Below are 225,944 nucleotides of genomic sequence, written 5' to 3' on the forward strand. Positions count from 1 at the left end.
TTACTAAGTAACTAACATGGCCCTCTCTGTTTACTGAGTAACTAACATGGCCCTCTCTGTTTACTGAGTAACTAACATGGCCCTCTCTGTTTACTGAGTAACTAACATGGCCCTCTCTGTTTACTGTGTAACTAACATGGACCTATATGTTTACTGAGTAACTAACATGGCCCTCTCTGTTTACTGAGTAACTAACATGGCCTTCTCTGTTTACCGAGTAGCTAACATGGACCTATATGTTTACAGAGTAACTAACATGGCCCTCTCTGTTTACTGAGTAACTAACATGGCCCTCTCTGTTTACTGAGTAACTAACATGGCCCTCTCTGTTTACCGAGTAGCTAACATGGACCTATATGTTTACAGAGTAACTAACATGGCCCTCTCTGTTTACTGAGTAACTAACATGGCCCTCTCTGTTTACTGAGTAACTAACATGGCCCTCTCTGTTTACTGAGTAACTAACATGGCCCTCTCTGTTTACTGAGTAACTAACATGGCCCTCTCTGTTTACAGAGTAACTAACATGGCCCTCTCTGTTTACAGAGTAACTAACATGGCCCTCTCTGTTTACTGAGTAACTAACATGGCCCTCTCTGTTTACTGAGTAACTAACATGGCCCTCTCTGTTTACCAAGTAGCTAACATGGACCTATATGTTTGTCGAGTAACTAACATGGCCCTCTCTGTTTACCAAGTAGCTAACATGGACCTATATGTTTGTCGAGTAACTAACATGGCCCTCTCTGTTTACCAAGTAGCTAACATGGACCTCTCTGTCAAAGTGCTGTTGCTGGTATTTTTTGGGGGGGGGGGGGGGGGTTGGTGTGAGATTTGAGATGTTTATTGTTGCTTCCCATTGAAGATCAGTTTTTCTGATTCTGTTTATACATATTGATGTGGGGACCTCAGAAACAGTCTTCCTATGCAACTGCTCATTCCACTCCAATACACATTGAGCGAGACATCGTCTTTAGACTTAAATGAAGCTATCGGAGTGAAAAATAAACGCTCATTGGTCTGATGAATCTTCGCAAGTACACCCTGTGGATGAACTAAGTACCCCCAGGGGTCCTAGTACCCCTGGTTGGGAACCACTGACCTAAACAAGTGGAACTAAGAATGTACATAATAAAAAGAAAATATGATTTCTATATGCAGCAAGGAACTAACCTAACGCTCCACAGCATAAAAATGTCAAAAGACTGCAGTTCTTCTAACACATTACTGAGTAACTGCCTTCTTATTTTGAAGCATGGTGATGGCTGCAATATGTTATGTGGATATGCTATTTTTTCTTTCTTATTTTTCAATAGAAAGAGAATGTTCATGATTGGCCAAGTTACAGTGGAGACATAAATCAGTTTAAAAATCTATGGCAAGACTTGAATATTGCTCTCTAGCCAATATTCCCAACACCCCAACAGAGCCTTAAGAATTTTGGAAGGAATAATGGGTGCATTTTGCTAAATCCAGGTGTGCAAAGCTTTTGGAGACATTTCTAAGGCAAAACGGATGTATACCAAAACAGTTTCCAACATGTATTTTCTCTGAGGAATGACAACTTACCTAATCAATGTATATTGTTATTTTTTATTGCTATGTTTTAGATTTTATTTCTTTCAGTTTGGTATCGGATTGTTAACCAAGATTACATTTATTTCCGTTGCACTGTCTCCTCAGTCTCCTCCAGTTTTACATTTTAGGAGGAGATGAGGTCCTGGTCCACACCTGCGGAGTACCTGGTTTAGGGGGCCCGTTGCTGTCCCTGTCCCTGCCCGTTGCTGTCCCTGGTTATACTTCTGACCTAGTCTAAAATCAAATAGACTCTGAATTTAGCCCAGAGAAATGTATAAATTATTCCAATTGGACTCTTAATATCTCACCCGGCACAGCCAGAGGAGGACTGGTCACCCCTCTGAGGCTGGGTCCTCTCTAGGTTTCTTCCTAAAATTCGGCTTTCTTGGGGAGTTTTTCCTAGCCATTGAAATACAACCCTACTGTTGTTTGCTCATTGGGGTTTAAGGTCGGGTGTCTCTGTAAAGCACTTTTATTTATAAAAGGGCTTTATAAATACATTTGATTGTATCGAGTTTACCAAGGCGTGTTTTTACTTAAATCCACTGTACAGAGAGAATGTTCGAGTTCTCCCGGACACAGTATCACTCTGTATTTTGCAATGTGCAAACTCACATTCCTCTCTGGGAAAGGAGTGTTATATATTTGGCTGTACAACACTACAGGGACAACAGAGGGAAAGAGAGTTGGGGGAAGAGAGAGTGAGGGAGGATAAGTGAGAGAGCCAGCAGGATGGAGTGAGGGTGAGAGAGAGTGGTTTTACAAGCTGCACAGGGCTAGGGCTGGATTTCAGCTCTGGGCCTCTTTGTATGGTTCATTGACTCATGTATTGTAGTCTAGTCCTGATGCCAGCTGATGCCAGTGTATGCCAGGATGGCCATGCCAGTGTGTGCCAGGCTAGCCATGCCAGTTTGTGTCTGGCAGAAATGACAGAGGGGCTGACAGCATCAGTTCAGCACCAGGCCCTTTCTTTCTGCATAAACAAATAAACACACACACAAATTGTGAGCCATTTTCTTTTGATTTTTTTCTCTCCTGAAAGAGGCGTGTTTATGTGGGTGTGTGTGACATCGCCGTTTCAATCTCCTGGTTTGGCATAGACCAAAATACCCCCAAAAGAGAACAGCTTTTGTTTTAGTGTTGATTCAATCGTTTTTAGATATTCACATTTTATAGGAAGGAATTTGGGCAGAGCTCTACAGGCCACGCCGTAATAGCTGCTCTCCTTTGACTGCTCTTCCCTCCTGTGTGGAAAGCTTGCCTCTGCTAATCTAAATACCTTTCCATTTACATCAGGCGCAGTGAAATGCTGGCTCCGTGACACGATCTTCGTTAATATCCATGAAAGGTTTACTAAAAACACATGACTTTCTGCGGTCAAGGTCTAGGACTATGAAAATATTTTGACCTTTTGCGTTCCTTGGCAGCCCCAAGGTCCGGTGGAGTACGAATATGAACTGGATGTCGGTGGAGCGTTGCGTTTTATGGGGCCGATATTAGAGCTGGATTGTAATCAGGACGTTATTGAATAACAGGCAGCCGTCTGGTTTGTGGAAGTGTTTGACTATTAAGTACAGTATCATAGCAACGTGGTAGCTAAGGAACATTGTCGTTTTTATATAATAGTAACTTTGTCACATGGTAAAATACTGACTTTGTAAACTTGTCACATAGTAACATTATTTCCAGGCCCATCCGTGGGATGCTAGCCCCTCTGATGTACAACCGTAAGTTGTTTTTTCTGTGTATTAACATGGAATTGTTTTAAGATGGAGATACTGTGGGTTATTTAACAGTTGGACTGGCAGTTTTCAGACTTATGTAGGTAATGATTAGAAATAACAGTGAAATTGGCCTTGGCTGCTATTGTATGACACACGTGGATGGCTAAACTGATAGTCTTAATGATTTTAGGATGTTTTTTGCAGTATATTTCCTATGAGATAATTAATTAATTAATTTCTTTTTAATATTAATTGTCATTTACATACATTTCTTAACACAATTTTGATTGCAAAGCTTGTGTGCATTGTACAGCAAAACCACCAACAAACTCCACTCATCAAACAGCGCTGTTTAAAACAAAGTGTGATTGTGTGTCGCGAGTAAGGCTTAAGAGGGTTTAAATGCATTTTTGACACAAATCTATTTTTCCACAGTGTAAACAGCTACTGTAGTCAAGCTAGCCAGCACTCCTCTAGTCCTTTGAGGATGTGTAACCAGATGTAAAAGGATCCAGGGCTCCAGTTATTACTACATTGTATTTTGTGCTCCGGCCATAATAGGTGGTCTGTCCTTCCATGGCTCCAGCACTTGTGTTTCAAGTGTCTAATCTATTCCTAACACAGACACACACAAACAGACGCGCTCGTAGTATAACCTTAACCCTAACACATAACGTTGAAATAATAACAGTTATGGTAAGGAAATTTCCTGTGGCTCCCATGTTGTTAACAGGTAATTGGTGTGTGTGTGTGTGTGTGTGTGTGTGTGTGTGTGTGTGTGTGTGTGTGTGTGTACATGTGTGTGTATATATGTTTGTGCGAGGGTGTGCACGTGCAAAGGGGGTGTGGTGGGCGTGACATAGCGCTGCCGACAGATGACGTCTCTGGCCGACCGTTTCACGGAGGAGAATGAAGGATGGGTGAGTTCGCCCGTTCGATTGTCTCCGCCTGTTTGTGTCGGCTCTGTATCTGTGGTTGTCTGACAAGCATGACAGATGATGTCTCTATCCAGCTGTTTCAGATCTGGGAGAGAAGTGTGCGTGCGCGTGAGTGTGCGTGAGTGTGCGTGTATGTGCATGTGTGTGTGCGTGTGTGTGTGTGTGTGTGTGTGTCAGGGTCATACCTCCCCTCAGGCGTTCTGGAGCAGAGTTAAAGGGGGCGGAGTAGGAGGGGTGGGGTGCGATTCACACCCCTGGAATGTCTTTACTCTCAAGACACCTTCTGGGAATATGCTCTGACTCCATCCTCGTTTTTCCCTTCATCTCGCGTTCCGTCTTTTTCTTTCTATCTCTGTCGGGTTTCTCTGTCTTTCTCCTCTCTCTCTGTAACGCTGGAGGCGATGGACAGGGAGAGGGCACACCTGTTTTCTATTTGCCTGGAGAGAAATGAAGGGGAAAGAAGGAGTAGCAGTCCTTGAGAAGAGATGAGAGTCTGATAGGAGCCTATGTCACACTCTTTGTACCCATTAATTCAGCATTGCTTTCATTACAGTAATGTCTTCATTGTCCATTTATGTGTGTGTGTGTGTGTGTGTGTGTGTGTGTGTGTGTGGGGCGTCTATCCTTCTGTCCTCCTGCTTGTATGTCGACCACTCCAAGTCCTGTTTGTTCTGTATTGTACTTGAGAGGAGATGGAGCCGAATGCTCAGTTGTTTTTTTCCCCTGGCCATGGGATGTAGAGGTGGAAGCCTTTATTGTGTGAAATGTAGTGAGAGCCAGGCCCTATAGCAGCCTGGAGGGGCCCGGGCACATAAAGAAGCTTTGTTAGAATCATTCAGGCCTTGACTAGCCAATAGAAAACCTTCAGCTACGATACACCCTGAAATGACACACTGATTCTCTGACGGGCGAGAGAGAGAGAGAGAGAGAGAGAGGACAGAAGGACATGGGGCAGTTAGAGAAATGCTAGTATTGATTGAATTGTCCTCCCTCTTTCCTCTCTCTCTTTTTTTGTTTAGATTTTTTTTCTCTTTGCTTCTGGCATTGGGGCACTTTTTTCCATCTACTGCCATCGCTCTGAAGAGGTTCTGAAAGGAGGCGATGGAGAAGGGGAAAGATTGAAAAAAGCATTGAAATGAATGAAGGGAAAAGAGGCCCAAATGGAGGGAGGTAAAATGAGGTAAAATTGGGAGAGTCGTTCATACAAGGGTGAGGCTGTGGCCGTAATGAGAAGAAATGGTTAATGTGGAGAAGAGCTCAAAGAGACAGGGAGATACAGAAGGAGTGGGAGAGAGAGAGGGAGTGGGAGAGAGAGACAGAAGGAGTGGGAGAGGGAGAGAGAGAGGGAGTGTGTCGACGGGTGAGAAGAGGTGAAGGAGGGAATGAGGGAGAGGTAAAGTGGTGTAAATGGGGGGCTCGGCTCGGCTCCCTCCGCCTCTCCTCCCTCGCTCGTTATCGCCATTAGCACCTGCTGCGCTAACGAGGCCAGCACTTGGTTACCACAGCAACGCCTTGTCAACCTCCTATCCAAAAGCACCCCTAACTCCAATCTCTGTGCCCCCCCTCCCCCTCTTCTCCAGGTAATGAAACTAAGATACGGTGGCTAGGTGGTTTGTGTGCATATGTGTGAGGATACACATCATGCCATTCAGCCCTGTGGCTTCTTTTCTTTCTGTCTTGATCCAGTTTCACCTCCACTTTCCAGCCAGCCATCCACTGTTACTGTGTTTGTGGTGTAGTCAGTGTCCATAGTGGTAGGTGGGGGGGGTGTAGTCAGTATCCATGGTGGTAGAAGGGGGGTGTAGTCAGTATCCATGGTGGTAGAAGGGGGGTGTAGTCAGTATCCGTGGTGGTAGAAGGGGGGGTGTAGTCAGTATCCATGGTGGTAGAAGGGGGGGTGTAGTCAGTATCCATGGTGGTAGGTGGGGGTGTAGTCAGTGTCCATGGTGGTAGGTGGGGGGTGTAATCTGTATCCATGGTGGTAGAAGAGGGGTGTAGTCAGTATCCATGGTGGTAGAAGGGGGGGTGTAGTCAGTATCCATGGTGGTAGAGGGGGAGTGTAGTCAGTATCCATGGTGGTAGAAGGGGGGTGTAGTCAGTATCCATGGCGGTAGGGGGGTGTAGTCAGTGTCCATGGTGGTAGAAGGGGGTGTGTAGTCAGTATCCATGGTGGTAGAAGGGGGGTGTAGTCAGTATCCGTGGTGGTAGAAGGGGGGTGTAGTCAGTATCCGTGGTGGTAGAAGGGGGGTGTCGTCAGTATCCGTGGTGGTAGAAAGGGGGTGTAGTCAGTATCCATAGTGGTAGGTGGGTGTAGTCAGTATCCATGGCGGTAGGGGGGTGTAGTCAGTGTCCATGGTGGTAGAAGGGGGTGTGTAGTCAGTATCCATGGTGGTAGAAGGGGGGTGTAGTCAGTATCCGTGGTGGTAGAAGGGGGGTGTAGTCAGTATCCGTGGTGGTAGAAGGGGGGTGTAGTCAGTATCCGTGGTGGTAGAAGGGGGGTGTAGTCAGTATCCATGGCGGTAGAATGGGGTTGTAGTCAGTATCCGTGGTGATAGAAAGGGGGTGTAGTCCGTATCCATGGTGGTAGAAGGGGGTGTCGTCAGTATCCGTGGTGGTAGAAGGGGGGTGTAGTCAGTATCCATGGTGGTAGATAGGGGTGTAGTCAGTATCCATGGTGGTAGAAGGGGGTGTAGTCAGTATCCATGGTGTTAGAAGAGGGGTGTAGTCAGTTTCCATGGCGGTAGGTGGGTGTAGTTAGTATCCATGGTGGTAGAAGGGGGGTGTAGTCAGTATCCATGGTGGTAGAAGGGGGGTGTAGTCAGTATCCATGGTGGTAGATAGGGGTGTAGTCAGTATCCATGGTGGTAGAAGGGGGTGTAGTCAGTATCCATGGTGTTAGAAGAGGGGTGTAGTCAGTTTCCATGGCGGTAGGTGGGTGTAGTTAGTATCCATGGTGGTAGAAGGGGGGTGTAGTCAGTATCCATGGTGGTAGAAGGGGGGTGTAGTCAGTATCCATGGTGGTAGAAAGGGGGTGTAGTCAGTATCCATGGTGTTAGAAGAGGGGTGTAGTCAGTATCCATGGCGGTAGGTGGGTGTAGTTAGTATCCATGGTGGTAGAACGGGGGTGTAGTCAGTATCCGTGGTGGTAGAAAGGGGGTGTAGTCAGTATCCATAGTGGTAGGTGGGGGGGTGTAGTCAGTATCCATGGTGGTAGAAGGGGTGGTGTAGTCAGTATCCATGGTGGTAGAAGGGCGGTGTAGTCAGTATCCATGGTGGTAGGTGGGTGTAGTTAGTATCCATGGTGGTCGAATGGGGTTGTAGTCAGTATCCATGGTGGTAGAAGGGGAATGTAGTCAGTATCCGTGGTGGTAGAAGGGGAGGTGTAGTCAGTATCCATGGTGGTAGAAGGGGGGTGTAGTCAGTTTCCATGGCGGTAGGTGGGTGTAGTTAGTATCCATGGTGGTAGAAGGGGGGTGTAGTCAGTATCCATGGTGGTAGAAGGGGGGTGTAGTCAGTATCCATGGTGGTAGAAAGGGGGTGTAGTCAGTATCCATGGTGTTAGAAGAGGGGTGTAGTCAGTATCCATGGCGGTAGGTGGGTGTAGTTAGTATCCATGGTGGTAGAACGGGGGTGTAGTCAGTATCCGTGGTGGTAGAAAGGGGGTGTAGTCAGTATCCATAGTGGTAGGTGGGGGGGTGTAGTCAGTATCCATGGTGGTAGAAGGGGTGGTGTAGTCAGTATCCATGGTGGTAGAAGGGCGGTGTAGTCAGTATCCATGGTGGTAGGTGGGTGTAGTTAGTATCCATGGTGGTCGAATGGGGTTGTAGTCAGTATCCGTGGTGGTCGAAGGGGGGTGTAGTCAGTATCCATGGTGGTAGAAGGGGAATGTAGTCAGTATCCGTGGTGGTAGAAGGGGAGGTGTAGTCAGTATCCATGGTGGTAGAAGGGGGGTGTAGTCAGTATCCATGGTGGTAGGTGGGTGTAGTTAGTATCCATGGTGGTAGAATGGGGTTGTAGTCAGTATCCGTGGTGGTCGAAGGGGGGTGTAGTCAGTATCCGTGGTGGTAGAAGGGGGGTGTAGTCAGTATCTGTGGTGAAAGAAGGGAAGGTGTAGTCAGTATCCGTGGTGGTAGAAGGGGGGTGTAGTCAGTATCCATGGTGGTAGAAGGGGGGTGTAGTCAGTATCCGTGGTGGTCGAAGGGGGGTGTAGTCAGTATCCGTGGTGATAGAAGGGGGGTGTAGTCAGTATCCGTGGTGATCGAAGGGGGGTGTAGTCAGTATCCGTGGTGGTAGAAGGGGGGTGTAGTCAGTATCCGTGGTGGTAGAAGGGGGGTGTAGTCAGTATCCATGGTGGTAGAAGGGGGGTGTAGTCAGTATCCATGGTGGTAGAAGGGGGGTGTAGTCAGTATCCATGGTGGTAGAAGGGGGGGTGTAGTCAGTATCCATGGTGGTAGAAGGGGGGTGTAGTCAGTATCCATGGTGGTAGAAGGGGGGTGTAGTCAGTATCCATGGTGGTAGAAGGGGGGTGTAGTCAGTATCCATGGTGGTAGAAGGGGGGTGTAGTCAGTATCCATGGTGGTAGAAGGGGGGGTGTAGTCAGTATCCATGGTGGTAGAAGGGGGGTGTAGTCAGTATCCATGGTGGTAGAAGGGGGGTGTAGTCAGTATCCATGGTGGTAGAAGGGGGGTGTAGTCAGTATCCATGGTGGTAGAAGGGGGGTGTAGTCAGTATCCATGGTGGTAGAAGGGGGGGTGTAGTCAGTATCCGTGGTGGTAGAAGGGGGGGTGTAGTCAGTATCCATGGTGGTAGAATGGGGTTGTAGTCAATATCATGGTGGTCGATGCTGGGTGATGTCATTGTAGGTATTGTCTGCAATGATCAATAGGAAGCAGCCCCCCCCCCCCACCGACACACACAGACACACACTCTCTCTCTTGACCTTGCTCTCACACACACTCTCTTTCTCTCTTCACCTCCCTCATACACTCTCTCCTCACTGTGCTCTGTCCTGTACCTCACTCACTCATTCACACATACACACACACACGTACACACACTGTCTCCCTCTCTTTTTCTCTATCTCTCCTCGCCCCACTCTGTTTTCAGTAAAGATCTGTCTGATTGCTGAGGCTGATGGCTAGAAGGTGTGTGTGTGTGTTGGGAGGGGGGGGGGTCGCCCAACTTATTTTGGCCTTTTTTTTCACCCTTGCTGCTGGCAGCAGGGTGGATGGAGGGAGGGAGGGGAGGGTAGGAGTGCGAGCCAGCAGGAGAAAAGGAGAAAGACGGAGAGGCAGAGGGTGAGGGAGGGAGGTGCTGCAGACGGATGGTTATTGTAGGGGTCTCCGTCCGTGTGTGATTGCGTCCCAGCTGCCCAGTCAAGCTGTGTCTCAGTGTGTCAACACAGCAGATAGATGTGACCGTGGCTTTTGTAGAGAGCTCTGGTAATGTCCTCTCCATCCGTCCCTCTGTCCACGCTTTTCTCCAGCATCATTTGTGGTGCCTAACAGAAAAATGGGTGTGGACGACAGGAAGTTTTTGTAAAAGAAAAGAATGAAATAACAGAAAGAGAAAGAAATAAAAAGAGTGCCTAATAAGTGAGAATAGCCAGTTGACAGGGAAGAAGAGGAGGTGGCGTTGCGCCCCTGTCATTTAGTACAGTCAGAATGTTGGACTAGCTTGCGTGTGTTTGTGTGTGCGCGCGTGCGGTGTGTGTATGTGTGTGTAAACACTCCTGTCACAGAGGACTTGGCTGTAAATCTCCATACAGATGGACTGTTACAAACACACAGCGGGCCTCATTAATATTTAATGAGCCAAATCTATACCATGAAAATTTAATGCTAACAGTTTGTGTTGGTGGGCCTGTGTGGCCGATGAAGTACATGCACGTGCAATCAGACTTGGGATGTGGAACTTTAGGAATGTGTTCATCCATGCGTGCCCACATACTCTAAGTAATTTTTTTTTGCCTTCTTCTGCCCACGTGTTTGTTCCCCAGAATGCATTGCATTTCAGCTCCATCCCCATCTCTGCACCAGCAGGGTGAACCAGTACTTGTCCTGTCTTGTTCTGTCCGCCCCCAGAGAGATGGGTTTCTCTGTATCTCTACCGGGATGAGATTATTCAGGTACAAGGCTGCACCTCTCTCTCTCTCTCTCTCTCTCTCTCACTCTTTATAACTCTAACAATCTCTGTCTCAACATATCTCTCTCACTTTATCTTTAACTGTCTCCATATCTCCAACCCTATATATGGTTTTGCCATCAATCTACACACAATAACCCATAATGACAAAGTGAGAACACGTTTTGAAGTATTCAGACCCTTTGAAAATGACCCTCCAAATAAACTAAGGCATCCCGTGTCCTTGAGATGTCTCTTGATTGATTACCCACCTGTTGCTAATTCGATCGATCGGACGTGGTTTAGAAAGGCCCACGCGTCACGTTGCACGTCAGAGCTACAAACCAAGCTGTGAAGTGGTTCTCTTTGTGGACGTCTGAGATGGAGTTGTGTCTAGACGTATCTGGGAACTGTTAACACAGTTAGGGGTAGTAGCGTATGGCTAATGAATAGTTACAACAGCAATGTATGTGAAGTGTGAGTGCGCCCTGTCTGTCGCTATACCTGTGTGTCCATGTTATGCATTAAACAAATGGCTGTGTTTTCGATTGTGTGTGTGTGTGTGTGTGTGTGTGTGTGTGGGCGAAGTCTAGCGTGTTTGTGCATAAATTCAATAGTGCAAAACCAGGCATCCGATAATCACTGACATTGAAAGTGTCTCATTTGGCAGCCTTGTTCAACAGTCATATGGCCCGCGGCTCCTCTGTGTTAAGGTTGGGTGTGGTAAATGTGTTGTTACCTCCTGTGGGCAGCCTATCAGGCAGTCCAGGAACCAGCAGCAGAGGGAGGTGTTTAGTGAGTAGTGTCATGGGTGTTATGGCGTTGACCGCTGAGCGGTTGTCAGTGAACCAGATTTACACACGTGTTCCTGCTGTCCAGTTGAGAGAGGGCAGTTGGAGTTCATTCATGTTTGTCTTTTGTGGATCTGTTAGGGCTGTTTACAAACTGGACTGGATCCAGGGTGTCCAGTATGATGGTATTGATGCATGGAATTCTGTCTAGCCCCCGGCAGGCTTGCAAATGCTAGCGTCTTCAAAGGTTTGTACTCGCATCAGCTTCTGAAAGGAAAGATCACAAAGTCGCCCGGGAAAGCATTTGCTCTCAAAATGGTTCAGTGTGACTCGCCTCAGAGTGATTACTGAAGGCACTTGGCTCATACGGTTTGCAAGCCCTGCCACATCCAACCGGTGTCACTGTCGCAAGGGTTCAGTCTTAGTCCGGGACTGACGCGTTGACAGTTTTATGGCTAAGCGGACGTTGTAGCAGAATTGCTTGTGAGGGGCCAGGATTGGTGAAAGGCAGCGGCGCTGAATGGCTTCTGGTTGGGACATGTCCATATGGTCACCATGGGGATTACTCTATCAATGCAACTTTGGAAGAAGTCGGTGACTGCTGTGACAAATGAGTCGGTGATATCTGAGGAACTCCAGAATATTCTTCAATTTACTCAACACCAGTTGGTTCATCCCACCATTTCTTTGGTTCTGCGGCAGTCCTGCAGTGCGCCGTTTTAACTGGCTGGCTCCGACTACGAGGACGGCATGCTCTCCGTTAATGCAGATGAATACCACAGCACCAGGAGCTAAATAACCTTAAGAGCAGTGTTGTAACTCACCAGATTGTCTATATACCAAGAAAATGCCAAGAATGTATTCTTTTCTTGCTGTGGCAGTTATGGTTTCACCACGCTGGAGCGCCTGGTAAAATGACTCCAGTGGAAACGCTGGAGAGCACAATCAGTCTGACATATCGGGCAAATATGAAACAATCGGCTGATTATTACACTTTTGTCTTTAATCTTCGGATACCAATTTCTGGCCCATATATCGGTGCGTCTCTTGTGGTACCACCATTTCATTAAGAGCCCAGCACTTAGTCCAGTGTCAGTAACTACACATCACAGCAAAAGCATTGACACTCCTATATTTGTCTCTTGAATGGAATGATAGAAGTAGAGGAATTGCTTGTCTTTTGTTGTAAAGAGGTTTGCCTGACAGTTTTTATATCAATTTATCACAATCCATTACACCTCTTTGCACAAGAAGCCATTTAATACTTAATATTTCCTTTACTCTCAAACACGCTTACACAAATGTGTAAAAGAATTATAGTATCTAAACATTTTGAGAAAAACAGAGAGTTTTCGGAAAACAGAGCCACATGGAAACTTTTATTAAAACCACTTTTTTTGAGAATCCCATTTAGTTGTATTTATTCAAAAACATGTATTTCCAAAATGTAATTAAGTAATCAGTTAAACACACCGCTTTTATATTTATTCGTTGAATACAGAATGTGGATAAAATTCCAATTAAATCTAACCTCTTACTGCCCCAGACGTTGGGTGTTCAAATCCCACTTTCACTGCTTCTGTCTCTTGTCTAAATAAAAATATTCTCCATAGGCTTTATGCTTCAATCAACATATGGCTATAAACCGTTTGCATTTAACCATTGTATGAAATATAATTTTTGATGCTGCCTTTTACATTCACTGGAACCCCAAAATGTGTTTTCACAATGCTCTCTTAAAGGTACAAACAAATATTCAATTGGTTGTTTTTCTAAATAACTCTTCAGTTTAATAAAACGGTTTATGCTTCCTAACAACTACATTTGGGTTTATCTGATTTTAAATCCTCACCCTCATTGGATATATCACATTTTCTAATTTATACAATCATGGAGTTTTTAGTCTTTTGGTTTTTAAAGTGCAGTTGATAAGAACAAACAATAAGACAAGTAGATAAATTAGCAGTAAGAATTGTTGATACACCCCCCCCCCCCCCCCCCCCCCAGGTTCTGATTGGCTGATTGGCTGGAGGAACCGGTAAACAATGGGTATACCATGGGTATGATATAAATGTACATATACATTTACAAAATAAGCATTTTCAAAGAAGAAAAATGCGTGTACTCCTCTAATTACATTGGTAACCAGTTTATAATCGCAATAAGGTACCCCAGGGGTTTGTTTTTCTCCCACAGTCTGCTCATTTACAACCCTCCCCTGTACCTTATTGCTTAAATATTCAATACATACACACTCATAAAACTAATAAATGTACCATGCACAAATGTAATAACAATGTCTCACATCTCTCTCTCTCTCCCCCTCTCTTCATTTCTATACCTCTCTCTATCCATCTTTCTCTGTATATGTATCTGTCACTCTCTTTCTGTTCCACCCCTTCTGTCTCCCTCCCTCTAACTCTCTCTAGTTTGGTGCTTTCTTTCTCTGTTTCTCTCTTCCTCTCCACGTCCCTCCCTTGACTCTATCTCTCTCAGCCTCTTCCCCTGCGTCACCAACACCACAAATCAACTGTCAGGAAGTTACCGGGAGGAAATGAACAAATGAGAGGTGTGTGTGTGAGTGTGAGTGTGAGTGAAGGAGAGCTTGCCCAGTGAGAGGTGCAGGTGTTTGTCAGTGATGGTCTGTCCCATGTCAGTACGCGGACACATCCCCTATCTAACCAAACGATCCCTACCCTTTGTACGCTGTGGCCACGCCACTCATTGTCATGACTATCAAGAAAAGTAGTGAAAGAAAGAGTGCTAACTATGTGTATGTGTCGGGGGGTCCGTTTAGAGAGAAGGTGAAGGAAGTCATTGTTGGTGGTGACAGAAAGGGTGAGAGAGGGAGTCACTGTTCCTCAGAAGAAAATGGCGGGTGTCATTATATCGTTAATGTTTCTGAAGGCGACATGAGATGGATCCGAGAAAAGATAGAGGGCGAGAAAAGAGACTGCGTGTTGCATGAACAGCACATACAGCCTGGGTTCTTCTCCGTTCTCCTCATCAGCTCAGGGGCCTGACTGTACAAAGGCCACAACACACCGCTGACATCACCCTGACGTCACGCAAACACGCCGATGACATCACCCTGACGTCACGCAAACACGCCGATGACATCACCCTGACGTCACGCAAACACGCCGATGACATCACCCTGACGTCACGCAAACAGGCCGATGACATCACCCTGACGTCACGCAAACACGCCGATGACATCACCCTGACGTCACGCAAACACGCCGATGACATCACCCTGACGTCACGCAAACACGCCGATGACATCACCCTGACGTCACGCAAACACGCCGATGACATCACCCTGACGTCACGCAAACAGGCCGATGACATCACCCTGACGTCACGCAAACACGCCGATGACATCACCCTGACGTCACGCAAACACGCCGATGACATCACCCTGACGTCACGCAAACACGCCGATGACATCACCCTGACGTCACGCAAACACGCCAATAACCTGGAGGAAGTCCTGGACCAGGCCATTTCTGTTTGCCTCGCTAAAATTAAATGAACGTTTTCTTTACTCAAGCAACGGTCACTTGAAAATGTGTTGGATTTCTAAAGCCCCCCTCCAACCGTGGAAAGTGGAGGTGCTTGAGGACTTTACCTGGTCCACTAGTAACGTCTAGCACCGTCTGTGGCACCAATAGAAGTCTATGGAGGTGGTGGAGGACTTCACCTGGTCCACCAGTAACGTCTAGCACCATCTGTGGCACCAATAGAAGTCTATGGAGGTGGTGGAGGACTTCACCTGGTCCATTAGTAACGTCTAGCACCGTCTGTGGCACCAATAGAAGTCTATGGAGGTGGTGAAGGACTTCACCTGGTCCACTAGTAACGTCTAGCACCGTCTGTGGCACCAATAGAAGTCTATGATGAGGGTTGTATGAAATCAATCCTCTGCCTATTGATGCGCAGATTCGTAGTTTATTCTGTGTGTGTGTGTGTTTGTGTGTGTGTGTGTATGACTGTTAGCGCTCCAAGTTTACATGACGGAGAAACTAATCTGCATACTCCACGCCTGGATAAACACGACCATGGCCACGTGACCCAACGGCATCAACCAATCCTGGCCCCTTCAAACGAGCGGCCGCTTATCGAAGTGCACTGGTTGAATGCCACGGCCAGTGTTTGATTTGAATTTGAATTTTAAAACATCTCCCTCATTACATTTTCCATTATTTAATCAATTATTCATGGGTTCCACAAACGAGCCGCTGGCGCCGGTAATGCAGAGGCAAACACTCTCATTGGCCTTGAACTTGATGTGCTGTTTCCCCTCATCATAACCTCTAAATCATACCTCCCCCTCGCCGCCTCCCTTCCAGCTTACCTCGTCCATCCTTATCCCCCCCCCCATGTCCACTACAGACAACTGATAGAGGAAGTGAAAGGGAGGATGAGACAGGAAGTGGGAGATAGAGGAGGAGAGAGAGATGGAGGAAGGAAGGCCGAGAGGACCCGTGGAGAGAGAGCGGGATGAGAGTGAGCAGAAGGAGGAGGCACTGAGAGGGGTGGCAGATGGAGGAGGGATGAGAGCCGTGGGCTCCCAGGAGAAACAGAATGAGAGAGATTGAGAGAGAAGGGGGGAGAGGTAAAACTAGACAGAAAGAGAAAGAAGGGAAATGCATTGAAACCAAGGCAACGGGCCAAATCTTTGATCAATAACGTGTCTCCTTTATGATGGGGGGGAATGGAACGTTGGGCACACACAAAGTGAAGGAGAGGATGATGGGAGAATGAAGCACACACAAAGTGAAGGAGAGGATGATGGGAGAATGAAGCACACACAAAGTGAAGGAGAGGATGATGGGAGAATGAAGCACACACAAAGAGAAGGATGAGATTGGTCTGACGGTGGACACAGCTACAGTTTCACCATCCAATACCGCGGCTCAAACCGAGAAAATTATGTTTAAATAAGACCTCTTTTCTCCCCCTCAATCGCTATCTCTATCTTTCTCTTTTCCTGGTTAGATAAATATGGGAAAGTAATGAGAAAACGTGCAACTCTAAAAAGAACGAGGCTATTATGTTTCTTATATTACCACAGTCGCCAATGTGAATGTTGAAAGAACCTCAGGAGCTCTTTCTCTCTCTCTCTCTCTCTCTCCCTCTCACACACACATGCATACAAACACACACAAACACACACCAGTCCACCTAAGTCTAAGTAAAGATAAATAGAGACAACGTAAAAAAGGAACACAAGGATATTGAAAAAGAAACAAATGACCTTTTCTTATTTTCATTTATTTCCTGCCTTTCTCTCTCTCTCTCTCTCACGCGCGCGCACACACACACAAACACACACTATCTCACTCACTGTTACCCTCGCGCTAATGGTTATTTGCCTTGCTGGAAAGGGCTTTGCTTTCTCACCAGAGAAAGAGAGACAAATTGGGAGCGATAGAGAGAGAGAGGGAGAGTGAGGGAAGAAGAGAAAGACAAAGTGAGAGAGAGGAGGGAGAGACAGAACGTGTTGGGAATTGAGGAGCAAGAGGAGGCAAAAGAAGCAAAAGAACAAAAAATATTTCATTTAGTTCCATTTTCATTCCCTGGTGACAGGGCTCCTCACACAGCTCTTCCTCTGTAATAAAAGAGAGCCGTCCAGGAGAGAGAGATGGAGAGAGAAAGAAAAAGAGAATTACATGTCAATATTTGTTCCCTTTGGCTCGCCTGATAGAAACTGATACATTAGATCCTGGTCCCCCTGTAAGCCTGTTCCAATAATTCTTCTGTCTTTTGTTTGGCATTCTGTGGACTGACTGTCTTCCTGGTCGCCGGGGAGAAATATTGAGAGATGGCAAAGGAAGAAAAAGAACGGAAAAATAAATAGAATAAGGCTGGTTTACAGCAACAAAGGGAGAGAGACGGAAAAAGAGGAGGGCAGAAGTGTCAGTTAATGACAAACGCAGGCCCTCAGCTGAATGTAGCGGGTAGATACTTCCCATGCACCCTCAGCTGAATGTAGCGGGTATATACTTCCCATGCACCCTCAGCTGAATGTAGCGGGTAGATACTTCCCATGCACCCTCAGCTGAATGTAGCGGGTAGATACTTCCCATGCACCCTCAGCTGAATGTAGCGGGTAGATACTTCCCATGCACCCTCAGCTGAATGTAGCGGGTAGACACTTCCCATGCACCCTCTGCTGAATGTAGCGGGTAGATACTTCCCATGCACCCTCAGCTGAATGTAGCGGGTAGACACTTCCCATGCACCCTCAGCTGAATGTAGCGGGTAGATACTTCCCATGCACCCTCAGCTGAATGTAGCGGGTAGATACTTCCCATGCACCCTCAGCTGAATGTAGCGGGTAGATACTTCCCATGCACCCTCTGCTGAATGTAGCGGGTAGACACTTCCCATGCACCCTCAGCTGAATTTAGCGGGTAGACACTTCCCATGCACCCTCAGCTGAATGTAGCGGGAAGACACTTCCCATGCACCCTCAGCTGAATGTAGCGGGTAGATACTTCCCATGCACCCTCAGCTGAATGTAGCGGGTAGATACTTCCCATGCACCCTCAGCTGAATGTAGCGGGTAGATACTTCCCATGCACCCTCAGCTGAATGTAGCGGGTAGACACTTCCCATGCACCCTCTGCTGAATGTAGCGGGAAGACACTTCCCATGCACCCTCAGCTGAATTTAGTGGGTAGATACTTCCCATGCACTCTCAGCTGAATGTAGCGTGTAGACACTTCCCATGCACCCTCAGATGAATGTAGCGGGAAGACACTTCCCATGCACCCTCAGCTGAATGTAGCGGGTAGACACTTCCCATGCACCCTCAGCTGAATGTAGCGGGTAGACACTTCCCATGCACCCTCAGCTGAATGTAGCGGGTAGATACTTCCCATGCACCCTCAGCTAAATGTAACGGGTAGATACTTCCCATGCACCCTCAGCTAAATGTAGCGGGTAGATACTTCACATGCACCCTCAGCTGAATGTAGCGGGTAGATACTTCCCATGCACCCTCAGCTGAATGTAGCGGGTAGACACTTCCCATGCACCCTCAGCTAAATGTAGTGGGTAGATACTTCCCATGCACCCTCAGATGAATAGGACAGAATAAAGAGTCAGTCTTTGTCTTTCTATTGTCCGTCTGTCCACACAGTTGCGCGGCCACAGCTACAGCACCTGCCGCCTTGGCTATGTCGGGGAGGAAAAAGGCGTGTCTGCTATTACAAGTGCTGTGGAATCCGGCGTCACGGCGGAGCCCGGTCTTCTGTGGTGGCGGAGGGCCCATGTCGCTCAGGTGCTGTGTCGCCTCCCTGGTTAATAACGGGTTGACCCGGCCCCTGTCAGCGGTTGGGCCACCCCATCCGTCAGGCTGCCACGGGGCGGTGGGGTGGGGGGGTCAGAGGTGAGGGCTGAGCCTGGCACCCCATCTGGTTCGGAGAGACTAGGCGGAACGGGGGGCTGATAGGGGTGAGAGTCTGGCCACGCCCAGCTCCAGGGTCCTCATCCCTGACACTAGGTGGAATGGAGTGGGGGGGGGGGGGGTGCGGTCTGTCACGCAATGCCCCTCCCAGTGACAGATGGGGGCACACCCAGACAGGCAGGCTGTACGATCACACATGGGACGGCAGGCACACACACACACACACACACACTATGTTTCAGCTTCCTGTGTCCCACTTGGTGTCCTGTGGAGACTGGTAAGGTTGTGACCCCGGTGACCTGACCCCCGCGCGGGGCAGCATATGGATGCAAAGCCCTGGGGGCCGAGCGGAGAACGAGACACAAAGACCGGGATGACACTGACGGGCCTGCTTGGGCTTCCTTCATCCTGGGTTATATACACGGCTGGACACATTACCACGCCTAATATGCATATAATATGCATATAATTCACTTGAGAACGTTGAATCGATCCAGGTGGATCCAATCCTCTTATCAGTGAATGTCAACCCCACACCTTCACTTGGGATCCTCATTTCAGAAGCGAGTCAGTGGATAGGCCCGTGTCTCGATCCAATCTGTGGCATCAATCTGAGAGAAAGCCCTTCCCTCCTTCACCCCTCATTTCCTCTTAGCCACCTAATCAGCCTCAGACTCTGTGTGTGTGTGTGTGTGTGTGTGTGTGTGTGTCTGTGTGTGTGTGCGTGTGTGTCTGTGTGTGTGTCACCTGTGCCAATTGTTTCTGGGAGAACAAATCACCAGCTGCCAGCAGGAAATGAAGATGGAAGCACTCCTGACTGCCAGGTAGCTTCAACACAGACACTTAGCACTGCCACGGGAACTCATTCAGATGGACAGTTTGATGTAGACACACATACACACACACACACACTAGTTAGTATGTTCACCGGTTGGCTAGTCATGTTAACCAGTAGTTATTCCATTGACTTGTAGTACAATTCCCCCTCAATATAATGCCACCCCTCATTTTAAACTTTGGTTACTGTATTTTGTTGGCACTGTATTCAGAGCAATTAACCTAGGCAATTTGTTTTAAGTTCCTTGCTGAAGGCCACAACAACAGACTTGCTGTATACATTGTCGACCTGGGACTCAAACCAATGACCTTTCTGGCCCAATGCTCATGATAGGCTGCCGCCTCAAGCCGGTTACAACACAAGGCATCGATTCAACCTCTTTTACCATTTACTGCTTTGACTAGTTACAACATGGAGAGGCTCACCTCCTAATACCTCAATACCTGTATCCAGTCTTGCATTCCAGCACCAGCATTCTCCCGCTTCCTCCCCCTTCCTCTCTCCTGCCCCGTCTCCCCATCCCTTCCTTTCTCCTGCCCCGTCTCCCCATCCCTTCCTTTCTCCTGCCCCGTCTCCCCATCCCTTCCTTTCTCCTGCCCCGTCTCCCCATCCCTTCCTTTCTCCTGCCCCGTCTCCCCATCCCTTCCTTTCTCCTGCCCCGTCTCCCCATCCCTTCCTCTCTCCCTGCCCTTCGTCCTCTTTTTCTGTCTTCCTGTCTCCCATCCTCTCCCTTTCTCTTTTTATCTGTAATTCAGGGCCAGGTTTACTTTTATCTAAACGTTGACTAGACATACAGACCCTTTAATTTGTGACAGTAGGGGGACGGCCTGACCGATTACTCTAGTCATGAGAGACAATTGAATGAATTGATGTTATTTGGCGGGTCACATGGATCAGCTCTCTGAACAGTTTTGTGTGTGAGACCGGGGTTACAGAGACGTAGCTGTCCTGATGTCAGTTGGGGCTCAGAGCGGATGTGGAACAACGCAGGGTTGGACGCAGCTCCATGAAACGGACCTGTGAGGTCTTCTAGGATAGGCAACTGTTTGGGATTCAGTCCTGAGCCCTCCCATGAAGCTCCATGAAACGGACCTGTGAGGTCCTCTAGGATAGGCAACTGTTTGGGATTCAGTCCTGAGCCCTCCCATGAAGCTCCATGAAACGGACCTGTGAGGTCCTCTAGGATAGGCAACTGTTTGGGATTCAGTCCTGAGCCCTCCCATGAAGCTCCATGAAACGGACCTGTGAGGTCCTCTAGGATAGGCAACTGTTTGGGATTCAGTCCTGAGCCCTCCCATGAAGCTCCATGAAACGGACCTGTGAGGTCCTCTAGGATAGGCAACTGTTTGGGATTCAGTCCTGAGCCCTCCCATGAAGCTCCATGAAACGGACCTGTGAGGTCCTCTAGGATAGGCAACTGTTTGGGATTCAGTCCTGAGCCCTCCCATGAAGCTCCATGAAACGGACCTGTGAGGTCCTCTAGGATAGGCAACTGTTTGGGATTCAGTCCTGAGCCCTCCCATGAAGCTCCATGAAACGGACCTGTGAGGTCCTCTAGGATAGGCAACTGTTTGGGATTCAGTCCTGAGCCCTCCCATGAAGCTCCATGAAACGGACCTGTGAGGTCCTCTAGGATAGGCAACTGTTTGGGATTCAGTCCTGAGCCCTCCCATGAAGCTCCATGAAACGGACCTGTGAGGTCCTCTAGGATAGGCAACTGTTTGGGATTCAGTCCTGAGCCCTCCCATGAAGCTCCATGAAACGGACCTGTGAGGTCCTCTAGGATAGGCAACTGTTTGGGATTCAGTCCTGAGCCCTCCCATGAAGCTCCATGAAACGGACCTGTGAGGTCCTCTAGGATAGGCAACTGTTTGGGATTCAGTCCTGAGCCCTCCCATGAAGCTCCATGAAAACCAAAGGACACAATGTCCATCTGCGCCTGTCCGCCTGTCTGTCTCTGTTTATCTTTCTTTGTCTCTTGTCTCGTACACCTATATCCCCCTCTGTCCACCTCCCCCTCTCGCCCTCCCTCAGTATACTTTCTTTTGTTCCTTCTGCGTTCCCTCTGTCTATCAGTGTCCGTGGCAACAAATGGATGGGCGGCAAGCAGAACAGCAGTAGGAAGTAGGCACGTGCACACACACACACACACACACACACACACACACACACACACACAGAGGTAATGATAGACACTCTAATTAGCCAGAGTAAACAATTAACACAGGAGGAGAAACATTCACATGCAAATTGAGTCAGGCGCACACACATGATTCACACACACACCCACACACATGATTTACACACACACGCACAAATCACAGGAGCGGACAGAGAATAACATGGCAACACAATCCTGCCACTGTCATAGAATACATTTGTATCATTAATTAGGAATATCTAACCATTCAGGGTGTTGTCTGTGTCTCTATGTATTTCTCCCTCTCTTTAACTCTCATTCTCTGTCTCGCTGGAAATTCCTTAACTAAGCATGCTTTTTTCCCTCGTTTTTATGAATGATCGTATTATTTATTTGGTCGTTGTTATTTTGTCCGCCTTATGATGTTTCCTGGAATGGTGTGTGTCTCTGTGTGTGTGTCTGTGTGGGTATGACTTGAATGGAGAAAAGCATAGGCAATGCAAATCAAATGGAGGTTGAATGGCATGGAGGGGAACTAAGAATCAATCATGCCCACATTAGGAACCTGTGAATTATAATTTTATGCCTCTTTGACTCTTAATTGTTTTGCTGATTAATTAAATGATTTGTCAAGTGCGTCCCCAATAAACATTTATTGTCTTTCAACTGCATGTTAGTTATTTTAGTGACTAGCATGTTAAACAAGTATTGTTCTATCATAACACATTACATATCTTGCCTCCCCATAGTCAGACAGCGCACACTGAATGTTGTTGGATCATATTTACACATTTTACATTTAACCTTTACATTTGACTAATGTTGTGACTTACAGTATTGTGTTGTTCATATTTTATTCCCCCCACCCGGGAATCAAACTCACAACCCTGCTTTTGCAAGCGCTATGTTCTTGCCAACTGAGCTGCTTGTATTAAAGGCAATCTAATGAATTGAGACACATCATTCTTCATTTCCTACCACAGCCTTTTATTCGTGCCTTAGTCTGCTAAGTGATTTGAATAATCTTTTATTTCAAGTTGGTCTTCCAAAATGAAATCATGCCTTTTTTATCATTTTCTTCCATTACAGAGTCTCTTTAAGGTTGGAAGTGTCTCTCGCTTCACCCCTTGTTTTTTTTGTTTTTTTGTGGCGTCTCCATTTTAGTCCTGTGCTCTGATTTTCTGCTTCTCTGGAGTAATTGCAGTGATAGTGGAAACTGCTGCTAATTAATTATGCAGAGGCTGAAAATTGAGGTGAGAGATAGGGCCCGGGCTCGTGCCCGTGGAAGAAACAGTCCGACGTTGATGCCTGGTGGGAAGAACAAAAGAGCGAGAGACGCAGAGATGAGTTGCGGTGGAACGTAACGGGTTTGACACCAGGATCTGTGGAACGATCGGAAGAACCAGGAGATGAAGGATCCTCAGACGCCCCGGCACAATACGGCAGGCCCGGGCAAACCTGAGTGTAGACGGGCGATGCCGTTCCCTTACCGTTCCAGAGGTGACGGCTGATCGGCGTGCGGTTTCTCGGAGCCGCTTTTCTCCACTCACTTCTTCCATCCCCCACCGTCCCTCCCCTCGGTCGCCCTCTCCAACTGGAGTGCTCTGTTCTCTAATTAAAACCTTTAATCAAATTCCTAATTAGCCCTAATCAGTGTCATGTTAATAATTTTCCCGTTCACCCCCCCCCCCACTAAAGGCCAAGATGCTTATAGGAATAATTTAGGCAACTTAACATGTCCAAATTCTCAGAGAAAGAGAGGTGGTGGGTGTAGATGGGGGCACCCAGAGACAGAGAGGAAAGCATGGTTGAGGAACAGCCTAATTGCTGATTACCTCTCTCCCTCTCTCTCTCTCTTTCTGCATGCTCTCTCTCTCTCTCCTATTCTCTCTTTGTCTCCTCTCTTTCTTCCATCTTTCGGTCTCTCAGACCTACTTGAATTGCCTGTTTCATAGATTCGACTCCACATTTACTCTGCATTCAGCCACTCTCACCTGTACGTTCTAGTTATGGACTATAGCTTCACAGAAATCCAGATGAGAGTCCAAACGGAATAAACAGGACATGGAATAATTCTCCATCCAGGGACGTTTTGGCGAGTTACCTGCCCCTTTTCAAATTCCCACCTCAGCAAATGTGCCTGGGTTACATTGCTGTGTGACAGAGTGTCGGCAAAATGACAGTTACTAACAGGCCAAAGTTATTATAACATGGCAACACAATGCTTCTGCCTATGAATGCAATTCTGTCATTAATTATAATATATAAAATGTTCTGTGGAGGGGATGTGATTCTATATAAAGTGGGGTAATGTGTTCGGTACAGACGATGTGGTTCTGTATTAAATAGGACAGTTCGACCCTGTTCCCGCGGAGCCACTCTCCCGTAGGTTTTCACACTCCAATTGTAACTGACCTTATTCAGCTCATCATCGGCTAATTATTAGAATCATCAGCGCTGAATTAAGGTCGGAGAGAGAACCTACAGGACAGTAGCTCTCCGGAAACACGTTTGGCCAGCTGCGACTTAATGGCTTTAAAGCCAAGTAGGTTGATAAGATGAAGACCCTTCCATTCCAAGCCGTGGCGGTGTACTTTTGTCAGGTGACATTCCGTGTAATATACTGTGGCTGTCTGGAGACCTCCCAGAAGCTCATGAGCACATCCCATGTCACCATATCATACTCCACACATGGCGACTTACCCAAAGCACTCATTTCCTGCCGAATTAAATTTGCTAAACACCAGGGCATTAACAGAGAACCGGAATAATAATAGCGTCAGTTCAGTTGACCTCTTGACACGTCGAAGGGCTTAAATCTATCCTACTGATAACGTGGCGTATAATAAATTATATTCGTGACACAGCACTGGAAATGAACTGCGTCTTACGGGGATTCAATTCTCCATCGTAAGCTGCGACGGAGCGACTGGCAGAGAGGCTTAGGTGGTTGATGGAGGGATGGGGAGGAGGGAGATGGGGAGGGATGCATCATGGGAAGGAGGAGAGCTGGTTTTCCTCTCCTTTCGGAGGGGTGTTAATGCTGTGAAAACATGCTGCCGACCTCTGTCTTTACAGTAGCTGTAGTCATTATTTTGGTGAGTGACATCACCTGTTAAGTCTCATCCAGACATCTCACTCTTTCTCTCTCTCTCCCTTTGGCTCACTCTTTCTCCCTCTCTCCCTTTGGCTCCCTCTTTCTCCCTCTCTCCCTTTGGCTCCCTCTTTCTCCCTCTCTCCCTTTGGCTCCCTCTTTCTCCCTCTCTCCCTTTGGCTCCCTCTTTCTCCCTCTCTCCCTTTGGCTCACTCTTTCTCCCTCTCTCCCTTTGGCTCCCTCTTTCTCCCTCTCTCCCTTTGGCTCCCTCTTTCTCCCTCTCTCCCTTTGGCTCCCTATTTCTCCCTCTCTCCCTTTGACTTACTCTTCGTCCTCTCTTTAATTGTCCTCTTTTTTCTTACCCCTCCTCTTTCCCTCCCTTTGCCTTTAACCCTTTCTCTCCTGTCATTCTCTCTCTTAGTGCCCTGAAGGCCTCCTTTTACATTTTCCAGTGGAGTGTCTGTCTACCCGGGTTCCTGTCTGTCTACCCGGGTGTCTGTCTGTCCGTCGGGGCGTGGTTGGAAGTATTGCACTGCGTAGCAGAGTGGGTGCCATTTGTTTCCGCTGTAGAAGTGTGCGGCTCGTATCCTCCCTGGCATCTTAATCTGCTTCCTCCTCACTTCTGAACAGCCAGGAATGACCGGCCCACCTGCCCTGCAGCCACTGTCTATCAATCAATCTCCGCTTCCCACAAGCACAAACAATGAATCTCCCTGTGTGGGGGATGAACTGTACGCTAACTCGCCGTGAAAGACTGTCTGCGGTGCGATGACAACTCTAGCCCTGAGGGAAGCCAAAACGTGCGCGCGGACACACGCGTGCGTTCAAATACGCGTGTGGGTGGCTGATGGGTAATGTCGTTCGTTTGTATGAATGCGTAGGAATTATAGGTGGGGGCCTGCGTTTCTAGGTTTCTATGACGACGCCGCGTGTCTGCGTCGGGTCATTTCAGACTACCTCGAAAAGTCACCTGTCACGTGCCAGCGCTCTGGCCTACTGGGTCGGTGTCTCGGCGAAGGCCTGGCGTGGCGTGCAGCCCGCCGAAGCCATTTTACCCCCGCCTCCTCTCCCAGCCTGTATATGACACGGCAGTACCAGGTGGGCGTCTGGCTGGCAGATAGAGAGGGGAGGCGGAGGGAGGTGAGGAGAGAAAGGGTAGCTTGAGGAGGGGGGAGAGGGTAGGGGGCGGACGTGCTGATTGTATGTTATAACGTCTGTTCGCTTTTCAGAGATCTGAGTCACGTCTGATTTATGCTGTTTCCAGGGGTGGGGTGGAGATTTCCATTTTATTTCTATGAAGACAGCTGTCAACGGTTTGCTGGAGCTCTGGCTGTTGCAATCAGAGCTGAGTCACTGGACAATTAATGCTGCTTTTTTTTTGTTGTTTGTATGTGTGTGTCTTTGTGGGTCTGCCTGTCTGTGTGTTTGTGTCTTTGTGTGGCTGCCTGTCTGTGTGCGCGCACACCTGTGTTTGTTGGAACAAGGCTTATGATATGAAAAATTCAAGAACTCCTGGTCGATCGTCTCTCCAAACACACACACGCCCAGCCGGTGGCTCTGTCCACTTTTACAGGCCGGCAGGAAACATTTCAACGCTTATTGGAAACATTTGAGACGTACAACAGATGTGTCTGTGATTTCAGCACCGCTGAACAAGCTCCGCTCTCCCCCTTTCTCCCCCCCCCCCCCCCAACTTTCCCCCTCTAACCCCCCGGCTCTCCCTCTCTCTCCCCCGGCTCTCCCTCTCTCTCCCCCCGGCTCTCCCTCTCCCTGTTTCTTGAACTGGCTCTTTGGTGCGTCAGACACCAGCCCCAGTCTCACCCAACCCCCCTCTTCCTCCCCTCCCCTCTTCCTCCTCTCCCTCCCTTGGACTGGCTCTTTGGCAGGTCTGATCAGACACAGCAGTGCTCCTGGTCTTCAGAGCCTAAAGGTTTGGCTGATTAGGATGATTGAGGGATTGCTGGGAGGTGGTCCCACTGTACTTCAGTCACTGGGGGGAATTGAACCACTGACTTTGTCCAGATAGACATGTAAAACCAGACCTGTGCCATTCTTTATGGACCATAGCTGCTGACAGACAGACAGATGCTCACCAATGTATATACAAAGCTTACTTTTCACACACACACACACACACACACTGTTTGTCCTGAACGGCCTCCAGAAGTGGCCAATGGGGCTCGGGAGTGTGGGTTTGATGGAGCAGTGGAGAAGAGGAGGGGACAGAGGGTGGAATGGTAGTGTTGGGATTTTTTTTTATGTATTCATAAGGAAACTCAATTAGGTTTTAATGGCGAAGGTCTTTTACCTGCTTTATGTCTCGTGTCGCTGGCACGCGGCTACGCTGGATTATGAGATTTGATTCACCACTAAGACAGAGAGGGAAGGAGAAAGGTGGAAGAAGAGGGAGGGATGAAGTGTGGGCAAGAGAGATGGAGGAAAGGCTCTCTGTGGCTTGGGAGAAGCTCTGGGACAACTAGACCTCGGGTGCACAGAGGCGCAGGGATGGAGGGAGGGAGAGGGGGAGAGTGGGAGGGAGGGGGGAGAGTGAGGTGACAAGAGATGGAGGGATAGAGCCAGACTGAAGGGAGGAGTGGTGAAACACTAGACAAGCATAACACAGAGGCAGCCTGGAGAGAGAGAATAAGAATGAGATAAAGAGGTAGAAAGAAAGAGGGTGGGGGAATATAGAGCAAGAAAGATTGGGGCCCTCAGGGGGGTACTAACGCTAAAGGCACCGTTGACATTAGCAGTAATAGCCGTGGTTCTGAGGTACACATTTATAATCTGCCATTGTAGCCGTCAGCTACAGCACCAATGTTACCGCGGCTACAGCCCGAAGCAGAACGCGCAGGCCTACCTACAGACACGTGACGAGTGAACCCGGCTGAAACACGACGACTGACCCCACACGCTAAGACCAGGAGAAGGGGAGAAGAGATGTGAAGACGGAGGGGTGGACGCGCGGCGACAAGCGGGAGGGCTTAGGGCGAATGGGGTTCAGAGGGGCGGGGCTAGCCACGGAGGCCCTGACGGGACCATACGTTGTGAAGGGCTTAGTATCGCCTAAAGGGTTTAGGGCGAATCGGACGCTAGGTCCTTCGGGTCGTTGGAGGATGATTTGGGTCATGGGAGGACGGTCGATTTCTCATGTGGCGTCCCGAGCTGAGGAAGCCGACAAAGCCCTGGTTTCGGCCCGGGACGTAGAGGACCAAGCGCTGGCCATAAATATGTTGACAAGTGAGTAAATCTGGGTGTGCGAAGATACACCGCTGGTCAGCACGGAGCTGCTTGTTGGGCCCTGAAGGAAGCTGACGGCCTGAGCTTTAGTTCCCACTGACTGAGACAGCGCTCTCGAGTTTCCATCTTCGTTTCCCCGGGGACTCGTTTAACCGCGGCGCGGGGCCGACGTTTATGAATCACCTGGCGCTTAAATGTGTGTTGGCGCTCGTTACAAGCCCCGTTGACTGTGATCCGGTGTGAGAGGTGTGTGTGTGTGTGTGTGTGTGTGTGTGCGTGCGTGTGTGTGTGTGTGTGTGTCTGGCCTCTAGGCAGTCCTGGATTGTCCCCCAGCGCAGGTTAAGATGTCTCCTGTTACACTCATCACATCCACTGGCTACAGCTTCATGCACACACACACACACATCTCACCTGTCAGGGATGGCTCATCATCATTACTGTGTGTGTGTGTGTCGGGTGGCTGAGTGTAAGCAGTACATGTAGATGACATGTTTTGAAATGTGTGCGTGTGGCTGAACATTAATATGACAGACAGTCAAACATCCTAGACGCGTGAGAAGATGTATCTGAAGATGCCAACAGCAGTTCCTTTACAAGGAAATAGTGTGTGTCTATGTGTGTGTGTGTGTTTCTGTCTACATCTGGATATGATAGAGATGTGAGTGTGGGTGTGCTAATATGTGACAGTGGAACAGCATACAACATACTGTGGTGTATGGCGCTCTGTGAGACTGTGTGTGTGTGTGTGTGCGTGCATGCGTGTGTGAGTGACTGAGATTACATGCTCTCCAGTATGTGTACTGTGTGCTAACTTGCAGTGTGTGTGTGTGTGTCTCAGACAGTGCGTGTATGTGTGTCAGACAGCATGCGTATGGTATAGAGACTGTGCTTCTGATGGCTATGTCCGGGAGTGTTGTATTGATTAGCCAGAGGTAAGTAATTGGCTGGGTTCTACAGGCCGTCATGTCCAGGTTGATTGTTCTGCTCTGGTGGTCGAATGACAGCCAGGCAGCTCAAGTTGTTATTCCTACCATACTTTATCTCCAGACGTCATCTTCCCTTCTTAGACTATCTTTAGATCTATCGATTTCACACCTATATATGTCTACCTCCATTTCTCAATTTGCCGTCGCTGTCCCAAGGAAAATCGACCGAAGTCTTCCCCTACTCTTGGACGTTTTATAGTGAACATCCAGGATCTGAGGGCAACGTAGTTAAAAAAAAAAAAATCATTAGGACAATAAAAGATTGCTCCTTTTGATTCTTGGGGAGTGTGTGGGGTGGGGATGTAGTCCTATGCAACATGCCTGCTGACCAAGTTGAAAACGTTGGCCTACTGTATGTTGCAGAGCTAATAATGCCCTCACTGGTGGATCCTGATTGGCTGTGGAGTAGAGGCGGTGCCAAATGTGACAACATTTATCAACAGACATATATTGCTATTTCTTTCAAGCAGTCAATTATTGTTGAAATAAGTTATACGTGTACCAATCTTTCTCTCTGTTGAAGCAGGTCAAGCATTAATAATACTGGCAAGTGCCAAACATGGATTTAGTTCACAACATAATGACATTGAAGTCAATGGAATATCAATCACAAATCAAGAAGACTGCATACTACACTGTACAGAGAAAAAACAGTGATAAAAAATTCCTGGGTTGTCTAATTAATTTTCTTGTCCCCTTACTGTCAAGACTTGAGTCAAGACTTGAGTCAAAATTCATCTTCCAGCCCAGTCTAACTAGATCCTGAGTTAGATTTGTCTAACAGTTTGCTAATAATTAGCCTAGCTTATTTAAAAGTTAGCTATGTTTTGCCAAGTATTCCAAAGTGTGCAGTCACACAGCAAGGCTTTGTCTTCCGTTACCAGCATCAGAGTTATACATTGGTTTCCTTTGTCCTGTAATCTGCTTTTTTATTATTAAGATGTGCTATATATATGGACCAATCTATCTTTTTTATATTGCTTTCTCTTTGGCGCCATCTAGGCAATACCTGAGCTAGAGAACTACATTCATGTACAGATGGAGACCCAGTCTTTCATTTCAGTGCCTCAATGGTTTCCATTAACAATGTTCTCTTAAAGTCGCAATTAAATCCATAGTATCTAGCTGGTGCAGCCCTCCCCCAAAGGCAATCAATTTATATTCAATCCAAGCGCTAGGTGTCCTGCCCAACGCCCAGAGCTTCTGCTGACAGTTTTAGGTAACTGAAAAGCTTGTTTTTAACAATATATTACGATAAACACATTTACCACACTGTTATCATCATTTGTAAAGTAAGCTATATTACTAATATGAGAATATATGGATAAAATAAATTATTATAATAAAAATTGGGCACCGCCCCTAATGCCCTTATTGGCAAGCCTCCACTGTGTAGAATCATCGATAGAGAATTAGAAAATTGCTGAGTGAGCTGGATGTGCATATACATACATAGATCTGCCAATATCGTAAATTATTTATCATTTAAGATGCTATCCAACTTTTTTTATGTACCTTTAATTTCTACTTGCACCATGCATCTGTTGTTTCCAGCTGCCCAGCAGAAGTCGCTGGGAAGGGCTCATTACGACTGAACTGGCTCTACCGAATCCATTAATCTCCACTCGACTCTCAGCTGCACGACGGAGGCTCCGTGGGCACCTTAATGTTAATCCTCATTCATGGGGGCCAGACATGTCCGTGTAGGGCTACCCTGTAGATGGGGGTCTTTTCTCAATTTCCCACTCCTTGCCTCCCCTCTGTTAGTCCCCACTGACCTTTCTTCCAATTGGTTCTGAGAGAAGCGACGATCGTGACACTGGGAAAAGCCCATGGACTCGTGTACCCAAATTGGATGACGTAGAGAAGGCCGCCAGCGTCCCCGCTTGGTGGGATTAGGAACTGCATCTACAGCTGTGGACCCGAAGGGAGTGATCATACGGACATATGGATTTCATTTCATTCACCTACATCAATAACCTTTACTGTAGCCTATAGGCCTTTAAAACAAATCAGGAGGCCATTCTGTATGCATGTTTGGTACAAATGCCTCTGTAAGAACACTGAATAAATGTTCATCTGTTCAGGTGTGGCTTGAAGATGAAACGTCCCGAAGATATTGAAGCAGCTGGCTGTTGGCTTGCAGCTCCAGTGCCATTGCTACCGTGGAACGTTGGACGTTTCTGGAAAAGGGGGAAAAGCGCCTGCTTTTGAGGGTGTGGCTCTTGGGTGGAAAATATCTAAATAGTGAACGGGCCTCCAGAACTTCCTATACCATGTCTGAGCCAACGAAAAAATATTCAATTCCCTTGTTGAACAGGCGTGGGGAAAGTGGAGGAGCGAGAGAAAGAAACTTTAATTAATTTGCGGTAAATAGACAAACAGATGTCGTCATTCTTTTCTGTCTGCTCGGTAGGCTAACAATGAACTATGGTTTTGTGTTGAAAGCAGCGCTTTCTGGTCAACAACATATTTTTGGAAGAAAGCTAATTAAATAGATTTGAGTAATTATATTGTTTTATATAATCTGTGTTTTGCAATTCCATTTTACAGAATAGCCCATGCATCATCTCAGAGCCTGAAAGTAGCCTACAGTCAGACATAAATGCATCTTTGTCTTCTCTTGAGCCTAAACTATTCTAGGCAGTATCTTAATAGAAATTACATACCAGAATATGGATTCCATTCACATTTCGGTTTGATAAGTAAACAAAGGCTTTGACTATTAGCAGGGGAACACTCTAGTCTCTTTGCGTTGGTGTAGATGTTGTGGTTTAGAGAGTCATTTACCTGTGCGTTGCGCTATGTTACAAGACTTAAGTACATCCCAATCAGCTGAGGCTCTCGGGCGTGGCAGTACATTACACGATTATGAATACAACCCAATCAGCTAATCCGCTTCTCCCTCCCCTTCCATTGTCCGTCTCCCTGTCCCTGCATCAGCCCTGCTGGTGCTGGGGCTTTCCTCTATAGGTTTCAGCCCACCCCAGCAACATGCCCCCACCCCCCTTGGCCGAGCCCTCTTCTACCTTCTGTCCTCCAGCTCCAAATCCACCACCGTCCAGACCTTCTTCTCCCCCCTTCTCCTAGCTCCACTGCCAAGAAGCTCCTGGACCTCCTCAAGAACCCAGGGAAATCCAACACCCGGGGTGGCACTGGGGAGTCGGCGCCCCTAGCTGGGGCTCTGATGACCCTGTGTGAGAAAAACGGGACCAGCTTCCATCTGCAATGTTTCTCTGCCGTGTTCAACGCCAAGCAGGGTGCCCAGCTCAGTGAAGCATTCCCGGAGGAGAACCGGGAACGCTGCAGGCTGAAGCACCAGGCCCAGCCCCAAAAGGAGCTCCGCGCCTGGGCCGCGAAAGGCATGGCTTGGGCAGCGGGGACACCAGTGGAGGGGAGGTGGGGGCTGGAGGTCTGATAGTAGATAATGCCCTTAAAAGTCAGGGGAAACAGTATCAGGGAGGAATCATTATAGTCTAGTGGTAATATTGGTTCATTAATAAAGAATGGAGATGGATTGGGATTTTAATTAGGTTTGTGTGTATCATCATTTCGAATCTCCCTGGGTTGGCCCAGCTCTCATTTAAATTTGTACAGTGGCCAACCAGTTGAAGGTCCTTAGATTGGTTAATCCATGTGGTTGGTTGTCTACGATAATGTTTTATTAATATTTATGATCATATGATTACGTGTTTCTGTGTGTGTGTGTGTGTGTGTGTGTGCGTTTGTGCGTGCGTGCATGTGCCAGTATGCCCACCAAACGGAGTGGGGCTTTGTCAGCATGCCCATCTGTAAGTGTGTGTGTGTGTGTGTGTGTGAGTGAGAGAGCCCAGCTGGTGGACACAGAAGATAAAGAATGGTCTTGTGGTTCATCACTGAGAGCTTATTTATCTTCTAGTGGGGGGTAATGTGTCATCTTAAATAATTGAGTAACAAGTGTCCAGGCTCTCCCTCCTTTCCTCTTCCCTCAGCATTGTGCCTAACATCTGTGCTCAGAGCGTACTCAGATTCTGCAGTGGAGAAGCATTCATAGCCTGGCGTCAAATTGAACACTGCTACATCTCGTGTCCTTTTTCCTTCCATCTGCCTCACTCGTTCTGCCTCACTCGTTCTGCCTCACTCGATCTGCCTCAATCGTTCTGCCTTACTCGATCTGCCTCACTCGTTCTGCCTCACTTGGTCAGCTTCACTCATTCTGTCTCACTCGTTCTGTCTCACTCGTTCTGCCTCACTCGGTCTGCTTCACTCATTCTGTCTCACTCTTTCTGTCTCACTCATTCTGCCTAACTCTCTCTGTTTCCCCTCTACACCTCTAACTCTCCTTCCTCCTAACCCTTTTAAGTTGCTCCCTTTCTCAGGTGAGAAGCTGGGCTGTCTGAAAGAAGCAGCTTATAGACAGCCTGCCGTCACAAAAAAACATTTACTACTGACGGTAGATTGATAAGCAATCTAATTAATTTTTCTTTGTTTGATGTTTTGACTTTACAAAATTGACATTACGAAATTAGTTTTTATGTGTTGGTAAGTTAATTAATTTGGGGGATGAAATACACAAATTTGATTTTACATTAGATTACAACAAATGAATTAGATTACGCAAATTGGATTTTTAGTTTATTTTCATAATTTAAATAGTAGTCAATGTTTTTGTACTGGCTGCTGTTTGGTTCTTTAGTAATTTATTCATTTGTCTGTTTTATTCTGGCCTGGGGCTACTCTTAGTCTGACATCCAGACCAGTTCAGTTGTCATTATTACAGGAGGAAGCAACAGCATCTGCTTGTGTCTGCCTGATTTTAGTTTGGTTCTGTTTTGGTTCCTTTTAGTTAATTATTGAATGCAGAATTAAAAGCGCTCCCTGTCCGCAGCCTAAACAAATAGAAAACTGAATAAGCAACAGAACAACATGAGGGTAGAGGGGCAAGAGGATGAGAGGGTGTTGTAGATGTAGCATGTGAGGAGGGGATGATATAGATTAATACCGAATGTTGAGAAGAGTAAAGAGTGAGTTAAATATAAGCAGGGATGATTGTAGGACAGAGGGGGAGTGAATAAGTAAAGGAGTAAGGGGCGATGGTGGGAAAGGGAGTCGAGAGATGGATGATTATGGGAAGGGGGAGTGAATAGGTAAAGGAGTAAGGGGCGATGGTGGGAAAGGGAGTCGAGAGATGGATGATTATGGGAAGGGGGAGTGAATAGGTAAAGGAGTAAGGGGCGATGGTGGGAAAGGGAGTCGAGAGATGGATGATTATGGGAAGGGGGAGTGAATAGGTAAAGGAGTAAGGGGCGATGGTGGGAAAGGGAGTCGAGAGATGGATGATTATGGGAAGGGGGAGTGAATAGGTAAAGGAGTAAGGGATGATGATGGTGGGAAAGGGAGTCGAGAGATGGGTGATAATTGGGTGGGGGAGTGAAGCGGTTGATAAAAAAAGAAGACACATGGGAGGGAGAAAAGTACAGAGAGAGAGATTGACAGACATGGTGGAGGATGTTAGAGGCCCACCTTGGGAGAGACAATATACACTTGTTAATTAATTCAGCCTTTGTTCCTGCCGTTAAACAAACATGAGAGAGAAAATAAGGTAAAAATAGGATCTTAAAACGACAGCCAAAATCACCCCCCCCCCTTTCTCCCCATGCACATATAAGGGGAAAAAAGAAGAGAAAGAGAGAACACATCCAACAACAAACAAAAACACATTGTCCTCTAATCACAACTTCCTGAATGTAATCACAGAACTGAGCTGGTGAGGGAGATGGGGAGGACAGGGGTAGCCGGCTTCATTGATTCTCACTTCCCCTCTGATGTTTTGGGCATGAATCAGACAGGGACTGGATTTCATAACCGCACAATTGTCTCATTGTTTTCTTATTGATATGAATGGGTGGTAATGGCTGGCAGTAAAGGCCCCCTTCTCTGCTGACTTTCTAAGTGTGTGTGCGCGTGGAGGATCATTCGTTCGCATCTCAGCAGAGAACTGCTTGTTTAGACACAGCCTCACATATCCAACAGCTTAGCGTCCTCCCTTGATTGCCAGCCAAATATGTGGATGGCCCCCAAAAAATACAGATGACGCGCAAAAATACTCACACACGCGCACACGCTCTCTGGGGAATTCACCCGTGACATATTACCGCCATTCTGTAGGCCACCGGTGATTCACACCGCAATTTGATTTCGAACTCCATCCTGATCTCATTTCTCCCTCCAGAATGTAGCTGGATCATCGGGGGGGGTGGAGCGGCACGCTGTTCTGCGAGGGGCTGTGGGGTAGGAGGAAAGGGGAGGTGTTCACCAGGCTGCATGTCCTGAAATAGGTGTCTTTCATCATCTTTCATCAGGTGTCTTTCATCAATTCATTCGTGTTTTTTTTTCTTCCCTACAACGTAGCTGCCCTCGATCCAATAACTCCCACTGTGGATGGGGCAGGAGGGTCTCATGACATTATAGACAGTACCAAGGACCAGTTTATCCTTGTAGTGGTGGAAGGCTGGGTCAGACCTGTGCTTCTGCACTGATAGCAGAGAAGGGGTGATAAATGGGGTGTGTGCGCGTGTAAGTGCGCGCTTCGCGCGTGTGTGCGTGCTTCGCGCGTGTGTGCGTGAGAGAAGGTGACCTAATGGTTTGAGTGAGTGTTAAATTGAGGAGACCTGTAAGTGAACCCCACAGTAAGTGCCTTTGATTGGCCCAGAGATGTGCACCAATAGCCAGTGGGGATGCCAATGCACTCCACGTATCAGTGCTTTACAATGCATTCCTGTACAGGGATCGGTCTTATCTCATATAGTATTTTAGGAATCAGTATATACCTGTACTTGCCGTGTAAATGCAAGGCCTAGTCAAGTATGTAAGCTTGCTTCTCTGTGTTTTCGTGTAGGAATATTTGTGTATGAAGCACCGTGTTGCCTAGTCACCCACACTCCCAAGCACCACAGTTTAGGATTCATTCTTTCAAAAGGATCATTTAGTCAGGTCAAGGTGTGACGTTCAGTTCGTATCTCACCTAAATGACTGATTCATGAAAATGGACTGTTTGAAAATATATGGACAGCCCAAAGACCCTAAAACTGTCTCTGACCAGCTTACACTGAGTAAGTAGAACATCTAAAATAAGCACCCAAAAATCATTTACAGTCAGTTTTTCAGGGTAGGATCAGATGAAGATAGGCTGATTCTAGATCAGTGCCGATTGGCAACTTCTACACAGAGCCTACCAAGATCAAGATATGGCGTCAATCAGATGTTTTGCCGTTCATTAAAGTTTGTCAACAAGAACGTTCAGTAATCCACATCTAAATCCCTGAAGAGGTCCTGTATGTGTAGCCAATATGGAGGCAGGGAGGTTGAGGGCTCCTTAGGCTCCGGCTGGTTGACAGGAAAGAATATATGGGTCTTCTCGTTCTGTTGTGCCCTCTGACACAGTAGATGAGTAAGAACAGCTAGTGAGGCTTCTGTAGCTTTCTCTGTGGCGCTGGCCTTACACGTGGGCCTATCAAATACGCCTCCGTGCGCTTTCCGCTTTGTTTGTTTCTTGTTTTCTTCCTCACTATCGTCATCCTCCTCTTCTGTTTCGATCTGTTTCTCTTTTCATTATGCTCAATTTGTTTCATGGCAACCTGCTCTATTGTCTGTTGATCTTGGTTCTCCATTGCCTCTTCTTCCTTTTTCTGTTCCTCTGCCAGTTTCTTCCACTTTGAGAAACTCTACTGTCTCCCTCTTGTTGTTTTGTCCCTCCTTTTCCTCTGCCATTTCTTCACTCTCATCTCGTTCTTCTCCCTTTTCATCATCTGAACTTCTTCATCTGCAGTCTGTTCCTCCTCCTCCTTTCCTTCTGTGTCTATCTCTTCATAATTTATCTGGCGAAGCCGTGGGTGAAGGGGAAGGGACCTGCCCAGGCCCCGGGGAACCTGAGGGGACAGGGCGGGGGCAGTGCGACAGTGGTCCACATGGAGGGGATCTAAGGCAGGCTGGGAGTGACCCGTTGCTGGGGTGTTCAAACCTTAATGTGGAGAAAAGGAGAGGGAGGGACAGAGATGTTAGCAGGCATTTTTACAGTTTCCTACATAGCCGTTAAAAGTACGCAACTTGAAGTGAACAAGCCAGACGTGTGATGAGGAGAAGAGGGAGGTGTGCTGTGAAGAGCGAGAGGGAGGTTAGTTCAACATGACAGACACAGGGAAAGAGGACGTATAAAACGTCTCCCCCGGAGCGGGTTGAGTACCCCGGTCTTATCACGCTGTCGGCTGTGGAGCAGCGCCGGGCAGCCGGGGGATTTAGTGGCCGACCCCAGAGTGGACGGCCTCCGAGAGCCTGGCGCGCCTCCGTCTAACTGGCATCAGGTTTCCACAGACTGCGGGCTTGCATGGACCTCTGCTGGGCTCTGCTGAGTTTTCGACATTATCACGGGGGCCCCCTCCCGAATGTCGCTCGGGTCCCTGTACATTGCACCAAGTATACATTAGCTAGGCTGCTATTTGTTGAGGCTGGCCAAGATAAAAGGCGAGAAGAGCTCTTTGGGACCGCGGCTACTCAGAGGGGAGAGCAACCGAGAAGGCTTCACACTCAGGTACACAAGCTTCATTTTGCTTCCGGGCCTAGGAGTACACCAGACAACAAGTACACTACATATTACCTACTGTGTAATATATAGCCAATAGGTATTACTGAACTTGATTCCTGTTGTTTCTTATACTGTCTGCCTCAGGCTCTCTGTCTCTCCTGTCAGCATTTAATATCATTATACACTAAGGCCCGAAGCCCTGTAGCCTTTCACCTCCATCGCCCCTAAGCCCCCCCCCCACCCTCCAGGTCAGTGACAGCAATGACTTGTAACCCCCCCCCGTCTCTTTCTCTTTACGTTTGTCTCTCACGTCCACCGCTCCTTCAATTGGGTAGAGCAAATATTGCTCATCACGGCCCGTTAATGCTGTTTACCTCAGCCTGTCAGCAGTCAGGACGGCGCTGAATACGGCCAGGAGGATGAAAGAGGAGGGAGAACCACTGGAAACAACAAAAGTCAAAGTTTATATGGGATTATAAGACTCTGAGAAAGCTGATTTGTTCGCTGTCATTCTGTCACTGCCCTCGAAGCGTAGGCTAGGTGCTGGGTTATAGCATTTGCCTTGCGTCATTGTTAGAGAAAAACCTAGTTGTCACTCCCTAGTCAATCAACCAAGACCTGATCCTGACCCAGAAATCCATGTTACCTGGCCCTAAACTTAACCTTAACTGTAAGCATTTCCTAACTTTATTCTAAATAATCAAATGTTTATGCCTAAACTAAACCAAACCCTAATGTCTAACCCTAAACTTAAGCTGTAATGCCTAAAACTTAAAGTAAACACAATTCTAACAATATGCACAATTGTAAATTTTTCCCTAAACCTAACCCCTGAGCTGGAAATCGCGTCTTCCCTAGTGGGTCCTGTCCAAAAACCTGGTGGGGACCGATTTTTCCAGGTTTTTTTAATCATTTGGTGGGGATATCTAGTAGATCACAAACACACACAAACACACAGCTCTTCACCTGTCTGTCCTGCTGGCCTATCGTCTCATAGTCCACCTTATCTCTTGATCTGGGTTAAGACCTCCTAGTCCTGGCTCTGTCCTGTCACATGACACGAGTGCTAATGTGCCGTCGCTCAGCGGCCCCCGCTGACCTAAATAGGAATGACATTCAGCAGGCGAGGGGGCAGGAGGTGGAGGGTGGAGGACGGGGGGATGGAGGGACGGGATGGAGAAGGGGGTGCTGGGTCGTGCGCTGGGGGGAAAGGTGGGAAGTGAAAGCAGCTAAAAATAACCCATGGGTTCACTCGTTCATTTGCTCCGTCTCTCCTATGGCGAAGGGCAGACTGGGATGAAAAGGGAGGAAGGAGAGGACAGGGAGAGGATGCGAACCCCAGGCCCGCTTTAATGATCACGGCCTGGAGTTTTCTAGCGCACACCCTCTAACACACACTTGCACACACACACACACAAACTGTGCCAGCCTGGGCTCTAGTCCATGATGAAGACAGATGAGTAGGCAGGAGACACAGGACATGTCTAATGAGGTCAAAAGGTCATCAAATATTTACAGCGCTACACTCTATGTACAGCATATCCGTTATGAGATCTCTCCCATGCACCTTTTACTATAGGCTGAGCATTAATCCATATCAATTAATAGAATTTCATTGCCGCAGTTACCTCCTGAAATGCCTGAATAAAAGCTCAGGGTTTTTCATGAGCCACTTAATCACCGGAAAGTTGGCCTTGTGGGTGAGTAGATGGAGTGATAAACAGGAAAAGGTATTGACTGAGGAGAGTTAATGGAGGAGAGGCCGAGGCGAAGAGGCAGCGGAGGACTGGTAGAAGGGTAGGAGATTCGCAAGCCAATTTTAGTCGAGCGACTGGGGACTTAAGTCTAGGATTCCTTGCAGACACCTAAAGAAAAGTGGATTTTTGTATTTTATTTTATTGTTATCAATTATAACTAAAGAGTATAGTGCAACAAAATGTGAAGAAAGTGAAAGGGTCTGAATACTTTTCAAAGGCTGTAAATAAGACATCAGTGGTGGATAGAGAGAGGGAGAGAGGGAGAGAGGGAGGCACTGGCTGCTGATTAAGTGTGGAGCAGCTTTGTGGCTTTCAGAGGGTTGAATTAAACATGCGTCTCTGTGGGCTGAGACCCAGCATTGACGATAGCGACAGACACACACACACACACACGTGTGCGCATTATATACCGTTGTATTCTCACGCGCTCAGACATTACAGACGCACAGCAACGCAGGTTTATGTCTGTCTTGCTCGGCTCTCGTCCATAATGCAACCTTTTTTATTTGATCTTGTTGTCGTTGTCTGTGCTGTTAAGCTGGTGGACGCTGTGCATCCCTCCAAGTTAGATGAATTATATTAGAACAACAGTTTTGATAATTGATTAATCTGTCGATTGCTTTAATCAAATAGAAAAAATACTTAATTCCCAGAATACATTATTTTCATTCAAATTTGATGAATTCAGTGTTTTTCTCATCCTTTTTCAATGCCTTCATTAAAGTGTAGGCAGTTGTTAAACAACAACATGCAAAAACTGAAAGGTTATCAAAATGTTATACAATCATTTTCAGGACTGTTGGAAAAGCATTCCAGGGTATCATGAAGCTGGTTGAGAGACTTTTGACTGATACTGGAGATATTTTTTTGTTGAATCCTTCAGCAACAAGTGGTCCCATACTTTTGGCATTATTGGTTGCAACTTCCCTTCAGTGTAGCCTCCACCACCTCATCCTCCACCATCTCAGCCTCCACCACCTCAGCCTCCGCCACCTCATCCTCCACCACCTCAGCCTCCACCACCTCAGCCTCCGCCACCTCATCCTCCGCCACCTCAGCCTCCGCCACCTCATCCTCCGCCACCTCATCCTCCGCCACCTCATCCTCCGCCACCTCAGCCTCCGCCACCTCATCCTCCGCCACCTCAGCCTCCGCCACCTCATCCTCCGCCACCTCATCCTCCGCCACCTCATCCTCCGCCACCTCAGCCCTTGCCACCTCATTCTCCGCCACCTCATTCTCCGCCATCCTTGTTTAGCTCCAACTAATCAATAATGACATTCGGCAACATATTTGATTATCGACGTTATCGATTTTCATCAATTATTGGTTGCAGCCCTAAATTATAAACAACAGTGAGAGGCAAAAGGAGAGGCAGATAGAGAAGGGATATTAACAAGAGGAAAAATGTGCTAGAGGAGCTGATAATTACGGGGGGGGGGGGGCTGAGGTGAGTGGACAGTGGATATAAAATGTCTACACACCCCTGTTAAAATGCCAGGTTTTTGTGCTGTAAAAGAATGAGACAAAGATAAATCATGTCAGAAATGTTTCCACTCTTAGTGTGACCTATAATGTGGACAATTCAACTGAAAACAAACTGAAATCTTCGAGGGGGAAAAATAAAAAACTTACAATAACCTGGTTGCATAAGTGTGCACACACTCTTATAACTGGGGATGTGGTTGTGTTCAGAATAAACCAATCACATTCAAACTCATGTTAAATAGAAGTCATTACCCACCTGCCATCATTTAAAGTGACTCTGATTAATCACAAATAAAGTGCAGCTGTGGTCCGCAGAGAGCTTCCAAAGCATCAGAGGAATCTCATTGTTGAAAGATATCAGTCAGGAAAGGGTACAAAATTATTTCCAAAGCATTAGATATACCATGGAACACAGTGAAGACGGTCATCATCAAGTGGAGAAAATATGGCACAACAGAGACATTACAAAGAACTGGACGTCCCTCCAAAATTTATGAAAAGACAAGAAGAAAACTGGTCAGGGAGGTTTCCAAGAGGCCTACAGCAACATGAAAGGAACTGCAGGAATTTCTGGCAAGTACTGGCTGTGTGCTACATGTGACAACAATCTCCCTTATTCCCTTATTATTGTATTTTTTCCCCTTGAAGATTTCAGTTTGTTTTTCAATTGAATTGTTCACGTAATACGTCACATTAAAAGTGTCAAATGTTCTGACATGATGTATCTTTGCCTCATTCTTTTACATTACAAGAACCTGGCATTTTAACAGGGGTGTGCAGACTTTTATATCCACTGTATATATTTATTTACCCTGTTACACCAGGTTGGTCCCATGGCAACGTGTGGTTTGTAAGCAGGGACAGATAAGAGATGAGCAACTGTTAGCTGCAGCCATCCCTTGGCCCCTCAGCACCCCGTCTTCCTCTTCCTCAAGCCGTGAACATTTTCCGTCATACCTAGTCCTCTTCATCTGTCACCCGGTATCACATGGTGCCCATCAAGGCCACTACGCTCTCCATCTCTTGAAATTTCAGCAGAGAGGGTAAATGCTATGTTCCTTTTAGAGCAGCATCCTGCTCTCATTCCCTCGCCTGCCAGCCCCTGACTCGCCCTGCTCCTCGCCTCTTAGCTCTCTCATCTAGCTACTTACTCTCTTCAATCGTCCAACTAATTAATTTTGATACCGAGCGCACCACACGAGAGAGTTCCAATGCTTCCAAGAGCCCCAGATAGTGCTGAGGGCATATTTAGGTCTCTGAAAGACTGAGGAAGCAGAAGCTGGAGGAGTTTAGCTTGCATAGCGAACTGTTGCTGACAATGCCTTGAGCATAAAAGGGACTTGAAAGCTTGAGGATGGCAGATCTAAATGGATGAAGCTACACACAGCAGATCACATTGGAGGTGGCAAGTCCCGAGCACATCTCATTGGGTGTTTTCAGTCCTGGTCTTTTTCAGCCAGTAATTGGGAATTTCGTGTGGTTTGCTTAAATGTCTTTGTGTATTACGAATGCTCCACAGGAATTCAGAGCCCCTGAAGCACCAAGTTGAGACCATCTTGAGAGGTGCTACAAGTTCAGTTCTGCAGCATCATGTATCGGATTTCTGAATATAAATGTTTGTAAATTTACACAAAAGCCATGACCATGCATACACACACTGCCAAGAGTGGTGGAAAAAGGGAACTGCGGAAAATGTGGAAAATATACACTACCATGTATGTACCAAGTTTTGGGTCACTTAGAAATGTCCTTGTTTTTGAAAAGGCTAATTTTTGTTTGATTACAATAACATAAAATTGATGATGGATGCAGACATTGTCAATGTTGTAAATGACTATTGTAGCCGGAAAGGTTTTTAATGGAATCTTTATATAGGTGTACAGAAGCCACTATCTGCAAACATCAGTCCTGTGTTCAAATGGCAAGTTGTGTTTGCTAATCCAAGTTTATCATTTTATAAGGATAATTGATCATTAGAAAACCCTTTTGCAGTTACTGTATGTTAGCACCGCTGCAAACTGTTGTGCTGATGAAAGAAGCAGTAAAACTGGCCTTCTTTAGACAAGTTGAGAAATTTAACATCTTGTACAATGCTATGTACTACTCCCTTCACAGAACAGTGCATACTGGCATAATGGGAAGAAGCAGGCAACTGGTATTGTGTCTATAATGTAATGGCCAGCACAGTCACCGGATGTAATGGCCAGCACAGTCACCGGATCTCAACCCTACTGAGCTGTTGTGGGAGCAGCTTAACCATATGGTATGTAAGTGCCCATCAAGCCAATCCAACCTGTGGGAGGCGCTTTAGAAAACACGGGGTAACATTTTCAGATTACCTGAACAAATTGACGTCTAGATGCCCAAAGGTCTGCAAGGCTGTACTTGCTGTAAATGGAGGATTTTTTGACTAAAGGACACAATTATTATTTCAATAAAAAAATAATTATTTCGAACCTGGTCAATTACTATATTTCCTATTCATTTTGCTATATTTCCTGTTCAAACTCATTTTTACATATGTTTTCATTTCTAAGTGATCCCAAACTTTTGAATGGCAGTGTATTTCTAGAAACGTGTAGTGAAATTTCCAGAAACATGATGATGAGTTTCTCAACAACCTACAGTGGTTGTATTTAATGTAAAATGACTACATAAGTTCAATAATCCAAATGAAATATATGAAGTACAACCATTTGTTGAAGTATACCTGCAAGTAAAACCAGTGTTAGTGAATAATTTTAACAGACTGTGATAATGGCTAATCCTCCAATGAAATATTTCTCATATGCTGCATTTAGGGGAGTGCATGTGTAAAGAAGGTATAGTGTTTCAGAAGGTATAATGTTTGCGTAAAAAAAATTATAAATGCCTTTCTGGTTCAAATCCAAGTGCCATTTCCACCTCTGGTTTTAAATAGTACCTTGTCAGTCTGGCATTTCACCCATGGTGAGCAATCCGATAAATGCCCTTAAAATGTAGAGTTTTATACACTTTCCATACTCAATTACTCAACAGGTTGGAGTCAAGAGTAGTTAGATTTTATTTTAGTTATGGTTTCCTAAAAACAACTGTAGGAATAGAATGGTTCCCAAATCAGCATGAGACACCATCATAACTCTAGTATGTGAACAGAATAGCTTCAGCTAACTTAATTCGCAAGTAACACATGATTCTGCTGCAGAATACTGTGGCAGGTGGAAAACCTTGTCATTCCTCATGGCAGAGGTGTATCTTTTTGCACTGATGACTGTAGCAAATGTTAGCAAGCAAGGTAGCTAGTTGAAGTAGTTAACATTAGCTAACTTTCTCTAGAGTAACGTCCCCATTATTTGCCAATGTTAGCTAAATGTAGCTAACAAAGATTATTTAGTTATTTGTTGTCTCAGGCACCGAAAGGGAGATGAATAAAAGGCTAATTCGAAGGTCAGAGCGAAACAAGAAACTCTTTACTGGGAAGAGAAATGCTTCCAAATCAAGACATTTTTCAAACGTAATGGTTTTTATGAGCTATGCGTTTTCAGATACTAGACCGTATGCTCTTTTAGGTGTTCTTAGAAGAGCACATTGTTAAACATGCGGGAGGTTGAAGGGACACTTTTTGAAACACAGACTCTGTTTTCTCTCTTTGGTCTCATCAGACCAAAATCGTATGTTTTTCCCGTATGCTCCCTTATGAGTCCTTTAAGTGCCGTTTGGTAAACTCCAGACGGCATGTCATATGCCTTTTACTCAGGAGTGGCTTCTGTCTAGCCAATCTACCATAAAGGCCTGATTGATCTCAAAGACCTGCAAAGGGTTCCTTGGACATTGTGAAGTATGGGACCTTCGACTGGTGTGTGCCTTTGTAAATCATGTCCAATCAATTGAATAGGACACAAGTGGACTACAATCAAGACACAGGATGCGTCTGAGCCCAGTTTGAAGTGTAATGGCCAAGGGTCTGAATACTTATATACATGAGAGATTTCTTTTTGTTCCAAAAATTGTCATTATGAGGTATTGTGTGTAGATTGATGACATTTAAAAAAAAGAAATCAGTTATAAAATCAGTCGATACAACAAAATGTTGGGAAATTGAAGGGGTCTGAATAAATTCCAAAACCACTGGACATATAATCATCAGAATGGTCTAACATTTCAACTGCCATATTTCTGTAATCAGTTTATATATATTGGTCAGAGAAAATGTGGTTGATTTCCAGGCTCATTGGTGGTTCTAAGCGTTGAAAGAGTTTACATTTCCACCGCAAATATTTCTGTATTAATTCATCATTTTAAATGTTGTTGAAATATCTGATATTAATCACTGCCTGTTTGACTTCTCAAACACATGTGGGTGCAGAATGTGTCACAAAAGGCATTTTGAACAAAAGGCATATTGAACTAAAGCAGAGAAGAAACTATTATAACAAAGACACATTATAAATTATGTCCCCTTAGGAGGGTACTTTTACATTTTTGAACAGGACTGGGATTTGTCCAGTAGAGTACAGGAAGGGCACAGGATAATCAGCTGAGCTCCCAGGAGGCCACAGTTCTGCTGTTGTGTGCTACACCTCCCTATATCCTGTCTTCCTTTGCCCTGCCTGAGGAACCCGTCACCTCAGACCTCTAAACCATGCTAAGACAGAGGCGATTACATTTTTAAACTCTGAGCTTTTGTCCTGCACATGAATGAGCTTGCATTCCATTGGACGTCAGGAGCAGTTGAAAGGGGGAGCAAGGGAGGAAGAAATGTTCTATTTATATCAGAGTCACAGTGGAGGTTAGAAATTGCCTGCTAATGTCACTGTGTCACAGTGTGACTGTAATTTCTGGTGACAGTGCAGCAGTGGTGAGACACCATGTTAGCTGCTGCCGTGGCAACAAGCTGCTTAAGGTCAGGCCAACAAGGACTAACTGACTTCCTCCCTCTCAAACAGAACATCACACGCTTCTTGGAAGGAGGAGAAGTTGAGTTAGCCTGATCACTGGCTGATATTAACCATAGGAGTTGGCAAGGTGGAACAAACAGGTTTAATTAAGACTTTTTTGGGTTTTTTAGCCTGCCCCCAATTTGACCAGTTTTTCCCCAAATTTGTTTGTATTCAAATGTTCTTACGACCTTGTCTCATCACAGCAACTCGGCTGGTTTGGGAGTTATTGATCGCAACATGCGTCCCCTGAGATGTTGCACCAGTCCGCTGCTTTTCACACTGCTCATCCAACTGGAAAGTTGGTTATATCAGAGTGTGTGAAGTGAAACAGCAAGTGGCACAGTCAAGGCTTGAACCAAGACTGCAGTGGACGCCTCAGCCCTGCAATGCAGTGCTGCGCAAGCTGAGAGACAGGCTGTTTTCCTTTATTGTGTAGAACATTTGTCCTAGAAGTGAAGTTAGTAACTTTACCTCTCACTAAGCTTAAGTGTGTTTCTGTTTACTGGAAGATAAGACACCAGAGAACCTTGAAATGATTGCAGATGGGTTGGGACGAGAGAGTGATACAAGAGAGCGCACGTCTAAAAAGAGACGGACGAGCCAAGGAGGGTGAAAAGAGTGAGTGAGCAATGGAGGGAGCGAGACAGAGGAGGATAAAATAGAGGTGCGAGGGGCAGATGAGGGATGAGTATGCCAGGGAGGTGGCAGAGCAGCGGAGTGAGACAGTGATGAAGTGGTGGTCGGCGGAAGAGGGGAAGAAGGGAGGAATAATGGATGAGGACAATAGAAGTGCATTAGAGAGCAGGGGGAGGTGTGTCGTGTGTGTGTGTGTGTGTGTGGTGACTGCCATGAGAGGACAGGAAAGGGGGGACCGAACAGGGACACAACGTGCCAAATGGAAGTACAGAATCCTTTTGTACCATGTTAAAACAGGTGACACAAACTGACAAGGTCCCAAAGCTATTCAGAACCAACCCGCTTCAGCTTTATTTAGAACAGCCTCCTTTTCATTGAGTCTGGGAGGCTGTAACACTGAGAAATGAAAAGCCACCTTAAAAACCTAAGAACAACCAAGTCATCATTTGTCAGCTTTTCGTGAACAATATCCAGTAGTTTGTACTTAATATAGTGGTCCTCAGCTATCAGAGGTAAAAAGACTGGATGAGCAAATTATTACAAAACAAAGCTGGTCATATTCACAACAGTTTACCCAGAATGCACGAAAACAGCATCATCACTCAAGCACTTCTCTGACCCACACCCGCCCTCTGCCTCCCCCTAAGCACTTCGGGCTACCTATCTCCCCCAGCCTCCCCCGGTACTCTTGTGGTAGCCTGTCATGTGAAGTGTGAGCGGTCGTTGCCGTGGCGTGTGGGAGTATAAACTAGCTGTCACCGCAGCAGTGCTGTGTCTTCCTGTTGAAATTCATATCAAAGGGACGACAAAGGAGGTAGCTGCGTGGCGAGGTCACGGGGCGTAGAACCATCCCTCGTACATTATTCATGGGACACTTCCTGGTCCACTGCCACGCACGCACGCAGTAGCTCCTGACACCGAGTTTTCAGTGGCACGTCACAACAAGGTCATCTGTCAGAGGACTTGATTGTATTTGGGAGGAGATATTTAGTGACAGACCACATTTTGTTCTGTTTAGTTTGTTTGTGTTGACGATTTGCATGCTTTTTTCCGCGCCCCCTGAATGTCATTTCATTAGGACATTTTCAAATCTGTTCCCCTCCGTCACTGTTTGGATCTCTTTGATTGCATATCTAAGCAGCGCGGGAGGCAGACGCCATGCGCTCATGTTTCCGGACGTGGGATGTGTACTTGAGGAGAACGAAGAGGTTGCGGTTGGGGAATTTACAGTAATTGAGTTTGTGTCTGTCCATGAAAGCAGTGACTGTCTTTCTCTTGTTTACGCAGGATGCAGAACAGCCGTCTGCGTTGGTCTGACCGGTGCCTGGCAACAGAAGACCGCTGATTTCTCCGGGGCCCTCTAGGGGCCGTGGACCAGGGGGAGGGCGAGGTGGAGGGCCAGGAGGTGGGAAATCCCGAGCGGTTCTTCGCCGACCACTCTTCCATTGTCTCGGTGAGGCACGACACCGCTGGGGCCTTGCGACTGATGGGAGCCCTGGATCTGGCCACGGGGCCCGCCCTGCATGATGATGGGAGCCCTGGATCAGGCCGCGGGGCCCGCCCTGCACGATGAGCTCTAGTGGGACCGCCACAAGGGTATATAACCAGTGGTTTCTCAGTTCAGACGCCAAATCTCTTTTTGCACTCACAGACACACATGCTGTAGCCATTTGGACTGACAATCATTTCCCTCACAGACTTATGGTCTCTCTCCCACTCTCTCTCTCCCTCTCTCTCTGTCTGCTTTCTTACTGACATACATTCCCAAAAGTAGCAGACAGTCAGATTTTGTGTTTTTTTGGCTGACGGACTGGCCTATTGAGACTGACAATGCCACTCACTTTGACCTGTGATCAGGCAGAGACCAGCTGGCTGTCACGTCTTAAAACTGACATTGACACCCCACGAGTCCCACTGTGACAGTGGCGTGCTCGCACACCCTGTCTGGCTCTTAAGGCACACATGAATAAAAAATACAACAGATTACTATAGTTGACAGAAATATTGAAAACGCTAACATAGAGAGACTGGTCCAAACGGGGAGACAGACAATTTTCCTCACCTGGCACTGGTGAGCGAGTCAACACAAGCTAACATTCTGACTCACCCATCTCGGCCCAGCCGACGGACTTGAAGACACCTGAAACGCTGTGTCAAACCAGGCCGCTGGCGGAGGCAGGCAGACGAGGTGGCGTGGCCGGCAGACGAAGGGTGCCGTCTGCGGGCCCGATAAGCCGGCTTCAGCCCCTCCACCGGTCTCCTGGGCGCGAACAAATGATTGTCTCGTGTGACTGTAATAGCTATGAGTGTGTGTGCGTGTTTTTTTTTTGTTTTTTTTTCTCTGTCTGTCCGTGTGCGTTTGTCTGTGTCTCTTGAGAAGAGCAATCACTCAGCCGAGTAGTTATTGACGGGCCCCGGCTTGATGCTAATGTCACTAATGAGTCAGAACCGCTGTCAACATCACGTAGCGACCTGGAACCTTTTAATCTTTTAATTCCATCAGGGATCAATGGAGGCCAGGGTCTCGGTGTTGTCACTTACAAACTTGTCTCTGATCTTTGGCACCCGACCTGTGACTTCGTGGCTGCTAATTCTGTTATTATTGCCTATCAATGTCACGCTTCCCTAATTGCTTTTAGATGTATCAGAACGGTGCATGAACACAATCAACTGCTGAGAAATGCCTATTCTAGAAGTGATTGAGTGGACATTTCTCCATTGCATTAGCCGCCTTTTGTTTTGGTCAACGATTTCGGTGAGACAGACCCTTATTTACCTAGTCAATAAAGCTGTTATTTCTCAACCTCGCAGTGCATTTCTCAATCCTCTCACCCGCATTCACAGATGATAGGGCACATAATTGAGCGCACAGAGACATAGTAAAGCCAATAGAGTTGAGACAACTGTCCCCCCCCCTCTTGACAGCAGTCAGTGGTGATATAGACGGAGCGCTGCTTTTTTTAATACTTCCCTCTCAAACTAAAATAGATTGGCTTGTCTGGAGACTCGGAGGTGTATGAAACTGGATTTAGAGACTAGAACGCACGTCAAGATATTGAGTTTTCAGTCTAGACAAATTGCAGTCTGAAGAGGGCCAACGAGGACCTGGAGCCTCCCCTAACATCTACAGCCGCGGCTTCTCCCCGAAACATGCGCCAAAAAAACGTCTTGTCCCGAAGGCTACGAAACAAGCAAAAGGAAATATGTCCTTTTCCCTCCACAAATGAATTATTAAGAAATAAAACGCACAAATGAATGAAAAAAAAAGTCGCTCCTTCCCATTAATCCTAAAAAAAGAACGTGTCTGTGTAGGCATGTATTATTCAAAACTTTTAGCCTGTTGTTTTTCTGCTGATTCCAATGGATGTCTTGGTGCTTTAGTCGCTCAGACATCCAGATGGCATTATTACTTCTGCTGGGCTGGCAATGTTTGGGACCAAAATGGAAACGTTTCTTGGGGGGTAAATCTGTAAATGTCGTGCGGTGTGTCCTGTTAGATTCGATGACTTTGCCGCTTCCCAGAGACAATCCTGTTGTGCTAATCGTGCGAGTCTTATTGTCTAATAGCAGTTGTAATAGCAGTTGTAACAGCCGTAATGTAGCTATAGAATGATTAATCCTAAAATAAAATAGTTTAGTCTAGAGACTCCCAGAGATTCCCCTGAGCACGCAATCCACGGCCTGAGTTTTTGTTGATCAGTCTCCAACCACATCAAGGAAAAACCTGTCCCTACATCCTGCCGTATTCCAAAGATAAGCCGGGTGAATGTTTTGTGTGCTATGATGCTGTTGCTCTTGCTGTGTGCGAGATGTGCAAACTCTCCTGTGGCAGTAACGTTCAGGGTATGAGGTGTCAAGGGCGGTACTAGGGTAAATGCAAGGATTCATTGACAGAAGGCTGATGAGCCTCGTGTGTTTGTGTGTCTCGGTGTGTGTACATAAATGCTTGTGTTCATTCTAGCAACAGGGCTCCTGCCGACTCACCTTCACTTTCTATTTAGTTCAAAAGCAGCTAACAGGGAGAGGTTGACGCACACCCAAGGAACTGTTCAACCTAAAAACACAGAAGAGGAATTTAGACTCTACCAAAGGAGAGTATTTTGTCTCTTTCTGAGATGCATCTCTGGACACTTGAGTGTAATACAGACACTGTTGTAAATATATTTTAAATGTATATAGAGCTGTATCATTTTCTCCTCTGGTGCTAGGCTTCATAAAGGTCAATATAGACACTGCACTCAAGAAAAGTAGTGTTTTGTGTGGGTTTTTCAGTATGCAGTAGACTAAACAGATCACTGTCTCTCTCCTGTGTGTGTACATTTTTTACTATATAAATAGGGACCAAAATGTGTCCAAACTGTGGTTAAACCAAAACAATTCGTCAAGTAGGGAAATTCTGAAAAAGGTAATTTTTGGCCTGCCTTGGGTAAATGTTAAAAATGGGGTAACGTTTATTGTTAGATTTACGGTTAGGTTTTTGGGTTTAATGTTAGGGTTAGGATTAGGACCAAATAACAACATCAACCGACCATTGAAATATAATCCTTAGATGGTCCCTAAATGGCAGTTCCCATTCAGGTCATGACTGGCAGCCATAACTTTAATAGCAAAATTGTTTCCGCAGCCCTTTTAGAGGCAAAACCTTATATGGATTACATTGTTTGTCTATGGTCAGAATGCTACAATTGTGATGTTTTGTATTTGGCTTGGGTGCTGTGGAAATTCCCAACCTCCTAACTGTAGGCTGCAGTAAAAGAAATCTAAATAAAATATATTTTTATTCTGCCTCAGGGGCCTAATACTGGATTGGGCCTAAGGGCTTCAACCCTAGTATCCACTAGCAATAATCTACAACCTTGGGAGATGTGCAACAACCAGTTTTGAAAGAATGATTGGTAAATTACCAATGAGGGCTCGCTAGAGAAGCCAATGAGATGATGGTATTGCATCACACAAAGTGTATAAAGACTGTGTAGACTCCAGCAGGAGCAATGGCAAGTACTAGTCTAGAATGCCCTGGCACTGGTTAAATTGTGAAACTGATTGGTACAGCTTTGAAGTTCCCAAGTAATGTTGTTAAATTCCAAATGTATTTGTTAGATATTTTTAGTCTACATGGCAAGAGTGTATGTCTGAAGTTTTAGGTTGCTTTGAGCTACAGCTCATCATAGCAACATTTAACAGTATAATTAAATCATTGCGTAATTTTCACAAGGGAGCGTTTCGCGTGGCATTTTGTGGAAACCCTTTGTTGACCTGACAAAAAGCTACAGGAAAAGCGATGGGGTACATATGGGGTTCTCGGCAATGTAAGGACTTGAAAATGGCGTAGTGTACACCTTGAATTAGTAAAGTATTTATTTAAGGGGAAATCCATTTTGATGTCCCCATTTAGATTGCTGCATGAAACCAGCGCGTGAGCGTGTGTGGGAGAGTGCGGCCGCAGGGCACAGCCTAGTTTGTAGATACCAGACTGTCTGTGGAATAGACAGGTAATTGAGTTGAATGCATTATGGGGGCTAGACGTTGAGTGACATTATCACAGCCAAAAGCTTCCAACACAGTTTCCGCCCTATGAAGTGGTTCAGGGAATTTTAAGTTTAATCTGTGGTTTTGAAATAAAATATTATTAACAGCGGGCCGTGAACTTCCATCTCCCTTGCTGGCCTTTTTTCAGGGTTCGGCTCGGAGCTGACTGTGCCCATGTCTGATGCATGAGAGAGGGTGGAAAGAGTGCACTCTCCATCTCTCTGTCGAGAGGAATCCCAGACGCAGTACTTACCCTTTAGTAAAAGGCAAGTGGCTCACTATGGCTGTGTGATCCTCTAGGGTCAACGGATAGATAGGAATCTTACAGGTGCCCGTCCATTTTCGCCCTGTCCCTTTTAAAAGCTTGAGATAGGGTAAAATGTGGAAAGTGAAAGACAGATTTGTTGGACTAGAAAATAGACGTGTTTTAAAGTTATTTCAGCCTCTTGACATTTGAGAGGTCTCTATGTAGGCTACAGTTTGTTATTTTCTCTCCAAAAAGCCCCTCTGTCCCTACATCATGCAACAGAGGATGGGAGACAGAATAGGCATAGCTAGATACATGACGCATTTAGTTATTTTCAATGAGTAGCAAGATACAAAAAAAAAAATCCATGGCCCTTTTTTATTTATTTTTTACAGTAGTTAAGTGTTTACGTTGGACATGTCCTCTCCAGTTTAACATTCATAAAACAAATTCAGTGGTTACTAAGCCTAGCCATCCTCAGGCAGTGTGTCAGATGCTCATTCAAAGCTTTTTTTAAATTATATACCATTTACAATTGTGTTTTCTTCCAAGGTAAATGTAATGTTGAATATGTGCAAAAAATAAATCTGATATTAATTTTTTATAAATGAGAACTTACTTGGTTGACCTTTCGTTGTCAATGGACAATTTAAAATAATGTATTGACACTTGTTTACGCACACTCCAACATGGCACTGTGCACACATTCCCTGCCGCCAATGCAGGATCTTTCTAGACTTTTTGGTAATGAAAGCAATGTTATATGGTATTATATAGGTTTTGTATATATCTGCTTCTACCAGTGTAAAGTAATCCATGACACAAATCAAACATATTTTTTCACAACCTTATTCCCAAATAAAATTTATATTTAATCAATTGACAAGAAGCCATTATTAGCAATTTGGGGCATGAACACGTTATTGTACTGTTTTAGGTACCTTCTCGTGAGGCGCGAATGAAACCAGACTAAAGGGTGCAAGCAAACTACCCCCTCCCGTGCGCCGTTCCTATGGAGACGTCTACAAGCACACCTCTACGAAGCAGCACGAGAGAAGGGACCTCAACACTGAGAATAAAACGTTAGTTTCTGATCAGTTAGTTAATAAGAATACTTAAAAAAGTATTTATCACACCAATTTATATCTGACGTTTGTGGTTTTAGACATTAAAATGTAAACAGTATTCGTGTAGTTGTCATACATTGTTAAATAACAAAAACGTGGAGGACACCACCACCAGCTTTTAACTGACGAAAGGTAAGGTTAGCTAACGTTAAGGCTAATTACACTTTACAGTTTAATGGGCAAAATAAATACATTTTAAATTGACCACGTTTGAGGTTAAGCCATCCGAACAAGCTAGCTGGTATTACTGAAGCTATAAAAAGTGTGTATCGGTCACGTCACTTACTGCCGCAAAGCAGCAGGGACGATGTAAGATGTGGCTGTATGCTTGCAGTTGTTGCAACAGCATTTTGTTAACTTCAAAATGCTGTGGTCTATCCTCCGGTCCAGTGGTTACCAACCAGTAGGACCACTGGTGGTACTTGGACACCTGGTACTCGACCTATCCGCAGTACAGGGGTTGCAGTATAGAAGACTCACGAGACCATACTGACTGGTAAAACGCACAGGGCAGGAGGGGGTTCTTAAGGTGGTACAGTACGCAACAGTAGGCCACAGTACGCTGGGCATATTATGTATATGTACGTAGTACATACGGTTTCTGAAGAAGTTTGAGAACCACTACTTGCAATTATCCACTGTGTTTGACATTCAAACCCACTTTAGCTAACGTAGTTAAAGGGGTAGGTCTAAAACTTTGGCATTTCCCCTTTTCATCTGTTCCTATAGCTTATCCTCCAAAATATATTTTGATTATTTAGAGAGAAAAATCACCACTTGCGGATTACTGCAATGCAACAGCATAAATGTTATAACACACTCCAAAATAGTTCAAACCAATTCATATTACACCAGAATCGTATGCTTGATGATGTCTTTTGATTGAATGTTTTTATAATTCATATGACCATGTTTGTATTTTTGTGTTGTTCTAAACAGCATCATTCTAACATGGAGCAGTATGAAATTGACTGTAAATACATGATAAAATATAAGATTCTTATGTAATATTGGTTTGAAGGATTTTTAATGCTTAAACACATTTTTTGGGACGCATTCTATTAATCTATTGCAGGGGGTTATGCTGATGTAACAACCTTCTTTCTCTGTAACAAACAAGGTATGTGAGAACAGTTTGGGTGACCTGCAAGTACGTAAAGAATGAAAATAAGACCACATGTAAAAATGGGTTAACTTCCCCTTTAGCAACTAGTTAATCTGTGCCTGTAGCAGACTGTTTTGTTCTTCAGCCTATATTAATGTTATTGATCACTGTCAATTTACCTGCTGCCTCCTATCTCTAATCTAAAGGGAGGGTGTATTTCAAAGGGTTTTCTGCTAACTTTCTTTTTATTACTCTCTTTCTCTCCTTTCCTCAATAACCTGTCTCCTTTATTACATGCAGTCCTTAGAAACTGACAACTCGGGAACTGAATCAAAGTTTTAATAAAGACAGGGTCCCCCTGCCGGCTTTGACAAGTGAGGTGGCTGGCTAGACCAAAGAGTGGATATCCGAGATAGATACATAGTTCATGAACCTGTTCACTTTTATGTTTTATAATTATTTTTTTGAGGTATTTCCTCTAGCCAGCTGTCTCGCACAAGCTTGCAATAATTTTCTGCCTGGGCCACCAGTCCTAGGGAATAAGCGTTCCCATGGTGGGGAATTGGAGGGGACAATAAAGGCTTGGTTGATTCGACTTCACTCAGTCCATTTTACCCCTCCTTTACTCTCCCTTCCTCTCCAGCTGACTACAAAGATCTGCAAATGGCAGACCCAGAGACACCCCGGTCAGACAAGTCCTCAGGCAAGTCCAAGAGCTCCAGCTCGAAAGTAAGCAAAATGGGCAACGACCAGAGCACCACCCAAGCTTCTGGGGACACCCAGCCTGAAGACCTGAAAACACAGCCTGGAGGTAAAGAACCCAAGCCAAACCTTAGCGCCAGTCTGTTTTGTCCTACAATGCCTGTCATTGTCACACATTGTCAAACCAATTTTTGTTGGCTTGATACTGAACTCGCTCCATATTTCAACGAGGTCGTAGGTTGATGGCAGCGCTTTGGATGTTGTAGATTTAAAACAGCTATTTCCATCCAACTGAAAAGGTTGTGCTCGGCTGAACATGTCACGGCCCAGCCCACCTTGCCCTGGGACTGACATCACTCAGCTTGGTTTTCTGCATAGCTCAAATGCTCTAAATGACTCAATTAGCTATTTAGACTTTCTTTGATTCGGTTGCCAAAAGGTTACTATAATGACAAGGCATGAAATACATTCTCTTTTTTTTTTTTTTTTTTTACCACAGATACTTTAATCCAGAATGTCTAAATGATGTAATTAAGTTATTACAAGGGTAGACGTTTGACATATGTAGTCCTGCACATCAGCTCTCCGGGGGCTGGACTTTTTTGTTGCTTCTTACTGTAGCATCCAGTGGCACTCAGTATAATTATATTAAACCAGCACTGAACTCTTAACCATTGTGGAAAGTACAGGAACCCCCCCCACCGTCAGAATTACAGAAAATAGAATGGAATAGATTATCTTGACAATGCAGTGAATAAGTAACTATGAAGATCTTTGTCTGTTGCTGCAATTATCTACGCTTAATGTTTTCTTTGTGTGTGTGTGTGTGTGTGTTTAACAGAGGAGAGCCAAGAGGGAATCAGCCTTGGAACGCCTGTGACCAATGAAGAAGTGGATACGTATACCATAGGCCTGGTATAAACATCATTGTGTTTCCCTGTAGAAGAAGTCCTGTCAACTGGAAATAAAATAGCTTGTCAGATACAATGCACTACCGTCAGACTTACAAATGATGGGATCACATTACACTCTGTCTCCATTTCAGCTTATTTAAACACACACAAAAAAACTAGGAGGAAACTGTAAAAAGGCAGATTGTGACTCCAGGGCCCAGTACTCCATGGTCTAAATGTGGAGACCAGGAGGAGGTGATAACGGAGTGGCTGGTCAGTGAACCTGCGCTGCCGCTGTCCCTCACCTGTTGAATTATTCAAATAAAAATTACCTTTCTGAAGCTCGGTGAAGACTACAGCAGCGTGCATGCACACACAGACACACACACACACTCGCACACAGACCCACAAACGCCACAGACCCACAAACGCCACAGACCTGGTATACGATGGCACCGGCACCCAGCACTGGTTAACCCTGTGGGGTCGGCAGTCTGTGCGGACATGATCGGGTGGGTGGATGTTGAGCTACAGTATGTGGTTTTGCTTCGGTGTGCTACACAGTCTGCCTGCTAACATATTCTACATCCGAAGACAACAGAGCACCACAGCCCTGTATCTATTTGCATAGTAATAGGACTAGGAATGATCTGGCTAATAATAACAGATATTGAGGGGTAGGATAGCTCTTCTTTCCCTGCCCTCTCCATACACAAATGGAGGTTGAATTGCGGCATATTACTGTATCTCTTTGACAACTGTTGATGTAAAATGGGCTCTGTGAATACATCTGATTGGTTGATTCACCGGTTGGATACATTCACCTGTCCGTTATTACCTTCTGCTCTATCCCAGAGGGCGCTGTTTAAAAACCGCGTGGCTCTGACGGGCATATCTGAGCTGACGTGGTCAGAAGACAATGAGAAGACCCTGGATAGGTTCGTCCTGGACAGCTCCATCAGGACTCTGGTGGTCTACTCAGACCCTTACGCTGGCCTCCGGGTGGAGTACGCCATATCATCTCAGGTAACGACTGCCCCGAGCCGCAGATAGGACACTGCTGTTGACCACAGTCCATAGGGCAGTAACATCTGCAGACATCCAACACTAGAGACCTTACTTGCCGTTCTCCAGTCCCAACTCCAGCCCTCTGCGCACACAGGGTTCAAACAAGGTGGAGATAGGCGCCTTCCTTGTCCGAGGCATATTATTATAGTAATATTATTGCAAAAGATAACAGCTTTGTAGATTGAGATAATGATGTCCCTGAATACCGTCAAAATGCGACCCGGAGGAATTAATAAAAATGTCTACGTTTTCAGACAGCACTACGGCACCTAGTTTCCTCCTTTCACGACCACACAAAGGACAATCAGAGAAGGCAGAATTTAATTATGTATTTTGATATCTTTTGCTAATGTGTTTCCTCTTAAGATGTCTAACCCGCTCTTGCCCGACTCTTCTCCTCTTCTTTACCGTATCCCTACAACCCTGGTCTGGTATTTCCCCTCCTCTCCCCATTGATTTATTTAATTCATTAGAATTATAGGAAGTGTGCTGATAACAACACACTGCAAGCCTGTGTTTGTTGTGTTCCACTGTGGTCCTCTTCTCCCACAGGTGGTGGACCAGCTGGCTTTCTTCATCCGCACAGAGGGCAGTCTGATCCATGAGGAGACATTTGAGAGTGCAGTGCAGTTTGGCACAGTCCGGGGCAATGCCACCGAGAGCCTGCTGAGGATGATGAATGGCGTGCACGCCCCTCAGGTCACCCTCAGCACCGCCTGGCCCGAGAGCATCAGGAACAACTACTCCACCCACATGCATCGCTTCCTCACCACCCTTACAGGTAGGTGACACATGCCCTACCGCTTCCTAAGTGACACGCCCTACCGCTTCCTAAATGACACGCCCTACCGCTTCCTAAATGACACGCCCTACCGCTTCCTAAATGACACGCCCTACCTCTTCCTAAGTGACACGCCCTACATCTTCCTAGGTGACACTCCCTACCGCTTCCTAAGTGACACGCCCTACCGCTTCCTAAATGACATGCCCTACCTCTTCCTAAGTGACACGCCCTACATCTTCCTAAGTGACACTCCCTACCGCTTCCTAAGTGACACGCCCTACCGCTTCCTAAATGACACGCCCTACCTCTTCCTAAGTGACACGCCCTACCTCTTCCTAAGTGACACGCCCTACCTCTTCCTAAGTGACACGCCCTACCGCTTCCTAAATGACACGCCCTACCGCTTCCTAAATGACACGCCCTACCGCTTCCTAAGTGACACGCCCTACCGCTTCCTAAGTGACACGCCCTACTGCTTCCTAAATGACACGCCCTACCGCTTCATAAGTGACACGCCCTACATCTTCCTAAATGACACGCCCTACCGCTTCCTAGGTGACACTCCCTACCTCTTCCTAAGTGACACGCCCTACCGCTTCCTAAGTTACACGCCCTACCGCTTCCTAGGTGACACACGCCCTACCACTTCCTAGGTGACACATGCCCTACCACTTCCTGGGTGACACACGCCCTACCACTTCCTAGGTGACACACACCCTACCGCTTCCTAAATGACATGCCCTACCTCTTCCTAAGTGACACGCCCTACATCTTCCTAAGTGACACTCCCTACCGCTTCCTAAGTGACACGCCCTACCGCTTCCTAAATGACACGCCCTACCTCTTCCTAAGTGACACGCCCTACCTCTTCCTAAGTGACACGCCCTACATCTTCCTAGGTGACACTCCCTACCTCTTCCTAAGTGACACGCCCTACCGCTTCCTAAATGACACGCCCTACCGCTTCCTAAATGACACGCCCTACCGCTTCCTAAGTGACACGCCCTACTGCTTCCTAAATGACACGCCCTACCGCTTCATAAGTGACACGCCCTACATCTTCCTAAATGACACGCCCTACCGCTTCCTAGGTGACACTCCCTACCTCTTCCTAAGTGACACGCCCTACCGCTTCCTAAGTTACACGCCCTACCGCTTCCTAGGTGACACATGCCCTACCACTTCCTGGGTGACACACGCCCTACCACTTCCTAGGTGACACACACCCTACCACTTCCTAGGTGACACACGCCCTACCACTTCCTAGGTGACACACACCCTATCACTTCCTAGGTGACACACACCCTACCACTTCCTAGGTGACACACACCCTACCACTTCCTAGGTGACACACGCCCTATCACTTCCTAGGTGACACACACCCTATCACTTCCTAGGTGACACACACCCTACCACTTCCTAGGTGACACACACCCTACCACTTCCTAGGTGACACACACCCTACCACTTCCTAGGTGACACATGCCCTTTTTGCCAAGCATTTAAGGTCAACAAGTGATGCTTCGTTTTCCAGCTTGTTACTACTTGGCTTTGAGGCAAGTCGATTTTTTGTTGTTGCTTTGTAATCACTCAGCTGCTTTGCTTTTTTGTGCATCTGCTTTTGATATAGTGTGTGCTGGCTTCCACCTGCTTCCTATTTTCACTAAGTAAATATCCTAAAATAGCCACGGCATCAATGTTTCTATCTATTAAAGTATATGTGTAGTCTAGTTAGCTTGCAGCACATGATTTTTTCCACAATAGTACAGTAGGTGGAGCGCATTGACTAGAAAGGAAACTTACGGTGTTGCGGTGGTTCAGTGCGGTACGCTGTGGAAACAGACTGGCCAAGATAGAGCTTTTCCTCTAATACTGTTCTTCATTAAGATGTATCTTTGACTTTTATCATTTCAGTTTTTTGTTGATATAACCATACGTCAACAATACAGTGCTGATGAGGTGATAATGGCATAGGTATATTAAATGATAACCGGTCTAACCAACCTAACCAGAGCTGCTGGTACACCTGATGAGGCAGTACACGCCACAGCATTCTGGTTACCTTTAATTCATTGAAACTAATTGACATAAAGCATTAAGGCAAGGTGCTGATTTTGTCAAGACTTGCCTGGTGATTCTTGGATTGGAGTGTTACTGCTTGTGAATTGTCTGTACGTATGTTGACCAATCAGCTTATCGAAAATTGCAGGTGAAGTGGGAGTCTTCAAACTAATGGGGCACTCTCTTACGTCATTTGTTAAACCAACAGACAGCAGCAAAAAGTTGACATACCTTAGGTGGTACTGCCTGTACCTAAAGTTGATGGGCAATTTGACATGCGGAATGGCATGGAAACAATATTCTTCAAGAGTATTCTAAACTGTTCTGAACTTTAGGTTACTAACAGTCACATTAAAACTTGGCCTAACTTCTCTACCTAGACTTTTAAACTAATTAACTGTATTTAATCAATAACTGACATGAGTTCATTTGGAAACAATTATGTGACCCAATAAAAAAAATACATCTGGTCCGATGACAGCCCATAGTGAACCTGAAGCAAGCTTCATAGAGGTTTAATTCAGTGTATACATTATCCAAATATGGTCCATGGATAATTTCCCCTCAGTTGCATGCAGTGATTTCAATCCTTACAATTATGTAAAAAAAACAAGATTCCAGTTTACACTGTCACTGAACTATCATTACAGATACCTATAATCAGTACCCTAGAGACATGTGTAGGCACTGGGGGGTCTTTAAGACCCATTTGAAATGCATTCTGAATCCGACAATGTTAAATGGAGTAATTGTGCACTGGAGTCTGGTCTAACGGTCTGAGCTCCTGACTCTAAAACACACATGCCCCTTGTTAGAGCCACGGCTCAGCTGACTGTCTGTGTTCTTCCTCCCTGTCTTCCTGTCCTCTGCTAACCACTGTCCTGATATAAACCGTTAGAATGTAGAAAAAAAAGAGTCATTGTGTTGGCTAAATTGTTCAATACTGTGTAATTGTAAGACTTGGCCTTTAACTACAGTATAATTGTTAAGAAATGGCCTTTAAAGCTTTCAGAGAACCCTTTAAAAAGGGTTCTCTGAGCAGCAGTATCTTGTCAAAGAAACTTGAAGCCCTTGGGAGAACATTACCATTTCACTAATTTAGCTGACGTTCTTCTCCCAAGAGACGTACATACATTATTGATTAAGTACATTTAGTACCTTACACTTTTCGTTTTATTTACGTGGCTGACGATAGAGATAGCAGTGCCTCGATCTGGCCCTCACAGATTGGCAGGTCTTCATATGCCTCTTCCTCATCAACCCCACAGTTTAGTGCTTCTTGTTCAATTGGGACAACGTGGTCGCCACAGCGCCACCTAGTTTTGACCTTTCACACATGCTCTTCCTCTCCGGGCGTATTGGCTCCGTGATTCAGTCTGCTGTGTAAACTTGCCGATTTTGTTAGCTTGAGCCACTACCTTCCGAGATAGTGGTTTCCTGTGTGACGAGCAAGCCCTCGCATGGGCTTTGTACATTGAAATGCTATGGAAATTATCATGCAAAAAAGGGCACATACACACGTGTCTGTCTCACTGGGTCCTTAGAGCCAGTGTATTGTAAACCCCTCCAGACCTAATCCCCCTTTGTTTCACCTTTCTCCCCTATATGTCCATTTTATTAACCACAGCCCCTATGAAGAGCCTCTGTGATACGAATTACAATAAAAAGCTATCCAGGTTAAAGCTTCCAGGTTCAGACCTAAACATCTTGTTTCTGAGAGAGAAACCCAAGAACAGTGAAGGCTGCACTCCGTATTTCCCTTTTGACGAAAACGACGGCTTTGACAGCAAACAATTGATCTGTTTCGTGCTTCACAGTTGTTGAGGCTTTTGGAGGAAATTCTAGATGTTGTTGTTCTTTCAAGTATTGGAAGCAGCCTACGGGGTCTTATTGTGTTCTTCTCCTCAGTAAAAAGCGACGTCAATGATTAGACATGTAGCCATAATCACACAATGCAGTCACACGCACATGCACACGTGCGCGCAGACATAGCAGTGCAGTGGTGCACTGTGATGGTTCAGTTATCATGCTAATTATCCCAATCACCACTGACTATGCCACTTCTCGCACTCTGTCGGTAAACAGAAACTGCACACCCACAATCAAAACACACATACTCCTGAAACAGCAGCTCAGTCATACTGGTTGGATAATCAGACAGCGATTTGGTTAATTTTACATTCTGCCAGTAGTAGTTTTGTCTTTCTTTTTTTTCTCTTCCCCTAACTCGTTTTGCGGATCATATTCAGTCAATTATGTGAACGCAGTCTGAGAAAAATAGGAATCATTTCAAGGATACAAAACTTTTTAAAGCAAATCACCATGCCTCCAGGGTAAACCAAACAACATCCTCCTGTGCAAGATATTGAAACTTTATTCTAAACTTAGAGAGGGAAAAACAATGAAGTCATAATGTCCTTGTGTGTGGCTGTGAGTGGTTGTGTGTGTGTGTGTGTGTAATGTCTTTAATAGATTGACTCCATAAATCTGTAGTTAATGGGAGAGCGCTGTGCAAACTGCAGGCCAGGTAACATGGCCCCTGATGTACAGGTTTCATCCACGCCTGGCCTACTGCAGTATAATCATCCACTGACTACATCAATTTATTTTATTTACCCCCTGCACTGTCTTCATCCGTTCACTTCAATTACCTTATCCACTGTGTCTTCATCCATTTACTTCAGTTACCTCATCCACGGTGTCTTCAGCCATTCATTTTAATTACTCCCTCCACTGTCTTCCTGCATTCACCTCAATTACCACATCCATTGTGTCTCCAGCCGGTCAGTTCAACTAACTGTTCCCTGGGTACCTGAAAATATACAGATACAGTACATAGAAATATGTCCATATGTATGTATGTATGTATGTATGTGTATATATACAGTATCTCACAAAAGTGAGTACACCCCTCACATTTTTGCTAATATTTGATTACATATTTTCATGTGACAACACTGAAGAAATGACACTTTGCTACAATGTTAAGTAGTGAGCGTACAGCTTGTACAACAGTGTACATTTGCTCTCCCCTCAAAATAACACAACACACAGCCATTAATGTCTACACCGCTGGCAACAAAGGTAGGTACACCCCTGAGTGAAAATGCCCAAATTGGGCCGAAAGTGTCAATATTTTGTGTGGCCACCATTATTTTACAGCACTGCCTTAACCCTCTTGGGCATGGAGTTCACCAGAGCTTCACAGATTGCCACTGGAGTCCTCTTCCACTCCTCCATGACGACATCACAGGGCTGGTGGATGTTAGAGACCTTGCGCTCTTCCACCTTCCGTTTGAGGATGCCCCACATATGCTCAATAGGGTTTAGGTCTGGAGACATGCTTGGCCAGTCCATCACCTTTACCCTCAGCTTCTTTAGCAAGGCAGTGGTCGTCTTGGAGGTGTGTTTGGGGTTGTTATCATGTTGGAATACTGCCCTGCGCCCCAGTCTCCAAAGGGATGGGATCATGCTCTGCTTCAGTATGTCACAGTATATGTGGGAATTCATGGTTCCCTCAATGAACTGTAGCTCCCCAGTGCCGGCAGCACTCATGCAGCCATAGACCATGACAACCACCATGCTTGACTGTAGGCAAGACACACTTGTCTTTGTACTTTGTACTGGTTGCTGCCACACACGCTTGACACCATCTGAACCAGATAAGTTTATCTTGGTCTCATCGGACCATAGGACGTGGTTCCAGTAATCCATGCCCTTTGTCTGCTTGTCTTCAGCAAACTGTTTGCAGGCTTTCTTGTGCATCATCTTTAGAAGAGGCTTCCTTCTGGGATGACAGCCATGCAGACCAATTTGATGCAGGGTGTGGCGTATGGTCTGAGCACTGACAGGCTGACCACCCACCTCTTCCCAATTTGGCCCAATTTGGACATTTTCACTTAGGGGTGTACTCACTTTTGTTGCCAGCGGTTTAGACATTTATGGCTGTGTGTTGAGTTATTTTGAGGGTTCAGCAAATTTATACTGTTATACAACTGTTGTACACTCACTACTTTACATTGTAGCAAAGTGTCATTTCTTCAGTGTTGTCACATGAAAAGATATACTCAAATATTTACAAAAATGTGAGGGGTGTAATCACTTTTGTGAGATACTGTAAACAGTGGGGAGAACAAATATTTGATACACTGACGATTTTGCAGGTTTTCCTACTTCTTACGGAAGTAGCACAGTCACCTGATGTCATGCAATAAAATGCAAATTAATTATTTAAAAATCATACAATGTGATTTTCTGTATTTACAATGTGATTTTCTATACTTTCACAGTTGAAGTGTACCTATGATACAAATTACAGACTTCTACATGCTTTGTAAGTAGGAAAACCTGCAAAATCGGCAGTGTATCAAATACTTGTTCTCCCCACTGTATATATACACACTAGCGTTCAAAAGTTTGGGGTCACTTATAAATGTAATTTTTTTGTTGTTAAAATATTAAAATAACATCAAACGGATCAGAAATACCGTGTATACATTATTAATGTTGGAAATCACTATTGTAGTTTTAAATGGCTGATTTTTAATGGAATATCTGCATAGGCCTACAGAGGACCATTATCATCAACTATCACTCCTGTGTTCCAATGGCATGTTGGAAAGTTAGAAATAAATGTTATGGACAGACGATATTTACGTTTCAGGTATTCGGATCACAAAGAAGAAAGTACGTGCAACGCAGACAAAATTAAAAGATGCTGGAGGATTCTTTAATGAAAGCAAAGTTTGACGGACACAATTATTATTTCAATTAACAATCATTATTTCTAGCCTTTTCAATGATTATATTTCCTATTCATTTTGCTCATTTCATGTATGTTGTTATGTACTACGATAAAAAAATGTGGGGTCACTTACAAATGTCCTAAATTTAATGAGTTTAAATAGGAAAAATAACAAAATACTTAGGAAATTTAGTAATGTACAAGGTTAGAAATAATGATTTTTAATTAAAATAATAATTGTGTGCTTCAAACTTTGCTTTATATAAATTCTTTAAACAGGCATTTTCACTCAAGCATATATAGACACAAGCCGGCGCACACAAACACACTCCAAGACAACATGGCTTTTTAGCTGTTTTGCTCACCTTTGCTGCTCAGAGCTTTCTCATTATTTCTGTCCGTCCTTGTGTTCTTTTACTTCCCATGAAGACCAGAGCATCTCTCTGTTGTGCTTCCAGTCATGCTTTGTGTGTATGTCTGTGTGTGTGGTTCTCTGGGTCTGACTGTTTGTGTCGTGTCTCCTAACTAGCCTTCCAGTCACAGGCAGTGCATAGTTTCTGGGTCTGACTGTGCCCTGACCTCGTTCCCTTTCATCTTTTGGTTTCTCATCAGGCCAGTTCACTCTGTTTGCATCCCTTTTTCCGTCTCCACCAACCACTTCTTTCATTCAAACCATTTTCCCTTTCATGTTTCTCCGTGTTATCTTCCTGTTCAACCTTTCACTCCTGCACTTCTTGCTCAAGTGCTGGGAAATGATTGAGGTGTGTGATGCAGTGGGGTGGAGAGATGCGCAGAACTGCAGTATTTCCACTCAGTGCTATTCGGGGGGCTACAGTAGTGCAGATTGGTTTTCTTTGCATTGTGCCTTTATGCTAGATATTTTCATTTGATCTAAATGGCGTAGGGGCATTTGTTACAGTGTTGAACCCTTAGCTGCCTTGGTTATCCTTACGGCTCTATTGCGTAGGTCTACATCTACAAGCTCTGGGGTTTTTCAAGGAGCTCAATTTAACATCCAGCTGAATTTGCTGTCTTCCTAAAAAATGAACTATATCAATGTTTCAGAATTTTCTAACTGACATTGTTTGCCTGCACCATGATATGACTTGAGGGTGCTTCCTATAATTATGTTTGTGTATGTTTGCTCAGACACTAGGTTCAAGCTGGTGGGCAACACAGTACTCTACATTCCAATGGAGGCCCTGCAGCACAGCCCGGAGGTGGCCAGCAAGGACAAGGGACTGGTGCAGAGACTGGAGAGTAAGTCTGGGCAGAGTGTGCGGGTGTGTGTGTGCGTGCGGGTGTTTGGGTTTGTCAGCGGTGGTGCCCCACTTGTGATTGTAAAAAGAAAACTTTTAACGTTTTATTGTAAATAGAAGCTCTGGGTGTCGGGCAAGACACCCAGTGCTCAAATTGAATATCAGTTGCTTGCTTTTGGGGTAGGGCTGCACAAACTAGATACTATGAATTGCATCGTGAATGTTGCAGCACAGTGTTAATGAATACATTTGGGGCGTTGAAATGAACGACCGGGTGTTGATGTCAGGTAGTGATTAGAGGGCGCCAAAGAGCACAATATAGTAGCAATATCTGGATCGAACAACCTACTTCATCAAATTACAGAGAACATAGGAAAGCAATATACACACAACTTGGACATGTTTTAGTTGGTACTGGAATAAAAAAGATAGTGACTGCACCCTGCAGGAATCCTTTGCAAAGCTTAGCTCACTTTAAAAAAAGCTGAGGTAACTATTCGCAAAGCTGTTTGCTAAAGCCATCATAGGATACATCTAGACTGAACTGGAAAATGATTGTTGTAGCAAATTGACTGTCAAGTTAAACGTTTGTGCTGGCAGTTAGGGGACCAGAAACCAGAGAATTTGAGAACCTGAGGACTGTTTTAGGAGACTTAGGAAGTAGTTTTGAGAAATATACTGTACTCTTTTATTTGCAGGGACGTATAATCTTGTTGGCATTGCTTGCCATGCGTATTTCTTAATTTCTTACTACTGAAATGACATTTTGCAGCTAACTAGCTAGGCCTTGGCAACACTGTTGGACGTGGGATTGTTAGATTAATCTTTTAATAAGTTGTATATGTTTATGGTTCTGTTTACTTAGGTGCGAAATGTCTCTCAGTTCTCTAAACAAGCTGTTTGAAACAGCATTCCTAGTTGGTTACTTATTGTTGTCCTGGCTATTGATCTAGTTATATTCTCTGTCAGCCTGACATGTTGTTTTTTCTCTGTACAGTAGTAAGCAGCATTGTAGCTTTGCGATCAATATTCCATTGTTGACGTCTATATTGTTATGTAGTGAGCTAAACCCATGCTTGCCAATCTTCTTGCCCTGCATGTTAAAAGAGAGAAAGATTAGCTTGTTTTATTTCTTTGACCAGAAATGTATTGCTTGAAGGGACTGCAATGCTTGTCTGTAAAAAATTTGGTCACCGTTTGGCACCACCCTTACTATGCAGCAAATCAGAAGCCGGCTCTTCTTGCCCTGTGTGCTGTGTGGGTTTGTCTTGTGTGGGTGTGTCTTGTGTGGGTTTGTGCTGTGTGGGTTTGTCTTGTGTGGGTGTGTCTTGTGTGGGTTTGTGCTGTGTGGGTGTGTCTTATGTGGGTGTGTCTTGTGTGGGTTTGTGCTGTGTGGGTGTGTCATATGTGGGTGTGTCTTGTGTGGGTTTGTGCTGTGTGGGTTTGTCTTGTGTGGGTGTGTCTTGTGTGGGTTTGTCTTATGTGGGTTTGTCTTATGTGGACGTACGTCTTGTGCGGGTGTGTCCTGTGTGTGTTTGTGTTGTGTGGGTGTGTCTTGTGCGGGTGTTTGTTGTGTGTGTTTTGTGCGGGTGTGTGTTATGTGGGTATTGTATTGTGTGGGTGTTTGTGTTGTGTGGGTGTGTTATGTTGGTGTTGTGTTGTGTGAGTGTTGTGTTGAGTACACATGTGTTATGTGGGTGTTGTGTTGTGTGTGTGTGTGTGTTTTGTGGCCCCACTTGTGTGTTGTGTGGGTGTTGAGTGGGTGTTGTGTGGGTGTTGTGTGGGTGTGTGTTGTGTTGGTGTTGTGTTGTGTGGGTGTTGTGTTGGTGTGTGTTGTTTGGGTGTTGTGTTGTGTGGGTGTTGTGTGGGTGTTGTTTGGGTGTTGTGTTGTGTGGGTGTTGTGTGGGTGTTGTTTGGGTGTTGTGTTGTGTGGGTGTTGTGTGGGTGTTGTGTGGGTACTGTCATAAGTATCTCAGTGTCTTCATGTTCCAGTTCAATGGCAAAGTACTCTAAAATGTATCTGATGTCGTCTGTGACCCCTGCCCGACCCCCTTCATCTCGCACCTCACTTCCACCTCTCTAATCATGTCCCTGTTCTCCTCCATCCCCCTACCCATCTCTTCTCCCTCTGACCCATTCACTTCTCCCCCTACCCATCTCTTCTCCCCCTGACCCATTCACTTCTCCCCTCCATAGTGGTGATAATCCACTGGACGCGTCAGATCAAGGAGGTGCTGAATGCCCAGGAGACTGTGGAGACAGGGGACAGCGCTGGCCCCCTGGAGGAGATCTCTTTCTGGAGGAGTCGCTGTGCCGACCTGTCAGGGATCAGCCAGCAGCTGCAGAAGCCTGGGGTCTGCCACATTCAGGACATCTTGCAGCTCTCCAAGTCCTCCTACGTTTCTCCCTTCTGCAAGCTGGCTAAGCAGATCCAGGTGCACTGAAAATAAATTAATGTTATATACATTAAAACACACACATACACAATGAAGACTGGTTCAAGATCTATCTGTGACAAAGACCATAGGAGTTAGCGAGACTGCCTGCACCTTATTGGAAACATGCTTTAATGCATACAGCAGAGATGTGAAATTTCTTGATTTTGCTGGAATTCTGACACTGTCAAGTAGTCTTTTCATAAATCATTGAAATGGAGTTCACCTCACCAAAGGTCATCTCAAACAAATTTCCCATCTAGATCTTCCTCTTTTCTCCCTCTAGTAGAAAGTAGAACAATGCTCTGCATGGCTGGCAAAGGACGCTTTCCCATGGCTCACTCGTTTACACAGTCAGCAAGTCAGTCAGGCAAATCAATCATTTCCTCTCTCATCTTTTGTCCCGTCCCCCCCTTCCAGGATGGTTCTGACCAAGCCCAGTCCAACCTGTCCTTCTTGTCTCTGCTGAGGGAGCCCTGTGAGGAGATGGCCCAGCTCAAGCCCAGCGAGGTGGCCCCAAAGCTGGCCCTCATCTTGAACCTTATCCGCATCATCTGGGTCAACTCTGTCTACTACAACACACGAGAGAGGCTCACTGCGCTCTTCAGAAAGGTAGAGGAAAGATGAGTCTTATCAGATAGGATTGGAAGGACCCTTTTTCCCTGTCAGATTCCCTCCAGCGAAAGGTTGGGGTCAATTTCATTTCGATTCAGTCAATTTGTGAGGTGAATTGAAAGTTCAGTTCGATTAGAGAAATCTTCATTGAGAATGACTGAATGGCATTTTTCAGTTTTTGAATCAGCCGACTGAAGAATTGAAATGGAAATGACCCTATCTCTGCTTCTGCGAACCTCCCAATCATATACCGACCCCCGTCAACTCCGCTCCAGCCACTCATATCTCCTTATAAGAAATTTCCGACCAATCATGTCTTTCCCCTACTAAATATTTAGTCCAGTACAGCCAGACAGCCAGCATATCAGCTGGGTCCACTCACAAGCACACCAATCAGAGTGTACTACTGCTCCTCTGTTCCTCTGATAAGGCATCAGTGTATAATAGGAGAAAGAGAGAGAGAGAGAACAGAGAGAACATGCACAGATCACAGCCACATCATCACCCAGCCTCCACGTTAGCCGAGTATAGAGGCCCACCCTCGTTCATTATCCCGCCATTTTTATTTCAATCTCGTCAAGAGGCGAAGCCGGGAAAAGCGTTTAACCTCTCATAATTACGCAGTGACCCTCCCCTCTCCTGCCGCTAGAATCGTTTGTTGCAGTACCGCCGACCGTATTCCTTTTCTAGTTCATTTTATTTCTTCCCTCGTCGCCCTTTTTTTCCATTCTTTCACTGGCCCTTTGATAATACATCAAGGAGAGACTGGCACAAAACATTTGGTCTAATTGTTTCCTTGGGGTTAGTGAGGGTGTGGGGAGTGGAGCAACGTAATGTAGCTCAAAGGCCCCGCCAGCTACAGAGGTTTCAAAGTAGCCCCTTTCTCTCTCCCTTCTCTCTATTCTTCCTTCATCCTCTAGCTCCACACGCAGGGTCCAAACCCACCTTTAACCTGCTCAAAGGGCACAGCGCTCGTGTCGGATCAACCTCCTTCATCCAGCACCACCGCAACCTCCGCCAAAAGGCCCGGGTTTCTCTTTCCCTATCTTAGTGCCTCAATCACTCGTCTCTTCTCTTTCTCCCTTTCTCTCTCTATGAATTTCTCCATCCTGTCAAGTCTGCTCAAAGGGACTTAGAGTTGGAGAAAGAAGGCCTTGGCTTATGCAACCTCAACTCTGTTATGTTCTCACGGTTTCACCATGTACAAAGTAAATATCGGCTGGGACGAGGCAGTAATAGGGCACCTTCTGTTCAGTAACTTCGGGGGAAAGTTATTGCTTATTTTCCGAAGCAATTTGTTTTATCTGGATTTTTCTCTGTTATGGAATAATAAGCCACAGCCACAGCATTACACTGATCAGTTCATATACCAGCTGAAGCAGTATCTTGCTCCAAGCATCACAGGTGTGCCTTTATGTCCATCCACATGCCCTTTTTGCTTCTTTTTCCACTAGTTCTGTGTGACTTTGTAGTGCGATAGGGCTTCTTCTCCATCATCCGAGCCGCCGTTTTATTTTCCTATTTATTATTCCTCCAAACTGCTCTGAAAGGAAAGCAATGATTTTTACAACCATTTGGCTGCTGCAGTGCATCTGACTGTGGCACGACTGCATAAAGGCACTCTGTGCAGCGCGGCCCGGGAGTCTGGCGGCATCATAAAGGCATCATTGGTGAGCAGTGACCCGGATCACACTACCTGGTTCATAGACCAAGCTTTTCCATCGCCGCTCCCTCCGCCCGGCAACAGCTCAGTAACCCAACTGCCACTATTGTCATTGGCTGAGAAGGAACGGGGAAAATATGACTGTGTAAGGCGTTCACTGCTCTGGATTGTAGAGGCAGCCGGGGCAGTTCAACAGGGTGCTTGAAATAAAAAGGAGTCAAAGCAGTTTTCTTTGGCCCATGTCATTATAATCACAAATAAGTAATTATTATTGTTTTCTGCAATAGGTTTGTACATGCTTTGGAATAAGAGCATCAATTTTTGCAGCGGCTGTTGCTGATTTGTACTGAGTCGGTCTTGTTTGTCTGCTCCATAATCAGTGTTGGAAGGAGGGCCTGGGTGGAAGTGTTTCCACTGCCTGAGCCAATCAAAACGGACTTGATGCTCTTGTCGTTTTTATCTCCAGAACCTTGAATTTCTATGGTTGTAAATTTAATCAATCTATTCTATGTGGGGGTGATTTTAGATTTTTTTTAAATTGTTCCGTTGTGCTAGGCAGTTCAGCCATGCCTGGCTTGCAGACTAATGTTTCTGCAGCTACCTGATGAAAGCAGATTTGAGATAAGAATGTGATCTTTACCAAGTTGAACATGGTACAACCCCATTTCCAAAAAAGCTGGGACACTGCATAAAATGCAAATAAAACAGAATGCAATGATGTGCAAATCATTCATCCCTAGATTTAATTGAAAATAGTTCAAAGACAGCATATCAAATGTTCAAACTGAGAAATGTTATTGTTTTTGGAAAAATACATCCCCATTTTGAGTTTGATGCTAGCAACACGTTTCAGAAAAGTTGGCATGCTTACCACTGTGTTCCATCACCTCTTTTGACAAGCGTTTGGGAACTGAGGAGACCAATTGCTGTAGTTTTGAAAGTGAAATGTATTCTCAATCTTGCTAGATATAGGATTTCACCTGCTCTTCTTTGTCATATTTTATGTTTCATAATGTACCAAATGTTTTCAGTGGGTGACAGGTCTGGACTGCAGGCAGGCCAGCACCCGGACTCTTTTACTACAGGGCCATGCTGTTGTAATACGTGCAGAATGTGTTTTGGCATTGTCTTGCTGAAATAAGCAAAGCCTTCCCTGAAAAAGTTGTCTGGATTGCAGCATATGTTGCATTAATGGTGCCTTCACAGATGTGCAAGTCACCCATGCTATGTACACTAATGCACCCCCATACCAAAACAGATGCTGTCTTCTAAACTGTGTGCTGATAACAAGCCGGATGGTCCCTCTCCTCTTTAGCCAATAGAAAGGGCATGGCATCCATAATTCCCAAACATAATTTCCAATTTTGATTCGGCAGACCACTGGACAGTTTTCCCCTTCACCTCAGTCCATCTTAAATGAGCTGAGGTGAAGGCGATGGCGTCAGAGAAGGCGACGGCATTTCTGGATCTTGTTTATACAGTGGGGAGAACAATTATAAATGCAAATGTATTACTTAAAAATCATACAATGGGATTTTCTGGAATATTTTTTTTGATTCCGTCACTCACAGTTGAAGAGTACCTATGATAAAAATGACAGACCTCTACATGCTTTGTAAGTGGAAAAACCTGCAAAATCGGCAGTGTATCAAATACTTGTTCTCCCCACTGTATATGGTTTCTTCTTTGTATGGTAGAGTTTTAACTTGCATTTGTGGATGCAGTGACGTAATGTGTTCAGAAGTGTTCCTGAGCCCATGCAGTGATGTCCACTACAGAATCGTGTTTGTTTTTAATGCAGTGTCATCTGAGGGCCCAACAATCAAAGCCATCCAATATTTGTTTTCAGCCTTGTCCCTAGCATACAGAGATTTCTCCGGATTCTCTGAATCTTTTAAAGATTTTATGTACTGTAGATGATGAGATCCCCAAACTCTTTGTAATTTTACATTGAGAAACATAATTTGCCTGCGTAGTCCTTCACAGTTGTGAACCCCTCCCCATCTTTACTTCTGAAAGACTCATCCACTATGGAATGCTCTTTTAATACCCAATCATGTTAATGACCTGTTGCCAATTGACATAAAAAGTCTACACACCCCTGTTACAAATTCTACATACCCCTGTTAAAATGCCAGGTTCTTGTGATGTAAAAGATGAATCATGTCTGAACTTTTTTCACCTTTAATTTGACCTATAACATGAACATTTCAATTGAAAAACAAACTGAAATCTTTGAGGGGGAAAAATAAAAAATACAAATCTCACAATAACCTGGTTGCATAAGTTTGCACACCTTTAAACTAATACTTTGTTGAATCACCTTTTGATTTTATTACAGCACTCAGTCTTTTTGGGTAGGAGTCTATTAGCATGGCACATCTTGACGTGGCAATATTTGCCCACACTTCTTCTCCAAATCTGTCAGATTGCGAGGATATCTCCTGTGTACAGCCCTCTTCAGATCACCCCACAGATGTTCAATTGGATTCAGGTCTGGGCTCTGGCTGGGCCATTCCAAAATGTTAATCTTCTTCTGGTGAAGCCATGCTTTTGTGGATTTGGACGTGTGCTTTGGGTCATTGTCATGCTGAAAGGTGAACTTCCTCTTCATCTTCAGCTTTCTAACAGACGCCTGAAGGTTTTGTGCCAAAATTGCATTGGTATTTGGAACTGTTCATAATTCCCTCCACCCTGACTAAGGCCCTGGTTCCAGCTGAAGAAAAACACCCCCAAAGCATGATGCTGCCACCACAATGCTTCACTGTGGGTATGGTGTTCTTTGGGTGATGTGCAGTGTTGTTTTTGCGCCAAACATACCTTTTGGAATTATGGCCAAAAAGTTCAAACTTGGTTTCGTCAGACCATAACACATTTTCCCACATGTTTTTGGGGGACCTTGTTTTTGCAAACTTCAGCCAGGCTTGGATGTTTTTCTTTGTAAGGAAAGGCTTCCGTCTTGCCACCCTACCCCATAGCACATGAATATGAAGAATACAGGAGATTGTTGTCACATGTAGCACACATCTAATACATGCCAGAAATTCCTGCAGTTCCTTTAATGTTGCTGTAGGCCTCTTGGAAGCCTCCCTGACCAGTTTTCTTCTCGTCTTTTCATCAATTTTGGAGGGATGTCCAGTTCTTTGTAATGTCTCTGTTGTGCCATATTTTCTCCACTTGATGATGACTGTCTTCACTATGTTCCATGGTATATCTAATGCTTTGGAAATTATATTGTGCCCTTCTCCTGACTGATATCTTTCAACAATGAGATCCCTCTGGTGCTTTGGAAGCTCTCTGCGGACATGGCTTTTGCTCTGTGATGCAATTAAGAAAATGTCAGGTAAATCTTACTAGAACAGCTGTGATTAATCAGTCACTTTAAATGATGGCAGGTGTGTAATGACTTCTATTTAACATGATATTGAATGTGTATGGTTAATTCTGAACACAGCCACATCCCAGTTATAAGAGTGTGTGCACACTTATGCAACCAGGTTATTGTAAGGTTTTTATTTTTAATTTTTCCCCCTCGAAGTTTGTTTTCATTTGAATTGTTCACATTATAGGTCACATTAAAAGGGGAAAAGTTCTGACATGATTTATCTTTGTCTCATTCTTTTACATCACAAAAACCTGGCATTTTCACAGGGGTGTGTAGACTTTTTATATCCACTGTATGTAGTTGTGAGATGTTCAAAGGGACTTAGAGTTGATAAAATGCACCAGGTTTATTTTTTAGCATTACACAACTTTTCCAGATTTTTCTTGCCCTGTCCCAGCTTTTTGAAACTTATTTCTGGCATCAAATTTAAAGTGGGCATTTAATAACATTTCTCAGTTTCCTTGGTATTATTTCCATTGAATATAGGGTTTAAATAATTTGCACAATATTGGATTCTGTTTTACTTTAACTTTTCTGGAAAATGTTCTCTATATAACTACTTCACTTGTGATATTAATTAATTTAGTTTTATTGCGTACCTACATTTTTGTATCGATCTAGTTGAGATAAGAATGTATCTGTGCATCCATCCAGGCAGCCTGTCTAGAGAAATCATTGCAGTGTGGGTTTTGTTGTCTGAACAGATGTACGCCACATTTCACCTCTTGCTTGTTGACATAAATAAACTATTCAATGTCAAAACTTATGTTGCCTACATACAGTATATTTGCATTATTTAATGATGTACACTGATCAAAAAAATTAAGGGAACATGTAATCATTGCAGTTTAACACCAAGTCAATAAAATGTCACCTGTTTTGGTGCAAATGAAAGTGACAACAGATGCACTGGAGAGGCAACAGGAAGACAACCCCCAAAAAGGGAATGTTTTTACAGATGGTGGCCACAGACAATTGCTCTCTCCTTATCCTTCCTGACTGATTCTTCTCTAGTTTTGCGTTTTGGTACTCTCCTTGTCACTACTGGTAACAAGAGGCGGTACCTGCAGCCCATTCAGGTTGCACAGGTAGTGCAGCTCCTCCAGGATGGCACATCCATATCTGCCATCATAAGAAGGTTTGCTGTGTCATCCAGTTCAGTCTCAAGGGCATGGAGGAGATACCAGGAAGAGAGCTGAACATGGCCGTAGAAGGGGATCAACCGGAACGGGACAAACCAGCAGCAGGACCAGTATGTGCTCCTTTGTGCGAGGAGGAACAGGAGGAGTACTGCAAGAACCCTACAAAATGACCTCCAGTGGGCTACTGGTTTGCTGACCATACTGTCAGACTCCATGAGGGTGGCATGAGGGCCTGACATCCTATAGTGGGACTTGTGCTCACAGCTCAGCACCTTGGAGCTTGAGGGGCATTCGCCAGAAAACACCAGAATTTCTGGTCTGCCATTGATGTTCAGTTCTCTACACAGATGAGAGGAGGTTCACACTGAGCACATGTAATGGACATGAAAGACTCAGGAGACACTGGTGAACGTTATGCTGCCTGTAACGTCATCCAGCATGACCGGTTTGGTCTGGGGAAGAATATCCTTGGAGGGTCGCACCGACTTCCACATGCTAGCCCTGACTGCTGTTAGGTACTGGGATGAAATCCTTAGACCCATTGTCAGACCTTACGCTGGTACAATGGGCCCTGGGTTCCTCCTGGTGCAGGACAATGCCCGGCCTCATGTAGCCAGAGTCTGTAGGCAGTTCCTGGATTACGAAGGCATTGATTCCATTGAATCACGTCCCCAGACCTGAATCCAATTGAGAACCTCTGGGACGTTATATATTGATGCATCCAACACCGCCAAGTAGCGCCACATACTGTCTAGGAGCTCACTCATGCCCTGATCCAGGTCTGGGAGGGGATCCCCCAGGACACCATCTGCCATCTCATCAAGAGCATGCCCAGACATTGTCGGGAATGCATACAGGCACGTGGGGGCCATACAAACTACTGAGTCACATTGAGTTATTGCAAGTTGGAACAGCCTGCAATTTAAATTGTTTACTTTGATATTCGGTGTGAGTTTGAGTCCAGCCCTCAGTCAGTTGGTGATTTTGGTTTCCATTGACTGTTGTTACGTCATTTTGTTCTCAATGAATTACACAACGTACATAAAGACTTGGATCTTTAATATATTTAGTTTATCGAGACCCGTGATTTAAGTGTTCCCTTCATTTTTTTGTAAAGTGTAAATTATAGGAATACATGGTTATGGGTGGATTACTGTAGTCCTTGGAAATATACTATGAAAACTGGACCTGGCTGGAAGTGGATATATTGACATTCCATCTATTTTTAGCTTTGTAATACTGTACTGTATATTAAGTCCCTATTTTCAATGTTTATTCATACTTCCAACCACCCACCTCCAGCCTCAAGCTTACTGCCTAGCTCGATTATTCTATACATAACAGGCAATTACTTTTCATGTAAATTACGTAATAGATAACAAACTTTAAGGAGGCAACTAGGCAGCGCTGTTCTCCCAAAGAATTATCCTATTTACTCATACACTCACCTAAAGGATTATTAGGAACACCTGTTAAATTTCTCATTAATGCAATTATCTAATCAACCAATCACATGGCAGTTGCTTCAATGCATTTAGGGGTGTGGTCCTGGTCAAGACAATCTCCTGAACACCAAACTGAATGTCAGAATGGGAAAGAAAGGTGATTTAAGCAATTTTGTGTGTGGCATGGTTGTTGGTGCCAGACGGGCCGGTCTGAGTATTTCACAATCTGCTCAGTTACTGGGATTTTCACGCACAACCATTTCTAGGATTTACAAAGAATGGTGTGAAAAGGGAAAAACATAAAGTATGCGGCAGTCCTGTGGGCGAAAATGCCTTGTTGATGCTAGAGGTCAGAGGAGAATGGGCCGACTGATTCAAGCTGATAGAAGAGCAACTTTGACTGAAATAACCACTTGTTACAACCGAGGTATGCTGCAAAGCATTTGTGAAGCCACAACATGCACAACCTTGAGGCGGATGGGCTACAACAGCAGAAGACCCCAACGGGTACCACTCATCTCCACTACAAATAGGAAAAACAGGCTACAATTTGCATGAGCTCACCGAAATTGGACAGTTGAAGACTGGAAGAATGTTGCCTGGTCTGATGAGTCTCGATTTCTGTTGAGACATTCAGATGGTAGAGTCAGAATTTGGCGTAAACAGAATGAGAACATGGATCCATTATGCCTTGTTACCACTGTGCAGGCTGTTGGTGGTGGTGTAATGGTGTGGGGGATGTTTTCTTGGCACACTTTAGGCCCCTTAGTGCCAATTGGGCATTGTTTAAATGCCACGGCCTACCTGAGCATTGTTTCTGACCATGTCCATTCCTTTATGACCACCATGTACCCATCCTCTAATGCAGGTGTGTCAAACCAGTTCCATGGAGGGCCGAGTGTCTGCAGGTTTTTGGTTTTTCCAATAAATTGTTTCCCAGTTCAGACCTAAAACCAACCAGGTGAGGGTAGAAACTAACCAATTAGTGACCTAATTAGTCAATCAAGTACAAGGTGAGAGTGAAAACCTGCAGACACTTGGCCCTCCGTGGAACCGGTTTGACACCACTGCTCTAATGGCTACTTCCAGCAGGATAATGCACCATGTAACAAAACTCTAATAATTTCAAATTGGTTTCTTGAACATGACAATGAGTTCACTGTACTGAAATGGCCCCCACAGTCACCAGATCTCAACCCAATAGAGCATCTTTGTGATGTGGTGGAACGGGAGCTTCGTGCCCTGGATGTGCAACCCACAAATCTCCATCAACTGCAAGATGCTATCCTATCAATATGGGCCAACATTTCTAAAGAATGCTTTCAGCACCTTGTTGAATCAATGCCACGTAGAATTAAGGCAGTTCTGAAGGCGAAAGGGGGTCAAACACAGTATTAGTATGGTGTTCCTAATAATCCTTTAGGTGAGTGTATGTTGTCTGAACATACCGTGTCCAAACACAACCATCACCCGTAGCAGTTGTATAAATAACGGTATTTAGACAATATGTCTTTTGTGGAAAACACAGAAGTCTGAGTCCATCAGCATTTAACTTTTGGACTAGCAGTGTCTGAAGTAAGGCGGGGCCTGCATTCATACAGCTATGATTGGGTGACATATAGTTATATTTACATAGTAAATCACTGTGACATGAATTACGACAATGTAAAAAAATTAAAACATATGTACATATTATGTTGAGGGACGCATGCAGTAATATTTGAGTCCTGATTTGTCAATTACCATACTTGACATGTAAAATAGTTGTATTTTAAGTATATCTTTTTTCATTTGCAGAGACCCAAACGACGTTCAGTACCGGCATGCTTTTGTTTTAAGTGCTAAAGCATAGTGGATATGCCCGGGGGAAAGCCCATTCTGAGCCCATATTGCGGCGTATGTTTATCATTATTTTTCCCCTGATATAATCCGCCACTTTAGATCCTTCCGCCCGTGTAACGGGTGAAACTGTGTTTGTACGCTCACTGATGCCTGCAGGCTCAGAAATGTTTTAGGTAACTCTGCTCACACAGAGTTGCCAAACCTACACGACTGTTCAAAGGTTTGGGGTCACTTAGAAATGTCCTTGTTTTTGAAAGAAAAGCAAAATTTTTGTCAGTTAAAATTACATCAAATGTAACAGAAATACAGTGTAGACCTTTTTAATGTTGTAAATGACTATTGTAGCTGGAAACGGAAGATTAGCCAACGGCAGATCTGCATAGACGCACAGAGGCCTATTATCAGCAACCATCAGTCCTGTGTTCCAATGACACATTGTGTTTGCTAATCCAAGTTTATCATTTTAAAAGGCTAATTGATCATTAGAAATCCCTTCAGCAAATATGTTAGCACAGCTGAGAACTGTTGTGCTGATTAAACAGCAATAAAACTGCAATAAAACTGGCATTGTTTAGACGAGTTGAGTATCTGGAGCATCAGCCATTTTTGTTTTGATTTCAGGCTCAAAATGACTAGAATCAGAGAACAGCACAAACTGGCTCTAACCACAGTAGATATGACATTCAATTATGACATTACTTGGTAATTTCATTGTGTAGGAAAGTGTCTTAACTATTGAGCAGTTTGACGTCCAACAAAAACAAGAATTTTGTTGAGTAACATAACCGTAAGGGCTTTCCAGTAGAGGAGTGGGAGGCCCCAGTGTACAACTGAGTAAGAGGACAAATACTAGTTTGAGAAACAGACACCTCACAGGCAGTGCTTCATTTGTAATTTGGACAACAAATTGCTAAAACTTTTACAATCTTGTAAGGCAGTGCTCAGGGTACAAGAGGCTGCAGGAATATACAACTTTATAAACTGTGGTTACTTTTAGTAGAATGTTTACAGTGCAAAGTGAACACAGTGATGGAAAAAGACAAGTCATGCGCAGCTGACGGGATCTATGAAATGTAGGTTCCAGAACAATCTAAGGAAAATCTGAGAGGGGCTGGATGCTGATCCAGCAGGATCCGGCTCAAATTAACCACTGCTCCCAGGTCCTCAACTGGCAGCTTCATTAAATAGTTCCTGCAAAACACCAGAGGAAGATTGGTAAACAGTTTTATGGACAGGCAATGTGATGCTCTGGGAGTGCTTTGGTGGTGGTAAAGTGGGGGATTTGTACAGGGTAAAAGGGATCTTGTAAAAGGCTGTCACTCCATTTTGCAGTGCCATGCCATACTCTGTGGACAGCACTTGATTAGAGCCAATTTCCTCTGAATGGGACAATGACCCAATTAGCACCGCCCCAAACTATGCAAAAACTATTTCGGGAAGACGCAGTCAGCTAGTATTGTGTACAGTTGCGCTCAAAAGTTTGCATACCCTGGTAATTGGTAATATATGTACCATTTGAAAAAGAAAAAATTTGTTAGCCGGCAAAACATGTCTTTTATTTTTTATGGGATTCATATTCAACTGTAGGTAAATCATAAAACAAAACATGGCAACAAAGAAAAAAATGAACTGACCCCTGTTCAAAAGTCTGCATACCCTTAGTTCTTAATACTGTGTATTGCCCCCTTTTGCATCAATTACAGCATGCAGTCTTTTGTAATAGTTGCCTATGAGCCCCTGAATTCTTGCAGGTGGTATAGCTGCCCATTCTTTTTGGCAAAATGCCTCCATGCATGAACCACACATTTTTGATCTCCCCAGAGTGGCTTGATGATATTAAAGTCAGGGGACTGTGATGGCCACTCCTGAACCTTCACCTTTTTCTGCTGCAACCACTGGAAGGTCAACTTGGCCTTGTGCTAAGTGTCATTGTCGTGCTGGAAAGTCTGAGACTGTCCCATACACAGCTTTTGTGCAGAAGAATGCAAATTGTCTGCCCGTATTTATTGATAACATGCTGCATTCATCTTGCCATCAAGATTCCCCGTGCATTTAGAGCTCACACACCCCCAGAACATCAGTGAGCCACCACCATGCTTCACAGTGGGGATGGTATTCTCTTCACTATAGGCCTTGTTGACCCCTCTCCAAACATAGCACTTTTGGTTTCGTCACTCCAAAATACTTTGTGCCAGAAGCTGTGAGGCGTGTCAAGGAGTTGTCGGCCATATTGTAACCAGGCTTTTTTGTGGCATTGGCACAGTGAAGGCTTATTTCTGGTAATTCAACCATGCAGCTCATTTTTGTTCAAGTATCGTTGTATTGTGCTCCTTGAAAAAGCACACTGTCTTTTCCCACAAGCAGCCTATATTTCCACTGAAGTTACCTGTGGGTATTTCTTTGTATCCTGAACAATTCTTTTGACAGTTTTGGCTGAAATCTTTCTTGGTCTACCTGACCTTGGCTTGATATCAAGAGATCCCTGAATTTTCCACTTCATAATAAGTGATTGAACATTGCTGACTGGCTTTTGCAAGGCATTGGATATCTTTTTATATCCTTTTCCATCTTTATAAAGTTGCATTACCTTGTTACTCAGGTCTTTTGACAGTTCTTTTCTGCTCCCCATGGTTCAGTATCTAGCCTGCTCAGTGCATCCACCTGTGACCTAACAAACTCATTGACTATTTATTCACAGACATTAATTACAATTTAAAAAGCCACAGGTGTGGGAAATTAAACTTATCTTGCCATTTTAACCTGTGTGTGTCACCTTGTGTGTCTGTAACAAGGCCAAACATTCAAGGGTATGTCAACTTTTGATCCGGGCCATTTGGGTGATTTATGTTATCATTATGATCTAAAAGCCAAACAACTATGTGATAATAAATTACTTCACATGATCACTATCCTTAAATAAAATATTTTTTTGCATGATCAGTCATATTTTCCAAATCAATGCCGAAATTGTACAATTCCTGCCAGGGTATGCAAACTTATGAACACAACTGTATATAATGGAGTGGCCAGCACAGTCACCGGATCTCAACCCTTTTGAGCTGCTGTGTGAGCAGCTTGACCGTATGGTATGTAAGAATTGACCATCAAGCCACTCCAACTAGTGGGAGGTGCTTCAGGTCTCTTCAGATCTCTTTAGGTTACCTCAACATGTTGACAAATAGACCGCCAAATGTCTGCAGGGCTGTAATTGCTGCAAATGAAGGGTTCTTTGACGAATGCAAAGTTTGAAAGACGCAATTATTATTTCAATAAAAGATCATTTCTTATCTTGTCAGTGGCTCTGTTTCCTATTAATTATGCTATATTTCCTGTTCAAACTCATTTCATGTATGTTATCATGGAAAACAAGGACATTTCTAAGTGACCCCAAACCTTTGAATGGTAGTGTGTGTTGACTAATAGGGCAACATATTGGTGACTAATTGACATCCGAAATGGAAGTTGGCGGATTTTACTAGTCGATTATGTTGTCTTTGTGGAATAATTGTTGCAGCTCTAATGTAAATAGGTGTAATCCAGAGGTGAGAACCTGAGCCACAAAGATAGTATAACCTGACAAACCTTTCCCGACAAGAAGTCCTTCCTGCCAACTTAGATGAAGAATTTAAAGGCCAACTGGGCATCAGGGTTACTTATAGGTTCCTTCCTGTTTAATTCAAAACCAAACTGATGAGCTTTCAAATTATTAGCACCTTGCAAGCCGCCTTTCATTATTTTCTTAAATTTAGCACCAAAATGGCATCAGCATAGAAAACAGATGTCAGAAAGAATTACGTGAGACATGATAAAAACTTCCTGGGTAAGGCAGACAGGGCTGATGACATCATGAGGACTGTGTCCAGGTATCTAAATGATTGTTAATGTTAAATAATCTATGATCAAAAGAAATGGCAAGCTACTGAGGGTAACTACAAAGTTTGGCAGTAAATTGCTATGAACAGAAATTTGCTGACTGATAATATATCTTGGAATGGAGGTTTGTTGGATTGTCTAAGACACAATCATCTCAAACAGTCTGTAGCATAACAAAATGCACCTGTGTTTAGTTTGGCTTTTGATAAGTGTAGATGAAATTCCTTGTCTAGCAGTTGTTGCAAGATCTTAGTAAATCTAACTGATCAAAACAAAATACATGTAGGCCTATTAAAGCCACTAAAATAGTGGCTACATACAGGCTGCCAATTTGTGAGCTTAGAATTACAAGGTTCCATCTGTCATTTTTATTAAAATTTAGTTATTTACATATACTGGATTATTGGATGTTTATTAACCTCTGTGTGGTGTTACTTTTTTGAAAAAAACCTTTTTGTGTCCATAATTCACAAAATAAAAAAGTTCTATCTCCAAAAAAGCGTTTTGCCAATCAAAATCCATCTTTTAGCCATGTATTAGCTGTTCTAGTTTGTGTTGACTTGGGATAGTTCGTAAATTTAACAATACCATTAGAAACCTAACATTGAATTACTTTATTGATTATTTTTTTTAAAGAGATAGCAGTAGTGAAGCGTAAGTTGTGTGGTTACACAAAGAAACGATATATCACAATAACAGAATACTAACAATACAAAATATTAAAAGAGTAAATAATTTTGTTGCCAAAGGCAAAGATATAAAAAAAACACCCAGAGGCCAAGAAGAGTGACCTCAGGTCAGTGTTTAAGTACATGCCTGCTCAAATGAAAAGGAATAATAGTGATAGTGTTATGTAGGGTAAAAAAATTAAGACATGCTTAATATATAAGGGGTTTCAAACTTGATGGTATTGCCTAACTGCATATGAATTGACTTGTTGAATATAAATATTTTAAAGATTCAAATATAAATATGATGTGTTATTTCAAAAGTTTTTTTTTTCACATGTAGTATATGTGTTAGAGAGTGTTAAGATATTCAATTTGCAATATGGCTATATTTATTCCTTGAAACTAAAGGTTTTACATCGTGATGGTGATGGAACCTTATAATTCTGAACCGGATCAGAGCTCGAATTATAAGGATCCATCTGCATTTGAACTATTCCAAAAAAGAACATTTCTAATTGTCCCAGGATTTTGATATGACTTACCCTAAGTACAACTAGGGTGATGGCCTTGTTAAGCTATAAAAAATAAATATACTATGTAAAACCTTTGCTAACAGGGATATTAAATCTTTGATGCTCAATATCACTGTATCATATTGAATGCAGATGGAACCTTATAAGTCTAAACTCACAAATTGCCAAAATAATTTGTGCATTAAAGGCATTATTGTCAGATCTACACACGTAGGGCCTTGCCGTAAAATATACAAAAACTAGGGATAAAATAACAAAGTAGCCTGCCTAAGAACAATCTACCCATTTAAAAGTCTGGGCTGGATTCAGCATCTCTTTGGTTGTCCCATGAGCCTTTCCTTGTGTTGTTGCAAGTATGTAGACCAAGATCTATTGGGTGGAGTTCCGTGGCAATACATTGACAGTGTTTCTTTTAGATTGAGCCAGACATGCACAAATGAAAATCAGATTTGGCACGCAGATCAGTAGAAATTGTAAGATAAATAGTAAATTAGCACTGCTTGAGAAAGGTTGCCGTCCCCACTAGGACAGAAAAACAAACGTGTGTGTGTGTGTGTCGGGGGTGGATGTTGGGTGTGTATGTATTTCTACTGCTGTGTCCTCCAAAAGCGCCTCTCTTAGTATATTTTCCCTGGTATCATGGTTGAGAGGCTTCTCCTCCCTCCAGTGGCGTAAAATAATAAGAGTATCATCTTGTGTTTATTTCGCCAAGAGAAGGATAGAAGATTGGATCCGAGTTTTTCTCTCACTAAGTGCTCCAGCTGGACCAGCACTGTCTGATGTGGTTTATGTTGTGTGGGATTTCCTGGGCTAAACATTTTTAATCAAGCTCTATTTGAGTCATGGTAGCAGCAGCGTGTGTATGTATGCGTGTGTTCAGTTACTCCTCAATTGAACCTACTGTCCAGTCGAAATTTGACTTCCACTTTTAACTCATCCGTCCTCAAGGAGCAAGTAGGGTAACGGTTTGGTTCAGGGACAACGCAACAGGTTAATTCTAGATTGATTCAAGCAACCTCTTGGTTGCTGGTCAGATGCTGAAACCACCTGCGTATAGACTTGGACGTGGTCGTGTGTGTGTGTTTGTGTGTGTGTGTTTGTGTGTGTGTGTGTGTGTACGTAATGTGTGTACCCACCTGGCCACCCACACCAGCCGTTTTCTTCATTTGTTTCAGCTTTGCTTTTCTTGGTGCTGCTGGAGAGGGAACACAACATAACTGGTTTAATATCATTTTCAGCCTCAAAGACCCTGAGGGCACAGACTTCTGACTACGGTGCACCGTTCCAGCTAATGCCCAGAAAGAAAACATCCAAATTCAATATGAAAGCCCTTGTAGTAGCGTTAGTGATAATAATAGCTTTAGCAGTGTGATAATGTTGGAGTAATGGTTGAATATACACATGCTTATGGCTTAGTGGTCTTATAGTGCCAATCCCACTGGTCATTGGGTAGTGTTCTGCTGTGTAGCTATAAACCTTCAGTTGCTCGTGATTCCCTACACTATTCAGTGCTTGTTTTCTCACTTGAACAGATATTGAGTGAACTGTATAGAATTTTATCAACCAAGAAATGACAGAGGGATTTCGTTTGGCCCCCTCTGCCATTGCTCGTTTCACGAGAGATGATTGCATGTTTTAGTGACACTGATACTAAAAAGGAAGGGTGCCACTTTTTATTTGACAACAGAAACTGGCGTACCTTCTGTTGACCAATAGCATTTTTCCATTTTAGAATGCACTTTTGTATGCACTCGAAGTAATTGCTGGTGATTAAATGTTCTGAAACAGTCATCATTTCACTATTAAAGCAGATATACAGTGCCTTCAGAAAGTATTCGGACCTCTTCACCTTCTTCAGATTTCGTTGTGTTGTACACTTAAATTGTGATTGATTAAAGTAATATAGAATTAGCCCTCAATCTGCACAGTACCCCATAATGACAAAGCGAACACACATTTTTGTTTGTTGTTATATTTGAAATTAAGTCTAACACAAAAGATTAGAGTGAAAGGGGTTCTGAAGGGACTGTATTAAGGACATATTACAATACAAAAATGGTTCATTATGTCCCTTTAATATTGTGTCAACTCAAAAAAGGTTATGGACTCGTCCTATGATCATGTATAGCGAAAGCATTAATTGGAGCAAAAACATAAAAAATAAAGAAATCACCTCAAACTTGCATTTGAAATAGAAAGCCGGGTCGGCTGCAGAATCAGCAGCACACTGGCATTCACATTTTGCTGCGCCGCTACCTACCATTCTGTTATTGGGGTATGTTGACACTTTCTGCCTATATAGCTAGCCACATCAAATAAATTGACATAATTACGCTGTCATCGGGCTTCGGTCTTCTACCATGATTGGTCTCACAAGGAGTCAAGAGAGAGAGAGAGCGACAAGGCCATATTTGGTTTTTAACCCCACAAACCCAGACAGTGCTTGCCTGTTACACAGCCCTATGCTGGTCATTTGGGCTAATCCGCAATCAGGATTCGAACCCTGGTCTCGTAATAACGGAGCTAACTGTGAGGTAGTGACTTAACCCCTGCTTTGTTCAGGTGCCCCAGGAACAGTTTTTTTCTACAAGGAATGGGTGATGGATATCGGCCAGTACTTACATACTTTTTTATTCCACTTCCATTTTCTTTTATTACCGTCACTTAAAATGAGTTTGGTACACATCCTGTGGATAAAAATGTACTTTGTTCTTTTATAGTTTTGTCTACTTGCGTGTTCAATAAAAAAAGTATTTGCCACATCCAGAGGATTGTGAGCCGTTTATTATGTTCATGTAGGAGGGCCAAGCACAGGAAGTCGCTGCTTCAGTAGTTTAGTGGGAATAGGTTCCAGTAGACAGCTGGATGGTTAGAGGTCTAAGACATATTTCAACACATCCGGAGGAGAGGCAGACATTTATTATGTTTAACGTAGGAGGGCCGAGCACAAGAAGTAGCTCCTTGCGTAGTTCAATTTGAATAGGTTGCTGTAGACAGCTGGACGTTTTAGAGGCCATGGCTTTTTGTTGATGAATGTGTGAAAGGGATGCCGGATTTAAAAACAAAGGTGTCCGCATAGATCCGAATTCTGTGCAGTTCTGTGCCGACAACTGAGTTACGGAAATACATCTGTATTTTAAGAGGAGTACGCAATTAGTTTTCTAATGATCATGATATTTTCATTGAAGAAGTTCATGAAAACATGACTGTTGAATGGACAGCCCACTTCACTTGTGGAAGGCTGCTTTGCTTGAGTGCTTTTCGATATTGCCCTGGCTAGTAAGAATACATCGGATTTGATGGAGTGCCATTTTCCTTGACATTTTCTGAAGTCTTGCTTTAGGGCTCTGGTATTTGCTGTACACCAAGGAGTTATTGGGAGCCTTCCTAAGATCAGCAAATTCACCAGACAGGACAGACTGACCTTAGACCCCCAGGACATAGATTATTGCAGCATTACCACAGGGTACTGAGACTGAGTGTGTGGGGGGCACTGTGACCCTGAGCAAAAGTTCTCCCAGGACCAACCTGGCAGGATATAACCAGCCCTCCCTACCAACGCAATGGCCCCACACCAACACAGGCTTATCAACAGACCAGTAAAAACCCTCTAAGGAGGCCCATTCACAAAAGGGAATGCCAAAACTAGTCAAGTGGGTGACCCATGTGATTCACCTGTCACCTGTTGGGACGCCGTCGGGGGGCACCGGCAGGGCCAGAGGCACAGAATCCCAGCGGAAAGAGGGAGCCATCCGGGCTGAGACGGCATGGGTGGTCATCTCCTTCGCCATCGCAGCCCTGGGCCAGTAATGTTAGCACCGGTCAATGCAGGCCTCTCACCACGAACGGCAGGACGGCCAGCTGTAGCACCAGAGGGTTTGATGGGAGGGGTTTTTTAGGCTGTATTTCTTTCCGGCCTGTGAGCCACGCAAGCCGAGCAAGCCCTTTAGCGGCGGCTGTTGCACGCTTGTTGCCTGCTCTGCATTGTTATTTGGTACATGGATCTGAACTGTTACAACAAGCTGTCGGACACACGCACACAGTCCCCGTCCATACCAGATATTCAACGCCATCTGGTGTATTACACAAAGCCTCCCAGTCTGTGTCTGGAAGACAGAAGAAAAGTCCAGTGGATTTTACTTTTAAGTCGAGACGTGCCTTTTCCATCTCTGCAACGCACCTGGGGTTTGAAGAGCTGCAGATTCTAAGGAAATCACCTAATTATACAAGAGCTAAGGAAATCTAACATTTGGGCGACGTATGTTGTCTTCATCATTTTTCGTCTTAAAGAAAGATAAAGAGAGTGTGAGGGAGAAAAATATATCATTATTAACTCCTAAGCTGGTTAATGCTGCAGCACTCTCCACCTTCAGCCCAAATGAGAATTTCTGCCATTTCCATATCAATTTAATTTCCTGTGTTTCTCTCTCCACCCCTCCCCTCTTTAAAAGCAGCATTTGCTTTGCACTGTAATCAGCCTGTAGAACATGTTTTCCCGGTGCCGTGAGCACTCGAGCACACGCACGCACGCACACTTTAGTGAGGCAGAGTAGGGCGGCTCAGCTCCCAGCACGCTGTTCCTCTGTCAGGATTAAACCACTGATCAGAGAAATGAAAGGGAAGCTGTCGCTCCACATCCCCCTCTATATACATCATCTCCAATAATTACCCTTCCCTTCCTTTCACTCTCTGGCTCTCTCTTTCTCTCCTTTCTCTTTTTCCTTGTGTCTCACGTCCTCCCCAACCCACACCCTTCTACCTGTGTGTGTGTGTGTGTGTGTGTGAGACAGACAGGAAGGCGGTGGCTGATTGACACCCAGCACATCACATTAAATAGAGGGTTTATGAAATGTTGAAATGTGAGCCTTGTTGAATTAGACTCTCACCCTCTAAAGCCGAAGTCTTTTACTCTCTCTCTCTCTCTCTCTCTCTCTCTCTCTCTCTCTCTGCGTGGTATTATTAGAATACCCAGCACACCTGCAGGAGAAGTCTTCCTGGCTTCACAGGACAGATGTAGACCTGCATTCATCTGCTGTGATCCTGCCCAGGGGCGGGATACTGGACCTAAACACTTCAAGCTGCTGTTTTAACATTATGAATATTAAAAACCAAACATACACAGAGAAGAAGGGGAACGTTACACTCAGACTGGAGACTTGGAGAGGGGGGGCACATCTGTACAGATTCTAGATGAATTCCATAGATTATCGTTTTGATGAGAACCATGAGGTGCAGGTTTTTCTTGACTTAATGAGTGGACTAGGACAACTTGTGATCTGCTGGAGAAACCCAGAGTTTTCCCCCGGTGAGGTCATGCCATGGTATGGAAGGCCCTGAGTTTCTCCTCATGCCCCCCCCCCCCCCCCCCCACTGTTATTGATCTTAACTGCGCGGTTGTTGCTGTTGTTCCAGATGAGTAATGAGATCATCCGGCTATGCTGCCGAGAGATATCGCTGGACAGGATCTTCCAGGGCTACGTGGTCTCCAGCAAGCGTAGCCTCCACGACTGCATCCAGTGCTGCCTTGCCTGGAAGGAGTTCTACCTGCACGCCTCGCAGCTGCACCACAGGTAAGGAGCCTCACACACACACACACACACACTCACAGTGTGCAATTCATCAACGTCACTCACTTGTAATTACGCGTGTAATGACAGCTAATCCTGGTTCCCGCACCCTCCCGCTGAATGTAGAGTGGGCGACTCAAAGACTTCGCCTCTCTGAAATCGACGGTAGTGTCTCCTTTCCAAAGCAACAGCGACTGCGCAGCGCAGCTAGCTCGTGTCTCCGCGTAATGACAGCAGATGAGAGCGGCCTCACATCAAAGTGACAGCAGACGCACTCATGAATGACGGCGTCTCACTGCATGCAACGCCGCGGCATGTCTCACAGCCGTTTGAAACGGTGCTTTTGCGTTAAGTTACATCAGCTTATCCTATCGCGGAGCTCCGTCGTGGAGTTTCAACCGACGGCTTGACGGGGTGAATGACAATGCCTTGCTAAGGTAATGTGTCGTGGAACTGAGTGGGAGTGTTCATCAACAGTTTCTTCACCTGTTGGTTTAAGTAAAGTTGGGATTGAGAAGGTGATAGAGACAGGGAGGGAATCTCAGAGGGAGTCGGTTATAAAAAAAATGTTTCCTCTCCATTGCCAGTCAGTCAGAGAGCTCAGCTCAGCGTTATTAGGGTGATGGGTTAGGCTGACTGGCTCTACTTCATTATGGCCGTCAGGGTGTGAGATGTGTGATTGGTCTGAGAGCCTTGGGCCCAGCTTTATTCACTGGAAGCACAGAGGCCACACACACACACACACACACACAACTCCAATACTCTTCAGGGCCTCTGTCATCCTCACAGGCGATCGACCTCATCCACCCAATTAAATACAGCACTTAGTTCCTGATCAATGGGTGGAGTGAGGTGGGTTAAAACCCCATTGCATAGCTGATTACTATGGCATTTTGTATGTGATGCTCCTCTCCCCTGTATCCCTGTCTAGTATAGTCTACTCTGATCAGAGTTTATGACGTCCAATATGGCTGTTAAAATTCCAGAATTCCGGCCATATAGAACAGCAGCTACCGAACATATAAATAGCCATATAATAACCTACATTAAAACAGCAATAACAAATACAAATCCTATGATCCTACCAAAGAATTGAGCATATACAGTGGATATAAAAAGTCTACATACCCCTGTTAAAATGCCTGGTTCTTGTGATGTAAAAGAATGAGACAAAGATAAATCCACTGTTAAATTCCACTGTTAATGTGACCTATTACGTGAACAATTCAATATTATTATTATTTTTTTTTAAACTCACAATAACCTGGTTGCATAAGTGTGCACACCTTTAAACTAATACTTTGTTGAAGCACCTTTTGATTTTATTACAGCACAGTATTTTTGGGTGGGGGTCTATTAGCATGGCATCTTGACATGGCAATATTTGCCCACCCTTCTTTGCAAAAGTGCTCCAAATCCGTCAGATTGCGAGGACATCTCCTGTACACAGCCCTCTTCAAATCACCCCAAGGATGTTCAATCACATTGTATGATTTTTAAGTAATTAATTTGCATTTTATTGCATGACATAAGTGTTTGATATATCAGAAAAGCAAAACTTAATATTTGGTACAGAAACCTTTGTTTGCAATTACAGTGATCATACGTATCTTGTAGTTCTTGACCAGGTTTGCACACACTGCAGCAGTAATTTTGACCCACTCCTCCATACAGACCTTCTCCAGATCTTTCAGGTTTCGGGGCTGTCGCTGGACAATACGGACTTTCAGCTCCCTCCAAAGATTCTCTATTGGGTTCAGGTCTGGAGACTGGCTAGGCCACTCCAGGACCTTGAGATGCTTTTTTCGGAGCCACTCCTTAGAGTGTTTCGGGTCGTTGTCATGCTGGAAGACCCAGCCACGACCCATCTTCGATGCTCTTACTGAGGGAAGGAGGTTGTTAGCCAAGATCTCGCGATACATGGCCCTATCCATCCTCCCCTCAATACGGTGCAGTCGTCCTGTCCCCTTTGCAGGAAAGCCTCCCCAAAGAATGATGTTTCCACCTCCATGCTTCATGGTTGGGATGGTGTTCTTGGGGTTGTACTCATCCTTCTTCTTCCTCCAAACACGGCGAGTGGAGTTTAGACCAGAAAGCACTATTCTTGTCTCATCAGACCACATGACCTCCCATTCCTTCTCTTGATCATCCAGATTTGTTATTGGCAAACTTCAGACAGGCCTGGACATACGCTGGCTTGAGCAGGGGGACCTTGCGTGCGCTGCAGGATTTTAATCCATGACGGCGTAGTGTGTTACTAATGGTTTTCTTTGAGACTGTAGTCCCAGCTCTCTTCACCAGGTCCTGCCATGTAGTTCTGGGCTGATCCCTCACCTTCCTCATGATCATTGATGCCCCACGAGGTCAGATCTTGCATGGAGCCCCAGACAGAGGGAGATTGACCATCATCTTGAACTTCTTCCATTTTCTAATTATTGCGCTAACAGTTGTTGCATTCTCACCAAGCTGCTTGCCTATTGTCCTGTAGCCCATCCCAGCTTTGTGCAGGTCTACAATTCTATCCCTGATGTCCTTACACAGCTCTCTGGTCTTGGCCATTTTGGAGAGGTTGGAGTCTGTTTGATTGAGTGTGTGGACAGGTGTCTTTTATACAGGTAACAAGTTCAAACAGGTGCAGTTAATACAGGTAATGAGTGGAGGACAGGAGGGCTTCTTAAAGAAAAACGAACTGTTCCTTGAGAGCCGGAATTCTTATTGGTTGGTAGGTGATCAAATACTTATGTCATGCAATAAAATGCAAATTAATTATTTAAAAATCATACAATGTGATATTCTGGATTTTTGTTTTTTTGAGTCCGTCTCTCACAGTTGAAGTGTACCTATGATAAAAATGACAGTCCTCTACATGCTTTGTAAGTAGGAAAACCTGCAAAATCGGCAGTGTATCAAATACTTGTTCTCCCCACTGTAGGTCACATTAACAGTGGAAGAAGTTCTGACATGATTTATCTTTGTCTCATTCTTTTACATCACAAAAACCTGGAATTTTTACAGGGGTGTGTAGACTTTTTATATCCACTGTAGGCTATAACTTGGGCTGTCGCAAATATTACATAATTGTCTAATTTTAATAATTTGAGCCAGATTATTTTTTATAGACAACGATCATCTTGCACAATATTTTGATTCCAAAATCATGTTTCCAATCAGAATAAGGGATTTTGAGGCCAATGTTAGAAACGTCTCAAATACCACGCAAAGAATGTCTGTCAGTGTTTGACAGCTCTGCAGAAAGTTATAGGCGCAGATCATTTCATTCTCAATGTCAGTATGTTTAAATCCAATTTAGAATTGTTTTGCAATGCACCATACTGTAGCAACATTATTATTTAATAGACAAATGCGTTTCAGTCACGCTTATTTGTCGCATATTTGTCGCATCCTTCAACCAAAGGAAAATACACTTGAGCATGTGTAAAACATATTTACACCATATTTCCTAATTAGATAATGCGCATTTAAATGTATGGATATACATATATGTTGTCCCATCGCTTGTTTCTTTTCTAAACCCACCATCTAATGTCTACTGGTATTCTCTGCTTTTGTATCTGGCACCACACTTAGTCACGTGACCAAACACTCAATGTGTTCTATAGTGATACCCCACTGTCCTGTATCTGTCTGATGGGTTCTGTAGTGATACCCCACTGTCTTATATCTGTCTGATGTGTTCTATAGTGATACCCCACTGTCCTGTATCTGTCTGATGTGTTCTATAGTGATACCCCACTGTCCTGTATCTGTCTGATGTGTTCTATAGTGATACCCCACTGTCTTATATCTGTCTGATGTGTTCTATAGTGATACCCCACTGTCCTGTATCTGTCTGATGGGTTCTGTAGTGATACCCCACTGTCCTGTATCTGTCTGATGGGTTCTGTAGCGATACCCCACTGTCCTGTATCTGTCTGATGTGTTCTATAGTGATACCCCACTGTCCTGTATCTGTCTGATGTGTTCTATAGTGATACCCCACTGTCCTGTATCTGTCTGATGTGTTCTATAGTGATACCCCACTGTCCTGTATCTGTCTGATGTGTTCTGTAGTGATACCCCACTGTCCTGTGTCTGTCTGATGTGTTCTATAGTGATACCCCACTGTCCTGTGTCTGTCTGATGTGTTCTATAGTGATACCCCACTGTCTTGTGTCTGTCTGATGTGTTCTATAGTGATACCCCACTGTCCTGTATCTGTCTGATGTGTTCTGTAGTGATACCCCACTTTCCTATATCTGTCTGATGTGTTCTATAGTGATACCCCACTGTCCTGTATCTGTCTGATGTGTTCTGTAGTGATACCCCACTGTCCTGTATCTGTCTGATGGGTTCTGTAGTGTAAATTTTTTGTTCCCTTAAATGACAAACACACCATGTTACTAGGAAAAACTCTCTAGAAGGTTTGGGACCAAGTAAGAAAGAACAACCAGGTGGGCTGTGGGTAGGGACAGCAGTTGTCTTCAGGCAGAAACTAGATTCGCAGCACAACCACAGCAACCTTTAAAACAACTAAATAAGCCATAAAATGATCAGCAGTAATATTTTGGTCAGAGTAGGTTTTGTATTATGAGTGAACAAGAAAAATCTACATGAAACATTAATGCAAAAAAGAGGAATAAACATGTCACAGTAAAATGAACACATGTATGAAGACTTTACGTAGCCGAGGATGAAAGAAAATACCTCTTCAGTAATAATATGACAGTTGTGTTTTTTTTTGTAGATCCTTATTGTTTCGACTCATATAATTAGTTCTTTTTTGTTCTTTCAGTTAGCTGTTTGAATAGATGCCTCATTTACAGTGATTGCAAATTCACTAACTGTCCATAGCTAACTACCTAGATCATATCTCATTATCTATAAATGAGTATTCATTTATGACAACAAAAAAATATTCTCTCATCATGTCAAGGTAATTTGTTTAATTGCTGATCTCGATAAAGGTCTACAATGTATCTGTAGCTCCTGTTGTTTTCAGTAAGCTATTGTTCATTTGTTCTTTACTTTAAATGGTGTCCTTGGCCCTCTGTGTGCAAGAAAATCTAAAATTATATAATATCTTCACCAAATGCTATTGAGGATTTTTTAATGAAGCTAAATTCACTTTGCTTTTAGGCATGCTATAATGCACATTTATTTGTTTTTTTGCCCCTAAATAGCTTACATTATGGAAATTCCTCTGAAAAAGTGGTTAACCAAAGTTATTTTAAAGGGGCATTTGATTCTGAATGCAAAAGGTATGGTTCTGAGGTAATTTGTCCCTGATTTCAGGACAGTTTTTTAAGGTCTGTAAGGTAAGTGCATTACCGTACCAATATCATTACCTTAACAGTAACCAACATTGGATTGCAGATACAGGAGAACCTTTCAGAACCACATTGAAATTGGTTTTGGACAAGTAGAACTTTGTAGCTTTACATTTTTCACTATAAATTGTCTTTACAGTAAAAAAGAATACAGATTCTTTCACATGTGGAAGACTTTCTGTGACGTCATGTTTCACCAAAATGCTATGTGGAACTTTGTAGGGTCAATGTACCAAGGACTAACGGCAGTGGTGGTGATGGCAGTAGGAATTGTCCTTGAAGTAATGGTGGTAATATGGTTTTCATAGGCTGTATGTTTGTTATAGTAAACATGGGAAGTAAGGGTGCTGCAGCCCAATCTGTCATAGCCTCAGCACCCCCTGATGAGATTCCCAAGTTCACTTCTATCGTTTGACTGCTACTGATGCATTCATCCATTTTGTCTGTCCATGGCGAGACGGCCGTCACTACTGCCGGTGGACATGTGTCAGACAACCGTTCATCAGGGATGCCAACCGTTCATGATAGAATGTACAGTGAGCCCCTGGGCTTCTTATTTGAATTTAAACACGACTAAACACTAAGAAAAACGCAACATGTATTACGTCACCTAACTCCAACGGAACACAGGACATATTCCCTCTACTAATATCACTCTCGAAATATCCATCTCGAACAAATGAAAACAGTTTGAATTTAAAACAAGAGTTATTGGCCTCCGGTCAGACCACGCTGGCACTGGAACAAACGGACTACTGATGTTTGACGAGAACGAACCATTCAAGAGACACACCTGAGAGAATGACAGAGAGAGAGAGAGAGAAAAAAAACTTGGCTTAAAAACACAGTGACAAGTCTAGGGACGTTACATGGGTTATAGTGATGTAGTATAGGTGGCTGGTGTAATTAATATAACAAGCAACATGCACACAATAGTAATAACAGGGCTGTACTCTGGACTTATAGTGTGTGTTAAAAATGTCAGTGTACACAATTACTTGGAGGTGCATGCATATAAATGTAGTTGTGCAGTAGTCTCGCGAGGCCACACCTCCAATCTTGTCTGGCCTCCTAGTGACATTTTAGGCTTGGCTTAAGAGGCTAGTTGTACAGTAACACACTGGTGCATATAGCCACACTAGTGTATATAGCCACACTGGTGCATATAGCCACACTGGTGCACATAGCCCCATTGGTGCACATAGCCCCATTGGTGCACATAACCCCACTGGTGCACATGGCCGCACTGGTGCACATGGCCGCACTGGTGCACATGGCCACACTGGTGCACATGGCCACACTGGTGCACATGGCCACACTGGTGCACAAGGCCACACTGGTGCACATGGCCACACTGGTGCATATGGCCACACTGGTGCATATAGCCCCATTGGTGCACTTAACACCACTTGTGCATATAGCCACACTGGTGTATATGGCCACATTGGTGCATATAGCCACACTGGTGCACATAGCCAAACTGGTGCATATAGCCACAATGGTGCACATAGCCACACTGGTGCACATAGCCACACTGGTGCATATAGCCCCATTGGTGCACATAGCCACACTGGTGCATATGGCCACACTGGTGCATATAGCCACACTGGTGCACACAACCCCACTGGTGCACAAAGCCACACTGGTGCATATAGCCACACTGGTGCATATAGCCACACTGGTGCATATAGCCACACTGGTGCATATGGCCACACTGGTGTATATGGCCACACTGGTGCATATAGCCACACTGGTGCACATAGCCACACTGGTGCACATAGCCACACTGGTGCATATAGCCACACTGGTGCATATAGCCCCATTGGTGCACTTAACACCACTTGTGCATATAGCCACACTTGTGCACATAGCCACACTGGTGCACAAAGCCACACTGGTGCATATGGCCACACTGGTGCATATAGCCACACTGGTGCACACAACCCCACTGGTGCACAAAGCCACACTGGTGCATATAGCCACACTGGTGCATATAGCCACACTGGTGCATGTAGCCACACTGATGCATATAGCCAGTACAGTAGGTGCCCTGCAAGGCCCTGCAAAGAATACTGCTGGTATTGGGCCATGTTATGTTGCACAACATGTAAAATATTTGGGTGGGGTATTGGAACCGTTTAGAGCCAAGTGTCTTCACAAATCGTTTAACTTTGAGGGGGGACCTTGAACTGGGAATGCCTCTGTCTGTCTGCAAGATAGCCACTTTTAAAAAATGAAGCACATTCCATCAGCTATCTGAAGTCATTCTCCCTCGGTTAGAAGAGAATGGGGGAGGAGATGAAGAGTAAAGGGTAGGGAGGGGTGGGAGGCTAAGTGAAGAAATGTGGATACATCTCTTTCTCTCTCTCTTTCTCTCTACGGTCAGATAGCACTCGAGAGGCTGTCGCCCACACGGCCAATATCACAGTCTAGTCTAAGTTCAGCCATCGGGTATTGGAGGTGAGAGGAGGAGAGGAAAGGTTGTTGATGGGGAAGAGAATGGGACTAAGGGAGACAGAGAGTGAACGGAGGCAATCTGGGAAAGACATAAGACTTGGATCAATCTGCAGAGATGTAGGGAAAAGAGCGAGGTTCTAGGTATTTGGAGATCTGTTTTAACGCTAAGGCCAGCAGCCTCCAACCTTCTGGTAGGGGAGCTAAAAAAGTTTACAAAACATAGATCTGCTCTACGATTTCTGTACGATTTCTACCAGGATAAAATAATGCTTAACAACTCTGATGTAACTCTTTTTTTTGTTCATTTCTGAAAATTACAATCATTTGTGGAGAAACAACAACACAGAATGTTCTGAGGCTATTCAATTAAATTACATTGGAAGGAAAAAAGCTGGTTTTCTTTTCGTAATTATCCCGTAACATTATAAATGCCAAGTGGGTCATTTTGACTCAAACTTAAAACTAAATCGTAAATTTCTCTGCCATTTATTAATCTGTGCCCTTATCCGTCCTTGACGTTTTCTAAATACGTCTTTTTAACACAACAATGTAATTAGAATTTATATTTCGCAAACAGAATGTTTTATAAGTAGATTTAGGAGAACTTGTAATTATTTTTCTAGGGCAAAACTGACTTTGAGAACATTTTACTTAGTTTCATCCAGTTAATACTTTTGGACTTCTATATTTCATCATAAAGAATAGAATCTTTATTATTGCCCAATAATCATTCCTAAAATTGAAGAGATGACCTCTATTTCTAAATATTAAGCTTTTAGTAAGTTCTAACTTACTTGAACATTGAAAAGTAAATATTGCCTTACCCAGACAAAGATGTCTGGGTATCCAGACATCATTCATGGCCAGGACATCTGACTCACGTCTCCCCATTCCTGCCTCAGCGTATCTGACTCATGTCACTCCATTCTTGCCTCAGTATATCTGACCCCATGTGTCCCCATTCCTGCCTCAGTATATCTGAGTCACATCTACCCATTCCTGCCTTAGGATCTCTGACTCGCATCTACCCATTGCTGCCTCTGGATATCTAACTTGCATCTACCCATTCCTGACTCAGGATATCTGACTCACATCTACCCATTCCTGCCTCTGGATATCTGATTCACATCCACCCATTCCTGCCTCTGGATATCTGACTCGTGTCTCATCATTCCTGCCTCTGGATATGTGACTCATGTCTCGCCATTCCTGCCTCAATATATCTGACTCACATCTTGCCATTCCTGCCTCAGGATATGCCTCATTCCTGCCTCACGTCTCACATGTTTGCACAAAACCTTGATTGCAGCGCTTTCAAACTGTGGGACTTTGAATTTGTCAGTTTGCATTAAAGTTTCTTTAAGTACAGCTACAAGTAGGCAAAAGCTTTGGCTACAATTGCACTTAAGTTCATGTGCCATGTGCAAGTATAAAAAGCAGATAAATGAAATGTTTAACATTAGGCTTTATTACCAACACAGATGTATTCATGATGTAACATTATAAAACTTTTTCTATTGCAAATAACATTAATATTTTAATTTGATTTTGCTACTGTGTGCATTATGCAAATCACCTAAACACTACATTTAAAGTGTGAAATCCATTTTATTAATTGAGTCTGTTTGTTAGGACTGTTAAACAAAAAGCATGTGCGTTGAAACACTTTAAAAGTTTCTTTTTGTAATGAAAACAGCCTAATAAAAATTCCCAATTACCCAGTCACACAGTAAGCATTCGGTCAGCAGGACCTATTGGTGAAATAAGGAAATATCTGTTGTATAAGTGCCAAGCGTTCTTTGCAGAAAAGCAATAATGGCGTTATAATGTATGTGTTGATATAAACATGCATGCGCTTATAGTAGCCCCACGCAATGGCATGGGTGACAACCGTTGGCCTAACAGTTGACATTAATGTTATAACTTTCACTTGCTTTCAAACAAGTTGCTTGGTAGTGAAACATGTTGTATATTCTGTTCCTAGTACATCTTGTCTCCTGGTAGTTTTCCCTCATCTGAAGCTGTGTATTGGGGACCTGTCTAGTGGGGAGCTGTGTTGTGGGGAGCTGTGCAGTGGGGACCTGTGTATTGGGGAGCTGTCTAGTGGGGGAGCTGTGTTGTGGGGAGCTGTGTAGTGGGGAGCTGTGTAGTGGGGAGCTGTGTTGTGGGGAGCTGTGTATTGGGGAGCTGTGCAGTGGGGACCTGTGTATTGGGGACCTGTGTATTGGGGAGCTGTGTTGTGGGGAGCTGTGTAGTGGGGAGCTGTGTTGTGGGGAGCTGTGTATTGGGGAGCTATGCAGTGGAGACCTGTGTATTGGGGAGCTGTCTAGTGGGGGAGCTGTGTTGTGGGGAGCTGTGTAGTGGAGACCTGTGTATTGGGGAGCTGTCTAGTGGGGGAGCTGTGTTGTGGGGAGCTGTGTAGTGGGGAGCTGTGTAGTGGGGAGCTGTGTAGTGGGGACCTGTGTAGTGGGGAGCTGTGTTTTGGGAAGCAGTGTATTGGGAAGACATGCAATGGAGAGCTGTGTAACGGGGAGCTCTGTGGAATTTGGCTCCAGCCCCCGCTCCATGGTGACATTTCTCCCCTAGCTAACGTAAAGTTTCACAATTCTCTGACACTCGCTCATTTGCTGCCTGACGTGGATCCTTTCCTAGATATAGAAAACCGTGCAGAAAGTTCTTGGTGCTTTTTAGAGGGTTCGGCAGCAGTGATGCTCTCGCATCTTGGTCTGTAGCAGCGTTACCAACTAGTTTGATCCAAATGGTGCCGTGCTTCCATCTCTCCTGTGGTTTTATTTGGAGGTGACACGGGTACCTGTTGTGTGAGCCTCCTTCTGGCTGTGTTTGCTCTCAGGCCATAGCGGTATAGGTTCAATCTTAGCCACCATCCGTTCTTCACAATCTCAGCCATTCTCATTCAGATCTTGTAGTAATGTTAAGGCTGCATGAGCATCCATTCATCTTGGACTTGCCATTGTAAATTACTGCACACTGTCACTGTGTATTTGCTGTAGGCCTGGAGTGGACTGATAAGACCTGGATTCAGTCCATTTATTTAGGAGACAAATTTTGTTATTGTAATTACATAGAAAAATACAATGAAAAAGGTGATTATATAATTTTGCATTGTTTGCTTCCTCTCGCCCATCAACTCATTCTCTCACTTTCTTCAATTTATGGAATATGTGAGGTCTTAGTTTTGGTACAGTTTAAGTTTCGAGGCAATCATTAGATTGGTCATTGTTGGGAGCAGGTCTTGAAAATATGAGAATATCCTATTGTCAGTTGGTTTTTCTTTTATGTAACTTTTGGCAACTTTAGGATATCATTTATCCTAATATTATTTTCATTAGTTGATGCTATACTTAGGCACACCCTTAAGTATTCCGAAGGATTTAGTAATAAAAGAATAACACCCAGATGCTTGGTCGGGTCAAATTAAGAAAATATCAGTTAAAAAGCTGCATTGACGTTAAAGAATCACTTTAATAATGAAGTGAGTGATGGCAGATTTGAAGGCAGTCAAAAGTAGTTTCTACATTAGTCACTTCGCTCGTTCTTACTATTCAAACACACATTAAGTAAATAACTGGCAATACTCGTAATGGCATCATATAAATAAGCAGGGACGTAAAAATAACAGGCTACATTACTGTCAGTTTTTCAAGACATTTCCAGCAGGGGAAAGCAATGACAAAAAAATAACATGTGATTTATTTAATTTTTTTACCTGCCCTCCTCAAAGAGGTTACCACACCAGTTCAGCTTGTGATAATACCACTCTAACAATAACAATGTGTTTTGTATAGACAGATGTGGAAAAAGTAAAGGTGTGACCGAATGCTTTTAGATAACAGTGGCTTAACAACGTTGGGATTCCGTCAATATTGCATCGATTTGATAGTCGCTTGCAGCTTGCGGTGTCTGATACTTGTCCGATGTGTTTACGTTTGACAATTACAGAACTGTTTGGCGAGCTACTCACAAGTGCCCCGCGAGCTAACAGTAATTTGCAATTGACCTGTTGGAGACTTGAGTGCTACGTAGGTGGGGATGGAGCTAGTGTCTTCTAGTGTGGTGTGAGCATCTGCTGTTGGCAAGCCAGCCGACACAGGGACCGGCTGAAAGTTCTCTTCCCACCGACCAGCTCAGCCCCTGGCCTTGTCACACACACACACACAAACTCTGCCTGTAACAAAGAAAAAGGCGATTCTCCTGCGAGAGGCTGCGCGGGAGAACAAAGAGAACTGCACCCCCTGCCTACCTGTCTGTCTGTCAGCCACCACCTTGACTTCATAAAGCAATAAACCAGGTGCTGATCCCTCTCTCCCTTTATATCCCCCTACCTCCACCACCCCCCCCATCTCTCCCTCGCTCTCATTCCCCCTCTCTCATTGGCTCTTTCTCTCACACACACAGACCAGTATAACACTGGAGTGGGGGGGGGGATCGGCATGAAATATATGAAGATGGAGGATCGATCAAAGTTCAGCCTATAAGAAACATACGGGGACGGCCATGAATCAAAAGGCTGTGTAGGGTTGGACTTAAGAGGAGTGTGTGTGTTAGCAAGTCCACATGGGTTTATTTGGTTCATATGACCCTCGGGAGGGTCAGTCCATGAGGTGTGTGTGTCAGTGTGTGTGTGTGTGTGTGTCTGTGGCTGGTCTTGTACAATCTTTAGTGAGTGTATGTTTTGTTATGACCATGGAGCTGTGACACATGATTAATGTGGGGTTAGCTCCAGCCTGCCCTCTCTCCTCTGTCCTCCTGGTGGCCTCTCTCTCTCTAACTCCCTCTTATCACTCTCTCCTCTGTCCTCCTGCTGGCCTCTGTCTAACTTTCTTATTATACTCTCTCGCCTTTCCGCTCAACCACCTCTCCCTCTGTGGCTTCTCACTGTTTTCCTATGTTTCCTTCCTTTTATTTTCAACTTATTTGTCCTTCGCTGGCATCTCTTTCTTTTCAGCGGCCTCTCTCCATCCATCCCACTCACACAAACGGAGATATCAAACCATTCCAAATATTCTCCCTGTTGATTGCATTATTACATGTTGCTGGGGGTTGTTGGGTGTTGTCGCCATCATTTTTTTAATTGTCTATTTGAAATTGGGTTTTCCTCTGCCTTCCTTCTGCCCTTTACACACGTGCAGACAAACAGACAAACATTAGATTCTGTTAGATTCCCCACTGCATGCAGACTGCGCTTTCAGAAGCAGCGGCTGCTGACATCTTGTTATCCCTCATCACCTGGATTAACCCTCTGCAGGGTCTTTGTAAAGGTGCGGGGTGCATGTGCATACTCTCTCTTTTACCCTGACTGAGATGAATGATGATTTAATAGGCTTGGCTGTTTGAGGTAGAGATGACCTTCTGATGAAGGCTGTTTCTTAGACCTAATCTCAGGTAAAGGGAAAAACTACTCTCATCCTCTGGCCTAAATAAATGATAGGGTGCTTAGAGCCAACAGTTGATCATATCAAAAATTTAATTTTTTGTGTTTCCACTAGTTGTACAGTACTGTTTATTGTATAGTTGTTTATAGTATAGTTGTATAGTACTGTTTATTGTATAGTTGTTTATAGTATAGTTGTATAGTACTGTTTATTGTATAGTTGTTTATAGCATAGTTGTATAGTACTGTTTATTGTATAGTTGTCTATAGTATAGTTGTATAGTACTGTTTATTATATAGTTGTTTATAGTATAGTTGTATAGTACTGTTTATTGCATTGTTTTTTATATTATAGATGTAAAGTATTTTTATTGTATAGTTTTTTTATAGTATAGTTGTATAGTACTGTTTATTATATAGTTGTTTATAGCAGTGGTTCCCAACCAGGGGTACTAGGACCTCTGGGGGTACTTGGCCTCTCCACAGGGGGTACTTGAAAACACTCATGACACCATAGACTTACTAGTGAAATTAACATGAGGGGGTACTTCAGGGGTACTGAAAGCAGTGCAAAAACATTTTGGGGATACAGTAACTGAAAAAGGTTGGGAGACACTGGTTTATAGTATAGTTGTATAGTACTGTTTGTTGTATAGTTGTTTATAGTATAGTATTGTTTATTGTATTGTCTTTTTGTCCTGTGTATGGTATTGTTTAATATTACTGTTTATAGTATTGTTGTGTAGTCCTGTTTATGGTATTGTTTAATTGTACTGTTCATAGTACTGTTGTGTAGTCCTGTTTATGGTATTGTTTAATTGTACTGTTCATAGTACTGTTGTGTAGTCCTGTTTATGATATCGTTGTATAGTACTGTGTATAGTATAGTCGTGTAGTACTGTTTATAGTAAGGTCGTGTAATACTGTTTATACTATAGCTGTATAGTACTGTTTCTAAAATGGTTATATGTTACTGTGTATAGTACTGTGGTATAGTACTGTTTATTGCATAATTTTATAGTACTGTTAATAGCATATTTTTATTTTGCTGTTAATAGCATTATTTTATATTGCTGTTAATAGCATTATTTTATAGTACTGTTAATAGCATCATTTTATATTGCTGTTAATAGCATTATTTTATAGTACTGTTAATAGCATCATTTTATATTGCTGTTAATAGCATCATTTTATAGTACTGTTTATGGTTGAATAGTACTCTTTATAGTATAGTGGTGTTTTGCCTGATAAGCCTGGTGGATGCCTGTCCTGTCCTAGTAGAGTAACACCTGTGCTGTGTCTTAGTTTTCACAATGTCTGCAGACTGCTTTTGGGGTTCAGGTGGTGTAGAGATGATGGGCTTGTGTCTCTGAGGCTAACCTATTTTAGACACAGAAGAATCATATTTGTTCTAGGTTGATGGTGTGTGTCTGTGGCGTGTGAGAGTGAGTTAGTGGCTGACCTTTTTTTCACCTCCAGGCTGATGGTGTTCCACAGCCGGGGGACGGCCACTAGCTGGCTTGTCTTTGACGCTACAGAGGGCCGTGTTGTTACCGTTGTTGTTCAGATGCTCAGCCTTGGGGGCTGTAGCCATGGTGACGGACCAAATGGAGTAAACACACTGATAATCTGGGATATGTGTTATTTCTGTCAGTCACTGACTGACATTCATGTCAGTGTGTGTGTTTCTGTGTGTGGATGTGTACGGGCCTGTGTTTGTGGAAATGGATATTTAAAAAATTAACAAAAACCCTCCGAGCTCCACTCTCCTTTCCCAACACACTCACACATTCAGACACAAATAGGTACACACAGGTAGGTGCATCATCCTGGAAGTGGAATTTACATTTGTTGGCTACATAGACATGGTGCTTGCATGTTCCGCCTGAACAACCTTGGTTATCAGTGCCAGCTTGCAATACTGATAGTTTGGAGTCTAGGACATACAAACTGACTCACTGTACGTGGCCTTCAGATTGTTATTGCAGACCTTTATAAGTGAAGGGCGAAGCACCTAGCGAGGTACAGGTCTTCGAGCAGCCTGGCAATTTAGAGAAAGAAGTGCTGGTTCCATACCTCAGTGTACATGCATATTTAAAGGACCAGTTACATTAGGTTTGTGTTCAGTGTTTATACTTCGACACACATGTCTAGTTACACCAATTTCACTGAATTTAAAGCTCTGGAGAAACAGAAAGCTAAATATTTGATTGTGATCCATAAGTAACTCCTAGCAAGCTTTCTGCGAATCTTTGGATTTTAAGGCAGCAAATATTTTGTGATAGTTGACAGTGATAAGTCAGGTTTGTTCTGTCATAAGAGAGCAGTTAATGTCTAGATTAGTGATTTTATATGTTGAAAATAGTTAGCCTTAGAAACAGGTTGGCCAGGCTGAACATACCTAAAGGCGCCTATAGAAATCTGGAGAAAGGTATTGTGTGTGGCATGTTCAGAAGAAAAGCTGAATACCACCTTATCTGTGGAATATGGTAGGGGGGGTGTTATTGAGCATGCAGCACCCTACAGAGTTATTGGATGGCTTAGCTCAGTGACTTTAAACATGGCACTGTCATAGGATGCCGCCTTTGCCACAAGTCAGTTTGTGAAGTTCCTGCCCTAAAATTGCCTGTCATCTGTTGCCTCACTCACCACAGAGATCCAAACTGCCTCTGGAAGCAACATCAGCACAAGAACTGTTTGTTGGGAGTTTCATGAAAATGGTTTCCGTGGCCGAGCAGCTGCACGCAAGCCTCACATCAACATGTGCAATGCCAAGCATCGCTTGGAGTGGTGTAAAGCATGCCCCCACTGTACTCCCCTGTGCACAAAGCGGGGTCCATAAAGACATGGTCTGACAAGGTTGGTGTGGAGGAACCCGAGTGGCCTGCACAGAACCCGGACCTCAACCCCATTGAATACCTTTGGGATGTGTTTGAACAGCGATTGCGACCCAGTTTTTCTTGTTCAACATCAGTGCCTGACTTCAGCTTTATTGGCTGAATGGGCACAAAATCTTAACGAGACAAATCTTGTGAAAAGCCTTCTTAGAAGAGTGGTGACAGTTATATCTGCAAGTGGGAGCATTAATACTCACTTTTAATGCCCAGGGTTTTGGAATGGGATGTCCAACAAGCTCATATGGGTGCCATGGTCAGATGTCCACATACTTTTGTATAGTGTTTCCTCCAATTTATGTTTTCTTTACTGTAGGTTATGAGACTCTTAGGTAGTCATCCATGACATTGTGTTTCACTGAGGTATAAATATGAGGTGACACACATGCCAAACTCGCTTAGTCATTCATCAACACTAGAAAAGGTCAAAAATTTAAATGAGAAAGAAAGTAGTTGACCTTAAAAAAGGCAGTTGCTGTGAAAAAAGCTCTACACCTGAAAATACCCATCTCCACTATTGGGCATTAATTAAGAAGTTAAAATCAACTGAACCTGTGAAAAATCTGACTAGAAGATGACCCAATTTTGTTTTTCTCCCACTCACAGTGATAAGGATGAGAATAACAAGGAGGGAGATTCTCCAAGGATCAGAGAATGCACAACTAGATTGAATGTTGGGGTCACCAACTACAATTACATGCCACCACAATGTGACATTTTTTCCCATCTCGCCAGAAGATAAGCCTCTACTCTCATCATGACCAGACATTTGTCTATAGAATCTCGTTCCAATCAAATTTCCAGTGACATTTAGCAAACTCCATATACATTTTACATTTTAGTCATTTAGCAGACGCTCTTATGTAGTTTGACTTACAGTAGGTGCATTTTAAAAGAGCTAGGTGAAACAACAACACAGTTTAGTCTAAAGTGTATTCTAATCAATTCATTAGTTATCGGCAAAGGTCAGTGCTGGAAAGAAAACCAAAAGTAATAAACATAAAACATTTAATGTTAACAAAAGACAACCATATTATTATGATTGTATTATGACTGTATACATGTAGATTTTGTTACAGTTAAGCTCATCCAGATATTAAGAGACAAGAGGCAGTCTGTGTTTATAAGCTTACTCAGGGAGTTACACTCTGCCTACCTTATGAATGTGTGATGTTTCCATTGACCATGTGGCTTGGGGGCAGGACATGTCTGAGAGGTCTGTGGGCAAGAGAATGTGAATGACTTACTCTAGATTGACACGCCCATCTTGTATATATTTGCGACCATCCAATGATGAGCTGATGTAATCAAACAGAAATGACCAAAGACAATGACCAAAGAAAAATTGTAGTAACTAGGGAGTTATTAAGTTTATCTGAAGATTAAAATCCAACTGAACATAGCTTTAGTTTACTGAAGATGAGACACAACAACCTCAAAACAAACGACTACTAAAGATGGCTGCAGTACCGGCCTGGCAGAACAACACCAGAGAACGTCTGGTGGGGTCAGTGGGTTGCAGTCTTCAGGCAGTTGTTTAATGCAAAGAAAATGCAAGCTAATACTACTGTTAGTATAAATGCTTATTTTGGATTCATCTGTCCAAATTACTTTGCTACCAATGTTGTTGTATTTAAATTGTAAACCAGCATGTCCCGATTATTATGCCTAACACTGTGAAATGTGTTTTTCTCAAAATCTATTGGCTAAGTTCTGCAGCCTGTAAATAACGGGCAGGTTGTCGGTTGAGGCTGCAGCCACGATTGGATGAGAGTTGCCCTCCCTCACCTTTCAATTCCCCAGACAGAAAGACACGCTAGGCTCCAGTCGGTATCACTCTCTCACTCCCTTACTCATCTCAGAGCTACGGCTCAGCCCTTCTGTCTGCAGCCAAGACATCATTTGTGAATTGGAGCTAGACATTGTTTTTCTAGCTATTAATCTGGTTCTGTTTGAGGTTTACTTTTCTGAGGCCATATTTGTATACTTGGCGTGATTTAGTGGGCTACCTCTGTCCAATATCTCCAGCTCAATATATTACACATCGAGTTGAGTGTTCCTCAGCTATTACAATGTAGCCTATTCCAGTCTGTTGTTAGGCCTGAAGCGTGAGCGATACATCATCTGAAGCTTGCATTACCAATATAAACAGTTGCTGTAATTTTGATAGTTGTGGTGCCAGCTAACTTAGGTCAAGAGACATAACCTGTAGGTCAGGTCACATTGGATCTGTCAATAAAGACCTTTGTAATATTTGTATTCAACTTGAATGTACATTTGGTATGGTCGTTTGAGTGTTTTGTGGATTTAAATGAGCATCACTGTTTGTATGCGAGTCTGTGTGTTTATGCGCACGCCACACACAGACTGTGGGTCTCAGTAGAGCTACAGGGGTGTAGATAAGTGGATCCTCAGTGCTCCTCATCGTATCCTCAGGCAGACAGAAAGACAGAAGGTTATGGTGTCTGACACCTGTTGGAGTGATGTGACAGTCATGCATTTGCCTGTTGTTACCACACACACACACACACAACACAAACAGGCACACAACAAATGCTCACTTGTAAACAGCTCTTTCTCTCTGTAAGTCTCATTTAATTAGGCTGAATATTGGAGGGATTCACGTTTTTGGACTATTCATCTCAAAGGTTTGGTTTAGTTTACTTGAAGTCCCTGATTTCCTTGGAGACATTTCCTATGCCCAAATACAATCCCAATGGTTAATAGTCAACCTATTTAACATAACAATGTTAACCATAAGATCCAATGTAGAATATGTACTCATCCTTTGTTTTACCAGGTTAGTCTATTTGGGACAAATGTGATTTATTTCAAGAGGAGCATCAGCTCAGCAAATGTCAGACAAAACATTCACATGACATCGATCAGATGAAATAGTACAATAAGCAGCATGTCAATTAGGGTTTACACGACACAAGCCTGACAAACACTGCAGTACAATAACTGAAACATTACGGCAAATCACAGGCCGTCGGATGACAACTAGAAATAACGACCGCAAGAAAATGCACAGCAAATGAATCAAAGAGAAAATCCTTATTAAAATTCTAAGAGACAACCGTCACGTCAAGTAAATTAGTACACATACCGACACTGAGCTCATTCTCATACAATCTCTTAAAAGAAGAGGAATCCACATTGTAATATTTAGCAGCCTTGAGTTCTTAAGAAAGGGGACATTGAGGTTTCTGGTGGCTGTAGTATTTCTGGGCGCCGCTGAAGTTTATTTCCTCTAGAACGAGGGAACCAGCCAGAGCCAGGCCTGTCCAGTCGCTAACAGTATCATTGAGATGATGAATGCTGTGCTACACTCCCACATCAGCTAGCGTTTAATCTGAATCATTGGAGGAATAAAGCCGTATAAACTTCAAACGACTTTCTTTCATCTGCGGTTAGAGAGAGAGGCAGGGAAGGAGAGAAAGGGAGAAAGAGCGTGTGTGAGAGGGAGACCCTCACGGATGTCAACTACCTACCCGACTCAGCTCCAGCGGTTCCCTGCTCTGTGCCCGAACACCTGAAACCCCGCCTCTAGCCAGACTCAGGTCTACACCTCACCGTAAGCTCTACCTGTCCCTTAAACCTGAAACGAGTGTGGATCTGTGTGCGTGGTACTAGCTCTCCAACGCTTATACCTTTGGCTATTTCTGTGTGCTGTAGTCCTACACACTCCACTCTCTTCTCGCCCCCACCCCAAGCCCCCCCACCACCGTCACCCGCCAGCCGATCCGGGTTCCATTTTCCCTCCATAACACAAACTCTAAACGTTTGTGTCTGAAAAGCTGCGCCATGGATTACCTTTCCATCAGGAGAAGAATGAAGTGTGAAAAGCAATCTGAGAAACAACCCACTGCCACATAGAAGTTTGGAAGAATGCAATTATGCCAATGACAGATCATTTCTGACCTTATCCCTAACCCGTATGGATCGGAGTTTACTGTTGCTTTACTTTTTTGTTTTTGTAATTCTCTGTCGGTCGGTGGAGATAGACCATGAATAAAACGATTGTGTGTTTGAAAGATTGAAAGACAGCTTAACTTTCTTTTTGCTTTCTGTCTCGTTCCCTCTGTCTCCTTCTTTTTCTCTCCATCCCCCAAGGTACTCTTCTAAAGGCTGGGTCCTGGACCAAACCAGCATCTTTGCTCTGGTTGATGCCTTCGTGCAGAGATGCAAGGACCTACTGGAGGTGACCTCTCTACACATACACACGCACACACCCCTAGATTCAATCCCCTTCCGTCAAATTGCCAGGCTCATCCAAAAACAACTGTTGTCAAGAAGTTGCCTGACTCTGTCTTAAAGGGATCTCACTATCTCACCCACATCACCGCCAATCCCAATCAGAATGAGGCTCAGGTGTGCCTCAGGTCATTTATGGAGAGAGGTGCACTGCCATCTCTCTTATAGTAAGATACAATCTGTTGTTTGTGCACTTGTGTGTGTGGCATTTTGCTTACTGCAAAGTTATTTCTTATTTTGTCTTATTTTAAACTGGATAAACTCCATGAACTCCATAAACCCTTAAAGTCTCAAAGGCATCCTTTTCTGTTATTCGTCCCTGCGCTTCCACCATGACCCTATGACATCACAGTGACCGGGCCTCCTTCCCTCGCCGTGCCACTACGCCGACTCAGCGAGTATGTGCTTCCTGACACCTTCTCCCCCCCCCCCCCCCACCCCCCAGGTGTGTGACTGCCAGCAGCAGTTTGCACGGTGGGAAGAAGGCGAGCAGATGCCCCTGCCCTGCTTCGCCGGGCGCCAGGGGGCAGAGGTGGCTCGCAGCCTGCTGGAGATGGAGGCCACGTTTGGACGCAGCCTGCAGATCCTCCAGAACGTCCGCAAGGGCATCCTGGACGTCAAGAACACCGCCTGGCACGACGACTACAACAGGTCAGTGTGTTCACTGAATACCGCACAGTGTTTATTCGGCTCCAGACAGATGAAAATGCACCTCGCACTTCCCAAATGCAAAATGTAACTTCTTTTTGCCTAACGACGTGTTTTCATAATTCCCAGCCCTCCTCTAAATTGCCCGGGGTTTACTTTGGGTGCCGTGTACTTTTCGAAGCCCCTCCACGCCGTTATTTAATTACAGGTGATGTGGGTAAAATGCCCTCACATCTGTGGCCCACAGTAATCCAAAGCTTAGACTGACACTGGCAAAGTGTCAGGGTGTTGATGGAGTAAGAGCTGGATCAATGCTGCTCTAGACTCTGGAATGTCCCTGCCACTCTGACACACAGCATTAACTCATGGTTAGTATGTGTCTCACTGTCTTTTAGATGAATGGCCCGCGCTGCACGGACTGCCTCCGTGTCCCACATGGCGTTCTGGACCCTGCGTAGTGCGCCGGTTCTGATCTGCCTAGTGGGCAAAGCTTGTGCACTGTGGAGGGATTAGGATGCCATTTGGGATGTAATCGGTGTAGAGGGCTCTGTAGGTCCCAATGGGCTTGGGAGTACTGGGTTATACCGCAACGCCACGTAATGTGATTCAGCTCTGGCGACGGCATCCTGTGGACTCATCTAAATAACACGATTAGTGATGGACGAGGTGTGTGGGTGTGGATGTGTGTGTGTGTGTGTGTTTGTGAGTGTGTGTCTTCTTGGGCATGCTTACGCTCGTGGATGTGTGTAGTTGTGTGTGTCTGGGACCTGATCCTCAAGAGACTGTCCAGCCCCCATTCCAGACGTCCCACCCGGTTATTAGGGAACGGGGGTCTTGGGAACGGTGTCACGGGGCTGGTGTGTGTGTGATGTGGATGATGGATGGGGTTCGCTGGAGGTCGTGGGGTTGGGAGGTGGTTGCCAAGTCAAACAGATGGGCTTGTGTCGGGGGCAGCTGTTTCATAGCCACTCAGCACATTACAATTAGTCCAATCAATACCGCCCTAACCATGCCCTGGTGTACGTGTGTTTCGGACAGTTTCCCCTTACATGTATGAGAATCTGTCTGATCCGTGAGTTGTGTGGATCACCATTTCACCAAATCGTCAATCACGTGTCTCTCTTTGTATTTGACGTGCGTGCGTGCGTGCGTGCGCCCGCGCGTGTGTGTTTAGGTTCCGTGCGGGTGTAAAGGATCTGGAGGTGATGATGCAGAACCTGATCAGCACAGCGTTCGAGACAGTCAACACCGTGGAGCAGGGCGTTCAGCTGCTAGACGTTTTCCAGCACTTGTCTGCGCGTGAGGTAGAGTGCACCCCCCCCCCCCCCCCCCCCCCACCGCCCCCACACACACACACACACACACACACACTCCCCATACATCACCTCGTCAACTAACCACACAGTAAAGCCCTACACACGTCACGCTGCGTGCATTTCTTTTCTAAAACCTGTTGTCTTGGATTTTCGACACGGCTGGCCAGCACAGGAGCCTGTTTCTCTTTCCTAAATGGACCATGCAGCCTCTCCCATTAATACTTGGGAAACAGGGTTTTCAACAACTGCAAGGCCACTGTAGATTATCCATCCTCTGGTGCCTTTTGCCGCTCTGCGCGTGCGTGTGCAGCACGCAGCTCACTGTAAAGGACTTCCTCACGCTCAAACGGCCTCATGTATTGTCCGGGAGTCACTTCACAGCACAGATAAACACTCCAGAGTAAATACATTACCTCTGTCTGCCCCTCTGTTTCCCTCTCTCTGCCCACTCAGGCGATAAAGAGGACCATAGACAGGAAAACGGTGGACGTCTACGGTCTCTTCAATAAAGAATTGAACCTGGTCAACAAGGAGCTGAGCAGAAGGGTGTTCCACAAGTCCCCGCACATGCCGGTCCACGCCGGGCAGGCCCACTGGGCTAGGGCCCTGCGCCGACGCATCGAGAGGCCCATGGAGGTGAGGTCACTAGACGCCCTGAATCGGTCGGTGTGACCAGGGCCCTTGTTTTTAGACGTTGGGTTCTCACGGTATCTTGTCAGTTCATCGTCGGCTCTGTTGGAATCTTGGAAAACTGACGTCAGTTGAGTTGATTGGTCAGTTCTATTCAGTCCCTCAATAAAACAGCGCTGGTGCAAGTACAATCTAAGAATTGCATGTTTAATGTTGTACATCCCTGTACCAAACTCTCCTACTTCCGTGTATTTATGAGAGAGTTTGACCTTTGATGTATTGTTGGCTAGCCACTGACAATCATGGTCATGTCGAGAAAGCATTAGCATCCACATTGGCCCCTAAATTTAGATGAATCTGAATTAATGCTACTAATGCAATCAGTAAAGTATATACAGTACCAGTCAAAAGTTTGGACACACTGACTCATTTTTACTGTTTTCTACATTCTAGAATGATTTGGGAAGACATCAAAACAATGAAATGACACATGGAATCACGTAGTTACCAAAGAAGTGTTGAAAACACATTCACATAGTTTCCAAAAACAGATCAAAATACAAATGTATATTTTAGTAGCCACCAATGGCCTTCATGATAGCTTTGCACACATTTTCTTAACCAGCTTCATGATGTATTCACCTGGAATGCATTCCAACAGCCTTGAAGGAGTTTCAACATATGGTAAGCACCTGTTTGCTTCATTTCCCTCACTCTGCCATCAAATTCGTCCCAAAGTGTCTCATTTGGGTTGATCTCGGGTGATTGTGTAGGCCAGGTCAAGTGATGCAGCAGTCCATCACTCTCAGTCTTGTGCACATAGACCTTACAGAGCGTGGAGGTGTGATTTGGGTCCAGTTGAAAAACAAATGATAGTCCCACTGAGCGCGAACCAGATGGTATGGCGTATCACCGCAAAATGTTGTGGTAGCCATGCTGGTTGAGTGTGCCTTGAATTCTAAATAAATCACTGACAGTGTCAGCAGCAGAGCACCATTACAACTCTTTCTCCATGCTTCATGGTGGGAAACACACGTGCGGAGATCATCCCTTCACCCACTCTGTGTCTCACTAAGTTGGAACCAAAGATCTCAAGTCTGGACACATCAGACCAAAGGACAGATTTCCACCAGTCTAATGTCTGTTTCTCATGCTTTTTGGCCCAACCAAGTCACTTTTTATTAGTGTAGTGGTTTCAGTAGTGGTTTCCATTGCAGCAATTTAACCCTAAATGTCTGATTCACGCAGTCTCCTATGAACAGTTGGTGTAGCTGCAATCCGAAATGCAGTTATTTGCCAATTTCTGAGGCTGGTAACTATAATGAACTTATCCTCTGCAGCAGAGTTAACACTGGGTCTTCCTTTCCTGTGGTGGTCCTCATAAGAAACAGTTTCATTATTGTGCTTGATGGCTTTGGCATCTGCACTTGAAGAAACCTTCAAAGCTCTTGAGTTGTTCCGTATTGACTGACCTTCAAGTGTCAAAGAAATGATGGACTGCTGTTTCTCTTTGCTTATTTGAGCTGTTCTGTCATAATATGGGATACTGCAATACACTTGATTGGTACTGTAAATCTCCCCGTTTTCCCCTTCAGAGATCTGGTCACCTTATATTTTTTTGCTGTTATAGTAAGTATGTTAGGAGATTCATTTCTCTTTACACTGCAGCACTAGGAGGAAGGGTTGCTGTGAAAAAGCAGCGTCTGATCTATTGGTTCAAGTATACGTCGATACGTTTCTGCTAATATATTACAGTGGAGAAAGCCCCTTAGAGCTGGGCCTGGCCCTTCCAGAACCCTATCCATCCAGTATGTTAAGCTCAGATTCCGAAACCAGCTCAGTGCAGGAGTCCTGCTGTTCTAGGCTCAGGTAATCCCCCCCTGTCCTCGTAATCATATCCATTTTGATCTGAAATGCCAAAATTATCCTAGGTCGGATGAATATGCTCCCAGACGTTGCCTTGGCGTCTGCATGTGTATTAAACACAGCTGTTTCTGAATATAGGCCAGTCTGTATGTTTGCTTACATAGAGCGTATGGCTGGAACGAACAGCATGCTGTTTAAATTCATCTTTCCGGATACGTTAGTCACCCGAATTAAGAACAGGGGAGAGTTTTAATTCTACACAGATATGATTATAGAAGCTCTCGGTTTGCATCTCCAGTCTCCCCATCAGGTCAGGAGTTGAGCATGCCAAGATGCAGAACATGCACAGGAAAACAGCCTTTTCTTTAAGAACGCCATCTAGTAAGCCTCTGAGACACTCACTAAGTGTTTCCCTGAAAATATCCCAGATATTCCTTCTTATCTTCTCCTTTTGAAATGTGTTTTTATGTTCTGAACCTCTGCTGAATGACCTTCCATTTGGTTTTACCAGCGACCAAATAAATGGACCCTAATGGGATCATAGGACCGCATCCAGTGTTCTACTGCTCTGTGTTGAGACTTTGCAGGATTTCCCCAAACTCTAGATGATTTGGTGTTCTGTATTGAAACCCCGTCTATCTCTTTCCAGGTGGTACAATGTGCCCATTTCATGCCCCAGACTGGCAGCGGAGAGGAGGTGCGTGTGGCTTACGGACAGCTGTTCCAGACCCTTGACGAGTTGGTCCGGAAGATGTTCTCTGAATGGAGCCAGTCTCTGGACAGACAGAGTCTAAAGAGTCTGGACCAGCCCCTCTTGGTGCGCTGCAGGGAGAAACAGGGCATGCTGGATATCAACTTCGACAGGTGGGCTTATTACACACACACACCAATCAGTTAATCAATCTGGGACTGTGAAACTATAGGCAAAAGATTAGATTTGAAATGTAAAAAAACATGAGGTCCAAAGGGGTCCAAAAACGTGTCAATCAAAGTCAACAAAACAATATGAGACTGAAAAATGAATCTGGAAACATATACTTTCCAAAAACAACAGTTTGGAACATAATTAAAAGAAGGAAAACACTGGTGAGCTCGGAAATTGCAAACAGACTGGTAGACCGAGTAGGACCTCTACTATGTATGAAGAATTGTCATCTTAATGAAGGCTACACTGCAATTTGCAACTGAGCTCACCAGCAAAACAACACAGGCTACACTGCAATCTGAAAAAGACCTCACCAGCAAAACTACACAGGCTACACTGCAATCTGCAAAATACCTTACCAGCAAAACAACACAGGCTACACTGCAATCTGAAAAAGACGTCACCAGCAAAACTACACAGGCTACACTGCAATCTGAAAAAGACCTCACCAGCAAAACTACACAGGCTACACTGCAATCTGAAAAAGACCTCACCAGCAAAACTACACAGGCGACACTGCAATCTGCAAAATACCTTACCAGCAAAACTACACAGGCTACACTGCAATTTGCAAACCGCAAATTAGTTTGAAATACTGGAGGGATATGTTACAGTACCTACGAGCCGCAGAGTAGAGCCTTTAAAGTTACTGTTGACAAATGAACATGACATGGCATGACCGAACATCCCCAGAGCAATTACCCAGTGCAGTTTGGGGTCAATAGGTTGCAGTGTTTAAGCAGTTATTGTATGCAAAGGATATCCAAAAAATACTAAACACAGTAAATGCATAATTTAAAGATCCCTATCCTTTTTGGGCTCGGGAATAGGGGTCTGTATAAATGGTTTTGGCATTTCTAAATGGTGAAACCAATATGTACCCAAATAACCTCAAAGAAAATATCGGTAAATAAAGACCATTATTTATTTATTTGAAATCCTTTTGAGTATAAGTAAGAAAGAATAAGACAACATTTGGGCTTTTCCCATTACTTACAGAGGGCTCTGTATGTTGTTCAAAATGGCAACTGCCGCTTCTCTTCTGTCTACAATTAAATGTTAACCCAAGATCTCTCGGATTTTGACTTTTGAAAGAGGCCAATGACATTCATATGTACGTAGCTGTGTCCAATTGTTCCCATTCCATTGATTTCCATATGTATATAATATACTGTGTATGATTAATCTGCAAGCACTATTGATTGCTGTAGAATAAGCTAATCAATTTCAGTCTGGCTTGACCTCTTGGTAAATATCATCCAGGCAGGTTTAAAGTCACAGTCCAGTAGAATTCTCACTTTTAGTGGTCGGGTTCTGTTCTCACAGTTGTTTGACAAGGTTGTTGTGCTAAGAATACAAGTAATCTGAACATAAGTGTTCCAGATGTGTTCATAGGGAGTGATGTTTAGATCTTGGTCTTCAACATATTACAACATGTCAGCATATTGATTATGAATGTGGACATTTAAAACAGCCATACATCGAAAACACACGAAGCAGCAACAGTATCACATTCCACTCATGTTGTTGGAATATTTATGTACTTTGAATATTATTTTTTAACAGGATTCTGATTAACTAGATTCAAATGCATGAAAGAGCCCTAAAACATGGCATGATTTAAAGAATTTAAAAGTATAGAAATTAGAAAAATATGTATCCTGGCTGGCCATAGCTGGCTTCACTGTGTGCACAATATGGTTGCAGCGTGCTCTAGGAAACTTTAAGAACTCCCTATGTGTGTGTGTGTGTGTGTGTGTGTGTGTAGGAACCTGCTGAAGATGTTCAATGAGATCCATTACTGGGAGCGCCTGCGGTTTGAGATCCCCCACTACGTATCTGATGTCTACCAGAGGAGAGAGGAGCTGCGCCACATGAGGGAGAGTGTGCTACTGGTGGTACGAGACTACAACAGGTACACACACACACACACATCTGCATCCAAGTCCCTCGCGGTCTCTCTCAGCATGAGGCATATTGGTCCATGAGTCAGGGACCCTGGCTGTAATGCTCAGCACACACAGCACTGTTTCAAAATAAACACACGCACATGCTGCAAAGCTCAGCACACACAGCACCGCTTTCAACTGAAACCACGCGCGCACACACACTGTAAAGCTCAGCACCCACGACAGTGCTTCAGATTGAAAAACACTGAAAGTGGATGTGAATTATCACGCAGCAGGCCATGCCTAGCATAATGCTCATAAACTTACTGTGGGAAGAGGTCTAGCCTTAAGTCAAGTGTGTTCACACTGCATCAACTAATATAAAACTAATGCCTGCCCAGCTGTGCATTTGTGTTCTGTACAGTGTTGTCCCCAGGTACTACTGATGAATAATACAGTGAAGGAAATTAACTGAAGAAAACACCACCAGTATTTTCTTGTTGCTTATGCTAATAGGTTTATGGAATACAGCTGCCTAACAAACAGGAATGTTCGGTGTCTGTGTGTTAATGCTGTCTGCGTGCGTGTGTGTCCTGTGTTTCCGTGCGTCTGTGTCACTGTATGCGTGTGTGACAGGATAATTGCGGCGCTGTCTGAAGACGAGCTGGGTCTGTTCCGGGAGCACATCCGTTTCCTGGACAAGAAGATTCAACCTGGCCTGTCCAAGCTGCTGTGGTCCTCTAAAGGAGCGTCCGGCTTGTTCATAAGTGACTGCAGGCTGCACGCAAGCAAGGTTAACACGCGACCAATGAAACCAACAGTGACACACAGGTCACAGAATGGCTGTAGCCTAGTGGTCAGGTTACCAGCACTGGTCCTGGAGATTACTTATATTCTAGGCTCTTGACCTCCTGTGCCCTTTTAACCTCCTTATTGTATTTTTGCAGCTAGTCAGTTTTATGTTAATAAGTATCAGGGGATGGCCAGTTGGCCAAAACTACAGACCCAAACAGAATTTCTACAGCCCTGGAAATGGTGTTGTTCTGAAATGTGTTGTGGTCACTCAAAGCTTGCTGGTATGCTGTAATTCAGGGTTATTCAGCTCTTACCCTATGAGGTCCGGAGCCTGCCGGTTTTCTGTTCCATCTCATCATTATTTGCACCCACCTGGTGTCCCAGGTCTGTAGAAGTCCCTGATTACAGGGTTCCAATGGAAAACATTGAGTGAAACTGACTTCGACGTCCAGATATTGAGTTTCAGCGATGTAGTGTATTCAGCTACTTAAAGGATACATTTGGTTAATATGTTGTGTTGAAAGACTGTGTAGCATAGTTCATAAATGTAAGTCATTACTGTCAGCTTTGGAGTTGAATTATATTAACTGCACATATATTTTTTTGTATGTTATTTTGATCGAAGACCTTAATGCTGTTGCATCCCCAAAGAGATGTTGACCTTCCAAGGTTTGGGGTTGTTCCAGGACAATGGGTGCTCTCCTTCAATGAAGAAAGTAGAATGAATAGAGGTCACTGGGCGCTAACTGAATAACGCATCAATACCATGAATTACGTTAACAAAAACCTCAACATTTTGAGTATTGCCAACATCATGAGATCCATGATATATAGGTTAACTTGTTCTTTGTAATATAGTATAGCTTTCAAAGAAAGCTATCTGATTCTCTACACTCCCTGGCTTTCTGGCAAAAGATGTTATGACGATTAGCTTAGCAACTGCATGACACTGCCAGACAACCTGTGCATAATTGTTTGACAGTTGTTCACTTCCTTCAACAGTTCCTTCAATCACTTGTGGGCGTGTTGGGTGCTTGAGTTAACAGTCAGTATACTTATGGTAGTAGCATGGCATCTGTGTAATTGTCACTGGTTGTCAGTGGTAGGCAAATGAGTCAGTATTACTTGGAGTAGTTTTCTGCTTGCCATGCAGCTTTGCTGTAGTGGGACGAATAGTTTCCATTCATGAATTTGGACGATGCTAAGAACGCTAATTACAGCCCGCTAATTACAGAGCTGAATAATGGATTGTTGGGAAAAATGACTCAGTGCCCATTCCGGTCTAACGTTCTGGTAGTACGTTTTTGGATGAATATGATTTCTAAAGTCAGTATTTGATCGTGATCTGGTGTTATTACTCATTGCCTTAGGTTTTAGATGTGAAGCTGGAACCCAGGATGTGGTTAATTTGGCGATCTGCTTTTACAAACCACCTTCTCCAATACATACACACATCTGGAGAAAAACGTTTTCCATTTTCTAGACCTATAAGCATTTCAATCTAGGAAACATATTCAGCAAATATTCACGGCAAGCAGAAAATAGCAGGCATATACATACACACTCAAGCGCACCCTGAAACAAACACACAGCCATACACAAAATAGACTGGATCCCATTGTCATCATTCTGCAGTCATCATTTTCAGACCTGTAAACATTTGAATCTGGGAAACTTTTTTTTTCTATCCTAAATCTATATTCCCTATTCCCTAATCCTAACCTTCACTTAGCCCTAACGCCTAACACTAAGGCCTAAAAGTTTTCCCTAAACCTAACCCCTAAGCCGGAAACTTTCTATAATTGAGACTTCATAAAACTTTTGTTGACTGATTTGTCAGGTTTTATTATTATTTTCCGTTGGGGAAATGTGTTGATATTTAACAAGTCAGCCGTCATTCATGTGCATTGCGTGCTTAACTCACTAAGACATCCAGGGCTCAGAATGACCCAATCACATTTTTCTTACCAGAATAGAAATGTCAGTGAAGCTGTAATGAAATACAACTACTCTTTTATAAAAATGTGCTTTCCTCTGTATGGCAGTGGATGTTTTGCTTTTTGTCTCTGTTACTGTACCTCCAGTATTGAAATGTTCAGACCTGGTGGTTTATTTTCCCATTCCCTCTTTTAATACACTATTTCTCATAAAGTGAGTTAATAAGCTTAGATATCTTTCCTTGGCCTAGTGATGTGTGGGCATGGAATAACTCTTTATTGACACAATAGTCGTGATATATCTTTTGTTGTTTATTTCACCTGCTTCTCTCGCTAGCCCTGTTGACTTACTCTGACAACCATCTATCTATCATGTTCACGCAGTAAAATGGATTGCATGTCTAATTTTAACCTTATTATCAACTCACTCCTAACATAGCAAACCACACATGGAGCTCTGGATCCAAATATGGCAGTATTTCATGTAACAGGCATCTTTATTCACCCAGATACTTACCCTGTCTGACATTACATTTTCATCCAAACATTTCTGTTGGCCAACAGGTGGCAAGCATGCGGACATACTTGATTATGACAGACAATACGAGCATTAAAAAAGGGGAAAATACCAACTAAGAAAGCGTTCACCATAAAAAGAAACATAAACCAACCGACTGTACTTTTCATCATGGTATATAGAGTCTGTACCTGCCCCTGGAACTTTCATCCACGGTGGTTTCAAAAGGGGAGGTTTGACTGCTGCATATGAAAATGACTGACCAAACATTACCTTGACAAATGATGACCCTGCACACAACTCCAATTAACTGGCAAATATTTAGAGAACCTCATACTTTTCTGAAAATGATTTTGCCTTCTAGGCTAGATTATATGCGCCAAAGTATTCATAAGGGGAACTAAATAATGCACGTTCTTATAGAGGGCAACTTGGTCAGCATCATCGCACTTATTCTCTCTGACAATTTGGCCACCAACAGTTTTATTTTAGACAACAGATGATCGATAACCTGGCACACCCAGACACACAAAGACCTTTTCCTTTTCTCAGCCATATGCACTCTATAATAGTCTCTTAGGTGTATCCGTAAAAATGTGTTACAGCTACAAAATGCCTCCCATTGCACACACACACACACACACACAGACATGCACACAGACACACACACACACACACACACAGACATGCACACAGACACACACACACACACACACACACACACAGACATGCACATAGACTCACACACACCAACACGCATTGACTCACACATACCTACTGGTTGGCTGGACATAGTTCAATTTAAGCCATGATGGATGCATGGTGTCTTGTGAGACATGTTTTTTGTGTGTACTGTATACGGAGTGTGTGATCTCAGCAGGGAAAATATGAGGGAAGGAATGATGGCTAGACAGAGGTAAAGAGAGGTGTTGGAGTACACCATGAAGTCTGCACTTGATTTCTATTCCATTCCAATGGGGTTGTATCATTAAGGGTTAAATAAATGGTAGGAGATACAGAACATACGAGCTGCAGTGCAAAACCTGGTTTTAGGTCAGATTGCAGTGACCGCAGCATTTGGCAAGCCAGCACAAACAGACCTGGGGCTAGGCTAGGCTATAGGTGCAATGCTAGCCACACCGGTAATGAGTGCTTGGTCAAAGCTGTGGAGATTCATAGCAGGTGATGCTAAGCTACGATGCTACAGTATACATGCTTCGCTGCGTATAGTGTACATGCTACGCTACACTACGCTACGGCATGATATTGAATGCCTTTGTTTCCAGAGAGACTTCTGGGGCTCAGTCTTCAGACTGGATAAGCATTGGTAACAGCTGCATGTGTATTGAACGCTAACGCTCATTGGTATGATTTCGTGCCCCTGCACCCCCCACACCCCCCCACCACCACCCCCTCTTCTCAGAGCAGCGGGTTTAAGATCACTTTGCGTCGAGCCAATGTCAAGATCTGTGGAGCCCCAAGTCAAAAGCTCAGTGAGCGCTGCCTGGCTGTCAGCTTCCTCTGTGTTGTGGCTTGGTAGGTAGATGGAGAAAAGCACAGAGAGAAAGAAATCTATAAAAAAGAAAAGATCTGACTCGGAGGTGTCCCACTCCCTTTTCCTCTCCAGCTCCTCTCTCCCCCAGCTCCTCTCTGTGTCTCTCTCCCCCAGCTCCTCTCTGCATCTCTCTCCCCCAGCTCCTCTTTGTGTCTCTTTCCCTCAGCTCCTCTCTGCATCTCTCTCCCCCAGCTCCTCTTTGCGTCTCTTTCCCTCAGCTCCTCTCTGCATCTCTCTCCCCCAGCTCCTCTCTGCATCTCTCTCCCCCAGCTCCTCTTTGCGTCTCTTTCCCTCAGCTCCTCTCTGCATCTCTCTCCCCCAGCTCCTCTCTGCGTCTCTCTCCCCCAGCTCCTCTCTGCGTCTCTCTCCCCCAGCTCCTCTCTGCGTCTCTCTCCCCCAGCTCCTCTCTGCGTCTCTCTCCCCCAGCTCCTCTCTGCGTCTCTCTCCCCCAGCTCCTCTCTGCATCTCTCTCCCCCAGCTCCTCTTTGCGTCTCTTTCCCTCAGCTCCTCTCTGCTCGATCTCTGAGGCTTATTCCGCACGGCAGGCCTTATCCCCATGAAAGCCGAAAAATCCGGAGATCGGAGCGGGGATCTGGAATTCTGAGTTAGAGCCGGAATTACTCTCCATATGAATTAGGTCCGGCATTCGGAGCAATATGAGGGAAGAAGTAGTCATCTCTTCAGCCTTCCTCCACTGCTCTCTTCCTCAGATTGAATAGGAAACTTTTGGATGTATAGTGAGTTTGGAGAACTGAGCAGAATACCTATAGGAAAGGGCTGGAAGTATTTTTGTGCTCATCTAACTTTCCCGCTTCGGTTCTATATACTTCTGTTTTCTCCTCCACTCCCCACATCCCCTCTCCCCTCAAGAATCCTGAAGCAAAACCCACTTCCTCTCTTTTGGCCTGACCTGATGCCTAATCCCCCCCCACAGATCCAGCTCATCGTGGATGATTACAAGGCAGCCAACCGGGCTGTGTCCCGGCTGTGTGGTGTGATCAGTGGGCTGCTGCTGGTGCGTGTGGATGGGAAGACGGTGTACAGGGACCTGGAGTTTGAAGGAGACCAGCGGAGTCACCAGCAGGCCCAGCTACAGAGGCTCCTCTCAGCCCACCAGGAAATCGTGGCCATCATGTCCCGCATCTATGAGACCTTCCAGAACGACGGCCCAGAGGTCTGTGGGGTGGTGGGTCATGTGTGTAGGTGGGAGGTCTCTTTGTGTGTGTGTGTGTGTGTGTGTGTGAGGGACGGTACCTATTACTTGCTAGTTTTTGCTTCCCTGCTCTCTGTGCTAATTTGTACTCACAAATAGTGTCTAGCAAGACTAAATTATGAGGTGATTTCATTATAGAAAATGAAAACTGTCCATCTAGAAAATCACTTCATTTAGTATTTCACCTGTGGAACAAATTGCAAATAAATGACATTAGGTGGTTGAGTGAATTCGTGATGGACCGATGTTGGTGAGTTCAGTGCTATCAAAACAAGTGTGTGTGTGTGTCCAGGTCCAGCAGCACTGGATGGTGTACACAGAGAAGATGGATGGCATGGTGGAGGAGGCCCTGCGTCTCAACATCAAGTGGTCCCTGCAGGAGCTGTCCAAGGCCATCAACGGAGACAGCAAGACGTCCCCCAACCCTTTGTTCAGGGTACAGGTGGTGCTGCGTCAGGAGGCCCCAGGAGCTACATCAAAGGTGGAGGGAAAATCACACACACACACACACAGGTCACTCAACCACATACATACAGATTCACACCGACACACACACTCACACATATATGTTTGTTTTTCCATCCTTATGGGGACTCTGCATTTTAGGCAACACACACACACAAACACACACTCATACACAGACCTCAAACGTAAACACACAGCCCAGAAAACTATGTTCCCTAACCCCAATACCCTAATCTTACTGGCTAACCTAGCTCTAACAGCTAACAACCTTAAAGACAATTCTCTTAGCACCTGCCATTAAACATGTTGACCGATTTGTCTGGTTTTCCTACCTTTGTGGGGACATCAACACACACAGGCACACAGCTTCACACATGATGAAGCATCGGAGAATGTAACCGACCTCAAGGCAGCTGAACGCGTTTCCTCCAGACATGTTTGGGTCCGCTCCGCACGCGCTCACTTTCACCAGGGATTATAGCAGTATTACTCCTACACGTGGTAACACACCAGACTAGACCCATCTGTTAGAGCCAAAGAGTGTCATCCAGTCCCGGTGTGTCACGCCACACGACTTTGGAGCATTTCCAAGGTCTGACACGTGGACAGACAGGTGATCACCTCCTAACTTTTACACCGGCAGAGAACAGCCTTTGTCCTTGCCTCGTCGACGCAGGGCCAGCTTACTTTCCATACGAAGACGGCATTATACATCAGGACACCTAGCCTCTCTTTCTGTCCTACATGCATTATAAATCATCCGTGACATATGATTTATGCTTTCTGTATGTAAAGTGTCTGCGTCTAGGAATAGGCCAGGTAGTACAGAAAGCATTAACCTTTTGGTATTATCTACACAAGAGGGACCATTTATGTTATGCACACACAAAAAAAAGAAGGGATTATATTAAATGAAGTAACATTTTATACATTCTTGGGTAATGAGGGGGATTTAATGTTCTTGTGTAAGTGGTAGTGAGTCGTGTGTGTGTGTGTGTGTCCAACAGGTGGAGTTCTCCCCCACTCTCCAGAAGCTGGCTCAGATGGTGAACAACATCAGTTCTCAGCTGATCAGCACTGTCTCTGTGTTCAGACGGCTCCCAGATCTCCTCACACGCAGACACTCACAGAGGAAACCGGTACACTGCATTATAGGTATCACCCTCACACACACACCCTCATATACACACCCACCTCACATGGATCCTTGTGGGGGACTGAGAACTAGCCCTGAGCCACGTATCCATTTTCCCAATTCCATAAACCTAACGCTAAGCGTACCCAAACCATAGCTAACCACAACTAACTCTAACCTTGATAACCTCACCTTATACCCAAAATACACCCCAAAACAGTAATGCATAAACCTACAAGTAAACCCAATACTGACACTGTTCTTTCCCTAATCTCAACCCTTTGGCTGGAAGTCACATTTTGCTAGCAGACCCTTTTGAGGATGGCAGAAGGGTGGCAGAATGCACAAAGCGCTGAAACGTCTTGCAAGCAACACGATGCCTGATAGACTAATACATTTTTTATAACCTTTTTGAGCATATATGGGCATGTAGCTACCTAGCAGGCAAACATTGAACAACAAAAAAGATAAACATTGAACAACAAAAAAAGTAGTTATGGTATGTTATGCACAAGCCTTTTATTTAGGGGCATTGGTACACAGAGCTTTCATTCTGAAAGAGTATGGAGACTATTGCATTGTACGAGTATTATTTTAATTATTTTATCACAGCTGGATTACTATCACGCCATTAATGCTGAAATTAAAACTAACCCTAGTTCTGACCTTAACCTCAAGTCAGGTAAAGCTTCTTGTCAAAGCGAGGACTGGATGAATGTCATCACTTTGCATTATTGTCCTCATATGGTTTTTCTCTTCCTTCTGGTGTAGCACTATTGTAGTGTCACCTTCGGTCCTCACTAAGATAGTGAAACAGGACTACAGAGACCTCTCACACGCAACTCATAAAAAAGCTTGATAATAATGGTTCTGTTCACTCCTGTTCTTGATCTTCACTTCTGACCTGTCCTCACCTCCCACTCCTCTTTGATTTTCCACTCTTCATCCTGACCTCACCTGGATTCCCCTGGATTTTATTACATCTCTTCACCCGTCTCGACGTTAATATTCTTCAAATATTGCACCCCCCACGTACTCCATACTCTAACCCCTTGATACCGGATCTCCTCATCTCTGCCTTTACCCTTTCCCTTCATCCTCCCCGTCCCATTTATGCCACCTCCTGTTCTCCTCATCGCTCCGTTCATTTTAAGCAGGACTGCGACCGTCCTCTCCTCCTCAGCTCTCTCCTGCTTTGATTGACGGCAGGAGGTCCTAAGGGATTCTGTCGGTGGGCTTCTTTCCTCTGGACTCTCAAACCTCTTTCCCTTGACTTCATTGGAACCGTGTGTGTCCAGCCATATCTCCATCCCAGGCGGAAGGGTACAGCTAGTGCTTCTGGATGCTGAAGCCTAATCTACTCTGCAGTGTAGCTGATCCCTAGTGACACGCGCCTTGCTCTTAAACATGTTCACTCATAAAAACTGCGTTTTAGCAAGTGTAAGTGCCAGTTTGAATGTGTCAAAGGTGTCTCAGCTAACTGTGGGAAACTGTGCGGATCTTCTAAACTCAGATCGGGCTAAAGGACTCGAAGCTTTAACCAAAACGCTTTTTATGGTTTGTGTCGTTGAGATGAGATAGAAACTAACTGACAGAATTGCTGGTAAAATATCTGTAATTTAAGGGCTTCTGCTGTACCTGCAAATGGTAATACGCTCCCCAGCACCCCTACATTATGCAGACACACTTATCCAGAGCAACCAGTAGGTAGTCCTTTCATCTTCAGGTTGCTAGGGTTCCCAATGTATACGAACTACAATGCTGCCTAGTAGTAGTACTTACACCTTACTCAGTGAAGTAGCTGTCAGCGAAGGCAGTGAAAGAAGACAGAGAAAGGCAAATTATAACTGACATTCTAATTAATAGTTCAGTAGCAGGATGCTATTCACTCTTTAAAACTCGATTAAACCCGTTTTGCTTTAAAAGGGGAGAATTTTGTATTTCATTCCGTCTGGGGACTTCACGGACCTTCTACAGAGGCCAGATTCTCTGTTTGATTTCTAAATAGATATTTTGGGGCTTTTTGTACTTGCTGCATTGGATGCAATAAATATATTTATAAATGTGTTGTGGATATTTATGTATATATGTACATATATGTATATATATACACACACAGAAATGTTTATAGTTCAGTAAAGTGACTGGGGGTGCGGGATGCTGTAAAAAGGTAGGGTTTCAGAAGTTTTCTGAAATGAATGGGCAGGTAATGTCCTCTCACTCTCTCCAGGGCATAAGACAGACATTTCCATAATAGCTGATCCTTCATAGATATTGATGTGCTTTGACCTGTTTTATATGGTGATTCTCTCGCCTTCTCTCCTTTTCCGGCACCAGAACAAGATGAGGAGATTGGTAAGATCAAGTCAGCAATAGTGGCAGGGATGACAGCCAATGCAGGCCACCTTCAGGCTTATCTGAAGACCTGGGACAAACACCGGGAGATCTGGGAGATCAACAAGGACCCCTTTATCAGGAGATACCAGCGCCTCAACCCCCCCGTGTCCTCCTTCGATGCCGATATCGGCAGGTCTGGCATCGTGCATGGGGATGTGGAGGGGTGGGACGGGTGACAGATAACTGCTTTGGTTTTAGCAAACGTCTCTGTCGTGTGTTGTCAGGAGCTGGCTTCCGTGTGTCCCACGCAGTGTTCCTTTATTACCCTCCACAATAGTTTCCGCTGTAGCTTCCCACTGTAATTCAGTGTGTTCCATATGGTTGTTATCTGGGTGTGAGTACAGAGAAACACATTACGCAACGCATTTACAATTGAACTCAGGTCAAGAGGAAAAAGAGGGATCAGAGATTGTTCTGTTGACAGGGGTCAACAACAAAGTGCTGAACCAGCCCGGCGTGGGTTGTATACACACAGAGTGTTGACTCTCCAGCAATGTGCTCAGCACTCAGGCCAATCCATAAGACAATACTGCACACAGGCTGTCACATCGTATGGAACCGCAGGCGTTCACATATTTACCCGGCTCATCTATAATATGACAGGATGTTTAACACAGGGGTCACCGGGACAGTTTGGGTCGGCCCGCCCTCCGCCTCCTTCCCGGGTTGGGTTTGCGCCCGTCACACGCCCCTCACTCCGCTTTCGCTCCTCCAGGTACACCGAGGTGGCCAACAATGTCCAGAAGGAGGAGACGGTGCTCAGCGTTCAGTTTGTCTCGCTGGACTGTGCTCCTCTGAAATTCAGCCTGGTGCAGCACTGCAACGAGTGGCAGGGCAAGTTCACCCAGCTGCTCAGCCTTATGGCCTGCACCAGGCTCAAAGAGCTGCACCTCTTCTTCCAGGACCACGCTCGCAGGTGGGTGGGACGTTCTGCGAGGGGTCTCTGGGCCTCAGCTGTGGTTTGTTTGAAGTAGCGGCGTTGTTTTAACTGAGGATTTCGTCTTTGCCATGTTCTCAATTTGAGCCTCAGAGTCCATAATGTGTGTCCTGAATGGGCTCTTAGATGTGAATGATCCGTTAAGTGGTTTGTGTGTCCAGGCTGAGCCAGCCTCCTCAGACCCTGGTGGAGCTGGGAGACAGTCTGAAGCTCCTGGAGACTCTACAGGGAGACCTTACGAAGATAGAGGGCCAGATCCCTCCTATCCATGAACAGTTTGCTATCCTGGAGAAGTATGAGGTCATGGTGGACCCGGCTGTGAGTAACACTTCAGCCAACACACACACACACACACACACACAGACGGACGAACACACACCTCTAACCTCACCCCCACGTTTTTCCCCAGGTTCTTGAGACGTTGGCGGCTCTGAATGGGGAGTGGGTGTGGTTCCAGCAGGTGCTCATAGACAGTGACATCATTCTGAAGAAGCACAAAGAAAAGTTTAAGTGCAGCCTTATCTTCTCAGCCGAGGAGTTCAAGAAGAAAATGCAGACCACAGTCCAGGAATTCAACAGCTCAGGTCAGCCACACACACACCCACACACACGCACACACAAATGAATACACTAGACAGAATACCCTATCTGACAGGAGATCAGTTCTTTGGGGAGTCCTGTTAGCTCACCTGGTAGAGCAAGGTGCGAGTTAGGTTCCCACCGGGGTCCATTATGAAAGAGTACGGAAAGGTATCAGATATGAATTTAAAGGAGCCATATATAAGATTTGCACCATGAAAAGGCGAGAAATGCTAATTATATTTCTAATGCTGTTGGGAAAAGATGTTATTTGAAATGGAGTACTTCATAAATTGTTTGTTATTGTCAGTGTTATTCGCTCAGTGGATTCTGAATCTCCCTGATGATTTTCTCTTTAGTTTATTTTGGTTTTGGTTTTGTGTAGCTTTACCAATCCCAAACAAATTGAGATAATGCTCTTGAGAAAACACAAGTAAATATTGCTTTCGAGTGATGGAGGAAATACGCATGCTGACATGGCCTGAAAAGCAAACTGAGTTAGCTCTATTTCTCCGCGACGGTAAGCTGTGCATCCATCTAAGTAGCATGCTACCATCTATCGCTGTTCGGCGCAACTAGCCTAGGACACATATACAAAAACTGTCCACTCTGTTATTTCTATACCATGGGCTGGATAGGCAATACAAATTGGGATTTTCATTATGTTAGTTAGTTTGTCAAGCTAGCTAGTTGTTTTCTTGTTAGTTACTATTTCGTGTCATAAACACATTGTTTCAGCTCTTCCTTGTAAATGCCAGAGGCTGAACTAATTGAAACTCTTTATTTTATACTTCAGTCTGGAATTTCAATTCATATCCTGAATGGACTGCGTGTATATATATATATCTTTGTGTGTGTGTGTGTTTTGGTTGACAGTGATCTTCCCAGCTGGTCTAAGACACACTGCACTGAGAGCTAGACGACAAGTTCTCTGTTCATCTTTCTATGTCTAACGTGATGCAGACCTACAGCTGGGCGGGTGGTCGCACTGCGGAAGAGTAGCAGTCTCTTATTCTCTCCTCTCAAACCTTCCCTCTGGCTCATTCTCCTATTCCGCTCTTTTCCTGTTTGTCTGCCTCTCTCTGTGTTTCTCTCAAAATCAATTAACATTTATAGTGCCGTAAATTATGTAAAAAAATAATAGGCCTCTTAGGTGTGAATGCAACAGTAAAAACCTTGTTGTGAGAACAACAATAGGAAGTTTAGATATAATATATACCCATATACACATACAATGTACAGTGTAATCACATACAGGACTGAGGTTATATACTGCAGCACGCTGGCAATCTGTTATTGAGTGTAAGGGGGCAGTCCCCTCTCACAGAGAGGCTTTGGGTGTTGCGTAATTCTGTTTATTAAATAAACAAGTCAAATTCCTGCTATTGATATTGCTGATTACCTAGCTTGTGGCAAGCTCTGACATACTGTGCTGCCAACTGTGTAGGGTCAGACCAATCCCCCAAAGTAATAAAGTTTTTTTCAAAGCAATAACTGAATTTGTAATAACGTTTTTCAATTTGAATTTATTAAAGAAGAAATCTCTTAATGCATATTTGGGGCAGGCGATTTAAAGTATTCTTTGGTTTTATCTCTTGAAACACAGTGATTATATAGTCGGTAAAGTTTGGTTTTTGATGGTGTCTTTCAACTGCCAGGGTATGTTCATTGACACTGCATTTTTGTGTCTGATTGGAGTCTGCTATACAAGTTAAACCCTAAGCTTGGGCGAAGCCTCATTCCAATGTGTATAGCATTCCATGCTTCTCAGACCTTCAACCTCAGTCCTCCTATAATGGATGTATGCCTTGTTACTACTCACCTCCAGCTGTCACAATGTCGCCCTAGGGACCAGATCAGTTGTGGAAATGTCCATCTGGTGTTTTGGGTCAGTTTTATTATTGGTCACTCTGAGCAGTGCCTATTGACCTTAAACACTCTGCGCTTGTATGACTCTTCATTTGAATGGTTTGGATTTGTGGAATTTATTAGTGTTTGTATGGGGTTGTTACATCATATCATGTCAATCTAACTGCAACTTAAAATAAATAAAAACAGTGCACAACCAGTACTCTGGGCCTATTTGAGTATTTTTGTAATTGTACAGTAAGGTTTTTTTCCCCCAGGAACACTGGGATTCCAATATTGTCTTGGCCTGCAAATGAATCCAGATGTACTGAAGGCCAGCTCAAATGCACAGCTTGATTTGCTGAAGTAGGCGCCTTAGTCTTCACACTCGTTCAAGGTTACAGTTCCTAACACATTCATAGGTCCATGATCATTTCTACATGCTTTGGATCTGTTGTTATGTCTTTAAGACTAAGAGTGGGCTGTTTTTATTTTCTTATGACCCAAAAAAAATTCTAATAATATATTTTATACTCAAACCTGCAGCAGCCCTTGTTTAATTGGTTTTGCAGATAGAATTTGCTACCCAAGCCTTAATTTACCCATTACACCTACAAACATTAAAAACCTCAAGTTTAAATTGCAGCCATGGGTGACCTCTAACCCCACATGAAGAAAATCTATTTGTAACCAATTTTAGCACATTGATTTGGCTGTAGATTCTTCCTCTAATTTCACTGTGCTGTATGCCTTGCTGGTTAACCGTTGCTGGATTGATAAGCATGTTTTTTGATAAATGCGAGGAGGGTGTAGCTGTGTTCTGGTGTTCTTTGTTTTGGTGAGAAGATATGGACTTAAAACATGTCGTTTAGGATAGTGTATGCATGGAGTAATTATGCTGCAGAAAGCCTTCCCTAGATTACTAGTCATACCAACTATTGGATAGTATTTGCCATTACTTTTGAAAGCTTGAGGATTGCTTGTTGAGGCTTAGGGTTGCATTTATTCAGCATTCTTTGCAATTTCACAGGCTTTACCACACTTGAAGGATCTGAGTATCGATTTTAGTTCTTATACTGATTAATATATCCAGTGGATTTTGTTGGAAAGTGGAATTGTTGTTTGGTAAGTTTTGTAATTCATCAGCTAATTTGTTTCTGTCTTAGCCTGTGTCATTCTGGATCAGTTGTTTTTCTAGGTGTTGCCATTTCAAATGGAGATGTTTTTCTAATAATTGGACTAATCAGATGTTCTCCATAGTTCCCAAGGCAGGTTTTAGATTATTGCCTCTACAATTCTTTAAGATGATCAGGCATATAAGACAATTTTTCTTTGGGCATTTGTTTGTATGTTTTCCCCAGATTCTTATTTAGACATGATTGTGTTGCCAGTATTTTTTGTCATTTGTTTTATTCATATGTTTCTAAAATCCATGACTACTTTTGAGATACTGAAAGTTGTTCAGCATGTTATTTATTTATTATTTAATGCTGCTTTGTTGCTGGCATGTCTCTATTTTAAACTTGGAAGAAGATTGGCTAGATGTGTTTCCTGATTTGTATTTTGGTCCATAGATTTTTTTTAGCTAATGTGTGATCTGGCAGTGATCTGACAGTGCAAGATGGGGCTTGAATGTAAATGTGTTAATATGATCAGTTGGAATGTCTGTTATACAGTTGTTGCCTCTTAGCACAGAGCTGTCTGTGAATCTGAACAGGCCTATCTGTGCCGGCTAGTCCAACACACTGTCTCTTAGCACAGAGCTGTCTGTGGATCTGAACAGGCCTATCTGTGCCGGCTAGTCCAACACACTGTCTCTTAGCACAGAGCTGTATGCAAGTGGGCAACTTTGTAGTTTAGGCCCAAAATATTGTCCCAATACTTACAGAGGTCACTGTGCGTTGTTTAGACTAGCCTCATTTGTTATTGTGCTACACTCACTTGACTTACACTGTGAAGATCTGCCTCCTATACATTTTGAAACAACTTCTTTGACAGTTCTCAGTCTTTTAAAGTCTTAAAGGTTGATGGAACGACAGATACCTAAAGAAATATGTAGAATATCCCCTGAGATTGTCATTTCTAATGCTGTCCCAGTCCAGATCTGTGTAATCATTTCTAATGCTATTCGAATCTCGGACAGGTTTGTTTATGTAATGTCATTTGAATGTGAGAGAGATAGTCTTCGCCGGGATAAAATGTATTCTTGCCCATCAAATCTATCTGAGACAAATTCCAACACTTTCTGAGACATAAAACTTGACACGCAAAACTTGAAAGAAGCTATATTGAACAGTGTCTACAGTACCGATCTTCTTTCACTGAGCCAAGCTGTACTATCCTGGATTAGTCATTCCTCCACTGGATTGTGGGGGCGTTTTGGATAACATGAAAAGCATCTGCACGTTGCTGTTTGACAGAACAGTGTGTAAAAGGGTGTATGTGACAGTATGCCTAAAAAATGACAGCACACATTTGGATATCAGACAGCCACAACTCAAATGGTTTGTGGTGGCCAAAATACGTAATAACCGCTAAACCGTCTGCAATTTTGGGCTCCAGTTACCCCAATTCAGCCGAACGTCAAGCCGGCATCCCCATACCGTAGGATGGCACAACTCAAACCACAGACCGTAAAGCCTGAAAGCTCAGCTTTCTCGCACGTGATACTGAGTGTATACCTTTTGGACAGTCAATGTTTAGATCATCCAGGGTGCCCGTCATCATACAATGTTGTTTGGGATTTCCCTCAGTAGTGTGACTTGTTCCTCCAACAACAACAACATTTCCTTAAATAACAAATGTTCTCCATTTTCCGTGAAGATTAGTGTTCAAATGTCCACTCCCTCTGTGGCCAGCTTTTCTGGGCAAACAGGATAATACAAAATATGAAATGACTAATGTACATGAATACAGCCAGAGTGGCTCAGTTCCAAAACTTTCATTTCTAAGAATAAGCTCTTCAATGTTGAGATTGTGAATCTTATTCACTTATAACATGCCTTAAACAAAGCAAACCAGGAGTGCGAAATGGGAAGAATCTGGGCTATGTGCCCTGCTAAAGACTGAGAGTAGTTACACACACCTCTAATCTGGATGTGGTTGGAGGGATTCTCCCTGAGGAAGCAGCACAACAGCTGCTCTTCAATTTGGGTTTGAGTTCTGAAGAGACAAAAAGAGAATCAAAATCAATTCAAATTTCATTTCTGTCTGAGCACAGCCTTGCCAATGAGGAAGGCAAACACAGGAAAAACATGTCTGCCTGTTGATAAAAGGCTGTGCCTTGTATGCAATCACTACAACAGAAAATGAGACAGAGCTTAATGTGGTGAAAATGTAAAAACATTACTGAAGGTTTCAAAGACCTCTCTGATGAGAATTGGCTGCCCGTCATATTGGGGTAGGACAAAGAGAGCTGAAGATTGGCAGCAGAATACTTTCTGACAGACCAACAAACGTGCATGGGTTATGTGATTGTTATTATTTCATTTTTATGTTTTTATCTTTATTATTACTGTCACAATGTTATTTATAAAATGAAGAATTGTTGCCATAGTTTGCTGTTGGCCATAGGTACGTTGTTACATCATGCTAATAGTGTACACCCACTCTGCCCAGTGGGTGAAAACACGCTTTTGTGATGAAATGTAACTTCCATATACTGTAAAATACATTTTACCAAGAGAAATATGATTATCCATGTACTGAATCATTCAGTGGGATACTTCTGTAGCATACCATTAACATTAAATTCAGAAGTAGGATTTCTTAACCTAATGCAATGTTGTTAGGGATTTTCTTTCCCACAAAAGCTAAATCAGCATGACAGAAGCTGAATTAAGTGTAAAAGGCTTTCACCATAAACGTTTTGGTTTTTGCTTCAATGAAATCGCATGAAACAAGAAAATTAGTTAACAATAAATATATAAATGTATACTAAACTATGAGGAAACTACAATTCATGTCACAAAGTCACTATCTTACCTTTATTATTATTTTAGTTCCTTTGAGTTTAAGAAGTTAATGATTTAAACGGGGAGCCTTTCCAGTAGGTAGTTTATCAGAGCTTTCAGCTATTCAGCCTAGCTGACAAGATGCTCACTCACCAAACAATATCATTTGAAAGACATGTTTCAGCATCTTTTGACCAGAAAGACGTCTTTTCAACATCCTTCACAGGGTATAGATAAGAATTTCAACCTAGCATTAATATACATTGCCATAGAGTGTAATACATGTATTTGCTATAATGGTGTCCTCAAATAAACACTGGGCTAATTCAAACATTAGGATCCAATTTCTATGATTTTTATGAAGCTCAATTACTTACCAATGTTGAGGGCATAAAGTGTATTCACTTATAAATGACCTTATTGGACAGCAAACAAGGAGTAGTGTTGTGCAAATCAAGACTGTGCAGATAACTCATGATTTTAATCTACTTAACCCTATATATTAGTTACACACCTGATGGCTTTTTATGACGCTGGGTGAAGTTCTACTATAGTGAGAGAGAGGACACGTCTAGCGAGAAAAGTACTGAGATAGTGTGTGTTAGTGTGAAAAAGATTGTCTGTGGGAGAAATGCTTGTGTTCAGACCAAAAGTGCATATTCCCCACCATTTTCAGTCACAGTTAGTATTCCAATGTTTATCCCCTCTGTGGTTAGAAAAGGCGAAAGACCCAATGACAAGGAAGTATGTAAAAATATGTAAATAGCCCTAAATGCATTAACGCCAATACTTTATTGGAATTGTTGAGATAAGATCAATGTATTTACCAGTGGTCATAAAGCATTTTCACTTTTGAATAACCTTAGGTTTTAGACCGCAGACAAGCTGTATCATTGGGACAATGTAGGCTGTGTGGGCTCCAATGGATGGCTCATGAATTATTCTAGCAAAAATGTGTAGGAAGTAGTTCAACTTGGTAGATCTTGATGAAGTTGGATGGACAGTCCCACAGGATGTGGAGAAGGTTAAGTAAAGCAGCATCTATTCTTTTCTGGTTGGAGATACTTCCTGGCTGCAATAATACTTCCTGTTACATTGACAAATTATTGTTACAAGAAAGTTGTGTCTTAAAGGAGCACACTCACTGCAGATGCAAGGAAACGGGCAATACCTCTTGTAATGCCTTTGATTCAGTATCTAATAAGTTAGATAATAATACAAACATTAGTTAGCAATGTGTCTAGCTAATGAGATAAGCTACCATGTTTTAACATTAGTACTAACTAGTTCAACTTACGTGTGCATATTTAGCAAGACCGTAATTCAACATGCATAAATGGTGAAGGGTGAAAAACAGTGTAAAGTTTTATTATAAATGTATCAATAGAAATGTGTCCAGAAGAGAATACGTTAAGCACAGTCCACATAAGGAAACATAGCAGAACACATTGTACCATTAAAGGGCCTGTTAAGTTGCTTCCCAACAAAGCCATGTGTAAAAGGGCTGAAGCTATTAAAGTATTTAAATGTTATGTAGCATTTCTGCCTCAGTCACATTATCAGTAGATTATGAAAACATGAAAATCCACTGGAGAAAAAATGTCTGATACAGTTTAAATGTGCGTATAGTTATTATATAATTGCAACCAGAGGACAGGTTGCTGCTAATGGTCTGTCTGAGAGAAAAACAGCCTTGAAGACTACTGTCTGAGGTTCATGGACACATCCCTTCTTTAATCATCTAGCATACTAGAAATATCAAGTTTGTAATACTGCCAAGGTCCTCTTTTAACTCTCCAGATTGAGCCCAATTTAACCGTTACCAGTTTTGAATGAGTGCTCATCTAGATATTTCATCACTTTGCAATATAAACTTTGTTCATTTGAAAAAAACAGAATTTTCCATTAGCTCACAGATTGAGAGTTTGTCAGAGAGGAGCGCTTGCACTTTTGTCTTTTCTACAAGCTGTGTTTAACTTTTCTTCCCTTTCACAAACAACTGCCTTTGAGGCCCAGGCCAGACCAAGAACGTAATTGGCTGCAGTGGAGATCAATCATAAAGCTATGTAAACACAGAAAGACAGTAACTGCCTGACTCTTTAGGGTGGGAGAATAATTTAATATCAGTCAAACCTCTCTGACCCGGTGCTAGGTGGCAGGGCGCTCAGTCTTGATAGGGTTGGCTGTTCACACACCCCTCTAAAGCCCTTTGCGACCCAGCCTGTGAAGATGCTCTCAGTGCGGCCATAGAACATTCTTGGACCTGATCACCTGGCTGTGTGTTTGATTGGAGGAATGGGGGAGGTGCTGTGGCACTGGGCTGGTGTCCGACGTGCTCTTCCTTCAGCTCTGCGTAGAGTTGGCTGTGTTCCACCGTGTTGGACACGGAACATCCATCCTGAGGGCACGGTGGTCCTGCAGTGCTCTCATCTCTGACTTTGAAGGCTGCGGTATTCACCCTGGAACTTTGTCCGTGTGCTTTCCGTCCCCTTAAACCGCATCGGTGGTGTTTAAATGGCGAGGCACGAGCCTGTTTCATCATCCTTGTCATTGATCGTCATCTGTCTGCCTTTTTCTATTGTTTTTATGTGTTGGGCATTTGGTGCTCAAGGCAGTTTGGCAGGCTGATGGGCTCTCAGTATGAAATCATTAGTTGTTGTTTTATTTCCCCCTGTTGTTGACAAGTCTGCCACCAAGGTCTCAGGTGACCCTTCCATTACTGCCTCATTACTGTCATTAACCGTTGCATTTGTTCTCCTTCAATCAAAAAAGAAAACCGTACAATTGGTACATTATTGTTTGTCTCTGCTGCTTGATGGCTTTTCTTGTTTTAATTGTTAGCTGTAGCTAGCTGGAAAACCAAACATGGACTCTGCTAGAGCTTGTGTTGCTACGGTAACAATGTTAGCTTCTTAGCATGGATGCTTGCTGAGTATATCAATGTAGGTATGTTTTCTATCAGCTCTTCACTGTTACTAGATATGCTCAAGTTTGATCTCTGGTGGTTCTTATTGAGTTTCTGATTGTTTTTGTCAAAACTCAATGATACATGTTGTTTTTTACATAGTATTCAGATGCTGTTTTTGCTTCAGAATTCCATAATCTTTCTCTCTCTCTGCATCTCTGTCTGTCTGTCTCTGTTCCTCATTGTCTCTCTCTCTTTCTTTTCCCCCCATCTGTGTCTCTCTCACTCTGTTTTTCTCTCTCCCTCTCTGTATTGCTCTTGCTCTCTCTCTCTCTCTGTTCCTCATTGTCTCTCTCTCTTTCTTTTCTATTATTCTCTCTGGGTGCTGAGGAGATGTGTAGATCAGAGTGGCATCAGAACCAATTGTTTACTGGGCTCATCTCCCATTCTGGCTGTGCTATCCATCGTTGTAGGGTTTGTTTTATTGTGTTATTTTCTGTTTCCATAAAAAATCTGATTGAAATTGGTGCTACACATATACACACACACACACGCGCGCACACATACACGACTCTAAACAGGCCCGTCGTGCCAAACTGTATGAAAGAGGACTTACCTCATGTTCTACTTTTCCTTTAACTCTCTCTCATCCCTTTGCTCCACTCCCTGGCTCCCTCCTCTCCTCCTCTCTGTCTTTCCTTCTGGTTCATGTCAACAGAGAGAGAGAGAGATGTGTGATGTCTCATTGTTTTTGTCAGACTTAGATTGCCTACCCAGCTCTGCTTCTTTTTCCTGGCTCTCTCACACACTTTCTCTCACCACATTTGAATCTAAAAGTTTGACGCTTTCAACACATCTAGGATTGTGAGCCACTCCCCTCAGCCTCGCTGTGACAAACTTGTGTGAGTTGGGGAACAATCTAATTCTTCATATGAAGTACAACAAAGTCACCTGGCTTTGTGCGTGTTCACAATCCCATTCCACTGTTCCACTCCAGAACTCCTTGAAGGTTGCTTTTCTCACCCCAGCCTTCATTTTCTCCATCTCCAAACTAGTTGTGAGAAGGTGCTGAAAACAATGGCAGAGACAGGTTAATGAGGCCAGGAGGCAGCCTTTGTATTCTGAGATATTAGTATTCAGGTCCAGACCAGCCAACTCGGCATATACACACACAATAATATCCTAGTCATTTAGGTCAGCCACATCACATTTTCTGTGAAGGGCACATCAGAGTCAAAGACAAATGAACTGGTCTGATGGTTTTATTCAGACACATAGAGATAGTCTCATTAAATATCTCACTGTCAGTCAGTTAGGCACATCTGTTAGGTTTAGTTTAAATACTATTTTAATGAGATTCACTACTTTGCCACATTTTATTTTTCTACTTTGGTTTTTAGGCTGTTTGTTTTGTAGTGTTTCAGCAGCATATATAATATATTGTAATTCTTACTGTTGGTTATTATTATTCTTCAGTTTCCCGCATAAAAAAGGAAAGTGCAAATTCCTGTGAGATGTTAAGGCGTAGAAAGGTAAAAAGTGGCAGCATTGTAAAGGGCTTCGTCTTACACCAGCCCATCCAGTGCCATGCCGATTGTCCACAAGCCGTGTACCAGGACACCTTTAAAAGCCCCCTCCCCTTAGCCATGTGATGTGGTGTCATGAACGTTTGGGAGAGAGGTCTGTCTCCACACAATTTGTCCTCACAAACCCATGTGTTCCGCCATAAAGGATTCTCCGCCATTTTGAATTTTCTTAACAACCCTTTATTTTCTTAACCTTCCCCATTGCTATTCCTCTGGGACAGAAGGCAGGTACCTTGGCGGAGAATGTGCCCAACTGCATGTACCTTGGCGTATAGCGTCACAATGCATTTTCCAGACTAATACATCAAATAAACCTGGCCACTACTGACCCTCGGATTTTCCTGTGGGCTGTCTAACCTATAAGTGCCTATAAATCAGACATTAATGTTTGCATCTTAAAGGCATATTCAGTTTTTTTTTATCATGCTACACATCATTTTCCACTTGCTTTAAGTATTGAAGCACCATCCAGGCAGTTGTTTTAGGAAGTTCAATTTCTGAGATTATAGTTAAAAAAATACATTGGGTTCTCTTTTTATTTGTGATGTTTTGAGAAGAAGCTGTTTTTGAGGAAGTGTCTGCCACAGTCAGGACACTGAAACCCCTGAATTTACCTGTCCTATGTTATTTTTGTCAACATATAGGAGACGGTAAGGCAACACCAACTGATCTGGGAACAGCCCGATGCAACATTTCATGTAGAGCAGGTATTCCCAACCAGGGGTACAGGAGTTAATTCCGGTCCAGCAAGGATCATAGAACCAGTTATTCCCTAGTTTCGAGCCGCCTTCACTCTACTAGTACCATCATACCATCCTGACTGGAACAATAGCAGCAGGAAGGAAAGTCATCCAGTGAAGAGGATAATTGAAAGCAGATAAGAGGCTGTGCTACGATGGTGGTGTCTGTCTGTCTGAAGATGAAACAAGGATACAGGCTTGGGAGAGGGGCTGTGGGACCGTGTCGGAGTGCAGCGTGTGTGGGGGTTTGCAACTAAGCGTGGGCTCAGCCTGGGAAGTGGAAAGGAAGGGGGTGGGGGGGGGGGCACTGTGTGTAGATCAAATATCTCCTAAATCAAAGTTTGAGGGCTTTGTGGGGATCTGGCCTGACTGAGGGACCTGGCTATTCCTTTTCCTTTCTCCCTCACTGGACTAAAAAGGGGTTCACACCCCCCCCCCCCCCACCCCCCCTCTCCCTTGGCTCTCTCTCTCAACCGCCCTCCCTCGGGGTGATACGTAGCCGGACACTGACCTGTTGAGTCCGTCTGTGAAACAACAGGAATGACGCAGGGAAAGAAACACTTGTCTTCCACTTCCCTTATCACACGCCGGAGTTAAACAGTACAGATTACCATCACTGATGCAATCGCCCTTTCTCTACTGTGAAATCTGCTCACGGTTACTATACACATATACAGATGTTACGCATGCCCAGCCCGACTGTCTGTTGTCATGCACCTGGTATATGTGGGGCAATGGTGAAGTGTGTACGTGAACAGTATAAGGTTTGATATATGTGTAAGGTTTCATATATGTACTCAACGCAGGTCCGTTTGGAAGTGCTGTGTCGTGCGAGTCGGCCCTGGAGACAGTAGCAGCGCTGAGAGGCCAGCTGAACACGCTGAAGGAGGAAGAGGGAACCATCCGCCACGGCCTGGGCGTCTTCAGGATAGAACAGCCCTCCTCTAAAGACATACAGACCCTGGAGAAGGTAATACTGCTCAGGAACAGTCCACACGGGGAAGGCGCATCATGAAACGTGCGAGGGCTTTTCATTGGTTATTCCACTCACTTGTTGTAGTGATAAGAGCAGGAGGAATGGACGGCCTGAGCATTGGCGGTTCTTTTCTCTTCTAGGACCTTGACTACCTGCAGCAGGTGTGGGAGATCACCCAGCAGTGGGATGGCCTGTGGGAGGACTGGAAGGCAGGTCGGTTGGTCAGCCTGCAGACAGTCAGCATGGAGAACACCGCCCAGGCCATGTTCAAGAAGCTGCACAAACTCAGCAGGGAGCTCAAGGTCAGTGGACCGCCTTTAGCATAGCCACGCCTGGCATTTCACGCCAGACGCACTGCTAAACGGTCGGTCTTCTGTGTTACACTTTCTTCTTTGCAGGGATGAATACTTGGAACATCATGTGGTATCTTTTTGTTGAACTCAGCTACATGAGGTAGAAGTTCCTAAAACGGTACATTTCAGTATTGATGGTGTCTTGTGTGCCAGCAGGACAAGCAGTGGGAAATAGTGGATTTCTCTAAGAACAGAATTGACCAGTTCAAGAGAACCATCCCTTTGATCTCTGACCTGAGGAACCCAGCTATGAGACCTAGGTAAAGAAGCCAATGATCTACCACCATTTTAGTGTAGAGATCCTCCTAATAAATGAAATGTATTCATGCTCTTCGTGTTCACTGTGCAGTGGTCAATATCATTCTGCTCCCCTCTCCCATCATAGCCAATTTTTCACAGATTCCCTCATGGACCAACAGGAGAAAGGCATCTGCTAAAATGACTAAAATGTGGATGTAATGTAAGCTGTCTTTCGGTATAGCACGCTCATCCCAAGGTCGGCCTTTCTCTGTGCAATCATTTCCAAACTCAGCAGTTTTCTACAATAGGTCTATACCTCCCTGTGGATTTCTCCAGGCTTTCTCCGAGTCGTCTTCCCCAACACTACCCCGGTTCCTCTCCTCAGATCCGAGGGGGTTGGCGGCAGTCCCGCCTGGAGGAATTCAAACGCTCTCTGGGCCCTCTCCAAAAATGTTTCACTTTCTTTCCTGGAGATTCTACAGGACACGGTTCCACCTAGCTTCTCCTGTGGTAGTCACAACTTCACTTCCTATAATCAACCCCACCCCCCGATTGGCTGTGGCATTCCCAAAACAACACTCACAACTTCCAATCCATCCAGCTTGACCTACAGTGTTTTGATAAGGAGCGAGAAACAAAAAAAGGGGGGAGGGAGGGATTTGTGCGATCACGTTGTGACTAATCGGCAGTGATGTAACCTTATGAAAGATCCTTCCTGACTGGGCCGGGCATTGGGAATATGCTGAAAATAAACAGACGATTACGTCTGACAGAGAGGGAGAAGAGAAAAGGCAGAAAGAGAAAACACATTTTCTTTGTACTCCACCACGTCCCAGGGTGCCTGGCGGCGCTGTGAGACTCCGGGGGGGGAGAGAACAAGATGGCGGTGATGGGGTCGGGTTGTGTGTCTCGTCTGTATTTAAACGTGGGAGTGCGTCCTGTGGTTAAAGTCAAATGTGGCTGAGTTACCGGGGTGCTGCGTCTCTCCAAGGGGTTTCCTAGTGAGAGGAATCCGAGCTTTGATTAAATGGCATAACATTGCCAGAGGCTGACTTCTGACACACATTCCTGATCTATCCTTCTCCTCTGTCTTTCATCAATACTAACCCTTCAATGCTGGAGCCAGGTGCCAATCATGCCGGGATAGCCAGTTCTGCTGGCCCAGTCTGACCCAGTTAGAGGTTACAGGACTGCATCCACAATGTCCCGTTACATGGGACCACCCCTCCATATTGCCGTGACTGGTGGCCTCATTTTACTGATAAAAGGCGATGCTGTTCTGTACTTCAGTACAGTGTTCACAGAGTTATCACCTCTAAAGTCTTCCAAGATAATCACATCTTATACCAAACAGTAGTAGACCTCACAGTTCCCGTCCATCACCCAAACCCCTCTACTTTCCTTCTCTACAGTGTGTGTCCTGTCTGATTTGGCGTTTCTGTGTGTGATGGTTGTTGCCAGGCACTGGAAGCAGATCTGTCACGAGGTTCATGGCTCTTTCGACCCGGCCAGTCCAGACTTCACCCTGGAGAAGATAGTAGCCCTCGGACTGGACCAGCATGCCGACAAGATCTGCGAGATATCAGGAGCTGCCAGCAAAGAGCTCTCCATAGAACAGGTCAGAGACAGACACTCCTCCCCCCTGACTTCTCAGAGCGTACACGTCCACAGTGTGGTCCTTTCAGCACCCCGTTAATCACGGACTCCAGGTCTCTTCGTCCCCTGGTCCGCTGGCTCCAGTTGTCTGATGGTTCAGTTGTCACAGACCTTTGCTTTGGTTGTAAGGGTCAAAGGTCCAAATGGAATGACTCACTCCAAATCCTGGTGGTCTTCAGGGAGGCTGAAGGCTTGTCGGAGCGTTCTGGGCGGCCATGACGTATAGTCCACTGGTGTACTGTCCTTAATAACCAGGGTTACTGGGGTCAGTTCCCTGTCTGTTGAGTCCACTCTGGCCAGAACTGAAACCGAATCGACCCCAAACCTGCTTAACTACTGTGATAACTAAGAAGCATACATGGTTACGTTAGTATTGTTCCATGTTGGTTTGTGCTGTCTTACTAACTGCCACCTGGTTAGGTTTAAGTGTCTGTGGGCATGGCCACAACGGTCCAAATGGACTATAGCCGGTCTTCCATTCACCCCCTCCCTGGGTCTGGTCCTGCAGTTGAAGGAGCTCTAGATTCTGGCCGGAGCTGCCTGGGGAGGAAATGAAGGTTGCCGGGCCCTAATTTCCTCCAGATCAGGGCTGGGGCCTAGCCGTCTGGCCTGGCATGGTGTTCCATCCTGGGGTTTAAAAGTCCAGACGAGAGGAGAGCAGTTTTGTCCGCCTGTCTGTCTGTTAGCCCCGTGTGAGGTTCTGAGATGCTCTCTCTGCCTTTCTGGTTCTGTTTTCTTCCTTCTGTCTGTTTCTCCATCCCTCCTCCCATCCCAGCAGCCCTTAGCCCCATCCGTTCCCAGACACAGAGGTTACATCAACACAGATTTACTGTGTGAACAGCGCCAGCCACCGGGGGGACAGAGGCGTTTAAAATAGCCCCCTTGCCCACCCTCCTAGACACCCCTGAAAACCTCCAACACGGTTCAGCGAGAAGTCGTGGAGGAGAAACAGGAGGGAGGAAAACACAAAGGGAGGGAGAAACGACCAGATTCCATGGAAATGGTTGGCCTTCATCCTCATGGAGCTTAATACTAGAAGGTCTCTGCTGCCTGCCTGTGATGTTCTGTGTGTGTTTGAGGAGCAGAGTTCTCTCAGTAGGTGCCTGCCAAGATCAATGGCATCCTGTTTTAAGAGAGGATTTAAGCTGCCGCTCCTCAAGAAATTATCATGAAAGAAGGGTTGCAGAGCCGATCACCCGCAACACACACACATACATGCACACGGACACACGCACGTACACACACACAGACACACACACACACACCCTCCCGCCTCTCTCCCAATTTGCACTGGAGATCTGTTCCATCTGTTCAGATTAGCATTCAAATTTCCATGTTTTTTCCGTCTCCATCCAGGCGCTGGAGGGCATCGCCAAGACTTGGGAGGAGACATCCCTGGACATCGCACCTTACAAAGACAAGGGTCACCACCGGCTGAGGTGAGTCTGTTGGCCCCCTGCGGGGGAGGGCGACAGCACTCAGAGGTCACAGACTCCCAGGTTGAAGGTCAGGGGTCATAGAGATGCAGGCCACTCCAGTAACTGGGCCATAATGAATATGTTTGCATGTCTTTTCAGCGTGTGGTATGTGATAATGTAGGTAGTTTTGGCTGAAATAAGAAGAAATTCTGCATGATCAGTCGTATGACAGCTGACCACAATTAACTACTGGAAACACCTTCTAATACAATGACTTTTCCTATAACACACTTTCATGCAGACAGGACAGACATGCAGACACATGCACGCTGACGCCAATACAAGCACACAGACACACATTTTAGGAATGTCTATTCCTTTGGGGACACAAAAGGATATTCTCATTCAAAAAGCTGTCATAACCCTAACCTTAATCTAACCCTAACTGTAATCCCAAAACTCCAAACCCTAATCCTAACCCATAATTTCTAACCCTAAACCTAACCCTTACTCGAAACCCTAAACCATACTCCAAACCCTAAACCTAATCAATAACTTCTAACCCTTAACCTAACCCAAACTCCAAAACCTAAACCTAACTAATAACTTCTAACCCTAAACCTAACCCTTACTCTAAACCCTAAACCTTACTCCAAACCCTAAACCTAATCAATAACTTCTAACCCTAACTCCAAACCCTAAACCTAATCAATAACTTCTAACCCTAAACATAACCCTTACTCAAAACCCGAAACCTAACCAATAACCAGAGTTGTATGTTTTTCCTAAACTAAACACCCATACTAAGCACACCACACACACACTTCACCCTAATTCTGAGCCTAATTCTTACTCTAACCCTAGACTTAACCCTGAATCAGATAAATGTTCTTGTTCAAGTAAGGACTGGTCAGATGTCTTCACTTGGCATGACTTTCCTTGTTTGGGTGTGTGAGGTAGTTGGGACTCCGGTAGTAAGACATGAACATGTTAACAGGACATAAACAAGGACACACAGTGTCTCCACCCTGCCAGTTGCATCATATTATAGCCCTGCCCTCAAGTCACACAATCTTTCCTAATTGGAAAGTTGTCCTAATTGACTTTACCTAATTCAGGAATTAGATCATTTTTACCCTTGGCCTAATTGAACCATCATTTCCATGCATTCCTAGTCTGTGAGGAGGGTAATTGGGTGATTGGGGATGAGTTGTGGAGTTGTTTTCCTCCATCAGACACACTTATGAACAGCATCCATATTATACAGTAGCCTAATATGGAAATGACTCAAACTAAAACATGCAGAAAGAAGCACCACAACGGAAATAAACAAGGCAACGTAGTGTTCCAGCGTCATACAATACAGCACCATAGGGACCTGCCAGTGTCTGTCTGTGTGTGTGTGTGTGTCTGTGTGTGTCTGTCTGTATGTGTGTGTCTGTGTGTGTCTGTGTGTCTGTGTGTCTGTGTGTGTCTGTGTGTGTGTGTCTGTGTGTCTGTCTGTGTGTGTCTGTCTGTGTGTCTGTGTGTGTCTGTCTGTGTGGGTGTGTGTGTGTGTGTGTCTGTCTGTGTGTCTGTGTCTGTGTGTGTCTGTCTGTGTGTGTGTGTGTGTGTCTGTGTGTGTGTGTGTCTGTCTGTGTGTGTGTGTCTGTCTGTGTGTGTCTGTCTGTGTGTGTGTGTCTGTCTGTGTGTATTCATTCTTCTAGCATTGTTATTGTATTAGTTTCTGTTGCAGTGTGGTATTAAGTCACATTTACTAGCCTCAAGGCACAAGGAACAGAGTGCGAAAGAGAGAGGGACGGACGGAGGGGGAGAGAGAACGGAGAGGAAGTATTAGGACGAGGGGGAGAGACAGGATTATACGTCAAATGAGATGCAGAGCTTTGAGGGTTGTTATAAGCGAAAAACCTCAAGACCTGTGTATCTATAATATAATCTCATCCCGAAAGGCTTATCAATTATCAAGCTTTATTGGTGCTATAAATAGCTGGTGAGATTTGCCGGGCGAGCCAGTACGTTTGAAACTGAACACATTGTTGCGTAACTAGTCTAGACAACAGGCCAAAAAAACAATGGGACGGAGATGCTTGTTCCATTATTAGGGTTGAAGTGTTTCTTTGGCGCTGTTCCCGGAGCTGGAGGTCTTTAATCAGCAGTCGGAGGCATCACACCCTCTGGTGAATGGAGGTACTGGATGGAGACACCTTGGATGTTGTCTGGTGGTGCTGGTGTCAACCAGGGGTTTGTGTGTGTTGAGAAGATGTCACTGTGTATTCATTAGCCCAGCGTGCATCTGTGTGTGTCAAAAAGTCGTGGACGGTGAGCAGATGATGTTCTGGGTTCTGGTACGTCTATCTCTCTTTCTGTCTCTGTCTGTCTCTCTTTGCATCTGTCTCTGTTCCTATATCTACATTACTGTATCTGTCTCTGTTCCTATATCTACATTACTGTATCTGTCTCTGTTCCTATATCTACATTACTGTATCTGTCTCTGTTCCTATATCTACATTACTGTATCTGTCTCTGTTCCTATATCTACATTACTGTATCTGTCTCTGTTCCTATATCTACATTACTGTATCTGTCTCTGTTCCTATATCTACATTACTGTATCTGTCTCTGTCTTTTACCCAGGGCTGTCAGGGATGACGTCTCTCACCGCCGGGTGACACATGCGGGGTGGGGGGGGGTACGGACGGAGGGGGGGAGGAGGAGACAGAGGAGGCACGGTGGTGTTAGGGTGAGGAGGGGAGGATGATAGACAAACAGACAGGGAACAGAGTGATCCAGATAGACAGGTGAGTAGGCAGAGGTGGATGATGCAGAGAGAGACAGAAAAAGAAGCGAGCTTCCAGTCCCATGCAGTCTTTTTAATTGGATTTTAAAATCTGATCTTTGTCTTCTAAATCTCTGTGCATGAGTTCTTTTTTACAATAACGGCAACATTTAGTTTTTTTTTTTTTGCACGTAATTCATTTCCCTGATCCTCCTATGGCCCATGAAATGATCAGCTAGAATTGTGTGGGTGTTAAGGCGGTTTGAAGATTTGGGTGGTTAGTACACCTGATTGGCTGATATGGATGGTCAAGAGCCCACCCCATTAGCAAGCTAAACAGTCTTTGGTCTATTATACTCAAAACAGCCTTGTGACATTGTGCAGCAAAAGTACCATTCCTCCCAAACAGGCAGATATTCCATTATTCATTTATTTTCAAACAACTCCTACACAAAAATGGGCATTAACATAATTTTCCATTTCCTATTGTTACTTCTACTTAGGGTGTGGAAATATCATCCCAAATGTAATAGAGTTACATCTTTGGCTGCACTGGGCTTTTAAAGAGCTTGTTCTCTCTCTCTCTGTCTTTCATTCTCTGTCCATCATATGCAAATATCTTTGTATTTTCATGCTCCCGGTAACGCCCTGCGGTCTGGAACACAGGACAATCCGTTTCTCTCTTTCTCAAATCGGTTGCCTTGTAGTCACCACCAGGATTTAGTGTAGGAGGAGATATTCAGTCAGGACCTCTCACCTCCTCTCCTCTAATGCACCCAAACACACAGACACACACAGAGACACGGACGCATGAACACAGACTGGTCCATTTGAATGCCTCCTCATCACAACCATACCGTAGCCACAGGAGAGGATGAGACGAGGGGGAGGAATGGAGGAGATGAGAAGGAGGAGGAGAGGAGGACGAACAGGGGAGGAGAGGAGAAGGAATAAAGGAGACGTGGAGGAGGGTTGTGATTGGATTCTTTAATCTCCCGGGGAAGCTTGGATCACTCTTAAGAATAATTTTCCAGGATTTACCCATACACCCCTTCCCCAAATACTGAACATTTTGTATTCTGAGCCAGTTGATGTATGGGATCCAATGTGGGGGGACTAAATCAATTCCAAATGATTGTGCCTCTCAATAACTGCTGGCGATGTCTGGGCAGAGGGAGACATGATTGATGATGATTCTATGGCTAATATGAGTAAGACGGCCAGACACACTCGTACACACTAGCACAGAATGTGGCCATGTCCTGCCTCTGTTACAGTCAGAAAACACACACGCGCGCGCGCGCGCACGCACGCACACTCTGGGCCAAAGCGGCAGGCTGACAGTATTTATAGGGGGGCCGATGTGTTCTATGGCCCCGTAGAGAGAGGAAGCGGAGGGTGTGTGTGTGTGTGTGTGTGTGTGTGTTCTGCTCTGCCTGTAATAACAGAAAGGCAGGACACGCTGTGCACGGAGGAGCACAAATCACCTGTAATTACCACCCACAGACCCACCCATCCATCTCCCCTGCCCCCAGACCGCACGGCATGAATACACTCACGCAGACACACACACACACACACACATACTGAGGCAATTGCATACTTATGCGGTATTATGCGCACGCACACAAGCTGACAAACACGCGCACAGGTATGCTGGCACGCACGCATGCACGCAGGCAGGGCGTCCACACTGTGTTCGTTTCCCAGGCCCACCGTAATCCGAACCCCATCACACTCAGCTGAAGCGGGAGGCTGCACCTCGCTGCTTAGCCCCCAAGACAATGACCCACACACTGGGTTCCCCTCTGGTAAGACAACACGCTACGCCCACATGAACACGCACCCGTCATGTCTGTTGTGTGCGGATGCACAAGATGGCTTCTAGATGATGGTACTTAGACCGAGGAGCGATGTTCCCTCTCTGTGCACTGCTGTTATTACATTACAAGCCTGTTTTCACCTCTTCCCCCCGCCCCCCCCCCCCTCTCTTGTCTCTCTCCCTCTCACACCACCATCCTCTTGACAGAACTGTTACTCCAAAATCCCTCAATTTATATCTAAGCCTGAACCTAACCTCCAACAGCCAACGCTGATTTTAACCCTAGCCCGAATTCTTAGTTTACTTCAAACCTAAACCTAAAATCGCCTTTTTCTTATGGGAGGAGCCAAATGTCCCCAGAGGGTCAAAATGACCGTGTCTTCGTGTCTTTGCAGGGTTTTCGGTCCCCACAAGTGTAGTTATCCCTGTGAGCACGCGCACACACACCCTCTCCAACCTCCCTCCTGTGTGATGTAGTGCTCCCACTGTTTACTCTCCAATGCCGCACAAGACCTGGGAAAATGATAACTCAAACCAGGTCGAAGCTCTCTCCAAATTATGGCCATTGATTTGTGTCTTTATTTTGTCTTTAGTGCAACGTGCTTCCCAGGCTGACTCAACCCAGCCCAAGACTGCCACCTAGTGCCCACCTCTTCTGCTCATAGAAACAGGTTTTTGAGGGAGATAGAAAGTGACTTTGTGTATGTGTGTGTGTGTGTGTGTGCACGCATTCATGAGCGTGTGGATTGGCGTTTTGAAAAAAGTGTGTGTGTGTGTGTGCATAACTGTGTGTGTCACTGGGAGGGCTGCTCTCATGGATTTCATTACCCTGGGCAGATCCTGGCTGAGTGCTGGAGATGCAGGAATGCCCTGGCCATCTGCTGACGATTAGAGTTAGACCTCCAGCCCAATTCAATTAGCATCCCTAGCCAGCCACACTGATTGGCCAGTGAGGCTAGGCTAATGCTAACGCCGTGGCGCATTGACGATGTGTTGCGGTAAAATGCTATGAGGCTAACACAATGTGCCTTATGCTATGCTAAACCACTGGCTTGGCTACACTACTGCTGCCGCTAAAAGGGTTACGCTAGGCTAGGACTAACGCTAAGGCACAGCCAGCCTATCGTGGAGGGGGGACTAGGAGGCTACGCTAAGGCTGTGCCACAGTCAGTCTGTCGCTGCCCTCCCTACAGTAAACATACGAGTTGGCGGCCGTTGCTTCCTGATAAACTCTTCATAGTTCAAATGCAGTGGGGAGGAAGTAAGGCAAGGAATGGAAAGAGGCCTAGGGCTGTTCATCCCCACACACACACTCAGTAAACACACACACACACAGTTCTTCCCATACTGTAAATACACAATACACATGGGCCGCATACAGCAGACCGGTACAGTTAGATTCAATACATGGAGACATTAAACACAAACAAGTCCGTCTCATAAACACTGTTGTTCCCACATATGGTCCCAATTATCTGCAACATTTTTCTTTCATTTCCAACTGCGGGCAGCCTGGCATTTTTGGCAAACATAGTGGAAGTTGAATGTGTGTGCGTGTGCGTGTGTGAGCCCTTGTGAATTTGACTGTGTCTGTATCTCTTGCCTGTGTGTGTTGGGGTTCAGAGAAGTGACATTGGGATGCAGACGTTGACGCGGGAGATGTTTGTCAGCTCCCTCTGCTAGTTTCTCACCTGTCCTCTAACCGGATACACACCGGGCTCTACAAACATGCCCTCAGGCATAGCACACCACACACACACACTCGTTGACAAAAGACAGCCCACACACTCATTCCCAACAGATATTCCAGTCAAATGTCCAGCTCCATTAAAAGCGGTCCTAATACAATAAGCCCAGAGCTCCAGTGTGTCAGTACTGGCTGTCTCCTCACACATGTGTCCCCTAGGCTTCCCTCAGCCACGCAGGCATGGGGCCACTTGCTTTGAGACAGGTTTCTGAGCTTTCCTCCTCCTGCCGGCTGAATAAGACCAGATCGATCAGCGTGCATTACGGGTGTGTGCGTGTGCATGTGTGTGTGTGTGTGTGTGGCCGATGGATGGAGCAAGTGAAGCATGCGTATGTGCGGATTGTGGTGAGTGTTGTGGGTCAGTGAATTTGTGGTCAGCTTTTTATGTTGCTTGAGGGGTCTACGGAGACGTGTGTGTGTGTGTGTGTCAGCTCAGCATTTTGTGTGTGTGCTCGTGTGTGTATTTCTGAAGTCAGTACTTGTCGTATGAATGTATGTGAAGAGTCAGTGTGTTTGTATGGGGGGAATATTGTAATGTGTCTAGATGAATCTTTCAGTGTGTGGGAAAGGGCCGTGTGCACGTTATGGAGTGTGGTGAGAGCTAGTGTGGAAAGGTCTGTGTGTTTTCAATGTGCTTTGTATATCTGAGCATGTGGCTAGCTGATGGAGCGAGAGGTTTTCACACTTAGGTTCCCCGTACCTCACACACTCATCTCCCTTTTTATCTCTTCCTCTTTTCCCCCCTCTTTCTCCTTCTCCCCGTTTCCTCTTTCTCCTTCTCCCCGTTTCCTCTTTCTCCTTCTCCCCGTTTCCTCTTTCTCCTTCTCCCCGTTTCCTCTTTGTCCTTCTCATTTCTCTTTTTCTTACTCTCCCTCATTCCTTTTTTCTCCATTCCAGCCATAGTGGGTCCTTTAATTCTGTGCCTTCCTTATGATGTGATGAAACAACAGGTAGACTAGTGTTTCTGTCCGAGCCCACACCACCCAGTCACCCAGATGTTCCCCCACCCACCCTCCTCTTCCACCCTGCTCTCTTTCCTTCCCCCATCTCTCCCCCTTACTCCTCTTTTTCCTCTCCCTCTTCTCCTCTCACTCCTCTCCTATGCATGTCCCCAGTCTCTCTCAGCACTATAGACCTTGAGAGTTCAAATTGACATTGGAAGACTGGTTATTAATATGTGGTCAGCAGCCGTGTGTGTGTGTCTGTGTGTGTGTGTGTATTACTGGGTTTGTCAGCCCAGAGCCAGGCAGAGTGTCATTAGCCAGACATAGGGAAGGGGCAGCACAGAACGGGAGGGGGTTTGGAGAGCACCACGTCTGACGAAATTAAAGTAACATTGACTCAGTGTCCACACACCTGCGGAAGCCATGATCTGTGTCCGTGTCCATGTTTGTGCTTGCCTGTCTGAGTGTTTCCGTGTGTGTGTGAGTGTGTGAGTGTGTGAGCGTCAGTTGTCACCCGTCGCGTCTGATCCCTGCAGAAGGCTGTCGCCGCCGTTGGCATGGCGACGGCTGCAGTGCTGCGCGAGGCTGCTGCCATGGTTACCAGGCACGCCTTTATTTTCTGAACCCCCCCCATGGTACCTCTTCAGTCCCTTACATCCACTCACCAGTCACTGGGCTCTTTGTCATAGTATTGCAGGTTTAGAGGGGTACAGGGAACGTATATCTGAAAGCTCATTCAGGTGATTGAAAGCAAAGGTGTGAATGATTATTTATTTTCTGGTTTGTATCTTTAATTTATTTTGAACAAATTGTATTAATAGTTTAAAACATTTATATTTAAAACATTTAAATGCTGACATTCTGGACTTTTGTGTTGATCGGTGGCAAAAACTCTGATTAAATCCATTAGATTTCATGTTGTAACACAATCAGGGTTGAGTACTTAAATATTCTGTATATTGGCCCCATATCATACCTATTTATGCACATTCCTTTGTAAATATGCTCGATAAAGCATTTTGTATAGATATTTTCGTACATTCTTATTATAATATGTACAGCCAGTGACTGTATATGTTGGGACATCCTGTACAATATGACTGTATGGATATAATTCACAAATTGTATCACGTATAGAAGTGAGTGCATTAATCATGTTCTCTGACAATGGCCATCTTTATCTTTCAGACGTGAGGTGTTTTGCAAGGTACAGGATGGCCAAGTGAACAAGACATCCAAATTAAGATGCTTGTCTAAAACATCCAACTGTTTCATCCAACTGTTTCCTTGGGGGCTGTAATAGTGTTTCCTTGGGGGGGGGGGGGGGGGGGGGGCTCTTGGCTGTAATAGTAACTCTCTGAACCCGCAGGAGTACGGAGGAGGTGTTCCAGGCCCTGGAGGACAACCAGGTGTCTCTGTCCACCATGAAGGCGTCCAGGTTCGTCAGGGCCTTTGAGAAGGAGGTGGACCACTGGGAACGCTCCCTGTCCCTGGTCCTGGAGGTCATAGAGATGCTCCTCACCGTGCAGAGGCAGTGGATGTACCTGGAGGTGACACACAGAAACACACACACTGTGTCTCGGTTCATTTCAGTCTTGCTCTTCTATCCTCACGTGTTCCCCCCACAGTCATGCGTCCGGACACAGATTTCGGGGGGTTCTTTAGGGTCAGGAGCTTTAACACATGAAAAGCGCAGACTTCATTTCATTTGTGTAATTCCTGTGTACGCGGACAACCTTTCGCATCAGCTCGCGTCCAGCGGGTCCTCTCACACCTAAATCCTGTGACCTGAAACCTAAAACACATTGAGTTCAACATAAACATGTTTGCTCACTATGAGCTGAGCGACTGTCCAAACAGCCTAGCAGTCTGGAGTGTTTTAGCCACGTCTCTTGTGTTCCGCCGGGTGTAAATACACATGGAGGAGGTTAAGGGGCACATTCAGCTTGTCTGTTTTCTATCCTTTCTCCTTAATTTCATCCTTTGTTTCTCTCTCATTTTTACTTTGTCTTGCTCTCTCTCTTCTATCTGCTTTCTTATGTTTGTGGTTTCCCCTGCTCTCTTTCATCCACCTCTCCTGTAGAACATCTTCCTCGGGGAGGACATCCGCAAGCAGCTGCCCAGAGAGTCCGCCCAGTTTGATGGCATCAACAGCAGCTGGAAGACCATCATGTACCGCCTGAACAAGGACAACAACGCCCTGCGGGGAACACACCACCCAGGTACACACACACACACACCACCCAGGTACACACACACACACACCACCCAGGTACACACACACACCACCCAGGTACACACACACACCACCCAGGTACACACACACACACACACACCACCCAGGTACACACACACACACACCACCCAGGTACACCCACACCACCCAGGTACACACACACACACACCACCCAGGTACACACACACACACACACCACCCAGGTACACACACACACCACCCAGGTACACACACACACACCACCCAGGTACACACACACACACACACACCACCCAGGTACACACACACACACACCACCCAGGTACACACACACACACACCACCCAGGTACACACACACCACCCAGGTACACACACACACCAACCAGGTACACACACACACACACACACACACACCACCCAGGTAAACACACACACCACCCAGGTACACACACACACACACCACCCAGGTACACAGACACACACACCACCCAGGTACACACACACAGACACCACCCAGGTACACACACACACCACCCAGGTACACACACACACACACACACACACACACACACCACCCAGGTACACACACACACCACCCAGGTACACACATACACCACCCAGGTACACACACACACACACACACACCACCCAGGTACACACACACACCACCCAGGTACACACACACAGACACCACCCAGGTACACACACAGACACCACCCAGGTACACACATACACACACCACCCGGGTACACACACACACCACCCAGGTACACACACACACCACCCGGGTACACACATACACCACCCAGGTACACACACACACCACCCGGGTACACACACACACACACACACCACCCAGGTACACACACACACCACCCGGGTACACACACACACACACACACACAACCTAGGTACACACATACACACACCACCCGGGTACACACACACACCACCCAGGTACACACACACACACACACACACAACCTAGGTACACACATACACACACCACCCAGGTACACACACACACCACCCGGGTACACACACACACCACCCAGGTACACACACACACCACCCGGGTACACACACACACACACACACCACCCAGGTACACACACACACCACCCAGGTACACACACATACACCACCCAGATACACACATACACCACCCAGGTACACACACACACACCACCCAGGTACACACACACACACACCACCCGGGTACACACACATACACACACACCACTCAGGTACACACACACACCACCCGGGTACACACATACACCACCCAGGTACACACACACACCACCCGGGTACACACACATACACACACACCACCCAGGTACACACACACACCACCCAGGTACACACACACACCACCCAGGTACACACACATACACCACCCAGATACACACATACACCACCCAGGTACACACACACACACACACACACCACCCAGGTACACACACACACAGAGTGTGTGCCGTCTTCTCTTCCACCATAGCAGTGACACCTTTTCAAAGTCTACCGGTCATGTTTTTCATGGGGATTCTAATTAGACATGCAAGGCTAGCGCTGGGCTGGAACAAACACAGGGAAAAACCTGCACACACAGCTATACTCCAGGAATGGGTTAATATGCACACACAGCTATACTCCAGGAATGGTTTAATATGCACACACAGCTATACTCCAAGAATGGTTTAATATGCACACACAGCTATACTCCAGGAATGGTTTAATATCCACACACAGCTATACTCCAGGAATGGTTTAATATGCACACACAGCTATACTCCAAGAATGGTTTAATATCCACACACAGCTAAACTCCAGGAATGGGTTAATATGCACACACAGCTATACTCCAAGAATGGTTTAATATCCACACACAGCTATACTCCAGGAATGGGTTAATATGCACACACAGCTATACTCCAAGAATGGTTTAATATCCACACACAGCTATACTCCAGGAATGGGTTAATCTGCACACACAGCTACACTCCAGGAATGGGTTAATCTGCACACACAGCTACACTCCAGGAATGGGTTAATATGCACACACAGCTATACTCCAGGAATGGTTTAATATGCACACACAGCTATACTCCAAGAATGGTTTAATATGCACACACAGCTATACTCCAGGAATGGTTTAATATCCACACACAGCTATACTCCAGGAATGGTTTAATATGCACACACAGCTATACTCCAAGAATGGTTTAATATCCACACACAGCTAAACTCCAGGAATGGGTTAATATGCACACACAGCTATACTCCAAGAATGGTTTAATATCCACACACAGCTATACTCCAGGAATGGGTTAATATGCACACACAGCTATACTCCAAGAATGGTTTAATATCCACACACAGCTAAACTCCAGGAATGGGTTAATATGCACACACAGCTATACTCCAAGAATGGTTTAATATCCACACACAGCTATACTCCAGGAATGGGTTAATATGCACACACAGCTATACTCCAAGAATGGTTTAATATCCACACACAGCTATACTCCAGGAATGGGTTAATCTGCACACACAGCTACACTCCAGGAATGGGTTAATCTGCACACACAGCTACACTCCAGGAATGGGTTAATATGCACACACAGCTATACTCCAGGAATGGTTTAATATGCACACACAGCTATACTCCAAGAATGGTTTAATATGCACACACAGCTATACTCCAGGAATGGTTTAATATCCACACACAGCTATACTCCAGGAATGGTTTAATATGCACACACAGCTATACTCCAAGAATGGTTTAATATCCACACACAGCTAAACTCCAGGAATGGGTTAATATGCACACACAGCTATACTCCAAGAATGGTTTAATATCCACACACAGCTATACTCCAGGAATGGGTTAATATGCACACACAGCTATACTCCAAGAATGGTTTAATATCCACACACAGCTATACTCCAGGAATGGGTTAATCTGCACACCCAGCTATACTCCAGGAATGGTTTAATATGCACACACAGCTATACTCCAGGAATGGGTTAATATCCACACACAGCTACACTCCAGGAATGGTTTAATATCCACACACAGCTACACTCCAGGAATGGTTTAATATGCACACACAGCTACACTCCAGGAATGGGTTAATATCCACACACAGCTATACTCCAGGAATGGGTTAATCTGCACACACAGCTATACTCCAGGAATTGTTTAATATCCACACACAGCTATACTCCAGGAATTGTTTAATATCCACACACAGCTATACTCCAGGAATGGGTTAATCTGCACACACAGCTATACTCCAGGAATGGTTTAATATCCACACACAGCTATACTCCAGGAATGGTTTAATATCAACACACAGCTATACTCCAAGAATGGTTTAATATCAACACACAGCTATACTCCAGGAATGGTTTAATATCCACACACAGCTATACTCCAGGAATGGGTTAATCTGCACACACAGCTACACTCCAGGAATGGGTTAATCTGCACACACAGCTACACTCCAGGAATGGGTTAATCTGCACACACAGCTACACTCCAGGAATGGTTTAATATCCACACACAGCTATACTCCAGGAATGGGTTAATCTGCACACACAGCTATACTCCAGGAATGGTTTAATATCCACACACAGCTATACTCCAGGAATGGTTTAATATCAACACACAGCTATACTCCAAGAATGGTTTAATATCAGCACACAGCTATACTCCAGGAATGGTTTAATATGCACACACAGCTATACTCCAGGAATGGGTTAATCTGCACACACAGCTACACTCCAGGAATGGGTTAATCTGCACACACAGCTACACTCCAGGAATGGGTTAATCTGCACACACAGCTACACTCCAGGAATGGTTTAATATCCACACACAGCTATACTCCAGGAATGGGTTAATCTGCACACACAGCTATACTCCAGGAATGGTTTAATATCCACACACAGCTATACTCCAGGAATGGTTTAATATGCACACACAGCTATACTCCAAGAATGGTTTAATATCCACACACAGCTATACTCCAGGAATGGGTTAATCTGCACACACAGCTATACTCCAGGAATGGTTTAATATGCACACACAGCTATACTCCAGGAATGGGTTAATATCCACACACAGCTATACTCCAGGAATGGGTTAATATCCACACACAGCTATACTCCAGGAATGGTTTAATATGCACACACAGCTATACTCCAGGAATGGTTTAATATGCACACACAGCTATACTCCAGGAATGGGTTAATCTGCACACACAGCTATACTCCAGGAATGGTTTAATATCCACACACAGCTATACTCCAGGAATGGGTTAATCTGCACACACAGCTATACTCCAGGAATGGTTTAATATCCACACACAGCTATACTCCAGGAATAGTTTAATATCAACACACAGCTATACTCCAGGAATGGTTTAATATCCACACACAGCTACACTCCAGGAATGGGTTAATCTGCACACACAGCTACACTCCAGGAATGGGTTAATCTGCACACACAGCTATACTCCAGGAATGGGTTAATCTGCACACACAGCTATACTCCAGGAATGGGTTAATCTGCACACACAGCTACACTCCAGGAATGGGTTAATCTGCACACACAGCTATACTCCAGGAATGGGTTAATCTGCACACACAGCTATACTCCAGGAATGGTTTAATATCCACACACAGCTATACTCCAGGAATGGGTTAATCTGCACACACAGCTATACTCCAGGAATGGTTTAATATCCACACACAGCTATACTCCAGGAATGGTTTAATATCAACACACAGCTATACTCCAGGAATGGTTTAATATCCACACACAGCTACACTCCAGGAATGGGTTAATCTGCACACACAGCTACACTCCAGGAATGGGTTAATCTGCACACACAGCTATACTCCAGGAATGGGTTAATATCCACACACAGCTACACTCCAGGAATGGTTTAATATCCACACACAGCTACACTCCAGGAATGGTTTAATATGCACACACAGCTACACTCCAGGAATGGGTTAATATCCACACACAGCTATACTCCAGGAATGGGTTAATCTGCACACACAGCTATACTCCAGGAATTGTTTAATATCCACACACAGCTATACTCCAGGAATTGTTTAATATCCACACACAGCTATACTCCAGGAATGGGTTAATCTGCACACACAGCTATACTCCAGGAATGGTTTAATATCCACACACAGCTATACTCCAGGAATGGTTTAATATCAACACACAGCTATACTCCAAGAATGGTTTAATATCAACACACAGCTATACTCCAGGAATGGTTTAATATCCACACACAGCTATACTCCAGGAATGGGTTAATCTGCACACACAGCTACACTCCAGGAATGGGTTAATCTGCACACACAGCTACACTCCAGGAATGGGTTTAATCTGCACACACAGCTACACTCCAGGAATGGTTTAATATCCACACACAGCTATACTCCAGGAATGGGTTAATCTGCACACACAGCTATACTCCAGGAATGGTTTAATATCCACACACAGCTATACTCCAGGAATGGTTTAATATCAACACACAGCTATACTCCAAGAATGGTTTAATATCAGCACACAGCTATACTCCAGGAATGGTTTAATATGCACACACAGCTATACTCCAGGAATGGGTTAATCTGCACACACAGCTACACTCCAGGAATGGGTTAATCTGCACACACAGCTACACTCTAGGAATGGGTTACTCTGCACACACAGCTACACTCCAGGAATGGTTTAATATCCACACACAGCTATACTCCAGGAATGGGTTAATCTGCACACACAGCTATACTCCAGGAATGGTTTAATATCCACACACAGCTATACTCCAGGAATGGTTTAATATGCACACACAGCTATACTCCAAGAATGGTTTAATATCCACACACAGCTATACTCCAGGAATGGGTTAATCTGCACACACAGCTATACTCCAGGAATGGTTTAATATGCACACACAGCTATACTCCAGGAATGGGTTAATATCCACACACAGCTATACTCCAGGAATGGGTTAATATCCACACACAGCTATACTCCAGGAATGGTTTAATATGCACACACAGCTATACTCCAGGAATGGTTTAATATGCACACACAGCTATACTCCAGGAATGGGTTAATCTGCACACACAGCTATACTCCAGGAATGGTTTAATATCCACACACAGCTATACTCCAGGAATGGGTTAATCTGCACACACAGCTATACTCCAGGAATGGTTTAATATCCACACACAGCTATACTCCAGGAATAGTTTAATATCAACACACAGCTATACTCCAGGAATGGTTTAATATCCACACACAGCTACACTCCAGGAATGGGTTAATCTGCACACACAGCTACAACTCCAGGAATGGGTTAATCTGCACACACAGCTATACTCCAGGAATGGGTTAATCTGCACACACAGCTATACTCCAGGAATGGGTTAATCTGCACACACAGCTACACTCCAGGAATGGGTTAATCTGCACACACAGCTATACTCCAGGAATGGGTTAATCTGCACACACAGCTATACTCCAGGAATGGTTTAATATCCACACACAGCTATACTCCAGGAATGGGTTAATCTGCACACACAGCTATACTCCAGGAATGGTTTAATATCCACACACAGCTATACTCCAGGAATGGTTTAATATCAACACACAGCTATACTCCAGGAATGGTTTAATATCCACACACAGCTATACTCCAGGAATGGGTTAATCTGCACACACAGCTACACTCCAGGAATGGGTTAATCTGCACACACAGCTATACTCCAGGAATGGGTTAATATCCACACACAGCTACACTCCAGGAATGGGTTAATCTGCACACACAGCTATACTCCAGGAATGGTTTAATATCCACACACAGCTACACTCCAGGAATGGGTTAATCTGCACACACAGCTACACTCCAGGAATGGGTTAATCTGCACACACAGCTATACTCCAGGAATGGTTTAATATCCACACACAGCTATACTCCAGGAATGGGTTAATCTGCACACACAGCTATACTCCAGGAATGGGTTAATCTGCACACACAGCTATACTCCAGGAATGGGTTAATCTGCACACACAGCTATACTCCAGGAATGGTTTAATATCCACACACAGCTATACTCCAGGAATGGGTTAATATCCACACACAGCTATACTCCAGGAATGGTTTAATATCCACACACAGCTATACTCCAGGAATGGGTTAATATCCACACACAGCTATACTCCAGGAATGGTTTAATATCCACACACAGCTATACTCCAGGAATGGTTTAATATCCACACACAGCTATACTCCAGGAATGGGTTAATATCCACACACAGCTATACTCCAGGAATGGGTTAATATCCACACACAGCTATACTCCAGGAATGGTTTAATCTGCACACACAGCTATACTCCAGGAATGGTTTAATATCCACACACAGCTATACTCCAGGAATGGGTTAATCTGCACACACAGCTATACTCCAGGAATGGTTTAATCTGCACACACAGCTATACTCCAGGAATGGGTTAATATCCACACACAGCTATACTCCAGGAATGGTTTAATATCCACACACAGCTATACTCCAGGAATGGGTTAATCTGCACACACAGCTATACTCCAGGAATGGGTTAATATCCACACACAGCTATACTCCAGGAATGGGTTAATCTGCACACACAGCTATACTCCAGGAATGGTTTAATATGCACACACAGCTATACTCCAGGAATGGTTTAATATGCACACACAGCTATACTCCAGGAATGGGTTAATCTGCACACACAGCTATACTCCAGGAATGGTTTAATATCCACACACAGCTATACTCCAGGAATGGGTTAATCTGCACACACAGCTATACTCCAGGAATGGTTTAATATCCACACACAGCTATACTCCAGGAATGGGTTAATCTGCACACACAGCTATACTCCAGGAATGGGTTAATCTCCACACACAGCTATACTCCAGGAATGGTTTAATATCCACACACAGCTATACTCCAGGAATGGGTTAATCTCCACACACAGCTATACTCCAGGAATGGGTTAATCTGCACACACAGCTATACTCCAGGAATGGGTTAATATCCACACACAGCTACACTCCAGGAATGGGTTAATCTGCACACACAGCTATACTCCAGGAATGGGTTAATCTCCACACACAGCTATACTCCAGGAATGGTTTAATATCCACACACAGCTATACTCCAGGAATGGGTTAATCTGCACACACAGCTATACTCCAGGAATGGTTTAATATCCACACACAGCTATACTCCAGGAATGGGTTAATCTGCACACACAGCTATACTCCAGGAATGGTTTAATATCCACACACAGCTATACTCCAGGAATGGGTTAATCTGCACACACAGCTATACTCCAGGAATGGGTTAATCTGCACACACAGCTATACTCCAGGAATGGGTTAATCTGCACACACAGCTATACTCCAGGAATGGTTTAATCTGCACACACAGCTATACTCCAGGAATGGGTTAATCTGCACACACAGCTATACTCCAGGAATGGGTCAATATCCACACACAGCTATACTCCAGGAATGGGTTAATATCCACACACAGCTATACTCCAGGAATGGGTTAATATCCACACACAGCTATACTCCAGGAATGGGTTAATATCCACACACAGCTATACTCCAGGAATGGGTTAATATCCACACACAGCTATACTCCAGGAATGGTTTAATATCCACACACAGCTATACTCCAGGAATGGGTTAATCTGCACACACAGCTATACTCCAGGAATGGGTTAATCTGCACACACAGCTATACTCCAGGAATGGGTTAATCTGCACACACAGCTATACTCCAGGAATGGTTTAATCTGCACACACAGCTATACTCCAGGAATGGGTTAATCTGCACACACAGCTATACTCCAGGAATGGGTCAATATCCACACACAGCTATACTCCAGGAATGGGTTAATATCCACACACAGCTATACTCCAGGAATGGGTTAATATCCACACACAGCTATACTCCAGGAATGGGTTAATATCCACACACAGCTATACTCCAGGAATGGGTTAATATCCACACACAGCTATACTCCAGGAATGGGTTAATATCCACACACAGCTATACTCCAGGAATGGGTTAATATCAACACACAGCTACACTCTGCGAGACGTGACATTGTTCTCCTTTTATCTTCCCACAGGCCTGCCAGAGAAGCTGTCAGAGATGAACAACAAGCTGGAGGAAATCCAGAAGTCTCTGGACATGTACCTGGAGACCAAGCGCCAGATCTTCCCTCGCTTCTACTTCCTGTCCAACGACGACCTGCTGGAGATCCTGGGCTTGTCACGACACGCTGAGGCCGTTCAGCCCCACCTCAAGAAGTGCTTCGACAACATCAAGAGCCTGCGCATCGGAAAGGCAGGCCTATGTTGTCACGTCGACACGCACTGTCATTTGCGCTCCAGGTGTGCTGTTTCCTTACGGTGTATGTGTTCTCCAGGTTGGGGTCAGCAGCAATAAGTCAGAGGCCAGCGGGATGTTCTCAGAGGATGGAGAGTTTGTGGACTTCACCCATCCTGTGTTGCTGGAGGGGCCTGTGGAGGTCAGAACGCCGTCTTACCCCATACCCTCACACCTACATTCTCCTCATTTTCTTTCAGGGCTCTCACCATATTGGGCATGTGTGCGTGTGTGTGTGTGTGTGTCTAGGCCTGGCTGTGTGACGTGGAAAGAACCATGCGCTGGACTCTGAAGGACTCTCTGAAGAACTGTCGTCTGGCCCTGAAGAAGATGACAGGGAAGAGAGACAAATGGGTCAAAGACTGGCCAGGACAGGTCTCTCTCTGTTTCCATGTCTCTCCCTCTCTCTTTTTCCATGTCTCCCTGTCTCTCTCTCTGCTCTCATTGTTCTCCTAAATCCCTCACCCTCTCCGCCTGTCTTTATTGAACACTGGCTCTCATTGTCTGTGTGTGTGCCTGGGTTATACTTTGAGCTTCATCACTGAATTCCTCCAGATGCTGATAACAGCCAGTCAGATTCAGTGGACGGCTGACGTCACCAAGGCTCTGATCACGGGCAAGGAGAGGGCCGACAAGTCTGCTCTTAAATCCTTAAAGAAGAAGCAGGTGAGAGAGAAGAGCTACTCCCTGTCCAACAGCAAGTCTTTATGACAGTTGACCCTTGACCCCTTGCCCGTCAGGTGTCCATCCTGCACCGATACTCGGACGCCATCCGGGGAAACCTGCCTAAGATCATGCGTCTGAAGATCGTAGCGCTGGTCACCGTGGAGGTCCACAGCCGCGACGTTGTCGACAAGCTGGCCAAGTCGGGCTGCAATGACGCCAACGCCTTCGACTGGCTCTGTCAGCTCCGCCTCTACTGGGAGAAGGTACGCAGAGGGGGAGGAGGGGGAGAATGTACGCAGAGGGGGAGGAGGGGGAGAATGTACGCAGAGGGGGAGGAGGGGGAGAATGTACGCAGAGGGGGAGGAGGGGGAGAATGTACGCAGAGGAGGGGGAGAATGTACGCAGAGGGGGAGGAGGGGGAGAATGTACGCAGAGGAGGGGGAGAATGTACGCAGAGGGGGAGGAGGGGGAGAATGTACGCAGAGGGGGAGGAGGGGGAGAAGGTACGTGAAGGGGGAGGAGGGGGAGAATGTGGGAACAGCAGGAGAGGGATGGTTTGATCCCACCTTGTTTTCCATTTCTGTTCACAGGAAGTGGATGACTGCATCATCAAACAGACCAACACACACTTCCAGTACAGCTACGAGTACCTGGGTAACTCTGGACGGCTGGTGATCACCCCGCTCACTGACAGGTACTTTATCATCCCCTCTGGAGACGGGGGCCACATCCGAGTTCACCCGATTCCCTTTCCCCGGTGCTTTTCCACCATCCCGTAGTCCCCTCGGGCGTATTGAGTTAGCTCGTCTGATTCCCCCAATTAGGGGCTGGATGACTTGATGGCATGTTGAGTCAGGTGTGCTTGTCTCTGGAGTAGCAGAAATACGCCCAACAACTGATGTTAGCATTGAACCCCTTCCAGTTAGCCTTCCCTGGTCTTCACCGCGCCTCTCTCCTTCCCCAGGTGTTACATGACTCTGACCACAGCCCTCCACCTCCATCAGGGAGGCTCTCCCAAAGGTCCTGCCGGGACAGGCAAGACGGAGACGGTCAAGGACCTGGGCAAGGCCATGGGCATGTACGTCATCGTGGTCAACTGCTCTGACGGGATGGACTTCAAGTCCATGGGACGCATGTACTCCGGCCTGGCTCAGGTTATTGATCACACATTAACGTACGGGGGTGGTTAGTGCCGAGGCAGGCGTGTTTAGTGGTACATCGTCTGGAATCCTTTTTGTGCTTCTTTAAAGCCAGCATTATTTATTGTCAGTGTTGCATAGCAGCTCTGTTTACAAATCAGTTAAAACACAGTGATTCACAACGCTGTTGGAGCTAAACCCCGGCTGAAATGATGTGTGTGTGTGTGTGTGTGCGCGTCTCCAGACGGGGGCGTGGGGCTGTTTTGACGAGTTTAACCGTATCAACATTGAGGTGTTGTCAGTGGTGGCCCAGCAGATCCTGTCCATCCTGTCCGCCCTGTCTGCTGGAGACACCAGCTTCATCTTCGAAGGACGACAGATCCGGCTTGTCTGGTCCTGTGGCATCTTCATCACCATGAACCCCGGTACCCTACGTTCACCACATCTCCCCATGTCCCCGTGCTCTGGGTTTAACCAGGCCGATGTCGCCTTTCAGAGGGACACACACAGAGGGAGAGAACGAGACAGACAGACAGACACTGTAGATAAGGAGAGCAATAGAAATGCATACAGGGGAAGAGAGGACGAGAGAGAGAGAAAACAACGTGCTCTGTGAAACGGGTGTGTTCTCTCCCTCCAGGTTATGCCGGTCGTACGGAGCTGCCTGACAACCTCAAGTCCATGTTCAGGCCCATCTCTATGGTGGTGCCTGACTCCACCCTCATCGCTGAGATCACCCTGTTCGGAGAGGGCTTCAACAACTGCAAGGTGAACGCTGCTGTAACCAGGGACCAGAGTTTCCCCCCAGGGCCTTCCTCCTTGTGACCTCACCCGGGAAAGCCTCTGGGCCTTAGCGCATCTCCTGCCCTGACCTCGCAAAGAGACACAGTGTCGTCGTCCCCCCCCCCCCCCCCCCCCCACCCCCACCCCCACCCCCGCTCGGGTCACCGGGAAAGCGCCGGAAGCTAGGCTAGTCCGCGAAACATCTGCTCCAGTGTGTGTTAACACCGTGGAGGAGACATTATATTCCATATCATTTGATGTCCATTTAATGAAATACACTGGCAGTACGTACACTTTCCAACAGTGTTCTTCCTGAACGCGTGGGGGTTTCTAAAGGATATCTGGCGGAATTATCACTGGCGCGGTAATGAAACATAGACGTTTCTTTTATGTCGCCAGCCATGCAATCAGCAGATGAGATTGAGTTTTGCATGGCGGTGATAGATAGAGATGCGTATCATCGAATCAATGGGCTGGAAATGACATCTACCGTCCCCGCCACACTGAGCCTCACAAAGCTCCCGTTACAGTGTATGGATCCCACACAACGCGAGGAAACACACTCAGGAACAAATTAAAAAGACATGCTCAGGAATGATTGCTTATATACACGTGCGCGCGCATTTCGAACACAAATGCACACCTCCTGCTCTGAAAGGAGTGTCAGTAGGGATTGGAGTGGGGCCAGGATGCGAGCTAGTGGGGCTCCTATTGGATCTGATGGAGACATGGCATTATGACACACACACACACACACACACACACAGAGAGATCACTGGGACCAGAGCCGGAGCAGGATTAACGCTGACTCACTGTGTGTGTGTGTGTGTGTGTGTGTGTGTGCGTGTGTGTGTTTGCTTGGTTGCTTTCTCAGCGTGTGTTTAACAAGATTCTAATTCACTTCTGCACCAGAGCACACTCCCACCTTTGCAGAAAACAACCTACGAATCCTATCCAAGGCTTCAATGCCGGCACACACACATGGAACTGATAATTCCCTTCGGTAACCTTTATCCAAGTTGCAAACACCCTCCCCGTGCACACAGACCAACACACACGCGGGGACACATGCCCCAAACATGGGCAGTGTTTGGTGTCCTGTTGGGAACAGTAATTAGCTGCCAGGGAGAGAATCAGGGGTGTTAACTGAACGCCACAAATAACCCCAGATTAACACGAGGTGGGAAAGACAGCGGAACACAACAAAACCCAAACACCCTAGCCCTGCCACGGAGCGAGGGAGGGAAGAATAGATTGAGGGTGGGAGAAATAGGAGGGCGGGAGAAAGAAATGGGGGGGAGGAAAGGAAGTTGTTAGGGAAAGAGGGAAGGTAAGAGGCTGTTTCAAACCACTGACACCCCGATGCCAACCGAGCAAACCCCACGCCAGCTGAACCCAGGCCCACATACACACGCCTCAGGTCCCCCTGCCACTCGTGCCACTCACACACCCTCTCCCTGAGACACACACACACACACACACCCTCTCCCTGAGACACACACACACACATCCTCTCCCTGAGACACACCACACATCCTCTCCCTGAGACACACACACACACACACACCCTCTCCCTGAGACACACCACACACCCTCTCCCTGAGACACACACACACACACATCCTCTCCCTGAGACACACCACACACCCTCTCCCTGAGACAAACACACACACCCTCTCCCTGAGACACACACACACACCCTCTCCCTGAGACACACACACACGCTCTCCCTGAGACACACACACACACCCTCTCCTTGAGACACACACACACACCCTCTCCTTTGAGACACACACACACACCCTTTCTCTCCCAGACACACACACATACACACACACACCCTCTCCCTGAAACACACACACACACCCGCTCCCTGAGACACACACACCCTATCCTTGAGACACACACACACACCCTTTCTCTCCCAGACACACACATACACACAGACCCTATCCTTGAGACACACACACACCCTTTCTCTCCCAGACACACACATACACACAGACCCTCTCCCTGTGTGTGTGTCAAAGGGATTTTGTTCCTGTCGCCGTTGGGTCACTGCCACCACCATCACCATCAGAGCTAGGCAGAAATAATCCATATCTGCTGGCATGGGGCTTTTTGGCCTAGGTGTCTGGCCTAGTTTGGTCTGCTTTGGCCTGGTTTGAGAGTGCAGAATGTATTTTGTATCCTGCGAGCTGGAACAGACAGGACAGGGGATTTGCCTCCCGTGAGCCCATCGTCTGCTCTGCCTAGCATGGCAACGCTCTCTGTGTGTGTCTATGTCTCTCTGTGTGTCTCTGTGTGTGTCTGTGTGTGGGCGTGTGTGTGTGTGTTTGCGTGTCTGTGTGCATGAGCGGCTGTGTGTCTCGAAGCGCATGAAAGGAGTAGTGATGAGAACAAACTGACATGGTAACCCAGGAGCCCTTCATACTCTCTGTAACACACAGACATACACACATTTAAGGATCTGTATACTAGTGGGGACCCTAATAGTTATTCCCATTTAAATTCCTTCCCTAACCTCTTAAATTAAACTTAAAGTAAGCCTAATCACAACACCAAAAAGCCAACCTGAACCTCAAACCATGACGCTAAATCCTAAACCGTAACGTTAATTTCAAAACCGTAACAGTAAGTTCTAAACCATAGCGTTAAGTCCTAGACTTCACCAACCATATTTGTAATTCTTTTACAACCCCATTTCCTAAAAAGTTGGAACGCTGTGTAACATGTACAGTAAAACTGAATTAAATTCACTAGCTGCTTTCCTGACATGAATGGATGGTGGCCACTGTTGCCAAAGCGAACATGCTTAAATAGCAATAGTGATACAGTACAAAAATAAATACAATGAACCTATAAAACCACAATAAAAATAAATAAATAATACAGTATACCAAATATTATTGACGGTTTTAAAGAGAATAAACATAAATAAATAAAAAACAATAATCAAACATTCTGACAAACAATGATCTACATTCTGGATGTTATTGTTTTTCTTTTGTAATGACAGCTGAGGACATATACAGCTGCCAGGTCTATTGAATTCAATGATGTGCAAATAATTTAAACCCTATGGGTTTTGCAGACACAGATTAAGCCTAGTCTAGGACTAAAAAACAAGCTCAATGGAGTTTTCTATTGAACTTGATTCTTTAGTCCTGTACTGGGCTTAATACATGTATGCAATACCGGCCCTGTATTCAATAGAAAATAGTACAAATACAACACATCAAATGTTGAAACTGAGAAATGTTATTCTTTCCTAAAACATGTATGCAACACGTTTCAAAAAAGCTGAGACACGAGCAACAAAAGACTGGAAAAGTTTTGTAACTACTGGTGGAGCATCTCACAGCTATTTAGGTTAACTGGACACAGGTCAGAAACGTGATTGGGTATAAACAGAGCATCCCAGAGAGGATGAGTCTTTCAGAAGTAAAGATGGGGCGGGGTTCACCACTTTGTGAAAGACTGCGCAGGCAAATAGTGCAACAATTTAAGAATATTTTTGGAAATCATGGTTACTGCATCTTCCGGGCTAAAGAGGAGAGGGACCATCTGGCTTATTATCAGCACACTGTTCAAAAGCCAGCATCCATGATGTTATCGGGGTGCATTAGAGCACATGGCTAGGGTGAAGGCACCATTAATGTTGAACAATATATACAGGTTTTGGTATAACATATTCTGCCATTCAGATAATGTCTTTTTCAGGGAAGGCCTTGCTTATTTCAGCAAGACAATGCCAAACCACATTCTGCACGTATTACAACCGCATGGCTCCATTGTAAATTATTCTGGGTGCTAAACTGGCCTGTCTGCAGTCCAGACCTGTCACCCATTGAAAACATTTGGCCATTATGAAACGAAGAATATGATGATGGAGCCCCCAAACTGCTGAGCAGCTGAAATCCTATATCAAGCGAGAATGGGAATACATTTCACTTTTAAAACTACAGCAATTGGTCTCCTCAGTTCCCAAATGCTTATAGTGTTTTTAAAAGAAGAGGTGATGCAACACAGTGGTAAACATGCCCCGTCCCAACTTTCTGGAAATGCTTTGCTGGCATCAAATTCAAAATGGGCATGCATTTTTCCAAAAACAATAACATTACTCAGTTCTAACATTTGATACGTTGTCTTTGTAGTGTTTTCAATTAAATACAGGGATAAATGATTTGCACATCATTGCATTCTGTTTTTATCTACATTTTACTCAGCGTCCCAACTATATTGGAAACAGGGTTGTAAAAATAAAAAATGCTCCTGAGACAGAAATAGCTTTGTGTTTACTGACAAAAAATCCCAACATGGTTAAATTGTCCTTGGTTTACTGTCCTTGTGTTGCTAAAACATGAACAAACACCCACACGAACCCGCATACAAACCAGAGTACAAAAACGACATTAACATACTCACTACACACTAGCGTTGTCCTTCTCATGCACACACACAGACACACACACACACACACAGATGGCGAGTGATGCCCCAGGTCTGACTGTGGCCGTGGGGGGTGGAGAGAGCATGAACTCCCTGCTGAGACAGATGACTGGAGAAATGGGGGAGGAATGGGGGAGAGAAGGTTTGGAAAGGTGAAGACTGTGAGGGTGGAGGGAGATGGAGAGGTGACCCCGTGACAGTCGCTCCACACATACAGTAGCCTGCATGCCAAGACGGTATCATGACAGCCAGCGTGGGGCTGTCTGCCGTTGGGTCGAGCCGCCACAGAGTATGTCTGGCTGTCTGACCCAGGGTGCACAGACATGTATGTGACACGCTTCACATTACCATGTTTTATTGTTATGCAATACTGCTAGCTAGGTTCCTGTTTTGATGATACCTGTCCTTCACTGAAGCCTTCAGAGACCTGGAGTAGTGATGGGTTGACACTGGATACTTTGGATGTTTTTCTCTCACTTCTGCCCCCTCCTGTCTTATCCTGTCATCTTCCTATTCTCTCTCTCTCGCTCTGTCTCCCCCTATTCTTCCTCTTCTGTCTCCAGGTCCTGGCTAAGAAGGTGTTCACTTTGTACTGTCTGGCACTGCAGCAGTTGTCCAAACAGGACCACTATGACTTCGGCCTGCGTGCCCTCACCTCGCTGCTCCGCTACGCTGGCATAAAGAGACGTGCCTACCCCGACGTGGCTGATGAAGAGGTACATTAACACTATTCACTAACAACACTACAGGGACATAAAACATACAACACAGCTACAGGGACATAAAACATACAACACAGCTACAGGGACATAAAACATACAACACAGCTACAGTGGACATAAAACATACAACACAGCTACAGGGACATAAAACATACAACACAGCTACAGGGACATAAAACATACAACACAGCTACAGTGGACATAAAACATACAACACAGCTACAGGGACATAAAACATACAACACAGCTACAGGGACATAAAACATACAACACAGCTACAGGGACATAAAACATACAACACAGCTACAGTGGACATAAAACATACAACACAGCTACAGTGGACATAAAACATACAACACAGCTACAGTGGACATAAAACATACAACACAGCTACAGGGACATAAAACATACAACACAGCTACAGGGACATAAAACATACAACAACGCTACAGTGGACATAAAACATACAACACAGCTACAGGGACATAAAACATACAACAACGCTACAGTGGACATAAAACATACAACACAGCTCCAGGGACATAAAACATACAACAACGCTACAGTGGACATAAAACATACAACACAGCTACAGGGACATAAAACATACAACACAGCTACAGGGACATAAAACATACAACACAGCTACAGTGGACATAAAACATACAACACAGCTACAGTGGACATAAAACATACAACACAGCTACAGGGACATAAAATATACAACACAGCTACAGGGACATAAAACATACAACACAGCTACAGTGGACATAAAACATACAACACAGGACAGTGGCCGTAAAACATACAACGCAGCTACAGTGGACATAAAACATACAACACAGCTACAGTGGACATAAAACATACAACACAGCTACAGGGACATAAAACATACAACACAGCTACAGTGGACATAAAACATACAACACAGCTACAGTGGACTTAATATGTATGAGTACCACACAGCTACAGATGTTATAATGAGTACAATTCAGCCAGTGGATATAAAAGGTTTAAGTACAACACAGCTACCAGAGACATTAATTATGATTACAAAACAGCCACATTTGATATAGTATTAGTTCAACACAAATAGAGTGAATATAAATATTTAACTTCATTAAAAAAAAATATATATATATATATTTATATATATTTTTTTACATTACAAATTGGGATTGAAATTTATTAAAATGTGTTTTCTAAGCGGAATTCAAATTGACTTATTCATGTTTACAAAGTTCTATTGAAATTGATTTAATTATGTTTACAAAGCTGAATGGAAATACACTTAATTATGTTTTCCAAGTGGAATTGAATTTGAACTAATTGTGTTTGCAGTGTTTAATTGAAATTGACTTAATTATGTTTAACTGCAAGACGTTTCTTTATGTCCTGAAAAAACTCAGTATTTTACCACCGCTATTCTTAAAACTAAGGAGATAGTTACTCCGTAATGTGTTTACTTTGGTGCCTTGTTTCCAAAGTATTTTGTATTCTATGTTTTATTTTTCTCTAGGTCATTTTTTTTGTCATTAACAAAAAAAATATTTTGGGAGGATTTTTATTTTTTTTACAGGGCGACAGTAGGAAGGGGAGACTAGGGAGAAAGGGTACCTGGAGGGAGACTGGTACCTAGAGGGAGACTGGTACCTAGAGGGAGACTGGTACCTAGAGGGAGACTGGTGCCTAGAGGGAGACTGGTACCTAGAGGGAGACTGGTACCTAGAGGGAGACTGGTGCCTAGAGGGAGACTGGTACCTAGAGGGAGACTGGTAACTAGAGGGAGACTGGTAACTAGAGGGAGACTGGTACCTAGAGGGAGACTGGTACCTAGAGGGAGACTGGTAACTAGAGGGAGACTGGTAACTAGAGGGAGACTGGTACCTAGAGGGAGACTGGTACCTAGAGGGAGACTGGTACCTAGAGGGAGACTGGTACCTAGAGGGAGACTGGTAACTAGAGGGAGACTGGTAACTAGAGGGAGACTGGTACCTAGAGGGAGACTGGTGCCTAGAGGGAGACTGGTATCTAGTGAGAGACTGGTACCAAGAGGGACACTGGTGCCTAGAGGGAGACTGGTACCTAGAGGGAGACTGGTAACTAGAGGGAGACTGGTACCTAGAGGGAGACTGGTAACTAGAGGGAGACTGGTACCTAGAGGGAGACTGGTAACTAGAGGGAGACTGGTAACTAGAGGGAGACTGGTAACTAGAGGGAGACTGGTGCCTAGAGGGAGACTGGTACCTTGAGGGAGACTGGTAACTAGAGGGAGACTGGTAACTAGAGGGAGACTGGTGCCTGGAGGGAGACTGGCATCTTCAGCAGAGATTTCATGATATCACCTAACTTTTCTGTTACTTCCGATAAAATTATATTTTTTAACACATTAATTAGTTCTCCTGAATAGACTTAGTTGACCTGTAATTGACCCCTACCTGCTGCTGACCTCAGACATCCTAACCCCAAGTGTTTTAGCCCCTGTCTCTTTGAAATATACCTTTCTCAGGTACAATGTGTGAAAAGGCCTGCCTCCCTCAATATACCTGTCTAAAGGAGAGAATGTGTGTGTGTGTGTGTGTGTGTGTGTGTGTGTGTGTGGCAGCAGCGAGCTTCAGAGAGACATGCAGATGCGAGGTTGACACCAGAAAATGTGTGCCTAACACCACAGAGGGAATCAGGCGCTGGTGATAAAAAATTGATCAAAGCGGACAAAAACTCGGAAAGGATTAATCTTTTACCTGATAGTGAGCTTCAGTCCTCCTGCCATACTTCTGTATGAATTTAGAGTCCCTTGCTTTTGTTAAGTCTCTCGCTAGAACATCGCATGTACGTAAAGGTTGTATCAGTGCTGATAGAAAATCGTAAAGTTCATCTAGTTGAGAAAATGTACCTGGATGGGGTTCTAACAGGATGTCACACCTCTGACCCCTTATCAGGTCCTGCTGATGTCTATGAAGGACATGAACATTGCCAAATTGGCATCTGTTGACGTGCCTCTATTCAATGGCATCATCCAGGACCTCTTCCCTGCTGTGGACACGCCCATCATCAGTTATGGAAAGGTACCCCACACATACACTAACACGTATAAACACATACAAACAAACACATCCCCCCATTACTGAGAATGGAGATGTACCAGGGACAACTCTTCTTCAATTGTCGCAAACTAGTATGCCCCAATGGGCAGAGCGATGGCAGGCAGGAAGACAGAGTGTTGGAAACACTGAACACTCTGGAGCATTATCAAACAACCAAGTGGCCTCCCAGTTCTGCATTTCAGCTGAGCTCAAAATGACTAGTCAATGGAGCCTGTCAAAGCAGATGGGCAGAATGCATTAACTAGAGGAGGAGGGAGACTTGCAGTCTAACTAATGAGTCTCTGAGAACTAAAAGCTCTCCGCTTCAGTCAACGGACACTCACTGGGTCTTTGTCTGGGTGATGACACACACACAAACACACACACACACACACCAGTGCTCTGATGAACCCATGGTGGGACTGAGAGGCTGAGGAGATGTAGTGGGGGGAGTGAAACACTTCTGGAAACAGGACTGTACCTATCACTACATCCATCCACCTATCGCTCTCCCTCCCTCGCTCCTTCTTTTCACACATGACTGCCATCTCTAAGATGTGCCATCTGCTTTTCACACCACCCAGAGATGAGTGCGCCAAGATGAAAAATGCTGCATCACATCTGCATACATAATTCAGTGTTCTGCTTCACTCTGCCTGCAGAGGCTTTCCATGTGGCAGACAGAGAGGGGGAGAGGGCTAGGAGGGTATGTATTAATGTATTTTTTTAGGCCGCTCATATGTTTCCAATGTGTTTTCATTAGCAGAATTAAAGCATACGATCAGACATGGTCTTGCGAGCTTCTTCTCTCCCTGCTCCCGCGCTCCACAATTCCCTCTTTTTTTCTCCGTCCAATTTCACGCTGTCCAATTCGCACGTAAAGCTTTGCCTGCTCGCGGCAACCAACTCCCAGGGGTCTCAGGAGAGTTGAAGATCGGGGTATGTCCTCCGAAAAACATCCCGCCAAGTCGTTCTTCCTGTGTTACTGGTCACTCAACCAGGAAGGAATCCAGGACATAAGCCCTCCTCCGGCTAACGACCACCATTGAGCTTGCCAGCGCTGACTCTGCACCAGGAGTCACTAGAGGGTGACATGGCAAGGCCGCACAGTCTGACCATCTGTCCCCTCAACCAGGAAGTTGCTGAGCCATTTTACACCGCTATTCACAGGACTCCTGGGCATCGTCAATATGCTGCCACCAGGATAAGAAGTTGGGTCTTATATCTCGGCACCATTCGGCAAGCTTCTTTTTAACAAGATAACTGGCCTTATGCGTTGTATGGCGAAACACCTTGAATGCCTGGCCCTCAACATCAAAAACATATCAAACACATCGAAAACAGGAACAGAAAAGAAATATTACATAAAGACAAACAGCCAAAGTCAATTACAGACCAGGGGTCTCTTTCCACATTCCTGGGAAGCCTATGGGCCAAACGGGCCCTTTCCACATTCAAAACACACTAACTCCTGCAGAATCGGGATTGGTTCCATGCACTGGAACTAATGCTGCTTGTTATCTCATGCGCCCCATTGTGTCTTGACAGCTCTATGACTGCTCTATGGTGCCTGGGATTTATGTTTGTGTAGTCCGCTCATGAGAGATGAGCGGCCCACCGTCTCACTTCCCGTCCCCCTAGTTGAGAGAGACCATCGAGTCAGAGCTCCGGCAGGCCGGTCTCCAGGTGACGCCATTCACTGTAACCAAGGTCATCCAGCTGTACGAGACCAAGAACTCCCGACACTCCACCATGATAGTGGGCAAGACCGGCAGTGGCAAGACGGTCACCTGGAAGACCCTGCAGAGCACCCTGACCACTATGCAGCGCAAGGGGGAGCCTGGCTTCAACCTAGTCCGGGTAAGTCTGTCTGACCCCTCTGTCTGACCCCTCTGTCTGACCCCTCTGTTTGACCCCTCTGTCTGACCCATCTGTCTGGCTCCTCTGTCTGGCCCCTCTGTCTGGCTCCTCTGTCTGGCCCCTCTGTCTGACCCCTCTGTCTGACCCCTCTGTCTGACCCCTCTGTTTGACCCCTCTGTCTGACCCCTCTGTCTGACCCCTCTGTTTGACCCCGCTGTCTGACCCCTCTGTCTGACCCATCTGTCTGGCTCCTCTGTCTGGCCCCTCTGTCTGACCCCTCTGTCTGACCCCTCTGTCTGACCCCTCTGCCTGTCTCCTCTGTCTGACCCCTCTGTCTGACCCCTCTGCCTGTCTCCTCTGTCTGACCCCTCTGTCTGACCCCTCTGCCTGTCTCCTCTGTCTGGCCCCTCTGTCTGTCTATCTGGCACCTCTGTGTGTCTTTCTCTCCCTCTTTCTGTCTTTCTGTATGTCTCCGTCTGTCAGTATACATGTTTGTCCTTCCTAGCCAACTATTGCCTCTCTTCCCATCTCACAACAAGCACCTCTCCCAGAGGAACCATTCCAACCAATGATCCATAATACAGCCCATTATCAGGCCCCTGGTGTTACTGCTGTGGAATATCTCCCACCTATCAGCATGCTCCGTTAACATCATATACATCTCCTCCCAGTCTCCCCACCTGCCTCCACCGCCGCGTCTCATTGGTCTATTAGCCCCGACTCCACTCAGCCTGGCTCCCCTGGGCTCCTGGGCCCTATCCTGTCTAATTGAGTGTTTCTCATGATCCTTAGGGGGGGCTTTTGGTGGAGTAATCATTTTAAGAGCGATCTAAAAAAAGAGGGAGTTATTGAGGGAGACGGGTGGGTACATGTCTTAAACGGAGCGGACGGGCTGAGTGAAGAGAGGGATTAAGTCACCAAACCAAATAATCTCTTGGAGGGTAGGGAGGAATCTTCTCACACCGTGTCGGGCGCACTTTACACCTCGCTTCTCCCCTTTCTCTCTTCTCTCTGTCTCCCTTCTGCCTTTTCTCCGTCTCTTCTCTCTCACTGTCTCCTCTTTCTTTCCTCCGTCTTTCTTCCCTCGTTCCCGTCCCTCCCTCTCTCGTTCTCCTCTCTATATCTTCCCTGTTCCTGTCTCCCATCTTTACTCTCTGTCCTTCGGTCTGTTTTTCATTAGTACCGAAGTAGCATGCGTTTAGCCAGCGTCATTACAACACCCGCTTGCGTTCAGAGCTCAGAGACAATCCAGTCACACAAAGATGCACTTGACTTCCGAAGAGTACCCTCGCCACTTAAAGACCCCCCCGCCCCCCCCCCCCCACCCGTGCACACACACCGACACACAGACAGTTGTTGACGGCTTGCTGGAAATCACACACAGGGGCGTCTCCACGCTCGACGGAGAACCAGGCAGAGTTAGTCCACAGCCGGCGTTAATTGCCACAGCCCACCGTTGGTTTTCTAGTGACAATATGTGTTTCTAGCGGTGCGTTTAAGTGCCGTGGCTCTGCTGTGTGACGCTGCCCCAGTTGGCAGGACGCGGCGTCGGCCCACTGCCGGGCTCTGAGGCCCCCTTCCACTCTGTCTTCCACTGCTTTGTTCCAGGTTGCTTTTCCTGCCATATGCACCCCCCTCCACGTGGCCCCTCCAGATGTGGTTAAAAATAGGCAAGGAGGTAGGGTGGGAGGGAGGTGGGAGGTAGGTGGGAGGGAGGTGGGAGGAGAGGGAGGGAGGAGATGGAGGGAGGAGATGGAGGGGTGCGTTGTGTTTTCCAAGTTCCCCTTTTTTAATGATGTTCCTGGAGTGTTGTTCTAAGTGTTATTTTGTTCTTTCATGTGTGTGTGTGTGTGTGTGTGTGTGTGCGCGTCGCGGAGTGCGCGCGTATTCGCCGCGATGTGTCCTTGTTCGTGTGCTTCACTCCCGCTGCTGCAGTCGGCTTTATCGAATGGCTCCTCTTGCTTGACCTTCACGGCCCTGCCCCCTTTGCCATCTCTCCCGCTTATCTGCTTGTTTCACACGTCCCCGTCAGTCTATCTCCGGAACATTCTGGCAGCTCCTCCCCCTCCTCCTCATCACACCTTCTCGGTTCTCCGTGGTTTTATTTGTGTCCCCAGTGTGTGGGTCTCCGTGGCAGGCCTCTGTGTGGGCCTCTCTGTGGTTGGTGTAATTCTCTTTGGTTTAGGGCTCCTTGTTCTCCGTGTGGCTCCACCCCATGTCTCCTTCTCTCTGTCTCTCCTCCACCAGACTCTGCCTGCCTTCCACACTTCTTTTCATTTCTGACTCAACACCTTGCTCTTTGCATAGCTATTTTGAGTCTCTATCTGTCTCTCACCATGCCAGCATCACCTCCCCCGTTTCTCATTATCTCCCCCCCCCCCCTCCCGGTCTCTCTCGCTCTCGCGCTCTCTCTCTCTCTTTTTTTCTCTCTCTCTGCATCTTTGTGTCTTTTCCTCTACCCCCCCCCCATGTGTCTTAATTTACCTCCTTGCGTGGTGTACATTCAGTACCCAGTCCTGTGGACGTCAAACAGCCATGCTTCCTCATTCTCTGTAATCACACAATACATGCGTGTTTGCTGTCTTTGTTTCTGTCCATCTCTCTCTCTCCTTTGTCGTGCCGTAATCCCCACCCCCTCCCTCCTGGGCCCCTTTTAAGACAAATCCGAAATGACAACCATTTCCCTAAAAATTACTCTCGAAATGAGCGCGCCTGGATGGAGGGACGGGTGTCATTTGAGACGCGCGCGCTTTCACCGGCTGGCCCTTTGCCCGTTGATCTGTGACCCGTTTGTGTGTGTGTGTGTGTGTGTGTGACCTTTGTGCAGGAGTGCCCCCTGAACCCCAAGGCGGTGAGCCTGGGTGAGCTGTACGGAGAATACGAGCTGTCCACCAACGAGTGGACCGACGGGGTGCTGTCCTCCCTCGTGAGATCCGCCTGCGCAGGTACTTGACCCACTGTAGTGACACAGGCCTCAACGGTCATTTCAGACCCCCTCAGCTGCGACTGACCCGGCCCGGGCCAATGGGATCACTAGAGAGACGGCCCGGGAGCTCTAGCCCTGCCCATCTGTGGCCTAATGCAAAGGCTCACAGTGTTTGGCGTGTTTCTAACCTGGGGTCTGACAGAGGGGCTTTCTATTAGAGTTGACCGGAGACGTTCAATTGGAGAGCCTCAAGTGGAAAGTCCCAGCGGGCTTTCTATCCTTCTCTGTGATTGGTTGATCAATAAATATAAGTGACATCCACCCAGCAGTTATTGTCCAGGCCTGCATCAGGCCTTGACTAGAGAGTAAGGGTGAAAATCCAACAGTCTGATTTGAAGAGCTCTGGAGCATTGGGTTTTAGTGGGGGGATCGTAAAAGCAATCACGCCGTAAAACAGTGCAACACCCACGAATGTGACAGATGGAGAGTCGGCAGCCACTTCTACCAGCTTGTGAGAGACAATAAAGAGAGTGGGGAGAGAAGACAGGGAGAGGTTCGGACTGAGATGTCATGTGGAATTGGAAGTGAAGTGTCTGTCCTTACATGTCTGCCCTTCATACCCCCGGCAATCTGAGTCCACAGAGAGACACATGGAGACAGGAGGGCTTTTCTCTCTTAGCTGTAACCTGCCCATCCGACCCCCCCCCCCCCCCGGCTGAATGGACTCCTTTCCTCCCTCTAACGCCTTCAATCTCATCCCTTCCTCTCTTCATGCCTTCACATCGTCCTTCAACAGTCATTATAGAGAGACTCTGGATGTTACATCTTTCTTCCCCCATTCACATCCTCTCTCCTCTCTCACTCTCACTGGGTGTGCTGCTCACTGAAGATACATGAGAGAGCAGGCACTGAAGGCCAAACCCCAGGCATCCTTCAACAGACAGGAACTCTCTCACACTCACACACACACACACACACACACATACACCCAGAGGGAAAGGTGTTTGTCCATTGGCCTTGTTTTTGTGTTCTTTAATCCCATCCACGTGAGTCGACCATTCTTTCATCTGTTCACCATGGGACTTGTGTTTCCATGCTTGCACTGTCTACGAGCCAAATGCCCCCCCCCCCCCTCGGTTGAACGTTATCAGTGTGTGTCTTTTCTCTTCACTATTGTCACCACATGTTTTAATAGGATTAAATGACACACTGTGTTCTCCGTGTGTTTCAACGCGTCCTTGCCAAACCCGATCTTCTCCCCCTGTTGCTCCGGCCACACTCGCTTCTCCTGCTGTGAACATCGGACCGGGCCAACACTGGCTGGCACGCCGTTCCTGCCCAAACAATCCTCTCTACCCCAATTTCTCTCTCTCCTTCTCCAATCTCTCTAGTCCTTTGTCTCTCTGTGTTTCTCTGCACACCGATGAAGAAAGACCTTGGGAGGCTCCACTCGTAAGTGAATGTTGAGCTGTGTCGCTCGCTCATTTCAATTTAATGGGGCTTTACTTGGCCTGGGGAACTCCCTCAGCACGCGCCACAGGGTCACACACCTATCTGAAGTTGTTGCACTTCTTTGAAAAATAATATTTTTCTTCTGAGCTAACATGGAGTTTAACATGGAGATAACATGGGTAAGTTAACATTTGATATGGAGTTTTGGGACTTTGGTATCGCAAAAACATATTGGAAAATACAATACAATACAGATTTATAGGAAATTGCCATTTACTGCTATTGTCTATAAAATACATTGTAAAAAGCAAATGTAACGTGTTGTTCAAAAATTTTATAAAATTTTTGCAGTCCATAGCAACTTTTACAGAGTTTTATAGAAATGGTATTTAATCTACCTTTTAATAAAGAGTGAAGGGTGTATTTTAGCAACACACTAATCCTTTTTTAAGGGACACTACAGACGTTAGCTCTTAGCATTTATGTTTGTAGTCACTGATCAGAAAAAGTCTTCATGCCTGAAACGGTTGTGGAACGGAAGGTTTCGTGACTTCTCTCTTTTCCCGGAAACTTCAGCTGTTTAAACTGCCAACCCTGTATGTTGTGGAATACATGAAAGCCTTGTATGATTTACACAGTCAAAACAGATGACCAGAAACACACATGAAATCCATAACACAGCGTGATGACGTCACTTTGCCTCGCTGTCTTGCTTCTTCTCCCCTCATATCAATGTCACTCTCTTCCTCTACCTCCCCAATACCCCCCTCGTCCTGTGCTAGGTAGCCTTTAGCCAACACCCCGGGTGCCCCTCCATCTTTACAGGAGTTCTCCATCAGTCCCCATAAGTCTCTGTCTCGAGTTCTCCCCCCGTCCCCCCTCTTCCAGTATGTGCTGTGTCCTCTGCTGGAAGTTGAGACAGTTCAGATGTCGGCTGTGACCCCCCCCCACCGCCAATCAATCAGTCAGCGAATCAATCATCCGCTGTCCGCTGTGTCTCCCGCCTTCTTTCATTTCCACCTCCCATTCGTGCGTCCCTACGATCTTCTTTTCAGGGGCCACCCATCGCCTTTGGCCGTACGACGCCCTCAGCTCTCACACTTGTGTTGCCGTCTCCACCCTCTCTTTCCAATCTATCTGTCTTTATGTCAGGATGTGCCATTCACTCCTCCCATCTGCTGTCGGTCCCTGACTGTTTGTTCATGTTGTTTACGCGGTCCCCCTCCTCTGTCCTCCCCTCCCCTGTCCTGTCCTCCCTTGTCCTGTCCTCCCCTGTCCTGTCCAGGTGCATGTCCATCATCCCTGAGTGTGTGTGTGACAGGGTTGACGGCTGTGGCGTGTGGTTAACCTGCTATGTTTGTATCTGCCTGTCTCTCTGCCGTATGGGAGTGGGCTGATCCAGATGTGTGCCGTGGTCTGGGGTCAGGGGGTTTGGGAAATGGGAGACATATGGATATGTGAAGAATGGAAAGAGGTTAGAAGCACTGTGATGATAGAGTTTGTGTGTGTTCTGCTTTTAACCCTGCACCCTCTCTACCCCTTTGTACCCCTCTGTGCCCCTCTGTACCCCCTCTACCCCTCGGTACCCCTCTTTACACTTCTCTAACCCCTCTACCCCTCTGTACCCCCTCTACCCCTCGGTAACCCTCTCTACACTTCTCTAACCCCTCTACTACTCTGTACCCCTCTGTACCCCCTCTACCCCTCTGTACCCCTCTCTACACTTCTCTACCCCCTTTACCACTCTGTACCTCTCTGTACCCCTCTCTACACTTCTCTACCCCCTCTACCACTCTGTACCCCTCTGTACCCCCTCTACCCCTCTGTACCCCTCTCTACACTTCTCTACCCCCTCTACCACTCTGTACCCCTCTGTACCCCCTCTACCCCTCTGTACCCCTCTCTACACTTCTCTACCCCCTCTACCACTCTGTACCCCTCTGTACCCCTCTACCTCTCTGTACCCCTCTCTACACTTCTCTACCCCCTCTACCATCTGTACCCCTCTGTACCCCCTCTACCTCTCTGTACCCCTCTCTACACTTCTCTACCCCCTCTACCACTCTGTACCCCTCTGTACCCCCTCTACCTCTCTGTACCCCTCTCTACACTTCTCTACCCCCTCTACCACTCTGTACCCCTCTGTACCCCTCTCTACACTTCTCTACCCCCTTTCCCACTCTGTACCTCTCTGTACCCCTCTCTACACTTCTCTACCACTCTGTACCCCTCTGTACCCACTCTACCCCTCTCTAAAATTCTCTACCCCCTCTACCACTCTGTACCCCTCTGTACCCCCTCTACCCCTCTCTACACTTCTCTAACCCCTCTACCACTCTGTACCCCTCTGTACCCCCTCTACCCCTCTGTACCCCTCTCTACACTTCTCTAACCCCTCTACCACTCTGTACCCCTCTGTACCCCCTCTACCTCTCTGTACCCCTCTCTACACTTCTCTTACCCCTCTACCACTCTGTGCCGCTCTGTACCCCCCTACCCCTCTGTACCCCTCTCTACACTTCTCTAACCCCTCTACCACTCTGTACCTCTCTGTACCCCTCTCTACACTTCTCTACCCCCTTTACCACTCTGTACCTCTCTGTACCCCTCTCTACACTTCTCTACCCCCTCTACCACTCTGTACCCCTCTGTACCCCTTCTACCCCTCTCTACAATTCTCTACCCCCTCTACCACTCTGTACCCCTCTGTACCCCCTCTACCCCTCTCTACACTTCTCTAACCCCTCTACCACTCTGTACCCCCTCTACCTCTCTGTACCCCTCTCTACACTTCTCTTACCCCTCTACCACTCTGTGCCGCTCTGTACCCCCCTACCCCTCTGTACCCCTCTCTACACTTCTCTAACCCCTCTACCACTCTGTACCGCTCTGTACCCCCTCCCTCTCTGCCCATGAGTCCAGATGAGAAGCCAGATGAGAAATGGATTGTGTTTGATGGTCCGGTGGACACTCTTTGGATCGAGAGCATGAACTCTGTCATGGACGACAACAAGGTGCTCACACTCATCAACGGAGAGAGAATTTCCCTGCCAGAACAGGTAGGAGACTCCATCCATCGATCCATCAGTCAAATGTCATTTCTAAAGCCCTTTTTAAATCACTGGTTGTCTTAGTGCTTTTACAGCATATGCATATATTATTGTAGCCTTGTAGCTCACTTGGCTGCGCTTGAGGTCTGTGTTTGATTTCCACTGAGGGCCAGTATGAAAAAAGTCCGAAAATTTATGCACTCGCTGCTGTAGGTCACTGTTAGTGTCTGCTAAAGTATTTGAACTGCCACCTACACTACAGCTTAGTATCTCATCAGCAGAGACATGTTATCAGCATTTATCACCATGGTATACCCATCAATCATAAATTATGTTGTGTGTGTGTGTGTATGTGTGTGTGTGCGTAGGTGTCTCTGTTGTTTGAGTGTGAGGACCTGGCCCAGGCGTCCCCAGCCACGGTGTCTCGCTGTGGGATGGTTTACAACGACTACTGTGACCTGGGCTGGAAGCCCTACGTCCAGTCCTGGATGGACAAACGACAGAAGGTAACGCCACTGGCCTAGGATTAGTGTTGGCCAAGTAGCAGGCTGGCTTATCAGCAGGTCAGCCTGCAGAGTTCCTCTGGTTATTAACCCCCCATGTTCTCTCTTTTTCTTCTTTCAATGGCCCTGTTTCCTCACTCTGTTTCTCATGCTCCCCCCTCTACATCCCTGTCTCACCTGTCTCACCCCTCTCCTCTACATCCCTGTCTCACCTGTCTCACCCCTCTCCTCTACATCCCTGTCTCACCTGTCTCACCCCTCTCCTCTACATCCCTGTCTCACCTGTCTCTCCTCTCTCCTCTACATCCCTGTCTCTCCTCTCTCCTCTACATCCCTGTCTCACCTGTCTCACCCCTCTCCTCTACATCCCTGTCTCACCTGTCTCACCCCTCTCCTCTACATCCCTGTCTCACCTGTCTCTCCTCTCTCCTCTACATCCCTGTCTCACCCCTCTCCTCTACATCCCTGTCTCACCTGTCTCTCCTCTCTCCTCTACACCTCTGTCTCTCCTCTCTCCTCTACATCCCTGTCTCTCCTCTCTCCTCTACACCTCTGTCTCTCCTCTCTCCTCTACACCTCTGTCTCTCCTCTCTCCTCTACACCTCTGTCTCTCCTCTCTCCTCTACATCCCTGTCTCTCCTCTCTCCTCTACACCTCTGTCTCTCCTCTCTCCTCTACACCTCTGTCTCTCCTCTCTCCTCTACACCTCTGTCTCTCTCTCCTCTACATCCCTGTCTCTCCTCTCTCCTCTACACCTCTGTCTCTCCTCTCTCCTCTACACCTCTGTCTCTCCTCTCTCCTCTACACCTCTGTCTCTCTCTCCTCTACATCCCTGTCTCTCCTCTCTCCTCTACACCTGTCTCTCCTCTCTCCTCTACACCTCTGTCTCCCCCCCAGGTTGAAGTTGACTATCTGAAGAGGCTCTTTGATAAGTACACAGAGATGACCATTGCATTTCGTAGGAGAAGCTGTAAGGAGCTGGTGGCCATAACCGAACTCAACGGAGTCACCTCCCTCTGCCGTCTCTATGACTCCCTGGCCACACCCGACAACGGGGTACATACCATGGCAACCAACAGCCAGTCCGTCAACACTGAAGATTGTGTAGCTGACAATTTGTCTTCATTATCATATGTTGCATACTTTCTGTTGATGGTGACATCTCTACCGGTCCTCCTCTCACTCTCCCACCCCCACAGCCCCTTTGAATCCGCTTCTGTTTTGTCAAAAGTAGCACACGTTCAAAAACAACATGCTACTTGTCGTGTAATCAGGAAGATGTCTTGCAACACCCACTCGTCTAATTGTTTTTCATCACTTTGCGAATGCAGTTTGCGACCCACCTCTGTAAAGGTGGAACGAGGAGACACGTTTCACAGAAGTGCATGTGCACTCTATCGCCCTCTCCTCCCTCCCTACAGATGACCCCCTCTGACCCAGACCATTACGGTCGCATGGTTGAGCTGTGGTTCATCTTCAGTCTCATCTGGTCCATCTGTGCCTCGGTGGACGAGGACGGTCGTAAGAAGATGGACAACTTCCTCCGAGAGATGGAGGGCACCTTCCCCAACAAGGTGGGGCGCGGACACACACTGTATTCATTCGCACATTTTATACTGACTCACCAACCTCTTGTATTTGTCCCTTCAAGGACACTATCTATGAGTACTATGTAGACACAAAGAACAAGACGTGGGCCCCTTTTGAAGACAAGCTGCAAAAGGGCTGGCGCTACCCTGCCAAGTAAGTGTGCGTGTGGGTGTGTGTTTGTGGTCTTGTTCCCAGAATACATTTTGCCGGGAGAGTTGTGCTGGGAGAGTGTTTGTAAAATGCAACTCCTTCAAGCACTAAGCTCTTTATCTAGACCTTCTAAAACGTCCAAATTAATTACACATTTCTGATGTTATGTTGACTTGTTCTGAAATGTTTTTCTTCGGGGCAAAGTATTGTTGTTGCTCAGTAACAGACTGATATTCATGCAAAGAAGCTGCCAAGGGAACAGATTCACTGATAACACATTTCTCTACTGAGTATGGTACTCCTGAATTCATACTTGGTTCAAAAAATGCCTCCTTGGTACTGATCTTGTGCACGTTCTGTTTGTGACCCCATTTTCAGTGGGTTTTTATTGGGATCAGTGTAAACAGACAAGATCAGGTCAAGGTCAGGATGAGAACGGCAGATGCTTTTATCGACTTGTCCGTGTCCTTTGACCCTGTCAACCATTTCATCCTAATTAACAGACTCAGCAGCCTGGGGTTTTCAGAGGACTGTCCACCCGGGTTTGAAAACAATCTCTCTGACTGTGAACATTGTGTCAAACCTGAGGGCCTGCTGTCTAAACCTGGGCTTGTATCTCTGACAACTCCTCCTGGTTTGATTCTTGGGCTGACCGTATTCTCGGTGTATGTTAATAATGTTTCTCTTCCAGCTGGTAACATTATTTATGTGGTGGCGTGTCGCGTTGTCCTGTCGTCTTATTATGATACGCGTTTGGTCCGAGTCTTTATTGATAATGAGAATTGTTCCTAAACTGACTTTGGTAGTTAACTGATAGTGAAATGTCTGATAATCCATAAATAAAAGGGTGCGTGATGGAGGCGGGTGTATACTGGGCTTACCTTGCTCACAGCATAGACGGACAGATTACAGACCTCCTGGAATGTCTGTGTAGAACAAAGACTGCTGGTTGGAGACTGCTCTGTTTCAGATGTAATGAGCAGCCTGGCAGTGACAGAGAAGCTGCTTGAAATGTAATGTCATTTTATGAACAGTTGAAGAATTTAACAACCTGTGTTTTCCGGAGATATAGGGGTATTTTCAAGTCAAGTCAAAGCCACTTTTATTGTGTTGTTCATCTACTGCTGTCTTTAATATAGCCTTTATGTGCCTTCTCTTAATATTCCTTGGTTTCCCTCTGCCCCGTCTCCCATATCTTATCCCCCATCTGTGTTCCTCTGTCCCTCCCCACTGCATCCCCTTCCATCTCTCCCCCCACTGCATCTCCTTCCACCCCCCCGTCTTCCACCCGTCTTCTGCTCTCCAACCCCCCCCCACCCTGCAGTGCTCCGTTCTATAAGATCATGGTTCCCACAGTAGACACAGTGCGTTATAACTTCCTGGTTCGGACCCTGGTGACGGGTCAGTACCCGGTGTTGATGACCGGCCCGGTGGGCACAGGGAAGACCTCGGTGGCACAGAGCGTGCTGCAGTCTCTGGACCCATCCAAGTGGGCTGTCCTCACCATTAACATGTCCTCACAGGTAGAACACACAACCTTCACACAACGCAAACCTCCCATCATCCTTATAGTAACCAATAAGTAACTTCACCAACTGTAACCTTCCTAGCTGTTTCACAGTCTCACTCTTCATAACGTTCTCCCACCAAACAGGAGCCTCATACCAACCTTTCATTAGCCTACCTGTTTGCTTACTAACCTGTTTGCTTCATGTTCATGATTTCTTTCTCTAGCTTTCTTTTGTTCCATTTAAGTTCACGTTGTGTGATTGGTCATGTGTCACCTGTCTTTGTCCCGGGGTAACACCACCACTCTTCCCCCTCTGCCTTCAGTTTTCTGAAGTGAAACCTTGTACTTTGTGTGTGTTTGACTGTCGAGACGCGTTCTTCACTGTGCCATGTGACAGAGGTCTACTGTGTCCTTAAGGCTGAGGGGTTTCCATGTTGGGGATTGGATGGGTAAGGTTAGGGACAGTAAGAGTTTTAATGGGAATACATTTTGGTCCCAAAAAACCCCTCACAATTATAGTACAACAAGTGTGTGTGTGTGTGTGTGTTCTCGCTAGACCAGGTTGAATGGCTTCCATCTCAGGGTGATGGTTTAGTACCCGGCTGACACTCACTCACAAGGCCCCACAATTAGCATAGTCATGAAAATTGGGCTGCTCCACCCGCCATCCCTGACACACACACACACACACCTGAACAGTCATTACGCTACAGGGACCTGCTGGATGATGGAAATAGTTCTAACAGCAGCACATCATCATCATCATCCATCACGTCCAACCATCATCATTAACATCACCTGGATAACTTAGAGCGGAGGGGGGAAAGAAAACCCAGAGAGAGAGAGAGGGAGAGAGGGAGGGAGACAGGGAGGGAGACAGGGAGGGAGACAGGGAGGGAGACAGGGAGGGAGACAGGGAGGGAGACAGGGAGGGAGGGAGGTCTCATCAACCCCTCTCCGACTCACTCAGTCTTCTGTTGTCCCCTTTTCACTAATGTCCCCCTCATTATATACGCCTCTCTTTGCTCGGCCTGATACCTCTCTGTCCATAACTACCGCCCCCCCCCCAGACCACGTCGGACAACGTTCAGTCTGTCATCGAGAGTCGCGTGGAGAAGAGGACCAAGGGCGTGTACGTTCCCGCGGGGGGGAAGCGCATGCTGGCCTTCCTGGACGACCTCAACATGCCGGCCAACGATCAGTTTGGCTCCCAGCCGCCCCTGGAGCTTCTCCGGCTGTGGGCGGACTACGGCTTCTGGTACGACCGGCAGAAGCAGACCCCCAAATGCATCAAGGTGAGGACCGTGTTTTCCGCCAAACGCCCTCCGAGCCACTCCGGCGTGTCCGTTCAAAACCCCCCCCACCCCCCGGGGACCTGGGGAGACGCCAGTGTGTTTGTGTTAATGGCGCTCTGCGTGTTCCCAGGCGTGCTGTGTAATGTGTGTACGTGTGTGCGCTGCGTTAGTGAATTACCCCGCTGTTTGTGTGTGTGTGTGTGTGTGTGTGTTGTGTAGGACATGTTTCTGCTGGCTTCTATGGGGCCTCCTGGTGGGGGGCGGACTCACATCTCGGGCCGCTTGCAGAGCCGCTTCAACCTCATCAACATGACCTTCCCTGCTGTGAGTCACTCATTCAGTCTCCACTCAAACATTGTGCCACTGCTCAGTGCGGGCCCCCGGCTTGCCCCTCCTCCTTCCTCATCGCTCTCTCTCTCATCTCTGTCTTCCTCAGTCTTGTCTGTGTTCCAGGTCAGTCATTGTATTTCCTCTCCGCTGTCTGCCATTTTCTCCTCCATAATGTCTCTCTGCCTGCGTATTTATATTCAGTGTGCTTTAATGGCTAAAGGACAAGGTCAGTGTTCATTGTGGCTAAGGTCCCCACTGGGGTAGTTAGTTGTATCTCAGTACTCCCCAGCTACTAAAGGTTTTCAGATGACAGGATGTCTTTTCCTTCACTTTCCTTCACTATGATCACATTGTGGTGGATAATGTGGGGTTTTGTAAATGTCATGACCCCTAGTTCTCCCAGTACCTCACACCTGCGCTAAGATTAGGGTCCGTCGTTTTAAAAAGGCCCCCCTTGAAAAAGAGATGTCAATGAGACCCCATCTAGTTATATAAAGGTACAAATTATGTCTGCTTCTCTGTCTTCTGTCCTTCTGATGGTGTCTTTCTGACTGTCTGTGCCTCTTCTGGTCTGAAACTAGATTTGCTCTGATTGTCTGGATGGTGATAATGAGAAACACCATGATATAACACTGAACCCTAATTTGCACGACAGGAAAGATGTGTTTTTCTTTTATTTTCCTGCTCTCCCCCATCCTTTCCTCTGCTCCCTCCTCATCGCTCTTGTTTCTTTATCATTATAATAAGTGCTCTTCTTCTGATTTCTTCCCTGATCTGTTTTACTTTCCCCTTCTTTTTCCACCCAAACCCTCTGTCTTTCGTACGTTCATTGAACACGTCCTTCTTCAGTCTTTTCCTTCACTCTTTCTTGTCCTCTCTCCTCCCACTCAGTCCTCCCTTGCCCTCTCTTCTCCATTCTATCTCTTTTTTATTTATCTCTCTCTCTCTATCTCCCCCCCCCCTCCCCCCCAGGAGTCTCAGATCAAGCGTATCTATGGTACAATGATTAACCAGAAGCTGCAGGAGTTTGCGGAGGAGGTGAAGCCTATCGGGTCGGTTCTAACCCAGGCCACCCTGGAGCTCTACCACGCTACCACCGCCCGCTTCCTGCCCACGCCAGCCAAGATCCACTACCTGTTCAACCTCAGGGACATCTCCAGGGTGGGTGGGCACACACAGTACCGGCGAACACACCTGAACGCCTAACGAGGCCCGTAACGTTCTGAGGAGGCCTGGCGCGTTGCCCGCACCCTCCCTGACTCATGTTCATGTAGCGGCCCTCAACCAGGGCGTTGTGATACTGTCTGTGGACGGTGATGCGTGTTCGGATTCGTCACTAAACCCCTCCGTCTCCAGGTGTTTCAGGGGTTACTGCGAGCCCACCGAGACTTCCACGACACCAAGCAGAGCATCACCAGGCTCTGGATCCACGAGTGCTTCAGGTACTGACCTCCGCTCCCCCCAGGGATTCTAGTCAGTACCCAGCAAACACCCATTCATTGACGCTTTGGCCGTTGTAGCTGACGCTCTGATCAGGAGCGATTTACAGCAGCTATTACAGTTAACGGTCTTGCCCGCAGGCAGAAACACCCATTTTCCACCCTGCCGGACCAGGGATTCAATCGTGATCTTTCTGTTCCGGGTCGGATGCTCTAACCTGCGGGCTCATGCTGCCCCTCGATTACCATCATACATCTCAATGAGCCAGCTTATTTTATCGCATTGGACTGAGTCGTTGTCTGCATCCTAAATGTCACACTGTGGCCTGTTTAGTGAACTTCTTTTGACCGTAGCCCATTAGGGAATAGGGTGCCGTCTGCGGTAAGCCTTTGATTCTCCGGCGTCTCTCTGTGTCGCAGGGTGTTTTCTGACCGTCTGGTGGACCACAGTGACAAAGAGGTCTTCGTGGGACTACTGGCTGACAAACTAGGCTCCCTGTTTGAACTGACCTACCACAGCATCTGCCCTAACAAACAACCACCCATATTCGGTATAGTCACACACACACGCACACACGCACACAGGCAGGCAGAAACGCACACACACTTCGACTAGCCTGACATGATGACTAAATGTGTGTGTAGATTGACAAGAGGACTGATTAAAAGGGATTGATTGAGCTATCGACTGACAAGTGGTGTGTAATTAGCAGAGCGGACGGCCTATTGATCCCAATAGCTCTGTCTCCCAGAGTAGTTAACCGATTCCCATGTCATCCTGAGTGGACGTCTCTCTGTGCGCGTGCGTGTCTCAGGGGACTTCCTGAAGGAGCCTCGCGTGTACGAGGACCTGCTTGACCTGACGGTGCTGAGGGGCTTCATGGAGACCCAGTTGGAGGACTACAACTTGACCCCCGGGGCGGTTCCCATGTCCCTGGTGCTCTTCAGGGACGCCGTAGAACACAGTAATAACCACCGTCCTCCGGCCCTCCGGTCCCAGTCAGGAGCTCCTCACAAAGAAGCGCACCTCTCGTCAGCGTCTGACCGGGCTGTTTGTCTCCTCAGTAACCCGCGTGGTCCGTGTGATCGGCCAGCCCCGGGGGAACATGCTGCTGGTGGGCGTCGGGGGCTCGGGCAGAGGGAGCCTTGCCAGGATGTCCGCTGCCATCTGTGACTACGGGGTGTTCCAGGTGGAGGTCACCAAGCAGTACCGCACGCAGGAGTTCAGAGAAGGTTGAGCGCCGCTCCTCTCACCGGCTAGCGGACACGGGTCGTGGGGTTGTTTTGGCAGACTAACACAAACGCTGTCGGATCGCTAAGAGACACGCCTTACGCACGTTAGAAAACACTGTTCTATAGAGGTGGAGGGACAAGATTTGTTTGGGCCTGATTTGGAAGAGAAATCGCTCTGTCCAATTTGGTTGATCTGCCATAAAGCATTTGTTTTGAACATAATTACAGTGAACTACAAGGCACTGCTTGCTTTCTGAGTGTTTAATATGAACTGGGTCAGACCAATTCAACAGCCTCGTGTTTTCTGCAATCTGCGAGGAAACCACTTTGTTTAGATGGCTGATGATTATCAACTGACAACATCGTTTTGTGAAGTTAGCCTGGTAACATTGATCAACTTCTAGATAAACAATCGCACAGTGTGACACATTTTAGACAAGTCTATTTCTGCGGGCAAGTATCCTTTCAAAACAGCCTACTTTGAGGCAGGCTAAAATATAACTATATACTGTACCCTAAATACGATGAAGCCATGAGTTGAGGACTGATCCCCAGTGAGTTGGTCACTGATCCCCAGTGAGTTGAGCACTCATCCCCAGTGAGTTGAGCACTCATCCCCAGTGAGTTGAGGATTGATCCCCAGTGAGTTGAGCACTGATCCCCAGTGAGTTGAGGACTGATCCCCAGTGAGTTGAGCACTGATCCCCAGTGAGTTGAGCACTGATCCCCAGTGAGTTGAGCACTGATCCCCAGTGAGTTGAGGACTAATCCCCAGTGAGTTTGAGAACGCATCACCATCATCCAGCTTTCATTTGAGGGAAGCATTATTAAATAATTGTGCACGCACAGAAGGAACCTCTATCCTTGTCGGGAAACAAAATATATCCCTTGTTTTCTATACTTAGGAACATTCAGTCTCCATCTGCTTAGTTACACGTGTACACATACTGTGTCTGTTCTGGCCCTCTGAGACCACTGCTGGTTTTAAAAAAGCCTTTTTCTGGTCCATTTGACTGATTGCTTTGATTGATTTTGTCTCCCAGACATAAAGAAGTTGTATCGTCTGACGGGGGTGGACAACAAGCCCACGGTGTTCCTATTCAATGACACCCAGATAGTAGAGGATTCTTTTCTAGAGGACATCAACAACATCCTCAGTTCTGGAGAGGTGCCCAACCTCTACAAGCAGGATGAATTCGAAGAGGTACCGCTACCAGATACAAACACACACGCAGATGGAAAGCTAAAAGGAAAAATAAACAGCACTTGTTATTCACAGCAAAGTAAAACATCAAAGGTAGATCTAATGACTGGAATAAAATGTTGAAAGACCTGTTTCAAAAGGGAATACAAATGAAAAGAGGAAACTAAATGTGGACGGATGATATTGTAGCCTGAACAGGAATTTTAGTTATTTTGTTTGATCAGTGTTTTTTGTCATTTTTTCCCCCTTTGGAAGTAACACATACTGACACTTTTTCTTGTTTTGTGTTAACCTTCGACCCTGACCCGACCTCTCCATCCAGGTGACCTGTGCTCTGTCAGACTCGGCGAGGAAAGACAACGTTGTGGAGACGCCGGACTCTATGTTCAAATACCTGATAGAGAGAGTGAGAAACAACCTACACATGGTGATCTGCATGAGTCCTGTGGGAGATCCCTTCAGGTAGAACACAAACACACACGGATCAGCCAGCACATGGCGCTTTGTGGGGGAGGCTTCAGAAAAGCCTTGACTCAGTACCCTTTCTTAAGTTAAAGGATGTACCTGCTGTATTTCACAGAGCACAATAATTCACAATTTACAAACCACTGAACATATTCAACAGTAAGGCATATCCTTCAGTGTCAGTGGCATTGATATTAGACTGGGCTGTAGTGGTGGGGTCTACCAAAGCATTGATATTAGACTGGGCTGTAGTGGTGGGGTCTACCAAAGCATTGATATTAGACTGGGCTGTAGTGGTGGGGTCTACCAAAGCATTGATATTAGACTGGGCTGTAGTGGTGGGGTCTACCAAAGCATTGATATTAGACTGGGCTGTAGTGGTGGGGTCTACCAAAGCATTGATATTAGACTGGGCTGTAGTGGTGGGGTCTACCAAAGCATTGATATTAGACTAGGCTGTTGTGGTGGGGTCTACCAAAGCATTGATATTAGACTGGGCTGTAGTGGTGGGGTCTACCAAAGCATTGATATTAGACTGGGCTGTAGTGGTGGGGTCTACCAAAGCATTGATATTAGACTGGGCTGTAGTGGTGGGGTCTACCAAAGCATTGATATTAGACTGGGCTGTAGTGGTGGGGTCTACCAAAGCATTGATATTAGACTGGGCTGTAGTGGTGGGGTCTACCAAAGCATTGATATTAGACTGGGCTGTAGTGGTGGGGTCTACCAAAGCATTGATATTAGACTGGGCTGTAGTGGTGGGGTCTACCAAAACATTGATATTAGACTGGGCTGTAGTGGTGGGGTCTACCAAAGCATTGATATTAGACTGGGCTGTAGTGGTGGGGTCTACCAAAGCATTGATATTAGACTGGGCTGTAGTGGTGGGGTCTACCAAAGCATTGATATTAAACTGGGCTGTAGTGGTGGGGTCTACCAAAGCATTGATATTAGACTGGGCTGTAGTGGTGGGGTCTACCAAAGCATTGATATTAGACTGGGCTGTAGTGGTGGGGTCTACCAAAGCATTGATATTAAACTGGGCTGTAGTGGTGGGGTCTACCAAAGCATTGATATTAGACTGGGCTGTAGTGGTGGGGTCTACCAAAGCATTGATATTAGACTGGGCTGTAGTGGTGGGGTCTACCAAAGCATTGATATTAAACTGGGCTGTAGTGGTGGGGTCTACCAAAGCATTGATATTAGACTGGGCTGTAGTGGTGGGGTCTACCAAAGCATTGATATTAGACTGGGCTGTAGTGGTGGGGTCTATCAAAGCATTGATATTAGACTGGGCTGTAGTGGTGGGGTCTACCAAAGCATTGATATTAAACTGGGCTGTAGTGGTGGGGTCTACCAAAGCATTGATATTAGACTGGGCTGTAGTGGTGGGGTCTACCAAAGCGTTGCCATGGTTCTCTTCTTATCTGATACATAAAGATGCGCTTTGTCTCTCTCTGTCCCTATGTTTATATCTCTCCCTGTCTATCTTTCTCATTTCTATTTCTATCTCTCTAAGGCTTTATATCACTCCCTGTTTATCTATCCCTGTCTTTCTCTCACCTTTCTTTATCTCTCTGCCTCTATCTCTCTCCTTTCTATCTGTCTCTCTCTGTCTCTCTCTCAACTTCTCCTTCCCTTCTTCCTCTTGTTCTCCCCCCCAGTCTGTCTCTCTAACTCACTATGTCTGTCTGTCTCTGCGTCCTTGTCTGTTTGGGTGAGCTCCTGAACAACTGATCCCCAGTACCATACCATACCATACCATCTTCTTCCGCTTATCCGGGGCCGGGTCGCGGGGGCAGCAGTCTAAGCAGTCTTATACTGATCCCCAGTATTACATGATAAACAGTTAAATATATACTTATCCCCAGTATTGCATGATGAACAGTTAAATATTCACAGATCCCCAGTATTACATGATGAACAGTTTAATATATACTTATCCCCAGTATTGCATGATGAACAGTTAAATATTCACAGATCCCCAGTATTACATGATGAACAGTTTAATATCCACTGATCCCCAGTATTACATAATGAACAGTTAAATATCTACTGATCCCCATTATATCATGATGAATAGTTAAATATCCACTGATACCCAGTATTACATGATTACAGTTAAATGTCCAGACAATGGCTGGGTCTCAAATGACCCACTGATCCCCAGTGCACCATGTTTGATCGCTGGGATTGTCTTATAAATCTTCTTGTTAATGGCTGTACTGCAAATTGGGTTTTGTTGTAGGGTGATGCAGCGTTTTAGACCTGAGGCTCGCTTTGATTTAAAATGACAGGGTGAGTAGCAGACTAGACGGCTAGGTCACACACACACACACACACACACCAGTCTGTCTTTCTCTCATTAGCAGGACAGGGCAGTGGTCACACATAATACCACTAATTGGGCTGGCAGGGCCCATTACCCAGAGCTAATCACCATGCCTTGGCTGTTAGCTCCCGGCCTCCCCACCCCTCTGTCCCTCCACCCCTTCCACCCTCCACCCCATCCTCCCTCCGTCCCTCCACCCCTTCCACCCTCCACCCCATCCTCCCTCCGTCCCTCCACCTCATCCTCCCTCCACCCCTTCCACCCTCCACCTCATCCTCCCTCCGTCCCTTCCACCCTCCACCCCATCCTCCCTCCGTCCCTCCACCTCATCCTCCCTCCACCCCTTCCACCCTCCACCTCATCCTCCCTCCGTCCCTCCAACTCTTCCTCCCTCCACCTCATCCTCCCTCCGTCCCTCCACCCCATCCTCCCTCCACCTCATCCTCCCTCCGTCCCTCCACCCCATCCTCCCTCCACCTCATCCTCCCTCCGTCCCTCCACCCCATCCTCCCTCCACCTCATCCTCCCTCAGTCCCTCCACCCCTTCCACCCTCCACCCCATCCTCCCTCTGTCCCTCCACCTCATCCTCCCTCCGTCCCTCCACCTCATCCTCCCTCAGTCCCTCCACCCCTTCCACCCCATCCTCCCTCCGTCCCTCCACCTCATCCTCCCTCCACCTCGTCCACCCTCCACCTCATCCTCCCTCAGTCCCTCCAACTCTTCCTCCCTCCACCTCATCCTCCCTCTGTTCCTCCACCCCATCCTCCCTCCGTCCCTCCACCTCATCCTCCCTCCACCTCGTCCACCCTCCACCTCATCCTCCCTCAGTCCCTCCAACTCTTCCTCCCTCCACCTCATCCTCCCTCTGTTCCTCCACCCTTTCTACCCTCCACCCCATCCTCCCTTCATCCCTCCAGCTCATCCTCCCAATGTCTTTCCACCCCTTTCTCCCATCCTCCCTCCACCCCATCCAACCTCCTTCCCTCCACCTCTGACCCATGTTAGCGAGTGAGAGCGAATGTTAGCAGTCACACTGCCGCTCAAGGTGCTTTTCATCATTCACCACCACACTAATGTGCCCACCCCACCCCCTCATACCAAGGAGGAGGTGAGCTTACAACTACACACCACACATTGACCTTTAGTGACATTTGTTGTGATGGTGCGGTCCACAGGAACTACGTCCGTCAGTATCCAGCCCTGGTTAACTGCACCACCCTGGATTGGTTCTCAGAGTGGCCCAGAGACGCCCTGCTGGAAGTAGCTGAGAGATACCTGGATGGACTGGCCCTTGGCACCGTGGAAGGGGTGAGACACACACACACACACACACACAGAGTAAGATGTGTGATTCACTCCCTCATCCCTTCTCAGTAGCTGCTAGCTAGTCTTTAAAAGCCGATGGTGGAGACCTGAGGGCTCAGGGTTTATCTGATGTACCTCCACTAGCCTTCACCTGTATGTATACCACTGCTGTGCTATTCCATTTGTTCTCACAGCGTTAGGCAGCATTGCATAATGATTTTCTGATGTTTAGACACAGAAGTATGACCACATGATTATGTATTTTCATTTTGTATAATGGTTTTAATGTTTAACGTGGCCTTGTATTCTAACAATGTGTTTATTTGTTAGGTTGACATTGTGTTGTTAATTTCTAGCCCTACATTGTTGTAGTGCTGTGTGTAGTGACGTTATGTGTTTTCCTAGATCCAGACCAAGGTGGCCAGTATGTTTGTGATCATGCACCAGTCTGTTGCCCAGTTCTCCCAGAGGATGAAACTGGAGCTGAAGAGACACAACTATGTCACTCCCACTAACTACCTGGAGCTGGTGTCTGGATACAAGAAGTAACCACCATCTCTGTTTCCTAATGAAAGGGTTTTTTACTGCCTTCTCCCAATATAGCCGTCATCTCGCCGCTCCAAATGCAGCACTCTCTGATACAGTGTCTCACCCTCTGCCTGCTTGCCTGTCTGTCTGTCTGTCTGTCAGGCATCCTGTCTTGTCTGCATGTCTTTTTCTGTCTGACTATTCACCTATCTGTCTGCCATTCTACATCTGACTGTGGCTGTGTCTGTCTGTCATCCTGTCGTTCTCGGTCTCACTCTAGCCGTTTGTCTTTCTGTCCTTTTTCTAGGTTGCTGGCAGAGAAGCGCCGTGAGCTCGGGGAGCAGGTGTCCAAGCTGAGGAGCGGTCTGTTTAAGATAGACGACACGCGCGGCAAAGTTGAGGCCATGTCTGTTGAGCTGGAGGACGCCAAGAAGAAAGTGGCTGACTTCCAGAGGCAGTGTGAGGACTACCTGGTCGTCATCGTCCAGCAGAAGAGAGAAGCCGACGAGCAGCAGAAGGTGTGGGTTGGAGGGGGGGCGGTACATGCTGATATCAGTTAAGAGGGAACGCTGGTTATTGGCGCGACCTGCCACTTAAACCCTGCTTGTGTGTAGGCCGTGAGTGCCCACAGTGAGAAGATCGGAGCAGAGGAGATCAAGTGCAAGTCTTTGGCTGAGAACGCCCAGCGAGACTTGGATGAAGCTCTGCCTGCCCTGGAGGAGGCCATGAAGGTACGCTGTTTATACGTCCCACGCGGGGCTGGAGGTTTACGTGGGCGCCACTCACAAGCATGTCGCTCCTTCCCAGGCGCTGGAATCCCTGAACAAGAAGGACATGACAGAGATCAAGTCGTACGGCCGCCCCCCGGCCCTGGTGGAGACCGTCATGCAGGCGGTCATGATCCTCCGAGGCAACGAGCCCACCTGGGCAGAGGCCAAGAGACAGCTGGGTGAGTCTCCCTGTTCCTGTCTCGGTATCTCCAGCTACCTCTGTCTTGTCCTCCCTTCTCTCACCCTGGGTGGGGCTGATAACATAAACGTACGGGGGGGGGACGCGCTAGACTGGTGCACGTACTGTAGAGTTGAGACATTTCTGAAAACTGCAATTAAAAAGAGGTAATGATATGGTCATTTAAAGGTTGCCTTTGGTTTCTGGCATGTAGGAGAGGCCAACTTCATCAAGCAGCTGGTCCACTTCGACAAGGACAACATCTCGGACCGCGTGCTGAAGAAGATCGGCCAGTACTGCACCCAGCCCGACTTTCAGCCGGAGATCATAGGAAGGGTCTCGCTGGCCGCCAAGTCTCTCTGCATGTGGGTCAGAGCCATGGAGGTGAGACGGATGCATAACCCCTGTTATATACTGCACAAACACACACACACACATCCCATCCTGCTCTACACACACTGATATTTAGGTCCACTGGCAGCTGCTTCTGTATTTGAGCCTTCCAGACTAGACACACACAGATACCAATTATTACACACCTATCCCCATTTCTATCAACTACCAGCTGGTGCTGCTTCTCCCTGCTCCCTGTCTCTCTCCCTCACTCTCTCACTCTTTGTCTCTTGCATTGAGAAATTCTGATTGCTTTTTTGGCATGACAACAGTTTGTAAATATTGCCAAAGCGGAAGAGTTGCGCAGCATTTCAGCAAATACAGAACAATGCGAGGAGGATAATGAAGTCGAGTTCATTTCCATAGTAATAACACTGTGAAATAATAATGTATACAAGTACAACACTATCTCTGTTGTATTGTGTTATCTTCTGTAAATAAATCTAAGTGAATTAAAAGAAAGAAAAGGGAATAAATGATTTACAGTGAGAACCCTTTGGAGAGTCAAAGGCTGTTGGATCAGACGTATCTTCAATATAATGTTCCAACCCCAGGATATTCACATACATCATTGTTATTCAGTATAGTAATGGCTACTTACTATTTGTGTTTGTGCTTTTATATGTTTGGCATTTCTTATCTGTTCCTATCTGTCCTGCAGGTGTACGGCCGTATCTTCAGGGTGGTGGAGCCCAAGAGAGCCAGGCTGAACGGTGCCTTGTCCCAGCTGGCAGAGAAACAGGCTTCCTTGGCTGAGGCCCAGGCCAAACTCAGAGAGGTATACACACACACAGACACACAGACACACAGAAGGAGAGAGAAGAGGTGCTGTGTAGAGCGCAGAGGACACCTGGCTGTCAGATCACAGCTGGGTGCGTTGCTTAGTATGCATGTGTGTATGGTGGGTATGGAACTGTACTGTATTGGTGTTACTCTGTCTCTTACTCTGTGTGTGTGTGTGTGTGTAGGTTGGCGAGAAGTTGGAGCAGTTGAAGAGGAAGTATGATGAGAAGTTAACCCAGAAGGAGGAGTTGAGGAGGAAGTCGGAGGACATGGAGCTTAAACTGGACCGGGCTGGTAAACTGGTGTCAGGGTTGGCTGGAGAGAGGATCCGCTGGGAAGAGACCGTAGCGGTACGGACCCACCTTGCAAGAAGCCCATTGGCTCAACCATAACACACACACATACACACACACACACACACACACACACACACTGGAACCACAATTTATCCTATGCATTTTCTTTAACACGGTGGTTCTGAAACTGCCATTTTCTGCCTTAAATAATAACAAAAAATGGCCAATAGTAGCAAATTATAGTCTGTTTTTCGGGATCAAATAAGTATTCTTTTGAATTGTTCAACAGAACAAAGACCATTGTTTTGATCTTTTTCTTCTCAGAAGATCAATTTGTGATAGTAGATCAGAATCGGGCTCCTCTGTGATACAGCGGGGAGAACAAGAGAACAGGTATTTGATACACTGCCGATTTTGCAGGTTTTCCTACTTACAAAGCATGTAGAGGTCTGTCATTTTTATCATAGGTACTATTCAACTGTGAGTGACGCAATTTTTAAGTAATTAATTAGCATTTTATTGCATGACCTAAGTATTTGATACATCAGAAAAGCAGAACATAAAATTTGGTACAGAAACCTTTGTTTGCAATTACAGAGATCATACGTTTCCTGTAGTTCTTGACCAGGTTTGCACACACTGCAGCAGGGATTTTGGCCCACTCCTCCATACAGACCTTCTCCAGATCCTTCAGGTTTTGGGGCTATCGCTGGGCAATATGGACTTTCAGCTCCCTCCAAAGATTTTCTATTGGGTTCAGGTCTGGAGACTGGCTAGGCCACTCCAGGAGATGCTTCTTACGGAGCCACTCCTTAGTTGCCCTGGCTGTGTGTTTCGGGTTGTTGTCATGTTGGAAGACCCAGCCACGAACCATCTTCAATGCTTTTACTGAGGGAAGGAGGTTGTTGGCCAAGATCTCGCGATACATGGCCCCATCCATCCTCCCCTCAATACAATGCAGTCGTCCTGTCCCCTTGGGACAGGAGTGGAGTTTAGACCAAAAAGCTCAATTTTTGTCTCATCAGACCACATGACCTTCTCCCATTCCTCTTCTGGATCATCCAGATGGTCATTGGCAAACTTCAGACGGGCCTGGACATGCGCTGGCTTGAGCAGGGTGATAGATATTGAGCATGAAAGTAATTGAATTAAGCTTGACACAATGTATGAGAGTACTAACTATCTCTGTATGGAGAGGTAGGAAATGTGATGTCCCATTACTGATGGGTCCCAAACACCCTGTCCATACCTCCTATGTATGTGACTGTCATAGGACTCTCTGAATATACATACAAGGGTATTTTGTAGGACAAACTATTTCTTATAATAGTCTGTGTAATGGTTGGCTATGAACACTGACCACCTCCTGTGTGTCCTGGTATATATGACGGTGTTTTCGCTGTAATCATTTGGAGAGAACAATGAAAGAACTATGGAAGGTGCTCATGCTGGATAAAGGCTCTCCCCTGACTTCCGGTTGCATTAATTTTGTTCATGGATCACAAGTGAGCAGAATCTAACAAGGGGGACCTTGCGTGCGCTGCAGGATTTTAATCCATGACGGCGTAGTGTGTTACTAATGGTTTTCTTTGAGACTGTGGTCCCAGCTCTCTTCAGGTCATTGACCAGGTCCTGCCGTGTAGTTCTGGGCTGATCCCTCACCTTCCTCATGATCATTGATGCCCCACGAGGTGAGATCTTGCATGGAGCCCAAGAGCGAGGGAGATTGACCGTCATCTTGAACTTCTTCCATTTTCTAATAATTGTGCCAACAGTTGTTGCCTTGTCACCAAGCTGCTTGCCTATTGTCCTGTAGCCCATCCCAGCCTTGTGCAGGTCTACAATTTTATCCCTGATGTCCTTACACAGCTCTCTGGTCTTGGCCATTGTGGAGAGGTTGGAGTCTGTTTGATTGAGTGTGTGGACAGGTGTCTTTTATACAGGCAACGAGTTCAAACAGGTGCAGTTAATACAGGTAATGAGTGGAGAACAGGAGGTCTTCTTAAAGAAAAACTAACAGGTCTGTGAGAGACGGAATTCTTACTGGTTGGTAGGTGATCAAATACTTATGTCATGCAATAAAATGCAAATTAATTATTTAAAAATCATACAATGTGATTTTCTGGATTTTTGTTTTTGATTCCATCTCTCACAGTTGAAATGTACCTATGATAAAAATTACAGACCTCTACATGCTTTGTAAGTAGGAAAACCTGCTAAATCTGCAGTGTATCAAATACTTGTTCTCCCCACTGTAATTGCAGGTTGGAGTTTCTGTGAGTTTGTCCCAGTTGTTTGGGACATTCTCTCCTCCCACTTGATTCCAAAGGCTCCATTACTTCATAAAGGTTGCACCACAAGTGCAATTTAAGCTGCGACTGGCGCTGTCCAAACAGGTGCATCGTTGTCACCATTTAATCCTGTTTCAACAAGGTGTTAGTTCTTAATAACGTTTTAACCGTTAGATATATTCCATATTTGGCACGTTTCCTTTTGGCCAGTGTTTCATGTGTGGGCATAGCGGCCAGGCTTTTGTTAAGCATGAAACGAAGTCAGCAAATTAGTTTGGAACCATGTCTAGCTTTAGGGGGTTGGAATCTATCCTAAAGCCTACAGTAGACGGATCTGTTACTTCACTGCTGCTCAATGGTCGCTTACACATGCTGTATTTCCCTGTACTAACCAGTCTGTTTTCAATTAGTGATAACTGTGTGTATTTCCCTGTATTACCAGTCCATTTTGAATTAGTGATAACTCTGTATTTCCCTGTACTACCCAGTCTGTTTTGAATTAGTGATAACTCTGTATTTCCCTGTACTAACCAGTCTGTTTTGAATTAGTGATAACTCTGTATTTCCCTGTACTAACAAGTCTGTTTTGAATTAGTGATAACTCTGTATTTCCCTGTACTAACAAGTCTGTTTTGAATTAGTGATAACTCTGTATTTCCCTGTATTAACCAGTCCTTTTTGAATTAGTGATAACTCTGTATTTCCCTGTACTAACAAGTCTGTTTTGAATTAGTGATAACTCTGTATTTCCCTGTACTAACAAGTCTGTTTTGAATTAGTGATAACTCTGTATTTCCCTGTACTAACCAGTCTGTTTTCAATTAGTGATAACTGTGTGTATTTCCCTGTATTACCAGTCCATTTTGAATTAGTGATAACTCTGTATTTCCCTGTACTACCCAGTCTGTTTTGAATTAGTGATAACTCTGTATTTCCCTGTACTAACCAGTCTGTTTTGAATTAGTGATAACTCTAGTATTTCCCTGTACTAACAAGTCTATTTGTGAATTAGTGATAACTCTGTATTTCCCTGTACTAACCAGTCTGTTTTGAATTTAGTGATAACTGTGTATTTCCCTGTACTAACAAGTCTGTTTGAATTAGTGATAACTCTGTATTTCCCTGTATTAACCAGTCCTTTTTGAATTAGTGATAACTCTGTATTTCCCTGTACTAACAAGTCTGTTTTGAATTATTGATAACTCTGTATTTTCCTGTACTAACAAGTCTGTTTTGAATTAGTGATAACCTGTATTTCCCTGTATAACAAGTCTGTTTTGAATTAGTGATAACTCTATGTATTTCCCTGTACTAACAAGTCTGTTTTGAATTAGTGATAACTCTATGTATTTCCCTGTACTAACAAGTCTGTTTTGAATTAGTGATAACTCTGTATTTCCCTGTACTAACAAGTCTGTTTTGAATTAGTGATAACTCTATGTATTTCCCTGTACTAACCAATCCGTTTTGAATTAGTAATAACTCCGTCATGACTGGATCAGGGCTTTTGTTTGTGTTTTCCCGTCATTGAGTCATTCCTTTGGGCGTGTTAGTGGGAGCTGGGATGCATGTGTATTGATGAACCCGGATTGAAGTGGAGTTAGAGACACGTAATCTGCAGTTACCTCAGATGGGTCCCGGGGAATTAACGTTTGTGTAAATCACATGCTTTATTTCACTAGTCACTAGGCAAGGACAATAGACCCTGTGCACCAGCGCAGTGAGGAACTTCCGCTTGTGTCTAGAAGTCGGTATTGCAGTTTCCGGTTTACTTACTAATACTCATCCGCATTAGTAAACACCTAAACTCACAACAAGATGAGTGATGCTGTTGTACGGGAAAAAAAATATATAATGTACGTGACTCATTTAAGTTTCAAGGCACAAGTGGGGCATCATTTTAATCAGGAGAATGTCCTCTTTTTAATAAAATATGGCTCGCGCCATTCAATGACTTCAAACGCTCGACTAGAAATAGTCAGAAAAGGCGATTTTTTATATACTTCCACGTAACGCAGGTTTAAGCGCAATTAATACCATATAGGACCAGATGTTATTTTTCAGTTTTGTTGTGAAATGAGGTTACAGTAGTAAAATAAAAGAGGAGACCTGTTTTGGTGCTTTTTTTGAGGCTATGTAATTTTAAGCTTAATTTAGGTTAGAAGAGGCTGAACGAAGGTTCATTTCAATTCACTTGCTATGGGGACACGCTAGCGTTCCAGCTCAGCCAGCGTTCCAGCTCAGCCAGCATTCTTTTGCCGTTTTTGAGACTAGGGTGAATTTGTATGCGTTCTATTGTGCTGCCTAATACTACACTAAAAAGGAACACGTCGCTAACTAGCTTAGCCGATAGCCGGCCGGCACACCACAGTAAACTACTTACCCTCGTAGTTGTGCAGAAAACTCGATACGTAGAGTTTGAATCCCTTGTTCCGCTTGCTTGTTGGAGCAGGGGACCAGGCATCAACAATTCCATGGACATCACTAATGCTTATTTTTAAGGCAGGTCTTGGAGTCATCTACTAAAACTGACATTTTGGGCGACGCGGGTTGATCGCCTTAAGTAACCGGAAAATGATTATGCCGACATCTGGCTAAAGCGGAAGTTCGTCCACACGCTTGTGCACAGAGCCCTATTGTACATCCACACATAGACTTGAAGTATGCCATGGCATGCTGGGACGATATCTACAAGCATACATTTGTTTATTTCATTACATGAAACATGTTTCCAACATCAAAAACAACCTTGCACAAATGTAATTTATATTAGAAATTAATGGTTTTTCAATCTTGATGTTATTCAGTGGGGAAGGCAGTTGCTCTGACATTTGTACACAGTGGCAAAGCCAGTCTACATTATTTTGCTATGTTAAAAACAGAGTTTCTGGAGCTAATTAACACTTACTGCTCAGTTAAATTGATTTAAATAATGTATCAGGTGCTATTTGACTTTTACTGTACTTCCTATGGACTTAATTTTGTAAAAAAGAATTATAATGACACTGGTACCTTTTTTAAAATCAATATTGTGATTGTGTGTGTCAGGGCTTGGAGAAGAACATGGGCTTCCTGGTGGTGCGACTGTCTACTGGCTGCTGCCTTCCTCTCCTACATGGGACCTTTTCTGTCCAACTACAGAGATGAGCTGCTGTATATCTGGATGAAAGAGGTCCCGGACTTAAATACTAATAAACAAATGACACATTCAGTTAGTGTGTGGTTGTGTTGGTATGTGAATTATGTTATTTAATCCTTACCAGTGGTCTTAGCACATTAATTGCAACCGTATAGTCCATGTTGCCCTTCTTTTGCCCTCTCGTTCCCTCGCTCCGTCAGGTGCGTCAGTTTGAGGTTGCCATGTTCCCCTGGTTAGTTTTGCGGTTTTCCTGTCGAAGCCAACGGTCGTGATGGGCACTGGAACATTCAGGGTCTGCCCTCGACGCCTTCTCCACCGAGAACGGAGTCATCGTAACCCGCGGCAACCGGTCGGATAGCACACCTTACAGCCCCCACCCCCTTACACACACACACACACGCACGCGCGCGCTCACGCACACACATTGACTGAGTCACTCCATAGAGACTCTACTATCTGTATTCAACTCTCTTCGTCTATCTTTCCTCTGTGCTTATTTTCATATCTGTAAGAGTACATCAGTAGTCTAGACGAGACAAAAAACTGTTCAATTTAATCAAACAAAGCTTGTGCCTATCTCTGTCCCCCAGACCTCTGAGATAGGGCTCAGAAGACATAGATGCTAGAGATTGGGTGATGTGGATAGCCTGATAATATCACTGGTCCTCTTTCTGACTGGTATTCCTCTTCCTTTTCCAAGATGGCCACTGATGGTGGATCCACAAGGTCAGGCCCTGAAGTGGATCAAGAACATGGAAATGAAGAGGGTGAGATCTGTTTCGTACCCCTACACGTCTCACACATGAACTCTATCCCTACTCACAGACCTCTCTCTGCCGCTGTCTACTTTGCTGACCTGGTATTGTCTGCTTGTGTGTTTCCCAACGTCGGGGTCGGCGGCCCTGTTTCTGGACCGCTGCGGAGTATGCAGGATTTAGCTCCGATCCACTTGGAAGACCAGGTGGTTTGAATTTAGGAAATCGCTGAACTGATCAATTGTCTCAGTTGGTCAGCTCTGTGATTGGGTCCATTCGGCACATCTGGTCTTCCAGGTGGGTTAAATATAAACCCTGCATATCCCGAAGCGCCTCTGGGAACATGGTGGCCGTGCCCTGGCCTACGTATTCCATATTACACAACCGTGTTCTTCCCCTCTTGAGTTTTGGCCTTTACCATGTTGCTGTTGTTTACCATAGTGAAAGGTCAAAATGCCTCTGAAAACATGTTTAATAACCCCCCCCCCCCCCCCCCCCCCCCCCCCCCCCCCGCTACAACTACATTCATTGTACTCTTATCAGTCCTTCATACCCTGTAGGACCAGAATGGAAGTCCGACTGTCAGAACGCTGTCTGCCAAGCATGGGGAGGGAGGTGGATTATGTCGATGGGCCTCTTGTTTGAGACAGGTCTTGACATTTGTGTGCTTCAGTTAAGACCAGTAGGCTTGCTTCATCAGATAAGGTCCTTTCTGCACAGACTCTCGCAAGCAAACGTGCACTTGCAGACCCGACTGAACAAGAAGGACGTTTAAAATACATAATCTTGTCCTCCCGCCTCTGCGGTTTCTATGCTCCATTCTTCAGACACTCGTTTAATGTGTTCCCTCGCTCCTTGTGTAGTTTTAAGAGGCAGTTTCGTCTTTCAGTAGAACGTGTTATTCAAAAGGCCCTATTTTCCATCTGCTTGTCTGTTAGCCAGGTTTTTAAACCCCACTATGTTATCTCAGCGGAGTTGGTTTTCGACAAGTGTACCTCCGACTGCATCGAGTCGCTGTCAGTCAATACAAGGAATGCGCCTGTATTTGTACAGCGGTTTATTAGAAAGTGTGGATTTCAGCAAACAAAGAACGGGTCCGTCTTTACATTGGACCAACACAGGATGACTGGAAGGGTTTATGAATTTACATTTGCAGAAGTATCTACGTGCAGCGACTGGGTGCACTTGGAGTTTCGCTCTGCCCAGTCCCACTGAGGGTCGAAACCTGCCTGTCGGTTTGATACATGAGACCCACATGACAGGTGTGTAGTCAGCCTGGGAGTGAGTGATGTGACTGGTGGGGACGGGTAGAGACCTGGGAGGGAGCGAACCGGCGGACAACCCACCCGTCTGTCTTGGAGTACACAGCACTCTTCGTGGCTCATCGTTTCCGACAAGACGGGCCGAAACAGCTTCTCCCCTCTCCTCTCACGCTCACCCCTCCCTTTTTCTCTCTGCTACTCCGTTCGTTCTCTACCTTTCACTCCCCTCTCCAGCTGCTTACAGCTGGACCAAATCCAAATAAAATGTCCTTTGTCATGCTTGTGGTAAAACAACAGATGTAGACATACAGTGAAATGCTTACGTACTGTACATTTCCAGCAATGCAATGTTAAAAGCATGAGAGTTAGGACAACAAATACCAAAGATTAGTACCCATTATTATATTCAACACCAATGATGCATGTCAATAGCATGACCATGTACAGGCAGGTCTGGTAGCCAGTTTATGTGATACCAGATAGATTTCCTACATACAGGTGGTGGTAAAGCCACTAGAAAATAGGAGAGACCACAAACAGAGGCAGCAGCCAATGTGATGACTTTAAAGCATGGTAGGATAGAGGATAGTCTATGACTCTCGGCCCTTAGCTGTTGATGGCGTTTGCACCAGCATGAGGAACCTTGAATCCGTTGGCTGGAGCCAGGCAGTGGTGCAGCTGGAGAGAGGATCTGAGCAACCATCTCAAATCTGTTCGGCCTCCTTATTGTGCCGTCTTTGATTTGCTAGTTTTCTTAGTTTGTGCGGTCGTTTTTTTCCATTTTCGTTGTTTACTTTCGCTTGTCTCGTTCGTTGGCTTTTTGATTTCATTCTTTTCATCACTCGTAGTGGCTCTTGTTTGTTTGTTTGTTTACTCTTTCTCTGCCTCTCCATCTGTCATCCTGGCCGTCTCTCATCATCTCAGGGTCTGAAAGTGATCGACCTTCAGACGCCCGACTTCCTGCGTGTACTGGAGAACGCGGTTCAGTTCGGTTCTCCGGTGCTGCTGCAGAACGTCCAGGAGGAACTGGATCCCGCGCTGGCCCCCGTCCTCAACAAGTCTCTGACCCACGTTGGGGGGAGGCTCCTACTGAAGCTGGGCGATAAGGAGGTGGAGTACAGCCCGGAGTTCAGGTTTTACATCACCACCAAGCTGTCCAATCCACACTACACCCCTGAGATCTCCACCAAGACCACCATCGTCAACTTTGCCGTTAAGGAGCAGGTCAGAATGTCTGTCCTTGCTTTGCTGTACTAATCCTTGCAAACAAAGGGAAATGCTCGTCTCCATTTCTCAGTTTTGCTCATCTCCCTGAGGAAAATAGTCATTTTCAGCATACAGTGTTGAGGTTTTGACCATGTGTGTGTGTGTGTGTGTGTCAGGGCTTGGAGGCCCAGCTTCTAGGGATTGTGGTGAGGAAGGAGCGTCCAGAGTTAGAAGAGCAGAAAGACTCTCTGGTCATTAACATTGCCTCTGGCAAGAGGAAGCTACAGGAGCTGGAGGATGAGATCCTAAGGTAACAGTAAATGCTGATTTCCAAATCTCACTGACACTTTCTGGAGGCTCTGTTCATATCAACTGCTGTTTGTCTAGTCATTTTGTCCTTTTCAGAGTGGCCTAAACATTTGGATAAGGTGAGCCATCCAAACAGCGCTGTCATGACATCTAAATGCCTTGTGTTGTCATGGTAAGATGCGTTTATGTGTGTGTGTGTGTGTTGCAGGCTGTTAAATGAGGCGACAGGGTCACTCCTGGACGACGTCCAGCTGGTGAACACACTGCAGACATCTAAACTGACGGCCACAGAGGTGTCAGAACAGCTGGAGACCAGTGAACAGACAGAGACCAAGATCGACATGGCCAGAGAGGTGAGGAGGGACAGGTGGAGGGAGGGAGGAACAGGTGGGGGAGGTTGATGTAGAGGGGCGCATGGAGAGAGGCTGAGGTGGAGTGAGGGAGGAGAGGTGGAGGGAGGGAGGGACAGGTGGCTGGAGGGAGGGAGGGAGGGAGGGAGGGAGGGAGGGAGCAGGACAGAAATCCATAAAGGAGAGGACATGGACCTACTCTGCATGAAAGTGTTTGAAGGTGAATAAATGACATATAGCATGTATATGTGTATATCATGTATGTCCCTGTTTGTCAGCTATGCATTCTTCACTATTCAATACAAGAGTGTCAGCATTCTAAGTGTACAGAGGCCTGTCTTTCTGAAGGTCGTGTGTCTGTGTGTGTGTTGTCTCTAGGCATACCGTCCCTGCGCCCAGCGGGCCTCCATCCTGTTCTTCGTGTTGAACGACATGGGCCGCATAGACCCCATGTATCAGTTCTCCCTGGACGCCTACATAGACCTGTTCAACCTCAGCATAGAGAAGAGCCAGCGCTCACAGAAACTGGATGAGAGGATTGCGAACCTGAATGACCACCACACATACTCCGTATACAGGTACTGGACCAATGACAGTCCTTTTTTTGTGTGAAGGTGTGTGTGGCAGAGTTAATGCTAAACTTTTTTTGGATGTCCAATATGGCTGTTAAAATCCCAGAGTTCCGGCCATATAGAACAGCTACCGGACATATGTATTAAATAGCCATATAATATCCTACATTAAAACAGCAATAACACACAAACGCTATGATCCAACAAATATGTTTTATTTAAATTACCACGCAAATAATGTCTGTCTCCATAGGATGTCAGTGTTTGACAGCTCTGCAGAAAGTTATAGGCGCAGATCATTTACTGAAACTTGTTTGCTTCTCAATGTCGGTATGTTTAAATCTAATTTAGAATTGTTTTGCAATGCACCATAATGTAGCCTAATTTCACATTTATTATTTAACAGACAAACACTTTTCAGTCGCTTATTTGTCGCATCAACTTTGATCGACCAAAGGAACAAACAGTCAATAGTGTGTAAAATAAATGGTCATTTCCAACCATATTTCCTAATTAGATAATGCGCATTAAAATGTTTTTTTTGTCATAGGTACACTTCAACTGTGAGAGACAGAATCTAAAACAAAAATCCGGAAAATCCAGATTTTTAAATAATTAATTTGTATTTTATTGCATGACAAGTATTTGATCACCTTCCAACCAGCAAGAATTCCGGCTCTCACAGACCTGTTAGTTTTTCTTTAAGAAGCCCTCCGGTTCTCCATTCATTACCTGTATTAACTGCACCTGTTTGAACTTGTTACCTGTATAAAAGACACCTGTCCACACACTCAATCAAACAGACTCCAACCTCTCCACAATGGCCAAGACCAGAGAGCTGTGTAAGGACATCAGGGGTAAAATTGTAGACCTGCACAAGGCTGGGATAGGCTACAGTACAATAGGCAAGCAGCTTGGTGAGAAGGCAACAACTGTTGGCGCAATTATTAGAAAATGGAGGAAGTTCAAGATGATGGTCAATCTCCCTCAGTCTGGGGCTCCATTCAAGATCTCAATGATCATGAGGAAGGTGAGGGATCAGCCCAGAACTACACAGCAGGACCTGGTCAATGACCTGAAGAGAGCTGGGACCAAAGTCTCAAAGAAAACCAGTAGTAACACACTACGCCGTCATGGATTCGTATTGAGGGGAGGACGGATGGGGCCATGTATCATGAGGTCTTGGCCAACAGTTTCCCTCAGTAAGAGCATTGAAGATGGGTCGTGGCTGGGTCTTCCAGCATGACAATGACCCGAAACTCCGTAAGAAGCATCTCAAAGTCCTGGAGTGGCCTACCCAGTCTCCAGACCTGAACCCAAGTATGTGCAAACCTGGTCAAGAACTACAGGAAAAATATGATCTCTGTAATTGCAAACAAAGGTTTCTGTACCAAATATTAAGTTCTGCTTTTCTGGTGTATCAAATTCTTGTCATGCAATAAAATGCAAATTAATTACTTAAAAATCATACAATGTGATTTTCTGGATTGTTTTCGATTCCGTCACTCACAATTGAAGAGTACCTATGATAAAAATTTGAGACTTCTACAGGCTTTTTAAGTGGGAAAACCTGTAAAATCGACAGTGTATCAAATACTTGTTCTCCCCACAGTATATGTTGTCCCATTGCATATGAAATGTTGAAACACGTTTTGTAAGGAAGACTATTTCAAATAACTAGGCTTTTCTGTGGTTTTGCTGGCCTCAGTTGCACCATCGCTTGATTTTTTTCTCCAACCGGTCCAGGGATGTCTGCTTCGCCTTCGACATTTGAAGTCGTATTCTGGTCTTCTTCGCTTTCGACATTTGGAGTAGTATTCTGGTTTGCTTCGCCTTCGACATTTGGAGTAGTATTCTGGTTTGCTTCGCCTTTGACATTTGGAGTAGTATTCTGGTTTGCTTCGCCTTCGACATTTGGAGTCGTATTCTGGTCTGCTTCGCCTTCGACATTTGGAGTAGTATTCTGGTTTGCTTCGCCTTTGACATTTGGAGTAGTATTCTGGTTTGCTTCGCCTTCGACATTTGGAGTCGTATTCTGGTCTGCTTCGCCTTCGACATTTGGAGTCGTATGCTGGAGTTTCTGCCGGAGTGTGCAGCTTTTGTATCTGGTGCCACGCTTAGTCACATGACCAAACACTCAGTAGCCTAATGTCTTACTGTAAGTGTGATAGTGAGTGGAGGTGAGTGAGTGGAGGCTCACTGTTTTCTTGACAACAGATCATTTATTTATTCCTTTGGCCTCCATCAGACATTTTAGCCATTGATATTTTCTTTTGCCGGACAACTACACCTGATCCCAGCATTTGCCAGCTAACGTAATCCCTGGTATGGAGAGCGATATATCTAATGTCTTCCTGTGACCATCCACATTATTCTCCAGGTTCTCCTGTCGGGGGCTGTTTGAGATCCACAAGTTGCTCTTCAGCTTCCAGATGTGTGCTAAGATCCTGGAGGTGGCTGGTAAACTCAACATGGACGAGTACAGCTTCTTCCTCAGAGGAGGAGTGGTGAGACAACACACACACACCCAGTCTAGCTGATGAAAGATACTTTATTTATCCTCTAAAGATTTATTAGAACAAGGACGTGCAATTAGTCTGTACAGGTGCACAAGGTAAATAAATCAGGAATGTCAGGTAAAAACCCTCCTCCTTCTTTCTGTCTCCCTCTCAGGTTCTAGATAAAGAGAGTCAGATGGAGAACCCGTGTTCTGGCTGGCTAGCCGATTCTAACTGGGACAATGTGACAGAGCTGGACAAGCTGGCTCACTTCCACGGCCTCATGGCCTCATTCGAACAGTACCCACGTGACTGGAACCTGTGGTACACCAGCGCTCAGCCTGAAACGGCACCGCTACCTGGTGTGTGTGTGTGTGTGTGTGTTTGTGTTTCAGACTGTGTCTCTATGATTTCATCCATCTTGTTCTTCCCTCAGCAACATTTCAGTATCTTTTGTGTGTGTAGTAAAGTTTTAGATTAAACAATGTATATATTTTTTTCTTCTTCTTCATTGAGCTATTAATGATGAATATCATTCTGTTCCTCTATCTGTCATGGTGTATTAATGATGAATATTATGCTGTTCTTCTATCTGTCATGGTGTGTTTCTCTGTCACTGTACAGGACTATTCATGCTTTGCACGTAGCAGTGTGTTCCTCTGTCACTTTCACTGCTTTATTTCATTATGTTAATTAAATCTCAAGAAGTTCAGCTCAATATTAATATGATCACATGGAAGTTCCTGCCGTCATTTGTCCTCTTGGCTCGACACTGAAATCCATTGTTTATCCGAAAACGCATTTGCCATTTATGCCATTATGATTCATTGTTGTTTTAACGCTCAGAGTTTAGCTGGGAAGTTTCGGGAAGTGTTCTTCGTTCTTGCTAAAAGCATCCTGCTAAGTCTCTGCTAGTCTTGCTAAAAACATCCTGCTAGTCTCACTTGTTGATCTCCCCCGTCTCTCTCTCTCTCCCGCCCCCACCCCCCACCAGGTGAGTGGGAAGATGGTTGTAATGAGCTCCAGAGGATGTTGATTGTTCGCTCGCTACGTCAGGACCGCGTCTCTTTCTGCGTCAACTCCTTCATCATCAACAACCTGGGACCACGCTTCGTAGAGCCGCCCGTCCTCGACATGAAGGCTGTGAGTGTGTGTTTGGGGTTTCTGAGTGTTTGCTTTTGTTTGGGGCGTGCGTGCGTGTGTGTGCGTGTGAAAAGGCTGTGATTGGCACTCTGACTTAAGTCTTTTTGATCCACCCCGCCCTGCTCTTCCTTTGTCATTTTAAAACTCCCGCTCTGATGCATTTCTCCTCCCCTCCCGGCTCCGGCAACTGGCACAAGATGGCTGCCAGCCCAATACGTTGTGGGAAAGGGCGCTATAATGCTGTCCGTGCGGGGTTAGGTCCTTATAAGGTTCTTATTCCTCAACACCTGCACTTCACAACAAGTCACCGCCTTCCAGTCATCCAGTGTTGCCTTAACTGTACTGTAATAATCTGGCTGATCCAGGATCAGTTTTACCTTTGAGTTGACACTGAATACGTGGTGGGACCTGACGGTCCTCTGACAGGCTCTGTGAATCGCCTCGCTGAACCTGTCGACCCTCCGCTGCAGGTGGTGGAGGACTCGACCACCAAGACTCCCCTGATCTTCGTGTTGTCCCCCGGGGTGGACCCCACGGGAGCCCTGCTGCAGCTGGCCGAGGCCTCCGGGATGAGGCAGAGCTTCCATGCCCTCTCCCTGGGTCAGGGTCAAGCCCCCATCGCCACACGCATGATCAAAGACGGAGTCAAGAACGGTAAGGATCCGCCAGGGTCCTCTCTGTCTCTCTCTCTGTCTCTCTCTCTGTCTCTCTCTCTCTCTCTCTCTCCAGTTTAATGTAATTGTTTCTCTGGCCCTTTTCTTTCCCATTTACGTTGACTCCAAGTACCATCATTCTTCTCGTTCCAGCCACACCTCTGTGAAATGTCAACGTCGTAAATCATGTTGTTTTTGGTCCCTGTCCCGCCGGAAAGGGCGTTTCGTGACGCGTACAGTTGTTAACCTTGTTCCTCCTCCCAGGTCACTGGGTGTTTCTGGCTAACTGCCCACCTCTCCCTGTCCTGGATGCCCCAGCTGGACAAAGCGGTGGAGCGGCTGCAAGTGGAGCAGCCCCACCCCAACTTCAGGCTGTGGCTCAGCTCCTCTCCTCACCCCCGACTCTTCTCCCATCGCCAATCCTGCAGGCCGCATCAAGATGACCACCGGAGCCTCCCCGGGTAACGTCCGTGGTCTGGGCACAGGGCCGTCGGCCGGCTGATTCCCGTACGACTGTCGGGAATGGGATTGTCATCCCCGGGCTGCCGGTTCTGATCCCCGTCTGTCTTCAGGACCCGTCCATTACGTGTTGGAAGGGGATCGTGTTTTGCCTTCGGAAAAGGCCGGTGTACGCCAGGCCCATTGACCATGACATTCGTTTTTCGACTTCCAGTGTTTCGGTTTGAATAGACGCACAGCAATTACCGGAAACTTCTCCTCTGTCCTCCAAAACCATGCAACGCTCCCTGCTATCTGCAGAGGTACCTAGAGGGTCTGCATGGCTGGAGATTGGCCAGAAATGGACATTAGAATGCAACATTTATCCACGGGTGAACGGTTAAAGTGGAAATAGAAGTGCCCCCCCCCCCCCCCCCGTCATACATCAACGACCGATGTGTTGAGACAATGTTATCTGCTCTGTAAACCCGAACCTAAATTAGACCGGTGCTTCACACGCAGCAATGGGATTACAGCAGAAACACTCCATTCACAGTATAATGACATGCTTGGAGGGTAAAATAAAACTATGTTTTGACAGCCTATTTCTCTGCATCTAGAGCGCTTTCTTGAAGGTCTGCGTTTTGGAAAGGCTGACTTTATAAAGCTATCCAGATCCCTGGACTTTTCTTAAAACAAATACATGTTTTAAAATAGATTGGTTAAAAGAACCATTGACTCTCGCTCGACAGAGATTGTTTTTTTGTTATGGGGCGGCCCTAACACATAGTTTGTGTCTCACGCACACGCTAATTCACACAGCCTCCATCAGCCAAACACCTACCTGCCTCTGAGGCCTCTCAACTTTCTACCCTCCCCCTCCCTCCCTTTCTCCCCCTCCCCTCCCTCCCCCCCTCAGGGTGTGAAGTCCAATATGAAGCGGCTGTACCAACTGGTAACCGACAGCCAGTTCACACGCTGTGGCCGCCCGCTCGTCTACAGAAAGCTGCTCTTTGCCCTCTGCTTCTTCCACAGCGTTCTCCTGGAGAGGAAGAAGTTCCTCCAGCTGGGCTGGAACATCGTCTACGGCTTCAACGACTCTGACTTCCGGGTAACACACTCACGCGCTGTAGTCCAAGGGAGAGGATGGTTATGTTACCGCTCGGATTTTGCTTTCGTCTTTGAATCTTTTGTTGGATGATGCTTGGCAATTAGTGCCAAGATGTTTGTGTGTTTTCGTGCCAGCCCAGTGCCATCACACCTGAGTGTCAGAATCAGTTGAGACCACGCTGAAGGCAGCTTTCCCACCGGGAGTCCAGACAGGCCACGTAGGTGAGGGTGTTTGTCTTCCTCCTTCCCCCAGGTGAGTGAGAGTCTGTTGAGTATATACCTGGATGAGTATGAGGAGATCCCTTGGGATGCCCTGAAGTACCTGATCGCCGGGGTCAACTACGGGGGTCACGTGACTGACGACTTCGACCGGCGGCTGCTCACCACCTACATCAACGACTACTTCTGTGAGGCCGCCGTTAGCACGCCGTTCTTCAAGTGAGTGTGAGGCGCACGTACTGAGATACATACATATACACACACACACACAGGGTTATTTAGCTGGCGCTAATGCAATGAAAATGGGTTTTACCTGGAACAAAAAAGGGTTTACCAGCTACATAACCGCTGTGGAACGGGCATGGTTTCATCTGGCCAAATCCAGACACTGCATTCGTCAGTGTAAACCCCATATCAAAGGTCAATCAAGCCGACGGCGGCGGGATGTTTTGGGGGCGATGCTTTGCTGCGTAAGGACCTGGAAGATTTGCCATCAGTGAAGGGACCATACATTCTGCTCCGTATCAGAGAATTATACAGGAGAATGTCACAGAGAGGAGACCCGCCGACACACACACAGCCCTCCCCCCAAACCCACATGCGGATGCAGTAATGTCAGAGCGCACTGCGGCTGCTGCCTGGTTAGTCCTGGCAGACTGAAGACCGTGAGCTCCACCATGTGGCCGGGATCGGCATCACAGTCCCTCTGAGAAATCCGGCCCTGTTGCTTCCACAGGTCCGTTTGGTGGTTTCTAACACGATGTGACCCCTTTCCTCCAGGCTGTCTTCACTCCCCACCTACTACATCCCCCGAGACGGCCCCCAGTCCTCCTACAGGGAGTACGTCAGCCAGCTCCCGGCCAGCGAGCCCCCAGAGGTGTTCGGCCAGCACCCAAACGCCGACGTCGCCTCCCAGATCGCCGAGACCAAGACCCTGTTCGACACCCTGCTCTCCCTGCAGCCCCAGGTCACCGGCGGAGCGGCGTCCGGGCCCAGCAGAGAAGACCAGGTGGGCTGGTGACGTGGGACAGCGACGGGCGTAGTGTAATTCAAGCCATACATTCTGATTGGCCGCGTTGGGCGCGTGCTCCGTCTCTCCCTTCCTGTTAGTGTGCTAACAGCCTCATGTCTGGTCAGGTTTTAGACCTGTCGGCTGACGTGCTTCAGAAGATCCCGGCATTGATCGACTATGAGGGGACCGGAGCCCTGTTGGCCGACGACCCCTCACCTCTGAACGTGGTCCTGCTACAGGAGATCCAGAGATACAACGCCCTGCTCCACACCATCAGGTACAACACAGCTCCAGAATCCAGTCAAGCCTCTGCTAATCTTTAAAAGGACTTAATTGCTATTATATTATCCGTGGCGGCTGTTGACGTTTCTCACTCAGTAAGTGTGGCCTTGTCAGCTCATGTTTATAAAGCCAATCTGCATCTGCAGGGAAGGAGTCCATGTACTCCAGATTGGCGTGTTGTCGCTGGTGTAAAGCCACATGTGTGTGTGGAACAACAAAGTACTGGTGGAGGAGGATAGTTTAGCAGTGTGTGTGAGATCCTAGTTTTTTTTATGTTGTTTTATTGTACATGTAGTTTTATTTTATTGTTTTATTGTACATTTAGTTTTTTTATATCATGTTATTGTACATGTAGTTTTATTTGGGGAACTTCTGTTATACATAGGTCAGGGTTAAGGCTGGGGTTATAGGTCAGGGAAAATAAGGAATAACTTTTTCCACACAATGTGTATTGTGTGTGTATCCAGGTCATCTCTGATAGAACTGGAGAAGGGGGTCAAAGGTCTGGTGGTGATGTCAAGCAGTCTGGAGGAAACGTTCTGCTGCATCCTCGACGCGCGCGTCCCCCCACTGTGGGAGAAAGTAAGAAACACACCTCCTAGCTTGTTACAGGTCATAAAAACACACCCTGTTGATCTGCTACAGGAACTTAAATCAAGGGCAGCCACATCAATAAGGCGGCACCATCTGCACATCATTCAGTGTTCCAGACAACATCCCATTATGTGAGCACATCGATATCACCCAATCTGGCCATCAAGCTGATGATCAGAAAACCACTTGAGAGGAAAGTTCTAGTGATCAATGCATCTGAAGGGGATTGATGATTTCATGAACTTCACAACCAGTCCAGGTGTTTCCCCTGAGACAACACAACGGGCAGAGCAGAGCCGAAGCTATTGATGGTACACATGGCCCATTCCCCTGATGGAAGACAACGGAAGGCATCCAAAACGCCTCAGTGGACAGATGAATGGTCAATCAGAGCAGCAGGAATTGGGTCCAGTTTGCTGATTTATAGACCAACATGGAGACTGTCAGAATCTATCTCAGCCATGTCACACTGAGCAATCTGATCAAACTGGATGAGTTTGTGTGCGTACGTGTGCGTACGTGCGTGTGTCTGTGTGTGTGTGTGTGTGTGTGCGCGCCTAAAGGGGGAGGACACAAACACACAGACTCAAAAGCATGCATGCCTAGCACAAACACACAGTTACAAATGGCATATGACAAGGGAGGCAGCCTAGCAAAAATTAAAGCCATGAGTCTTAGGGAACAGAAATATAATGACAGTCTGCCATGCCAGTGAATGAAACATAGACAGACAGGCAGACAGAGAGAGAAGGAGAGAGGAATGGAATGAAAATGGGTTCTACCAGGGCGTTTTGTTCATCCCTATAGCGAGAGAGAGAGAGACATAGGAAGAGTGGGAGGGAGAGACAGAAGAGGGAGAGTGGGAGAGAGAGAGAGAAGAGGAAGAGTGGGAGAGAGAGAGAGAAGAGGAAGAGTGGGAGAGAGAGACAGAAGAGGGAGAGTGGGAGGGAGAGACAGAAGAGGGAGAGTGGGAGAGAGAGAGAGAAGAGGAAGAGTGGGAGAGAGAGAGAGAAGAGGAAGAGTGGGAGAGAGAGACAGAAGAGGGAGAGTGGGAGAGAGAGAGAGAAGAGGAAGAGTGGGAGAGAGAGACAGAAGAGGGAGAGTGGGAGAGAGAGACAGAAGAGGGAGAGTGGGAGAGAGAGACAGAAGAGGGAGAGTGGGAGAGAGAGAGAGAGAGAGAGAAGAGGAAGAGTGGGAGAGAGAGAGAAGAGGAAGAGTGGGAGAGAGAGAGAGAGAGGTGTCTGCTGGAGCTGAAGACTGAACGGCCATCCGATACTGGTCATATAAAGAGCAGTAGACTCTCTCTGTCTCTGGGTAGGTTTTAGAAAGGGGCCTGGAGCGGGAACAGCTGACCTGAGGGGTTTAGTCTACTGATGACCTAGTGAACTCAACACAGACCAACATGCACACACACACACACACATAGGCCCATCCACATAAATATAGACATCCCTCAATAACCCCACTGAATAGACCCCACTTACACACACTCATCTTTTTATCTACACCCTCCCTTAAGACAATACGGTCTTTGGCAGATTACATCGGTGACTCAGAAAGACTGGTACAGTGCAGTGTTTTAATGAAGACAGAATCCTCCCGTAAGGACTTTAATAAGGGCTTGAGTATATGGCTCAGTCAGTAGAAAATGAAGCTACAAGACAGACACACAAAAACCACACAGTGAACTATATAGGGACCAGGGTGCCAATTGGAACAGCGTTTCTGTGCAGCCAACCAGGAAGTGAGGATGATGGTTCACCAGACCTTTGATAACAGCAGCACAGTGGCTGACGGGGTGCAGGGTTAGAGGAAGCTAACAGGTACCGTTCATGTTGCAGCCTGAGCGTCTGCACCTGTCTAAACTGTCCATCCCCTCTCGTGGCAGGCTTACCCGTCTTTGAAGCCACTGGCATCGTGGACCAGGGACCTGTGCCAGCGCGTTGAGCAGTTTGCCCATTGGGCAGAGACTGCCCATCCGCCCACCCTGTTCTGGCTGTCTGGTTTCACCTTCCCCACTGGGTTCCTCACCGCTGTCCTGCAGTCGTCCGCACGCCAACACAGCGTAAGGACACATGTCCAGCTGACACAATTACTGTATAACTGGAACCGTCAAGGACGCTTACTGTTTTATGACGGAAAGTATTCCAAACCTTTCACCCATTTCCCCACGTTTTGTTGTGTAATGGATATAAATAATCATAAAAGTTTAAAAATGGCATCAATCTACACACAGTACTCTATAAAGTAAAAAAAAAAATTTTAAATGTGTGCAAATTTATTTAATAATAAAATAATTAAATATATCATGTACATTAGCATTCAGGCCATTTTTTTTCAGTGTTTTGTAAAAGCGCCTCCGACATCTTTGAGTCTTCATGGGTTTGCCGCTACCAGCTTTGCACACCTGGATGTGGGTAGTTTCTCCCATTCTGCCTTGCAGATCCTCTAAAACTCTGTCAGATTGGATGGGGAGCGTTGGTGAACTGCAATATTCAGGTATTCCCCTGATGTTCAATGGGTTTAGGTCTAGTGTTTGGCTGGGCCACTCAAGGACAGTGACAGACGTGTGTTGAAGACACTCCAGCTTTGTCTTAGCTGTGTGCTTCAGGTAATTGTCGTACTGAAAGATCCATCTTCACCCCCAGTCTGACGTTCTGTGTATTCTGAATCTGGTTTTCTTCAAGGACATTACTGCAGTTTTTCTTTGTTTATCTTTTCCTCATTCAACCAGTCTCCCACTCCCTGCCGTTGAGAAGCATCCCCATAGCATGATGCTCGCACCACTATGCTTGACTGTGGGCATGGTTAGCCAGATGAGTATAATCTTGTTTTCACCAGACAAGTTTGTCATTGTCTGGCCAAGCCTAAGCCCATCCTCATACTCTCAAAGCCCTTTACTCAGGAGTGGCTTCTGTCTAGCCATTCTACCATAAAGGCTTGATTGATAGGATTCTGCAGGATAGTTTTCCTTCTGGCAGGTTCTCCCATCTCACCAGAGAAACCTAAAGCTGTGATAGTGTTAGAATGCCCTGATCAAGGCCCTTCTTGACAGGATAGTTAGTTTGGAAGTCTTGATGAGTCCAAACTTCTTCCATTTCAAAATGGTGGAGCACAGGGTACATCTGGGAACTTTCAATGCTTGATATAACTTTTTGTAACCTTCTCCTGATCTATGCCTTGACACAATTCTTTCTCTGAGGTCTACAGAGAGTTCCTTTGACTTCCTAACATGGTTGGTGCTCCTGTGGCAAACTGAATTTGCCCCAGGATGACTCCAATCAAGTTCTAGAGCCATTTCAAGGATGATCAAAGGACACGGGATGTGTCTTAGATCAATTTGGAGTATCATGGCAAAGGGGTCTGAATACTAATGTACATGAGATATTTCAGGTTTTCTTTGGCTCACTTTTCAAAAAAGCTTGGTCATTGTGGGGTATTGTGTGTAGATTGATCGCATTTTTATTATTATATATATATATAAAACAAGAAAATGTGGAAAACGTGAAGGTCTCTGAACACTTCCCCAATGCATTGTGTCCATACATTGTGTTTGAAGACATTGTTTGTCCATACATAGTGTTTGACGACATCGTGTGTCCATACATTGTGTTTGAAGACATTGTTTGTCCATACATAGTGTTTGACGACATCGTGTGTCCATACATTGTGTTTGTGTATATACTGTTAGCTTTTCCCGAGCCACCCGAGGTTGTTGCTAGAGCACAATGAGACCAGAAAGATCCCCAGTAAACACCAGTCCCCCCACCCCAGCTGCTGCTGGAAAATATGCATCACCCATCAAACCTAGACCGTGGTGGTCAGCTTGGTGCTATAAACTAGTGCCTTAGACTGCTGCACCACCAATTTTTATAATTGATATTCAAACATATTACGTAGCGCTATTCATTTGGTCAACATTAAATGACCATCACATCCCTGGACACAAACACAGGGCACTCTGCTCTCACACAGTCCCGGACCACAGCTACCAACACGTTTGACCTACGTGCTGCTAGGATGATGGTTGAAATGAAACCATGCCAAGTTACCATGAGCACAGGAAGAGGTAGCAGTAACATACTGATGGGTTCAATCCTAAATTCCCCTTTGGTCACATTTGCACTGATTCATGCTTTGAAGTCAGTGTGGGGCAGGGTGAACATGTGACTAACACGGATGAGTTATCCACAGGTGTCAGTGGACACTCTCTCCTGGGAATTTGTCGTTTCTACGGTTGACGACAACCTCCTCATTCCACCCAAGGTGAGTCAACATTTTTCCAATAGAAATCAGCCTTTTTTCTACCACTTTTACCCCTTTATTTAAATAATATAGGCTAGGGTTTGTTTGTTTCTTGGTCAGGTTCCCGTAAAAACTAGGGGTCCACTAATGGACATTTCTTTAACTCATTCATGGTGGTTCCTCCTCCTGTCTCCTCCCTCCCCAGGATGGTGTGTTTATCCGAGGGCTGTATCTGGAGGGGGCTGGCTGGGACAAAAAAAACGCCTGCCTAGTAGAGGCCGACCCCATGCAGCTGGTCTGTCCGATCCCCACCATCCACTTCAAACCAGTCGAGAACCGCAAGAAGATAGCCAAGAGTAAGACAAGAAAAATGTTTCCTCTGTCTCTCTCTCTCTCTCTCTCTCTGTCTGCCAAATGCCTGTGATGTCATGTCTGTGTCCTGTCTATATTCTGTGTGTGTGTGTGTGTGTGTACAAAAGTACAGTGAAATATATTTCACAGTACATTTGAGAACCAGAAGTCCTCAGAAGTGTAATAACCCATGGCAGGTCAGAGTGAGGATGTTTTGTGATTAAGATCAGGGCTATGGTTAGAGGTTGTCTTACAGTAAGATCAGGGCTATGGTTAGAGGTTGTTTTACAGTAAAATCAGGGCTATGGTTAGAGGTTGTCTTACAGTAAGATCAGGGCTATGTTTCGAAGTAGTCTTACAGTAAGATCAGGGCTATGGTTAGAGGTTGTCTTACGGTAAGATCAGGGCTATGTTTCGAAGTAGTCTTACAGTAAGATCAGGGCTATGGTTAGAGGTAGTATTACAGTAAGATCAGGGCTATGGTTAGAGGTTGTCTTACGGTAAGATAAGGGCTATGGTTAGAGGTTGTCTTACAGTAAGATCAGGGCTATGGTTAGAGGTTGTCTTACAGTAAGATCAGGGCTATGGTTAGAGGTTGTCTTACAGTAAGATCAGGGCTATGGTTAGAGGTAGTCTTACAGTAAGATCAGGGCTATGGTTAGAGGTTGTCTTACAGTAAGATCAGGGCTATGGTTAGAGGTTGTCTTACAGTAAGATCAGGGCTATGGTTAGAGGTAGTATTACAGTAAGATCAGGGCTATGGTTAGAGGTGGTCTTACAGTAAGATCAGGGCTATGGTTTGAGGTAGTCTTACTGTAAGATCAGGGCTATGGTTAGAGGTAGTCTTACAGTAAGATCAGGGCTATGGTTAGAGGTAGTCTTACGGTAAGATCAGGGCTGTGGTTAGAGGTAGTCTTATGGTAAGATCAGGCTATGGTTCGAGGTATTCTTACGGTAAGATCAGGGCTATGGTTTGAGGTAGTCTTATGGTAAGATCAGGCTATGGTTCGAGGTATTCTTACGGTAAGATCAGGTCTATGTTTCGAGGTAGTCTTACGGTAAGATCAGGGCTATGGTTCGAGGTATTCTTACGGTAAGAGCTTAGGGAAAATAGTATTTTTAATGGGAACAAATCAGACCCCAAAAACTTTACACAAGTACAGTAATACAAGATCATGTGTGTGCATGTTTATGGAAAACACATTTAGTGGAGTTTTGGCCATGTTCCCTGGCTGACAGTATGTGGCCTATGTAAGTCAAGGGCAGGGCAGCTATTGAAGTACCCCTCTTTGTCAGAGGTCAAGGGAAGTCTCAATATGTGGAGGAGCTTTGTTTCTTGAAATTGTTGAATACCCTATATTTAATATGATTTCAGAATCAAATAAAGTATTTGAAATGTGTGTGTCTTTGCAGGTATGTACTTGTGTCCATGCTATTACTTCCCAGTGCGTTCAGGGGGTGTTGGCAGAGCCTCGTTTGTGGTGGGGGTGGACCTCAAATCTGGAGCGGTGCCATTTGACCACTGGATCAAGAGAGGAACTGCTCTGCTTATGAGTCTGGACAACTAAGGGCTACACACACACACACACACACACAGTATAAATATACACAACACTTTTTTGCACATCTCTGTGAATCACACTTCATTTATGAATCTGATACTCCATTGGTCACACACAAAAATACTTGACAAAATGTTTTTTTCTTTTATTCTAGATTTATCTCAGGGTTTTCTCTGTTAGAGATTTTAATTTCTCAGAACATAAGTTCCCTATTGAAATATTTTGCAAATGATTTGAATAAACACAAATGTATTAATTGGTGTTGCAATTAAACTGAAATAAATTTTGATTTCCTCTATAGCGTTTGACTGACAATTTTTTATCAAGGAATCCCACACTTTTCTAGTTTCAACTCCTCACCCTACAGTACTACATCAGTCTTTCCACAGGGTCCTCTTTCCCGGCTTAAAGGCCATAATACATCACACACACACACATTCACACACCCCACACAAGCATCAGCAACCACTGTAGAGACTTGTTTTCTTAGTGTAATGTTGTGTTCCATTGTGTGTGTTAGTGTCGTCTCTGGGTAATGTTGTGTATCTGTGCTTATTTGTTTCAACTTTGTGTTTTGTAGGTGTTCTGAAATGTCTGATTGACATTTGGAAAACTGCGTACACACACACTTGTTTTACTGTAGTTGTCAGGACTTTCTTGGGAGAAAATGTATTCTCATTAAAAATCCTATTGTCTCCAACCATAAAACTTAACCCAACCCTAAAACTAACCATAAACTCAACCCTCACTGATACAGAATTCCCCAAAGTGGAAGTAGCTGGGAGGGGAACAGAAATCAATACAAACGCATTCTAATTAACTAAACCGGAGATGGCTGCAGTGTGAGTACGCTGCACACACACTCTGTAAAGGCTTGAGCCCAAAGTTATTCAAAGGAGGAGGAAAACCAGAGGGACTAGGGAGTAAGAGCAGGAGAAACAGTTGTGAGGGAGTGGGGGCCTACAGTGTAAAGCTGTATTCAGAAGGGAATGTCTTCTGAAAGAGACTGGGACTTCCTCAGACCGTTAAGGGCCTCTTTATGTGGTCCGGCCCAAGTCTGGTGTGTTGGGTTGTTCTGTGTGTGTGTGTGTGTTGGGTTCGGTGTGTGTGGGCTGCCAGTTGTTGGGGAGCTCATAGCAACATGCTGAATTCAAATTCAAATAAGCTTCTAAGTTGCTGTGAGGCGTTGTTACAGAAAGTGTTGACGTGTAAAAAAACATGTTTGTTGAAAGAGATGTAAATGACATGTTACGCCATGTGATGGACACACAGTGGGGTGAACAAGTATTTGATACACTGCCGATTTCGCAGGTTTTCTGTCTGTAATCTTTATCATAGGTACTCTTCAACTCTGAATCTAAAACAAAAATCCAGAAAATCACATTGTACGATTTTTAAGTTATTCATTTGCATTTTATTGCATGACATAAGTATTTCATACATCTGAAAAGCAGAACATAAAATCTGGTACAGAAACCTTTGTTTGCAATTACAGAGATCATATGTTTCCTGTAGTTCTTGACCAGGTTTGCACATACTTGGGTTCAGGTCTGGAGACTGGCTAGGCCACTCCAGGACCTTGAGATGCTTCTTACGGAGCCACTCCTTAGTTGCCCTAGCTGTGTGTTTCGGGTCGTTGTCATGCTGGAAGACCTAGCCACGACCCATCTTCAATGCTCTTACTGAGGGAAGGAGGTTGTTGGCCAAGATCTTGCGATACATGGCCCCATCCATCCTCCCCTCAATACGGTGCAGTCGTCCTGTCCCCTTTGCAGAAAAGCATCCCCAAAGAATGATGTTTCCACCTCCATGCTTCATGGTTGGGATGGTGTTCTTGGGGTTTGTACTCATCCTTCTTCTTCCTCCAAACACGGCGAGTGGAGTTTAGACCAAAAAGCTCTATTTTTGTCTTATCAGACCACATGACCTTCTCCCATTCCTCCTCTGGATCATCCAGATGGTCATTGGCAAACTTCAGAAGGGCATGGACATGTGCTGGCTTGAGCAGGGGGACCTTGCGTGCGCTGCAGGATTTTAGTCCATGACAGCGTAGTGTGTTTTCTTTGAGACTGAGGTCCCAGCTCTCTTCAGGTCATTGACCAGGTCCTGCCATGTAGTTCTGGGCTGATCCCTCTCCTTCCTCATGATCATTGATGCCCCACGAGGTGAGATCTTGCATGGAGCCCCAGACCGAGGGAGATTGAACATCATCTTGAACTTCTTCCATTTTCTAATAATTGCACCAACAGTTGTTGCCTTCTCACCAAGCTGTTTGCCATTTGTCCTGTAGCCCATCCCAGCCTTGTGCAGGTCTACAATTTTATCCCTGATGTCCTTACACAGCTCTCTGGTCTTGGCCATTGTGGAGAGGTTGGAGTCTGTTTGATTGAGTGTGTGGACAGGTGTCTTTTATACAGGTAACGAGTTCAAACAGGTGCAGTTAATACAGGTAATGAGTGGAGAACAGGAGGTCTTCTTAAAGAAAAACTTACAGGTCTGTGAGAGCCGGAATTCTTACTGGTTGGTAGGTGATCAAATACTTAAGTCATGCAATAAAATGCTAATTAATTATTTAAAAATCATACAATGTGATTTTCTGGATTTTTTTTTAGATTCCGTCTCTCACAGTTGAAGTATACCTATGATAAAAACAGACCTCTACATGCTTTGTAAGTAGGAAAACCTGCAAAATCAGCAGTGTATCAAATACTTGTTCTCCCCACTGTAGGTGTGCTGTACCATGTGTGCCTTAGGTTATCTAAAGACGCCAAATCACTCAGAGGGTCAAATGTCACCTTTATTAA

The 225,944-nt window shown here is 45.5% G+C and overlaps 2 protein-coding genes and 1 long non-coding RNA gene across 3 annotated transcripts; 2 read left to right on the forward strand and 1 right to left on the reverse strand.

The window, feature by feature from the left end:
- The first annotated feature begins 4,133 nt into the window (after positions 1-4,133).
- On the forward strand, positions 4,134-32,309 carry LOC109615008. Its single transcript, XM_020043140.3, has 3 exons — positions 4,134-4,222; positions 10,239-10,367; positions 31,813-32,309. The coding sequence occupies exons 1-3, from the start codon at positions 4,212-4,214 to the stop codon at positions 32,285-32,287; spliced, it is 615 nt and encodes a 204-aa protein (XP_019898699.2). The 5' UTR covers positions 4,134-4,211; the 3' UTR covers positions 32,288-32,309.
- Positions 32,310-53,039: 20,730 nt separating this feature from the next.
- dnah2 (dynein, axonemal, heavy chain 2) lies at positions 53,040-223,185 on the forward strand. The gene is given in 89 exon segments (XM_034290623.1): positions 53,040-53,264; positions 54,881-55,048; positions 55,781-55,854; positions 56,688-56,858; positions 57,453-57,681; positions 65,639-65,749; positions 67,945-68,183; positions 68,604-68,795; positions 109,692-109,897; positions 111,069-111,198; positions 111,664-111,846; positions 114,356-114,570; positions 116,400-116,546; positions 117,157-117,313; positions 122,259-122,498; positions 122,830-123,018; positions 124,010-124,157; positions 126,475-126,667; positions 127,250-127,450; positions 127,633-127,789; positions 127,881-128,055; positions 139,889-140,052; positions 140,199-140,360; positions 140,568-140,671; positions 142,113-142,269; positions 143,664-143,746; positions 152,384-152,564; positions 153,098-153,236; positions 162,452-162,669; positions 162,752-162,853; positions 162,961-163,086; positions 163,267-163,377; positions 163,452-163,640; positions 163,968-164,071; positions 164,342-164,531; positions 164,761-164,941; positions 165,157-165,284; positions 170,315-170,467; positions 173,413-173,538; positions 175,198-175,416; positions 178,244-178,361; positions 182,717-182,853; positions 183,213-183,350; positions 184,245-184,403; positions 184,769-184,921; positions 184,999-185,090; positions 186,412-186,610; positions 187,668-187,892; positions 188,112-188,216; positions 189,195-189,383; positions 189,579-189,664; positions 190,082-190,212; positions 190,477-190,626; positions 190,727-190,894; positions 191,938-192,098; positions 192,421-192,560; positions 196,072-196,204; positions 196,607-196,746; positions 197,037-197,247; positions 197,344-197,460; positions 197,537-197,678; positions 197,892-198,061; positions 198,732-198,848; positions 199,039-199,203; positions 204,489-204,518; positions 204,520-204,667; positions 204,839-204,877; positions 204,880-204,928; positions 205,280-205,346; positions 207,521-207,820; positions 207,979-208,112; positions 208,320-208,464; positions 208,840-209,039; positions 211,414-211,540; positions 211,707-211,893; positions 212,526-212,674; positions 213,145-213,328; positions 213,592-213,617; positions 213,619-213,729; positions 213,732-213,788; positions 214,685-214,876; positions 215,129-215,313; positions 215,875-216,103; positions 216,232-216,383; positions 216,856-216,970; positions 218,871-219,047; positions 221,177-221,248; positions 221,433-221,583; positions 222,992-223,185. Coding segments are annotated over 88 exon segments (13,269 nt in total). The 5' UTR covers positions 53,040-53,264; positions 54,881-54,900; the 3' UTR covers positions 223,147-223,185.
- On the reverse strand, positions 135,251-138,299 carry LOC105028161. The gene is made up of 4 exons (XR_829354.2): positions 138,210-138,299; positions 137,708-137,824; positions 137,373-137,457; positions 135,251-136,608 (listed from the first exon to the last, which is right to left on the reverse strand). It is a non-coding gene; the product is annotated as an uncharacterized LOC105028161 (long non-coding RNA).
- Positions 223,186-225,944: the final 2,759 nt, after the last annotated feature.

The sequence above is a fragment of the Esox lucius genome, chromosome 24 (assembly GCF_011004845.1).
Source record: "Esox lucius isolate fEsoLuc1 chromosome 24, fEsoLuc1.pri, whole genome shotgun sequence".
NCBI classification, from domain to species: Eukaryota; Metazoa; Chordata; class Actinopteri; order Esociformes; family Esocidae; genus Esox; species Esox lucius.

Excerpts from the sequence above, each read along its gene's own strand:
- LOC109615008 (XM_020043140.3), top strand. Across the intron at positions 10,368-31,812 it reads ACCGGGATGAGATTATTCAG|CCCTGCTGGTGCTGGGGCTT; the intron begins GTACAAGGCTGC and ends TCCCTGCATCAG.